The sequence below is a fragment of the Eptesicus fuscus genome, chromosome 14, assembly GCF_027574615.1.
Source record: "Eptesicus fuscus isolate TK198812 chromosome 14, DD_ASM_mEF_20220401, whole genome shotgun sequence".
NCBI classification, from domain to species: Eukaryota; Metazoa; Chordata; class Mammalia; order Chiroptera; family Vespertilionidae; genus Eptesicus; species Eptesicus fuscus.
In genome coordinates, this window is record NC_072486.1 from 51900920 (window position 1) to 52140113 (window position 239194).

General features: G+C 44.9%; 3 protein-coding genes and 2 gene segments (V, D, J or C); 1 reads left to right on the forward strand and 4 right to left on the reverse strand.

Moving 5' to 3' along the window:
• The first annotated feature begins 9609 nt into the window (after positions 1-9609).
• TRPV6 (transient receptor potential cation channel subfamily V member 6) lies at positions 9610-24877 on the forward strand. Its single transcript, XM_008153970.3, has 15 exons — positions 9610-9857; positions 17984-18081; positions 18242-18364; positions 18802-18939; positions 19210-19308; positions 19458-19633; positions 20196-20342; positions 20426-20638; positions 21113-21199; positions 21289-21365; positions 21601-21766; positions 22124-22190; positions 22559-22827; positions 23868-23974; positions 24189-24877. Exons 1-15 carry the CDS (start codon positions 9610-9612, stop codon positions 24463-24465), a joined length of 2292 nt encoding a protein of 763 aa, XP_008152192.2. The 3' UTR covers positions 24466-24877.
• Positions 24878-24986: 109 nt separating this feature from the next.
• On the reverse strand, positions 24987-40786 carry EPHB6 (EPH receptor B6). Of its 4 annotated transcripts, XM_054726405.1 has the most exons (18): positions 40216-40785; positions 39730-39927; positions 32630-32828; positions 32267-32331; positions 31257-32010; positions 30163-30318; positions 29495-29845; positions 29281-29405; positions 28912-29074; positions 28348-28462; positions 28079-28131; positions 27777-27896; positions 27428-27675; positions 27025-27198; positions 26382-26531; positions 25686-25879; positions 25407-25562; positions 24987-25301 (listed from the first exon to the last, which is right to left on the reverse strand). In XM_054726405.1, the coding sequence occupies exons 3-18, from the start codon at positions 32727-32729 to the stop codon at positions 25193-25195; spliced, it is 3033 nt and encodes a 1010-aa protein (XP_054582380.1). In that variant the 5' UTR covers positions 32730-32828; positions 39730-39927; positions 40216-40785; the 3' UTR covers positions 24987-25192. The 4 variants fall into 4 exon arrangements, with proteins under 4 accessions (XP_054582380.1, XP_054582378.1, XP_054582379.1 ...); XM_054726403.1 differs by lacking the exon at positions 39730-39927 and having other exon boundaries at positions 27025-27195; positions 40216-40786; XM_054726404.1 differs by lacking the exon at positions 39730-39927 and having other exon boundaries at positions 29281-29393.
• Positions 40787-80357: 39571 nt separating this feature from the next.
• On the reverse strand, positions 80358-236199 carry LOC103297308 (T cell receptor beta constant 1-like). The segment is given in 8 exon segments: positions 80358-80595; positions 80881-80987; positions 81126-81143; positions 81550-81942; positions 85911-85968; positions 234219-234220; positions 235769-236056; positions 236154-236199. Coding segments are annotated over 8 exon segments (933 nt in total).
• LOC129151508 (T cell receptor beta constant 1-like) lies at positions 88982-176872 on the reverse strand. The segment is given in 8 exon segments: positions 88982-89237; positions 89532-89638; positions 89785-89802; positions 90224-90616; positions 93327-93373; positions 102204-102228; positions 176404-176691; positions 176824-176872. Coding segments are annotated over 8 exon segments (948 nt in total).
• Positions 102315-105964, reverse strand: LOC103297283 (anionic trypsin). Its single transcript, XM_008153974.3, has 5 exons — positions 105925-105964; positions 104700-104859; positions 103107-103360; positions 102608-102744; positions 102315-102467 (listed from the first exon to the last, which is right to left on the reverse strand). The coding sequence occupies exons 1-5, from the start codon at positions 105962-105964 to the stop codon at positions 102315-102317; spliced, it is 744 nt and encodes a 247-aa protein (XP_008152196.1).
• Positions 236200-239194: the final 2995 nt, after the last annotated feature.

The window sequence follows — 239194 nt, forward strand, 5'->3', positions numbered from 1 at the left end:
CTCAGGGGGATTTGCCCATGGGAGGGGAAGCTGGGCATTGAAAGGGCTCCAAGACCCCAAAACAGTAGCAGAAGAGAGGACTGAGGGAGCAAGAACAGAGGCTATTACTGTGCACCTGCCATGGGGCCAGGTGCCTCCCACACCTGTCTCATCTAATTCTCACCACCAGCTGTTGCTATTCTACTTTTCCAGACAGGCACCTGGGGCCAAGAGCAGGTGAGGGCCCAGCATAAGGTCAAGTGACCATGACTGTGCTCATTTTGTAGACAGAAAACTGAGGCTCAGACAAGTAGCTAATTTACCCCAGACCTCTCAACTAGCAATTAATAGTTTGACTTTGAACCCAAATAGATATGTCCTCAAGGCCTTGGCTCCTTCCATGATAAGATTCTGAGCCCCTGAGACAAGACAGCTCTAAAGTCTTTACCATAAAGTTATTTCAAATACTCCCTCCCAAGCCAAGTTAAAAAGGCAAATGACTTACATTCATATGACACTCTGCGGCATTTAAAGTCTTCTCGCATCCCTTATCTTTTTTGTTGCTGTTAATTCTCACCTGAAGATATTTTTCCATTGATTTTTAGAGAGAGTGGAAGGGAGGGAGGAGAGAGAGAGAGGTCCATCAATTAGTTGCCTCCCACACATGCCCCAACTGAGGATCAAACCTGCAACCTAGGGACTTGCCCTTGACTGGGAATTGAATGCGCTACCCTTTGGTGCATGAGCCAAATGCTCTAACCACTGAACAACAGTGGCCAGGGCTCGTGTCCCTCATCTTTAATGCTAACAACAACCCTGTGGAGTCAATAGTGCAGAGTGACTGTCCTCAGTTCACAAATGAGGAAGCTGATTCTCAGACTGTGTGATTGAAATAGAGGATCTCATCAGTGCAGGGCAGGATAACAACCCCTGCTTCTGGGCTCCTGGAGAGACCTGTCCCACACAATCACTCTCTCCCCTGCCTGTATGGACAGATGGGCAAAACCAGACCTCCAGACCCTGAAAGTGGGGGACTTCTCTCTATACCACGCCTTTAGCAAAAGACAACACAGAGGGTGGCTCTCAGAGACACCTCAGTGCCATGCTGGCTCACGGGCACTTGCATACCTCTAACAGTTTTAATACATGTCTGTCACCCTTGACGATGGCACACAGAACCCACACTGGCACCTTCCATGTGGATGGCAGTGGGCAGCCCTGTGCTCTGGAGTCTCTCAGCACTGATCTGCTCCTGAGGGTATTAGGCTGAGCCCTGATGCTGCCTGATGCTGGACTTCCCTGTAGCTTGGGGACACATCTCAGTCAGCTGTTGTTGTTGGGAACTTTAGGCAGGCTGGGAGAAGGGGAAGGAGTTCAGGAGGGGGCGGGGCCTGAGAACTGGCCCCAGGACCCGGCATGGCATGCGCTAAGGTGCTGATTCCTCGGGGCCAGCAAGCAGATCCCTATCAGGAGATCACAGGGTGCGCTATCGAATGCCTGACATTTACACTCCCACCTACCTGCACAGGGCTCCACACACCCAGGGCGCCCGTGTCTGGAAAGCCTATGCCATAGGGCCTGGGCAGAATAGTACCTAGTACTTTCTATCTCTCCTAGTACTGGCTCCTGGTAGTGGCTGACCAGGGACCTGCAGCTCCTGTTGCCTAGGGAAATTCCGAACTGCCAATAGCTATCTGGAGAAAGTCCTGCTTGGCTTCAGTCCCTGCCTTGTACCCAGCTGGGACACCGCCTCCTGGTCCCCTGGCTCCTGGCCTCTCCACCCTCCTCAGCTCCTACCACGCCCTGCTTAGGTATCTGCCACAGAATCTGCCCAGCCCCTTGTACCCCAGTCTTGTGTTGCCTCGCAGTCCTGGGGGGTGGGGGTGGGGGGGGGCCCTCCCTGAGGCTGCTCTGTCCAGGGCAAAGCCACAAGCCTGGCTGTGGGGAAAGAAGGCCCAGAACTGCTTCCCAGGTCTGCCTCTCAGGTGTCAGCCTCCTTCTCTGTCCTGCTCCTGCATGCCTTCCCCTGCCTCGCAGACCCTGACGGCTCTCCCTGCCGTGTGCCCTGCCTGCAATTGGCAATTGTCCTGTTTTTAGACTGCTTGTGTTAAATAAATAGAATTTGAAAGGGTTTTTATCACCACCCTGTTGCACTTTCCCCGACTTTGGAGTGGGGAGAGGAAAAGACTAGATGGGGGAAGACTGCTGATAAAATGCTGCCTCGCAGGGCTGCTGGCATAGCTGTGGTGTCCAGTGGGAACACATGCTTTTGGAACAGGGTCTTGCTTTCGGCTTGGGGTTTTCATAGTGATGATCTGATTTAGGATAATAACTAGATCCTGTCTCCTGTGCCATAAACCAATCTGTTTACTCTAGGCCTCCTGGCCTGAGCTCAGTGTCCCACTGCCCAGTGGAGGGAAGTGGCCCCAAGCCCCATCTCCGGGGATACCCACAGTGGAGGGCTTTCCCCTCTCCTCACTCAGAACGACTCGGGTCCCAGGATCCTGCTATTGATAAGGCTAGAGGGTTAACAGAAGCATGTGTCCCCATGTCCTGCCTGCCTCCATTCTATCTCTCCTCTCTGCTTGGCAGAGAGCGGCCTGTGATTCAGAGACAAAGACAGGCAGGTTTCATGGAGAGAGAAGAGCCCTTGGGCACAGAGGTGCTTCTGAGCTCCAGTGTGCCTGCAGGTGGGAGCCGAGGAGGGGCTGCCTGTTGAAAGGCCCAGGAAAACTTAAGAGTCCTTATTTTTTGCAGATCCGGTCACTAAAAGGTAAGTGACTTGGCCAAGGCCACACAGTGATTTCTGGTGGAGCTGGGGTTGGAATGCAGCCATCCTGATCACACGTTGTTGCCTCTCTGCTGTGTGTCCTTCAGAAGCCAGCCTCGTGGTTCACTCTCCAGATTTGGAAAGTTCTTTGGGGTCTGTGCACATTTCAGTGGCTTAATTCCTGTTTTCTTCAGCCTGATATGAAGGAGTTTGGGATAAAGTAAGAGGGGGTGAGAGACTGGGGAGGCAGCGGAGTGGAGAGGCCCAGGTTGGAGAAGGAAAAGGCTTTGGGGTCTGGAAGGAAGAGAGAAAGATAGGAGGACGAAGAAGAGGCTCCAGAAGGGTAGCTGTAGGCTTTGCCACCCTCCTGCACACTGCCCTATCTCCAGAGGGGCCACACTGGGATTATGAGCCATGACTCCAGCCTGCAGAGACCTAGAGAGAGGGTTAAAATCAGGTCAGGGCTCCCTCCCACACTCAGCCCCTTCTGTCACCTGGATGGGGATTTTGGAAACAAGATACTCAAAATCATTGAGGGAGTGAGGAAGGGGCTGCAAACCCAGGGAGGCCTCCAGGCTGAATCCAATCATCCCTGCAAGGGTAGGGTGGGAGGGGAGGGGTGAACTTGGCTAATGGGTAGGGTGCTCCTTTCCATGCTGCACCCCCCACACCCAACATTTACATGCCCATCTGTGCCCTTGGGCACATTCTGCAAGAGCTAAGGGCCCAGAAGGATCTATGCCTGTGAATTAAAAAGTCTAGGGACTCTTGGACAATGCCAGAACACAGACATATATGCACACACATCTCCCTGTTCTAAAACATTGCTATGACCCACTGATTCATTTCACATAAAATATACCATGCAGTAACATATGTTAAAAATGCACACATGCATACCTGGGAATGTGGGAACTGGCTGCAGGGTGCCCTTGGTCATGGCCTCTGCTCTGTCCTGTGTCCTGTTTCTAACTCAGCTCCTCAGCTATCTTTCTCTCCACTGTCCCCAGATCTTATCAAAAAGCATGGAGGAGAACCTGAAAAGCCTCCAGCTCCTCAGTCAGTGGGCACCAAGGAGTTGCCTGAGGATGGGGAGCCTGATGCAGCAGAGCTCCGCCGCTGCCGCCTACAGAACTTGGAGTGCCCCGTTGCCCATGACACTGCTCCAGTCCTGGCCCCTGCTCCTACTCTCTTTAGCAGCCTTTGCTGGATGTCCTGCCACCAAATGCCAGCTCCCTCTCTATCTGTACCAGGGAGTAATAACCCCCACATCTGAGACAAAGGAGGTGACATTCCCTAGGCCAAGTGGAAAGAGGCCTAAGGCCACAGTTGACTCCAGCCCTTAAAGTCCTGGGCAGCCAAGGGGATCTTGATTCAGTTCTCTAACCCTTCAGCCCTGTGTTCTGCTGGGGCCATGAAGGCAGAACAGCATAGCCTCTGAGAAGCCCTCTGACCCCCTACCCCTTTCTAGGAGAAGGGGCAGTCCTCTGAGCCCCACTTGCATGTGTGGAGTCATACTGAAGTACCGAACAGTAATAGCAACCATTCCTAAGTGTGGACTCAAGGGTCTAGGGGCAGGCCAGGAACTTGCTCCCTGGCTCACCAACCAATACTGGTACTGGTGTCCATTTTTTACCCTAAACTCCCTGGAAGCCCTTTGTTGTGGTGGCTGTGTCCCTTATGCCCTGTGACATTTCCATGTCTTACTGGCAACCACACAACACAGGGAAAGGAGTGCCTGGGGGCAGAGAAGCAGGAGGGCAGCACGGAAGGACACTGCCCGCGAGGCCCCTCTCCCTGTAGCTTGAGTTCTGCTGGGGCCATGAAGGCAGAACAGCACAGCCTCGGAGAAGCTCTCACCCAGCAGCCACTGCCCACCCTCACTCCAGGCTGAGGGCTTGTGTGTCTGCTCCGGAACCACTGCAAGCCCCAGAATCGGTGGAAGACCACTTCTCAGTTTACAAAACTTTTCTTAAATTTAGAAGAATTGGAGTAACTTCCTTGCTATCCTCTTTGGCTTAAATCTGTCTTTGGATTTGAATGCTTGACCCCAGGAAAGAGGAGCAGGAGTGCCAGATTCCTGGTCTTTCCAGTTTAGAAAAGGCTCTGGGCAGGTAGGCATACAGGAGCCAAGGCCTGCCTGTCCCTGTTTGCCTCCTTGGTTTTGTGTCACATGAGTTGCTGGAGAGTTTCAGATGATTATTTAATTTTTAAATATTGTATACATTTTAACAAAATTGTATATACAGCCAAATAAAAACCTGCATTAACAATTGGAAAAACAAAACAAAAAAAAAGCATGGCGGGCCTGAAGCTGCTAGGCAGTGCAGGGGACAACCATGGAGAGGCTGCAGGAAATGAGGATGAGGGCAAAGGGCAGGAGTAGAGTTCCCACCCGGGATGAGGAAAGGGGGCCAGGGACTAAGGTCACATTTGGGGGGAAAGGGCATGAGAGTTTTGCAACAGTTTAGACCTCCTGGCCTGTGGCAGCTTAAGTGCCTATGTGTACACAGGGGTCACTGTGACTTGCAGTCCTCAGCATCACAAGGTGTTTGAGCTGAAAAGGAGTGTGGAGAGTTTCTCGCACCAGCTGCCATCCAGGTGGCCACAGGCCCAGGAGCTCCAGTCACCATCCTCCCGAGGCCCTGGGCAGTACAGTGACCCGTGTGTTTGTGCATATGTGCCTGCAGGTGTGTGTGCACATGTGTCACACTCTCTGCTGATCTGACATTGCTCCTGTGCAGGCTTTATGAGCTGGCACACAGGCTTGTGAACCCCGTGACTAGAACAAACTCCAGCCCTAGCCAGTTTGGCTCAGTGTATAGAGCTTCGGTCTGCGGACTTAAGGGTCCTGGGTTCGATTCCGGTCAAGGGCACATGCCTGGGTTGCAGGCTTGATCCCCAGGAGGCAGCCAATCAATGATTCCCTCTCATCATTGATGTTTCTATCTCTCTCTTCTCTCCCTTCCTCTCTGAAATCAATAAAAAAAAAAAAAAATCATTAGAACAAATTCCAGGTGGAGTGAGCAGTGGCTGTGACCTCACTGCCCCGAGCGACTCTGTCATCACAGCCCCTTGGCCTGCCCGGCCTGCCCTCTCTTGACAGCAGAGCTAAAGGACACCCTCAAAGAGGGTGTGGGGAGCAGGAATGGGGTGACGCAGAAAGCTGCACAAGGAAACAAAGAGGCAGAGAGGAGAGAAAAGACAAAGAAACCAGGGTTCCACAGAGAGACCACTCAGAGCCCTGGACACAGACACACACTCCCACTATATCACACACCACAACCACACACACAGCATCCATCACACCACACAGACACACACACACACACACACACACACACACCCCAAATCACACACCACAACCACACAGCATCCATCACACATCACACACCCCATATACACACACCATAGCACACACCACAACCACACACACAGCATCCATCACACACCACACACCCCATATATACACACACACTTCACACGCACACACACCCCACATCATACACCACAACCACACCTGCATGCACAGAAATCCCACATGTGCCAGCTCAGAGACTAAGACCAGGGGAGCAGATACAATTACAGAGACAGAGGCCTGAGCAAAAAAGAAACAGAGAAACAGAAAGACTTAGAACAAATGAAAAGAGGGATAAAACCAGAACAAAATATATGAATACACTTTTTTGCCCTGAATCAGTGTTTCTCAGTGGAGAGTGATTTTTCCCTCCAGGGGACAACAGTCAATGTCTAAAGACATTCTTGATTGTCACCCCTGAGCCAAGGGAATGCTGCTGTCACCCAGTGAATGGCAGCTAGACATCCTACAATGCTGGCAGCCCCCACACTACAGAGCTTTCTGTTCCAAAGTATCAATAGTGTCCAGGTTGAGAAACGGTGCCCCAAATGCAGGAATCAGTAGGCAACTTCTCAGCCCCAATCCGGCTGTGCCCCAGCCCTGTTTGTACCAACACACGCACATACATGTCATCTCTCTGACCCCCTTCAGCCCCTGCGGGTGTGGCCCGCAGAGGAGACCGGTCAGACTCTGGTTGACCCTTCCCCCAGGCTCCTTCATTGAATCCTGAGGACCTAACTTTGGCTTAGAGTTCAAGCTCAGCCTGAGGCAAGAAGAACCTGTTTCAGACCCAGTCAACATTGACCCTGCAGTCCTCCCTCCCCCATGGGCCCTGACCTCTCCATTCCTCTAAAACTAGGTCGGAGATTGACTGCCATGAGGTCAGGGCAGACTGGATGACAGCCACCACAAGTCGTATGCTCATCTTTATAGGTGGGACCATCAAGAGGGACAGTGACTTGCCCAGAGTCATAAAGGTTTTCTTAAACTTTGAGTCTGGGCAAGGGGACTTGGAGAGGGTGTGATGGCAAGTGTCGCCAGATGAGGCTAGCAACTGTGACCGTCCCATCCTCCCCCTCAGTCCCTGCACCTACAGCCTCCTGTGTTTGGACACTCGAGTCTGGGACTCTGGGTTGCAGAACCAACTGAGTTTTCCCTTTTGGGAGGTGCTGCCCAGCATGGCCTTGGCGAGGGCCAGGTTAGCCTACCATACTCCTCAGAGTGGGCCACACTCCAGTACAGCTCCATGTCCCCTCGGAGTCCATAATCCTGGGAGGGTACAGGGAATGTGGCTTTAAGATGTGAGAGGACCCATGTAGGTAATGTCACCCACCCGGTGGCCCACCTTTGCCCACTGTCCAAACATATAATGTTAGGTCCAAGAGGTGAGAGGACACTGTTGGTAGAAGCCAGTATCTTGTAAACTGCCCCCTCCCCTCCAGCCCTCCACACCAATTTTCAGTCTGTTTGCAATTCCCCATTTGTCCTGGTGACCCATACATGGCAGCACCAGGTGGCGGAGGAAAAGGAAGTCTGGGATGACTGATTCCTCCTGTAGCCTTCCTCCCCCTTATGCAAACACGGCATTGCCTTGCCCTCTCCGCCGACAGGGACTGCACTGGGGGCTTTGGCTGGAGCCCAGCAGGACAGAGAAGGGGGGTGGGTCACCAGGCAGACAAACACAGGCTTAATGGGCACAAAGGTCCTGGGTTCAAGGTTTGGGTTCTAGCACCTTCCCCCCCGCCCAGCCCGAACCCACTGACCCTGGATGGGTGGGGAAGGCAGCTAATTGAACGGCACTGTTTGCTCAGGGCGCTCTGGCCTGGCCCTGGGCCAACGGCAGGAGCCTTGCTTCCCTTTCATTTTGAGAGTGACCTTCCTCTACCCGCCCACAGAGATACCCCGCCCTGCACCTAAGCTGTGCTTCTCCCCATGCATCCCCTCTCTCTCTCTGCCCCCCCCCCCTCTCTCTCTCTCTCTCTAAATCAGGCATACGTAAAAAAAAAAAATTTAAGCTGGTGGGTGGCCCCCACACACCTGGGACTCTGAGTACCCAGGTGCCAGGCCAGTGGGTCTCTGGCTCGTTGTGGGACTTTGCATACGCCACGGTCTCTGTTTATTCCCAACATAAAAAATGAAGTAACCGATCTTTACGAAGGCTCCCGGCTCGCACATGACAGAGTTCTGTGTGTGGGACCAGGATGGGCTGTGCTCTCTGCAATCCTCCATCACTGTGTCTGCAGCTCCCTTGCCCTCCTGGAACTCAGTAGGAGTGAGGGCGTGTGGTAGGGTAGAGAGATTTGTCCTTTGCATCAAGTCAGTGGGTCTGAATCTGGCCTCGGCCACTGAATGGCCGTGTGGCCCTGGGTGATCTACTTTGCCACTTTGAGCTTTGCTTTTCCCCTATTGGTATAATGCAGGTAATAAACATCCCTCATAGGTATGACAAAAGCCTACCTGGGACCACTTAGCTAGGGGCTTAGCAGGCAATAGCAAGCAGGTGAATAAACACTGTGTCCACTGGAGGTTGGCAGAGAAAGAATTTGCAATACTTGGGCACACTTACACTAAAAAATGTTCTTTGTTGTTTATCTGAAATTCAACTTGAACTGGCATCCTGTATTTTATTTGGCACCCATTACATATATGTTGTGTTGGGGAGGATCTTGAGGTCCAGAGTGGGGGCTGCAAACTCTGTGCAGGGGCCAGGCCCAGCCACAACTCCATGTTGTGTCTGAGCTCATGAACTCAGAATGGATTTTATATCTTAAAGGAGCTGGAAGAAAAAAAAAAAAAGGAAGAAGAAGAAAAAGAATGTGCATCAGAGACTGTATGCTGGGGCTTGAAAGTCTAAAATATTTGCCTTTATTCTCTTGGCCCCTTACAAGAATAGTTTGCTGACCCCCAGTAGGCAAGGAGACTAAGAGTTCTCAACACTGTATACCTATTCTAGGCTGGTGGGAGATTAAATTGGAAGAGTCAGGAAAAGCTAAGTCCCCAGCATGGACGCACAGGAAAGGGTGGGGGGAAGCTGAAGGACAGGGCCTGTGAGAAAGGTGGGCTCACTCCCTCACTCACTTGAGGGGCCCTCAACCCCCAAAGGCCTGCCTGTCCCTTCCCTCCTCCCTCACTGCCTGAGTCTCTCAGCCTAGTTGGATCCTCCCAAACCTTTCTATAAAAGGTGAGCAGGTGTCCCAAAGTCCAAGGGAGATCTCTCCAGTCTCTAAGAAGGGCTCCCTTCCCTGGACTGGCCTGGGGGCAGGGAGCCAGACCAAGGTGAAGGAGTTTACGCAAGGCCCCAGGTGGCAGGCAGGGCTGCTGGCCTGTCTCTTTAAATCTCAGGTAATTTGGGAGGAGGGAGGGAGTTTGCGCTTTGAGGAGCTCCTGCCTGAGGAGCCCAATGAGGGAGTCCCAGCTCTGCCAAGAGTAACAAACTCAGAGCCCTCTGCAGTCTGGCTGGGGTGCCTTCCCGAGACTCCTGTGCGGGCCAGGGAGGTAGGAGATGGGGCCTCTACAGGGAGAGGGCAGACCGGCCCTTGGGGAGACCAACGTGGCCCCAAGGCGGAGTTCAGTCGGGGTCTGGTCTCTGCCTCAGCCCTACAAGGAGCCTGTCCTACAGGACATGGGGTTGCCACTGCCCAAGAAGACAGGCCCCATTCTCTGCCTGTGGAGAAAGTTCTGCAGATGGTTCCAGAGACAGGAGTCCTGGGCTCAGAGCCGAGATGAGCAGAACCTGCTGCAGCAGAAGAGGTAAGCCTCCACCTGCTGCTGCCACCCCCCGCCAAGGTGTCCCTCACCTCCTTCCCCTTTCCTCAACCACCCTCCCCCTCCTCCTTCTCCGTCTTTGTTTGGCACCTCTGTCTGGACAGACTGTACTCCACGCCTGGCCCCTTGGGAGCATTTTGTCTCCAGAGTCTTGGCCTGCGGGGCCCCAGGGCTCCAGGTGGAAGAGGAGGGCTGGCGTGCACACAGGTCTCACTATCTGTAAGATCCAAGTCAGTTATGCAGCTTCTTGGGAGTGCAGCTGATGCTTAAACGATGTGGGGGTTAGGGGAGCTGAAGGGTGCAGCCAAAAAGCCATGAATAACTGATGTCAGCCCTCCACATGCAAGGATTCTCAACCACCAATTGACCGTTGAGTGGGTTTCAGCTGCCAGGGTCAATTGAGCTGTGCTTATTAATTGAATGAAAAAAAATCCATTGGGAAAAAATCTGCTTATAGATGGATCCCCATAGTTCAAACCCACGGTGTTCAAGGGTCCACTGTACTTTCCTAATGGCCAGGCAACTTGCTGGGTCTTGGAGAGATTGTGACATCCACTAGAGGTGTGCCGGTGGGTCAGAACAATGCCTTAATACCTCTACTCCCTGCCCCTTGAACAGTCTCTCAGGCAGAAACATATAGCACACATACGTAGGCATGTGGGAATGAATGAATGAATGAATAAAAGGATCTGCAGACCTTAGGAACCCCTCAAAAAGCCAAAATGTGATTGTGGTTAGCATTCCTGTGCATTAACTGCATCAGCCACTGATGGGAGAGTCTGAAGATGAACAGCTAGGACCCAGCCTAGAATCCATGATTCTCTATTGGGGGAGAAGGTGCTGGAAACTGGATAAAACATACTTAGGACCCATGCTTACCCACTCCCTCATCCAGATTGTGGCATTTGAGAGGCTCTAGAGTTGGAGCCCTAAAGAAATTTTACTTGTTGCTTCCAGCCCCTGAAAATGTCCCCACCCATCATCCCTGGCAGTTTAGAGTTGGGAGCAGGGGACATGGAGGAAGCTTGAAGCCATCCCAGTGTGTAGTCTCCTTCCAAAGACTCCTGGATCACCCCACCCAGGCAGTAGCATGCCTGAAGGAAATCCTCCTGTTGGGGTTTCCCTGGGCTCTGAAGAAGGCAGATAATATGTCTATTCATAGGGGAAAGCATAAACTTTTTGTGTCCATGTGCCAATGGAGGGGCTTGCCTGAGCCTGACTAGGAGGGAGAAGGCTAAGAGGTCACATAGAGCACCTGTGAATTTTCTTCTTTAGCTCAAGGATTCTGCGCCCCTTTTTCCCCCAGTTTTGGCTTCCCATCTCTCACATCAGCCGCCCACCTCTGTCCCCCAGGCCTGGGAGAGTTGGGGCTGAGCACATGTTTGGCTGATGACATCTTGAGGCAACAGAATGGTGTTGTTGTTGCAGACGAGGCCATCACTGGTCCTACTCATCCCCTTCCCACTCTTAGGACCCCAGGGCTGGGAGCCAGACACAGAGTGTAGAAAGGCCTGGGGTTTGGGAAGGAGTGGCGGAAGTTCCCTGTGCGCCCAAGCGAGGCACAGACAGAGTCTCTGAAGGACCACAGCCTGGCTGCGAGTGGGCTGCTTCCACCTGTCCTCTCTGTTCTATTTCTTCTTAAGACCATCTGGGGGCCTCCTCCTGTATCTCAGACTACAAAGGTCTGATGTCACCACTTTGAGGGGTTCCCCTCCATTCCTGATCTCCCTGCCTCATTCTACAGATCCTTGGCCCTCTTCTTCCCAACCAGGAGCCAGGAGTTTTATTGTCCTCTGGGTGGCCCTGAAATAACCAGGAAGGGGAGAGGATGAGGCAGTGCAGTCACCTAGCCTAAGGGGAGATGCAGGTAATTAGATAAATACCAGACATCCATGGACACGAGGACAATTTAGTTAGGTCAGGGGGTGCACTGATGGAAGAAAGTAGCCACAAATGTTACCAGCACCCATCTTATCTCAGAGTCCCCAATCTAACTATGGGAGGGAGGGCTTTATCCCCTGTGAAGGAGGCAGGCCCAGAGAAAGCAAGCAGTGACCTTAGGGATTTGTGCTCAGGGCTCAGAGAGGACTGGGGGCATTCCACAGGGTGTCGCACCATCCACTGAGGAGGGAGGCTTTCTGGTCTCTCCAGGATGATGGGGAACCCAGCATTCTTCTCAGTGGGCTTTTTAAAAATATTTTTATTGATTTCAGAGAGGAAGGAAGAGGGAGAGTGATAGAAACATCAATGATGAGAGAGAATCACTGATTGGCTGCCTCCTGCACGTCCCTCACTGGAGATCGAGCCTGCAACCCGGGCAAGTGTCCTGACCAGAAATTGAACTGTGAGCTCCTGGTTCTTAGGTCAACGCTCAACCACTGAACTGCACCAGCTGGGCACAGTGGACTTTTCTTGTATCTCAGTCATGCAGCCCACTCTGGGTGAATCCCTGTCATTGCCATCCAAGCTGAACTCTCCCCTTTCTCCTGAACTCTCTCTCCCTGGGCCTTAAGTTGACTTTCCTGATGTTCAGTGCCCTTAACATTCATTGAGCAGAAACTACTCTGCTAGATTTTTAGAAAATGAACATGGCTTCTTCCCTGCTCTCTGGGAGCTCAGATTCTCATGGATGAAATACATCAATATGCATCTACTTGTCAATGCTTGGTGAGCTTCTAAAAAGGGTGTGGACAGTGCCATGGAGCATAGAGGAGGACGCTGTGGTGTCTGATTTCAGCTGGTGTGGGGTGTGCTGGGCAACTTCCAGAGGCTTTCTAACGTAACCCTTACACCTGGCTCCCTTGCTGGCACAGTCTCCCTCCCACTAGTTTTCGGGAAGGCAATGAACACTGAAGGTTCTTCTCTGTTTAGATAGTCACCTGTAAATATATGTGAACTGACGTGTCCATGAAAAGCAAGCCCTGGGACTTCCCAGCAGCATTTCCGGACTCCCTGCCTCAGTAAACACACGCACATGCGTCCTCGCAGGCACTCAGGGCTACTGACGTGCTTGATGGAGTTCTGGCAGGTAGAAAGGTGGCCCGACTCCAAGTCTGGAAACGGCCACTTTCCTGGAAGCTTTGAACCTCATTCCGTTGTCAGGAACTTGACCTAGAGGGAGGTGACCCATGAGTGGCCAGTGCGTGTCTACTCCCCATATGTGGCTACAGTTTCCTTCATCTGTGGTCACTGCTCTGGGCTGCCCCCTCCCCCGGGAAGAGTCTTAAAACTTGAAGAACCACATAATTTAGTGGTGAGCGCCTAAGGCTATGTTCTTGGTGAAGCATTCTGCCTTTAACTCTGTGTGATCTTCCAGCCATGACTTGGCTCTGCTGCCTCAGTTTCCTTTACTGAAAAGTGAGAGCATTGTTCAGACTGTGTGGCAGGGCTGTAAGGAGCAAGAGGGATCATAAGCGAGATGCTGCTTTGGAAGCTGAAAACCACATTTGACATATGGAATTATTGTGATAAAATCCACAGAGTAAAAGAGCACCTCCCGTGATGGCAGGAACTTAGAGGGGCTGTCAATTTCCTCTTGTCAGAACCATATTCATTCTGGAACTGAACTCTGAGCCACCGTGTTGTCTGTGCCCTGCCCTTCCCAAATGACAGCCTCCCGTGCCTCCTGTGAGAGGGTGCTTGTGGCAAAACCAGTGAAACCCAGGCAGGTCCATAAAGTCCCTTGTGCCTCTTCTAATCCCATTTCAAACGCTGATTAACACTGAGAATGGGGACAGAGAAATGACAAATAGGGCACTCGTCCCAGCTCTGCCTCTGACTTGTTAAGACAAGTCACCTCAGACTCCAGGCCTCTTTCTCCATCTGTTGAATGAACAGATTAAACTAGTTTTCTAGGGACTACCCTGCTCTAAAATCCTGATCTGAATTCTCCTGCAGATGCTCTTGATCCTGCCTTGTTTCCCAGCAACCCAATACAAAACTCCACCTGTGCAGCCTGCGTACACACGAGCATGCGCACACACACAGGTAGACACATACACACATGTTCAAGAATGAAGGGGAAGAGCGCAGGTGGTGGGAACTAGGAGAAGTGGCAGATTCTCATTTGGTGGCTGGAGGGAACCCCGAGGGAGAGATCTGTGATTTGTTTATGAAGAATGTGCTAGGTTGTATGCCAGAGACCTTGTAATAGGGTTTGCACCAGTCTAATGTAGAACTATTTATCAATTTGATAAATAATTGTCCCAGAAAATAAAACATTCTAAGTCCTGCAGATACCTTTCATATGGTCATAATTGCAGATTTGCTCTATAATTTTTTGTTGCTACTTAATCAGTGGCAATGAACACTGAAGGTTCTTCTCTGTTTAGAGAAGGTTCTTCATCTTTTTGTTTAATGATGTGTAAGAAAACATGCATACATAGGCCATTTCTCATCCTTTTGAATGTGAAGCATTCTCTTTAAAAGATGGCTTATAAATAATTATACCTCTAAACTGGGGTTTCTCTACACTGGCACTGTTGACATGACGGGCAGGAAAATACTTTATTATGGTAAGCTGCTTATATAAGATGCTTAACAACATTCCATCCTCCAACCACCAAAAGAAAATAGTACCTCCTTCCCCAGTTGCATCAATCAAAAATGTCTCCAGACATTGCCAGGTTCCTTGGGGAGGGATCTGGGGATCACCCCTGTTTGAGAACCCTTGCTCTAAACTACTGTTTGTAACTAGGGGATTCCAGTAGTATTGTGAAGTATTCTGCTAAACAAAGTGACAATCTTCCCCTGGAAGGGAGAGAGTATAATCTAACCATTCAAATGGGAAGATACTTCCGTATCTCCTCCTCTTCCTGCCCTGGGGATGTGTCTGGCAGCTATCTGGTAAAGATGTGTAGAGTTTGCTCCAGATCTAAACTTCTGGGCTGGATTGCTATTAAAGAAATGACCAGTGTTTCAGGCATAAGAATCTTTGGATGGGTCTGCTTTTGCGCCTTTTTTATGGGATCCAAGGATAGTCAGGTGTTTTGGGGGACCCCCTTCCTGTCAAGAATGTGAGCAAGGGCTTTCTCTGCTGTCCCCTGGTGGTCCTGTGATGCTATTGCAAGTAACGGCTTTGCCTGATTCCCTCAGAACCATTGACAGGCTGCCCGGCTTTTTGCCGGATTCTAGAGTTTGCCAACCAGAGGAAGCCCGTTCTCTACAAACCCTGCGGGGTTGGGTTCTAAGCCGGTTCTTCACGCAGAGTGTGGTCTGACTGTGCTTGCCAGATAAGTCCAGGACAATGAGTTAAATTGCAATTTCAGATAATATGTTGTTCATATAAGTTTGTCACAAATATTGCATGGGACAAACTTACATTAAAAATTATTTGTTGTGTGTCTAAAATTCAAATTGAACTGAGCATCGCATATTTTTACATGGTAGACCTGGCAAGCCTGTGTCGGACAGTCACTCTTTGACTTTCCCAGGCCCAGTAGGACCGTCAGCAGAGGCAAGGAAATGAACACAGAGGATGTTTATGGAGGTTTTTTACTGGCTTCAGAGATGTGTAGGGAGCAAAAGAAATATATATATTTGGGCCTACCACCAACTAGCCTCCCCACACATACCCTAGGAGGTAGGGAGCTATGATAAAGCTGGAACTTGGGTAAGAAGAGCCCTGGGGCCCAGCTCTAGCTTTGCTGTTAACTTTCTACACATTTAGTCAAAGCCAGACACAAAGCTAGAAGCTAATTGGAGGAGGCCAGGGAAAGAATACAGAGATGAGAAAGTGACTGGTAACTGTCTTCAAGTCCCCTAGTACAGAGGAAGAGATAGATACTAATTATAACACACATGCTAAGTGGAGGTAAGGCCTGAAGAGAGTGAAAACCTTCCTGGGAGACCATTTGGTGCCTGCATAGTGCTGACTCTAGTTATATCTATAGAGGAGGGGTTTGGCCAAATTGTTGAGAAGGTAGTGGATGTGGTGAAGGAGAGTATAGCAAACTTGTTTTGCAACTGTTTGCATACCGAGAATACTATTTATTTATTTATTTTGCTTAGATTATATGTTAGCATAAAGTTGGCGTGGGGATGGCCAATCCTATATAATAAAGAGGTAATATGCAAATTGACCCTCATGCCCTCACACAGGATGGCCACCCCCATGTGGTCAAAGATGGCCGCCACAAGAGGGCTTGCAGGGGAGGATAGTTGTGGGCGACCAGGCCAGTAGGGGAGGGCAGTTGGGAGGGACCAGGCCTGCAAGAGAGGGCAGTTGGGGGCAACCAGGCTTGCAGGGGAGGGCAGTTGGGGTTACCAGGTCGGCAGGGGAGGGCAGTTGGAGGGACCAGGTCTGCAGGGGAGGGCAGTTGGGGGTGAACAGGCCTTCAGGAGAGCAGTTAGGTGTCGATCAGGCTGGCAGGGGAGTGGTTTGGGTGTGATCAGGCTGGCAGGCAGGCGAGCAGATGGGAGCCAGCAGTCCCAGATTATAAGAGGGATGTCCAACTGCCAGTTTAGGCCTGATCCCTGTAGAGAGGGTGCAGGCTGGGCTGAGGGACACCCCCCCCCCACCCCAAATTCAGTGCATGAATTTCATACACTGGGCCTCTAGTAAAGATAAGAAGAAGGGACAGTGAGGTCAAACCATCTTTTAGCACTGCTCCTTATTCACTCATTCTACAGAGAGTGGGGATGGCTACTGTACGCTGGGCACTTATTCTAGCAACATGGAAGAGACAATTATCAGGGTCGGGGGTACATGTCAGGTGAGAGCAGGGCATGGCACAGGTGGTGAGCTCAAAATGCTGCGTAGATGTAAGTGGAAGGAAAAGAGCATGGAAAATTGTTGCCTAGAAACTGTAAAGGGTCCCTTCTCCTTGGGCATTTAAAGACCTATTGAACTTTTGTAAGCTATGATTGCATTTGCCATTTAAAGAGAGTATCTTGGCAGTATCAAAAAAGATAAACTGGGGGTAAATGGGGTGTGGGGAGACTAGTTAGGAGAGCACTTTGCTAATCTTGGGCTAGAGAGAGAATGAGGACATAAATTAATGAAGAGCAGACAGGATGAGTTGGTGGAGATTGAATGGAGAGAGAATTAGATGATGAATTGGCAGGGCCAGGGAGCTGCCTATGTGGCATGAGGGGGCTGAGGCTAGCATTCTAGGAGATGTGTCTGGGGCTCATACCTCCTCTCCCATTTCCCTCCTACCCCCAGCACTGGAGTGGGTTTCCTGCCACCACCAGGTGTGTGAGCACCTTTCTGGCTCTCTTTGTCACATAATTGGCCATCTCTGAATAAACATGGTTATTTCATTTGCTTCCATTGAAAGACCCCATGGCTATGGGCTGAGAGAGAAAATTGAATGAAAGGGGTCCCAAGTGTCTTAGTTGAAGTAAGTTTTAATAAAAAAAATTTTTTAAAAGATGTTTTTGAGTTAATTGTAGAAATTAAATTCAAGAGAGGATTTGAGGAGTCAGAGAAGATGATTTTTGCTTAAAACAAGTGAGAAATAGATAGGAAGTAGGAAGAGACTATAATCTGACTTAGGGGCCAGGAAAATAAAAAGGCTACACTATTCCCTAAAGATGCTGGTACAGGGAGGGAAGAGCCAGGATCAAAGGGCTTCGCTGAGAAGGTCCAGAAAGCAGAGCACTATGCAACAGGAGAAAACCTGCTAACCTCTGTGTTTACTTCCTCCACAAAAAAAGAGGGAGGAATGCCTTGTATTCCTTGTCCTTGAAAACAAGGCTTATCATGGAGGGTCATCTCAGGACACTCAGTGAGGGCCGAATCAGGGTTGTTTCAGAAGTCAATAGTTCAGGAGGTGAGCAAGTGCATAAGTAGAGCTCCTCCCCTCCATGCCTGCTATGCACACACATTCTGGTGCCCGCAACCTAGCAGGGGTCGGGGTGGCGGTGGGGGTGGATGTAGAAACCAGTCACTGATTTTTGGGCTAACTAACTGATCAGGAAAAAAAAAGAGAGAGATCAGGCAACTCTTTGCACTCCAAAGGCCTCACTTCCCTGCACCAGGAACTTTGGGGTTCATTGCCACGGAGGTCCATGTGTTTATATACAATCAAGCAAAGTCCTCATCTATCTATCACGCCACCACTGGGCATGTTCACTGTTGATACCTTTCTGATCCCATTCCCTTGTAGGATCTTGGAGTGTCCTTTCCTTCTAGCTGCCAAAGAGAATGATGTCCAGACTCTCAACAAGCTGCTCAAGTATCAGGCCTGTGAGGTGCACCAAAGAGGTAAGAAAGGAACAGAGCCCTCAGCACCCCACTCTTTCTAGGTCAGCTGCGTGTGAGTGGCTCCCCAGGATAGCCCAGGACCTTCTGTTGTGGGCCCCTAAGTCACTATTGTTCCCATTCCACTGCCCTTAGAAGCCCCATGCCTCTTCTTTCTGTTCAGGAGCCATGGGGGAGACAGCGCTGCACATAGCGGCCCTCTATGACAACCTGGAGGCCGCCACGGTGCTGATGGAGGCTGCCCCAGAACTGGTTTTGGAACCCATGACATCTGAGCTGTATGAGGGTGAGGAACCAGGGGCCAGGGATGGAGGGAAGGGGAGACCTGTTGGATATTTCAAGTCAGACTCTGTGATGGATAATTTGGAGAAACCAAAGAGGGAACCTGAGCCCCACTACTCTCTATTCCTTTTTCTATTTCCCTTCTGCCTTGTCATCCTCATGGCATGGTATTAGACCACCAACTCCCAAAAATGGAGAGAGCTAGAGAATGGGAAAAAGGGGGCAACAGCTGGATACCCTGGGAACCTTGCCTGGCCCAAGGCTCCCTGTCTCCACCCCCCAGGCTGCCCTAGTACAGGATCATGTGTAGATATGGTATAGGACCTGGGAAATAGGAAGGGGGTGGGAGAGGAGTGGCTGGGACAATGATCAGGCCCATCCTTATCTACACATGACCCTACATGGGACAGACCCCATGACTGAGGGCTCTCTCTGAACCAGGTCAGACTGCACTGCACGTGGCCATCATGAACCAGAATGTGAACTTGGTACGAGCCCTGCTCGCCCACGGGGCCAGCGTCTCTGCCAGAGCTACAGGCACAGCTTTCCACCTCAGCCCCCACAACCCTATCTACTTTGGTGAGAACCAGAGCCAGGGCTGGGCAAGAGCCAGGGGAGGATGGGATGAGGAGAGCTCTGTGCCTGAGGGGCGGGAGGTGGACTGGGGTTAACCCTTATAGGGCTTAAGGCCAGAGCCCATTCCCCCTGGGCCTCTGCACCATCCCTGCCTCTGGTTCTGCTGACAAGTGTCCCCAAGTCCAGAGCTGAGCTGTGTGGAGGAACAGGCAGTCACTGGGGAGGTGCCCATCCCAGCCTGCACTCATGCCATGGAGCCCTCTGTCTCCCCAGGGGAGCACCCTTTGTCCTTTGCTGCCTGCGTGGGCAGTGAGGAGATCGTGCGTCTGCTCATTGAACATGGAGCTAACATCCGGGCCCAGGACTCTCTGGGTAAGCACTGGAGTGTGGAAAGGATCTGGGGAACAGGAAGGGGATGGGAGAGTAGGGTCTGGGACAATGGTCGGGCCCACTGTGGGGTGGGCATGGGGACCGTCAGGGACTAGGGGCCAGTAGCCACATGATACTGGTATCCTCCCCAGGAAACACAGTGTTGCACATCCTCGTCTTGCAGCCCAACAAGACCTTTGCCTGCCAGATGTACAACCTGCTGCTGTCCTATGACGGGCGTGGGGACCACCTGCAGTCCCTGGACCTTGTGCCCAATCACCAGGGTCTCACCCCCTTCAAGCTGGCTGGAGTGGAGGGCAACACTGTGGTGAGGGACACCCACCCCATGGTGTCCTTCTAATGACCCCATTCTATACTTCTAGCCCTTTGAGGAAATAGATGTAAACATTCATTCTTGCTACCTAGCTCCCATTTTCAGGTTGGAATTGTTTGCTCAGCCCATCTCCCTTGTTCCTGATCCTTTCTTGCCCACTATCTCTTTTCTGAGTGTTGGAAGCTATAGTCTAGATCCCACTCTATGGTGGTTTGTAATGCCCACATCCACCCACACTTCCAGTCTACAGGCAGCAGTCCTCTAGATTCCCACCTCTTCCCAAGTTCTGGAGGGAGTAAAGCATCCAGGGGGTCAGAAAGCAATCCAGGGGTCAGCATAAACATGGGCCTCTTCCCAAGTTCTAGAGGGAGTAAAGCAATCCAGGGGGTCAGAAAGCAATCCAGGGGTCAGCCTTTCTGCCCCAAAGGCTATGATCATTGACTGAAGAGCAGCCATCCTTTCCAGGGATGCAGTTCTCCTGGACCTGCTCCTCACTCCCACTCTGTGACCCTCCCCTTTACCAGTTCCTCTTGACTCTGTGTCTCCTCTCCCCCAGATGTTCAATCATCTGATGCAGAAGTGGAAGCACAGCCAGGGGACATTTGGGTTGACAACCTATACCCTCTATGATCTCACAGAGATCGATTCCTCGGGAGATGAGCCATCACTGCTGGAACTTATTGTCACCACCAAGAAGCGGGAGGTAATAAGAGTTCAGGTCAGAGAGCTGCTGGGGAGGGACATCAGAATCTCAGAGCCACTTGTTCTGTTCTATTCCTGCTGCAGGCTCGCCAGATCCTGGACCAGACACCAGTGAAGGAGCTGGTGAGCCTCAAGTGGAAGAGATACGGGCGGCCCTACTTTTGCCTGCTGGGTGCCTTGTATGTGCTCTATATCATCTGCTTCACCATGTGCTGCATCTACCGCCCCCTGAAGCCCAGGACTGATAACCGCACACAGCCCAGGGACAACACCCTCCTGCAGCAGAAGCTCCTTCAGGTGGCACACTAGAAGCAACTGAATTTCTGGGCAGGATCCATTCTCTCCCCTTTCTCAGACTTGTTATCACTTGTCCTATAACCCACACTTTTCCCCTCACCCATGTCTCAAACACATAGACACAAACTCAAAATACACACATGCAGAAACACACATACACTCAGAGTGGAGTTGGAGCTAGTCAAACAGGTTAAAAAGAATGAAGCACTGGCTCACTTGGTTGGACATCATCCCTGTGCACTGAAAGGTTGCCAGTTCAATTCCTGGTCAGTGAACATGCCCAAATTGATGGTTTGCTCTCAAGTCAATGTATCTCTCTCTCTCTCTCTCTCTCACCCTTCCTTTCTCTAAAAGTCAATTTAAAAATATATATTTTTTAAAGGAAAAATCAAACAAGGGACTTTGACTTCTGACTAGGGGTAGGCAGGGAAGATGCATGAAAACCCTGAGTATTGACCATGTTTCTCTCCTCAGGAGGCCTATGTAACCCCCCAGGATGCTATCCGTTTGGTGGGGGAACTGATAACTGTCATTGGAGCTGTGTTCATTCTGATTGTAGAGGTATGGTGTGGACTCGGTCTGGGGTGGGACTGTCTGATCCAAGGTTCTAGCCTGAGCCCTGGCCAATAAGTGCCTTTGTGCTTCTCTAGATTCCAGACATCTTCAGGGTGGGGATCACTCAATTCTTTGGACATACCATCCTTGGGGGACCATTCCATGTCCTCATGTGAGTCTCCTTCCTCACTCCCATCCCTTCCCTCACTAGGGCTCCAGTTTTACCTCCTGGATTCCTGACCCCTACAGAACCTTAACCCCAGAGAGCCCTCATAAGTGATGTGTGACCCTGTGTATTGAGCTTGCAAAGACTGAATCTGAGTGTGTGGGTCCTGTCTCAGTCACACTCTTGCACTTGGGTTCCCAGGATAATCCCTCTCATCACATCTTCTCTGCTCTCCCCCCAGCATCACCTATGCCTTCATGGTGCTGGTGACCATGGTGATGAGGCTCACCAACACCAGTGGGGAGGTGGTGCCCATGTCCTTCGCCCTGGTGCTGGGGTGGTGCAATGTCATGTACTTCGCCCGAGGATTCCAGATGCTGGGCCCCTTCACCATCATGATCCAGAAGGTTTGTGTCTCCCTTCACGCTTCCTAGAAAAAGGTCCTAGGGAAGAGGCTGCAAACATTTCTGTCAAGAGCCAGATAATAGATAATATCTCGGGCACTGTGAGCCACATTATGGTTTCTGTTGTATATTCTTTTCCTCCTTCTCCCCCACCCCCCAAAAAAAATCTTTAAAAATATAAAAACTATTCTTAGCTCAAGGGCCATACTAAAATAGGCCAAACAGATCTGGCCTACAACCATAGTTTGCCAGTCCTGTCTTATAGGGTGGAGCTGTGAGAATTTTCAGTTAGATCCTGTTCGAGCATGGGAGGAGCAGGGGCTCAAGCGACAGGTGTGATGTCCTCCCTTCCCTCTCTAGATGATTTTTGGTGACTTGATGAGATTCTGCTGGCTGATGGCTGTGGTCATCCTGGGTTTTACCTCAGGTAAATCATCTGTTCAGAAGGGGAACATGGGAGGGGGAGATGGGAGGATTTTAGAGAACACAGAACTGCTGGGATAAACTTGGGGAAAGGTAGGAGGCAGTGGAGGTAAGTGGGGCCATGGTGTCTGAGGATGGGACATCCTTTGGAGATGAGGGAAAACTGGGAGTGTTCGGGAGAGTTGGCTCTTGGGATCAGGAGGATAAGCCACATGGAAAATATGGCAATCTAAGAACCCAAAGTATGGAGTGATGAAGGGCTGGGATGGTGCTATGGAGATGAGGGAAATGGGCAGAGAAGAGCTGGATGAGTTTGGTCATGTCCATGGTTACTCTAACCATGGTAACTCTCACCCCCCTTGGGTGGAGCAGCCTTCTATATCATCTTCCAGACAGAGAATCCCGATGAGCTGGGCCATTTCTACAATTACCCCATGGCACTGTTCAGCACCTTTGAGATGTTCCTCACCATCATCGATGGCCCTGCCAACTATGACGTGGATCTGCCCTTCATGTACAGCATCACCTATGCTGCCTTCGCCATCATTGCAACACTGCTCATGCTCAACCTCCTTATTGCCATGATGGGCGACACTCACTGGAGGGTGGCTCATGAGCGGGATGAGCTCTGGAGAGCTCAGGTGAGTCCCCTAGTGGCTTGGGAGGGTTAGTGCCAAGTAATTCCTTCACAAAGACCAGGCCAAATTCAGATAGAAGCAGGATATTTTGACCCCACATGTTTGGGTAGTTTTTGCACAGTACACAGAATAATGCAGTGTATAGTAGAACTAGATTAGCAATACCACTGAACAATACTGAAATAACTGGAAAGAATTCCTTACAGTTTGCTCAAAAATTAAAACATGCATTTTCTAAAACAATAAAAATTAAAGAATAAAGCTAATAGTGGCTAAAATGGCATTCTGCAAATTTTGCTACTGAGTAAAAACTGGAGTATTCCATCCTTTTGGCAGTATTTCAGTCTTCAAAATTTGACCCAGGAAAATTTGACATGTTAAAAATAATGCCACAAAAACCCCCTTGTAGTAGCAGAAAATATCTTCAGAGCATCATGATGGTGACAAGAGGCCATTAAATGAATCAAATCATCACTTTAAAATTTATGCAAAAAATAATTTATCTCAACAAAAATAATTTCCACAAAATAAAAATAGAAATACTGAAAATTGGATAGCATTTAATGGTGCTGTGTAGAAAATAGAGTTTATAAGAAAAATGAAGTGGCTAAATGAGGTTTTCTCAGGAAAATATTTTTTTTCCAGGCAAATGTACTGATATTAGATGTCTCATATCTAATGGATGAGATAAACATTAGGATGTTTGCATTCATAAATGGCCTATATGTCTATAGGGTCAAAATATCCTGTATCCTTGCTTTGCTCACCTTCCCATTATTCTTGGAGCAAAGTCACCAACCCCTTGCAATATCAGCACGGTGCCAGGTCACTAGGCATAGAACTGTGAGGCTCATGTCCCATTGACAAAGCTGACATCACTATTCTCAGCTTAAGAGAGCTGTTTGTCTTCTAGGAAACCAGAGTTCCTGAGCTTCCTAGCTGCTGCTTAACTGTCATCCCTCTGCCTAGCATCTTCCCTTATCCCTACACTTCATCTCAGTCTACACCCAGCCTCTTCCTACTTCCCCTGCCCCCACATGCAGGTTGTGGCCACCACCGTGATGCTGGAGCGGAAGTTGCCTCGCTGCCTGTGGCCTCGCTCGGGGATCTTTGGGGGAGATTACGGGCTGGGAGACCGCTGGTTCCTCCGGTGAGTGACAGTGAGGGGCTTGGCATTCTTGTGATCTCAGGGGTCCTGTGCCCTTGCTAGTCCCCATGGCCTAGCTGCTGAGGGGCTGGGACCACCTGCCACACCAGCAGCAGACAAGGAAAAGGCCCATCATGGTGGGGTGGGATGTGCACAGGAGACGAGCAGATCTAGCCCGTGGTTCTTGGCCACCTCTCAAGTCATCCGTCCTCCCCAGGGTGGAAGACAAGCAGGACTTCTACCAGCAGCGAGCCCGGCACTATGCACGGGCCTTCTACAACCGGGGATCCGATGACTTGGACAAGGATTCAGAAAAACTCCAACCACGTCACTCCTCTGGCCCCAACTTGTCCCTTCCTACCCCCTCGGTGTCTCGAAGCACTTCCCGCAGCAGCACCAACTGGGAGAAACTTCGGCAAGGGACCCTGAAGACAGAATTGATGGGGGCGGTCAACAGGGGTCTGGAAGAGGAAGGCTTTGAATATCAGATCTGAGCATGTGTTCTTGCTTAGGTTCCCAGCAGTTGCTTTCATGTTCCTGGGAACATTGCAAAACCAAAAATACCTAGAGGTTTAACCTCCCAGGTCAAGGGGGAAAGGAGTAGAATAGTTGGGAATCCCTGTGCCCAGGCCTCTATTCCTCACTGGGCTCTGGAGCAAACAAAGCTGGGAGGTGGCTGGTGCCCTGTTTTGGGCTTTAATGGAGTCCTGCTGCACTGTCACAGCAAAGCACTTTAAGGACAGGCTTGCCACCTTTGCACCCAGTCTCCACCCCATGTCAGAGCGGGAGGGGTGAGCCCTGTCCAGGTGCTCTAGGGAGTTTTGGGGAGGCGTGTGGAGAAAGTGTGTGAGTGGGGACAGACAATGCTCTGGAGTGACCCTGGTTGAGTCTTGTCACCTTCTATCTTCCAATAAATTGTTCCCTACTCTGGTCCCTGCTGTGCAGTGTCACCTTGGGGAGGGGGTCGGGGGGGGGGGGGGTTTCTTGCAGACTGAGGTCTCACCACACCTCCAACTTGCAAAATCCCTTCTTTCCCTTTAATGTGGGGAAGGATTGTGGGAAGGGACAGAGGGCAGGAGAAGGAAGCATCCTGAGGGTTGGGTTGAGCATACTGGGCATGAGAGGCCAAGATGGAGACTGCTCATGTCTCCCACATCCCTCCTTGGGCCTGTGTCCCGGCTGTGTCCTAAGCATCGTCAGTCACAGTTTCCTGCCAGGACCTCAGACTTCCACTGAGCCTGGCTGCCTCAGGTGCCGCTGCAGGAGCTGGATGTTGTGTAGCAGTTTCTTCTGGTGGCCAGCCAGGGTGATGCCCAGGGCAGGCAGGTCTCTGGTGGGGAAGGAGTGGATCAAATCTGAGCTAGCGTCTCTAAGATCCCAGGCACGACCCTGGCCTAGGGCCCAGAGGCTCCCCCACCCACCTCTCCCTGCTTACTCCAGGCTGAGCTGAGCCACATCATTGAAGGTGCAGAGGCCACCCCTGGAAAAGTTGTCCTGGTAACACTCCAGTCCAATGGCAGAAAGCCAGGCTTGAGGTGAATCCAGAGTAGGAAAGTCCAAGGACACAGGGTTCAGGAGGGCCTGGGATGGTCTAAGGGGGGAGGTGTAGGCAGGTCAAAGTCCCCTTTTCATCCTAGCCCCAGATCCTCAGTTTTCTTTTTGGTTTGCATCGACCCTCCCTGGCTTTCCCAGGCTCCAGTCCCAAGCTCCAGACCTGTCCCCAGAGCTCCCGCCAGCCTGCAGAGTGTCTGGCTTGCGAATCATCTTGTCAAATGCAGCCACTAACTGGTCAAAGTGGGGACGTTGGGTACGGTCTTTCTGCCAAGTGTCCAGCATAAGTAGATGTAGTCCAGGAGGACAGCCAGGAGGTGGGGGCAGCCGGAACTCCTGCTGTATTGCATTTAGCACCTGGGGATTAGAGGAAGAATATGGTGAGGGAAACTTGTAAGTGGAAAGAGTATCTTGTTAAGTAAGAGGGTGGGCTGAGATCAGGTAGAGCATGAGGGCACACTGGTGAAGGAATTTAAAAATACAGGAAGCAAGAGCCATGAGATCTTAGGGAGGGAATGGATCACAGAATGGAGGTCTTTAAAAAACTCTAAAAATATATATTTTATTGATTTTTTTACAGAGAGGAAGAGAGAGGGATGGAGAGTTAGAAACATCGATGAGAGAGAAACATCGATCAGCTGCCTCCTGCACTCCCCACCCCCCCACCCCCCCGCAACCAAGGTACATGCCCTTGACCGGAATCGAACCTGGGACCCTTCAGTCTGCAGGCCGATGCTTTATTCACTGAGCCAAACCGGTTAGGGCCAGAATGGAGGTCTTAGAATGTGGGAGTCCATGAGGCTGGTGGGTGGGAAGGATCAGGGGTGGGGAAGCCTCAATGTCTAGGTCAAGAGCTCACCTCCTGGTCACTCATGTCCCAGTAGGGCCGTTCTCCATAACTCATCACTTCCCACATCAATATCCCAAAGCTCCAGACATCGCTGGAGGTCGTATGTTTTCCATGTGCAATGACCTCTGGGGCTGCCCAGCGAAGCATACAACTTGGGCCCTGAGGGGTAGGGTTAAAAGTACCAATAGCGATAATCACAACAACAGTCACATTTATTGAGCAACTACTCTGTGCTGGGACTGAGTCAAAGGTCTTAATCAAGCATCTCTCTTAATCCTCACAACTACCCTGCAGGGTAGATGATATCTTCATTTTGTAGAGGCCAAGGCACCAAGCGATAAGAACTTGAGCAAAGTCACAGAGCTTAGGGTGGAGTGCTCAGAATTTGGGCCCAGCTGCTCTGACTCTAGAGTACCTGTGCTCATTAGGGGAAAGGCAGGAAGTGGTTCTAGGTTTCTGAGGTCTCCCACCTTCCCCTTCTCAAGCCCTGAAATCCTTCAATGCCCCCTTTGCCCAGGCTTCTATCCTGGATGAAGCACAGGTGAGCTTCATCCCTTCATACACAATGACATGCCGCCCAAGGTCCCCACCCCAGGTTCTGGCTCATCCTCCAGCACCTGCTGAAGAATGCAGAGCCCCAGGCTGTTCTCACCTGAGGGCTCTGACCAAGCCTGGCCACTTTGCATACCAGGTGGCTATTCACCAGCACACTGTGGGCAGAGAGCGCTCGGTGGACGAAGGCAAAACTGGACAGGTACTGCATGGCGGCGGCCACTCCCCGCTGCATGGCCACCAGCTGCAGGCTGCTGAACTGGCCCTCCCGCTGCTGAGGGGAGGGAGCAGACGTCAGCAACTACATGGGAACCTCCACACATGCACAGCAGACATTAGCATGAGAGGGTACAGGATTTGGGAATCAGAAAATGGCCTGGGAATGAAGGCCACTGGAGGTGGGTAGGAGAGAGCAAAAGTATAGGGCTCTGCCCCTGGAACAGTCTAGAACTGCACACTTTCCCAGACCCCAGGGCCCTCCACCTTCCCCCAGGCCAACTGACCCTGAGGAAGCTGTCCAGGGGACCCAGCTCCATGAGCTCAGTCAGCACCATGAGGGGCCGGCTTTTGGTGACCACACCCTCCAACCGAAGGATGTTGGGGTGCTGGAACTGGCCTAGCACTGCGGCCTGGCTGAGAAAGGTCATCTGCAGGCTCTCGGCACCTCCAGTCCACAGGGCCTGGATGGCCACAGCCTGCTCCCGCCTGCCCCTGGGCTGCAGCCGACCCCGGCGCACTTCTCCGAAGGAGCCTGGGGGGGACAGGTGTAGGTTGGGCAGTGGTCAAGGAAGGACCGCAGGCTCACGGTTAAAAGGAATCCTGCCAGGCCCACCCTCTCTGCTGTTGAAGTACCTGCCCCAATGACCTCTTCAATCTTGATATAGGTGGGGTCCACCTCCCGGGCAAATTCTCGGATGGCCTGGCAGGGGTCCTCATATGTGGATGGGTCGATGTAATACTTTACCCCAAGCCCTGTAGGTGCGTGGGGTACATTATGAGGGTGTGGTGCAAGGCTAGACCGCTCACACACTGCAGGCATGCCCTGGTCCCCTCAACCTCAGGGGAGCCCACCTTGGCTGGTGTGCTCCTGGCCTGAGCTCCCAGCTCTTCATCTCTGCACCCCCCACTGGGCCCCATTCCCCCAAACCTCTCACCTGGGCTGCTATACTGCTGCAGTTGCTCCGTGTAGCCTGTCGCATGCCGCTTCCTGATGGTCAAACCAGAGTCCTGGAATGACACTCCTTCTCCTCCCCCTCCCCCCACACAGGCTGCTGGCTAGCCTGAGACCAGGTCCCTCCTTCCCACCTCTGCATGGGTCCCAAGAAAGCGCTGGGTGTGGGGGTTTCTGCAGTGGGCCTTGGGCTTCCAGGGCTGAGGGTGTGAGGCAGAGTGGTGGTGTGGGGACATGGTGAGGGGGGCTCACCTCTGGAAGACAACAGCCAGCACGGTGATGGCAGCCAGCAGGAGGAAGGCCAAAGCCCCCAGGATGGACCCAATCACCAAGGAGAGTCTTTCCGGAAGCTGGGCGGACAGCTCACCTGAGGAACCAGTGGCCCAAGATCATAGGAGATCAAGACCTCACATGAATGTACATCCACCCACACTCACCCACACCTACCCACACCCACCCATATTCACCCACACACACCCACCCACATTTACCCACACCCACCCACACCCACCCACACTCACCCACACACACCCACACCCACCCGCACCCACCCACACCCACCCACACCCACCCACACCTACCCACTCACCCACTCACACACCTACACTCACCCACAACCACCCACACACCCACTCACACACCCATACCCACCCATACCCACCCACACCCATATCCACACCCACCCACACTCACCTACACACACCCACAGAGCCAAAGATGGGAGTTCAGCCAGGAACTCCCCTCACAGCCTTTGGCCTGCAGGGCCCTGGCCTCTCCTCACTACCCCTGGTGCCCTCCGTCCAGGCTTCCTCTCACCTTGAGGCAGTGTCTGGAAATAGACCTTGCCTCCAAAGGGGCCATGGCCTGCAGCTGTCCGAGCCCGAACCTGGAAGCCATAGATGTGGCCGGGGCTCAGCTGTGTCACAGTTGCTGTGTTGGTCTCGCTGGTCAGGGTGAAGGAGTGGGATTCATCTTCTGCCTGGGGGTGACAGCCACTCACTCCCTGTCTGCCTGTTCCAGCCCTCCAAGGCCTCCGGCCCCTCCCACTTTCCTCAGGGCTCCTGGGCACCGGGAACCCCCACTCCCACCACGCCCCCACTCCCGCCTCTCTACCCCAGGGCTAGCCCCAGGGTGGGACACTGCAAGTTCCCTCCAGCCCTACTGGGATGCCCCACCACTCCCCACCTGGTCATAGTAACGCAGCTGATAGTCCAGGATGTTCCCGTTGGTCTGGTCTGGCTGCGGCCAGGACACTGTGATGCTGTTGGATGCCCGGCTCACCTGGTGCATCACCGGGACTGCAGAGGGAACTGGGGTGGGGAGTCAATAGGCGGAAAGCGGGAGTCGGGGAGGCGCTCTAAGGAGGCGAGGTAAGGCCTTTGGGGAGGAAAAGGCTCACCTGCGTGGCTGGTGCTGACGTTAATGGATGCAGCCTGGGGAGGGTCGGGGCTGAGCTCTGAAACTCCGTTGACGGCCTGCACCTCCAAGATGTAGGGTACGTGTGCCCGGAGCCCCCCGACTAACACCCGGCTCTCAGTCAGGCCCCTCTGGCGGGGGTCGAAGTGCACCTCATCCCTACAGCGGTGACAAGCGCCCCCGCGGCCGGGCTCCCTGGTGCTTCCGCACTCCTTGCACACGACGTTGAAGAGCAGGTCCCCGCGCCCCCCGAGCTCCTGGGGCAGGCGCCAGTGCAGCATGAGCGCTGAGCCTTGCACCTCGAACCAAAGCTCCCGGGGAGCCGATGGAGGGCCTGGGTGCCGGAAGGGGCGGGGAGGGCCACAGAAGGGAGTGATTGAGGGAGGAAGGAGGCAGGGGCGGAGACACACAGCATAGGGTGGAGCCAAAAAGCAGAGGAGGCAGGTGAGAGGAAAGAGGCAGGAGGTGGACCAGATGGGATGGGGCAGGGAGAGAGAGACAGGTAAGGCAGGTAGGGGAGGAAACCAAGGACACAGGAGAAAGAAAAGTCACCGCCAATGCACAACAGCCCCACCTGCCACCCTTGGGATCCTTCTCTTCCCGCCCCACTCCCTGTCCTGATTCTACCTCTGGGATAGGTGGGGGACTTACCCGTGCAGGGAGCCTGTGGGGGGTCAGAACTGGCCCGAAAGAAACGCTCAAGGCAGGGGCAAATGGGGGCTGCAGGCTCGGAGGCATGGCTGCGGGCAGGGCACAGGGAGCAGGGGTTGTTCCCGGCCAAGGCCTTGTAGGACCCCTCTGGGCAGGCTGAGGAACAGAGAAGAGTGGAGGCTTCAGCTCACTCAGTACCCCCCTCCTGCGCCCCCCACACTGGCTGGTTCCTCCTTTCTCCTGAGATGGAACCCCCAGCTCTCTGCTCCCTCTTTCCCTCCCTCAGGCAGAGATTATTTCTGCCACTTAACTGGGGTGGAATTGCATTTCCACTGATGGAAACAGTGCGGTGGGCGGGGGTTATGGGCAGGCCAAGCACCAGAGGTAGGTGTCTGTAGGCTGATTGCATAACCTCCCTCTGCAGAGGTCTGCAACCTCCACCTGTGGCAGAATCATTCTCCTTAGTCCCCAGCTGGGATTCACTGCTTCCCACCTACATCCTGGCACCTGGACCTGGGATGAGCCCACCCCAAATGCAGGGCAAATACGGACAAAGGACCCCATCCTAAGATAACCCAGGAGTTCAACTCCTTCTGATCACCATCGCTTCTCAAGCCTGCACCTCTAGGAACCTCCGCAAGGGCTGCGGAAGTCTCCAGAAGGTGCTAAAAATTTCAGATGAGTGGTTGAGAGTTAGTTTGTGTGCTTTAGGAAATAAAGAGGAGTCCTTCCCTCAAGTAGCTTAATCCAGGGGTCGGCAAACCGCGGCTCACGAGCCACATGCGGCTCTTTGGCCCCTTGAGTGTGGCTCTTCCACAAAATACCATGTGCGGGCGCGCACATACAGTGCGATTGAAACCTCGTGGCCCATGCGCAGAAGTCAGTTTTCTGCTGGGCAAGTCTATTTTGAAGAAGTGGTGTTAGAACACTCAAGGGGCCAAAGAGCCGCATGTGGCTCGCGAGCCGCGGTTTGCTGACCACTGAAATCCTAACCTTTGGGAGACAAAATGAAGTTTGGGGTGTTCGGGAAAGGAGCTGAAAGGTCAGGGCAGGTGGGGAGATCTTGGACAAGCATATGGGGGCTAGGGTCTCACCTTGGCAGGCCTTGTCTCCACGTGCAGGCTGGTACCCAGGTTGGCAGCGGCAGCCTCCGACTGCGACCATCCACTTGCCCTCTCCATTGCAATGCAGCCTGGGGGGGCTGCCCCTGGCCTGGCCGCCACCTCCGTCCTCCTCTGGCTCAGCATGAGCCACACAGGTGCCCATGGCTGCCACCAGGGAGGCCCCCCCGGCCCCGCTGGCCTGGGTCTCCGGGAAAGAGGTGAAGGCACGGAGCACAGAGGGGCAGGCATGGTAGAAGAGCTTGATGGCCACGAGGGCCAGGCAGGCCCCGGTGTCCTGGAAGGCCACGTAGAAGCCACGCTGGGTCAGGGGGCCGAAGCTCCGCTCTTTGATGTTCAGCTGTAGCCCAGCCCTCGGCCCCGGCCCATGGGGCTCCATTGCCCAGGCAGAGGGGGCAGGAAAGCTCTCGTCCGCTGCAATCGTGTCCACCTTGGTCCAGCGTTTGAGGTGCCAGGCTGAAGCACTGTCGGGGCCATCGGGCTCCTCCGCCTGGCGGTAGTACAGTGTGAAGGTCTCCCGACAGGTACCCCCAGCCACCCCCAGGCTGGAGCAAGCCCGCACGGAGAAGTGGAGTCGGATGTGTGCCCTCTGGGCGCTGCGTCGCTCTACAAAGTGTGTCTGCAGCCAGTTGTCCTGCCCGGTGCCCGGCGGGGACCCTGCCACGTGACAGGCCTCGAAGGTCCGAGTCAGGCGTCGCTGGTCATCCAGAACGCTCACTTCGTCCCACTGCAGGGAGGGGAGGGCGGGGAGATGGGTGTTAGCAGCTCAGGACTTGGAGGGTGCAGGAAGGGGGCATATCTCTTCCTCTGAGACTTAAAATTAATGACATGCAAAGCAGGGTAAAGGATACCCCAAAGCCTTGTTCCTCTGGAGGGAAAAATCTTATTCCGTTAGTCCTACCCAGGGGTTCCTTCCCCAGCTCCACCCACCAGGGAGAAGGGTGAGGGTGGGACCACAGGTTCAAAATGAAAGTGACACTCACCCCACCTGGTGGGTAGGTGAGCCAGCCTATCTCAGACGTCTCTCCGCTGGTGTCCAGCAATACATCTGCCCAGAGATAAGAAGGGACAAGCAGTGGCCAAGGCTCCACCAGCACAGCTTACCTCCTCCTCCACCCCCACCCCTGCTCATTCCTGGAATAAAAACAGAATCTCCCTCCCTGGTCCCTGTAATTCACCAGCAGGAGCACAGCTGACTGGGGAGCCTTTCTCTGAAACCCTCCCCACTCCTTTCCCCGCCTTGATGTCCTCGGTCTTTTTCTGCCTTCTCTGAATCTTTCCCATTTCCCACCTGTGCTGGGTCTGTAATAGCAAGTGGGGGTTCTCCGGTACCCCCTCCCTCTTACCTTCCAGAGCCAGAACAGAGGACACCAGGAGCAGGACCCGGAGGCTGCACACCATGCCCGCCACTCGACTCCCTGACTGGGCAGCACCCTCAGCAGCCATGGGGCATCTTCGGGGCTCCCACCATTGCCCTGGCTGCCACCCTGTGCCCAGGCAGGGCTGCTGCTTTGTGAGACAGGGGACTGCAGCCAAACTTGCTTCCTAGGGAGACAGGACCAGAGAGGCTGGGGAGGTAAATGCATTTCTTCATTATGGCCCAGGCTCCAAAGCCTAACCCTGTGCCTCCTCCTACAGCTCCCAAACTGTCCCAGGACCCAGGACCTTGGGGTGAGAGCAGGACCTGACTCTCTCCTGATCTAACTGGTGCCAGACCCACCGTCTTGGAGGGCCATGTGCCAGGTGGCTCCTGTCCCCCATGACCCTCCTCCCTCTGAGAGCACAGTGTAGTTAGTTCTGGGCCATTCTTAGTCTTTTCTTCTGGAAGGAGCTATTCCAGTTCTTTCTCTTCATTTACTCTCTTCTCTTCCTCCTTCCTCCAGCCTCCTTGTACTGGGAATCGGGAGATTCTTCTCATTAAAAGCAAGTGAGTTAAAAGCTACTCCTTCACTGGGGACACACAACCCCCCCTCTCCACACTCCCAACCCCTGTTAGACTTGGGTATGCCAGGCATCTCAGAAAGGCAGTGAAGCGAGAGGGACCGCTGAAGGAGAGCTGTGGGGTATGATGGGAGGGTGGGTGCCAGAACAGATGCACGGAGACATAGGAGTGAAGACTGTCTAAGAAATGAGCCAGTATCCAGGAGGGAGAGAGCTATGGAGGTCTGGCATACTGAGGCCCTCTCTCCACAAGGGGAGAAAATTAATGCATGACTTAAATATATGCAAAGATGCTTCTAGTTTGCTCACAATGAAAGGAAGGCATGTTGAAATAACAGGGGCATGCCATTCTGTCCTATGATATTAATAATGCAGTGAGTTGGAGAAGGCATGGAAAATGGGCTCTGTGAAAATTCCTGCGTGTAGGGGTTCAGGAATTTTGGAACAGTCTCTTGGAAGGACAATTGGTGATGTCTGCCTAGCAGCTTCACTTCTATGAATTTGTCCTCCAGGAACCATATACTTGGATCTGTTTGCACAGATGTTCAAACAAGGATATTTATTGCAGAACTGTTTGTAAAGGAAAAGACTATAAAGTTACTATACATCATTAGAAAGATGGTTTATGGGAATGTAAAGTACAGCATAGGGAATGTAGTCAATAATATTGTAATAACTATGTCTGGTGTCAGATGGGTACTAGACTAATCAAGAGATTACTTCATAAGGTATATAAATGTCTAATTACTATGTTGTACACCTGGAACTAATATGATATTATATGTCAAATGTAATTGAAAAAATTTTAAAAATTTATGGCACAACCTTCAAAAAGAATAAGAGCTACTGTTTATGTACTGTTATGAAAATAATTTCCAAGTGAAAGTCCAGTGAGGAACAGTATAAAGCATGCTCCTGGTTGGAAATTTAAAGATGCCCATATCCATGGGTGGTCCTTTATGATGAAGAGACAAAATGTAGGGAGAAAGCTGGAAGGACAGGATGGAAGCTGGTGCAAGGGAGACTCATACCCACTGTATTCCCTTTAATTTTTGTGTTTAAAAAATCTTGTATATATACTATCTTTTCAATAATCATTTATTAAAAATCAATTTCTTTAAATCTGTATAATAGCTGTTTAGTAAAATGAATCAAAAAAGTGTGCATGCCCTCAAAATGAATGACTATGTAATAAGAGGCCCTTTCATATAAAACGCCCTTGAGCCCTCAGAAGCATGCACTGCAGCCCACAAGCCCAGGACCCGGGGGCATGACTGATTCCAGGGTCACAGTGACAACAAACAGGCTCAGAATTTCCTGCTTCTTGGTCTAGAGATTAGTGGTGACCTATCTCTGTCCTCATGGCTCAGTCTCAAAAGTCCCTGAGTGGCACGGACAAGAGCAGCAGATCCCATTTATTTCGGAGAAGAAAACAGGCATGTTGCTCAAAAGGCACAGGACTGAGAGAGAGAGAAAGGAAGAAAGAAAGAAAGAACGAAGAATGAAAGCCAATTGAAAGTTGGAACATGTGTCCTCCTGGATATTTGTGGCCCTGGGATCCACAGTGCTGTTGGAAACAACACATTTCACAATGATGCTAAAATAAAACTATATTCAACTTTGCTAAATATGATTTGATTTCTACAAATCTACTTTTTTTTCTGGTAATGCTGGCTATACAGTAAGATGAAGTCTTCAGTGTTATCTCCACGTGGTTATCATGAAAAGACACTATTTCTACATCTGTATGAGCTCATGTGTGGTGGGTACCTGCCAACCAGCATTGACATTTACCTAGAGAGTTCAACATAGTGCATATGGAGGCAATAAAGAAGCATTTTCAAGTCATCACATTGCACAGCTTAAACTTACACAATGTTACTGGTATATGTCAACTGTATTTCAGTAAAGTTGGGGGGAAACAAAGGTTCTTTGCCAATACTGTCGTAAATGCTACTAGAACCATGTGCAAATTAAATGCATGCTTCCAAGGAGAACAGGGAGATCATGAAGTGAAAAGCATGGCCCCATCACCACGGGCTGTTTAATAACTATCCTGAACTAATTCACAGGGAAGGTGCACCCCCAAACTCTCAATGGCTGAACTTGGAGACATGCCTGACTCACCAAAACCAACCAGAATCTGCCCAGAGTCAGACAGTCTTTAGGAACACTCTTATCAAAAACTGAAAATTCCTGCAGAACATCTTTAAACAATGAAGGCATTATGCCATTTGCCCAGCAGTTATTCTTTAAAATAGCCTCTTTCAGTCAGAGCATGGATGGATTCTGGAATCTGTATAAAGAAGAAACTAGAAGCACTGGGTCTTCCCAAACTGATAAACTGGCTAAATAATCATGGATAAAAAAACACTTTAGATACATCGCAATGCTTTTTTTTGGGGGGTGGGGGAGTGGGGCGGGGAGGAGGGCAGCAAAGGAAGAAAAGATGCAATGCAGATAATACCAGGCGTACAATATGGAACATTCTGGAAGATGGGGAATGGCAAAGCATTTGCTGTGATGACACACAATACAAACAACACAGTGGCTGTGGTTGTTGTGGGGCGTGCATGCATCACTTTAGCAGGCATCGTAATGACAACATGAAGCTGGCCTCTCTCCAGAAATTCCAGAAAAGAGCAAAAGCAATTATGAGACATGTTAAAGCCACTCAGCTTCTGTCCTCAAGAGGAATCAGAAAGGAAAGAATAAAATGGATTGTTACTTCAGTAATTTTTAAAAATTTTACTAAGAACAAAAATATTCATTAAAAATAAATGATTGAAGATAATAAAGTAACCAGAAGTGTAGTTTGGCTATTTGATGAGGACATATTTTAGATTTGAATCCAGAAAATTGAAGATTATAAAGAGGTCTTTCTAGAAAAAAAAAAAGTATATCTGAGTGAGACTAGGCTATTAGGTCAGTCTTGCTTATCAAAGGAACCAGATGAGTTCAAGTCTTTTCATTTTTAATAGCTGAAAAGAATTGGAGCGCATCTCTATGGCTAAAATAAATAGAAGAAAGAAGAAACTTTATTAAGATATGAAAGCAATTGCTGTCAGTGAATTCCTACCACTGCAGATTCTTTTGAGACAAGTTCCAAACTCAGAAATGTAAGTGACAAGAACATGGAAGCTCCATGCACGTGCCTGGAATACTAAACAAGCAGGACTTAGAATTTGGTTTTCAAATGGCTGAGGACTAGGACATCTTTCTGGTCCTCTTCCTTGTGGCCTGCTGGAGACTCCTCTATCCTCTCCAACTAGTGAAAGGAATTGGCCAGTGTTTAGAAATTCTCTAACCCATGAAAGAGCAAAAAACTTATCCCAATAAGGAAAACTTTCAAATTTCAGATGTGTACATGCTTTTAAAAATATCAAACACCTGAAGCAGCAGAAATATAGCTGTCAAATGATAGCTCAGAAAAAGAGATGGATTAGACAGTTTCCTGTGACAAAAAGTGCCTTCTGTAACTTCCCATTTTTTGTTTTTTTCCTCTCAGCTCTTTTAATGGCTATATCACTTCATACCTTTTTCATATAGTACAGACTCTACATCCACAAGCCCACTACATGTCTTTGGTTTACAAAAATATGACAGTTTTTTAGGCATCAAGATTATATTTTGTTTCAGAAGCTGGCAAAGATTAAAGATGTGAAGAATCTTAGCTTATAAATCAGAGCCTATGATTTCAGTTATCTGTAAAACTGCAAGATTTAAACAGGAGTAAGTCTGTAAGAATTTTAAAAGTATGCTAAATGTGATAATATTATGAACAAACCAAGCTGACTTAATATAGTTTACATAACTCAATCCACAAAGTAGATTTTTTAAAAATTAAATAATATAACTCAAATAAGTTTGGAAGAAGGTATGGCAGAAGATATATTGGGCCATTAAAATTGGTTACTGTAGGATAGGAATTGAGGGGAAGGCTTTAACTTTGTCTTACATATATTTGAATTACTTTTCTTATTGTAGTGAGCATATCTTATTTTTATAATTAAAGCAAGAATCTCATAATTAAAATCTAAACAAAAAGGGGAAGTAGTCATAAAACCTAGACTACTGTAGCTTATACTTATATTAGAGACCTGATACACAAAGATTCATGCAAGAACGGGCCTTCTTTCCCCGGCTGCGGTACTGCCTTAGCTCAGGCTGGAGCCGCCTTTCCGCCTTCCCACACTGCCCAGAGGCCCGGAGCTGCTGGGGCAGTGTGGAACACCTGTGTCATCGACATGGTGACGACACAAGCATCCTGCCCCGCTCCCAGCCATTGGCACCTGTGTATGCAAATTAATCCACCAGCTTTGTTGGGTTAATTTGCATACTCACTCCTGATTGGCTGGTGAGTGTCATGAAGGTACTGTCAATTTGCATCTTTCTCTTTTATTAGTGTAGATTTTATCCTCCCTCCTTTTTACCCTCTAGGTTTCAAAATATCTAGAAATTTTCAACTACAAGAAGAAAGCAGAGATGGAGAGGCAGGAGGAGCTGGGAATGAATGAGCAAAGAAATGTCAACAAGAAAAGCAAAGAACTTTTATCCCTGGATTTTCTTTAAGCTTCTCTCCCAAGAAGTTCACATTGTTTCACTGATAACATCACACTTCTCTTACAGGATGTCAGAACTGTGACTTCAAAAGGAAAGAAGGGACCAGAGGGGACTGGACACTTGGGACACGCTCAGGGGGCATTGCTGTATACTGAGCTCAGACAGAAACATGAAGCAAAACAAGCTGAAGGGGCCTGCGGGGTGAATGGTGATCCCAAGGGCAAAGGGACCAATGGTTTCGTGTCTGGTGTGGTTGCTGAGCTGGTCCTCACACCTGTTAGCCACAGGGTCAGCGTGGGAGGGGTCAGCACACAGGCTCTGCCCTCTGTCCTCTTCAGCAGCTGTTTAAACGCCCAGGAAATTCCAGTATAATCCTTGCTCAGCTTAATGCTCCAGCCTCTCCCCTTTAATCTCCACCTTGGACCTGGTCTCAGTCACCCTCTCTTCGAGCTCTGGCCTCCTGCCTTGTAAGGGATCCCATTGGCCTTTAAGGCAGCATCCAGAGCAGACAGTGAAGAGGTGGCTGTCCTCCAGGGCTCCAGCCTCTCTGTCCTGGCTGGAGAAGCCAATTTGTGGATTACTTAGCAGAGGACAGTCCTATGTCCCTTGAGGCCTCCAGCCCTGAGAATGTCCCCTAGAGCATGAAGATGCAGATGAATGTGCCTCCCACTGTGGAGCTGGGGGAGGCTCTTCAGATGCAGGCAGTGTCTGGGTTTAGCCAGATGGCCACTTAGAATGAGCCTTTCTGGCTGTGCACTGACTGGGGACATGCATGACTCTGGAAAAGAGCATAAGGGAGGGTGTTGGGGCAATGGTACGTGTGCACAGGGATGAGTAAGTGGAAATTGTGGCAGAAAGCACATGAGTGCCAGGACCAGTGCTTGTAAGAGCAAGTGTAAGAGTGTAAGGCAGTGTGTATGAGGTGAGATGGGTGTGGATGGTAGGTGCTGGGAGGTGTGTGTGTGTGTGTGTGTGTGTGTGTGTGTGTGTGCACATGCCCATCAGTGCAGATCGGGCCTTCAGATGCCCATGAGCCCTACTCCACCCTTAGTCTGCCTGTGAACTGCTCTCTGCCCCAGGAGTTGCTTCTGTAGAAACACCTGGGCCGGGAGAGGGAAGTAAGCAGGGAAATAGAGAAAGGGAAACCAGAGGTGGCCAACCCCCTTCCTCCCAACTCTGCTCCTCCTTCCCTCCACCTAGTAAGGAGTGCAGTGTGAACACGGGGCCCAGCTCAGGAGATGGTGATGAGCTGGGAGAGAGGACAACTGGCCCAGAGGAGGCATGGTCCAGCCCTTCCCATGCTCAGCCATGGCTGCCTGTTGCTCCCCAGCATCCTGGTGACACAGCTGTCATTGCCAGCCATCTTCTTGCACCCTAAATGAACCAAAACACCCCAAAGGAGTCCTCCCCGCCGAGGCCACTAGGTAGGTACAGAGGAACCCCCACCCTAATCTTCCTGTGACAAAAAAAGGTCCGTTGCCCTGAAGGAGCCAAGTGGGCCCTCTGAACAGCTCTCAGTATGGCTCAACTCCCCCAGTGTCCCATTACTTGGACAGTTTCCCGGCAGTGCCCACAGTCCCACAGCCCCTTTCCCACCGAACCAGCATCTCCCCTTCCAGAGCCTGAGTCAAGTTCCCCTGGCAGTGGAGGGCCTGGCCCAGGTTAACTGATTGGGAACAGGCCCAGCAGCTTTTCTCCACGGGCACTGCCAGGGACATTACAACATCTAGGCTATGCTGGGCCCACGCCAGCTCCCCCAGGGATGGGAGGAGAGAGGGTACCAGACAGCCAAGATTGGTGGGTGGTGGCCAGCCAGGCCAAGCTCCCAGACAGAAAGAGAGGGGGCGGGGCTGGGGCAGCAGCAAGCAGTAGACTTTGGTGCAACTTGGGGTCTGGGCTGGGGAGCAGGAACCAAGCCTTTGCCACCGCAAGGCTTACTTACCTGTGGTGATGCGGTGGGGGGCTGGAGAGCTGTGGGGAGCCGGGGGCAGGTGTGGGATTAACCTCCTTGCTCCTCCCAGCTCCACCAGGATTGGAGAGATGCCACTGGAGGGGTGGGCAAACCTCTGCAGAAGGCTGGGAGCCCCGGCTCTGCGAGGACCCCTAAAGCAGGACCCCCATGTCAGAGCCGAAGGAGTGTCTGCAAACACAGTGGGGATGGCAGTAGCAACTAGGGTAATGGGGGTGTCAATGAGGCTACTTAAGAGGGCAAGGGAGCCAGGTGGGCTAGTTCCGCACCCCCTCGCGAACTCGGCTCTCGCCTAGGGAGGGGTACTCGGCACCCCCTCCACCCCCCACCCACCCAGGAGGCCTCCCGAGCATCTGCAGAGGCCCTGGCTGGAGGGACCCTGTATTTTGCAAACCTTAATTCCTCTGTCCCCAGGCACGACTCCCACCCTCCACAACCGCCGACGACCCTGGGGCTTACCTTTCGCAGGCCGCAGGCTCCGCAGGTCTGCGCCCCCCAAGGCCCGGCGTTCGCCCGGCGCCGCCCGCGCCTCCGCTCGGGTGCGGGGACCCCGCTCTCCGCTGCCCGGGTGCGCCCGCGCGGCGCGTCTCTGGGGCTCGGGGCAGCCGGGAGGCGGGGGCTGGCGGCGGGGCCGCTGCTCTGAGGGTGGGGGGCACCGGGATTCGTGCGGGGGGCGCCCAGTTGCGCTCGCTGTTGCCCAGCTGGGTCGCGGGTCCCGCCGCCCGCAGCTCTGCTCCCAAGAGGCGGCTGGAGCAAGCGCAGCCCAGCCCGCCCCTCCGCGTCTCTCCCAGCCCGGCCCGCCCCTCTCCGGCCCCGGCGGCCGCCCTCGCTCTCCCCTCTTCCCGGGAGCCGAGCCCGCCCTCCCGGCCCAGGCGGCGAGCGCGGGGCGGAGGGACGTGGGCTTGGAGGGCGGCACGCGTGAGGGGCCTGGCGGAGGCGGGGATCCGAGCACCTGGAAGATGCGTTAAAGCCCCTGGGACCGATGGGGCCCGGGCCCCGGGAGAGAGGGGCAGGTGGTCGGGGCGGGCAGGGAGGCAACCTGGCCAGACCGCCGCGCCCTCTCCCCTTCCCTGCTTCTCTATTTCAACTCTAGGAACTAAACCCGCTGTCTTAGTTCCTACTCAGGTTTGAACTCAGGTGGGCGTGAGCTGAGGGGAGGAAAAAAAAAAAAGGGAAAAGCCGGGGGTGGAGGGAAAGACAAACAGAAATCTCAAAGGGTGCAGGGTTGTGGAGTGCCTAGGCAGCTAGGGAGGGGGCGCGTGGGCATGAAAGTGTCTCTGGTCCAGCCTGAGTTTAAACTCTTCTCCCCGCTTGTGACCCTGGATCTCTGTCATGGTTGGGGCTTCAAACCCTCCCCTCCCCAAAGGGCAGGGCAGCCTGGGTCTTACGGGAAGTCCTGAGGTCGGTGCCTGGCTTTGCACGGCCGGGCAAGTCGCTGCACCTCTGGGTGCCGCCTCCCTCGCCCGCTCCCCAGAGAGAACCTCCCCCACGGGGATGAGAAGCGATGGAAGGGACTCAGCGAGTTCTTGGATGAAAGGGGTGAAGAACGGAGGGGGCGCCGCCAGGAAAGGTGTTTCCGCCCACCCCCTCGCCTTTACCCAAACCCTGGGCAGCAATTGGGGGGTCTATTGTTTGGGTTCCGCAGCGCTAAACTGGGACCTCCAGCGAGGTGTTGCTACCACCTGCTGGTTTCTTCAAGGAACACAGGCACCTGGTGGAATTCGCTCTGGCCTTTTCTTCCCCGCCCCCCCTCCCCTTGTCATTCTGTCCCATCTTATTCTCCAAAGTCCCTCTTAGTCGAGACACTTTTACGTTTATTAAAGCACTAGTCGCAAATGGGCTGGTCCAAACTGGTACTTAAAGGAGCCATCGGAAACCGAGGAAAATTGTGAAAGGGATCTGTGAGCCAACAAGCCCAATAAACAAAACAATGAAACTCTTTAGGAGGCACCTGGGAGAAACAAACAGGCTTTAATGAATTGACTGAATGAGTGATAGAAGGAAAGATAAAGGCGGCTGAACAAGTCCCCGCTTGGCGAGGCGGGTGTTCACTCCCAATATCTGGAGTTAATTAATAAACCTAACGATGTGGGATGACTCTGCACTTGAATAGTAATAAGCCCACTTGCACTGGTGCCTCTTGCACTCCTGCTTCTTCCCTTTGTTCTGAGACTCACTGCTGGAGAATTGACTTCATCTCCAAGGCTTTGACAGAATTTTGTGGAACGTGAATTGACATTACATGTGGTATTATACAACTCATGATCCTTGATGTATTAACAATATGACTGATTGCCAGGAAGCTATGGGTGTATTTGGAAACATTGTTTTAAAGCATGTAATTAAGTTATGTTTAAAAATAAAAGTATTGACCAAACCAAAACATAGACATTACTTTATAAAACCCAGACATTCCAGTAGTAATTTGCAACACATCATGTACTGACATTATGGTAAAAATGCCTGTATTCCTTTCTATTGTCTGACATGCCTTATTGTTTATACTGCCCATTAGGTGCCTGTAATATGAAATTAAGTTTTCGTTGTCCAAGGCTTAATTAGTTATTTTTCTTTCGTTGATAAAATTTGAGAGGCATCCAGTTTTCAAAGAAAGCTCCATTGTACTCTGGAGGCAAAGAGGTTTAAATTTGCAATTATAATTGGCCCTGTATCATAATTTCCTATGTGTTATCAAAGTGGATTTGAAAGGTAGGTGGATAGCACAGAATGCATTACTAAGTTATGCTGCTCTCTGCAGCTATTAAAAAGCCAAGTAATGAATTCCTTGTTCAAGTTGAACATAAATCTTTGCTACAATTTGTTCAGTAACTGGCACCTATTACGTACTTAGAAGTGTTAGAGAATAAGTAAATAAAATATAACAATATTGAAAGGCAGGACAAAGTTTGTGGCTCACAGAATTCATTGTCTTGGGATGCAACCACCTATAATGTAAAATTGGAGCCATAAAGAAGCTCCTGTGCAGAAAAACTCCAGGTGGTTTGGGATGTCTCTGATTGGTTCTGCTTTTTTTTTCTTCTGTTTTTGCCTCCTTGGGCTTTTCTCTCTTCAGCATCTATCCCTCCCCAAGGGTGTGCAATTGCCTTCTTCCTTATTTCCCTTTAGAATGGCTAATGTAAGCTGATGTTATTATAAACATGGAACTTTATAAGTAACTTCAGTGATAAGAATTCTAGTAAAAAGCAATAAAGGAATTTGCTAAGCCCCCAGATATCTCATTCCATAACATTAATTATATCTTTAGATGTACAACCTCGCAGGGGTCCAGGCCATTACCTGAACTGGCTGGAAGCCCTAGGGCCTCTAGGCCAGGCCTGACTTCCCAAAAGTTGGAGTCTGATCTCCAAGCATTTTGTCCAATAAAAGTGTCAGATGCTCATTTATACAACTGAACCTTATTTTTTTTTTTTTTTTCTGTTTTGAAACTTCTAGAGCGTATTCTAGTCTTCTCATACAGTACTGGTTTGTTTTGAGGACAAACTTAGTTTGCCACTGATTTGTAGACCAATAGTGATTGATATCCTGGATGCTTGATGAACATGAGCGATCTTTGAATTGACCCAGGAGAGGCTACATTTTGACATGACTTTAACCAAGCAGTAAGGAAAAGACATTCGGAAGTATTAGTGCACAGAGAGGCCGAGGAAAGCTCTTCTCTCATAACAGAATGTTTTATCAGATAGACATTGACAGTCAGCTGCATGTAACAAAAGTTGTATAACAGTGGTTTCAACAAATTGATTAACTTAGGACTGTTATGAAAGCCCAGGTCTGAGACTGGGGTTTCTGCTCTCCATCTTTAGGGTGAGGCCTTGTTCCCTGGTATTCAGCTTGTCAGCCAGAGTTCCAGCTGTAATGTCTATTAGTGTCACTCAAGAAAAAGGAGATAGGCACAGAATATAGGGCATAGCTTCAGCTGAGTTGGCACCATTTAAAGAACCTTTCTGGAAGCTCCACCCTGTGACATATCCTTATATATTATTGGCCAAGACTGTGTCATATGGTGACCCCTATCTGAAAGTGACTGGAAATTGCATGTTGCACTAAATAAAATTAAACTTTGGTTAGTAAGAGGAGAGAAAGAATATTAGACAGGTAACCAGCAGCCTCTGGTTGATCACACTTATCTATATCTTTTCCTGCAATCTACAAAGATGAAGGCTTTTCATAGGATTCATTGCTGGTATTCCCACCCCTCCCCCTTCTGGACCATCATCTTTAATACATTTTTTTTTTTAATCTTCAAAGATGATTCCCAGGAGGTTAGTAGAATGAATGGAAATGACAGAAGCCTTCTCTCACTAAAATAACTATGACACCAACTCAAAAGAAAAATAACAAACCTTGTGCAGTTACTCATATAAACAATAAGAGTTGAAAACATCCTTGATCTTAATAAGAGTTTGGCAGGACAGGGTTGATAAGTGCTCCACTCCACTCTGCTGTTTCTCTTCTCTGTGCTGTGTCAGCTCCCTTCAGATCCAGACAGGAGATACGATGATGTACCACATGGAGCAAGTGGTCCCATGAGTTGTTATTCTGTCAAATGCTGTCGTGTTCTCCAGCTCTGGTCCCAGATAGGGTTCTTTGAAAACATTCACATTCCTCCAAAGAGGAGGGTGACCTGCCTTGCTCCAAGATCTGCCTCTTGCTCTGGATGTGACTGTAGCATTTCCTTGTTCTTCAGCTGCTGGACGTTCCCTTCTCTCTCTCCATTCATGCAAGATTCTAGAATCTACCCCATAAGACTTTTAAGCACCAATATCAAAGCGAAAAAGTCAACATCAAGCATGAGTAAGCAACAACAGCAATAAAACTTGGGATTTTTTAAAAATATGAGGCCATGTGGAAATGGAGTCTAGATGTAAGAGTTTTAAGAAAAAGTTCCACTTAAATTCTTAGAGAGTTACTAGTAAAAACAGATATGAAAACTATTTTTAAAGGTTGGAATAAAAGGCAGTGAAAAAAAAGAAAAGAAAGTACAATAGCCATAATAAAACATCAGTCATGTAGAAAGAAAAAAAATGACAAAACTCCAGGAAATATAAAACAGTGGAATATAATAAACTAGGGAAATGTAACATGAACCTGGGAAGACATTCAAGATGTGAGACATAAATAGATTATTTTTAAATAACAGAGAAGGTAAAAGGCCTGCAATTGCAATAGGGAATTTTAACCTTAAAATGAAAATACTTTCAGAATGAGAAAGATCAAATACACAGAAGGGGGGGGGGGAAGAGAAAAAGACAGAATAAAAAAAAATTATTTTAGCATCTGGTACATATTAAGTATTTAACAAATATTTATTAAATAGTTAAACTAACTCAAAAAGTCATGAAACTGAAAATGTAGAGGTTTTGCCATCTTCTAAGCAAAACTGATATGCAAAAATCAATGCCAAGGTATATTTTGGAAAAAGTTTTTCAGTTAGTACCTTATAAATTTACACATCCACTCAGGAGTTAAAAATCAAAATGCATTCATATTTCTTCTCTAGGGAACTGATTAATTAATAATTTAGGATTTCAGGAGAAAAGGATAAAACATTATTGATCAGCTTCTGAAAAGCCATTCTCAACTCTTGTCCTTGGCTCCCCAGAATGTTGAGGCTGAGATGCTAAATAATTGCCCTCCTAGTCTTTCTCCCAGTTAGGAGTGGATACCGGACCTAATTCTGCTTCACCAGAAAAAAAGAGAATTCTGTTGGGGGCATTTGATTTCTGATAAAAAAATAAACGATAACAAAAAACAACAACAACAAAAACTAACAACAACAACACTCAGATTTGGTTGATGTGGTCCTCTCTTCTTTGTCTTGCTTTGTAGTCATCCCTGGGATATTGAACCGGTTTCTTCAATGCCACAAAAATATATATATATATTGGCTGAAAACAACACAAATGTATTATCTTACAGGTCTGGAGGTCTGAAGTGTGAAATGCATATAACTGGGCTCAAAAAAATCAAGGTGTAGGCAGGACTGTTTTCCTTCGGGGGCTCCAAGGAGAATGTTCGCCTTTCTTTTCTAGTGCGACCTCTAGTGGTCACTGCATTCCTTAATTAACTCAACCTTCTCTGTCTTCAAATGTTGGGTGAAGAAGTCAGCCTCCCTCTCCACATATAAGGACCCTTGTGATTATATTGGGCCCATCTAGATAATCCAGGATGATCTTGACCTCTCAAGGACAGTTCCTTAGCAACCTCAATTCTTCTGCAATCTTAATTCCCCTTTATCATGTCAACTAAGACAACAGATTCCAAGAATTAGAATGTGGATATTTTGGGGGACCATTATTCTGCCTACCATAGATGTGATGGCCATATTGGTAGCTGAGCCCAAACCAGCAACCACATACACTTCTTGTTACACAAGAAAAATAAACGCATGTAATTGTGATTTGTTGTTGTTATTACCTGTAGCTTCATACTTCCCTATTGGATATAGACTCAAATATTATATCCCCAGCCAAGTGCTTATTCTTTTCAAAAGTAAGATAAAGTCATTCTCAGATCTGCAAATTCTTAGAACATTTACCACTCAAGTCTGTTTTCCAGTAAGACACATTGCAAATGTACTCTGAGCAATTAAGAGATGAATAAGCAATTGTATTCTTCATTAGGCAAATTGTGATTGAGGAAAAGTGGTTATAATCACCAAAACTATCTAAAATTATAGGATAAATAAAATGAAAAATACAAACCTGCAAATTACTAAGCAATAAAAAGAGGAAAATTAAGTAATTGAGGGTAATTGTGGGAGTAAAGGTAAAATGCTTAATGTAAATACTAAAAAAAAAGTTTTTTAGAAAGATTTTAACTTTAGATTAGCATAATACAAAGGGAAATAGCAAAGATGGGGAGGTCAGCAATGTTAGCATCTTTGACTTCCATCAAAGGAAGTCAATGGTTATTGTTGGAATAATTGAGTAAAAAGAAATTTAATGTTTTAAGATAATCATGTAAGATTATCTTTAAAATAGGGTGTTAACCTTAAAAATCACAGATAAAAGCTAAAAGCAAATGGATATAGTTCATTCATCCTAAGGCAAAATAATAGAAGACAACAAGGAAGCATTAAAATATGGAAAGCATAATTAAAGTGACAGATTTCAAACCAAGTACAGTACAATGTCCTAATGGGCATAATATTCTAGAACAAATTCTATGGTAAATCAATGGAATAAGTATGTTGTGAAATGTCTTCATGTAGCAAGCAATCAAAAGGCTCACTTTTGCATTTCTAGAAATGCTTATATCAATGAGACAATATTGGTGGGGGATACATTAGACCCTTTCATTTCTTAAATAAAAGTGGGACCATTAATGACAGTACTAAATAATACTGTTAAAATTAAATATATAATTTTGAAATATTTAAATATGGAGTTTAAACACATGCACACAAACACATGCACATATAATTAGAAGAAGGACATTACCATCCTTCCCTTGTTTCTGATCTCTCTTCTTCTACCTCTCTTTCCTTGCCTCTCCACAATGTAAGGAGAAAGGGGAAGACAATGTTGACATGTCTACAAAATTGACTAGGATCTTGCAAACAATAATTTCAAAGCTTCATCTGAGTCTTTGTATAGCTAAAGCAGCAATCATGAAAAGAGAGAAAACTAAGAAATGAGCTCACTTTTTATTTATTATAAACCCAAAGGAATGTGGTGCGAAAGTGGGAGATGATTTAAACAAATCATGGTATCATCACATTCAAGTTCAACAAAAATATAGGCTTAAAAACGTTAATCACTTTAAATGAAAACATGAAATTATTTATTTTCATATTGGAAAATAGAGCACATTTCTTAATGGGGTCACATTCATTCTTTTCCTTTAAAGTAGATTAATAAAGCAGGAACATTTGACAGATAATATAAGATATTAAATAAAAGTAATATAAATTACAGAAATTTCCCATGTTTACTCTCATGAAATCACTTCAGACATCACCAACTTTCTCTTTCTTCCCACCCACAAACCTTTTAATTGCCTAGAAGAAGCTTTTCTAAAGCTACTCTTTATAATAATGTAATTACTAATTGTATTATGGGCAAGGTGGGCTTCACTAATTATTAGATAATTAGGTTCTTCCTCCTTGTAATTTTGTTCTGGACTACCCATGAGAATTAATGTTTGACCTTGTAAATTGTGCTTTCATGAATCACTGCTACCTGTTGGATACTAGAAAAAAAATAGTGGCATACTTATGACTCACATTGGTTTCAAGATAATAAGGAGATTGGATTTAGTGCCATTCTGTGTTATTCTGAGTACATAACTCAGAATCTCCACCCCCCCCCAAAGAGATTTATAATGAGAGATTAATTTAATGCATCATGTGTAAGAGAAATAGGAGAATGAGATAGTCATGCTACATTCCTGGAGAAGAAAGTTAATACTTACTTTTGTGGCCCAAACTCATCTTTCTATTTAGAAGGACTTTTCTCTCTTTTGTGATCTATTTAACTCCTGTTTATTCTTTAAATCTCGGCTCATAGCCCAGAGATAAACCCTGAAATTTATGGTCATTTGATTTTTGGTTAGTGTTCCAAGACCATTGAATGAGGAAAGGACAGACTTCAACAGATGGTACTCCTGGAAAAACTGGAGGTTGAATCCTGACCTAATACTGTAAATAAACTTAACTCAAAATGGGTCAAAGACCTAACCTTATGAGTAAAATTATAAAACTCCTAGTAAAAAACATTGGGGAAAATCTTCAGGGCATTGAGTTTGGCAATAACTTCATAGATATACCACCAAAAGCACCAGCACCAAAAGAAAAAAATATGACTTAATCAAAGTTAAGAACTTTTGTGCATTAAAGAATGTTATCAAGAAACCAAAAAGCCAACTCACAAAATGGGAGAAATTATTTGCCTATAACATATATGATAAGTGATTAATATCCAGAATATATATTTTTAAAAACCTCCTAAAAATCAACAATGAAAATGAAAAGCCCAATTCAAAAATGGGCAAAAGACTTGACTAGACATTTCTCCAATGAAGATATATAAATGACCAGATATGCTCATGTAAATCCAAACCACAATGAGCTGCCACTTCACACTTACTAGGATGGCTATGATTTAAAAATGGAAAATAACACGTTTTGCTGCGGATGTAGAGAAATTAGAACTCTCATGTATTGTTGGTGGGGATGTAACATGGTGCAGCAGCTGTGGAAAACAGTTTAATCATTTTCTAAAAAGTTAAACATAGAATTACCACATGACTCAGCACTCTCACTCTTAGGTGTGATTCCAAAAGAATGGAAAGCATGGTCTAGAGCAGATATTTGTACTTCTATGTTCTTAGCAGCATCATTCACAATAGCCAAAGGGTGGTAACAACCCAAATGTCCATCAACAGATGATTGGATAAACAAAATGTGATACATACATATAATGGAATATTATTCAACCAGAAAGGGGAATAACATTTTGATATAAGCTACAACATGGCTGGGCCTTAAAAACTATTGTTGCTTAGTGAAATAAGCCAGATGTAGGACAAATAATGTATAAGTTTAGTTTTATGAGGTACCTAGAATAGGCATATTAATAGCGATAGAAAATAGAATAGAGGCTATCAGGAGCTGAAAGAGATGGATAATTATTGTTTAATGGAAACAGAGTTTTTGTTGGGGAAGATGAAAATGTTTTGGGTAAATGTCGTGGTTCACAGCTTTTAGAACATACTTAATACCACTAAATTGTGGTTAAAATTATAAATATCATGTTATGTATGGTGCACGAAAATGTACAACAAAATCTCAGCTTACAGATTGCTATTTCAGAGAAACCTTCTGAAATCATATTATACTCACTCATTGTGCTTTTTCTTTCATTATATTCATCTTAGTTTGTAAATATGTATTTACTTTTGTCATTTTGGGGAAATGTCTTTCTCTTCCCCAGGATTATATGCTCCATAATGATTTCCAAATCAAGTTCACTTACACATCTTCCAACAGGGTCTAGCCTATTGAAATAATTGAGTATAAAAGTTGTTCTTGAATTACTTTTTCAGTAGTAGGAAGGAAACTAAAGTATCATCTTGAGTTCCTTTGCAATTATCTAAATCATCCCTAGCCGTGACATTTACAGAGTTGCCTAATTTTAATAGGTTATTAAAAATATAATTTAGGGGTTAGTATCCAAAATAAATAAGGAACTCATACAACTTAACAAAAGGAAGACAAACAATCCAATTAAAAAATGGACAAAGGACCTAAATAGACACTTCTCCAAAGGGGATATACCGGTGGCCAAGAGACATATGAAAAAATGCTCAAAGTCACTAATCATCAGAGATGCAAATTAAAACAATGAGGTATCACCTCACACCTGTCAGAATGGCTACCATCAACAAATCAACAAATGACAAGTGCTGGTGAGGATGCGGAGAAAAGGGAACCCTAGCACACTGCTGGTGGGAATGCAGACTAGTGCAGTCACTGTGGAAAACACTATGGAGTTTCCTCAAAAAATTAAAAATGGAACTTCCATTTGACTCAGTGATCCCACTTCTAGAAATATATTCTAAGAAACCTGAAACACCAATCAGGAAGAATATATGCACCCCTCTGTTCACAGCAGAGCAATTTAAAATAGCTAAGACCTGGAAACAGCCCAAGTGCCCATCAGTAGATCAGTGGATAAAAAAGCTGTGGTACATCTACACCATGGAATACTATGCAGCACTAAAAAAAGAATGATCTCTTACCCTTTGAGACAGCATAAAAGGACCTGGAGAGTATTATGCTAAGCAAAATAAGCATCAGGGAAAGACAAGCATCACATAATCTCACTCAGATGTGGAATCTAAAGAACAAAATAAGCTGATGAACAAAATAGATCCAGAGACATAGAAGCATGAAAAAGACTGTTGAATCTCAGAGGGAAAGCAAGGGTAGGTGAGTGGGTGAAAAGAGATTAATCAAAGAACTTACATGCATGTATGCACAACCCATGGACTCAGACAATAGGGTGGTGAAGGCCTGGGGTGGGGGGTGGGCTAGAAGGGGTTAATGGGGGGAAAGGGGAACATCTGTAATACTTCCAACAATAAAGATATATTAAAAATATATACTAGTATAATTTAGCAAATGTGGCATGACTAGGCCACACATAAACACAGGTAGAGAAACATGTCTAATTATTCTATTGTTACATCACATAATTATCCATGATCGAATTATAGATTGCAGAAGGAATGATCATTTCCAGTGGTCTCTAAGAACTGTCATTTTCCTTTATTTGACTCTGGTAGGAATTAGGAAGGGGCACAGTAACACAACAACATATTTTCATTTCAGGCATTTTACTCTGAAGATTGATAATCATGGTGAGTAAACAAAGTTGCCTATGAGAATCTACCTATCTTGCAAGGGGCTTCAAATACACTAGCAGAGTGGGTTAGCATTATGGACTTTTCTATCTAATAATTTGCAATAACTTTTCATGCAATTGCTAATAGTTCAAAGGGTGAATGAAAAAAAGAGTTAGATTTATTTATTTATTTTTTTAATATATTTTATTGAGGTATTATATGTGTACATATCTTACCATTACCCCCCCACCCCACGCCCACACATGCCCTCCCCCCCCAGATTTTTGCGTCCATTTTTTATGCTTATATGCATGCATACAAGTCCTTCGTTTGATTTCATAACTCCCCCACCTCTCCCTAACTTTCCCCCTGTAATTTGAAAGACTGTTTGATGCTTTACTGTCTCTGTATCTATCTTTTTTAGTTAGATTTAATTCCATTTTTATTTTTGTTTCCTCATTTGATTAAAAAGTTTAAGATTTCAGGATAGCTTCTTTGGTGATTTTTTTTTTCATGATAAATTATATCAATGTATTGGGCTGTATTCCAATCATACTTTATTTATAAAAACAAGTAGCAGACATATTGTGTTCATGGATTGAAAGACTCAACATAGTAATGATAATATCAAACCATAATATAGCTCCTATCAAATTCTTTCCCAGCAAACATGATTTTGCCAATAGAGACAAGATCACTCTAAAATTTAAATGAAAAGGCAAAGGACTAGAAAAGCTAAAACAGTTTTTTGGTGAATGCTTTTGATTTATTCAGTATTCAACCCAGAAGAATACTGACAAAATTTTATTCTATAAGTATTTTTATAAAGTATCTTCCAAATACTCTCCCCACCATTGTTGTTTTGTGTTTTTTTTGTTTTGTTTTGTTTTGTTTTTTAACAGTAATGATGGTAGTGGTGAGGCTGGTAGATTTAATACTATTTAAAATAGGGAATTTCTATAGTTACATTGATTATATTGAAGTTATTTTACTAGGTGTCTATTCCTACTTAACCTGCTTTGTTAGTAAGAAGTATAGTCACCAGTTTTGTTACTTAGTCCTTTTTTTCCAAATGGAAACAATTTTGTCTTTGTAAATAAATAATTAAGGCCTTTAAGACTTTTTGTTGGGCCTCTGGTGAGTTTGTGTATAATTATGATGTGCGCCTTTCTCTGATCCAGAGTTTTTCCATCTGCTAAATACCGCTGAATAATTTAAAAGAAAAAAAAGGCTGCTAAGACTCTGGTTGGCAGAGAGACAACATTCAAGCAGTAGAAATAGTATAATATGATAGAGAATGTTTTTGGGGTTTTTTCCTCTTGGCATCAGTTTGAAAATTCTCCTTGAGGAACTTTTGCTGTGTTTGGAGGAAATGTGTCGGTAAGATATTTGGAGTGAGGGTGATTGCAGTGTGAATGCTCAGGTACAGAAAAATGCTCCCCCCAACCCCCCTTTTTTTTCTGAGTATTGCATGCATTTGTTATTTGGGTATGGGGGCTAGACCAGGGTTGAATTGATTTACATAATAAAGGAGTGTGCAGGGTTTTGTGTTTAACTACTTTTAAAATAGCAAGTAGATGAAAATTTCAGGATACCAAAGGGAAAAAAAAGTAGTCAAAGGGATCACAATTTCTTTGTTTGTTTGTTTTTTAAAGTTCTTAGTTTATTAATCCTCTCAAGCAAAATCTGCACAGTCACCACAGATAAAGTCACTGAAGAATCTTGACTCCTTCTGTTGTCCGATTTTCAGCTCACTTTTTGCAGCACCAGTGTTGGCCTTTGCAGTACCCCTGGCTTTCCTCGTCCTGTTCCTGTGTTCCTTTCTCTGTGTTCTTGAGGTCTTCTTCTCATACAAGCCATGTCCTGAAAATCTATATTTTGGTTCATTTACTTATTTTTGTGTATGTAATCCAAGGAATCATAAATCATACCGAAGCCAGTTGTCTTGCCACCACCAAATAGGTTCTGAATCTAAACACAAAGATGACGCCTGGTGCAGTCTTATACATTTTGGCCAGTTTTTCCTGAATTTCTCTCTTAAGTACGGTTACCTTTCCAGAGTGAAGGACGTCAATGTCCATTTGTTTCCACTGAGTTAGTCTGTTGGTCATGAACTTCCTTGTCCAGATAGTCAGTGTGTTGTCATGTTGACAGCCCATCTTCAAGCCAGGGGATCTCTTTCTTCCCAATAAATTATGTTGATCAAAGGAGGGTCGGCTGGCAGCTATACTTCTTCAGGTCTCCTGCCTCATCATCATCAGTGACTCTGGTGGGAGGGAGCGTGGTGGGTAATGACATCAGACCCATTGGTGATGGCCTCAGGGCAGGATCTTCCAGGCTTCTATTTTGACAGAAAAGAGAGAGTCCATTATGGTCATAAATGTTACTTTCCCTGGGGCAGGACCCTTCTGCTCGCTTCCCAGGAGTCTTCTGGTAAAATTCAGTAACAATTATTTTTGGTTTATTTGAGATATTAATGGATCACGTTCTTTCTAGTCTACTAATAAAACAAGAGTGTAACCTAAAAAGAATCCTAAATAATGTATTGGTAGATATGGCCTCAGTACCGACAGACATGTATATTTGAAGGAAGGACGAAAAAGACCGAGTTGCTTGGAGGCCCATCTGGAGGATTTCGTGTGGAATCTGAGACAGCGGAGGGGGAGACTGAGGAAACAGAAAAGACACAGTAAAACTGGAGGGAGAGAATCCAGGAGTGTCCTGTGACTACTTTCTTTCAGGGTTCGCAATTAGAAATAACTGTATGATCTCCCAGTCAAGAAATTTAATAGACAGGTAAGCTTTATCTTTGTTCTCTTTTCTCTTTGCTGACTTGATACAGAACAGTAGACCTTGGAGGTTACAATATGAAGAGGGAAGATGAGAAAAACAACAATAACTCGTTGGTCTCTAAATTATTCCCTGAAGAGGTGATTCCCATCAACCAGGAACACCCATTTAGGACTTTATACAAACAAGAAGTAAACTTCTACCCTGGTCGGTCATGCCATTATGAAGTTTAGAGTTTGCTCGTTATAGCTGCGAATGTTACTAATATGCTCTGTGGGTGTGTGGAGACCACAGAGATTGTTCAGCTGGATACGAGAGTCAAAGGATCAGAAAAGGTGGTTACTGAACAGTGGTTTGAGTAGCACCCTCTTGAAACCTAAAACTCGGGCTACTATTCCAGGGCTCCTCCCATTATGAGTATGTTGCAAGGGAGGGAGGAAAGGAAAGCACTAAATATAAATAGCACAAAATATGGTTGCCTCAGTCCTTGCTTCTGTAGCTGGTCATGAGGTCTAAATTAATAGTCATTGTGAACATCTATTACCGAAACCCAAGTTCATGTGCCTGACTCTTCGAAAGGCCAAAATTCAAAACAAAGTTTAGAATAAGGAAAGGTTTATTGATAGTGAAGGTGCCAATTGAGGAGATGGGAGACTTAATGGTGCCTCAGATCCATCTTGCTCTCTGGACTAGTTTAAGGTTTTTTTAAGGGGTAAGGAAAGCAGGTATGTGGAAGTGCTGATGGAGTGAATTTTAATTGGAGGACGTTTGAACTTGACCACTTAGCAGGGGTCTTCAAACTTTTTAAACAGAGGGCCAGTTCACTGTCCCTCAGACCGTTGGAGGGCCGGACTATACTTTTAAAAAAACTATGAACAAATTCCTATGCACACTGCACATATCTTATTTTGAAATAAAAAAACAAAACGGCAAAAACACCCGCATGTGGCCCGCGGGCCATAGTTTGAGGACGCCTAACTTATAATAAAGGGGCATCAGCACTGCATCTTTCTGGACAATAGACCTTGACTTATGTGGTCTCAGCACCCAGCATTAGTCCCGGTTGTGTCTTGATCCTTTGGTTCCTTGGGAGGGGGTAGACTTTGGTTCTGGGTACAGCTGGAGGTCAAAGTTCTCTCCCCTGTACATGCTTTGGCTGGATGACTTGCAGTTTTTGTCTGTAGTCTTTGAAAAGCAACTGAGAATCTCTTTAAACAGGACCATTTTGAGCTGGTCCTGCAGTCACATTTCTTCCTCTTCTCATTCCACTTTAACTCTGCCCTCTACCAGCACCTTAGCAGAATGGAGTTATTTTGTGGTCCAATGAATGGCACCTTCATTCCCAGAGCTTCTACATCTTTGGGGTCCTAGCTTCCCTGGGTTGCTGTTGTTTTCATTATGTAGGAATATTGGACAGAGGAGCACTCAGAGGCACCCCGGAGAATGCTCTGGGTTCCAGGCAGAAGCCTGCTTGTCACCACTGTGCAACAGCCACCAAATTTCCCTTTAGCAATGGGGATCATTCACTCAAGCTGGAATAGTGACCACTTTATAAAAACATGTCAAAAATACCTACCCATTAGTGCTTAACTTTTGCTCTCATGTTTGCCATCTTTGTGCATGTGAGTGTGTGTGTGTGTGTGTGTGTGTGTGTGTGTGTGTGTGTGTGTGTGTGTTTGGAATCTATATTTAGGCTTTTCTCCTGGAATTTTCATTTAAGTAATCATTTTTAACTTCCATGAACTTCCTTTTATTATTTGTTTTATAAATTTGTCTTTATCCTTCTCTTAATCAATGAATACACTATGTCCTCAAACTTTTCTGAAAAGGACAAAAAAGGAGATTTAGAATTCAATTAAGATCCTTAACTTTTCACTGAATTATCTGTTTCTTCTGCAGTCAATATTCTATTTTATGACTTTGATCTCTCCCGTTTATGTTACTACATAAGTAAGAATAATTAATGATATCTGTTATAACAAACAAGCCCCCAATTCTTAGTGGCTTAACCTGATTTGGTGTTTTATTTTATTTTTTTACCTTTGCATTAAAGCCAATACATATCTATGTAGTCAGGAAGCTCACCTGGGCAACTCTCTCCTATGAGAGGTGACTCAGAGATCTGGGATACCACTACCCAAGGTTTCCCCATGGTTGTCACAAAAGGTGGAAAACAGGAGAAACATGTGTTAAAGATTTGGTGTTTTTGGCCAAGTCTGGAAGTGGGCCATGTTGCTGCTCACATTCCACTCTTCAGAACTAGTAGTCCTCTGGCCCCATCTAGGTGCAAGGAGCTGGGAAATGTCATTTTCTTGCACTCTCAAGAGGATAATAAAATGGTTTGATAGATCTATAGCTTTGTCTTTGCCATGGCTGTTTTCTTAAAAAAAAATGTCTGCTGATAACTTGGTTGTCAATCATATTTATGAATAAACAATGTTAATTATTACCTGTAAATGACTAACATTTCCTCTGATAGAAGTAGCCTCTTCACTGCATGAGAAGACTGACTCGGGCTCTCTGTTTGTGGGTGTGGTCTGTGGACTGGCAGGCTTCACTCTAAGATAAGCAGGCTGGGAACCTCTTCTCTGAAAGCCATTCCCCCTCTTAGGTTAATAGTTTCATTTCTTTGAAAGGTGTTTTTCCAGTTCCATGTTATAGACTTTCTCTATTACCAGAGGGAAGAGGTCCTTATATCTCCTAGTTGCTAGTGGGGGTAGATTTCTTGCAATATCCTGAGAAAAAGAATTTTCTAAGACTCACATAGGAGAATGAGTGATTTTTATTGGCATGGAATTACACCCCTGAGTTTCCAAAGTCTCATTTCCCTTTGTCCTGCCATAGAAGGGAAAGACAAAGGCTTTCCATGACTCTGACTTTAGCTCTACTAAAGCCTTTGTCTTTGCTCTCTGGACTTTACTGACTCTGACTTTAGCTCTACTAAAGCCTTTGTCTTTGCTCTCTGGACTAGTTTAAGGTTTTTTTAAGGGGTAAGGAAAGCAGGTATGTGGAAGTGCTGATGGAGTGAATTTTAATTGGAGGACGTTTGAACTTGACCACTTAGCAGGGGTCTTCAGAAGGGAAAGACAAAGGCTTTCCATGACTCTGACTTTAGCTCTACTAAAGCCTTTGTCTTTGCTCTCTGTCTTTGCTTTCCATGGCAAAGACAAAGGCTTTAGTAGAGCTAAAGTCAGAGTCAGTGTCCAGAGTTTCCTTTCCATGTTAGGGCCAAGTCCAATCCAGCATCAGGCTAGCTTACCTTGTGTTTCCCCCTGCAGTCCATTAGTCCATTATTGCATGTGGGGTCTGCAGGTCAACATGGCTATGGAGGAAACACAGGCAAATACAAGGAAGCCAAGAGTGCAACAGTCAAGCACAACAAGAGCAACAAGAGAGAGTGAACTCCTTTGTTTAGAGAATTATGTATTCACAATTTTTCTCATGCTTCAGTGGCCATGCCCATTCTGGTCAACCATCTCTGTCCCCAGATTTGATTGACAGGCAAGTACCTTCCCTATGTCACCTCAACTTTACTGGGCATGTGTCTATCTTGCCTTTGTTGGATCTTTTCCCCCAGTGTTTTGCAGGGAATAGGCGAGTGGTTCCATGGGGTGTGCAAAATTGCAACTTCCTGGTGAAGCTACCCTAATGATATTCTATAATGTCTTGCTTCTCCCTTTGATTCTCCTTTATTATTAATAACTAGCTAATTACAATGGTATCATTTATACATGTGGAGATTAGAAAGGAGGCTCTGACTCAGCAGTCATTACAGTTCTTCAAACCACTGTCTTGTGTTAAGTTCTTTCTCATAATCTGACCATATTCCTTTGGACCTGAGTTACTCTGCAAAATGGAACAGCCTCACCTACTGCTTTATCCCCTACCTGTACTGAGCTGTGTCTCCCTCCACTTTGATTTATATTTCATTTGGGCCATAGCCATCTTTGATGTTTCAATAATGCATAAAACCTTGTGTTGCCGATATGTTCCTTCCAGTAGTCAGCAACCATATTAATTCCTTCTCTTTTATGCTTCTTTGCCAATATTTATAGCCCAATAGTTGCTTCTTTTTTGAGTGAGGGGAGGTAAATTATTTTCTTCAATCCATTATCTTGAATTAAAGTTATACACTTTTTACTTAGTAATAAATGATTTTCCATGTCAACAGAGCTATTTTCTGTATTATCTACACTAAGAAAAGAGAAAGATGCAAATTGACTGTACCTTCGCAATGCCCACCAGCCAATCAGGAGTGAGTATGCAAATTAACCCAACAAAGATGGCTGGTTAATTTGCATACAGAGGCACCGAGTGGTTGGGGGTGGGGTGGGGTGGGGTGGGATGCTTGCATCATCTCCATGGTGACAACACAGGTGTTCCACACCGCCCCAGCAGCTTCGGGTCTCTGGGCAGTGTGGGAAGACAGAAAGCAGCTCCAGGCAGGAGCGAAGGCAGTGCCAGCAGCCAGGGTAAGGAAGGCCCATTTTTGCACAAATCTTCATGCATCAGGCCTCTAGTTAAATAATATACTAGTAAAACCAGTTTTGAAATATGCAAAACATTCCATTTTGTAGTATAACAAAATTTACCAATAAACTTCCACAGGTTGAACATGTAGCTTGTTTTGGTATTGTTCTTTTTTAAATAATTTTTTATTTTTTAATTACAGGTGACATACAGTATATTAGTTTCAGATGTACAACATAGTGATTAGACATTCATATAAGTTACAAAGTGATCACCCTGATAAATCCAGTACCCATCCAACACCATACATAGTTATTACAATATTATTGACTATATTCCCTATGCTATATTTTATATCCCCATGACTATTTTGTGACTATCTATTTGTACTTCCTAATCCCTTTGCCTTTTTCTCCCATCCCCCCAACTCCATTCCCTTCTGACAACCATCAAAATGCTCTCAATATTTGAGTTTGTTTCTATTTTGTTTGTTCATTTATTTTGTTTTTTTAGATTCCACATATAAGTGAAATCATATGGTATTTGTCTTTCTCTGTCTGACTCATTTCACTCAGCAGAATACCCTCTAGGTCCACCCATATTGTAGCATATTTCTTTCCTTTTTTTTTTTTTAATGGCTGTTTCACATTCTTTTGTATATGTGCATCACTTCTTTATCTATTCATCTATTAATGGACACATAGGTTGCTTCCATATCTTGGCTATTGTAAATAATGCTGCAACAAACATATGGATGCATATTTCTTTTTACATTAGGGTTTTGGGTTTCATCAGATAAATACCCAGAAATGAAATTGCTGCATTCTTCATTGTCTGTTGTTATAACCTTTGTTTTAAAGTCTATTTTGCATGGTATATGTATTGCTACCTCAGCTTTTTTTTTCCATTTCCATTTTCATGAAATATATTTTTCATCTCTTTACTTTCATATATATATATATATTTCATATATATATATTTCATATATATATTTTTTCATCTCTTTACTTTCATATATATATATATATATAAATATATATATTATAACACAGAAGTGATATATATAATATAAAAGTGTTAAGTATTATTGTTCTTTCTCTTTCTAATCCAGGTCTTTTGAATGCAAGTGTATTCCAAATCCAAGGCCCCAGCTAGGACACAGGGAAAGCAAGTAATCATGTGGATAGCATCTGAGCTTGGGGGCAGGTGATAGGAATGACCAATTACTAAGGAAGTTCAAAGAAACCAACAAAGGATTGGCCTCAGGGAATTTACTTCTCCTTGGCCAAGCATTCAGATTTTCTTTTGATTACAGATATATCTGAGCATCTCTGTGTGAGCAATTTCTTTTCAAGATTGCTGTCATCCCCTCCCTGTACACTATCCCTGTGGTTAAGTGATTTTCTGCTCATCCCCACTCCCAACGAGTGTTTACATGAATATGACCCAGGTACAGAGACGACACATGTCTGGTTCACTTAGGAACTCTGGGATTTTGATAACAAGTTGGCAGAAAGGAAGAAACAGGATTTTGAAAAGAGTAAAGAGAAAAGAACTAGCAAATTTACATTGTGAATATTTAAAGGAATGAAAAGAGTAAAGAGAAAAGAACTAGCAAATTTACATTGTGAATATTTAAAGGAATGATTTAAAGGATGCAGAAAGGTGAATATAAAAGTACTAGAGGCCCGGTGCACAAAATTCGTGCACTCAGGGGGGTCCCTTAGCAGAGCCTGCACTCTCTTGCAGTCCGAGAGCCCTTGGGGGATGTCCGACTGATGGCTTAGCACTGCCACAGAGGTGGGAGAGGCTCCCACCACTGCCGCTGCGCTCACCAGCCATGAGCCCAACTTCTGGCTGAGTGGCGCTCCTCCTGTGGGAGCACACTGACCCCCAGGAAGCAGCTCCTGCATTGAGCGTCTGCCCCTGGTGGTCAGTGTACATCATAGTGACTGGTTGTTCTTCTATCCGGTCAATTTGAATATTAGCCTTTTATTACATAGACTTGGAAAATTAGGTCCAGAAATGATAAGATAAAGAGAACTTGGGCCCTAACCGGTTTGGCTCAGTGGATAGAGCATCGGCATGCAGATTGAAGGGTCTCAGATTCGATTCCGGTCAAGGGCATGTACCTTGGTTGTGGGCACATCCCCATTAGGAGGTGTGTAGGAGGCAGCTGATCAATGTTTTTCTCTCATCGATGTTTCTAACTCTCTGTCCCTCTCCCTTCCTCTCTGTAAAAAATCAATAAAATATATATATTTTTAAAAAAAACAGAGAGAACTTGGGTTGAACAGGTGGAATAGGTGTCGGGATGTGCCTCTGCCTTGACTTTTTCTGTAAATTTAGGATCATTTGGATAACATGTTGGCTACATGAAGCATTTTACATTAAGAGTCTTATTTTCTTTTTCCTATTTTTTCCTTTTCCCTCTGCTTTTCCTGTCCTGGAGAACACCCTAGTCAGGGAAATGAAGCCATTGTTTTACATCATATTCCGGTCTAAAATACATTTGATTAGGAATAAGTATCACCAGATCCACTCACGCAGTCCTGCATCCTGTGTCCTGCTTTGTTTCCTTCATCTATGCCCTGAAATAAACTCTGGGCATCTTCCATGTGCTGCCTTAGGAAGCCAATGACCAAAGTATCCAAAACAAGGATGTCCCTTTTGAGCTTATATCAATAAGGTTATGCATTCTTCGGCTGGTAAGAGATGTTCAATAATCATGGCTTAAAACAAACAAACAAAAAGAGTGTGTTTTTTTTTTTTTTCCATTTACATAAAAGAAGCCCTGAGTGAAGCAATCTAGAGCTGGTAAAAAGACTGCAGGGTGGTTTTTGATGAGATAGAAGTTTATTTCTCTTTCACATAAAAGCCTGAATGTAAGCAGTTCAGGGCAATTGCAGAATCTGCATAATGACCAGCACTCAAAACAACTTTCCTCCCTCCCTCCCTCCCTCCCTCCCTCCCTCCCTCCCTCCCTCCCTCCCTCCCTCCTTCCCTCCCTTCCCTTCTTCCTTCCTTCCCTTCCTTCCTTCCTTCCTTCCTTCCTTCCTTCCTTCCTTCCTTCCTTCCTTCCTTCCTTCCTTCCTCCTTTCTTCATTCCCTCCCTCTCTTCTTTCCTCTACCTCCCTCCCCCGCCCCCATCCATCTCTATCTATGTTTGGCACATTCAGGCTGGGTTTTATCTAGTTGTATGTGTCTCAGAGATTACTAACTTATCTGAACTTAGCACACCTTATGAATGCTGCCTGTCTCACAAGTTTTTGCCTCTACACTTAGTTTCTTACCCTCTTTATTTGCTTTCTTGTCTCTATAACAGATTTTAATTTTTTCATAATGTTAGATATGTAACATATATAAATGTCAAATATATGCCATATATAAATGATATGGCATGTACAAGTGACAATATCTTTGAATTCCTTCTCTCTTGGTTTTTCATGATATTGAAATTTTGTAAGTGTAGACCAGTTGTTCTGTACCAGCTTCTTTCTTTAAGCTTCTATCTTCTTATTTTCTACTTTCCTCAGACTTGGGACATTGTTAAGAAGTTCACCTGACATGGACAAGCCACTGCTATTAGTGAAAATACCATAATATGGGCTTCTTCTGATTTTTTTTCATAATTATAGCTTCATTAAGCCTAAAGGTAGTGGCCACATCTTGGGCTTTTATGAAACATTCAGGAGCCAACTCCTGTGTGTGTGTGTGTGTGTGTGTGTGTGTGTGTGTGTGTTGTGTGTGTGTGTTGTGTATTTGCTTGTCTTGTTTTGCTATAACAGTTCTCCAAGCCATTTGTTTCTCTGGCTATGTTCTTGGAATCTTGTTTTATTCCTAGAATCATTCAAAGAATAAGCCTTTATTTAGTTAATTAGGTTTTAAAAATGAATGCCATTTAAAGAGGTCTTCTAACATGTTATGGGGGATATTCTGATCATATTGCTAATCATTCTGGATCAGGGGAACATGCTGTCTACAACAATATCCGGTAATGATAAACACTCAATAAAAGTTTATTATTATTAATACTATTTTTGTACTTTGAGTCAACTTACTTGATTTTTTTCCCTTCTCCTTTTTCCTGATTCCTTCACAACTTTTCCTTTGACCATAGTTGGCCTTGCTTCCAGGCCCTTTGTTTTGAAAGCCACTTAGGAGTCCTAAAATTCTCAATTTCTGTGAAATCCTCATTGTCTTTTAAATATTTGAAATTCTTGAGACTGCAAATGTACATACTAACAGAAACCTCAGGTTGTTCTTTTGTCTACTCAACAGTCTTGTGAAGAGGAAAAATTTTTTAAAATTTCATCTTTTTCCTCTGAGCCCAGCTTTCTATTGTTTATCCATGGGGGAAGTAAAACGAACCATTTTCCCTGATATGACACAACATCATCATTAAGAGTTTTGGAACCAGACTGCCTGGGTTGGTATCTCGGCTCAACTAACTACTTACTAATCTTGTGACCCTGGGCAGAATTGTCTAACCCATCTGTGCTTTCTTATCTGTGGAATAGAGGTAATAATGAAAGCATCTACACTATGAGGTCTTTATAAGGATAAAGCTGTTAAACATTTCAACACCAAGCACAGTGTCTGAGAAAGGATCACACTGATAGACATTAGGGGGAAATGCCAGGGTCTGCACAGCAGCCATGCAGATCCTGGCTGTTCTCCCTCTAGGACGAGAAGTAATGGAGTGGAGCACATTAAACTCATGAGCTTTGTAGTCTGTCCACATGACATGGAGCCCAGATGTTGCCTGTGTTGTGTGACCTTGGGCAAGTGATTTAGCTGCTCTAAGCCTCAATGCCCTCATTTGTTAAATGGGACGAATACCAACTACCTCTCAGCTTTACTTTAAGGGTGATAATATATGAAAACAACTAAATTGCACCTGGACTCAAGTATTCATACTATGTTATCTCTTAGGAAAAAGAAATTGCCCATTCCCTGCATCTCTTTAGTTCATTATTATTGTTTATTTTATTTTATTTTTCAATCCTCACCTAAGGAGTGAGGGTATTTTTTCCCATTCTTTTAGAGAGATTGGAAGTGAGGGGGGAGGAGGAGAGGGTTTGGGAGAGAGAAAGAGAAATATCAATGTTTCAGAGACATATCGATGGGTTGCCTCTCACACGTACCCCAAACTGGGGTGGGGACCGGACCTGTAACCCATGTATATGCCCTTGACTAGGGCTCAAACCCTTGACCTTCCAGTGTGCAGGGCCTAGTCCATTAATTTTTAAGCTTCTTTTGAGAATTTCTTAAATTTTCATAGGAAGTTTATTATTTTCTTTTCATGAGACACTTTCTTTAGCAACTGTTGACTTTTAGGAAACCTTCCAAACTGATTCTGTCTCAACTTCCTTTAGTAAGAGAGAACTCAGTTATAGTCTAGCACACAGCTTTTAACAGAGCACAGCAAGATTTTAAACAAAGATGTAAATGATGCTTTCTCACATCCTCACTGCTCTTAGTAACATAGTCAAGAATAAACATACCTGACCTGTCAAATAATTGCTGCTATTGATATGACTCATCACCAGCCTCCCATTTGGAATCTCTGGATGTGCATAGGAAAGTGTGTGTGAGAGTATGAGTGTGCAGGTTCATTGACCTCTACCCTCTTCAACTTGATTTTCCCACTTTGAAACCCCTTGATCTGGGAGTGACAGCAACCCGACACCCCGGTTCTCATTCTGACTTTTCCCTCAATGGCTCTCCTTTTTGCCATCTGCCCAAATGTTCCCAATTAACCACACCCAGAGCCCAGAGCACCACCCTTTCACCCTAGGCACCCTGTTGGCAGTATCCAGTCTCATCACCACAATTGTTGCTATTATGCAGTTAGTGTACATACTGTTTTCACAACTTTTATTTTTTTTTTTTAAATATATTTTTTTATTGATTTTTTACAGAGAGGAAGAGAGAGGGATAGAGAGCCAGAAACATCGATGAGAGAGAAACACCGACCAGCTGCCTCCTGCACATCCCCTGCTGGGGATGTGCCCACAACCAATGTACATGCCCTTGACCGGAATCGAACCTGGGACCCTTGAGTCCTCAGGCCAAGGCTCCATCCACTGAGCCAAACCGGTTTGGCTGTTTTCACAACTTTTATTTTTAGCTTCACATCCTTGCCCTATCTAGCCCTCCTCTTTAGAAATTCCTCCTTCTGCTCTTGGATTTATCTGAGATTTCTCCAAAACTAACACCAGAGGGGGGGCCTTGGTGGGTGGTGGTGGGACCAACTGTACTTTGGGCCATTTCTGCCACCCTTCCTCTGCTCGTCATTATTTGAAGTCTTTGCCTTTTATGTCCACAGCCCTCTTGAAATCTATAGCTTAACATCCTCTGCTGACCCATTTTCACATCCTAAGATGATTCAATAACCAATTCTTGTTCTTTTCTCTAGTCCCCCTCCTGGCATTTATTTATGAGCTCAGGCTATCTGTTGAGGAGCCCTCAGGAGTCCAGATCTTACACCACTTGGGCCAAGCTCTGAATGCCTTTATCTTACAAGACAGTTCTTTCTCAACATCTTTTCTGTCAGCATTTCCAATTCACATATTCTCTCTTCCTCTCTGGGATCATGTCTTCTGTTTATCTCACTTATTCATCTTTCACTGGACATTCTGATCTTTGTCAGTCTGTACTACTCTGCAACTTTCTTTGATGCTGTTCTCAATAGATATTTATTATGGACGGGAGGAAGGAAGATGGAGTTTGAGTCTAATGACTGTACTCACCAACTCAAATAGGTGAAGGGGGGTGAGACTGAGGCTCAGTCAAGGGTACTCAGTATACATTATACTATTTGTGTCTACCCAAAAAAACACTGAAAATCAAACAAAGGTTCTCTTGTTACTTCCCTCTCCTGCTTTATTTCTTAGAAATAACCATTGCCATCAATCTGGTGTTCATTTTTCCAGTCCTTTTTTCTCTATACGTTTGCATTTTTTACTAAAATAAGCTATATGGGAATGGATAGCGCCCAATTACTACTGGTTGAATAAATGAATGTGTATATCTCTGTGTGTGTGCATAAGTAGACATATAAACTGTTTTGCATGTGTGTTTTGATATAAATCACATTGCTTTATACATATTATTGGCAGCTTGCTTGTTTTGCTTAACAGCATATTTTGGGAATATTTCCATAGTACCACATAGTTCTCTATTCTCTTTATGGATGAAGCTTTATCTTGTCAGTTGTGATTCATTAAGAATCTAGGATGGCCCAGCTGGCATGGCTCAGTTAAGCATCAACCTATGAACCAGGAGATCAAGGTTCGATTCCTGGTCAGGGATGATGCTTGGGTTGCAGGCTTCATCCCCAGTGGGGGATGTGCAGCTGATCAATGATTCTCTTTCATCATTGATGTTTCTATCTCTCTCTCCCTCTCCATTCCTCTCTGAAATATATATATTTATATATATATATATATATATATATATATATATGAATCTAGGATGGAGAGAGAAGCCCAACATGGTAATAAAAAAAATTGCTTGAGATGTGGACACTCACCTAAGAAAGTGACCAGGAGAAGGGCAAGAAGGGAGCAGAGCATAGTTCAAACCAGCCTTCAGTTCCACTTGTCTGGCTGACACCTACTCACCTGGCCAGACCTATGGCTGGATTCCTCCCTCTTGGAGGTCTGCTGCCACAAAGCAGAGGGATCAGAGCCTAACATTTCAATATATGAGTGACTTGAATAAATAAGCAGCAGATAGGGATGGAGAATGAGGAGGTATTTTTCTAAGGCATCAGCCACATGGAAGGAGCTCCAAGCTATTGAGTTGTGACAGTGATCAGGGAGTCAGGAGCCAGCTGGCTATTCTGATCTGTCTGATATTTTTCTTCACCCTCTAATCTGCTGAGCCATCTCTAGAGAGGAAGATTGTATTGTACTCTTTGCTTGGTGATGACACTGAGCCAATGCAGCTGATGAGTGACATCAGCTCTCCTAGGCTATGCAAGACCCACATGGCCTTTGCTGGTGTGAAAGTCTGCCAGCCCAATGGAAGCATGGCATGGTTCCATCAAGAGCAAGAGCAAGTCCCTCCTCCTTGTATCTGTTGCTATCTCCTATCTACCCTCCCTCCACCCCCATTCCTGCTCAGGACTAAGTCAACAAAAATTCCAGGAGCAAAGAGAAAGAAGGACAGATAGAAAGGGAAAGAAAATGAGAAAAGAGATTGTGTGTGTGTATGTGGGCACCTATCATCTTAGGCTGACTCCCTCTAGTCATACATATATAGATATTATAATGAGTCCTATTAGCAGATTTCTAAAAACTGAGATTGAAAAACTGCCAAAAGCTATTTTTCATCCTATGTTCTAAATGCTCAGGGGATGCATACTATGCTTGCCACTTGCTTTGTCATCTTTTAAGTAAATATTATAAGAGGATTATTAAATTTGGAGAAAAAAATAAAACACTCGCCTACAAATATAGTGCATTCAAATGCAAACAAAAGAAGTGCTCCAGTGGAAACTCTGTTGGCAGCAAGAACCCCAACACTAACTTTGAATTGTTAGCATCAGCAACAATAACAAATACATCACCAGGCACTGATGAAATGGGAATGCACCACAAATTCCTGGCTTGCTTTAGGCTCATTCTCCTTGTTAGATCACTTCTACTGAGACTCTTTCCCAGGTACTCACCTCACACCACTTCACCATGTCCAACACACACTGAGTAATTGTTTTGAAAAGGAATCCTCTGAGGACAGAGCATGGCAAAGGCAGAGAGAAGGGTAAGTTCCCAGGGACACATTGGCTGTCCTCCAGGCATCTTGGGTTCCTATGTCTCATTTCAACAGCATGAAGTTATACCAGCTGCCTAGCAGATTCTCATCCTTAGCTGTTATAAACTGATGGCCTGGCAATGATTCTGGTGTCTCTGCCATCCCCTCAGTCCCACCCTCCACCCTATCCCATTGTAAACCTTCTACTCTTTGCTGTAAGCACAGGCTTTCTCTGGAGTCTAAAAAACAGCCAACACTTATGAGTGCATACAGTGCACCAAGCAAAGTGCACCTTTCAACCATCTATAGGTATTATATTCTTTATATTAATTTCACAAATGAGAAAATTGAAGATCAGTGTTTGCTGAGGGTTCCTAACCAGCAAGAAGCAGAGTTATGGTTAGAACCCAGATCTATTTGGTTCCAAGGCCCCAGGATGTGTCTCTACCTCACGTTGCATTAAGAGGATAAATCAGAGGCACAAGGAACATAGAGTCCAGCTTTGATCAGTTCAGGAGTTGATCTAGCCATCCAGGTCTCAGATCCTGTCTGCCAGGATGAAGAGCACGCAGATCCTTTGGTTGGATGTTACAGCAGCTCTCCTCCTTCCCTCAGAGCTGAGCTCTTTTGCTTTGAAAACCTGAAGACCTAAATCCCTTGAGCCTTGATTTGCTTTTTTTCCAGCTACCCAGTGGACATGTCCTATATCTGGTTTCCAACTTTAGATAGACTAAAATCACTTTTCACTATCCTGCCACAATCAGTTTCTCTGGTGGTTAGTCTTGGTGGTCTCCTGGGGGAGCTAGAGAGTAATTTCTTGTTCACAGGTAACTATTGAGTCATTAAATCTATTTACATACCAGGACTTCAGCAAGATTTTAATACAGATTCCAGTGCAGGGTAAAGCTGGTTCCCAGGGAGGGTGGGGGTGATTCATCACACACTTAAAAGGAAACTGGCCTCATTTCCTCCCCAGCTTGAAGGGAAATGATCCCTCTGCTCTGTGGTCACAGATCTCCAAGAGGGAGGGGCCTGGCCACCTGTCTGGCCCTGTCTACCAGGCTTGTTCAACTGAAGGCTGGCTTGAACCATGCTCTGCTCTCTCCTTGCCCTTCTCTTGGGCACTTTCTTAGGGGGTACTCTCCTCTCTGGTAAGCCTCCCTTTAAGTCCTCACTCTCACCCAACCCCATGAATCCAGAGCCTCAGCTATTGGTTTGATTCTCTTTAGTACATTCCTTTAATTGTCTGGAATGAATATGGGACTTTACAGCTGGTGTGCTGGATCTTGGTTACCTCTGTCTCCTGGAAAGGCATTTGCTCTCTGGTGTCCCCTTGCCCAGTGACCCTCTGCCCCCTTGTGATTGATACTGTATGCCTGAGCCATGGAAGGGCTTGAGCCACCCCTCTGTCTGGATGGAAAGCAAGCTGGGCTGGATTCTTCATTCCCAATGGCCTTTTCCACTCCCCACAGGTGTCAGAGCGCAGACCATCCATCAATGGCCATCTACCAAGGTGCAGCTTATGGGGAGCCCACTCTCCCTGGAGTGCACAGTGAAGGGGACATCAAACCCCAACCTATACTGGTACCGGCAGACTGAAGGAGGGGGCCTCCAGATGCTCTTTTACTCCACCGTTGTTGGCCAGGTAGACTCTCAGGCGTCTGAGAACTTCGAGGCCTCCAGACCCCAGGATGGCCACTTCGTCCTGCGTTCTAAGAAGCTCCTCCTCAGCGACTCTGGCTTCTATCTCTGTGCTTGGAGTATCACACTGAGCTGAGTGGGGCAGACCTCTGTGCAAAAACCCCACCCTCCCCTGAGTCCTCACCACACTCTCCGGGAGCCCTCACTCGGGGACTGGATGGAGGGTATTTGTCACTGGATTTCTGATGGTCAGCCAATGTGGGAGCAACTGAATCAAGGCAGGTTCCCCAAAAGAACATTACTAAGTTCTCAGGGAGAACAAAATGATTTACATGTGCAGAATTTCATCCACACAGTCAAGTTCCCAATGTGGGGATGTCTAGCCTGCGGCTGCCATACTGCAGTCCTAAGAGCATGCTATTCTCCCTGGCTGCTGTTGGTCTGCACTGGGGAGTGGGCTGGTGCACATGCAGGTGAGAGAGGAAGCATATACCTGTAACCGGATGTGGTGTTGTGGTGGACTGGTGAACAAATAGGAGGATGCCAATTCAGGTGACTCATTTGGTTAATTTTCATCACCTGGACAGTATCTTGTGGAAGCTTGGATGAGACCTGAGCCAGGGAAGGGCAACGTGTTCGTGGACTGTTCTCATGCGTCTATAAGTGTGCTTCTGTCAGTATCAGGAACATGCACTTAGAGATTTTTATTATTGTTTTGCATTTCAGGCTTTTTACATATTCCCATTCTATTGTTTCTCATCCCTTCTCCTTTAGCAAAGGAAGGAGCAGAGAAGCAGATAGTGATCAAAGAGAAGCTAAAGGAGAGGCAGGCCTGTGTGATGGCAAAGCCCTAAAAAGGAGAAATTACTTGGGTAGGAACGAAGGAGAGAAAAGGCTTATGAAGATGACTGGAAAGAGATGCCGCGGTTACCTTGGCAACAGAGCTTCCTTCCTCATCCCTCAGTCATTGTCCTCATTCTTCTCAAAAAGGTTTTCTTTCATAATGTCACTTCTGCTCCACGAGGGGGCACAAAAGGCTTAAAATACTCTTGTTTCTGGCATCACTTCATTAGGACAATTCAGACCTGTTTACTTTCAATATCATTTACTCTTCGGAGGAAAGTCTGAGACAGAGACACAAAGTGATCAAGACAGTATTTAACAGTGCCCAAGGGTTCCTATTGCGCCATCAGGATCAACTATGTATTAAGCAGCCATTGTGTAGTGGGCACTCTGAGCCATCACAAGGATTAAAAAGGAAAATGAAGTAATTCAAGCTGTGCTGGGCATGGCCACAGCATGGTTTCATCAAGGCATTTGGCTTACCTTTTTTTTCCCTCTCTGTAGTGCTGTGATCACAGAAGTAATTTACAACTCATTGAATAGTAAGCAATGCCTCAAGCTAAGGTTTAGGTATTAGCTGATTTTTGAACATTAGCAGAAACAGATCCCTCCTGGAAATAATGCTGTCTGATTACTTTTAGTTAATAGACTTCGGTATTTCAAAGGGTTTTAGATTAACATAAAAATTTAGTGGGTAATAGAGAAAGTTCTCATATATGTCCCTTTCTTTCCCAGGCCTCCCTTATTATTGGCATTAGGGGTAGTGGAAGGATAGTTCCTTATGCTTCATCTGCTAATTTCTCTCTTCTCCCCCTGGAAACCTTGCTGGCTTTTTCATCTCTGTATTTTTAAGGCACCGGGTTTTTTAGTCTAAATTTACTAGAAGTTTTAACATTGGGCTAATTATCTAATCTCTCTAGGCCTCATTTTCTTCATCTGTCTAACTTCCCTTATTGGATTGTTCAGTGTATTAAATAAGATGGTGTTCACCTTTAAAGCCCTATTACAGGGTCTAATTTTCAACAGCTAGATATTACTTTCTTCTCTTTGAGTTTACAAGATAATTTAATTACAACTCACCCAAAAGAAAGGTTTATATTTTTAAAAATTAAAATTTAAAGTATGCAGTAAATATTTTAAAATGCTAAATACACTTGGGTGGCAAACCCATGAAACTTGTACCATGTGTTGTGCCCATTCAGATATTGGCCACTGGTCTTTCTCGGGGGATTTCATGCAGCCTCAGAGTCCTTCTGAACAGAGAGATGGTCCAGGTAATCTCCACTATTCAAGTGGGGTTGACAGGAGAATTAAAACAGATTTTTCATTCTGTAAGAAATTCAACAAAGTTCTGGAAAACTTCACTAAGGAGAGAGAATTTTAGCAAGGTTTAGTTTTTTGGGAGGCTAGCTTTAAAACAAAATGATCTTCTCAGCAGGAAAGTCGGTTTGAGTGGGAAGGTGGTGGTCCCGTGAATATCATAAGTTAAAAAAAAAAGCAGGCCAGAAATAGTCCTGGTCATGAAACAGGGTGATTGACGGAGACACAGGACAATACTAGGTAAGGAGAGCCTTGGCAAGGAAAGGCCTAAAGCCATCTAAGTTCATCAGAACAAGCTAATATTCTCAATGTTGCCTGCTCTGCTCTGTTCCCGGTCTCTTATGGTTTCCATGGTGCCGATGACCCAGAAAACATCTATAGTCCTCATCCTTTCGGGAAACAAAGGAAAGCAGCTCAGGATGACTCATGCCACTCAGATATGATCTGTCTGGCCAGGAACTTGTCAATCTCACTTGCCCCTTTGGGCAGCTGAGGCGTCGCTTTAGGTTAGGAGATCTTACTGCACTGGCCCTTGGCTCTGACTTTGTAGGTGAGCCCAGACAACTAGTCCCACACATCGGATCCAGGGCTACATGCTGGAACAAACTCCTTCAGGCCATCTTGCCTGGATTTCAGCCACTTAGAGAGAGAAACCCTGGGCTTCTGGACAGCTTGGGGAAGATGGAAATGCGCCAGGCTGGGAAGCCAGTGAAACAGCAATTGGCTACTTCATAGTTTTGACTGGGATTCTAAGCTTTGGGTTGAGTGTGAGACAGATTGTGAGCTGCACAAAGCAGGCGTGGCAGGTTATATATATCATGTTATTCCCTCTCCCTCTTTTGGGATGGTCAGATTCTGGTTTTCCATTCTCTCCTGCATTATGTCTTCTCCTCCTCTCACCCCGATGGCACAGAACATCCACCAGGCCTTAGCATGGGTGACACTGAAAGAAACCCAGTCAGTACAGCACACAGACATAACTCAGATATCCAGGGGGGACTGTCCAATTGTCATTCTGTTCATTATCTAGCAGTTCCTGTGGGTGACTCATTAGCAGCTCTCATTAGATGAGTGGAAGGAAGTGGGAGGGTGAGTGGGGGGGGGGGCGAGGCATTTAGGGGGCAGATGGGAGAAGGGAGGTGCCTGAATGATTGGGGCCTGAAGGGACCTCAACTGGGTCAGAGCAGTTTCTGCAGCTGTTTTTCATTCCTCATTATCTCCAAGGTGTCTCTGCAGCCTCAGATCTCAGTGTGACCTCCAGCAGGTGTAGAAGTTAAGTTGGGGGTGGGGTGGTCTGCCCAGATCCCTCTTGAGAGAGAGAGACCCTCTCCTCTCCTTCCATTGCAGGGCTCACCAGGGCCCCAGTAAAGAGAGCAGCACGGAAGAGGTCGGGCAGGATGTGGTCATGTGGTTCTCAGGCTGCTCAGAAGGGGGTGGGGGGGAGGAACTTTCACAGGCACTCCAGAGGCAGGACCTGGTAAATGCCAAACCACATCCTGTTGTGAGTTCCTGAGATGGCACTAAGGGCAGGTGGGTGGCTGTTATTCTCTATGCTGATGTTACTCAGAGATAAGCAGCCCAGCACTCGGCACTGGGCTCAGACACCCCATCCCTTCTCTGGTTGTCCCCTGAAGAACCCAACATGCAGCTCCTTGCTTCTTGGCCTTTGATTCAAGGCCATTCTCCTTTAAACATGGTTTTTGTCTACTCATCCATGGCCCTGGATCTCTTTCCCAGCTGTGGGATCTGGGGTCCGCACTGTCCCTTTATTGCTTCTCTCTGAGGCTGTGAATGATTTGTCTTGGGGAAGAGCTTAGAGTCCCAGTTGAGTAGCCTCCCTTATGGGGCTTTAAGGCCTGCAGATGTTGCATCACTGAATCTGAAGAGCAGAACTACACGATTCCTTAGAGATCACTTTGCCCACCTCCTCACTTTACAGAGGGGACTCTAGAAGCCCAGAAAAGAAAAGTGAGCTGTCCAGGGCCATGCAACTGAGGACCAGAAACTGTTCTCTGAATTTTAGCAGCTCCTGGGTCTCAGACAACATTTAGGAAATGTGGGCTTCATGTGGAATTGAGATCTTCCTATGAATTTTAGGGACTACTTGTATAAGAATAAATAAGTCATGTCAATCATATATGAGGTGGCATGAGGCTGGGGGGTAAATACGATGAACCACAGAATCAGAATCCTGCAGAAATGAGATAGGTTGGAGAGATGAGCTGAAGAAATATGATAAAATTAAACAAGCCCTCCCCACCCTAGCCACCCTCCAAAAGAGAGAAAACCAACCTTCTAAACACCGGAAGGGGCCCATGTTGCTCACGTATTGAGCACATTGCAGTGCATGTAAAAATGATCAGGGTTGGAGTGAAAAGTGAGCTCTGTGAGTCAATGGGGTGATGTGAGTACAGACATGGAAAAGCTGCCCTACCTTGGACCCAATGTAGAAGATACTGAGGATAAGAAGGTTAAGCTCCTTCTTGCCCTCTGTGTCAGAGTCTCCTGTCTGGACTTTTAGAAAATGTTTTCAGAACAGAGTGGCTGGGCTGTGGGAGCTGGGAGTCCTCAAAACCATGCCATATGAAACAAAAAGTGAGAGAACTGGACAAGTTTGGCTTGAAAATAATCTTTAGTCTAATACTAATTGTAATAATAGCAGCAGATGTTTATTGATGCTGTTATAACAGCTTTACATGTTGTGTGGATTAAATAAGATCAAATCACCTATTGTGATGTTGAGGTTGTGATTGAGGCCATTTTGTAGGAAGGAAGGCTGAGTTTCAGAGCAGCTCACTTGCCCCAGGCCACATAGCTAATAAGTGGTGGATCTAAGGTTTGAGCCTAGGTTTCTTTGGATATATATATATATATATATATATATATATATATATATATAATTTTTGAATGCTACAGTTCCATTTATTTGTTGTAAATGTTGTTGAAATTCAAATTTTTCTAACTTACTTGGTAAATAATATAGTAGGGCCAATTTGATTTCTTTTACATAGTTTCAAACATAAAGGCATAATTAAAATTAAAAGACCAGTGTAGAATCCAAACAGACCACAATGCCACTTATGTAAGCTTGATTGCATCTCTTTCTCTTCTTTTATAGGATTACAGGAAAATATATGATTTTATTTTAATTGATAGTAATGCTAACATGCATTTTGTTAGGTTTCTGTAAGATTCACAAATTTGCTTTATGATATTATGTACAACATTATTATAGGTTTATCTTTAAAAAGATAATCTGGCATAGTTCAGGGTGTTATTTGGAAATCTAATGGCCTACTCTAATTTTACTAATGAGTGAATTAGTAATGAGTGAATTGTTCTCATTCTTTGAAATGAGTCTTTAATAAAGTCCATATTCTTTATATAGTGTTCTCATCTATCTACTGCCTGCTTTTTCCATTCTGCAAACTCAAGCTTTTGAAGCTTCTGCTGATTCTGTCTCTCATAGATTTGTGGACCCTTGGCTGGAGGTGTCTTAGGAAGGGCTCTCATAGGAGTAAAATTGTGACCAATGAGGGCCACTACAAAGAGTTTTATGGACACCCAATTAGGGCAAAAGTCTTCATAAAGCTGTCCAGTGATGAAATGGCCTACCCAGACAAGTCGAGTTTTCTGTCCAAGAGCAAGTTGAGCATAACTGGAGAGGGATTCAAGACAGAAATTCATGTTTTTTTTACCACTCAACATCCAGTTAAGATCAAGTACCATCATGGTAGTGAGGGTGCAGAGGACTGAAGTGTAATTGCTAGACTGGCCTTGTCCTGGTCTGAAGGGGTCATGTCCAGGATCACTATCAAGTAACTATTTTAAAAGCCACAGAGAGGAAGGGAGAGGGAGAGGGAGAGAGAGATAGAAACATCAATGATGAGAATTATTGATTGGCTACCTCCTGCATGCCGCACACTAGGGATGGAGCCTGCAACCGGGCATGTACCCTGACTGGGAATTGAACCATGATCTCCTGTTTCATAGGTCAATGTTCAACCACTGAGCCACACCGACTAGGCTAAAAGCCACTTCTTTATGTCAGTGAGTCTGGCCAAGATGCAGGAGGTCCACAGGAAGCCCTGGAATGCTGTCTTCTTATCAAGACAACTTCTCATACTCACAGAAGAGAGATAAGTTAGAGAAGGCTGATGAAACTTCTGTGGGAATAGTCACAGTTGGACACTCATTTTTAAGCCCTTATTGCTGATGTACAGAACCATCCACTCATCTCTGGGACCCCATCTTACCCAAGAAACTCTCAAGAAGTACAAGTGAAGCAGAGATAAAGACTGTGGATGGAGATGGAGGAGAAGTGATTTAGGGCATGACCAAATACTGTCACAATACATCTTAAGAAGAGGCAGAGGGGAAGGGCATGTTAAGAATCCAGGGACTTCAGGTCCATAAACACAGTGCAAGAGAAGAAAGTCCTCCAGATAGAAGGGGAGGATGTTTGACCCTAGATTAAGGCAGGAAGTGCTTTGTGCTCCCAGCCCAGATGGGATGGATAATGTCTCACATTGTGGGGTGTCAGGGCCCAGAAATTACTTTTTGAAAGGATGGGAGTTTGCCACAAATAATAAGAATTAATTGTAATTAAAATTGCCCAGGCGTGGTGGCCTTCTATACTGTCAGTCTTATATGGCATAGGGTGATTTCCACCTGAACATGGTAAAAGGGAACTTGGTGATGAAAGTTTAAGCAGAGGTCAGTGGGGTTGCAGATGACAGAGTCATCTATGGGTCAGTGACAATGCTAAAACTGACCTGGGGTGCTTAGCCATTCCAGAAATCTCCATCAACATTTCTTAACAGCCTTAAATGTAATACATCTAGGTATGAGCATGTTTTTGTTGTGCACATACAGTTTTAAGGGAGGTCTCAAATACAAGTTATCCATCCCTAAGAAAAAAGACCTCATGAAGTTTCTCCTATATGGGACATTCGAAGCTGTGTATTACATAAACTGCTTGGGCTGAGGTCACCGGGCTGCCATTCTCTGCGGCACATGGGAGGAGGAAGTTGGGGAAATGGCTCAGGGCAGAAAATGGAGATATTAATATCTCTATCAGGATCCCTTACTCTTATCCCAACCTCTCTTGTTCCAGAATCCTTTTTCTTTCTTTTAAATTTATTTTTTCAATTATAATTGACATACAATATTAAATTAGTTTCACGGTGGTTATACATTTATATAACTTATGAAGTGATCACCACGAGAAGTCTCATACCCATCTGACCCCATACACAGTTATTACAATATTATTGACTATATTCCCTATATTGTACTTTACATCCCCATGACTATTTTTATAACTGGTGATTTGTACTTCTTAATCCTTTTCAACTTTTGTTTTCACCCACACCTCCAATGCTCCTCCCATCTGGAGATAATCAGTTTGCTCTCTTGTTTCTGTTAGTTTGTTTCTATTTAATTTGTTAATTTATTTCATGTGTTTTTTTTTTTATTCCACATATAAGTGAAATTCTACAGCATTTGTCTTTCTCTGTCTGAAAAATTTTTCTTAACAGAATACCCTCTACATCCATCCATGTTGCCATGTTGTCACAAATGGTAAGATTTCATTCTTTTTTATGGTTGAGTCATATTCCATTGTATATATGTACCACTTCTTCTTTATATAATCATCAAAATCCTTTTTTTTCCTTCTCTCACCCACTCTTCCTTAATCACTTACTTAAGAGAGAAAAAGTCTTTGTCTCTGGATGGGCCCAACCTCTTCTAACGCCATCACCACTACCCAAGCTTATGCATCCTGGCCATGAGCTGTGCAGCAGGAAGAGTTGCAATTGCAGGTCTCTGGCAGATACTGATGCTGACAGGAAAATTCTTCTTTTGGGCAAGTGACAGTGACTTGACTAGCCTCTCCCCATAGGAATCCCCCCCACCCACCCACCACCACACATACACATACCAGAATGTTCCCATTATTACATGACCAGTTGAATTCCTCCTGTCTCCTAATTTCTGAATAAATGTCTAAAGGCTGCAGGGTTGAGGTTTCTTTCCTGGGGTGCTACCATGGTGAGTCCAGCTGTGCCCCATGGAATGGTGATAACTTGGGGGACCCTGGGCATTCTTCTAGAGATGCTTGACTTCAAGTCTCTTCAATCAATAAGCAAGTTCTACTCCTGCACTGGGTGTCACTTGTGAAGTTTATGCCTAGACTACATTCTGCCCACAGATTTTCTTAATGGGATGAAGCTTAGATCAGCCTGAGATTGGAACAGCTTGATACAACCAAGTAGATAAAAAATTGCTTTAATGCCTTTCATTCCAGGAATACATCTGGGCCCAGAAACCCCCTGGGGTTCCCTTTTACTGGAGTGTCTATGTGTCCTGGCCACTTATGAAGACATTCCTGATTTACCCCTTTTATCCCAGCATCCCATTTTCCTCTCAATAGTACCCCCATTTTGCAATAAATGAGATGACTGCCCTATATCTAACCTATCTGTGCTCAGTTTCACCTGAGGAAGAATGGACGGCATGCCCAGAATTGGTCCAGAAGGACCCACTTAGATTCTAGAGAAAGGGGAAGATGCAGAATAAACTAACTTCCCAGTGCCTGGGGGTGGAATGTTGGGGGCTGTGCTGTCTGAGACACATCCTTGCTGTACACATGAGCTTCAAGAGAGGTCTCAAATACCAATTCTCCAAAGCTGTAAAGATTTGAAGAAAGGAGCCTTCCCTGGTTGAAGTGGCATGTTGGATGGGACCAGATGGAGTTTGTAACTTTCTCCACCTCTATTATGTCTCTGGCATTGAGTCATTCATCCCCCAGAAGCCATTCCTTCCTTCCTCACCTTGACAAACACCAGGTGCAAACCAGCAACTTCTCCCACATCCTTCCACCTGCTGATGCCTCTGTTTTTAGCACCCCCAAGATCACAATCACCAAGCCCACAGACCCCATTTCTCTTCTGTGAGGGTAACTCTCCTCCACCTTGATGTTTGCCCTACTTTTGCTCAGCTCCCTCCTCACAGATCTGCTGGAACAAACCCCTGTCCCCCAACAATCCCCAATGCTCCATCCCCCCTACACATCATCCCCAACACCCTATCCCACAACATGTAGTCCCACAATAACCCATCCCCAATGCCCTCATCCCTCAATACCCCATTTCCCAACACCCCTGTCTCAGTGCATTCCCTCTGGCCCACGCAATGCCCTGTTCTCTCTGAGGCATTGACTGTCCCTTCAGCCGCTCATCTCCCCATCCCACACTTGAGAGGAACCACCACACATGTCTAAAGAATGGAAGGTACTGCTTTTTGTGGGTGCTAGTCTAGGACCTAAACTCTGTCTTCTTTGTATTGGGACCTTTTTTAAGCTATTACAAAAACAAATAAGCAACAACAACAAAAAACTGTACTGAAATTAGAGCAATCTAGAGATTATTGTGACTGATGGGAAGTTATAGTCATGTGATGATTTTTCTAGGCCAGCCCTGCCCTGGGCCACATCCTTTTCTGACCCATGTGAGATGATTCAGATAACCCTCTCACCTCCAGTTCCTAGATACTCAGTGTAGTGGGGTGAATAGTGTCCACCCTTAATTTGTGCCAACCCAATGTGACCTAATTTGGAAAGAAGGTTTTTGCATATATAAATGTTAAGGATCTCAGGATGAAATTCTTCTGTAGTTAGAGTGTGTCCTAAATCCAATAACTTCTGCCTTAGTAAGAAAAAGGAGAGGGACACTTAGACACAGATACATAGGGAAGAAAGTGATGAAGGCAGACAGAAGGTTGAAATGAGGCTGCCACAATCGTAGGAATGGGAAGAAGCAAGGAACAATTTTCCCCTAGAACTTTATATATATATATATATATATATATATATATGTATATATATATATATATAATGTCAGAGAGAAAGGGAGATAAGAGAGAGTTGAAACATCAGTGATGAGAGAGAATCATTGATCAGCTGCCTCCTGCACACCCCACACTGGGGATCGAGCCTACAACCTGGGCATGAGCCCTGACCAGGAATTGAACCATGACCTCCTGGTTCAAAGGTTGACACTCAACCACTGAGCCACACCGGCCACCGGCTGGGATCCCCTAGAACTTTTGAAGGGAGTGCAGCCCTACTGACACTTTGATTATGGACTTATGGCTCCAGGGCTATGAGAGAATAAATTTTATTTTAAATCATCAAGGTTGTGGTTCTTTGTTACAGCAGCACTGGAAAACAAATACATGCAGGACTCAAGGTCTCTTCATACTCTTGCTGTGGGTCCTGCACCAGAGTTTGGGAGCAGCTGCTCCAGTGTCACCCTGTGACTATTACACCATCCTGGTCTTGACTTGGAAATGTTTCCTGAATTGCCGTCTTCAGCAGAACGTGCCAGTGTTTCCCAGCTTACCAGTCAGTTGATCTATGGACTATGGTTTCTTTACCTGTGAAGTGGGGAGACTAATACCTGCTTTTAGGGCTGTTGTGAGGGAAACTGGGACAACACATGGGCCAGTGCCCAGCCCCGAGTCTGAAGCCAGGCAGGGCATAAATAAGGACTTCATCTTCACCACCCTTTCTTAGCTTTCAGACTTCCTTCTTATCCCTGACATTTGGCTTCAAGTAACTTACACATGAGCTCTGTCCCTCCATCTCTGCCGTCTTTTCTCTAATTGCGCCCCCCTCCTCCAGTGCAGTAAATGCAATCTGCATGTAGAGTTTACTGAGTAAGATAACCATCTACCCAAGTGGGTGCAATCAGTGTGCTGTATTTGGGATGGCTTGGACTGCATCCCTTCAGGTGAAGTTGCCCATTGGAAGGGCTATGTGGCTATAGCACCTCAGCCCCACTGAACCCTGCTTCCTGTCTCCATTCCTCCCCCATGGCCTGACCCCATGTGTCCTGCCTCGAGGAAATCAGGTTTCATGTGTCAGCATTTTTAACTCTGTGCTTTCTTTAGGATTCTAACCTACATGCAGAATAGTACTAAATAAATCTTGTGCTGAAGTCCAGAAATAAGATAAGATGGAGATGTTAACAGACACAGATAAAACGTAAATGTATAATAAATGAAACTTGAATCTTGAATTGAGAAATGACAGGGCTTTCTAACCCACAGGTATGCCCTGTCTTCTGTCTTATTCTGAAGTGGGGGTTATGGTTTACCTGTGCTCATCCTTTTTCAAGAGCCTAGCACCTTACCCCTCAGACTAACCCTATGTACTGGGGCCCAGAATGCCTGGGTATAGACTATCAGGTCCACCCCCCACCAGGATGAACAGGAGGAAGCAGCACTGGTCAGAGAGGAAAGTCAGTCACTCCATATGCCTGAGAGGTGGTGTTTTACTCAACCAGAAGGTGGGTCTTAGAAGGGCAGAACTCCATTGACACTCATGAAACACTACCAGGTCCAGCAGGGCATTTTTATTGGTTTAGTTCATCTCAGATTCAGGATTGAGGAACTCAGTCTTCAGGGCAGCAGAAAGAAGGGACAGATACTCATGTAGGTAGGAGATAAGAGGACGAAGAGAGAGAATACCTCATTGGGAACACAGACCGGAAGCATGTGAAGGTGAACCTAGAGTATGGATTAAAAATGACTGAGGATGTGCTTCTGGAACTGGTCTCAGGAATCCTTTTTCTTGAGCTGCAGAAGAGAGGATAGTCAGGGTCCCAGGGGCCATGAACAGTAGGAATAGGTCAGAGGAGACAAACACTGGCCCCGACTTGAGGTAAGGCAGTCTGATTCTCCCCATCCTCCAATGCTGCATTCTATAATGATCCCTATACTTTCTGCCCAGACTGGCAGTCCAGTTATAATTCCCTGAAGGTGAAAGGGCTGAAGGCAGGCTCTGAGACCCCCCTCCTATCCCATGGGTGATGTTTCACCCTCTCCCTCCACCCTGCCTGTCCACCCTACCCTCCTCCTTACCATGGCCATCAGCACCAGGGCGCTGACCAGCACCGCATACACAGTGGCCTTCCCCAGCAGGATCTCATAGAGGATGGTGGCAGACAGGACCCCTTGCTGGTAGGACACTGTTGGTAGGAAAGGAGAGCAGATACGTACTTTTGAGCAGGTATCTCTGCACCCCCCCACCCCAGGGCCATGGGTCCTCCATCCTCTGGTTCCAAAGACCATGGGAGAAGGAGAGAAAGAAGCAGAGGGTCACTTACCTGAGGTGAAGCCACAATCTGAAAGAAAGAAGAGAGAGGGGGATACATGAGCAGATGAAACACTGTCAGCCTTGTAATCAGCACACTTCAGGCCCAGACCAGAGGAGTCTAGCACTGCCTCCTGTGTACCAATATAGCCACATCATCCTTGAAATTCATGAGACACACGTGGCAGCTCTGAAGGAGATGGGGACACACCACACAGATGCTGAGCTGCCCAGGCCAGTAGTAAGGGGCCCAGCTGCAAGGCTGTGCTGGCTGGGGATCTGAGGAGGAACTAGCCCAAGGTGCCTGTTCTCCTTCATGGTGTGCTCTCATCTTCCCACCCAACTCCTTTTTTAAAAAATTTCTAATCTGGTCTTTGTGGCCTTCTACTCTCTGGTCTGACTCCCTCCTTGCCTGACCCTCCAAAGGCTCTGCTCACCTGCTCTGCCCCAGGCCTCAGCACTGACGTTCTGGGTGATGGGCATGGGGCGGATGTCATTCCAAATGACCTTGTCTTCTTCCTCTAGCCCAAAGAACTGGACTTGGCAGCGGAAGTGGTTGCGAGGATTGTGCCAGAAGGTGGCAGAGACCCTCAGCCGGCTGCTCAGACAGTAGCTGGAGTTATTGTCGTTGGGCTGCTCCTTGTAGGGCTGAGGGTCTGTGCTGACCCCACTCCGGATCTCCTTCCCATTCACCCACCAGCTCAGCTCCACGTGGTCGGGGTAGAAGCCTGTGGCCAGGCACACAAGTGTGGCCTTCTGTGTCCGGGCAATCTCTGCTTCGGATGGTTCAAACACAGTGACGGTGGGTGGCTTCACCTTGTAAACGTCGTCTGGAGGGGAAGAGGGGTTAGGAATAGGGCTGGTCTGAGAGCTGTCTAGGTTTGGTAGGGGCTGTGTGTGTGCACACATGTGTATGTGTGTGTATGACGAGAAGAAAGGTCATCATAAAGCAAAATTATGTAGTAAGTCCTGTTTGTTTGGGTGTCTCCATCTGCTGTCTCTCCATCCTCTAAGGTGGCATGATAAATGGCACTGCCTAATATTCTGAGTAAGTTATTTGATTTCTTCCCATCAATAAAAGCTACCTGTCTACTTCTCACCATATTACTTAGTAATTATTTAAATAGAGCACTGGATTGGAATCCAAATAACAGGATCCAAATCTCAGAAATGACTTTTAGGACTTCTGCATCATTTTTCCTGCTCTGAAGGGAGAATCACAACATAGACTGTGCAGGGTGGGTGTGGAGATTAAATGATATAACAATTCAGACACATAGTTCTCAGTTGGGTTATTTACATCTGAATCTAAGTGGCTGAGGAGGAAAGGGGATATGGGGACAAGGGGATCATTTGGGAGCAGGGGTTGTCTTCAGATGACAGAGTACAAATGGCACATTTTTGTGCACTGAGGTGAGGACACCCTTCTGTATTAGGATGCGCTCATGAGCTTTGGGGTGTCCTGACATTTTTTTATGGTTCATGAAGTCATCCTAGCCATTCCTCCACCTCCAAGTACCCTGGAGTTTTCCTCAGCTCAGACAGAGAGCAGTCTCCCCTTATGTCAAACTCAGTGATTCTCCAAACTTCTCTGCCCCTTTGTTTCCACCTGTTGCATCTTTCCCACCAACAAGCTTCCTAAATGAGCATCTGAGAGCATCGGAGCAACTTCTTGCTCCCAGGTGTCATGATACAATTCGTCCTAAGCCTGTCTGCAGTGTCCTCCAGGCCTCAGGCGAAGGCCTTCTATTGGTAGGCTTACTCCTTCTGGGCCGTTCCCCGTTTATTTTATCCTGTTTTCTATTCATTGTGTTTGTTTCTGGACAATGCTGTTAAAACTTAAGAAATCTCATTCTTAAGAAAATCCAGTTCAGCCTGGAAGATGGAGGAATGCTCTTCTAATAGAGATGTCATATTTCTGCCGAAATGGGGTCACATCCACAGATCACATAGGACCCCACACTTAGAAGGACCAGACACTTGGTTTAATGTTTCTGTCACCATTTTGAAGTTCTAAATAATTTTTTAACAAGTGTCCCCACATTTTCGCTTTGAGCCAGCCTGTGTCCTATCATTTCAGCTCCCTGCCCTGGACCTCCTCCCTGCTAATGGCTACTATGTCCCTAGGTCTTCATTGGCCCACATCCTAACTAACACATGCAGTACCGGCTCCATCAGCCTTTCTGCCTGCAGCCAGGTTACTTAGCTCTCATCTCCAAGCCCCTGCCTCCAGCGTAACCACAGATGCACTCCTCTGACCCCTCACCCGGCAAACACTCAGTGCTTAGTGTCGAAATGAAAGATGTCCTCTGAGCCATGTGTGAGGCTCCCCATGGTGTTCACTGGTGCGATGAGCAGCATGAGCAGAAGCAGGATCTGGTGACACTCTGAAGCACTGTCTATACAGCCCTGCAGTGGGGGCAGGTCTTATCCCTCCATGTTTGTGAGTCCCTGTAAGGTGTGAGTAGCTTGCGCAGATGTATGTAGGTGTGTGTGCTAATGAGCTTCTGTGTGTGTATGCTCTGCTTGTGAATGGCGAGGTTTATCTTCCCTGTTCCTGACCCACCTCTCACAGCCCTCACTCCATTATCCACAGGCCAGATCCTGCCCCTCCTAAGACACTGGGTTCACCCCAGCCCCCACCCTCCCCAGTGATCAAGCGAGCAGGGGTGGGGAAGGGAAGCACTGAATTACAGCAATCCACCCTTTGCTGAATACTCTGCAAGAGCCTTCCCTTGTGATCCTCACAGCGATAGTAAGTGGTAGGCTTTGCTGATGATATTGTATATTAGAGGGAACTGAGGGTCACACAGATACACAAGCCCGAGGTCACCAATCATTAGAGAGCCAGGGCTTGAGACCTGGGTTTACTGGAGCGAAAGTCAAGGTCTGTTCTCCACCCTGGCTGATTACCTGCAGCCAGCGTTTCCCCTGGGCAGCTCAGCTGAGCCCCATTGGTTCCGGCCTAATGAATTTAACTACCAACAGTGCTCGTGGTTATCACACGATCCAGGTAAAGAGTCTTTCCCTCTCTGGCCTCAACATTCTCATCACCGGGTGACATTTAGGGTCCCTTTGCAGCTCTAAGAGCCCAAGATCCTCCTGGGAATTTCCCTCACCTCACAGCAAAATATCTGCGTTTTAATGTGTTTGTGATAAATGAGCTCCCACACCATCTAGACTGTTACGTAGAGTACTTGGTGTGAGAACAATGATTGCAGACTGGGGGAGAGGGGACCCATCTGGGGGTAAGTGGCTGAGGTTACTGTCCCTCCTCTAGGACTAGCGGTGGTAGGACTGGGTGCAGCCTCCCCCTACCACCCCCCACCCCACCCCAGGGGTCTGAGGCTTAGGAGAGACAGAAAGGATTTTCAATTTAATTTCAAATCCACACTTCTAAATTTGATCAACAAACCTGGCTTGTTTTGGCTCTTGTCCTCACTGACTCATGTTTCTCTGTCTGTCATCTTGGCCTCTCTCTTCCACTGTGTTTGTCATTCTTTCCCCTCCTCCGTCCAGGGCACCCCCCACCTCCACCTCCACCTCCCAGGAGCCAGGTCTGCAGGGTGCCGGCCATCCGAGCTCATCCCACTTTCTCCTGCCCCTCCAGCTCTCGCCCCTGTGGAGCAGTTACCCCCTCCCGCCCTTTCCCCAGCCCGGGTTATCTAGTCTAAGTCTTTTTCTGCAATCTAGCAGCCCTCAGAGCTCAAATAATCATCTCCACTGCCCATCCTGCCCCTAAACACCCCCGAAAAACAGACCCAAAGTCCCCTTTACACTCTACCCATGTTCTCGGCTCTTGAGGCGCCCCTCCCCCATTCCCAACCCCCCTTCACAGAGCCGACCCTACCCACGGACAACTCGCGGCGCCCCAGCTCCGGCCGCCACCCTTCTCCAGAGACCCAGGGGCTGGGGGCAGAAAGGCGGAGAGACGTCCGGTTCTTACCTACGACCGTGAGCCTGGTGCCGGCGCCAAAGAACTGCTCATAGGAGCACAGAGACCCAGCCCCGCACGCAAACCCCGCTGCGCCCCAGCCCGTTTCCCGCTCCGGGTCCGGGCCCGGCCGCTCCGGCGCAGCGCAGCGGGACCAGGTGCTCAGAAGGCGAAGGGCCCTGCGCCGCCGCCTTCCATCCCGACCCGTCCCGCCGAGTCCCGCGGCCACTCACCCAGCACGGTCAGCCGGCTGCCGGCCCCGAAAGTCAGGGTGGCGCCCGTGGAGCACAGCCGCGGAGCCCCCCACCAAAACCGCCCGCGCCGCCGCGCCGCTCACCTAGCACCAGGAGCCGCGTGCCGCGCCCGAAGTACTGGGTCTCCCCGTCACGGCCCCCGACCCCCGCACAAAAACCCGCGTGCGCCCGGGCCGATGTCCCCGCTTACCTAGCACGGTCAGCCGTGTGCCCGGGCCAAAGTACTGCGTGTTCTGGTTCACAGCCTCTGGGCACAGCACAAAAACTGGCGCCGCTACCCGTGGCCTCCCGGAACCTCCCCACCGCCCTCCCGGTCCCCCAGGCGTCCCCCCTTACCTAGCACGGTCAGCCGGGTGCCCGGGCCGAAATACTGAGTATCTGTGCTCACAGCACCGAGGCCCAGGACAAAAACCCGGCGCTGCCCTCAGCTGCTGCCCGGACTCAGCCAGGTCTCCTCTCCAGCCGCAGCGGGCACTCCTTAGCTCACTCAGCACCCCGAGTCCCCAGGTGCCGCCCTGCCTCGGAGCACAGCCTAGTGGAGCTGGGTAGCTGCCCCCTCTCTCCATCCTGCCCCCACGGAGCGCTCTGGACCCCCAACTGTCCCCCTTACCCAGCACGGTGAGCTTGGAACCTTTCCCAAAGTACAGCTGTCCGGTGTTTGCACAGCCCTGGGGACCCAGGCGCAAACCCCACCTTCCCAGACTTGGGCCCTTTGGAGGGTCCAGAGCCCACTCCCTGAGGGCCAGCGTTCAGGATGTCGCCCAAGTGAGAGTCCATCCTCCCTCCCACGCGGCTTCTTACCGAGCACCGTGAGCCGGGTCCCTGGCCCGAAGTATTGTTCAGCATAGGAGCACAGTGGGAAGGGGCTGCCAAGAATTCCCGCCCCCCACCACACACACACACACACTTCCCCATCCCCCTTGGCGTAGTCTAAGCGCCTCCCTCCTCCTTCCTGGCTTCTCACCTCCCACCTCCAGATGCAGCTGGACATGGTAATCTGGACACTGCGTGAGGTCACCCCCAATTCACAGAGGAAGTCAACTTGGCTTGAGGATAAGACAGTGGCAGTGAAATCTGAAGGGGTACTGGTGATGGTTGGGCTGGAGTGGGGAAGTGTTCCAGGCTAGATCCTGCCTCATGCTACTTATAACCCCTGTGGATTAGTTTCTTCATTGGAAAAGATGGTGTAAGGTCTTTCCGACCCGACTGCTGTGAGTTCTTGATGAATGATGCATGGGCTAGGACTTTGTCAAAGGGCAGGTTTTCGAGAGGAGCTGAATGAGGATCCCACATTGCTGCCTTGGCCCTTGGCATTCTGGGAAGTTGAGTCTGGAGCAGTGAGATGTAGAGGTGTTCACAGAGTCAGGGTCCCTGCTAGACCTCGTTAGGGACCAGCCTCAGAGACCTCTCCCAGCTACTCTCCCCATCAGGGAGTGAGTCCCCTGTGCTGGGTGGGCCTATTTTCTGAGGCAGGGCTTTTTGTAAAAGCACCTCCTCTACTTGAATCATTGTGGCCCCCCCAGTTGCCACAATGCTACACCACGATACAAAAATGTTTTCTCCCTTCTAGTCCCCCTTCCCCAACCACTGGGCAGAGGCAGGAAGCGCAGGTGGCAGAGGTTGGTTTGACTGAGTGGGGCTGGGAAAAGACAAACTCAGAGTACACTTAGAGTGGGGAGGGGCTTGGGAGAACACCCTGCCAGTGAGGTTGGGGGCAGAGGGGCCCCTCCCTGGAACATACACAACTCTGAGGAGGTCTCCTATGTCATCAGGTCTCCCCTCTGGGACTCACCATGCCCACCTGCACATTTATAGTCAGGCGATGTAGGAGGAGCGAGGGGGGTGGGATCTATAGAGCAGGTGATGGCAACTTATGGCACCAGGAAAGCACCCCAGAAACCTCTGTAATTCCCCATTGCTTCCTGAATGAAGTCCAACCTCCTTAGCCTTCATTGATTCCACAGATATTTAATGAGCATCTACTATGTGCCAGGCCTCATGCTGGTCCATCTTCCTTTCAGCCCTATGTTTTATGACTCCTGTCTCTGAACCTTGTACTCAACTACACCAAAGTACCCAGAAGTACCCAGCCCCATTGTTTCAACTTTTGTTTATGCCTCTGACTGTCATGACCACTCCCATTCTTCCTTTGAAGTTTTTCAGCTTCTCAGACTCTTCCCAGTCAAAAAGTTGAGCAACACTAACTACTGACTGCATTTCAGTAGACAGCTTGCATTGCTGTTTCAAAGCATCACCTATATTTCAGCTATTTCTAGTCATGAATTATCACCTTTAGGAACTGGTAAGCTTGGAGACTGTGACTTGGATATCTTTACTTTCTTGAAAGTTCATAGCAAAACATTGCAACCTATGTACTCAATGAGTGCATATATATACTAGTACATATATGCACACACATATTTGAATGTGTGCATGTGTTACAATGGAGAGGGGAGGCTGTGTTCTGTAGTTCTGTAGATGGCAGGGTACGTGGCTATTTCAGGCAGGCTTATGGTGATATCTGCTCCCAAATTGGGTCAATTTGAGCTCACTCATTTATTTTTTCACTTATTCAAAGATAATTTATTCGGTTTATATACTGAACTAGGGTACTATGCCATATCCCAGAGATGCTGTAGTAAAACACAGCCTTGTTATCAGGAGGTGACCATCAAATGGTGTTGTCAGACAAGTGAAGAGGTAGTTTCCATCAAGTGTGGTGTCAGGAAGGAGGTGTGCACAACATACGATGATAGCAAAATATCGGGTGCATTCAACCCAATCTTAAGAGAATAAGGGACAAGGAGCTCCAGAGAAGGCCTCTTGAGGGAAGATACTGAGCCAAATCTTTAAGAATAAGTAAGTAGGAATCAGAGTATTCAGTCATTCCAGGTAGAGGCATGCAAAATGGCCTGGAGGCAAATTGCTCAGAGGATTTGGTGATGAGAGGAGTGAGGTGAGTGTGGAATAAGAAGGTGGAGGACAATTGTGGGTCTTTTATGCCATCCTAAGAATTTTGGACTACATGATGATGGTGACAATGAGACAACAAAGAACTTTTGTAGGATTTCTAGAAATAGCAATAGGGTTGATCTTGGGTTTAGGGAAACTTTATTTTCTATCCTTCTGGGCATGATCAAGGGACATCTTCACAACCATTAGTTCACTAGAGAGAAATATATAAACTGGTTTGTAACTTAAACTGAAGACACAGCTGCTGAGGATAAATCTCCAGGTCAGTGCATTTTTCTTTCAGCTGGGAAACCTGGTTGGTGATGAATGGAGAGGAGAAATGTGCTCAGTGAGACAGCTGACAGGGACAGGAATGACATATATGAAACCAGGCTTTGTTAGCCAGGGGGACATGACCAGTTGGCGGGTGGACACACCTATGTAGGTCAGCTCTTCCACAGAGCACCTTTTTCCAGGTAGGTCAGAAGATTCCTATGGTCAGCATCACCATTTTCTAGGCTGTTTGGGAGTAAGCCTCTTCACATCCCATCATCACCTTTCACATTTCTTAAATTCCCCACAAGAAGGAGCAGTGCCAGCCACAGGCTGGGTCTGTGGGTACCTGAGGGGACTGCACTTTCCTTGACTACCTCTTGTTCTATCCTAACTGGAGTCCATGGGAGTTTAGAGATGGAAAAAAGAGATACATAGACACTCAAGGCAGAATCAAGCCAGAACAGGCCATTTTTATTGGTTCAGTCAATGTAGGCACACCAGGATCCCCTGGGGTTAGGAAGATTTTAGTCATGAGTGTTCAGCTGTGCAAGTATATAGCAGGTGGATATGAGGATGAATTGAGAGATTAAGACAGCTCTTCAGAAGCACTGGCTAGGAATGGAAAAAGGGGAATCCATATTGGGGAGATAATAGGCTGGAAGTTCCTGGCTGCACCTCTGAGCTGGTGTCAGGAATCCTTTCTCTTGACCTGAAGAGGAGAAGAAGGTTTTGGAGTTACCTGGAGTGTTGGAGACTTAGAGGAAGCAAGATGGTCTATTGACTAGATGAACAGGGCTCCCCATAACTAGGTTTTAGGTGATCCCAGTTTCTCCATCTCTCACAGCTCTTCCACTGTGATCCTGGAAGTATACTAAGTAAGGCATCTTCTAAGAAATGTGGGTAAAGCCCCTCTTCCTCTCCTCCTACCTCTGGTCCTGGATCTGAGTTGCTATGTTTCGAGTGTCTCCTCCAACCTGCCTGCCCACCCTACCCTCCTCCTTACCATGGCCATCAGCACCAGGGCGCTGACCAGCACTGCATACACAGTGGCCTTCCCCAGCAGGATCTCATAGAGGATGGTGGCAGACAGGACCCCTTGCTGATAGGACACTGTTGGTAGGAAAGGAGAGCAAAAACATACTTTTAAGCAGGTATCTCTGCCCCCCCCACCCCCACCCCAGGGTCCATGGGTTCTCCATCCTCTGGTTCCAAAGACCAGGGGGGAAAAAGAGAGAGAGAAGCAAAGGGTCACTTACCTGAGGTGAAGCCACAATCTGAAAGAAAGAAGAGAGAGGGGGATACATGAGCAGATGAAACACTGTCAGCCTTGTAATCAGCACACTTCAGGCCCAGACCAGAGGAGTCTAGCACTGCCTCCTGTGTACCAATATAGCCACATCATCCTTGAAATTCATGAGACATACGTGGCAGCTCTGAAGGGGATGGGGACACACCACACAGATGCTGAGCTGCCCAGGCCAGTAGTAAGGGGCCCGGCTGCAAGGCTGTGCTGGCTGGGGATCTGAGGAGGAACTAGCCCAAGGTGCCTGTTCTCCTTCATGGTGTGCTCTCATCTTCCCACCCAACTCCTTTTTAAAAAAAATTTCTAATCTGGTCTTTGTGGCCTTCTACCTGGATCTCCCTTTCTCTCTGATCTGACTCCCTCCTTGTCTGACCCACCCAGGCTCTGCTCACCTGCTCTGCCCCAGGCCTCAGCACTGACGTTCTGGGTGATGGGCATGGGGCGGATGTCATTCCAAATGACCTTGTCTTCTTCCTCTAGCCCAAAGAACTGGACTTGGCAGCGGAAGTGGTTGCGAGGATTGTGCCAGAAGGTGGCAGAGACCCTCAGCCGGCTGCTCAGACAGTAGCTGGAGTTATTGTCGTTGGGCTGCTCCTTGTAGGGCTGAGGGTCTGTGCTGACCCCACTCCGGATCTCCTTCCCATTCACCCACCAGCTCAGCTCCACGTGGTCGGGGTAGAAGCCTGTGGCCAGGCACACAAGTGTGGCCTTCTGTGTCCGGGCAATCTCTGCTTCGGATGGTTCAAACACAGTGACGGTGGGTGGCTTCACCTTGTAAATGTCGTCTGGAGGGGAAGAGGGGTTAGGAATAGGGCTGGTCTGAGAGCTGTCTAGGTTTGGTAGGGGCTGTGTGTACTTTTATGTGGGTCTACAGAAGAGGGTCAACATAAAGCAACATTATGATTTAGATCCCGTTTGTTTATAGGTCCCATTCTCTGTTGTCATTCTCTCTCCACTTTACCATCTCCTTCTGAGTTACCCCAGGGAGTGACTATCTTCTCCACCTCCCTAAGGGGACATTCTGCCCCAATTTTCTTGTATTTCTTTTCAAAGTCTCACACTTAAGGCCTTGCTCAGTTATCTATCAGAAGAGTATATCTGTCTATCTTTCATCCTTGTTCAAAGCCTTCTTTGGTGCACGATGTAATCTTCGAGATTTAGAAGTGGTTATAGCGGAGTTGAATGGGCCTGGATTTTAAGGCAGAAGATTCTCACTAGCAACATAACCCTGGGAACTAAACTGACTTTTTCTAATTAGCATTGCCCTGTTTTGTAAGGTGTATATGTTTGTCTGTTTGTATGATAGCACATATAAGAATTAGTCTTTCTTACCTAGAAGAGATACCTTTCCCATTGCATCTGACTATATATATATATTTTTTCTATATACTATACCCAACTCAAAATTTTTTTTTTCTTTATTTTTTACTGTGTAACTTGCCAAGGTGCCCCTGGCTATTATCTTTTCAGATGTTCCACATTTCTTCCCACGCTGCGACATATGGGGTTCGTGGTAGCTTGCCTGGGATGGCTGTCATCTCATGAGATATACTGCCCGCAAATTGAGCCCTTTCTTCCTGCTAGTGCCCAGCAAGCCTACCTGCCAGGGTTGGAATCCTATTTCACAGCCAACCTTTGCATTCTTAAAAGCAATAAGACCTTAGTTATTGGGTAGGAAAAAAAAATTCCAAAGTCTGAAGGCTATTTCATCAGAGGCTCCATATTGTAAACCCCTGGGCCGTTTTATAGTCTGACAGATGGGAGAGAACTGATATCTTGAATTATTTGAAGGCATTTTCCCACCTGAAGACACAGAGGGATGGAAGACACCACAGCCATCTTTCAAGCACCATCCTTTTTGTCAGACTTTCCTGCTCCCTGTATTTGGTTCTGTTTTGACCATAAGAGTGAGTTTTTGGAGTAGAAATATGGCAAATCCAGATATCTCCACTTTATCCAAATTTTAGACATGCTTCTGATGAGAAAGTTGAGACTCAGGTTTGGAAAAAGGCAGACTGTGACACAGTGATGATAAACAATAGGAATGAGAAGAATGGTCCCTAGAGGTGAGTCCTTTACAAAGGATTTTCACATAAGTTAGTCCCTTACAGTTGAAGGACTCCAAGAGGCTGGCATTGTTATCTCTGTATATCTCTCACTTCCTAATTCCATGAGCCCCCTGCCCCTGAACCCAGGCATTGTGCATCCCAGTGATTTAAACTCTCCAATTCCATTGTACTCCCTGACGTTGTGTCCCCATCTGTGGAACAAAGCCTGATCCAGCCAACCAACCTGCCCCCTTCCTCCAGCCCTGTCTGTATCTCCAGCCAAGATCATCCATCTTTGCCCCGCTTCTCCTGACTGTCTGCTTCCTCCTAAGCACAGGCCCTTAGCCTGTAATCCCAGCACAGACCCTGAGGTTTGAGAAAATGAGTCCTCCTACCTATTTCTCTTCTTTATATCTGGTCTGTTGGAAGATGGTATAAGCTTCCCATTGTAACGGTTAATTTTTACTTACCTCATCTAACCTCCACCACACACAGTGTCCCCAGAGACTCCCCTGCAGTTCTTATAATGCCGTGACAAGGACTTCTGCCTTTGGGGCTCAGGATCACCCCTCAAACCACCCCAGCCTCACCCATCTGGTCTCCCACTGCCTTCTAAGCCCTCAAACCACCCAGGAAGACACACAGGGATCTTTGGAGAAGTCAAGACAGGGTCTGTGTGAACGGTGCAGGGCTGGAGTTAGAAGGGGAGGAAAAATGGAGATCAGAAAAGAAAGGGAAAGTAAAACAACATAGTAATAAAAAAGCGGGGATGAGAGGAGTCTGGAGAACAATGGGAAGAGGAGAAAATAAACACAGAACCTGAAGATTAACCGTGGAACCCACCACCGAGATGGTGCACAAACACAGTGGAGCAAGGAAGAGGCTTTGGGCAGGGTGGAGAGGGCCCTGAGTTCCAGGAGGAAGGGCAGCTCTGATCCTATCCTTACTCCCTACTTCCCTCCCAGCGACTGATCATCATGGTCCAGTACAGGCACCTCCCCCCACTCTGGAGCAGGACCCCATACCTGTCACGGTGAGCCTGGTGCCGACTCCAAAGTAGAGGGGCGAGTTATAGGAACACAACGGCAGATAGCTGTGGTAAAACCCACCAGAAGTCTCCCACCAGAGGGCTAGTCTTAGCTCCCTGGGAGCCGGAAGCCACCTTTTCTTGCCTGGGTTCATGGCTCTGGACCCAAGAGAGTCTATTAGGAGGAAGACCCAAGCATAGAATGGAGAGAGGAAGACCAAGTGCTCAGGTGGGGCATATCTACCAATGTAAGAAGAAGGATGAACCAAGAGAAGGGTGAGGAGGCAGATTATACACTGAAGACTGAAACACCCCTCCAGGATAGAAGAGTTTCCTCAGGCCCCTTCCACCAGGGCTGGGAGCAGAGACAAAGCCAGGTCTAAGGGACAGTGGCCCCACCACTTCAGTCCGATGCCTTACCTAGGACAGAGAGTCGAGTCCCATCTCCAAAATGCTGTGCCTGGTTGCTCCACAGTACCACAGGAGTGTGGAAAACCCCAGAACCACAGGTGCGGGGCCCTTCCTTCCAGAAGCGCGGTCCACCCAGAACTCCCAGGGACTCTAGTCCGCTCACCCCACTCTCAGGGCCTGTTTCCTGCTGTGTTCTCAGTCCCTGTCCTCTCCAAGGAGTCCTTCTGAAACTCTCACCTTACAACACACTCTCCCCAGGGAAGCCTTTTACTTACCCAAGACAGAGAGCTTGGTTCCACTGCCAAAAAATAGCTTCTCGTTACTTACACAACACTAAAGCCTGGTAAGAAAACTGTCCTCAAGGCCTCGCATTCCTCCTCCTCAAGTTCACCTGCCAGCTCTCCTTCCCTTTTCTTAGCAGAATTTTAGTTCTGGGAGATGGACGGGGGACAACTGTGCCACCAGAAATGCTGTGGTAAGGGGACCCATTCAGCCCTGTGCGATCCCCCCTCCTGTGTCCATCCCCTTCTGTGTGAAAGACAAACACAGCGGGACTACGGCAACTCTACCTCCAGAGGCTCTCCATCTACCTTGGCCATGATGGGGCACCTTCCATGGACTCAGGAGATGGACAAGGTGAGCCCTTCCTGGCTGAGACTACTTGCCCCTGGGGAGAGGAACCCAGACTTGGCACAGACAGTCCATGGAGTTACTGGAGATGGAGCCTGATCCCTCCTGTCTGCATCAAAAGACAAGACTTCAGATCTTTCTGATGAAAACATGCTTTCACCTAAGCTCACAAGACAGGCTCCATATGGGTTGCTGCCTCTTCTTGTAGGCTCCCAGCCCTTCAGCCCCAACTCGCTTAGACTTGCTTACCTACAACAGTGAGCCGGCTGCCTTCCCCGAAATAGATGGTGTTTCCAGAACACAGCCTCCCGGATCCATTTCAAAACCCCTCTTGTCTGCTGAGCACAGCTTGGATTCCCTTATAGAGTTCCCAGTCCACTTCGGACACCCTGCATACCCTCTCAGAGCCAGCCCAGTGACATGGGGAAGAGACACAGTGTGTTCTCCCATGAAATTCAGAGCAGGGGATATGAGCCTCTGTTGGCGAGGGAAGATGGGCCATTGTCAGAGATCACTATGACCCCCTGGCCTTCTCCCGGCTCCCTCTCCCAGGCAATTACTCAGAGGGGCAGCACGACCACTAAGGCTCAGCTCTGAGATTACAAGGGACCTCAGGTGGCTGAGGGCATGTGCTCTTACAGAGACCCTCGGCTGAATTCGTTCACAGATGTAGGACCTGGACCTGGGAGCCAGGTCATATCTTCCTGCCCACGTTGTCTACGTTAGTACTCCCTCCCCAGAACCCTCTGAAGATCCAGCCTTACCTACAACCATCAGCCTGGTCCCAGGGCCGAAGGTAATATCATAGTTAGCACATCAGAATAGGACCACTCTAAAATGCACACTTTGGACCCACTGTCCCCTACCAGGGGCCTGGGAAGATCCAGAGCATATCTTACCTACAACTGTGAGCCTGGTGCCTTCCCCAAAGAAAACTTGGGTGTTCACACAGTGACATGGGGCAAGGAAGAAAACAGAATTGAGGCATGGAGAGGAGGGTCCCTGGCTGGTGTCTGGAAGACTCTGGGATGAGAACTAATTGCCCCCCATTCCTGCTTTATAGCTATTGCACAGAAGAACATATTCAACTTTGACTTCTGAGGTCATGGAGCATGGCTAGATCCATCCAGAGGGCCCTGTGCCCCTTTTTCAAATGTCTCAAAGTATGTGGGCTGGAGAGGAGGACAGCATCCCACAACCCAAAATATATCTGTCTTCTTTCTTTATAGATTGGGTCACCTCCCATGTACCTTCCCACTGACCTTGTCCTGAGATGAAGGGGTCTCTCTGAGTCCTTCCCCCATAAACCCACTGAGGCGTCCTTCTTACATCTGGGCTCTCTGCCTGGAAGCTTTAGTTCTGATCCAGGCTTGTCCTTATCCTTGGCCTTGGCTGGATAGGTAGACAGGAGTAAGGTGGAGGCATTATGAACCAAGCCACTCTTGGGCCTGTGACCCTAGAGAAAAGTGAAGAAGCTGTGGGGTTGGGTCAAGCAGAGAGGTTTTTGTAAAGGTTTCCCGTAGAAATGAATCACCGTGGACCCCTGTCCCCACAATGTTTCAGCTTTGTACAAAAACGCCCCTCCCATGGGCCCGCCCCCTCAAAGCCAGGAAGAAACCACCAGAGCAGCTGTCCTTTGAGGGTTTTGGAGTTTGGGGGCAGTGGCATCATCCCCTGACCCCATGGTGTGAGGTAGCGAGGTTCAGACCAGGCCAAGGATCTCCCTCCTCACCCCATACCCTTTCTTCAGGATATTCTTAGCTCCTCAGAGACATGTATCTTTTTTAGGCTGCCTGCCACAGGGCCTAGTTTTCTCCCCAACACAGTATCCGCCCCTCTTGCAGAGTCTGTCGTCATAGTGGGGAACCACCCTGCCAGAAAGTGGAACCCCCTTTCTACCCTGGGCCTGCCCCTGAGGCTGTGACACTCAGACACCACGCCTTTCATCTGAGAATGAGGCCCTAACACCCAGACTCTGTCCCTTTGGCCCCATTCTGAACCTCTAGGGTGGTCTGGAGGAGAACTGACCATGAGCTGCCCAGGCTGGGCTTTTCTAGATGTGGCCAAAGTGAGAGCTGTGAGCTCAGCACAATTTGGATATCCAAAGAGATGCTGTAAAGTGCTTTCTGAATGGGTGTGGGTGAGGGAAGACCACACCTGTTATTGTGGACCTCAGATGGAAGTCAAGGGAGTCAGGGAAGTGGGTGTAAAGAACTGGAGAAATAGACTCAGGCACATACAATCATGGCCACATAATCAGTCAGTCTTCTCCCTCTTCCCTGAAGGGTAGATACATTTTAAGTTGGTAGATATTTTAGTTTCCTGCATGAGATGACCTTGATTAAACTCCAGTTTAGTGGCCTAGATCTCATTTCACTAAATGGAGCTTCCTTTTATCACCTTTCAAACTATGACTAAAAATTGGGGGGGGGGGGGAGAGGGGGAATAAACTTGACTACATAATGATGACAAACTAACATGGAAAAATATACACAGAATAAAGAAATAAGTGACAATAGGGAGCAGATATTTTCAGTTCTCATCAGAAGGACTAATCTCCCCAATATATGATGAACTCCTAGAAATCAGTAAGAAAATAATCCAATAGCCCTATAAAATGGGGAAAGAACAGACGGCTCAGTCATAGGATCCAAACGGTGCTTAACCATAGGGAAAAACATTTGCAATGGTAAATGCAAACTAAAATTAGATTGGAATATTGCTTTTCACCAATTTGACAAATTTGAATCATGGAAGAATATTCTATTGGCAATGTGTATAGTGGAATATGCACTTTTACATACAGTTGTTCCTTCCTTATCCACGGTTTTGCTTTCCACGGTTTCAGCTACCTGTGGTCAACCAAGGTCTGAAAATATTAAATGAAGAATTCCAGAAATAAACAATTTCTAAATTTTAAATTACATGTTGTTCTGAGTACATGATGAAATCTCACGCTGTCCTGTTCCATCCTTCCCTTTATTATGAACCATCCATGCTGTCGATGCTCCCGCCCTTTAGTCACTTAGTAGCTGTCTTAGTTATCAGACGGACTGTCTTGGTACCACAGTGCTTTTGTTCAAATAACTCTTATTTTACTTAATAATGGCCCCAGGCAAAAGAGTATTCATGCTGGCAATTTGGATATCCAAAGAGATGCTGTAAAGTGCTTCCTTTAAGTGAAAAGGAGACTACAGTACAATGAGATATTTAGAGACAGACAACATTCATATAACTTTTATTACAGTATATTCTTAATAGTGTTTTATTTTGAGTTATTATTGTCAATATCTTACTGTGCCTAATTTATAAATTAAACTTTATTGGAGGTATGTATGTATAGGAACAAAACATGGTATACATAGGATTTGGTACTGTCCATGGTCTGTCTCAGGCACCCACTGGAGGTCTTGGACTTTATCCTCTGTGGATAAAGTGGAGACTACTGTATTGATTGCAGATAGAAAACTGTTTTATGGTAGTGAATTTGCTGAGGAAACTTGTGCAAAATGATACAACCCTATGGGGAACAATGTGAAAATATCTATACAAATTACAAAATGCTTCTACACCCAGAAATTCCACCTATGGAAATTTATCCTGTAAATATTCTTGAATACAAATACAAAAATCTGTGTGAACTATTTGCATTATTTGAAATAGCAAAACAATTGAGAAAAACAAGTGCCCATCAGTGAGGGACTGAATAAATAAACTGTGATACATTCACAAACTGGAATATTATTCACTGCTAAAAGAGAATGAAATTATTTCATTTTGCTGTGGAAAGTTCTCTAAGATATATTGTCAACTGGATAAAAGCTGGCTGGAGAATAGCCTACGCTACCTTTTGTCTAACAAAGGGGCAAAATAAGAATTATACTTTTGTTTTCTTGATTCTACATGAAGTAACACTAGAAGGGAACAAAAACAGATAAAAGTGATCTTATTAAGAATGAGTGGAGGAGACAGAAGTAGAGTGGAAATAAAAGTAACATTTTTTCAGTGTCAACTTTATTGTATTGATTTTTGAGTCCTATAGCTCTATTATCTATTTAAAATAAGACAATAAAAATTTTAAAGAAAATAAAAACTTAAAGTAGTATTTTGACATCTGCTACTTAAAAAACCAACTTGTTTAATTTATAAAGTCATTATTTTTTTTCAAAGAAGATCAGTTTACACAAGAAACTGTTTTGTGGTAGTGAATTTGCTGAGGAAACTTGTGAAAAATGCATATTTCTGAGTACTCCCAGGAACTTTTAAATTAAAAATTCTGGGAGTGGCTTTACTAATTTGTATTTAAATAAACAATCAAGCCCCAAATTACCTGGGTATTTCTATTTCAGTGCCAGGTTTGGGACCCACTGCGTGTCCCCTGACATGTAAAAAGACAGGTGTCAGGGTGGAGAATACCAGAGTGCTACCTGGTGGTATCACAAGTTGGAAGCAATAGTGTGGCTCTTAAAATTTAGGGAAAAAAGAGAAAGGGAAAACAGTCTGTTTACTTAACTTAGGGATAGCGGCAGATCTCACACTTTCATAAGCCTGAATTTTTAAAGGTCATGGGTTGCTTTTATCAGATGAAGTGTGGTAAGACCAGGTTTTTATTCCCTTTCCACATCGAGTAACACTTTCATCAATGTAATGACTTAGTTTGATCTATTTCCATATATTTTCCTGTCTTATTCACCCCTTTTGCCTACCGATAGTAAGTTTCTACCCTCTCAGTAAGTTTCCTTTGGACCATCTAGCTGGGGATCCTCATCCTCACCGCCTTACAGAGAATAATACCACTCTGTCTTGGTGGTATCACAAGTTGGAAGCAATAGACTTCTTTTAATTAAAGAAGCACAGCTTCTTTTAATCCTGATGGGATTTGTCCCAGGTTTGCCGTTCTGTCACATTGTCATATGCAACTTTTTTTGGTGGTGGTGGCGGGGAATAGGGGGAGAGTGGGTAAAAAGAGCTTAGCTCTGAGAGGGGTCATTCATCAGTTTGGGCAGCAGGGGGCAGCCTTTCCTTATTTTTTTTAGACCTAAGTGGCTGCAATCTCAGTGTGGCCACTTGAGGGGGTGAGCAGAATGTGGATGGTGCTCATGGGGACCAGAGGAAAGTGGGGTTACCTGTGTGCCTTTCTCAAGGTGTGCATTGGCATGTGGGAAGGAGATACACAAATAACATCTTATATATGCGTAATTCTTGAAACTTTCAAGCACATGGTTACACTCATGTTAATCTAAAATTTGTCTCCTAATTTCCTCAGATGTAACTGAAACCTGAGGCTAAATGGATTGCTAAAGTCATGCCCGATGCAGAAACAGAGCTGGAATCAGCACCCAGGCCTCCTTACTTAAGGCCTGGCGCTCTGGTAGGTGCCATTGTACCTGAGGCCACTGAAGGATCTGCCCCTCAGGGAAGCCCACCTCCTGGAGCCCAGTCTGCTCGGGCCCCCACCGAGGCCCTCCACCAACACCTGTGAGACCTTCAAGCCCCAATCTCTGTATCTGTGAAATGGGAATAGTAATAATGACACCTGCCTTAAGGAGTTCTTGTGAGAACTAGATAAGATAGATAATGCCTATAATGATTTATTTTATTTATTTATTTTTAATTTCTTTATTGATTAAGGTGTCACATATTTGTCCTCATCCCCCCATTCCCATCCCCCCTCTCCCCACGCATGCCCCAACCCCCTGTTGAACTTAACCGTTGGATAGGCTCATATGCATGCACACAAGTCCTTTGGTTGAACTCTCCCCCTCTCCCCACCCTCCTCTATCCTCCCTCTGAGGCCCGATAGTCCGATCGATGCCTCCTTGCTTCTGGTTCTGTTCTTGTTCCTCAGTCTATGTTGTTCATCATTTCCCCTAGATGAGCGAGATCATATGTCACTAGATATATACTTATGAGAACTGAATGTGAGACGAGCAATAATAGTTATGTTGACAGGCAGATGGATCAGTCTGTAGTGAGTTTCTTTCTGGACCAACAGTTCTTTTGAGACCCAATTTCAATGTCCACCAGTTCCTTATCTGTACATGTCAGCACTGACCCCTCAGCTCTGGATGGTGGACAAATGGTGGTAACGGAGGTCCGACTCCCTCTGGTTTGGTCTCGGCCGGACCCAGGGGCACGGCTTCACCCGGACTAAGGGGCACGTGGCCTCACCCGGATCTAGGGACACATGGTCTCACCCGGACCCAGGGACGCTTGGGCTCTCCCAGACCCAGGGGCACGTGGCCTCATCCGGGCCTAGGTGTATGAGGCCTCACCCGGATCCAGGGACACATGGTCTCACCCGGACCCAGGGACGCTTGGCCTCTCCCAGACCCAGGGGCACGTGGCCTCACCCGGGCCTAGGTGCACGAGGCCTCACCCAGATCCAGGGACACATGGTCTCACCCGGACCCAGGGACGCTTGGCCTCTCCCAGCCCCAGGGGCACGTGGCCTCACCCGGGCCTAGGTGCACGAGGCCTCACCCGGATCCAGGGACACATGGTCTCGCCCGGACCCAGGGACGCTTGGCCTCTCCCAGACCCAGGGGCACGTGGCCTCACCCGGGCGTAGGTGCACGAGTATAATGCCTATAATGATTTAGCGTGGTGCCTGAAATAGTAAAAATGTTAGTTACTACTATTTTCACGGAGAGTACAGCTAGGAATCTCTCTTCCGCATTGGTTATCAGGCTTTAGCTTGCATCAGGATGACTTGGGAGACTTGCCAAAATGCGAGTCGCTGAGCCCCATCCCAGAATTTCTGACTCAGAAGGTCTGAGGTAGGGCCCAGGAATTTGCACTTGTCCTAAATTCCCAGGTGATGCTGGTGCTGCTGGTCCGGGGACCACACCTGGAGAACCATTCTTCTGGAGGCTCTGTCTTTGTTCAGTACATTTCCCTCCACTCCTAGGTCATAGTTTATTCATTCAATCACTGGGGGCCTATTATATTCCAGGCATTGTTTAATTACTAGATATATCAGGATGAGCAAGGCAAGATTTCTTCCCCAAGGAGCTCACCACCAAATGCCAGGGCAGATGGATCTATGTTTACTCAGTGGCATGAGCAGGACTGTGACAGACATCAGCAAGGATCAGAAGCGGGGCTCCTCACTCAGGCTTGAGGGCCAGTGGCACCAGCACAGGGGTGAGGGGAGAAATCAGGAACAGGAGGAGTCGGAAAAGATCTTTCTGAAGAGGGTGAAGGGGCGGGTGGGAAGGCCATTGAGCAAGATGGACAGTAGTGTCCAGAGCTAGAGGTCAAAGGTGTGTTGGAGGAACCACTGGGACTTCAGAGCACTGGTGGGGATGGGAGCAGCAGGGAGTGAGGCTGAAAACATAGGCAGGGGCAGAGCAGGAAGAGCCCATCTCCAGGATAAGGAGCTTGGCTTCCATTTTGGAAGCTGTGGGAGGTCAGGAGAGGTATTAATCAGGACTTGATGTAATGAGCAGGACCTCTTTGGGTGCAGTGTTAGAAGGTGGACAGGAGACCTGACCGCTCAGTAAGTTCAGTGATGCAGGGAGTGGGCTGGGGAGATGTTGAAGGGCAGAGTTGATGGACCACAGTAGTATGAGGAGAGACTGTGAAGCGGGGTAGAGAGAGCACGGCTTTGGGGCCACGCAAATAAGAAGTTGAACCCCAGATCAACCATTTGCTGGTTGAGGGACATGAGTAAACTAACTTCTACTTTCTTGTCTGTACCACAGAAATGGTATCCACTGCAGAGGTGAGGGTGAAACAATCATGAAATGTCTGTAAGCGCTCTGTACGGAATATACATATTGGTATCATCAGGTGAGATGCACAAAAGGCCGATTTCTCTGGAGCTTGCAGGATGGAGACCCAGGGAGGTCTCTTCCCCCCCCCCCCCTGACACATGGGCAGATTGTCAAGAAGTGGGGCCCATTGGGGAGCGCACGCTGGCTAAGTGCACGTGACAGAGGTACTCAGAAGAAGCCAAGGTGGATACACAGTTGCTTCCCCAGGTGTATTCAATATGGCTATAGGTAGAGGGAGGAAAGGGCCCGGCATGCCATGCCCCCTGTGGACACACTCCAGCACTGCATGCCAGTGCCAAGGTCAAGGAGCCTCTGACACAGCCTTTCAGAAACGTATTTCCTTCTAAAAAACAGCCTCCCCTCGCTCCTGCTTATGATTTTGGATTCCATCTTTTTATGTGCCGCTAAACTAGTATGCCAAGGAGCATCTTTGGTAAGTGGGGGTACTCGGTATAAGGGCCGGCCAGGCCCAGCTGACCTTGGTGGGAGGGTGTTGCCCAGAGCTGGGCAGGGAAGCAGGCACAGACATAGGTGTTCAGATCAGTGTCACTTTATTAGCATAGTGATGGCAGGGGGACAGGGGGGATCTTTAGTTGTTGGCAGCCATGGTCTCCTGAATCCAGTCCACGAAGTTGCAGACCCTGGTGTAGACACCAGGCTTGTTCTTCTGGGCACAGCCATAGCCCCAGGAGACAACTCCCTGAAGCTCTCCATTGCAGACCACAGGGCCGCCAGAATCACCCTGCAGAGGAGGAAGGCACAACACATTTTATAAGGAGGGAGAAAGAGGGGAGCACAGCTCATGGCCTTGGGGATTCAAATCCAGCCTCTAGGCAGGCCATGTGGATGGGCAGGGGTCTCAGCATGCAAAGGGGCAATCACCTGGCAGGAATCCTTGCCTCCCTCGAGGAAGCCAGCGCACACCATGTTGTCGGTGATCTGTCCAGGGTACGCAGCTTCACACTGCTCCTGGGCCAGCAATGGGGCATCCAGGCACTGCAGCAGCTCAGGATAGTTGACTTTGAGGAGCAGGAAGAGATAAAGGAAAGGAGAAATGAGAGTCAGTCAGGCCAGGATGGAGGATGGTAATCTGGCGTTGACCCCAAGAACCTAAGCCCCCGAAGAGTCAAGGCAATTCAGTTCCCAGAATGATCACTGCTGAACCCCTCCCTGGAGGTGAGAATGGCAAGTGCTATGCTTGTCCTATTCTGGGTCAACTCCTTGAGACTCTGCATCTCTCTGGCCTCCAGGACAGAACTTGAGGGTGGTGGACACTTGATATTATTTGCAGACTGGACGCCAAGGGGACTGAGCTCAGGCAATGCTCCATTCTGGGTAACCCTTGGAAATCAGAGAGTGAAGAAGTGAGAACCCCACTCACTGCCAGAGCTCAGGGTGTTGCCCCAGCCAGAGATGAGGCACTGGGTGCCAGCAGGTGCACAGGAGGTGGGCAGGGAGACGGCCGACACCCGGGAACTGATGACCGCAGGCGAGGAGAGCTTGATCAACATGATGTCATTGTCCAGGGTCCAGCTGTTGTATCTGGGGTGGCGGATGACCTTGGCGGAGTCGATGAACTGCTCATTACCCTCCACGACATCAATGTTGTGCTCTCCCAGCCTCACCTGGATGCGACTGTTGGGAGAGGAGAACTGAGGACCTTTTCGTACACCCCCACTCTTTTCTGGGATCCCGAGCTCCCTGCTCATGGTGTGTTGGAGGTTAAAGCAAACAGCAGTTAACATCAAAAAGAGAAACTGGAAGGCACAAGTTTTGCCCCTGCTGTGATTGCAATGATTCCAAGAGATTTCCCGACCTGATAATCTTTACATCATTTACCAAACTTTACCTTTGATCTGCTTGTATGCATTGTTAAAGGGAAAATGTGTATTCAAAGTGAATGAAAAGCTGACTAGGCCAGAACTTGGTCTGTCCCTCCTCCCTCCCCCCCCCCACCCCAATGCCTTCTAAATTCATTTTTTGTATAACGTATCTATTGTGTCGTCGGCCCTCCTTCAAGTCATTCTGAACCCATTGTGAAGGTCGTGGCAATGGTGGGGCTGTACCCATGTCACGGGGCAGCAGAGGGGCAGGGGGAAGTATTGTTGAGACACTAAGAGCCTTTCTGCTTCAGAGGTAGGTGTTAGTGGGTCTGGGATGGGGTGAAGGGGTCCAGCTGCAGTGGCTCCTCAATCTGCTTTTCCAGCTGCACCTCTACTCCACCCCCCGCCATGCCTCCAATGTCATGGGCACAGATGAGCTACTTGAAGCCCCCAGGCATTGCTCACCCTCTGTGACTCTGCTACGTACAGTGGTGACTTTTGCTCCCTCCCTGGTCTGGTAAGCACTATCATTCTGGATGATATAATCCAGTGGGTCTCAAAGTGTGGCCCCAGGACCTTGTTAGACATGCAAAGCCTCGGTTCCCACCTCTGGGGGTGGGATCCAGTCACCTATGGTCCAGCAGATCTGCCAGGAAATTCTGACCCACACTCAGTTTTGAGAACCCCCTGCTCTAGGCAGTGATTCTCAGCTCTGCTATAGAATAGAATCACCAGAGCCAGAGAGCATTCAAAACACCAACATTTAGACACCTCTTCCTGAAAAGTCTGAATTAATTACCTTGGGATAGGGCCCAGGCTTTTTTTTTTTTTTTTTTTTTGAACATTTCTTAAGTATTTTTATGTGCATGCACTGGCAAAGGTTACTTGTATGAAGTCCTTGCCTGTTTCCCAGTGGGGCCTTCTACCCTAAATAGCCTCTTTCTGCTCTCATGACTGTAGCTCTGGCTGTTGTATTTATTTATTTGGGGTGTCAGAGTATTCCTACATGTGTCCCTCATCACCCCACACCTGGGCATCAGCTGTCATTGACAACTTCTCCTCTCTATGGTCCTTCTCCCCCACCCTCCACTGGACTGAACCAAGCTCCAAGGGCCCCTCTGTGGGCTTTGCCATCAGGGCCCAGAACTTACGACTTGTAGCAGTGAGCCGCGGACACCACCCACTGGTCATTGATGAGAGAGCCGCCACAGAAGTGGTAGCCAGCGTTCAGGGACACCTGGTAGGGGATGGAATTCTCCTGGCAGGTGTAGCCCCCGACGATCTTGTCATCGTCATCAGTGGAGAAAGCAACTTGAGTGGAGACAGGAGGGAGAAGCCGATTCAGCAGGATGTTAGAGGGTGAAGCCTGAGCACTGTGGCTGGGTCATACTAATTAGGATTCCTCCATAAGCACAGCGATGATGGGCAGCGAGAACGGACAGTGAGAACACACTGCCATCCCCAGTAAGTGCAATGGATGTGGTTCTCCTGAGTTTCTCTGTTTGTCTGCAGGGCACAGAGCTGAGTACCCCACAGGGCTCCAGTCCTGACCTCTACAGGGGCACCAGGAGAATGAGGACACAATAAACATCCTCATAGTGCCCTCAATGTGATACAGCTCAGAATGTGGTGTTCTCACCCACTGAATGCTTCTTTCTCACTCAACATCATTCATCTGCTCCCCACGGCTATCAGAGCCCTTGAGGATCAGAATGGGCTGGCCCAACAAGGAAAACCTCCTGGCTCAGTCGCTCTGACTGCACCAGCTTCTCCCATAGCTCAAATCTGTATAGAGAGGCCAGGGAGAGGAGCCCCCACACCATTGGATGGGACAAAGGTAGGCACTGTTGTTGGTTGATAGAACAGTGATTCTCAACCTTGGCTCTACACCTGGGAACCTTAAAATGACCTGGGAAGCTTAAAAATTCAATGCTCAGCCCACACCCTAAGCCAAAGAAGACAGAATTTCTAAAGCTAGGTCTTGGGCATGAGTGTTCTTCCAGTCTCCAAAGGTGGTATATCTGGGGTTAAGAATAGCCACAGTGGTAATACCTTAAAAGAATAGCCACAGTGAGGCTAGCCCAGAGATGTCAGAGCTAAGCCTCAAGACCACTGGTCTATTTAATAAACCAGTTTCACCTCACCTCCCTTTCCAGCCTCTCTTCTAAAAGCCTGAGATGAATGGATGATGGAGCTGAGAGTGGGTCATGCAGAAGGTGAGAGAGGTAAGGCTTAAAGAGAGCCCAGGAATGGGACAGAGGGGTGCTAGACAGGGGAGATAGAACATCAGAGCACAGGTAAATAGGAGAGGCAGCAAGGTGGTAGAACTTGTATTTCTGCCAGGAGACAGTGCCTGAAGCAACATGTGGAACTCACCAGCAGCTCCCACAAAGGCAAGGATCAGGAGTGGATTCATGGTGGCAGAAGTAGAACCAGGTTGGTGGTGGAGAGCCTTTATACCTCCCGAGGTGAGGGTGGATGGCCACCCCTACTCCCTGTACAAACACACCTGCAGCTTTCCCTTTCCCAAGGTCTTGGATCAACTCTGCTATTTTTGGCCACTCTGTGGGTTCTTGACCTACAGGTGATTAGAACACTTACCTTCTGAGGGCAGAGAGGAAGAAGACCAGGTGATTCATAGAGGTATTCCAGGATGAGAAGAACAGGGGAATCCAAGCCCCACATACAACATCTGGGCCTTCTCGGGCTAAGCGGATGAGGGTTAGAAGGAGGAGAGCAACCTGGGCCCTTAGGAATTCTCTGACCTCATGGAGTTTTATTTAATTGACTTTAAGGAAGGGCTGATATTGGTTACAAATGTGGCTGCTCAGTATCCTGGAGTCCCCTGAGAGGAAAGAAGTCTTCTGTAAGTTTCTATATGTGAGCATGAAGACCCTTTCTCAACTCTAAATCAGTGGGCAGAAAGGTCAAATCCAAGGCTTTGAGGAACCAGGATTGTAACATGAAGAGGTGATGAGAAGGAAGAGGCTGTGTTCCTTGGAGTTCCGGGCTTTCAGCTGGCTCTCCTGCCTACCAAAGCCTGTGGAAGAGGGTATTTGGAAGGTGGAAAGGGCAAGAGTTTAATTTGTGTCTACCAGATACATTTGGGGGACAGAAGACCACATTCCTCCTCTTCTTCACCATCAGGACCTTGGCCTTTCTCACCATTCACCCTATTATGGGGTCTCTTTAAGCAGCCTCCTGGTTGTCATGAAAATCTATACTAACAGTGATGAAAATTGCCCCAATTGCTAAGAGCTGACAGCCTGAGCTAGAATTATGTGCTCCAAATCAGATATTAGAAAGGGTTTGGACAATGATAAAATTGGGTTCTGGTCAGAAGATTAGCCGTAGGTAGAAGGATTAGCACATGGTAAAGGAGCCAAGTATTGGGTGATCAATAATAAAGATTCAGTGTGTATGTGGGGGGGAGGGGGAGGTGTCTGGAATTTTCTATTTTAGATGCAATGGCACTACTGTGCTGGGTTCCATGGATGTGGTTCCAATGATGGGCAACCTTTTGAGCTTGGTGTGTCAAACTTCGCCAAAAAACTGAGCATAACTCGGGTAGTGTGTCACTTTGAGGAAAAAACATTATTTTGCGATATTTATAGTTTAAATAACATAAATGTATAATTGTTATATATAATTGTATTTAATAAACCAAGAACTAAATATTTAACTTACCTACTTAGTGACTTCTTTGTTCATCCGTCAGCTGGTTTCTTTTGTTGGTCTTGATATTATTTAGCTTGTGTGGGGTGCCGTGAACTAAGATAAGTGAGGGGGAGGGGGAATTCTTTAACTAACCTGCCTATTAGTGAATTTTTTGTTGCTGAATTTCATTGGCTAAATCTTCAATTGAAGGTTGGTATTTTGTACACTTCAGGCCCAAGCAAGCGCTACTAACTTCATCTGTCAATCTGTTTCTTTTGTTGGTTTTGATATTATTTAACACTGAGAATAAGGCCTCACAAAAGTATGTAGAGGGAAAAATTGTGAGTAAAGCCATTGCTATATTTTTCAGGGTGCTAAAAGTGTCTGGTAGTCGATTCCAGGCACTCCAAATTTCCTGTTCGTAGTGGCACTCCTCTTGATTCTCCAAGCGGCACCTTTCCAGATTCTCAAGCTTTGACCTCAAGTTGACAAACACCTGAGCCCAGATACTGTCTTGAAATTCTGCAAGTTGCATCTACAAATCATCAATTTGCATCCATTGGAAACCATTTAATTCCAAACTACTGTAGACTACTACATCAGGATATTTAATTATTTTCATGGTCTGTTCTAGACTTCTAAATTGACTAAATCTATCACTAAACTGGTCAAGTAACGAGTCTAAAACATGCTGGTACTTCATATGCAAGAGTTCCATTTCATTTTGTACAGCTGCACTGGCCTTCTCAAAATACTTTGTTACTCGAGGAAAATACTTATAAGTTTTAGTTTCTACATCTCGCTTGAAAATTTTAACTTTGCTTTCAAAAGCTTTTATGTATCCAAACATAACGTCAATACTTTTGCCAAAATCTTGTAACTTTAAGTTCAGTTCATTAATATGAACAGAGAGATCTGTAAAAAAATCAGGGTGTTGATCCACTTATCATCATTAAGCTGAGGAAAGTTTCCCAGATCCTTATCGTCAAGAAATACCTTAATTTCTTCAAAGCACTCCACAAAGCGCTCAAGAACTTTGCCTCAGCTCAGCCATCTTACATTATTGTACATCAGCAGTCCACTGTAGATGGAATCAACCTCCAGTAAAAGTGCCGAAAATTCTCGCTTGTGAAGGGGGCGAGCAGCTATTAAATTAACTATTTTTGTAACAACTGACATTAAGTCGTTTAAGTCGGTGAATCCTGCCTTGGCACATAAAGCCTCCTGATGGATAATACAATGAAAAGTCACAATCAGATGTCCAATAGCTTCTGTAAACAATTTGACAAATCCGACTTTTTTTCCCCACCATATTTGGTGCCCCATCTGTCATCACTAACACAACTTTAGAGATATCAATGCTTAGGTCACAAAATGTTTGTATAACAACCTTACATATTTCGCTTCCTGATTTACTTGTTGACACTGATACTAACTTTATCAACTCTTCTCTCATTGTGAGACCATCAGAATATTGACAAATAATGGCCAACTGAGCATGTGATATGACATCAGTACTTTCATCAAGAGAGATCAAAAAATATTTACACTTCCTTATGTCTCTCTTTAATTGATGTTGTACGTTTGTGTTCAGTCTCATTATTCGGTCTTTTATGATATTTCTACTGAGTGGTAACTCAGATATTCTCTTAATAATTGCATCTTTATTCTGCATATCGTGAAATAGAACTGGTGCACATCTTAGGAGAGTTTCTTTAATAAATTCTCCCCCACTGAGTGCTTTTCCATGCTGAGCTATAGAGTGAGCAATGCTCACACTTGCAGATGTTAAATTTGTAGAGCCTTTCATAAATTTAAGGATGGAATTAGATTGGCTCTTATAAAGGTGTAGCTGCCTGGAAATGTATTCCTTCCTTTCATGCTCACTTTTTTCCAAGAGCTGGGAATGATTAGTTTCAAAATGTCTATTTATATTTCACATTCTGCTTACTACCGTTTCAGTACATAGAACGCAAAATGACCTGCCATTTTTTTCTATAAAGCCATACATCTCGGTCCATGTCTCTTGAAAGGGTCGGCCACTGCTACTACCACTTCCTTTACTTAACCTTAGTTTTTTATTTTTTGGGTTCTCCATCAGGGGGGCAGTGACAGAAGATAGAATTATAGATAGCTTGTTAGGCCTGCAGGCAATTAGGGGTTAACTAGCCTAACTAACCACAAAATGGTGCATATAACTGTCTTTTAGGAAAGGGCAGGGTTAATAAGCAGAAATAGGGGTTAATAAGGATGCATAACAGTAATAGTGGTGAAATGGAGTCTGCACTATGGAGCAAGATGGTGTTCCTTATGTGAATTAAAATGGCTGCCGCTATTTCTAATGGCGGGAAACAGCACCCAGAGCATGCCACAAACCCTCGCCTCTCCCAGCCTCCCCCTCACTTATCTCAGTAATGATGGATTAGAAATCCATGACATCCCAGAACAGTAGATAATGGTTGCTATGGTTAACTGTTATTTGGTTACTGGTAATGGCAGGGCCCCCAGAGATGAGTCCCCCACTGCATTCTGCTGCTCCCTGCTCTACCGGCGGAAGTGAGGGCAAAGATCCCGGCTTAACCGGAAGTCCCAGAACTAGACTCTCTGTGCCGGACTTCTGTTGTTTTGGCCTACAGACCTCTGGCACAGAGTGTCTAATAGGAGAGGATGAAACATTTGCGACTAGAGTAACTCCAAGACTCTAGTCACAAATGTTTCATCCTCAGGAGCAGCAAATGTTTTATCCTCGGCATGCGGCCGCCTCAGTGGCCGCGTGTCATCAGGAATGGCTACACGTGTCAGTGCTGACACGCGTGTCATAGGTTCGCCATCACTGAGATAGAGTGAACCGTCCCAGAAAATGATTTCAATTTAGGACCTTCCATGGCCACCAAGACACAGTTCTGTAATTTATTGAGGCACAACATGGCCAGAGGGGTATAGAGATGGAAGTAGTCTGTGTATGAGTCTATGTGAGCCTGGTTAAGGGGCCCTCCAATGAAGAGACTTCTCAGTTCCTCTGAGCTCAAGGTTAGTGAGGGACAGGAGTGGGCAGAGTTCATTGAATTCTATGAAAGGTAGAAATGAGTAAATATTCTGGAGATGAAGAACCAAATGAGAAAAGCTCAGAAGTGATGAGATAGAAAGTAGGTTAGAGGTATGGAGTAACTGGAAACCAGAGTGAATTGGGGGAAATGCCAATGTGAGACCCATGGAGTTGAGAGGGGCCCATTGGGTGTCTTCTGGTCCAGTGCCTGGCATGCATGACTGGTAGCCAGCTTCTCCTTACCAGGAGACCCACTGCTCAGAACCCTCCCCTCTCCTCACTGCACAGCCTCTAACCTCCAATGGGCTTATGTCCAGGAGGGAATACTGCTATAGTTGTATAGTACCTGACAGTTTTTAAAGGGCTTTCACACACACCATGCTGATTTTCATTTGGGTTGAGTTTCAAGTTAAACTTTTCACAAACGTTTTAATTGTGAGTTATGCAGAATAAAATTATCTCCATTTATAGAAGATGAAACTGAGAATCAGAAAGGTTCTGTCTTGCCTGATTATACAGATCTGAAAATGGTCTCAGGCCTACAGGAAGACATGGGAAGTGTAGAGAAGCATGAGAATCATGACAGGTGAATCTAAGAGAATGTTTATTTGAGATCAAGTCAGAGGAAAAGCCACATCTTGATCTCTCCTGATGCTTGTCTTCCTGGCAGAAATAGAAGATGGAATTAACCTTCTACTCCTGGAGGCTAAAGCAAATAACAGTTAGCATAAAAATGCAAAAGGAAACATTGGAAGACCAATGGAATTGGATATTCTGTGGGTTGAAAATCAGCATAAAACTGCCCTGCTGTGGGCTCAATGGCTCAAGGCAATTTCCTAACCTGATAATCCTTACATTGTTTATCAAACTTTACCTTTGATCTGCCTGTATGCATTGCTAAAGGGTAAATGTGTATTCAAGTGAATAAAAAGCAGACCAGGCCAGAGGTCAGTGTGTTTCTTCAAGAAAGAGGCTCCACCTGGCCCCCAATGCCTTCTAAATTAATATTTCTTGTATAGTATTTTCATTTGTGCATCAGCCCTTCCTTCAGATCCTGAACCCCACCATGAAGGCTGTGGCATTCCACCTGGCACCTGGTCTCAGAACCTTGCTTTTCCATGACCTGGACCCCTCTAGGACACTTCTAAGGCATGGATGACACACCTCTCTGTGCTCACAGGTAGCTGACCCAGGTTATCCATGTTATGGAGCCTCAGTAATAGGGGCTTGTCCTGTAACATCACCAAATATGCTATTTATTGTATCCTTTGTTGTGGGGTCTTCATAGGAAGTCCTGGTTTAGAGGATAAGGAGAAATTCTTGCTGTGGATACCAGCACACCCTGGAAAAGTATTGGGGAGGTAATTAATCCTTGGTAGAATATAGGAAATTATTTTGGGGCAAGGGGAAACATTTTTGTATTGGTGCTTACAGCTCTGATACTATCTAAAAGGGGACACCCAAGAGCTTGGGAATTTTCTGTATCTAAAGCCTTAAGACTAGCCTTCCTTTGATATTTTGTGCTCCTTAGAATAAACCATCACAACCACACAGACTATGAGGTCAGTTTTATTCAAAGTAGCAGGAACCACACCCTATAGGCAGAGAATATAGCTATAGGTGGAGAATGTTGTATCATACTCTAGGCCCAGATGTGTAGCATGGATTCAGGTCTGAGGGATGGATTCCAGTCCCCCTTTGATCCAATTCAATTTGGATAAGTCTATGCAGCTCTTGGTACTCTTCAATCTGAACCATGGATTCCTTTGTCTATTTCTTTAAGACATTCTCCTAGTTCATATTTAGTGCTTAGCATATCAAACCATTGTCTTTTAATTATGATAATATGCAATAGTTTTTATGTGCTTACTATACAAACATTGTGTGAACCTTTCAAGGACCTTTGAAAATTTTTTTATAATTATAGCTACTTATGGGGTTGCCCATTTTATAGATGCCAAAATGAGCTTTATAGAGGTGAAGTAACTTGCTCAAGGTCACACAGCCAGTCATTTGTAGAAATGAATGGTAGCATGGTAATCTGACTCTAGAATCAGCTTGCTTAAACATAGAAATGTTGGATCCCCTTCCTCTTATTTGATGCTCAGTACAGCCTCATGAGGTAGGCAGGAGGTATAGTTTTCTTCTTTTTACCAATGAAAAATCTAAAGCTCAGAGGTTGACTTCTTCAAGGTCACCTGGCTAAGGAATAAACAGATGACACCTCTTCAAGCTAAATTCATTTCCATTATGTTGCCACATATTAGATTCTTTCAGACCTCCCAGTAGTTTGAGAAGTAGATTTTGGTCAGATTACAAATCACTAATTTCTTCCTTTTAACCCCCTCCCCAACTCAGTTATTTCTTCTCAGCTCATAATCAACTATCAACTCCTCCTTGGGCCTTAGTCTCCTTTATCACTCTCCAAACAGATTGTCACATTCTGGGCTATCTTTCTTCCAAACTCCCAGCTCCTTTCTTCCTCCATTATTTTTCTAAACTATAACTTTTCTCTTTATCCAATAAGGACTATTTTCTTGAATATCTTATCCTGTAGGTCACTGAAACTGGATAGTGGGGGAGCCCTCGGAGTGATCCAAAATAATCCAAGAGTGAGAGAGACGTGGAGGTATAGACAGGTCATGGCTGGTTGGCTAAATGGAATAGCCTCTGCTCCTCCCCTAACCCCATCCTAACCCCCACCTTGAAGCCAGGGAGCACAAGCATGTTTTATGCCCAGAGGGAACATTTGCATATTTTATATATTCTTTAGGCCTCTATGGAGGGGTGAATAGGGAAGTGGATTGAGGTTATTTTTTAAATGTAAATATAGATTGGTCTCTATACTATTATGGCCTTTCTGTTCACATTTCAGTAACTCTTTGTCCCATCCTTGGGCCTACTAGAGCTGCTTAAGTGACTCCCAAGGTTATTGGAGAATAAGCAGAAGAAATCAGGAGAGAGCCCAGGCCATGTGGGCCACTGTTATTGTAGCAGCATGACTTCTCCCATGACACTCAGAGTTTAATGAGTAACGTGTATTTATTTTCCCAATTGAGTCCCACAAGCCCAGCTTGGTGATAAGCCAATTGGGCTCCCTCCACTCATTTGGCTCATAAAACTCTAGTCTGTTTTGTTCATTTGGAAGGCAGCCAACTGGTCCATCTATTTCCTATAGGCCAGCCCATTCAGGAGTATATGCAAAAGGCTCTCAGGTCCAAAAGGGAGTGCTCTGTCTACATAGGCACCAACCAACACAGTTTCCATTTGAGGACCCTCCACTTTAGGGCCACTATGTTTGAGCAGGTTCTGGGCTTACGTATCTAGAACCCATAACATCTGTCCCTTTCCCAGCCTTGGAGACAGCAGAGGGCCTGGCACACGTTGTTGGGCCACCGTTGTAACCAAATATAAAAGTCAAAGCATCTGTTCCCTCCCTGTTAGAACAATCTAGTTCATTTTCCTATGGGCTGACATTATCTACATTCAAATGCTCTTCTAGAGTTTTTCTCCAAGGAAGTCCATACTGTTTGACCAATTTCCCTCTATTTCTGAATTATATTTCTCTACTAGTGTAATAGTTTGCTAAAGCTGCCTTAACAAAATACCACAGATTGGGTGTCTTAAACAATGGAAATCTATTTTCTCACAGTTCTGGGAGCTAGAAGTCCAAGATCAAGGTGTTGGCAAGATTCATTTCTCCTGAGGCCTCCCTCCTTGGTTTGCAGATGGCTGCTTTCTCACAGAGTTCTCACATTACCTTTCCTCTGTGGACACAACTCTGGTGTTCTCTCCAAGTATGTCCTAATCTCTTGTGATATGGACACCACCCAGATTGGATGAGGGCCCACCCCAATGGCCTTGGTTTAACTTAATTAGCTCTTTCATGACCCTGTTGCCAAATACAGTTACATTCTCAAGTACTGGGAGTTAAGACTGCAACATAGGAATTTTGAAGGAGCACAACTCGTCCATAACACTCAGTAAATAGTTACTGAATTCCCATGATGTTGCTGTGTTTTTCCTAAGCTATAAGAAAACAGTGATGGAGAAGATAGAATAGGTGCTTGCTTTAGTGGCATTAATGTGTATTTGTGTGTACTGCAATGGGATACAGACAATAAATAAGAATATGTATATTATGTATATATAGCATATATTTATATCAGATAATGGTGGTTAGGAAGAATTAAAATAGGATAAAATGATAATCAATGTGAGTGACTGGGGGTTGGGGCAATAGTGTTGTATTAGGTAAGGTGGTCAGGAAAAATCTTTTTGGGGAGATGATATCTGAGTTGAAATGTGAATAAGAAGGAGTCAGTCATGTGAAGGTGGGGTAAAGAGGATTTCATTATTGCCTGCTAACTCTGTAAGAGAAATAAACCAAAACACACAGCCATTGCTTTTTAAATGAAATAACCCTGTCATCTAGTATACAATTTTTAACTTGCCATTAATTTTGACTTAAAACTGATATATAAAGGATGGTTAGCCCTGCATTAGTGGCTCAGTTGGTTGGAGCATTATCCCATACACCAAAGGATTGTGTGTTTGATTCCCAGTTAGGGCACATACATAGGTTGTGGGTTTGATCCCCAGTTGGAATGTGTACGGGAGGCAAATGATTGATGTTTCTCTTTCACATTGATGTCTCTCTCTCCCTTCCCTCTCTCTAAAAATCATTAAACAATTTTTAAAAAGGATCCTACCTAATAATAGACAAATATGCAAATTGACCATACCTCCAACACACCCACAAGCCACGTCCACCATCCAATCAGAGCAAGTATGCAAATTAACCCAACCAAGATAGCTATAGCCACAGAGAGCAAGGTTTCCTAGGTAACAGAGGAAGCCAAGCTTTCCGCCTGCCCTTGCCAGGCCTAAGCCTCCACTCAAGCTACAAAGTTTCAATTATAGAAGGTAAACAAATTCAAACAGAAATGGCGGCAGAATGGAGCTTGAGAGAGCAGGCCAGGGTTGTCCCCAGCAACAGGGGACGCAAAGCTTTCCGCACACCCTGGCCAGGCCCACCCGCTTAAGGCAACAAAGTTACAATTATAACCCCAACAGAAATGGCTGCCGGCCACGGAGGGAGCCCCAGGCTTGGCTCCACTCTAGGCTACAAAGTTTCAATTGTAGAAGGAAAATAAATTCCAGATACCAGGGCCTCCGCTTGGGTTGCCAGGGGGCATGGCCGGCCTGCAAACCACCACAGGCCCCTAGCTCAGGCCACCCCACGCCCCAAGGGAACCCCATCCTAATCAGGGACACCCTTCAGGGCAAACCAGCTGGCCCCCACCCCTGTACCAGGCCTCTATCCTATCTAATAAAAGAGTAATATGCAGATTGATCATCACTGCAACACACAATATAGCTGCCCCCATGTGGTCAAAGATCTTGCCCCCATGTGGACACAAGATGGCCACCACAAGATGGCCAGCAGGAGAGGGCAGTTGGGAGGCACCTGGCCTGCAAGGGAGGGCAGTTGGAGGTGATCAACCCTGCAGGAGAGGGCAGTTAGGGGTGACCAGGTTGGCAGAGGAGGGAAGTTGGGGGCAAACAGGCTGGCAGCGGAGTGGTTAGGGGGTGATCAGGCTGGCAGGCAGAAGCAGTTAGGGGCAATCAGGAAGGCAGGCAGGCAAGCAGTTGGGAGCCAGCAGTCCTGGATTGTGAGAGGGCAGTCGCACTCTGGCCTAAATGGGCAGTCAGACATCCCTCAAGGGGTCCCAGATTGGAGAGGGTACAGGCTGGGCTGAGGGACAACCCCCCCTCCATGCACGAATTTTGTGCACCGGGCCTCTAGTTATTAATAATACATTAAAATATTATTATAGACTAGTGGCCCGGTGCACAAAATTTGTGCATGGAGGGGTTGGGGGGTTCTCTCAACCCATCCTGCACCCTCTCCAATTGAAGATCCCCTTGGGGGATGTCCTACTACCAGGCCTAAACCGGTAGTTGGATATCCCTCTCGCAATCTAGGACCGCTGGCTCCTAACTGTTCACCTGCCTGCCTGCCTGATCGCCCCTAACTGCCTCTGTTTGCCTGGCTGATTACCCCTAACTGCCCTCCCCTGCCGGCCTGATCTCCCAACTACCTCTGCCTGCCTGATCACCCTTAACTGCCCTCTCCTTCCATCCTGATCTCTCCCCCAACTGCCCTCCCCTGCTGGCCTGATATAACCCCCAACTGCCCTCCCCTGACAGCCAATTTGGTTCTGATTGGTCGGTTTCTATGCCAGTCAGAGTCAAAAGCTCTGCCTCCTAGGTAGCCATTGGCTCCTCACAGTTCACCCAGTTTTGGCTCTGATTGGTTGGTTTCTATGCCAGTCAGCATCTCTAGGCCTATCTCTGGGCCTGATCAGAGAGGTGGGGCTGATCAGCAGCCCCCAGAGGCCTGGAAAGAAACGTAGGTGAGACTGCTGGCAAAGCCTGGAGAGAAAGAGAGAGGCAACGGCTGATCAACAGCTGCCACGGAGGCTGCGGATTAGACCTGCCTCTCTCTCTGGGCCTCTCTCTGGGCCTGATCCGCAGCCCCCTTGGCAGTGTTTGGTGGAGCCATCCATTATTATGGACCCTGGGTTTTTATATATTAGGAAGTTAATATAAAGTATTTTTTAATATATAATGGTGTTTATGAAATATTGATGGGTTAAGAGAATAAATTATAAAACAGGATATATTATATGATCTAACTTTATTTAAATGTGTGATTAAAATTCTCATTTTAGCCCTTGCTGGTATGGCTCAGTTGGTTGAGTGTCATCCCATGCACAGAAAAGTTGCCAGTTATATTCCTGGTCAGAGCACATGCCAGGGTTGCAGGCGATTGATGTTCCACTCTGACATCAATGTTTCTCTCTCTCTCTCCCTCTCCTTTCCTCTCTTTCTGAAACACAATAAAAATATTTTAAAAATTCTCATTTTAATAATCTCTGTATATCACAATAACATGCATTTATTTTGTAATTAAAACAGCTAAAACTATTGTAATAATAAAATTTTCCCAGAAAGGGCAATAGCAAATCTCAGGAAAGGAATTACTAAGGTACAATTTCATGTATTATAGTGAGAAATAAATTTAGGTAGTAACTAAGTTGCATGTTTTATCTCCATGAGGCACAGTGTTGTGTAGTTTATATGGATAATTTCATTCCATTCTTTTTAAAAATATATGTTTTTTAAATATATTTTATTGATTTTTTTACAGAGAGGAAGGGAGAGAGAGAGAGAGTTAGAAACATTGATGAGAGAGAAACATCAATCAGCTGCCTCCTGCACACCCCCTACTGGGGATGTGCCTGCAACCAAAGTACATGCCCTTGAGCAGAATCGAACCTGGGACCCTTGAGTCTTCAGGCCGAGGCTCTATCCACTGAGCCAAACCAGTTACGGCTCTTCCCATTCTTATAGCAAACCCTCCTACCAAATTTTGTAGGTATCATTATTATCATCATTCTACATATGTGGAGATATATAAAGGAATTGTGTAAGCTTTTCAAAGTTAGATCCAGTGATCAAGGAATAGAACCAAATTTTAAATCCAGGTCTGTCTGATGCGAGAATTCAAGCTTCTAAGCAGTGTTTTAATGCTTCTTAGGAGAAACCTGTGCTGTCTTATAGAAAGGTGCTCACAGCCCGACTTATCTGGAGGTGAATTTGCCCACTTTTAGGGGAAATGGGAGCATGAGACAGGAAGGGAAGCTGGCACTGGACCCACTAGATCCAATGGACTCATATATGGACCCCAGAGGCCCCGAATCAGTATGTGTGGAAACTGGACAAAACCCACTGGACCTTGTAGTAAACTAGGAGCAAGATGGAAATCATTTCTGTACAAAGCCAAGATATAGGAAGGGCTACATGCTTAATGAAAGGGCAAATGAACAAAATGATTCCACAGGCAGTTAACAAGAAGTATTGTTTTTCCTGGTTTGGCTTTGGGTGGAGGATTAAAAAGAGTTTCCTCTAAATATTCATGGTGTTGTGTTATCAGCCCTTCAGAGTTTGGGATAGACATTGTATGATCAAGAAGATACACACTGAAAATTATAAAATCAAATGACATCAGGTATATTACATCCCAATTGCTTGATAGAGACAAAAGTAGATATTTCCTGGACAGAGAAACCAAGATGGCGGCATAGGTTAAACACCTAACCTGCAGCCGGGCACAACAATTTCAAAAATACAACTAGAGGTCAGAACGGACATCGTCCAGAACCACAGGAAAGTTGGTGGACTGAAATGCCCACAGCTGGGGGGAAGGAGAAGGCCACGGGGACAGTCGGGGAAGCCGTAAAAGCCTAAGGTATGGAGAAACGGGCGGAGACACGAGCACACGCGCCTGCGGGGAGGATGGAACCGGAGAGGAAGGGGCGGCTGATGACCTGGCCGGCGTTCACTGGCAGGAAGGAGATAAAGGCTCCGGAGTGCGCTGAGCACCGGCTCCGATTGCACTGAACCCCATTCCGGGCGAAACCCTGGGAAACTCACTCACTTTCGCAACTCTGCCGCCCCCGCAGGCTGCCCGGCCCAGGACGCTGGGGACGCCACCACAGCGGCGGCGCCCGGAGCCCGGCGGCCTCCCAGCACCCGTCCCCGCTGCGCAGCCCCCGCGCGCCTGGTGCCGCGGGCCGCGCGCCCCGCACACCGGACGGAGGCCCGGGCGCCCTCTCCGTGCACCTCCCGGCGGCGCTAGACTTCAGTAGAGTTGACTGAATTCAAGGGATTAAGAAGTACAAATTGGGGGGACGCCGCGGCGGCTACGCCCAGAACGCGGCGATGGTGGTGCCTGGAGCTCAGCGGCCGCCCAGCGCCCGTCCCAGCCATGTGGCCCTCGCGCGCCTGGTTCCGCGGGACGCGCGCACCGCGCACCGGACGGAGGCCCGGGCGCCCTTTCCGTGCACCTCCCGGCGGCGCTAGACTTCAGTAGAGTTGACTGAAATGAAGGGATTAAGAAGTACAAATTGGGAAGTTTGAAAAAGATGGCGGCGGAGGTTAAAGGCTGTTCTGTTGCCTCGCACCCAGCGAAATCGGAGGGGATGAGGTGTGGAGGCGCGTGGGTCTGGCTGGTGGCGGGGGAAAGGGGCTTTTGTTCCAAACCTAGGGGAGATTAGCTCTCCATCACCCTGAAATCCATCTTCTGGCGAACCCCGGGAGACCCAGATGCCTGCGGGGAGAGGCGGGACTCTTGCGGAGGTGCGCCCAGCAATCAGTGTTTGCTGCGCTGGAGTGCGGAACGAGGGGACTTAGATACGTGGAAGGCAGAAGGACCAGACTCACAGCCATCGCGGCTCGCCGCACCATGGCCTGTTGGCGCCCTGAGACCCCGCCCCGCCCTGGGACCCTCCCCGCACGTTTTGAAGACCTGCCCCGCAAGTCTTGCAGGCACACCTGCGCCCCAAGCAACGGCTTATGCATGTGGGTGGCCTGCCCTCTGGCAGCGGACCAGATGAACTGCTGTTCTAGTCGGACTGCTCCAGGGCCACTCAGACAGGAGGAAGAAACTACAGTTTTTGCTGTAATCCTTGCTGAGTGCCTAAGGCAGTAGCTGATCTACACCCCATTGGAGACCCAGAAACGAGGGCATCTAGTGGTCTGTGGGAGATGACACCAGATTTCAACCACGTGCATAAGGGACACATTCAACGGGAATATTCAGTGAGCGCCAAAGCTTTGCTGCACCAAGACCCGGCCCATAAACGTGTCTCCTGCACAGCAACTCTTCCTTTATAGACAAAGAGAGCCCCCCCCATGACACCAACAACAATCAAGACTTGACTATGCAGGGGAGGACCGAGATGGAGGCATAGGGCGGAGGCCTGATTGTTGCCTACCACAACAACTTTGGGACTGCGACGGGAGAGCAGAGCAGACACCATCCAAGACCACCATAGGGCTGGCTGAGTAGATGCTCTACAACTAGAATAAAAGAGGGGTATGTGGGATGATGCTGATGCCGGTGACCCAAGGACCACACTTTAGGAACTGCGGCTCAGGCGACACAAAAGAACTATGGCTCAGGCGATACAACAGCGGCCTGGAACGTGCTCGGCGCAGTTCCCCCGGCGGTCTCCGGCTGAGGGGACGGCTCCACTGGCAGCCAAGCACAGACAGACGAGCCCCTATGAGACATGGGGTGGGAGACTCCGCGCTTGCTGACCTCCGAGTCCGTCAAGAATCTCAACGCCCCGGAAGCGGCCAGGTGCGCATGCTCGGCGACCGGCCACCGATGCAGACCCAAGGGCCGACGCAGCGACGCCAGACTGGCCCACCGCCATGCACCGGGTGCACCGGAGCTTCGCCGAGCCGCCGCCCGACGAGTTCTGCAGCAGCCATACTGGAGCTCTGGAAGGATGGCCAGGGGAATTGCTGAGGGGGGATTGACCGGCAGGAATTGGGATCGGGAAGACGGGGCCCTGCTGAGACCCGGGTGCGGGCGGGGTTACGCACCTCTGGGCTTGGGTGTGGTCACACGCCTCTAGGTATAAGTGAGGCCTCACGTCCCTGGGTCTAGGTGAGGCCACATGCCCCTGGGTCCAGGTGAGGCCGGACTCCGGCTCCGGGTGAGGCCATGTGCCCCTGGACCTGGATGACGCTGGATCCCGTGCCCGGGCGAGGCCAAGCGCCCCTGGGTCTGGGAGAGCCCACACACCCCTGGGTCCAGGCGAGACCATGTGTCCCTGGATCCGGGTGAGGCCGCGTGCACCTAGGCCCGGGTGAGCCCAAGTGGCCCTGGGTCTGGGAGAGGCCAAGCGTCCCTGGGTCCGGGTGCGACCATGTGTCCCTGGAGCCGGATGAGGCCTCGTGCACCTAGGCCCGGGTGAGCCCAAGTGGCCCTGGGTCTGGGAGAGGCCAAGCGTCCCTGGGTCCGGGAGAGACCATGTGTCCCTGGATCCAGGTGAGGCCTTGTGCAACTAAGCCCGGGTGAGGCCACGTGCCCCTGGGTCTGGGAGAGGCCAAGCGTCCCTGGGTACGGGTGAAGCCAGATCCTGGGTCCGGGTGAGGCCGTGCGCCCCTGGATCCATCCGGGTGAGGCTGGGTCCCAGGCCCGGGTGAGACCACGCGCCCCTTGGGTATGGGTGAGGCCACGTGCCCCTTAGTCCGGGTGACGCCGTGCCCCTGGGTTCGGCCGAGACCAAACCAGAGGGAGTCGGACCTCCATTACCACCATTTGTCCACCATCCAGAGCTGAGGGGTCAGTGCTGACATGTACACATAAGGAACTACTGGACATCGAAGTTGGGTCTCGGAGGAACTGTTGGTCCAGGGGGAAGCTCGCTGCAGATTGATTCATTTGCTTGTCAGCATAACTATTATTGCTCGTCTCACATTCAGTTCTTATTAGTATATATCTAGTGACATATGGTCTCGCTCATCTAGGGAAAATGATGAACAACATAGACTGAGGAACAAGAACAGAACCAGAAGCAAGGAGGCATCGATCGGACTATCGGGCCTCAGAGGGAGGATAGGGGAGGGTAGGGGGCGGGGGGGGGGAGGGGGAGAGTTCAACCAAAGGACCTGGATGCATGCATATAAGCCTATCCAACGGGTAAGTTCAACAGGGGATTGGGGCATGCGTGGGGAGAGGGGTGGGATGGGAATGGGGGGATGAGGACAAATATGTGACACCTTAATCAATAAAGAAATTTAAAAATTAAAAAAAAAAAAGATATTTCCTGGACAACCCATCTTATTCCAGGATTTAAAATATTCCCAAAGATGAATTCATAATATCAAATTTTATGATGTACAAAAATATAAGCCACCCTGACTGAAAGCCAGCAGAACCTACAAACAAGAAAAACAGATGCAAAAAGTCATCAGGATTTGGCATTAATAGGTAAAGTTCTGAATAGATGCATAATATCCTTAAATAAATAGCTTCAAAAAACACAAGGAGCAAGGTGCTTTCAAAAATGACCACTCCTATTTGTAAGAGACCCCATGTAGAGTTCCTAGCAATGGAAATTAATATAATTTAAATTAAAGAATCAATTAAAAGGTTAATGGCTTATTGGAGGTGAGGTGTGAATTAGTAAACTGGAGAGCAGGTCTAAAGAAATTACCCATAATGTAGCACAGAGAAGCAAAAAGGAGGAAAATGGGAATGAATAGTCTAGATGATAGAGTGAGAGAAAGTTGAACACGGAGTAAGTCTATACTTCAGGCCATCTCTTCTTCTATAAAATGTGGACAACCACATTTATGGGCTGAAGTTCCGGCCCTTCTGAGGATTACTTTTCACCACTACCGTCAGAAACACACCGTATTGAACTGTAATGAGCATTCTAGAACACAGTGCAAATTTATCCCATGAAGGCTTGGGTATAAATTGAGGGGTCAAGGTGTGTGAAATAGGAGTGGGTACTGTGAGGCTGAGACGTGCTCTTGAAATTAAATTGTCCTTTCTTCCAGCTATGCTTGAGTCTGGTCTTAGTTGTACATTTCCCACGTATCACAGAAAACTCCTGTGCTTGTCCAGCTTTCCAGTGTTGCAGATCAGATGGCATCCAGTTCTGAATGCCGGGATGAGGCATTCACTCAAAAGCCAGGAGCAGCTTTTCAAAGGACAAGTTGTTGGCAGGTAGAAAAGAGTATGGCTTTATACCAAAACTCTTTGCATCTGCCTTGAGGAATGCCAGGGGCTTCACAGAGCAGCCCTATTGGCCACAGGTACTTCAAGAACAACTGAGCCTGCTTGGTCTCTGGCCCAGGGGGCAGGGCAGCTTTCATCCCAGCCTTGTTTCTGCTACACAACTCTCTTGTGCCCATCCAGGGCCAGCCTTACGGATGATATAGTAATGGACCAGAGCAGCACACCCAACTGCAGTATATGTTAATTCCAAAGTCCATAGAGGCCCACGAAATACTGCCCTTCTTTCTGCATAATAGATGGTAATAAGACTTATCTCTCATATTAGAAGGCATATTCTGATATGTCCCACACATCTATCTGGACTACTTAAAAGCTCACCAATGTGACAGGTCCCTGAACTTTTGTGGATTTTACATTGTTCTGGCCTGCATATGTCATATACTGAGGCACCTAGAGTGCTTTATAATTTCTATTCACAAAGAACAATCAGCATAATACTATGAGTGCAATGGGTGAGTATACTATCAAGATGACTAAGGGCCTTCTGAACTATATTGATAGAGAACAGGCTAAATATAGCATTGAGATGAAATAGTTAAAGGGTATTTCTGAACTTGTCACTTGAAGGCAAACTATATTTGATTGTCTTTACTGAGCATTTCTAAGCACTCTTCTGGAGAAATTTATCTTCAGCCTCCCAGTAGCCACTTTTCGTGTCTGTGGATAGGGCCCTCTAGCTAGTCCTATAAATTTTCTTTCCATCTCAGTCTACACATTCATACTCATACCTGCCCACAAACACACAAACATCTGTCTCTGCCTGAAAGCTGTGGTTTCCTCCCTCCAGCTTGCCTCAACAGAGTTCATCTGGATGGGAACTGGGGAGGAGGGAGATGGGCAGGAGGAAGCTGAAGTTCTTGCTCAGATCTCTGATCTGTGCCCGACACTGTGTCTCCAGCGCTGCAGAAGTAAAAGCTGCTGTCTTCGGGGTTCACGCTGCTCACAGTCAGAATGGAGAACGTTAGGTTTGGGCGGCTGATGGGAAACTTGTCCTTGGTAAATCCACTTTCATAAGTAGCCTCAGAGCCCTGATTTGCCGTTGCAATCAGTGTCAAGCTCTGTCCAGGAAGCTGTCGGTACCAGAACATTAGGGCAAGTTGGCTATCAGCCTGACACTGGATTCTCACAGAGGTTCCACGTTGACAGATGTCCCTGAGTGGCTTTTGAGAGAGGAGAGCACCAAACACAGAGCCTGGTTACAGGGAGATAGAGAAACCCATGAGCCTTGACCAGCTTGTCCCCAGGAAGAAAGCTCTTTTTACTATTTGCTCCAGTGTCATCTTGGCTTCCAAAGAACTTTGTGGCTCTGCCTCCATTTTGTTCTGCCAACTGTTATTATGTCATATCCTATAATCCAACATCTTCCCCCCATTCTCTGACTGGTGGCCTCAGACCCTCTACTCCTCTATTCAACATTAATATAAATCCCAGACTTCCCCACCCAATAAGGCTCGTACCTTGTCCTAGGAGAAGTAGCAGGAAAGTCGGCATTTTTAGGTGACATCCTCTCCTCTTCCATGAGAAAAGACACTGAGAAGTCAAACTCAAGGTCATCTTTCCTCACCACTGTGTAGTTCCTTTCCTGTAAATAGGACGTTGAGTTTCTGCAAAATATGGAGAAAATGAGTCTGCCCCTAGTGGAGCTGTGCAATTCTTCACTCACAAGGCATCCTAGCATGTAACTGCCATCCAACCACTATATGTCCACCACCTCTCCATGCATCATTATTCAGTGTCATGTATGTGCTACTCGTTGGGTATAAAGCAAGAAAGGGATTCAGCACTGACCTCAAATAACTAAAAACTTTAGAATATGAAGGAATCTTATAACTCAGAATTTCAACTGTCTGTTGAGTCTTCATTGTCCCAAACTATCCCAATTATTCCTCCCTCAACCCATACTCTAGTAAACTGGCCTCTACTCCTGTTTTCCTCCCTGCAAATACAATATTTTATTGTTCATAAAGCTGAGCTAGTATTTTTGTGCACTTACTCCATGCTTTACATGTATGATTTCAGCCTATAAATTAGGCTACTTAGGCTACTATCATACCATTTTTACAGATGAGGAAAACATAAAGGTCTTAAATAACCTACCCAAGTTCACATAATCCAAGAGTAAGTGACACAGGCAAGACTCAAGTCCATGTCTATGTGACCTCAAAACCCAATGTGAATATCAATACTGTCAGAATGGTTGCACTTTTGCAGTTGTCTGAACTTAATATAATCTGGTGAATGACTGAGAATGACAGGCCAAACACCCTAAAGGAAACAAGGACCTTTAGAAACAAATTCTAGTAAAACTAACCTACTTTATATCTTGGATTCAGAAAGTCCATCTAATATAAGATGCACTCTTAAAAACATAATGGCTATTTTTGGGTAGTGTTAATATTACATTAGAAATGAATATAGATGACAGGACTTACTCATATTTTGGAAATATAAAACTGGAAAAACAATTTACCTTATGATCAAGGAAATGCAGCATGTTAGGGCTAATATTTCAGTAACCCTTTCTGTTATGGCGTGCGTGTGTGTGCGTGTGTGCGCGCGCGTTTGTGTGTTTGTGTGTGTGTGTGTGTGTGTGTGTGTGTGTGTGTGTGTAGCCTTTATATCTATGGGCAGTGCCAGAGGCAGTGAGTGATTTAAGGTAAACCCTGCTAAGTAGTATGCTGATGAAAGGTATAGAATACTCCATTTTTTTTCTTGACATTTAGGGATACATTTAAAAAAATGTAGTCAAATATATCAAAGTTTCTGCCAAAACAATCCAAGATCTTTTTCTAGTTCATTCATCCTAAATCCTAAAAATTACCAAATGACTCTTATTCTTTAAAGAATTCCAAATCTTTCCCCCCATCAGTGGTATTCTCACTTTTATAAAACAACAGAAAACACATTCTTCTCTCTTTTCATTGTCTTCAAACAGCACTCGTGTCTCTAGACTTTTCTTTCAGGGGTATCATGGTTACCATCCTATCTAATAAAAGAGTAATATGCAGATTGACCATCACTCCAACACACAATATGGATGCCCCTATGTGGTCAAAGATCCTGCCCCCATGTGGACAAAAGATGGCCACCACAAGATGGCCAGCAGGGGAGGGCAGTTGGGAGGCATCAGGCCTGCAAGAGAGGGCAGTTGAGAGGGACCAGGCCTGTAAGGGAGGGCAGTTGGAAGCGATCAACCCTGCAGAGGAGGGCAGTTAGGGGTGACCAGGCTGGCAGAGGAGGGAAGTTGGGGCAAACAGGCTGGCAGGGGAGCAGTTAGGCATCAATCAGGCTAGCAGTGGAGTGGTTAGGGGGTGATCAGGCTGGCAGGCAGAAGCACTTAGGGGCAATCAGGAAGGCAGGCAGGCGAGCAGTTGGGAGCCAGCAGTCCTAGATAGTGAGAGGGATGTCCGACTGCCCATTTAGGCCCGATCCCAGTGGGACATCCCTCAAGGGGTCCCAGATTGGAGAGGGTGCAGGCTGGGCTGAGGGACACCCCCCTCCATGTATGAATTTCGTGCACCGGGCCTCTAGTTATCATATAATTTTAATGTATTTATTTATTGAATTAATACATGCATGTGGTTAAAATGTCAAAAAACACAAAACAGAGCAAAGAGTAAAGTACCTTTCCCAGAAGCAACTGGTCAATAAGTTTGTTGTATCTGTTACTAGAAATATTCTTGACTTATTCAAGTTTACAAGTATCTGGTTGGTCTTCCTGTACCTTGCTGCTTACTTTATTAACAATGTATTCTTAGCAATACATTTAAAAGCTTAGTTTATATCAGAATATACATATTTGCCTCATTATTATTTCCCATTTTATTATGAGAATTTTCAAACCTCTATAGAAGTTGGAAGTTTTATATTGAACATTTATGTGCCCACCATTTAGATTCTACCACCTTGATAAAGCTACTTATTGCTTTATCATAAAACTAACCATCTACCCATGTACATTTGGATACATTTAAAAGTTAGTTGAAGGCATACTTCACTTCTAAACACTTTAGCATGCATATAATTAATTAGCGTTCAGTATTTATTTATGGTTCTTTTTTAAGGTAAATTTGCATACAGTAAAAGTCACAACTCTTAAGTACCTTTAAATAAGTTTTGACAAATGCACACACCTGTGAAATCTACCAAGCTTTCTAATACTCTTTTTTGAAGTTATAATCTTTTACTATGTTTGTTCTTTTACTGAATTTCTTGGGGGTGACATTGGTTTGCAAAATCATACAGGTTTCAAGTGTATAACTCAACAAAACATCATCTGCACACTGCATTGTGTATCCATCACTCCAAGCAAAGTCTTTCTCTTGTATTCCCAAAGGACTCAATTACTATTTACAGACAGGATAGATGTTTCATTCTTTAAAATGCACAGATATGCCTGGCTGGAGTGGCTCAGTGGTTGAGTGTTGACCTATAAACCAGAAGGTCATGGTTTGGCTCAATTCCCTGTGGTAGTTGTGCAGGAGGCAGTAGATGGATGATTCTCATCATTTATCTCTCTCGCCGTTCCTCTCTGAAATCAATAAAATATATTTTTAAAACACAGAGATACTTTTCCAGATGACCATGTATACAGATGTAACCTAATTTTTATAACCTCTGCATTATAATTTATTCCTTACCTGTTTAGAATTTTCTAGTAAAACATTAGTGACTACTTAGAAAACCTGGAGAAAGATTGCTTTTTATTAGAGTTGTTCTATTTTTAGATTGAATGAATTCAAATTCCACACGCCTTCTCTTAAATCAACATAAGGAGAACAAAATTTATCTGAAGGAGTTTAGCTTGTGTGATGCCCCCTAGTGAAACATTGATTAAGAGCAAAGACATGGTTCGAAGTGGCAAATGACAGTAAGGGGGACAATAATAAAACAGGGAGAGAAAAACTGGTAAAAATGATAGAACAGAGATTCTTCCATGTAAATATGTGTGAGGATGTTCCCTCCTGACTGGGGTAGAGTCTCATGCATTTAGGTTGGGGATAATACACAAGACTGGGCAGACTAACTTCGGAATGGCCCCTAATTCGGAAATGATGTTGCATGGGGCATAAAAAATATCCTGTGCTTTCCAGGCCAAGATTATGTCCATGGGCTTGGTTCCACTGAGCGGCCACCTTTGTTCTAAGTAGCCAGTATAACTCAGCCCTGAGTTAGGGTCACTTCCCTCTGGCACCTGCCCTTTTTGTGCAGAGAGGATGTGGTTGTGCAGCGCTGTGGATATACTGCTGGCACAGAGGTACACAGATGTCTGGTTGGTGCTGGCAGACCCCAGGATCAGGGAGAAGCCCTCCTTCTTCTTCCTGGAGACACTGTACCCATCGGGGAAATCTCCTTTCTCATAACTGTCAACCCCATATGAGAAGTGGAGCAGCTGCAGCCCCAGAGCTGGGTCTTGTCGGTACCAGAACATGCTATCATGGCCCATATCCTGTAAACATTCCATCAAAACTTTCTCTCCCTTTCTTTTGATCAGATATCTTTGGACTTGGGTTACTTCTGCATCCATGAGACCTGTGAAAGGAGGATAAAGGAGGTAAAAAAGGAGGTCATCAAGAAGCTTGATGAGGGAAAAGTCTTGTGTTCAGGGTCTAGAAATAGTAAGTTAGGAGTTCACCACCAACATCCTGGACTCACCTACTCCCAGGAAACAAAAGGCCACACCACAGAGGAGCCTGAGTCCCATGGCAGGTTTGAGGCACAAATGTATTTTCTCCGAGGCTTAGGTTACAGGCTGATCATCTCTGATGTCATTGTCCCTGCCCACACTCAAGATCCCTCAGCAATCCTCAGATTGTGAGAGAGTTTAGAGGGGTTAGAATGAAAGCCACCCCTTTTCCTCATGGGAGTGTGTGTGTGTGTGTGTGTGTGTGTGTGTGTATAGAAAGAAGCATAGCAGGCCTGAGACAGCTATCTTAGAAGGACCTTCTTGCAGGGTTGGCTCTGGGATTGCATCTGGGTACCTGGGTTTCAGTAGTGTCCCCACTGTTTAGTTTGTTGTGTCTAGGCTGCTGGCACAATGTGGTTTATGTTGAACACCCACTTTGCTTCTCTGAGTCTGGAATTTTGGAATGTGCCAGGGAGAGGGTGCCTGTGTGATCATCTGTGTTAGTTTGCTAATGCTTCCATAGTGGTTGACAAAACCCAGAAATTTGTTTTCTCACTATTCTGAAGGCTAGAAGTCCAAGATCAAGGTGTCAACAGGGTTGGTTTCTTCAGAGGAACCAATTGAATTATAGAAGGCCATCTTCTCCCCTTACATGATCTTCCTTCTGTGTGTGACTGGGTCCTAATTTCCTTTTTTTTTTTTTTATAAAGACAGCAGGCATATTGGGAAAGGACCCATTCCAATGACATTATTAACATAAATTACTTGTTTAAAGACCTTATCTCCAAATACAGCCACATCCTGAGGTACTGGGGCATAGAACTTCAACATATGAATTTTGAGGAGATGCAATTCAGTCCATAAAACCAGCCACCAAAAATATCTGGTTGCTGAGTCTCTGGTGGGCTTCTCTGGGCAGCAACATTGCACACAGGTGATTGCATTTTCATAGCTGGAGTGGAAGTGTGTGGCCTCATGGGAGGGAGGGAGTGTAGGACATCTCCTATAGATTCCTCCACACTCTGCCTATGTCTTTTCCCTTATGATCTGGCCGTGTATCCTTACCAGGTCTATGTCATAAACCTTAGCCATCCTGTGTGCATGACCAGAGACCTCGTGGGGAAACTGGGATGCAATCATGAGGTCTGGAGGGTAAGAATGAGTTTGCCAGGTGGACTTGGCAGAGAAAACAGTGTGTGCAATCGGATGGGTTCCTGGTAGTTAGATGACAGTTACCAGTGAAACGCAGTTATAAAATAACCCCAAATGAGGTGTTGCGCCCTGAGAAGGAAAATTCAGGGCCAAGACCTGAAATTAGAAAAGCAGTTTGAATGGAAATTAAAGTAGGACTGGAGAGTCCAATGCTGTTGTTGGTGAGGGTGGTGGGGACGGGCAAATGCAATGGACTGGAAGGCCTGTGGGGCCCTTGACAGAGGCCCTGAGGACCACTGTGTATTTGGGGTAGAGAGAATCGCCCTCCAGCAGGTGGTGCCAGGGAAGCCGGATTGATATCAGGTGAATTCTGGTAAAGGGTCTGGGCTGAGGAAGCCTTATTGAAAGAGCAGAGAGAAGTAAGGGAAAGAGGACCATAACAGCTCATTCATGGTGCTGTCCTCCACCAGGTCCTGGGATGGACTCCTACTGTCTCCAGTGAGGTGAGCAGAGAAAGGCTTCTGTGGGGGCAGTAGCTTCCCCTGATAGGGGCAGGGCTCAGGAAGGCACAGCCACCTCTCCCCTTGTGTCAGCCCTTTCTGTGAAGAGAGGAAGTGGCTGTGCAGTGTTGTGGGTTAACTGCTGGCAAATATGTCTTCAGGTTAGGATGGATTCTCCATATTACTTTAAAAGATGCTATATATTTTAGAGACTTCCCATCTGTCAGTTCCCCTGGCACCAACGGACTAATAGATTGATTGTGGCCTCATTTCCTGGCTCTTGTCTGAATCAGCACATATAGGTCATAGTACATATTTTGGTCACATCACAGAGACTCCTTATCTGACCCTGAAACTTACTAGCTGGGATTTTAGTGACCTCAGCATCCTCAGACACTGTGGATGAAAAGAGATGGTACCTGAAGAGAGAGTTTAGGTGTGACACTGATGCCTAACCACCAGAGAAAGGTTTGGTATAGGGATGTGGCGTACCAAGTTCAAGGACATCCTATTTGTTCCCATGAACCACCTATTATAAGGAGATAAAGGGCTACAGATCAGATAGAAGCCCTAGTGCTCATGGCAGGTGAGTTCATGGTGGGGTATCTGTGCTCTGGTATTACTCAAACGAGATCTGGGTGCCAATGAGCCAGCCTGTGACATAATCATCTCTGCCATATGTCTGTGCTCAAAGCTACCTCCCAAAGTCAAGAGGGGGCCATGCCCATTTTCTCCATAGCACCTGAAGGGATTTTCATGTACCACTTGTTAATCAGAATGAAAGTAGCTGGTGACCTCTGTTTAAATAAGGTCTATAGAAGTATATTCATATTTTTGTTGCCTTCTTAAACTTTAATTTTTTATTTATTTTTTTCAATTACAGTTGACATACAATATTATATTAATCTCAAGTGCTTAAAATTCTATCTCCTTTTACATTATTGTTTCAGCATCACACCACACCAATTTTTATGAATGTAGAGTGATTAAATTTTCTAATTATTTCCATAGCCCGGATGAAGCATTATCATTTCCAGTGTCTCCCTAAACACCTTCTCAAAATTGCTCTTACATATTTATACAAATCTCCACATTTACATTCATTCCACTGACTCTTCTGTCTTCAACAAGTCTTTGGGAAGGCCATGCCAGAGTGTCCCTTCTCCTTAACCGACATTAATTGTGCTCAGTCTCCTTGGATGACTGAGGCCAATCTGTCATTGAGGACTGTGACATAGAAGGGAGATGGCTATAACATCCACATCCCTTTTCTCTTTAACTCTTTCTCCAGATATGCTTCATTCAGCCCATCCTGTGGTCTCTTTTTACCTTCCTTATATTAATCTAAAAACTGAGATGTTTTGTTCCCCTAGCTTAGCCCAGATCTGGAATATGTTTTCTGTTCCATACTTTTATTTTCTTATTCTTAGACATTCCCTTTTACTCTTTTATACATTTATTTAACTAAGAACACATTTCATATTTATTTTTCATGTTCAAGGAACTTGTAGGAAATCCCAAACAAAGAACTGGGAAAAAAATCATGGCTTCTCCTAAAAGGAGGGGGAAGGACCTGGATTCCTGGATGCCCAGGGAGAAACCTAAATATTTCATGTGTACGTTTGTATGTGTGTGTCCATGTGGTTGTGTGCCACTCTATGTGTGTATATCTTCCTTTCTTTGATTTTGCATGCAATTGGGTCACATTTACCTTTGTATTTTTTTATTGTCGTGAAATACACCTAATCAAAACTCAGGAATCAATTTATATTCAGGAATCAATTTTAAGGGTTGGTATTGAACTGGGCTCCCGGCTTGTCCTCCAAAACTCCTCAGTTACTGACATGGAAAACTGGGTGAATGACATTGGTTTTCATCAAGACTAGTAGGGGGATTGAGTTTGTAGAATATGACAACGAGTGAAATTTAAAGTACTGATGGAGATATTAAGTGACATTCTCATGCAAAGTTGTGTAAATCATGCTGGATCTCAGATTACATATCTGGCTAGAATACGCAATTTGAGAGTTATTAGAATATATATTTACTGTTAAAGTGATGAACTTGGATGATATTGTTCAGGGAAAGTGTATAAAGTATTAAGAAGATGGAGTACTGAAGAAACTATTTTTAAGGGAAGAATATAGAAATAGTAGTCTACCAAGAATATTGACAATGAGTGAACAAAAAAAGTTAATATTAAAAAAATATGAAAAGTTTTCCAAACCTGTAAATTGACTATATCTTGTAGTCATTTTTTTAGCTTGTGTAAGATTGATTGAAGTTTAAGTTTGACACTGGAAATAGACTCCACAAAGTAAACTGAGACTGAAAAAAATTTTTTGTTCTATATAGACCAAATTTTTAATCAAGAAACCCCACCCCCCCCCCCACCCCCCCCCCCCCGGTCAATGGTGTCCCGCTTTACCAATGTTAAAATTTGGTCACCTTATTCTATGGGCACTGATGGTGGGGGAAGGTTTTCCTCATGGTTAGGTGGGGCCTCCTGAGGGAGGAGCCTCCTTGCTCTGTGGCTGCCTTTTTTGTGTGGAGAGCAGCTGGCCATGTAGTGCTGTGGTTAGACTGCTGGCACAGAGATACAGAGAGGTCTGGCTGATGCTGGCTGACTCCAGGGTCAGTGAGAAATTCCTCTTCTCTGTTCGAGACACCTTGAACCCGTCAGAAACCTCTCCCTTTTCAAAATGACCAACATTAATTGAATAATAGATCAGCTTTAGACCCAGCCCTGGGTCTTGTCGATACCAGTACATCACATCATGGTTCATATTCTGAGAACAAGTCACTGTCAAATTCTTTTTGGTCTCTGTGATGAGGTGTCTTGGGGTCTGGGTCACTTCGGCTTCTGTGGTTCCTGTGAGGAAAGGAGACACAGCTAGAGATAGCTGAGGAGGGTGCCTGTGCTGTTGCCTCTAGGAAGGGACTCCAGCTAAGACCTGCAAACTTTGACCAAGGGTTGCCCAGGTGTTCTGGGCACTCACCTGCTCCCAGGAGACAAAGCATGACACAGCCCAGGAGCTGAGGGCCCATGGCAGCGTCACACAGGTGTCTGCCAGCTCTGGGGGCTGTGCTTCGTTTCTGAAATGTCTCCATCTGGCCCTCATTTTCAGAAGAGAAGCCACTCCCCTTTTCTCAGAGTTTTGACATTTAACACAGCCAACCAATACAAGCCAACATGGGAGGGCAAGCTTGTGGTCACTGTCATTGTCCCTGCTCTGCTTTGAGGCTGCTTATTTCTAAGCATTTGACAATGTCTTCTTATCTGTATGCTCTTGTAAAGCTTGGCAAGTGTTTCTGTATTTTGCAACTTTATAATGAAAATTGGTATAACATATTTGAGTATCACTTAGAAATGTGAATACAGGAGACTCATGCTATCATCAAAGCTGTACTTTTATATGTAGAAGTCCTCATTTCTATTCTGCAGAAAAAAATTCCAAGTATCTTCCCATCTTTGTCTATCCACTGGTGTGTGTGTGTGTGTGTGTGTGTGTGTGCGTGTGTGTGTGTGTATCCTATATAATAAAGAGGTAATATGCAAATTGACCATCACTCCAACACAAGATGGCTGCCCCCATGTGGTCAAAGATGGCCATCCCCCTGTGGACACAAGATGGCCACCACAAGATGGCTGGCAGAGGAGGGCAGTTGTGAGCGATCAGGCCAGCAGGGGAGGGCAGTTAGGGGTGACCAGGCTTTCAGGAGAGGGCAGTTAGGGGTGACCAGGCTGGCAGGGAAGGGCAGTTAGGGGCAATCGGACTGGCAGGGGAGCAGTTAGGCATCGATCAGGCTGGCAGGGGAATGGTTAGAGGGTGATCAGGCAGGCAAGCGGTTGGGAGCCAGCAGTCCTGGATTGTGAAAGGGATGTCTGACTGCCCGTCTAAATGGGCAGTCGGACATCCCTCAAGGGGTCCCAGATTAGAGAGGGTGCAGGCTGGGCTGAGGGACACCCCCCTCACCCCCGTGCATGAATTTCATGCACCGGGCCTCTAGTGTATATATATGTGTGTGTGTGTGTGTGTGTATATATATGTATATATGTATATATGTATATATGTATATATGTATATATGTATGTATATATATGTGTACATACATACATATATACATATACCTTTTAAAAGAGTCTCATGTGTAGAAACAGTGAAATCCACACCATGGGTTAATTTATTGGTCTGTATCCTGTTCAAAATCCTAGACACGGGGCTCTTTCCTCATCAGCAGATTAGACTTGGTCTTAAGTGCTAACAGCTGCTTTCCTCAAGTTGGAGTTTAGGCAATCTTTCTTCCTTTTCCTCTTCTCTCTTCTCCTGAAGGGGCTGGTGAAAGACAGAGTTGATGTCTGCCTTCTTCGGGAACCTCACATTTATGCAGCATACTCAGTTCCCCTGTATGCTCTTGGCACCGCTTTGCTTCTCTGCCTTCTCCCCATGTGGCTCCACATGGAAGGTCCCTGTCCCTGGATGCTGTGTTGCAGCCAGACTACTCTGGATCCAAGTCATGGGGACCTTGCTTGAGGCCAAGGGTGTCACAGCTTCTTTTCTGACTTCCCCCAGCAGCTGCACATATTGCTCCCTTTTCTGGTCACTAAGTCCTTCCTTCCTGCATTGAGGTGACTTTCCTGGTGTTGCCCAGAATATCTTTCCCCTTGAACACCTTTGAGATTTTCTTGTGCTTCGTTGGAATCAAAGTATTCTTGTTGGGGAGGAAGAAGACAGAGAAGGAGACTGTCCCATCCCTCCTAATTGCTTCCAACCACAGCTACAGCTTCCCAGAGACTTTCCATATTTTGCCAAATTGTCTTCAAGCAAGAACTGAGCCCTCATCCCACTTGGGGGCTGCCCTAAAGTCTCAGAGCTGCGTTCTTGCCCCCAACAGTCCCTTGTCCATGCCAGTGAGGGACACAGCTGCTCCCATGGCATTAACTCTGCTCTAAGAAGGAGCGTTCTCTCTTTATATTGCTGTACCATTTCTTTCTGGGGAACACTGTGGCCAGTGAGCTCGGTTTGGCCTCAGTCCTGGGTGTTAGTGTTGTCCTGGCAAGTCCTCCACATCCCAGTTGTGGGCGCAGGTGTTCTGAGGGAAGAAACGCAGTGTTCATTCTCAAGAACCTGCCTCAAGTCAATAATTTCATATTACTTAGTAAACCTCAGCTCAGTTCAACTGCAACCCTGAAGCAAACTTTACTATCTATTTACCCTCCTGTCCATGGGATTTTCCCAGGTTCCCTGGTGCTCCCAACATCATCAAGGTGGATAATGACACTGCAAAGATGTATAATTTGTCCCAAGCAATTTCCATATTAGATTAACCCAACATCCTATATGCCCACTCCCCCACCAGCTAATTCACTCTCTTCAGGCACATGCTTCACACTACTCTCCATCCTGTTGACAGCAGGGCTGCTCTGGTGTCTTCTATTTTTCTCTACATCAACCAAGACTAAAATGCTGCTGAGTCCCTGATATGCTCACATTAGGAACCAGTTACTGTACCTTCCCACTCTCCTTTTCTAAAACCTTCCCTGTGATCCCTCTTTTCCAGGGTCACCACATTCAAATGTTTGGGGAACTCTACTTCCCCAATGCAGGGCAGGCTCCAGTGTCCCTAATAAAGGGACTGGGGAAAAGAGAGAATCCTTTAGATGGCCAGAGGCTCTGAACCATCCCCCTGCACATTGTGCACTTGAATGCATTTCTTTCTGTGCTGTCCCTCTCCCTCTGTCTTTCCCTGTACTTCTCTACTTCTTCACTGCCTGCTCTCAGCCTCCTCCTGTGAGGCACTACTTAGTAAGTCTGCTTCTCTCACCCACCCTTCCTGGGCCCAATATCTTGACAGTGATAATGATGCTTGCCTCTACCCAATTGAGGGGCCATCCTATCTAATAAAGAGGGAATATGCTAATTAACCATCACTCTGTTACAAAGATGGGTGCACCCACAGCTTAGGCCAAGTTCCCATAAGGAGCCTTAATGAGCAATCAACAGGGACCTGAGGCTACACCCTCCCCTGCCCACATGGGGCTTGACAGGGGATCTCAGGCCACACCCCCCACCCAGCGGGGCTTGACAGTGGACCTCAAGGTGCACTTGCCATCCTGGTGCTGGGCTAGGAGACCTCAGGCTGCTCCCCCCACCAGGTGGGGATTGATAGGGGACTTCAGGCCAAGGCCCCCACCCCGGCACCAGGCCAGGGACCTCAGACCACACCCCCCCACCCAGCGGCGCTTGACAGGGACCTCAGGCCATGCCTCCCACCTTGGCACCAGGCCAGGGGACCTCAGGCCATGCCCCCTGCCTGGCGGGGCTTGATGGGGGACATCAAGGTGCACTTCCCGTCCTGGTGCTGGGCTAGGGGACCTTAGGCTGCACCCCCCACCAGGTGGGGCTTGACCAAGGACTTCAGGCCATGCCTCCCACCCCGACAACAGGCCGGGGGACCTCAGGCTGCACCCCCTGCCCCAGCACCAGGCCAGGGGAACTGTAGCTGCGCCCCCCTGCCTGGCAGGGCTTGATTGGAGACCTCAAGGCATGCCCCCTCTCTAGCCTGGGCTGGGGGACCTCAGGCCATGCTCCCTGTCCTGGCGCCTGGGCAGAGGACCTGAGGCTACGTCCCCTGCCCGGCAGGGCTTGACAAGGGTGGGACTGGCCAGGTCTAGATCTAGCCCAATGGTGGGGGTGGGGGGGGAAGCCTGGGCTGGGTCTCATGCGATTTTGAGGCGCATGTGGGTGGGTGGGGACTTGACTTTGGGTCCCATGGTGGGCCCCAGACTCTGACAGGAAGAAGGTTTTCATATACATTTTACTAATTTTCTTTCAAATCTGACACTTCCATTATAGAGAAAGGGCAAATAGCAATATTAAATTATTTCCTCTAATTAATCCCCTTTTAATGTGCACGAATTTTGTGCACTGGTCCATTAGTTTCTTTATAACTCCTTAATTCTTCCTGTAGAAGAATACAAGGTTTATACCTTTAAGTATATAAAAAATCTTATTTTTTTCTATATGTGATCTTGATCCCAGTTATGAACTATGGAATTTTCACCACACATCAAAACCTATTTTACTTTCACTCAGATCAGGCCATGTTGGTTCTGAGGAAGTCACTCTACCCTCTATATTTTCCTATACTGTATGATTAACCTTTGAAAGACCTCATAAGAGGTATTTGTATATTGGGTTTTCTTTCAATTGGTGACACAGTGTTCTTTCCTCCCCCCCCCCTTTTAAATTTACTTTTAAATTTAAATTCTACATTGTTTAAAGTATTACATGAGTCTCCTTTTCCCCCATTGACCTCTCCTCAGCCACTCCCATCCCCCAGCACATGCCCTTACCCACCCCCCACTACTGTCTGTGTCCATTGGCTATGTTCCTATGCATGCACACAAACACCCTTCACCCCCCTCCTTCCTTCATAGATTGAACAGTCTGTTTGATGCTTCTATGTCTCTGGTTCTATTTTTGTTCATCAGTTTATGTTGTTCATTATATTGTACAAATGAGTGAGATCATGTGATATTTATCTTTCTCTGACTGGCTTATTTTGCTTAGCATAATGCTCTCCAGTTCCATCCATCCTGTTGCAAATTGTAAGAATTCCTTCTTTTTTTTTTTTTTTACAGCAGCATAGTATTCCATTGTGTAGATGTACCACAGTTTTCTAGTCTACTCATCTGCTGATGGGCACTTAGGCTGTTTCCAAATCTTAGCTATTGTAAATTGTGCTGCTCTGAACATATCAGAGAAATTTCTGATTGGTGTTTCTGTTTTCTTGGGATATATGCCTAGAGGTGGGATTAATGGGTCAAATGGCAGTTCCATTTTTAATTTTTTGAGGAAATGCCATACTGTTTTCCACAGTGGCTGCACCAGTCTGCATTCCCACCAGCAGTGCAAGAGGGTTCCTTTTTCTTCATATTCTTGCCAGCACTTGTCATCTGTTGATTTGTTGATGATAGCCATTCTGACAGGTGTGAGATGGTACCTCGTTGTTTTGATTTGCATCTCTTGGATGATTAGTGATTTTGAGCATGTTTTCATATGTCTCTTGGCCTTCTGTATGTCTTCTTTTGAAAAGTGTCTATTTAGGTCCTTTGCTCATTTTTTGATTGGATTGTTTATCTTCCTTTTGTTAAGTTGTGTGAGTTCACTATAAACTTTGGAGATTAAACACTTATCGAAGATAATATTGGCAAATATGTTCTCCCATGCAGTGGGCTTTCTTGTTGTTTTGTTGTTGGTTTCTTTTGCTGTGCAGAAGCTTTTTATTATGATGTAGTCCCATTTATTTGTTTTCTCCTTAGTTTCCATTGTCCTAGGAGCTATATCAGTAAAGATATTGCTACAACATATGTCTGCTATTTTGCTGCCTATGGATTCTTGTAAGATTTTTATGGTTTCCTATCTTATGTTTAAGTCCTTTATCCATTTTGAATTTATTTTTGTGTATGGTGTAAGTAGGTAGTATTGATTCATTTTTTTGCATGTATCTGTCCAATTTTCCCAAACCATTTATTGAAGAGACTGACTTGACTCAATTGTATTCTCTTGTCTCCTTTGTCAAATATTAATTGAGCATAATGGCCTGGGTTGATTTCTGGGTTCTCTGTTCTGTCCCATTGGTCTATATGTCTTTTCTTGTGCCAACACCAGGCAGTTTTGAGAACTTTGGCTTTGTAATATAGCTTCATATTTGGTATTGTGATCCCTCCTACTTTGTTCTTCTTTCTCAAGATTGCTGCAGCTATTCAGGATCTTTTTTTATTCCAGATGAATTTTTGAAGAGTTTGTTCTAGGTCTTTGAAATATGCCATTGGTATTTTAATGGGCATTGCACTGAATCAATAGATTGCTTTGGGTAGTATGGACATTTTAATGATGCTGATTCTACCAATCCATGGACACGGTATATTCCTACATTTGTTTATGTCTTTCTCTATCTCTTTTTTCAACTTTTTGTTGTTATTTTCTGAGTACAGGTCCTTTACCTCCTAGTTAAGTTTATTCCTACGTATCTTAATTTTTTTTGTTGCAATGGTAAATTGATTTTATTTGTTTGTTTGTTTGTTTTTAGTTTCTCTTTCTGTGAGTTCATTATTGGTGTATAAAAAAAGCCATAGATTTCTGGGTGTTAATTTTGTATCCTGCTACATTGCCAAATTCATTTATTAAGTCTAATAGTTTTTTTATGGAGTCTTTAGGGTTTTCTATGTACCATATCATGTCATCTGCGAATAATGACAATTTTACTTCTTCTTTTCCAATTTGGATGCCTTTTATTTCTTCTTCTTGTCTGATCACTATGGCTAGCACTTCCAGTACTATGTTGAACAGGAGTGCTGAAAGTGGGCATCCCTGTCTTGTTCCTGCTCTTAGGGGAAATGGTTTTAGTTTTTGCCCATTGAGTATGATGCTGGCTGTAGGTTTGTTATCTAAGGCTTTTATTATGTTGAGTATTATCCCTCTATTCCCACTTTGCTGAGAGTTTTTATCAGGAAAAGGTGTTGGATTTTGTCAAATGCCTTTTTTGCATCAATTGATATAATTATGTGATTTTTGTCTCTCACTTTGTTTATGTGATGTATCACATTTATTGATTTGTGGATATTGTACCAGCCTTGCATCCCTGAAATAAATCCCACTTGGTCATGGTGTATGATCTTTCTAATGTAATGCTGGACCCGATTTGCTAGAATTTTATTGAAGATTTTAGCACCTATGTTTATTAGGGATATTGGCCTGTAATTCTCTTTCTCTGTAATGTCTTTATCTGGTTTGGGGATTAGGGTAATGCTGGCTTCATAGAAAGAGCTTGGAAGTGTGCCTTACTCTTGAATTTTTTTGGAATGGCCTGAGAAGGATAGGTTTTAGTTTTTCTTTGAATGTTTGGTAATACTCCCCATCTAGAGCTTTTGTTTGCTGGAAGTTTTTTGTGTTTTTTAAAGGTGGGTTTGCATATTTATTTATTCATTCATTTATTATTTTTGTTAACCCTCCCCCAAGATATTTTTTCATTGATTTTTTTAGAAAGAGTGGAAGGAATGGGGAGAGACAGAGAAAGAGAAACATCAATGTGAGAGAGACACATGGATTGGTTGCCTTCCACATGCACCCTGACCAGATCCAGGGATCCAGCCTGCAACTGAGGTATGTGCCCTTGGCTGGGATTAAACTTGGGACCCTTCAATCCACAGGCTGATGCTCTATCCACTGAGCCAACCAGCCAGGGCTTGCTGGAAGTTTTTTTAAATTATTGTTTCAATTTCATCAGTAGTTATTGGCCTATTCAGGTTTTTTTTATTCTTCCTGATTGAGTTTTGGAAGCTTGTATTTTTCTAGGAATATGTCTATTTCATCAAGGTTTTTGTTTGTTGGAGTAGAGTTGTTCATAGTATTTTTTTTTTTTTTACAACCCTTTGTATGTCTGTGGGGTCAGTTGTTATTTCACCTCTTTCATTTCTGATTTTATTTATTTGGGTCCTCTCTCTTTGTTCCTTGGTGAACCTGGCTAGAGGTTCATCAATCTTGTTTATCCTTTCAAAGATAGGTTCTATTGATCTTTTGTGTTGTTGTTTTTTTGGTCTCTGTGTCATTTATTTCTACTCTGATCTTTATTATTTCCTTCCTTCTGCTTACTCTGGGCTTTTCTTGTTACTCTCTTTCTAATTCTTTAAGTTATAGGGTTAGATAATTTATTACTATTTTTTCTTGTTTTTTGTTTGTTTGTTTGTTTTGTGTGTGTTTGTTTGTTTGTTTTGTTTTGTTTTTGAGGTAGGCCTGTAGAGCTATGAACTTCCCCCTCAGGACTGCTTTCACTGTGTCCCAGAGATTTTGGATTGTTACTATTTTTTCTTGTTTTTTTGTTTGTTTGTTTGTTTGTTTTGTGTATGGGGGGTTGTTTTTTGGGGCTTTTTTTTGTGGGGGGGGGGGTGAGGTAGGCCTGTAGGGCTATGAACTTCCCCCTCAGGATTGCTTTCACTGTGTCCCAGAGATTTTGGATTGTTGTGTTGTCATTGTCACTTGTTTCCTGGATGCTTTTTATTTCTTTTTGATATCTTTGGTAACCCAATCATTGTTTAATATCATGCTATTTAGCCTCCAAGTATTTGATTTTTTTCATTGTTTTTATTGTAGTTGATTTCAAATTTTATGCCATTATGATCTGAGAAGATTCTTGATATGATTTCTATCTTCTTGAAATTGAAGAGACTTTGCCTGTTCCTAATACATGGTCTATCTTTGAAAATGTTCTGGGTGCACTTGAGAAGAATGTATATTCTCACAATGTTCATTTTTATCAAACTTCCTCTTTCATCATTATCTGAAATATAATATTTATATTAAGGGATCTCTTAGCACCCTCTAGTGGAATAATACTATGGTAGGCAGAATATTGGCCTCTTAGAGGTGTTGAAGTCCTAATCCCCACAACCTGAGACTGTTTAGATTGCCAAAGGGAATTAAGGTTGTGGATGTAGTTAAGATTGTTAGTCAGCTGACCTTGAGCTAGGGAGAGTATTCTGGATTATCCAGTTGTGCCCAATCTAATCACATGGGTTCTTAAAAGTGAAGAACCTTTCCCAGCTGTGTTTAGAGGAGATGTGAGCATGGAAGAAGGGTTGGAGATGGCACATTGCTCATGAAGGCAAGGTCACTGCACTCTTTGGGTTTGCCATTTTAGTGCAGAGTCTATAGCTGCATTGATCAACTGCTGGTGCAGAGGGGCTCAGCTCTCTGGTGTCCTGATTTTCTTGGCCTTTCTTCTCCATTGGTATGGCAGACCGAATTCTAAAAAGGTCCCCAATGATCCTTGCCCATGCTGTAGTCACACAGTTTTTTGAGTATAAGTGGAACCAATGAATATGATATCACTCCTGGGATTATGTTATATTTTTTGCCAAAAAGTAATTATCCAGGTAGGTCTAGTCTAATCTCATGATCCCTGGTAGCAGAAGGGGAGGCCAGAGAGCTCTTTGAAGCATAAGATTTTAATGAGCATTTCTGGCTTCGAAGATGGAGGGGACTGGAAAGAGACTGCAGGGAACTAAGAGAAACACCCAGTGATAGCCAATAAGGAAACAGGGTCTTAAGTCCTACCACCACAAAGAACTGAAGACTGCCAATAATGGGAATGATCCAGGAGGAGGGGCTGGGCTTTAGAAGAGAAAGCAACCACATGAGACCCTGAGCAGAGATTCCTCCACACCCCACCCCTCATCCTATACTTTTGACGTGCAGGACTGCGAGGTAATCAGTTGGTGTTGTTTTAATCCCACTAATTTTTTCCTCCCTCTGGGTAATCCTGAGTCCACATACTGTCTGCAAATCTTTCACTTCCCTCTGCCCTCTGCTTCCTCTTGTTTTTGCTCCAGACTCCCCATCTGAGGGAGTCTCACCACAATACCTGTTTTCCTGTACAATATGGATCAGTCATTGAGAGACTTCATTGAAGAATCTCTGAAGATCTTTTCAAAATTAAGAGTTAATTTTTTCTTTATTTGATAAGAATTCAATTCAATCAAAATTTTCCCACATCTGTAACTGGAAACTGAAGTTTGCCTTAGAAAATATTCACTTAGGGTCAAGGCTCTCTAGCCTAGTGAAATATCAACCAGGGGCAGATACTTTGATTCCAATAGGAAATGTCTTAGAGGAAACAAGGATGGGAAAAGATAAGTATGGAATAGTTAGGTCATAGCAGGACTTTAGTGTAATCTCGTGTGGAATCTTGGGGTCAGGAATCTTGAGGGCAGTGTCCCCTCCCTCCTTGCTTCGCTTCTATTTTGTGCAGAGAGGATGTGGCCGTGCAACGCTGTGGAGTCACTACTGGCACAGAAGTATACAGATGTCTGGTTGGTGCTGGCAGACTCAAGGGTCAGGAGGAAGTATTTCAATTCACTTCGAGAGACACTATACCCCTCGTGGACATCTCCTTTTGCAAAGATGTCGACACCATTTGAGTAGTAGACCAGCTGCAGTCCATATCCTGGGTCTTGGCGATACCAGTACATTGAAATATGATTCATATTCTGTGAGCACTGTAGAGTTAATTCCTTTTTTGTCCCCAAGATCCTATGTCTTGGAAACTGTGTGACTACAGCATCCTGGAGGCCTGTGGGAGAACAAAGGGTGATCAAATAAAGATAGACCCTGGAGAGTGGACATAGATACTGCAGCCCTGAAGAAAAATTTTGTTGTTGGAGCCTGGGAAGCCAGTGACAGAGTCCCTCACCAGTGCCCAGGGCTCACCTACTCGGATGAGACAAATGACAACACAGCAAAAGAACCTGTTGCTCATGGCAGCGTCGGATGAAATGCCGCCTGGGACTGTGAGTTTAGTCTCTGACACCAACACTTGTCATCCACCCCTGGCCAGGAACCACACCCCCCTCCCTCACTGCTTCAGAAGAGAAGTGAAAGCGTCTCAGACTTAACAGAATGTGGTGGTTTCATCTATTTAGGCCACGTGATTGTTTGTGTTGTCTGTTTTCTTGAAGAATTAGCATCACTGTTTTTTGCCTCTATTAATTTTCTTTTATATATATATATATATATATATATATATATATATATATATATATATATTGATTTCAGAGAGGAAGGGAGAAGGAGAGAGAGATAAAAACATTAATGATGGGAGAGAAACATTGATTGGCTGTCTCCTGCATGTCCACTACCGGGGATTGAGCCCACAACTGGGGCAAATGCTCTGATTGGGAATCAAACCAGTGACTTCGGGGTTCCTGGGTGGACACTCAGCCGCTGAGCCACAGCTGGCTGGGCCTCTCCTCTATGAATTTTCTAATTTCCCTTATTAGGATTTATCTTTTTTGATATGGTGGGTTTGCATCTTTTGCATTTTTTGTGAGACTATTATGGTAAATTGAGTAGAGTTTATGGACACTGCGTATTTTATCTAAACATTTGGAACTCTTTCCATTTTATCCCTTTACCCAACTTCAAATTCCCCTCTAATAGTACTCTCATTGCTTTAGCCAGCCTAATATCATTCATTTATATGAGTGCCACCCAATCTCTGCATTTTTCCATTACTCTTTCTGTGGGTTGATTCTTAAGGGAGTGAAGCAGAATGGAGCAACCAGATACATAGAAATTTAGGGGAGTCTGGTAGGTGCCTAGAATGTGTGGATCTGTCTGAGCACAGGTTCCACCAGATAGGACTGGGTATGGACAAGTGCCGAGGCAAGGAGTTGTAGCAGCTGTTTCCATTCAAGTGATCTACTAAACTGCTTTGAAAATGCTGGCTTTGGGGGAAAACGTATTTTATGGAAATTGGAAGATGTTAGTCACCACAGATGAACCGAAGTTCAAATGTCATTGATATGGCTTTCTACTATGTAACATTATTTCTAGGCAGATTTTTTTTTTTTTTTATCCTCCAGGATGTGACTGTGAATTGTCATAGATCAACTGCTAGCATGGAAGTGCAAAGATGTCTCCAGGACCAGGGAGAAACCCTCCTTCTCCTGCTGGGAGACTGCCCCCATCAGGGAATGCTTTGCAGTAGAGCCAGTGAGCAGCGGGTCAGCTATAGTCCCAACCTGGTACTTAGTCACAGCAGAATATTCTGTCATGACCAAAAGTCCTAATGACATTTTTAAAAAAGCCTTTCCCTCTCTACTTCTCTAGGTCTCTAGATTCTGAATAGCTCTGGCATCCAGGTGACCTGGGGGAGAAGGGTGTGGAAGTTATAAGCAGTGTCCACCTGGAAGCCCAATGTTTTGGACATAAAACACACACACAAGTCATGCTGGGGCCTAGAAACCCAGGGTCTAATTTTTCTTGTGCTGTATGATCTCATCCACTGAGGAGACAAGAAGACTATTTCTCGGAGGAGCTGATACCCATGGAAGGATGGGAGAAGAAATGGTCTTCCAGCTCTTGTCAGCCTGGAGGTTGTTTGCCTGTGATGTCACTGTCTCTGCCCACACCCATAGTCCCAACCCTGCACAGATGGAGTCTTTCCTTCCCTTCACAGAGCACCAGACATCACACGACTTTCCTGGACCATTCATATTGGGGAAAATAATTATTCTTTGGGTTTATGTATGCTACTCCTTTGCATTCTTTCTGAATCAGCCTTAGTTCTTCATGACATCTCTGACATTCCTTAACAACTACCATTGTCACTAGGATAGTAGTTAACACAGAAGGCTTTAGAGGGTGACTGTATGGATTTGAATACTGGTTTTGTTACTTACTGTCATCTTAAGCAAGTAAATGAACTGTTTTGTGCTCAATTTTACTATCTGTGATTTGTGCCAATAAAAGGATAAACTTAACAGAGTTGCTGTGAGGATTAAATAAGTTAATATGTTCAGTGGTTATAACAATGCCTAATACATAGCAATCACTCATTAAGGTGTAGCTTTCAAAATGGTTAATTAGTAGTATTGCTACTAATATTATTGCTGCTAACATCATCTTTTATTATTGAGTCTAATTTTTGTGCTGGGAATTATTTTAGGCAACCCACATACATTTCTCTACTAAATAAAACTCAATGGGAGCCACATATTATTGAGTCCATTTTATAGACTAGGAAATTATCTTTAGAGAGATTAAGTAGCTTGGAAGTACTGGAACATGACCAAATAAGTCTAATTCATATTCTATGGAATCTATAATAATATGCTAATTAGATCAGACGTCCTTCCAGATGACCTTCAGGATGAAGCCAAGGCTGTGAGGGAAGCTGGGGTCCCGGGTGCCAGAGGGAAGTCAGTGCTGGCAGCTAGGGGAAGAAGGGCCTACTCTTGCACAAATTTCGTGCATCGGGCCTCTAGTCTATATATAGATAAACAGGGGCTAATTAGCCGGGTGTCACAACTGCTCAGGAGGAGCTGAGCGAGCAGATGGGTGGAGGGGACTGGGTCCTGCCCCCAGGCCCAGCAGCCGTGGGGAAGGGGGGAACTGGGGCTGGGGGCAGGCCAGAGTGGAGACACAACACACAGGAGTGCCTGCCCCCATCCCAGCAGACACCACACTAGGCCGGGTCATGCTCCGAGCACAATGTGGCGGCCGGTGCTGCGCGGGTCAGGCACAGGTCCCAGCCCCCCATGGGGTGCCTCCTTGCACAGTGGGAGGTGGGGCACCTCCTCATCTGATTTCAATCCCTCGCTAGGCCTCTAGTATTTACATAATAGCTAAAACCATGATGAAGAGATTAAGCCAAGTGAAGAATCTGACTGGCTTTACTCTTTGGAAGCCTCAAGATATAGGTTTCACCTGTGAGCCCAGCACTCACCTCTTCTCAGGAGACGTAAGCCGCCTAGCTCAGTGGTCGGCAAACTGCGGCTCGCGAGCCACATCCGGCTCTTTGGCCCCTTGAGTGTGGCTCTTCCACAAAATACCACGTGCGGGCATGCACGTACAGTGCGATTGAAACTTCATGGCCCATGAGCAGAAGTCGGTTTCCAGATCGCAAAAGAAATTTCAATCATTGTACTGTTGCTATTTGGCTCTGTTGACTAATGTGTTTGCCGACCACTACCCTAGCTGATGGCTGCACTTTTGTCCTTTGCCTATCCGAGCTCGAAGGTCTGGTCTCCTGCCAATGGAGACCAGCATCTCCAAGATTTGGTGTATTCACAGAAGCATCACTCTGTGAAGTAGCTTCCCAGTGATTAGGGGAATTTCCAGAGATCCAAGTGTGAAGATAGGGGAGTTTTCTTGCAAACCACTATTTCTGTCTCATGTTGGTTTAGTTAAAATTCCATTGGTTTAGAGGCAGAGTACTGAAAGTGATCAGTTCTGGTCCTTCTATTATTCCAAGCTGTGGGAAGAAGGATTGGGCTTGGGACTTTGAGACAGTGTACATGAAGTAAATAAATGTACATGAGGAAGAAACCATTGACCAGAGATAGCCTGTGGAGAAAGCCAAAAGACCTTCTGCTTCTCAGCTAGCAAGCTTTCCTGCAGATAGCCAACTGTCAAATAATGTCGCACCTATCTTGAGGGACACGACTGTGCAAGCCTCACCTGGACACTGTAGTTAGATACAGGAGAGAAGTCAGCCCCAACTGTGGGCTCAGTTTTCCCCAGCTTCAGAGAGAGTGACTTATCCGCATTAGTTTTCTGCTCATACTTGCTCAGACCACACTGGCCCCTCAGGGCTGAGGAGTCTGGGAAGATTCACAGTGGCTTCTGTAGTTTAAGTTTATGATGGTGGAACTTTCTCACCTTTGTGACTGCCCTTTGTGTGCAGGCTGTAGGTGTCCATGTAAAGCTGTGTGGCTGCTGGCACAGAGGTACCAAGATGTGTGTGAAGGGCTAGTGGACACTAGCCTTAGAGAAAAATGTTCCTTCCTTATTCTGGAGATAGTGGACTCAGAGGGCAGCTCTCCTTTCTCTGTGCTATTAACATCATATGAGTAATGCATCTGCTGTAGTTCCATTCCCGGGTCTTGGTGATACCAGTACATTTTGTCGTGGCCCATGGTTTGAGAACATTCCAGAGTAATTGTCCTTCCTGTCCCTGTAACACAGTGTCTTGGGGTCTGGGAGACATCAGCATCCATGGGGCCTGAAAGAAGGAGACAAACATTGTCAACAGAGTCCAGGATGGCCTTGATGCTGGATCCAGGTGCAAACCCTGACGGGGGAAATGTTCCTTTCTGATTTTACAGAAATCTGTGTCTTGACTTACTTGCTTGCAGAAGGTAAAGGGCCACATAGCAGAGGAACCTGAGAGCCATGGGCACAGTTAGGCAAGAAGTTCTGAGGAAGTCACTGAGTGACAAACACAGTCCCTGCAACTTTGCTGGGTTCCACAGCCATCCTGTTGCTATATTTGTGTCATCTATATCCCTTTACTCATCAAAGGAATAATATTTTTGTTCACTTCTCACATCCAAAGTAGGCTAGAGACTTTGGTTAGTTTCCTTAACTCAGGTTTTCACTCTTTCACAAAACATTAAATTGCAACGGTTTTATAAGCTGTGAAGGTGAGGACTGCAGAGCTTTGAGACTATAATAAGGAGGATGTGACCTAGTTAGGAAGCTTGGGAAAGGAAGTGATGTTTGAGGGGCACTCTGAAGAATGGACTAGAAAGAACTCTGCAAAGCTAAGAGATAACATTCAAAAGAATGGCCCAGTAAACAGAGTGGCTCCATCACACAGGGCACAGGGCAGCACGTTGTGAGGACTAAATGAAGCAACCCATTTAGATAATACATGTGAAGGGCTTGAAGCAGTAGCTGACATTCACTGACTTCTCAGAAAAATGTATTGTGATTATCATGTGGTAATTCCACAACTTTCTCAGTCTTATTTCTCCCTGATTTGGCATTCAGATTTTACCACCCTTCTCAATTTAAGCTCCATTCATCTTTATTTTGACTGCAACATCAATCATGTCAGAACAGAAAATTCAGATTGGCAATTCTTTACATGCTTTGGTTATATTAGCTAAACATTTTGGGGCACTGCTGCAGTACTAGCCTCTCTCTTCTCTGTTCCACATTTTGTTTCTATAGAAAAGTCTTTAGCTTTGATTCTGAGTTTCCAAGATTAATCCCAGGAGTCCATTTCCCCTTCCTCTGCTCCTTTTGCCTTAGTTCACGTGGATCCACAGTTGACGTTCAATAAAATTCTTGCTTGCGTCCTCCTGATCTGGGGCTTTGGATTTTGACTAATATAGCTGTGTTATTTGAGGATCACCTCTTCAATCTTTATGTATTTTATATATAGCACCCATAAGCTCCTGCTTTCTCATATGACCTATCAAACCCTGAAATAGTCTTTAAGGGAATCCTTTAAGATAAAGGTAATTATTAAAGGCATTAATGAAAGCTGGTCTTATCCTCATAGGTAGTGTTGAGGAAGAAAAATAAATAAATATAATGTTACTGCCCCCTGCTGGAAAAGAAAAGGAAATGGGTATAATAGATATAAGAGATTTGGGAAGATTCCTTCTGATGAATTGGAAAAAGAAAAACACAAAAAGGAGAGCGGCCCCGAGTTATTCTGAGAGTCCGAAAATTGAATTTGAGTGATGAGTTGATGAAAGTCTTCACTATTGGCTGGATGTAAAATTTGTATCACAGTAGAAGTGATTAAAGAAAGAGGGAAGAATGAAGGGAGATATCTTGAGTTGGGAGTAGATATGTGAGAGGCTCAGGTCCTGTTCAGATAAAAAGGAACTTGAAGGCAGAGTAAACAGTCCACCCCTTGTGGCCTAGCGCTGGAATAACTCCTGCATGGCCCACTTTCAGGTAGAGCCAGGGCAGTCTCTGGGTCAGCTGCTGAGAATTTCTAAATACCAACAATTAAGGATACAGGAATTATCAAAGGCAATTGCTACATATGTCTATACATATTTTAGCCCAGTAAAATACCCTCTTTTATTTTTAGTGTTAGTCTTCCTATGTAAATTTGCTTAAGCAAATATATTTTCTTTCTTGTAAAAGGTCTTGTACATCCTGGCTGGTGTGGCTCAGTTGGTTGAATGTCATCCCATGCACCTAGAAGTCACTGGCTGGGTTCCAGGTCTGGGTACATGCCCAGGTTCAAGCTTGACCCTCAGTAAGGGGGTGTGCAGGAGGCAGCAGACTGATAATGTTTTTTTCTCTCTCAAAAATTAATAAAAATATATTTTAAAAAATATTATAAAATGACTTGTAGTTGGGGATGGGGGTGTGAAGATCTTAAATAAACATGCATCAGAACTCAGAGAGCATATTACTTGGAAGAAAAATCCTGAAGATGTATTTGAACACATTTGAATCTAGTTTCCTTTCCTCCCTCCCTCCCTTCCTTCCCTTAGAGGGACATCACTCTTAAACTAAAAAATAAATAGTCTTGGAAGGAGCTCTCTGGCTCCCAGAAGGGTGCCCCCTGCAGAGGAGCCAGGGATTTATTCCAATGCCTTGAGAGAAAGAAGAACTTCCAACTTCCTACCTCTGGCTTCATGTTGGAGAACAGGCAAATTTTTTGTAATTCAGTACATCCAGATAATGAGATAAGGCTATCTGCTTCTGCAGGTTCTGACTAATCTCAGCAGAGATCCAAGTGTGGGGCAGTAGATGAATGATAACTTTTATAGACCACAGTCTCTAGTACTTGAACTTCACCTTCTAAGTCACATTTAATGGTCATAAAATTTTTTTAGAATGGAATTACAGGAAACAAGTGAGTCAGTGTGTTCCTAAGATAAAGGCAAGCAGCTACATACCTAAACAGTGGTTGAGCTTGGAGGAACTGGGACTGAGTAGGGGCTGGCAGGATAAAGGGGCTGTCAGCAGGGACAGAATGAAGTGGGGATGTTACTAAGTGTGTGTGGACAGAAGCAAATGAACCATTAAAGATCACATTACATTTGAGACAGTAAAAAAATTAATGATCTTATTGAAAATCATGATGTGTTGTTCAATGCTCAGGTTCATTCTCCTGAAGAACACTGTTAGGCTAGCCTTAGTAGAAGAGATAAAGAGTTATAAGGCAGTTACATTTTTAACTTTTTAAGGACCTTCCATATTAGATTGGCTGCACCAATCTGCTTTCTCATCAACAGTGCACGAGGGTTCCCTTTTGTCCACATCCTTGCCAATACTTATTGTCTATTGACTTATTGATGATAGCCATTCTGACTCAGCAATTCTACTTCTGGGCATATATCCAAAGAAATCCAAAACGCTAATTCAAAGGAATATATGCACCTCTATGTTCATTGCAGTGTTATTTATAATAGCCAAGATATAGAAGCAACCCAAGTGCCCATCAATAGACAAGTAGATAAAAAAGCTGTGGAATATATATTATGGAATATTGCTTGGCTATAAAAAAGAATGAAACCTTACCATTTGAAATAGCATGAATGGACCTAGAGGGTATTATTTAAGTGAAATAAGTCAGATAAAAATATATGATTTCACTTATATGTAGAGTCTAAAGAACAAAATAAATAAAGAAAAAAAACTGAAACAGACTCATAGATACAGATTGATGTTTGCCAGAGGGGAGCGGAGTTGGTGGACTGGGTAAAAAAGGTGAAAAGATTTATAAGTACAAACTGGTAGTTACAAAATAGTCATGAGGATGTAAAGTACAGCCTAGGGAATATAGTTAATAATATTGTAATAGCTATGTATGGGGACAGGTGGGGACAGGAAATATCAGGGGGATCATTTTGTAAAATACATGATTTTCTAACCAATATACTGTACACCTAAAACCAATACAAAATAATGTTGAATGTCAACTGTAATTTTAAAAAAATGTCTAAAGAAAGAGATAAAGAGGGTCAGTAGTATGAGAGATGGGTTCCATCTAGCCTGTGGTTTCAGAGTCCTCACTTGACTGGGGCATTGATCCAGCGTGCCCCTAAGCTCAGACTGAGGCTCACCCAGCATCAAACTACTCAGAGCTCTCAGGATCCCACATCCCACATCTTGGAAGCCTCCTGTACCCTTCTGAGCAAATAACCCACCCACATGCTTATCTTTCTGTGTGGAGAGCAGGTGGCCAAGAAACGCTGTGTGTAGCTGCTGGAACAGAAATAAACAGCTGTCTGGTTTGGGCTGGCAGCCTTTAGAAAGAGGGGGAATTTTGCTTGCTCCTCCCGAGAGACTTTGTACCCATCAGGGACATCTCCTTTGTAAATTTTATCATCGTAGGAGTAGTAGATCAGCCGTAGCCCCAGTCCTGGGTCTTGTCGATACCAGTACATATAGTCATGATCTTCATTCTGAGAACATTCCAGAATAATGCTGTTTCTTGTCTTTGCAATCTTATTCCTTGGGGTCTGGAAAACACCAGCATCTATGTGTCCTGTGAGGAAACAAAACAGAAACTGGAGACAGAGCCTAAGAAGTGTCCTCTTGCCACAGTCTCAAGGGAGAAGCCTCAGCCAGAATCTGGAAATTTAAGGCAGGGACTTCCCACCTGTTTCCCAAGCCCACCTGTTCCCAGAAGACAAAAGACCACACAGCAGAGGAGCATGGAGCCCATCGCCAGGAGAGGCAGGGTGGAGGCGTTTCCAGCTCTGGATGTTGGGGGAAATAGGGCATGGAAATAAGAAATTCTAAGTATTCAGTCAGTGATGTCATTGTCCCTCCCAACTTTCTAGGCCACAGAGGAAGATACAGCCACGCCCCCTACCTCCCAACCCCCAGGTCTAACCTTCTCCCTCCATTACAGCTCAGGCAGGTGGTGTTCCTGTTTACTTATCCCATGTCCTTTCAGCGGAGGCAAAACTTACTCCATTTCCTTCCTTTCCTGGTTCTTCCTGCCATCTGTCAGAGAGTGGTCTCTCTCTCCCTCTTCCCAGGGCTGCCTATTTCAGTTGTTCAGGGAAGCGTCATTCTCCCAGTTGAATAGGCTATCAAGGAAATTCAGAGTCTTTTCAAATAGAAGGAATTAGAGTCTCCTTGGAGGGTTGTGACAACTAACATTTCTTTCTGCATTTATTCTTTTTTTTTTTTTTTCTAACTCAGATCTAGGTAACCTGTGCAATTTGAGTATATTCAGCATAAAGCTTGAAAAGTATTTCTTTTTTCTCTTTTACTTTTTGGAAGAGGTTCAGCACTACTAGCTTTGTTCCAAATTGTCACTGTTCTCTAGTAGCTGCTGTTTTTCTGGTCAATGTTTTCCGGGTGAAGATCATTACTGAAAATACTGGCTCATTACAGAAAGTATTCACTACCTGTGGGTATGTATTTCAAAGAAATACTTGACATCTTCACTCATATTGTGAGTTAACTGAAAATAGTTGAATAAAGAGGTAATTTTAGCATAACATCAATTATTTATTTATTTTTTATTTTTAATATATTTTATTGATTTTTTACAGAGAGGAAAGGAGAGGGATAGAGAGCTAGAAACATCGATGAGAGAGAAACATCGATCAGCTGCCTCCTGCACACCCCCTACTGGGGATGTGCCCGCAACCAAGGTACATGCCCTTGACCGGAATCGAACCTGGGACCCTTCAGTCCGCAGGCCGACGCTCTATCCACTGAGCCAAACCGGTGAGGGCCAATTATTTCTGATATTAGGAGGAAGTGTTCAATATTTTAATGCAACAAATTACAAATATAGCACAGCTTCAAGGATAGTTGAAACCCCGACTGACGTAATAAGTGCTCATCCATGGGTATAGCATGAGCCCTACACTAGTCAGTCCTGCTACATAGCACAGTAGAAAAGATTTTTGTTTTATTTTCCTGTTGATTATGAAAATTTCTAATGTATAGAAATTAGATATAATAGCATTATGAGCTCTTCTGTCTCAGTTTTGATAATGACCAACTCTGGTCCCAAGAGGGGTGGGGTCCCGAATTCATGCACAAGTGGGGTCCGGAGAGGGTTGGGGGTTGGGGGGTCGAGACATGATCTGCCCTCCGGGCAGGTGGTGGGATGCCCTTACTGGCCCAGGATCCGGATCCGTCCCGCTGACATTCGCCCTGGTTGTCGGGAACCACTTGGCAGCCACTTTTATATTGATTCTTCCTTGTGGAGCATCTAGGGAGGGGAAACAGCTACGGTGCCCAAGGACAACTTCCAGGAGGCCGGTGGCACTGTCAGGATCATGCTGGTGGCACTGGTCCATTGAGCCTGGCCTGTTCTCTGGAGATTGTACCTGCAGGACTACTGAGCGAGTGAGTGGCTGCCACCGGGTTGGTGGGCTGCCAGGGTGGGTGGGTCAGCTGAGCAGCGCTCCTGAGCATTGGCCCCCTGGTGGTCAGTGTGCATTATAGCGAACGTTGACTGGTCGTTCTGGTCATTCCACTCATTCAGTCATAATGGTTGCTTAAGCTTTTATATATAGACTAGAGGCCGGTGCATGAAAATTCGTGCTCTCAGCAGGTGTGTGTGTGTGTGTGGGGTGGGGGGGCTTCCCTCAGTCTGGCCTGCACCCTCTTGCAGTCTGGAAGCCCTTGGGGGATGTCTGACTGTGACTTAGGCCCGCTCCCCAGGGCGTGGGGCTAAGCCACAGTCAGACATCCTTAGTGCTACACTCACCAGCCTTCAGCCTGGCTTGTGGCTGAGCGGTGCTCCCCCTGTGGGAGAGCACTGACCACCAGGGGGCAGCTCCGGCCCTGCCCTCCATTGCCCCACCACCAACGCTGCCCTCTAATTGCCATCCCCTCCCTCTGCCCACTGGCACCCGCCTTGGCTGGCCTGGCGCTGCCTGCTGGCCGGCCCCACCCCATGACAACTGGTTGTTCCACTCTTCAGTCAATTTGCATATTAGGCTTTTATTATATAGCATAGTCACTGTTTATTTAGGAGTACCCAAGTAATATTTTATACCTACTGTATACATAGAATATGACATATACCAGTGCCTCTCTCTTCTAATCTCTCCTTTTGGGTAGAGTTCTCCATGAATAATACCTATATAAATGTAGACTTATTCCAGTAAATTGCTTATCCAGGGTCTCAATTAATACAAACAAGAATAATTATAATGAAGATGATCATTTTGGGTTTGTCCTTAATTGGAAAACTATCATTACTCCAACATGCAGTTCTTAAAGGCAACATGCTGTTTTGCTGACCCCTGCTGGAGACAGTGATTTGAGTGGCAGCCAGGTTTGGTAGCTGAATGAATATACCAGTAAACTATTATTCTGGGGTGGCATAGGTTGAGAGAACAGATGCAGGTCCAATGGAGTAGTACAGAAGTTTGTAGGTGCAGGGCAAGGAAAGGAGAAGCAGAAGTCACCCTGGGACCAGAATCTAGGCCAGAGCAGGAGAAAGAGAGACTATTATCAGAGGAATGGATGGAGGACATAGGTAATTGGATGGTAACAGAATTGAAAAAGACACTCTAATTTATGGATAACTGAGAGGGTCCTTGGTGCATGCATCAATAGTCTCCCTACTCTGGGATAATTGGACACATATGGCTCTCAAATCTGGTTTATGAGCCACATTTTCTCTTCTCATTTGTGAATTATTGATCTGTATAAAAAATACCCTCTGGCAAAAAGCATGCCAGATAAGAAATGACTTTTTACTATTGGTTAGTACTTCTGTGTTATAAGAAAATTTTTTTCCTGTATTATTTCCTATAGGATTTGTAGTTTTCACTTTTACACTTGCCTCTAAGGTTCATCTCATATTGATTTTTATTTACGGTATGAGATACCAGTAAAGTTTATTTCTTTCCACGTGCTTAGCCAGTTGTTCCACCACTATTTGTTGAGAAAATTCCTATCTTAGTGCAATTTGCAATCCATAAACATTATATATCTTTCCATTTTAATGTTTTCTTTAATTTCCCTTTGCCCTGGTTTGTAGTTTTTCACTGAACATTTTTTGCTAAATTTATTCCTCTCATTGATACTATTATACATGGTATTTTTTCCTGAAAGTTAATGATTCAATTGTTTGCAACTAGTATAAAAACACCTTATTTTTTTCTATTAACCTTGTATCCTGGGATCTTGCTAAATTCACTAATTATTTCTAATTTTGGTCCATTGATTCCTTAGGGGTTTCTGTTTCTATATAAGCAATTATGTAATTTAAAACTAGTGATACTTTTACTTCCTCATTTACAATATTTGGGACTTTTATTTCATTTTTTTTTTGGGGGGGTTATCACACTGGTTAAGACCTCCAATATAATGTTGAAGAAAATAATGTAATGTGAGAAAAAAAGTCAAGCTTTATTCCCAATTATAGGAGGAAAGTGTTCAATATTCACCATTAAATAGGGTATTGGTTGCACAATTTTCATTGCTGCTCTCCATTGGATTGAGAAAATGCTTTTCTATTAGCAGTTTGCTGAGATTGTTTATTTTAAATGTATACTTGATTTTGTCCAAAGTTTACTCAGCATTTATTGAGGAGGTTGGATAGTTGTTCTTCATTGTTCTGCTAATATGATTAAATACATTGATTTTTTTTAAATTTCTTTATTGATTAAGGTCTCACATATTTGTCCTCATCCCCCCATTCCCATTCCACACCCCTCCCCACACATGCCCCCACCCCCCTGTTGTCCTTAACCGCTGGTTAGGCTCATATGCTTGCACACAAGTCCTTTGGTTGATCTCTCCCCTTTACCCCCACCCTCTCCTACCCTCCCTCTGAGGCCCGACAGTCTGATCCATGCCTCCTTGTTTTTGGGTCTGTTCTTGTTCATCAGTCTATGTTGTTCATTATTTCCCCTAATACATTGATTTTTGAATGCTGACCTATTATTTGTCCTGCAATAAACCTACTGGTTATGATGTAGTATCATTAAATATGTATACACACATAGACACACATGCAGATACATATGCACATTTTTAAAAAATTTCTTTATTGATTAAGGTGTCACATATTTGTCCTCATCCCCCCATTCCCATCCCACACCCCTCCCCATGGATGCCCCCACCCCCCTGTTGTCCTTAACCATTGGTTAGGCTCATATGCATGCACACAAGTCCTTTGGTTGATCTCTCCCCCCTACCCCCTCCCTCCCCTCCCCTCCCTCTGAGGCCCGACAGTCCGATCGATGCCTCCTTGTTTCTGGGTCTGTTCTTGTTCATCAGTCTATGTTGTTCATCATTTCCCCTAGATGAGTGAGATCATGTGTTACTAGAAATATACTTATAAGAACTGAATGTGAGATGAGCAATAATAGTTATGCTGACAGGCAAATGAATCAGTTTGTAGTGAGTTTCTTTCTGGACCAACAGTTCTTTTGAGACCCAATTTCAATGTCCACCAGTTCCTTATGTGTACATGTCAGCACTGACTTTTCAATTCTGGATGGTGGACAAATGGTGGTAATGCAGGTCCGACTCCCTCTGGTTTGGTCTCGCCCAGACCCAGGGGCACGGCCTCACCCGGACTCAGGACCCAGCATCACCTGGGCCCCGGGGCGCGTGGCCTCACCCGTACCCAGGTGCGCGCGGCCTCACCTGGACCCGGGATTCAGCCTCACCCGGACCCAGGGGCGCGTGGCCTCACCCGGACCCAGGGGTGCACGGCCTAACCCAGATCCAGGGGCGCACGGCCTCACCCAGACCTGGGGGCGTGCGGCCTCACCCACATATGCACATTTTAATTTGATTTGTTAATATGTTGGGAAGTATTTTTTTCACCTATGGTCATAAAGAATATTTTTCTATAATATTTTTTGTCATATGTTGGCATCAGGATTTTGCCGGGTTCACATAATGAGTTGTGAAGTATTTCCTTCTCTTTATGGTCTAACAAAATGTTTATTTAAAGTTGGCATATTTTCTCCCTTAAATGTTTGATAAAATTCACCAGGAAAGGTATCTGGGTTTGTAGTTTTCTCTGAGGGGGTGTTTTTGGTTAATAATTCCATTTCCTTCATGTAAGAATTTTTATATTTCTGATTTTATCTTAAATCAGTTGTTGTGTTTTGCAAATAATTTTGTGTCATCTAATTTGTAGAATTTATTGGCAATGCTTATTTTTACATTCTATCATCATTATAATGTCTGTTGTATCTATAGAGATATCTTTTTATCACTGATATATCTTTGCCTTTTTTGGCTTGATTACTACAGGTTAATCATTTTTATCAATTAATCAAACTATGATCATTTCCCTCTAAATCCTTGAACATATTTTTATAATCTATATATATAAAAGCCTAAGTGACCATCACAACTGAAACAACCGAACAGACGACCGAGCAGGTTGCATGAGATGACCAGGCCTGCAGGGGGTTAGTGAGGGACGACCAAACGACTGAGCAGCAGGCTGCGTGGGGTGACCAGGCCTGGAAGGGAGGTTAGAGGGGGACAACCAAACGACTGAACAAAGGGATCTCCATACATCAGTAACATATACATATAGCATTCCATGTCTCAGCAAGTGTGATTCTGGGTATGTATTCCTATAATCGTGGGTACTCAAAGCTACCTGTACATTTTTTCAATGCTGGCCAGAAAATAGGTGTCTGTTTCTGGAGGGTGAATATGGATACTGTGCATCATTTAGATGCAACAGACTAGATGTTCCTACAGAAAAAAAAATGAAGTGTTTCACTCACTTTGAGTGGAAAAGCTAAGAGATAGTTGCATGCACAGTAAAGTAAGATTTACATAACTTTGCACACAGACATGGCAAGAGACACATACTCCAGGAGACCATTCTGCTGTTTCTCTTGGGATTTTTTTTTTTTTTTTACTAGAATGCACCAGCCAACAGGGAAGTGGTCAGGTGCAGTGGCAGGTGGCTATCTCTTGGGATTTTAACTCACATTTAGAAAGAACTGAGCTGGTCTTTATCAGTGTGGTGGGATGATAACAACTGAATCTGGGACCTTCAAAGACCATCTTATCTTCATCATGAGGACAGGAGGAAAAGAGAAAGACAGATTACAGGGAAAGAAAACATGAAGCAGACAAAATAAGAGAAAGAAAAATGCGAGCTGGTGGGGCAGCCATCCCAGACCCTGGCCCAGCTGGTGTTTTTTGCAGAATCATCTGCTCATCACTCCTTGACTGCTGCTCAGCAACCATTAGCCAGCTGTCAAATCCCACTGTGGCTTATGCTAACTCCAGTTAACTTCTGCTACAGCCTAACACCTCACCTGCTTCCTGAGCTGGGCCCACGATGAGTTTGTGCACTAAGAGGAGCTGACATTTCAGTGCTGTGGATAGGCTGCTGGCACAGAAATACAGTGCTGAGTCTCCTGGCTCAGAGGCCTGGATCTCCAGGCTGCACCCTACGTTTTTTGGGCATTGAGCTGAGAATCGCTTCTTGACCAACTCAATTTGATCGAGAACTTCTTCGTTCTGGAAGTATATCAAAAACTTAAACTCTTTGTTCTGGGTCTGCTGATACCAGTAAACAATAGGGTGTTCTTTTGGGGGGATGCAATCCATCTTTGCTCTCTGTCCTTTGCTTTTGACCAGATGTCCTGGAGTCTGAGTGACTTGGACATCACTAGAGCCTGTAAGAGAGAGAAACAGAAGCAGTAGACAAAGCCCAGGAGGGACCCTGACAAGGGGGTTGGCCAACCTACTGTAGGATTTTTCTTTTCTGCTTAGGACTCACCTGTTCTCAGGAGACATAGCGCTACACAGCAGAGGAGCCTTGCACCCATGGTGGCAGTGAAGTAGCAAAAGAATGAGGCCTTTTTATGTCCTATCAGCAGCCTTCTTGTGACGTGATCACTTTGTAGACTCATAATTGTCATGTTACTGCTTCATGTTATTGGGTGAAACCACCTCTTAGTATTAGAAGGAAAGCTTTTATCCTAGCTCGGTAAATATAACCAGTTTATATTTTATTCATTTAAAAATATTCATTTAAAAAATTTTTATACGTATTTTTTACCAACAAACCATCAATCTATATATTAGAAACTTAGAAAATAAAGATAAAATAAAACGCCATATGTCACTGGCAAAGATGAACACTATTAGCACCCCAGGACCTTCTTTCCAGATCTCTCCTTCTCTCCTTCTCTCTCTCAATCTCTAGATACTAGTAGATGATAGATAGATGATAGATAGATAGATAGATAGATAGATAGATAGATAGATAGATAGAAACTATATCATTAGCAGTTGTCTGAAATGTCTTTTATCACTGATTTGAACATCAGCCACTAACTCAGAACTGAGCATTGTTTTTGACAATTATATACCTAACTAGAGGCTCAGTGCATGAAATTCGTGCATGGGTAGGGTCCCTCCCTTCCCTTGGCTGCCTGCCACCACTGCCAGCTGAGGTGGGGTTGGCCCGGGAGAGGGGCCATGGGTGGTTGGACAGCCGGCCCCGCCACCTTGTCAAACTCCCTGTCGAACTCCTGGTCAAGGGGACAATTTGCATATTAGGCTTTTATTGTATCGGATTATCTTTTAATATAATATAGATTCTTAGTGTTATTGTTGTTTTTATGATTCTGAGACTAGCCACTGCTTTACAAAATATTTTACCTTCTTGATATTTTAAGTGTATGTTTGCTTGTTACTTTATTAGTGTTTATTTTAAATCATCTCTCTTTTTCTTTCCTGATTTTTCTATCACCCTTTATTTTAAATCACACACTTCTATATTTGTGACTTATTTTTCCTAACTTTCTTCTTCCTTCATTTCATTCTCATTCCAGGTAAGTAATGTTAACAGCTTAAAGTGTATCTTCCCATTAATTTCTCCTTACTCATTCTGTTTGTTCAATGAGGTTGTTTCCTCCATTTAAAATATTGATATCGAATTATACATAAGAATTTGATAACATACCAACACGAAGAGCATTTGAACAAATAACTCCATTTAGGAAATAATATATTGCCAGAGTCTTTGAAATCTCTTGTTTCCTTTCCCAGATGCATGGCCCTCATCACCTATTCTCTAACTCTATTGTTTATCTTTCTTTGCTTCTAATTTATATTTTAATTCAAAAGTACACAACTAAACAAAATAGTGTTTAGTTTTGCATGCTTTAAACTTTATACAAATGGGACAATGCTGTATATGTCTTCTACAATGTAGTCTATCACTCAAAATTTAAAAATTCAGTGTGCATAAAATTTATATCAAAATATTGATGTGTATAATTTTAGTTCATTCATTTTTACTACTGTATAATATCTTCATAGTATACCATCACTTATTTGTCCATTCTTCTGTTGGTGTACATTTGAGCATTTCATAGGTTTTTGCTGTTACAAAGTAGTGTTATACGGAATATTTTTGTACACATACCCTGGTTTTACATATAAGAATTTCTCAAGAGTGGAAATCTGTATATGAGTACACACACCTTTCTTTTTACAGCTTTATTAATGTGTAATTGATATAAAAACTGTACATATTTAATGTATAGAATTTGATGAGTTTGGAGATATGCATACACCCATAATACCATCACCACAATCTAGGTAATAAACATATCCATCACCTCCAAAAGGTCTATACACCTTGAACTTCACTATAGAATAACAAATCACTTTGCAAAGTAGATCTACCAGTTTACACTCTGTCCAGTGATTCAAGAGAGTTCTTAATGTGTTGCCTTGCCAAATAGTACACTTTTTCCTTTAGCCATTCTTGTGATACATTTCATTGGAGTGTTCGTTTGCATTTCCTTGATTAATTAAATGTAACAATGTTTATATTTATAATGGCCTATTAAATTTTCTCTTTTGTTGATGGTTGTTGAAATTTCTACTTATTTTTCTAGAGTTAATTTTCTTCTCATTAATTTGTAGAGAAATTAATTTGTATGTATTCTTGCAAGGATATTTTTCTATTGATTTTTAGAGAGAGTGGAAGGGATGGAGAAGAAAGAGAGAGAAACATCAATGTGAGAAAAACACATTGATTGGTTATTTCTTGCATGGGGACCGAACCTGCAACCTAGGTAAGTGCCCTTGACTGGAATCGAACCAGGACTCTTCAGTCCTTGGGTCAATGCTCTATCCACTGCGCTAAACTGGCCATGGCTGTAGGTGGTCTTTATTAATTGCCTATACTAGCCTTTTTTGGTATATAAATATAGATATGGATATAAATATACATATATAATCACATCTTACTACATAACTAAACTTTCCATTCTTATATGGTTAACACTGATGAATGAAACACATAACTAAAATTTGATATAATCATTTTTATTAATCAGTTTTTTACTGATTGAGAATATTAAGAAATCCTTCTCTGCTTTGACACTTTAAATATATACTCCTAAAGTATATTCCTAAAGCTTTGCTGCTTCTTACATTTATGTTTCTAATATAGCTGAAACTAATTTTTAATATGTTGTGAGATGTGTTTAATTTTATTTTTCTTCATATAGATACCTAATTTTCCCATCAACACTAGTTGAAAATTTTTCTTTGACTTCTGCAGTACCACCTCTCTCTGTATGTATACATACATGTTTTCACCCTCCCCAATGGATCAATTTATATATCACTGTCCCTATGCTATACTACCTTTATTACTGTGGTTTTATAGTAATTCTTGACATTTGTTAGATCCTCCCATTTGGTTCTTGGCCCTTTGCAGCATAAAATAAATTTTAGATTTAGCTTATCAAGTTCTATCAAAAACCTGTTGGGATTTTGATTGAATTATATTAAACTAGAGGCCTGGTGCATGAAATTCATGCACTGGGATGGGGTGTCCCTCAGCCTGGCCTGCGCTCTCTCACAGTCCAGGACCTCTCAGGGGATGTCTGACTGCTGGCTTAGACCCGACCTGGGGCTAAGCTGGCAGTCAGGCATCCCTCTTGCAATCTGGGATCCCTCGCTCCTTACTACTCAGCTCGCTGCTCCTCAGCATTGCAGCGGAGGAGGGCGAGGCTCCTGCCACTGCCACTGCGCTCACCAGCCATGAGCCTGGCATCTGGCTTAAGTGGCTGCTCCCCCTGTGGGAGTGTACTGACCACTAGGGGGCAGTTCCTGTGTTGAGCATCTGCCCCTGGTGGTCAGTGCGCATCATAGCAACAAGTCATTCTGGTCGTTCTGCCATAACGGTCACTTGGGCTTTTATTATATAGATGTATAAATCAATTTGGAAAAATTGACATTTTAGAAACATTGAGTCTGCCCTATTTATAAAGATAAAATCTCCTTTCACTTATGACTGTCAATAAGGCCTTATATATCTATGTGTTTACTGCAATGCCAAAGGTCTTATTCTCCAGGCTCAAGTAACATCTAACCTTTCCTCTACTTCTCCCTCTTACCCAAGAAGTGTTTGTGGTTTTTCCTGTTAGGATTACCTTTCCCCCCCCCTCATTTTCTTAGAAATATCAGCATTAGACAAGCCACAATTCTCTCTCTCAGCTCCCTCTTTTGTTTTCTATACTTTGATTGCTCCTCAATCAACCAGCCTTAACAGTCCATTTCTGTGTCCTTCTACCTCCATAAAGAACTAGAATACCACAGTCTATATTTTCCAAGGATTTTATCTCTATTATCTAAGCCTATATTTTGGGTGGAATTTTCTGACCCCATAGTGTAATGCTTTCTATGCCAAGTTCTGCAGAATCTCTATCTCTAGTTCAGATCTATTGCTTCTCAAATTCACATCCATACATACAACTGTCTACTTCCAATTTTCACATGTTTGTTCCATAGATAATTCAAACTCTACTGTCCCAAATGCAAATTGGAACTGCTAACAAGATCCCATATTATTTGAACTTGTATCCTTTGTAAGGAACCAAAGTCATAGAGACATGTCCTAGCCAGTTTGGCTCAGTAGATAGAGCATCGGCCTGTGGACTGAAGGGTCTGGGGTTCGATTCTGGTCAAGGGCACATACCTTGGTTGCAGGATCCTCCCAAGCCTGGGCCCAAGTCAGGTCTCATGCAGGAGGCAACCAATCGATGTTTTTCTCTCACATCAATATTTTTCTCTGTCTTTACCTTTCTCTCCCACTCTCTAAGAAATAAATGAAAAAAATATCATCAGGTGAGGATTTAAAATTTTAAAAAAGATTCAAAGTCATAGAGACATAACTGACAAATTATATTGATCACGTGTCTGCTGATGACAAATATTGTTCTCAAGCCTCTCCTCTATCTCTTGACCAACAGCCTATAATAAAAACAGAAACTCAACTTACTCGGAAACTCCATTCTGTCTATTCTCTCAAATTGGTTTAGTTGGATTTAATTCATATCAGTTGTTATTAGTTAACTCCTCCCCCCCACAAAGTGTCACTCTCTTTATTATGCCTTTGCAGAAGTTGTTCTTTGTCCAGAATGCCCTACCCATAATTAGGTCCATCTGGTGGAGCTCAAATGTAACCCTCTCTTAGCTTTCTCTAATCCAACCAGACAGACTCGGCATGTCCTTCCCAGAGCACTGAAAGAACTGACTATAGTATTACATTACATTATGTTGTTATATGATATGACATGATAGTATAGTGAATTATATTATAGTTTATTCTATTATAATTACTGTCTTCCTAGACTGCTAGCTCCTTGGAGAAAAGATCTGTTTTCTATTTCATTTTGTATCCTTCATATAGGTGGTACTGCCACAGGGAAATGTGGCAGGACATAGTAAAATCTCAAGGAAAGGTATAGATAGGTGTAAAAGAAGTTATTAAAGGACTGGAAGCACAAAGACTAAAGTGTGCCCTCTGGGTCTGTTCTCCTGATTGCTTGGCTAAGAATTCTGAGAGTTTAGGGAAGGATACTTAGCAGAGGGACATATTTAAAAAACCAAAGCAGCGGCTGTAGTGGGGGCTGCAGGCTGCAGCAGGTTTGTGCACAGGCGGGCAGTGGCTGTGCCTCACTGTGGTGCGCTACCAGAGCACAAGTACACGGCCGTTTGGTTGGTGTGGGCCAACCTCACAGTGAGAGGAAACAGCCCCTTCTGCTCTCGAGAGACATTGTAACCTTCAGCTATGTCTCCTCTTTGAACATCCTTTTCGACCGTTGAGTAATAAATCAGTCTCAGACCTTCTCCTGGGTCCTGCCGGTACCAGTACATGGCATTGTACCTCAAATTCTGTTCACACTGCAGGGTCACATCCCGTCCAGCCCCAGCGAGGCGGAATGCAGGCACCTGGTAGATTTCAGCACGCACGGGTCCTGTGGGGTGAGGATACAAAGGCTGGGGACAAGGCCCAGAAGGGACACCCAGGACAGGAATCTATGGACTGGGCCGGTGTTGCACTCACCTGCTCCCAGGAGACAAAGGGCCACGTAGCAGAGGGCCCTGCTGCCCATGTCAGGGACAGGGTGTTTGTGAAGCTCCAGACAGAGACTCAAGCTTAGGGAAGAGGCTGGGATCTAGGGCTCCCCCTGGCTCAACACACAAAATTTGTCCTTGCTGGGAAAGGACGGTCACAGCTAATTCTGCAGGTGGGGTGAATAAAGCTCAGAGAGATCAAGCCAGTTCTCTTCTGTCTAGAGTTCTCCAAATCCATTCTAAGTGGACAAGTGTCCATGTGGTAAGAAAACAGAATTCCCATTTCCTGGTCAGAATCACACTCAGAATGCGCAATGGCTGTGTTGAGAACTGGGAAGAGAAATACTACACAGTCAGAGTCTATTACCCATCCATCAACTGCTATAGCCCTCCAATACTGTTAAGTGGGGAACTCCATTCACAAGAAGAGGATCAGATGTCCTGTTGTTATAAAATAAGGCCAATTCTTTTCACCCTCTGTATTTATTATAATCAACACAGTAGAGATGGAGTGAAGGCTGCTCCAGGAATTTCAGCAATGGAGAAGGGCCCTAAACACACCCTCCCCTAGGGGCGGTGGATTAGAGCAGGGGTTTGGGAAACCACCTGGGTTTGAGTCCTGGAGCTGCCATTTAGCAACTATGTCACCTGGGGCAGGTCTCCTAATCTCCATTTGACTTTATTTTCTCATCTGTGAAATGAAGATAATGAGTATTTGCTTCAAAAGATATATTAATGTTGTGAACGTTATACAAATAAAAAATTTAGAACAATTCATAACACAGAATAAGCACCATGTTTGTGATCATTATTTTCTGGACCTAGCATTCTAATGCACAGGATTTAGGAAGGTAACACTATGTCAAGGAAAACCAGACATTTACTGACATAGGATTGCACCAGCTAAGTAAAATATCATTTCCCAGGATTGAATTGAAATACATACAATGTGACTTTATTAATGGATGTTGTTATTTGGACAGATAAATATTGTTTTATTTTTAGGTCTAAGATCATCTGAGATAAAAGACACTTTCATGACACTTTCATGATGAAATCTGTGATTTGTGGTTGGAATCTGTTTGCTTAGAAACTGGTGAACTGTTGCTGCCCCCTCCTGGCAGAAAGGGAGGAGGGAGAGAGTGGGGGGAGTGGCGGGGGGCAGGGGGAGAGAGAGAGAGATAGAGGGAGGGAGGGAGAGAATGATGTAATGATTTAGAATGAGAATGGTTACATCATTTAGAATGATGTAATGATTTAGAATGAGAATTGTTAGCAGCAGTGTGGGTAGAACTCTGGAAAAGAATGCTCCCAACGTGATTGGGGCAAGGCTTCAGGTTTTCAGTCACAGCTGCAAAGTTGAGGATCTCATTCCTCATCCAGGGGATCTTAACTTTGTTGGTACCATGGACCCCTCTGGCAGTCTGGTAAATCCCAAGAACTCCTTCTCAGAATAATATTTTAAACTCATAAAATAGAATACATAGTAGTACAAAGGAAACCAATTGTTGTGAAATGCAGTTATGAAAATATTTTAAAAGAAATTTATAGTATATGAATATGTGTTCATCTTAAAAATTCATTCAATAAAATATATCCTGGTGTGAACAAAAGAAGCCACCCGCTAACCTGACAAGCTCAGGGGAGGCCTGTGTGGCAGTCTTGAAAACTCAGAGACCTGAAATAACCACAAAAGATGGTCTGAAAATTAAATATTTAACTACAAACAGGTTATAGTGGGCAGTCGTCCTAGGCCGATATTTTCCCTGACAAAGATCAACTTAGATCTTTCCTGAGCCCATTTGCCTTTTTGCCTCTAAGATAACATATCTGTGAGATGTCTGGGTAACTTGTAACTTCCTTCTTTTGCTGGAGCCCCTGGGGCACAACCAAATGTGGTGGGCGCCAGGATAGATACTTCAAATTCCTTCATTATCATGTTAATTGTTCCTGTACCTACCTAAGTATGTGTCCATCATTTTGCTTTTTATCCAATCCCAGGGGTTTCCCACCGGACTTTATCCCACCTCCTTAATCCATCACCAATGAATTTCATGTAGCCGACCTATGTCCCTCCTTTGATGGCAATGTATAAATACAGATGTAACCCACCATTTCTTCGGAGCATTATCTCAATTCATTGAGGTTCTGCTTCCCGGCATATGTCGACAGTTTGGCTCAAGTAAACTCACTAAAATTCTTTACAGGTTTCAATGGTTTTTTTTCGTTAATCCTGGTGAGTCTGAAAACTGCCATGATTTCAAATAAATGATATTTAGTCTATGTGCTGTGATAAGAAACTGCCTGCAACTTTCTTATCACCTGTAATGTATGCAAAGATCTCTGACTTAATACTAGAAGAGGAAAATATTCTATATCTTGACTGTTATGCTGATTACATGGCTGTAAAAATTTGTCAGAATGTATTGAATATATAGGTACATAAAGTGGGCACATCTTGTGTGTATGGTATGTTGCTTTTAAAAGCTGCATGAAAAAATAAAATAGGAAAAGCTGCATGATTGAGCATTCCAAGAACAGAATTTCTGAGTTTCCACTAATTTTCTATGGCAGAGATGGTTGTGAGAACATCATGAAACCCTTAAAGTGGCTCTGGGTTCATGGAGTGTGCTGGGCCAGATGACCAGGCTCAAATGAGAGACAGTTGACCTGCCCAATCCTTATTTCTGAAGGTACAGTTTTGCCAAGTGAAAACCAAGAATTGCATATTTTTATAAAGATTGTTAGAAATCCATCCATTTCATGGGTATAGAAGGTATCTTGGGTCTTCCCTTAACTTGAGCCCCCTTTCCAAAGTCCTTCTCCTTCCTTGGATTTCAGTCCCCATGAGCTGCATTAAACATCCCTTTCTGCTCACTTAGAGTTGCCAATTTTTTCCTTCTAGTGTATGCTCTTTCGAGTTGGGTTTCTGTTCATTCCTACCCACCTATATACCACTCATTTCCTGAGCTGAGTCCATGATGAGTTTGTGTTCTGAGAAAAGCTGACATTCAGCACTGTGGATTGGCTGCTGGCACAGAAGTACAGAGCTGAGTCCCCTGGCTCGGTGGACTGTATTTCCAGGCTGCACTGGGAGTTTTTGGGGCACTGAGCTGAACATCGCTCATTGATCATGTCCGTTTTCTCAAGAATTTTTTCATTCTGTAGGTAAACCAAAAACTTGAGCTCTTCTCCCAGCTTCTGACGATACCAATAAACATAAATATGTCCTTTTATGGGGATACAAGCCATCTTCGCTTTCTGTCCTTTTCCTTTGACCAGATGTCCAGGACCCTGGGTGACCTCAGTGTCCACGGAGCCTGTGGGGGAAGGGACAGAGAGTGGAGAAGCCCGTGAGGCAGCCTGGCATTGCGGACACAGGAGAAAGGCCTGGCCCTGGAATCTGACAAGTTCACAGCAGGAACCTACCTGCTCCCCAGACACAGAGGGCCACACAGCAGAGAAGTGTTAGGCGCATGGTTGTCTCAGGAAAAGAGCAGGGGCAGGTGGCCTTCCCTCGTCAGCAGCCTCCTTGTGACATGGTTGCGTCCCATAGGTGTCAGAGTCCCCAAGTACTTGAGACCAAAACCTTTCAGAGGAAGTGGAGGCAGCGAGAGCTGCTGAAAACAACTAGTGTGAATTCCAAGCTGCTGTTATCTTCTTTTGCCCTGACTCTGCTCTTTCACTACTTTTGTTATAAAATCACTTATTCATCATTTATTTATTTGCCTGTTTAACTTGTCAATTTGCCTCCCCCCTCCTCCCTTCCACCTCAGAGGATAAGTCATACAGCTTGGGGTTTATTAATCATAGCTTTTACTGTACTTAGGAAACCATGTAGCAGCTTCTTATATTAAAAAGTTAAATGTTGAATACACAAAAATATATGTATGGCAAATATGCAATGCGTCTAGGGAAACAATAAAATGAGTATGCGTCCCTGAACCAACCAGCTTAGGAAATAGATTACTGCTAACATTTTTTAAACCTGTTTTATTCTTTCAGATTTCATTGTTCTTTCTTCACCATTCCCAGGTATCCATTACCCTGAAGTTTGTATTATAATTCACTTGTTTTTCATTACAGGTTTTAGCACTTGTGTGAAAATCTATAAATTATATATTATTTAATGCTGTGTGTCTTTGAAATTTATCTAAGAGGGATCCTTCTGTTCATTTTTTTCGGTGACATGTTCATTTTTCATTCAATGCTCTGTGAAATTAAAATGATGCATATAATTTTATATAATTAATTTTTACTAATATGTAGCATTCCATTCTATTCAGTCAGTAGAATTTATCATCCACTCTTGCATTGGTGTACACAGTTTCTCACCCGAGGTACCTGAAATGTCTAACAATGCCTTCCCATGAGGGAAGATCTGTGCCTGCTCTTAGGTAGGGTATTTCACAGTCATGTCCACATCACCACCTAGTGGTCAGAGGAGTAAATTCATCCAATAGCCTCTGATCTCTTAACTGCCTTCACCTTCCCTGAATTGCTGAGCGAAGCAGCAGTCAGGTACCTTGGATATCAGAGCAGAATTAGGGAACAAGCCGTCCTTGGTGTAATAACTTGTGTGCAGTGCATAGAATTGTTACTAGTAATTAGTCACTCAATTACTCAGTTATCCATCTAGTATTGATTGATGGCTGATCAGTATAATGTGCCTTTTCAACCTTTTCTAGCCACCATTCAAGATGAATGTGCCCCTTAAATGTCTCTTCTAAGTCTTCTGCTCTTTTCTGTGTATTCTAGCATCAAGGGACCCTATGCCCTTTCATTTTTCCAATTATGCTAAATGCCCGAATTTTTACCTCCCATCCTGATCCATTTTCTGAGTTCATGGCTTATACATAGAACTGTTTCCTTCACATTTCCAGTCAGACTCTGTCTCAGAGGCACCCCCATTCTCAAGTAAACCATGGTCTTCCTCCCCCTAGGGCCCCTAATTCATCGAGCTGTGGTAATCATCTCCAATCCTCCCTATCAATTGCTTCTCATGCTAACCAATTACCAAGTTCTTTGATTTTACTTCTAACACATCTTTTAAATTTCTCATTTCCCTATGTTTCTATCACCATCATCATCATCCTGGCTACACTGTCACTTGCCTCAGCACCTGTATGAGCTAATTCTTTTCTCTGCACCATCTCTCGCCACACTGCCTATTACTTTTAACACTGTAGGACAATTGAAAAACATGCATGTGTGCACACACACACAAAATAACAACAGACACTAATCTGATTACTACAGAAGTCAAATGCTTAAATGCTCAATGTCAGGTCAAAGGGTATATGAGAATTCTCTGTATCTTCTGCTCAATTTTGCTGTGAACCTAAAACTTCTCTTTAAAAGTCTATGAGAAAAGACCTCAATGACTCCTATTAAATTTTATGTTGAATTCCACATTATATACTTTGATAAGGTCATGAGTGGTCTGATGTGTAATGTCTGCCTACTTTTATCCTATTTCACTTGTACTCACCCTCTTCCTCACTCTTTGCTCCTGCCATATGACTACATCATTCCATTCATTAAGCACACAAATTTCTTTCCTGCCTGAAACACTTGCACTGGATCTCCCAATCATTCCATTTAATTAATTCCAGCTCTTTTTTAGGATGTGCCTCTGTTGAATGAGTGTGTGTGTGTGTGCGCGCGCGCACATGTGTGAGTGTGTTGGGAAGCTGGAGACAGAGTCTTTCTCTTGCTCAGCTGGAGTTGGTTGAGGATCATTCTGTGCACCAAAAGGTTGCTGGTTTGATTCCCTGTCGGGGCACATACCTGGGTTGGGGTTCAATCCCCAATCAGGGCAAGTACAGAAGGCAACCAAGTGATATTTCTCTCTCACATCGATGTTTCTCTCTCTCTCTCTCTCTCTCTCTCTCTCTTCTTTTTCTTTTTCTTCTTCTTCTTCTTCTTCTTCTTCTTCTTCTTCTTCTTCTTCTTCTTCTTCTTCTTCTTCTTCTCTCTATGTCCTTCAGTGATGTGGAAAAAAAGAATCTATCTCTTACTCCATCCTCCATCCATCACAAAGGTTAACTTGATTTCAAATACAACCTATTCTAGGGAGTAGAATATAAATCCAGAGTACAAAAAGAAAGTGCTACACTTTAAAAGAATTGGTCATTTATTCCCATGGTGGGCAAACTGCAGCTCGTGAGCCACATGCGGCTCTTTGGCCTCTTGAGTGTGGCTCTTCCACAAAAATACCACGACCTGGGCGAGTCTATTTTGAGGAAGTGGCGTTAGAAGAAGTTTAAGTTTAAAAAATTTGACTCTCAAAAGAAATTTCAATTGTTGTACTGTTGATATTTGGCTCTGTTGACTAACGAGTTTGCCGGCCACTGACTTATACCATGTGGGTTTTTATTTTGGTGGTACTAGTCCACGGAGGATGGGACACAAATTTGGATTGGATAACATTCAGTGCTATTGCCATATTTCCCTAAGATAACACATCTGGGCAGCGGGCTGTGTCATTAACAGTCAGTTGGATTAGAAGAGGCGAGTTTGCACACAGCATCCTCTGCACTAACTGACATGGGAATACCATACTCCTAAGCCTAATGCAGAGGAGGGAAATAAATGACTGTTGAGAGGGGTGTGTTATCACTGGCACATTTCATGCCAGAACCTAAAATGCTCTTATCTTTCCCTTGCCATTGGTGAAAAAAGAGGTGGGATTATCTAAATATTTCACTAGCTTTCTTCTCTCAGCTGAAAATGCCAACAGAGTTGAGGGCTACAGTTAAAATGGGACCCTGGTTTCAGTGGCAATGAACATAGTCTGAGGCAAAGAGACTGAAACCAGGTGAGTATTTAATCACCAGGAACAAAATGAACATGGTCATCATGCAGATATAATGTGGCAGCATGCCCATTGCTGAATTGGTTCTCATCTTACTCTGTTCAGTTCTACATAGGTTAGGGGCAAGGTCTTATTTCCACGTCTTCATTTTCACACGTGGTTCTAAGCACCTACTCCCTGGTTCTCAGTACACAATGCTCTTTATCCTAATCTTTCACAAATTCTAATCCCTTCTGGTATTTGTTTTAGTTTCTCTCCTTTTTTTTTTTAATCTCATTTGTATATAGTTTGATTAACCATAACCCTTGGTTCATAACACACAGGCCTTATTGTTGATGCATGGTTATCCTTTGTTTAAAAATATAATAGGGACTTGTGAAACATTTCCCCCTAACTCATCCAACAACACGAAAGGTAGACCTTGACAACATTTAAATTTAACTATGTGGTTCTCTCCATCCCATCTCCTGCCACTCCCCAGCCAAGTCCTATTAAACACCACCCTGAATTTGTGTCATCATCATCATTCCTTGCCAGTGTGTGTTAGTAAATGTATAATAACCAGCTCTCTAGAGGAAATAAAACAAGACCTGGTTTGTTGTGTTTGTTGATTGCCATGGTGTAAATATTACCACTATGGCCCATTGACATAAAACTACCAACATATCACTGAAATTGGAGTTGGGAGAAATGTGTACAATCAGCAACTATGAGCTGGTAAAAGGCAGTTTTACAATAACTGTTTCTTGCTTTTAATATAATTCTATTGAATATAATTCTATTGAATTGCAGTCATGAAAATTATTTTCTTAATTTAATTGTTTTTAGCTTTATAAAAAGTGCATCATGCTTTACATAATCTTATCATGGTTAGTTTTTGCCCTGATAATTTATATTACATGGCTAAGATTCACCTATAACATTGCTCATCACTGTAGTTCACTAATTTTGTCTGGTATATATAGTTTTCCATCGCATGACTACCTTCCAGATTTAGTGGAATTTCTGGGTCATGGAATATAGTAATCATCAGCTATATGAGATAATGGCAAAGTGTTTCCAAATTATTTGTATCACTTATGCTCCCACCAGTAATCCTGTGGCTCCATACTCTCTCTAACAGTTTATATTTTTAAGCTTTTTCATATTTTGTTAGTCAAATGGATATAAACTTACATATCATTGTGCCTTAGTTCACATTTTACTGATCCCCAGTGAAGTTAATTATGTCCTCATCTGTTTACTGGTCATAGATGTTTCTTCTATTAAATGGATATTACTATATTTTGCTTATTTTTTTTTATTGGTTTATACAAGATTTGTGGTCAATGTAAATTTTTTTTCTAGGAAAGAATTTTTCTGAAGGGCTTACACTCACTGCTCCACTTATTTTTTCATGTCTTCTGATAGAACTATCTAGTTCTGTAAACAAGCCATGTTGGTCTAAACATTTTTATACACTCTCTCCCCCTTTCGCACCTTTCTCAAGAGCCAGTTCAACCAACACCTTAGCTACGAAGGTCCTGCACGTAGATGTAGAGGGCACATGCCTTCCTTTGTACCCAGTCTTACCCTGGTCACTCATTAGTCAAAACACTACGTACTGTGCATCATCAACTTCTTTCGTAAATGAATCTCTCTGCTTGGCTGCCTTACAACTCTTTACCTCAAGGGTCTAGAGTGGTGACAAGATGGTGCTGAATGGTCTTAGGGAGCCAAATGCCAATATGATAGAAAATACACTGTTTTATAGAAGCATTTTGAGATCTAGCTAGAGGATTATGTGCAGATCTAAGAGCATGTGATTAACATATGGCAGAATTAGGGAAAAAATCCAGGTTTTATAATTTTCAAGCCCAATAATTGTTTTTATGTCAATTGGCCATTTTATTGGTTCAGCTCCCTTCCCATACTCAGATTCTTTCTCTCTCCTTTCCTCTCTCTCTCTCTCTCTCTCTCTCTCTCTCTCTCTCTCTCTCTCACCACACACACACAGATGTCTCCATCAGAGGAGCTGTGGTTTTTCTCTCCTCCTTCCACAGGACTCCACAGGTTCTTCGGTGGGTGGGGAAGAGGGGCAAAGGTTCTTGCTTGGTCCTTTGATCTCTGCCCAGCACTGTGTCACTAGCACCGCAGAGGTAGAAGCTGCTGTCTGCAGGATGGGCACGCGTCACCGTCAGACTTGAGAATGTTAGGTTTGGATGGCTGATGGGAAACTTGGCCTCGGTAAAACCTTGTTCGTATGTGACGGAGGAGCCCATATTGGAAGTCGCCATCAGTATGAGGCCCTGTTTGGGGAACTGACGATACCAAAGCATAGTTGAGGCCTGAAGGTCTACAGGATGACACTGGATCTTCACAGTGGCTCCACTGGTACAGATGGCCCTGCTTGGATGTTGAGAGACGAGAGCACCGAGCCCGGATCCTGCTGAAACAGAGGACAGAGAGATGAAGGATGCCAGCAGGACCAGCCCCACATGACCTCAGGCAGGGAACTCATGGCCTAGACCCCTCACCTTTTTTCCAGTTCTCTGAGTCCTGTTTGTTTTGTAAAGTCTTTCTGTCAGACTCCTTGAATCATAAACCCCCTAACCTACCCCCAATCTGCTCTGACTGGTGACTTCTCACTTTACTGTTTCCACTCCACAATGGGTGTCCCCTCTCATGATCAGCACAAAAAATCCACAATCTCTGGCCACCACTTCACTCATGCCAACACCCACACACTCATCCAAGCTACTCAGATAATAAGGCTCATACTGGGCCCCAGAAGCAGCAGAAGCAGTAGCATCTTCAGGTGCTGGCCTCACACCACAGGGCTCTCAAGAGAGGTGTGACCAGCTCATCATCTTCCTTCTTCCTTTCTACACCCCTAGGATGGATGTTACATAATCCCAAAAATGCTCTCTTCTACCCCCTGGTGGTGACCTGTGCCAATGATGCAAGATCCCTTGCTCTTTCTCCTTTTCAGAGAATCATACACACACCGCTGAAAGAGGCCTTGGAAATGTTCTCATTCGACTCCTAATTTTATAGAAGATACACTGAGACCTAAATCATTTATAGGACCTAAACGAGTATTTTAGACTTATATAAGAAAAGGGGTGTTTGTTCGTGTCATAAAAGGCCTTATGGTCAGTTCTTTACTTCTGTGTCATATCCTCAAAGTGACTAATGTAAGTCCTGACAGTTGGTTTTTCTTCTTTATAATGCAAATACCTGCCTAAACTTTTATTGCTGAGGCATCTACTTCAAATTTGGCTATCTTGACTAACACATGGCCAGACACAGGGGCTAGATAAAGAGCCAGGCAACAGGCGGCTTCTCCCTCCCTCTAGCCCCCCAGCTCCAGGATCTTGGTTGATTTCAATAACTGACCACTTTGAGCTTCCTGCACTTTAAGTTCCTGCTCTTATGTTTTAATATTCAATAAAAAAGAATGATCCCATGAAATACTAGGCCCCACTCTCTACCCCAATAAAAGCTGAGCCTCTGGCCCATGTGTGCTGAGTCAATAAACCTGTGTCCTTTCAATGTTTCCTGAGGGTTCTTGCTGAGGATGTCTTGCAATCATAATAAGAAACACAATAAGAACCAGCCACAATATTGGTTATAGGGAGCCCAGTGCACTAAGACACTCATGCTTGTTTATCTTTTAGTGTGTAATCTTGTGTTTGGCTTCTTTTGTTCAACATTATGTTTATGAGATTCATCCATCTATGATTTTGAAAATAGTATTTAAATTTTTGCTATATTTTGTTCTATTGGATAAATATAACACTGTTGCTCTATTGCATTATTGATGCACATTTGAGTGTTTTGCAGTTTGAGGTCATGGTGAATAAAGCTGCTAGGATAGTATGTTCTCACATCCTTTTCTGTTTCCTCAGAATTCTGAATTATTTCTTGACTTAGTTAATATACAATTACAGATTAGCTTTCTGACTTGTCTAATTTACTCCTGATTACTTCTAGAATATTTCTGAATTTAGAAATTATGTTTCTTGTACCTAAAAAAGCACACATTATCACTCTTAGATTATATTTTTCTATAATTATTCTTTCTAATTAATAGATGTGATGGCTTTTCATAACTTATTATGGAAACATTTAGTGATATTTTAACTTTTTTGACTTTCATTTACTACAACAACTCTTACAGCTTGTCATGGGAATGGGAACTATTGGGAAACTTCACAGCTAAAGAGTGATTTTTAGTATCAGGAAAAAGTAAATGATTAAGATACTATAATAGACTGCACAAATCTTAAGTGCACAGACAAGAGTTTTACAGTGGACATTTTAAAATCAAGTAAGGTTTGCCCTAGCCGGTATTGCTCAGTTGGTTGAGCACCATCCCATCCATGCACCAAAAGGCCCCTGGTTTGATTCCTGGTCAGGGCACATGCCCCCAGGTTTTGGGTTCAATCCCCTGTTGGGGCATATGCCATAGGCAACCGTTTGATATCTCTCTCTCTCTCTCTCTCTCTCTCTCTCTCTCTCTCTCTCTCTCTCTCCATGATACAAATAAATAGATGATAGATAGATGTAGTTTTTAAAGCCAACCTAGTGGATCACTGAAGTATCATGCCATTCCACACAGCATGGTGATGGCAGCAGCTGCTTTGAGTGGCTGGTTGAGGTGGAAAAAAGTGGGCAAGGCTAGGTATTGAGCACCGTGCCACCTGGCAGTGAAGCAGGGCTTGGACACATTTGTGCACAGAGGGTAGGTGGCCGTGCTCCACTGTGTCTGCACTGCTGGCACAGAGATACACAGCTGTCTGGCTCTTTCGGGTGGATGTCACAGTGAGGGGAAAGAATGGCTTCTTCTCCCGAGAGGCGCGGTAGCCCTCAGCCAGGTCTCCCTGCTGAACATCCTTCACAACTGGTGAGTAGTAGATCAGTCTCAGCCCTTGCCCTGGGTCCTGTCGATACCAGTACATGGAGTCATGACTGAAGTTCTGTTCACAGTCCAGGGTCACATCTCGTCCTTCCTCTCTGAGCAGGTATTTTGGTGTCTGAGTGATGCCACTATGCACTGTGCCTATGGAAAAAAAGAGGAAAGTTCAGGAAACAAAGCCCAAGAGGGTGCCTAGACTGCTGTTTGAGGGAAAGGCTTAGATCTGGAGCTTGGCACCTTCTGGACAGAAATTTGGTCCCTGAACCCCAGACTTACTTGTTCCCAGGAGACAAAGGACCATGCAGCACAGCATCTGGTTGCCCATGGTGGGAAGGGGGTCCGCTTGAACTCCAACCACTTGCAGGAAGACAAATGAGGCAAGAAACTTAGCTCTGGGGGTCCTCTGGCTCTGTGTGCAGAATTTGCCAGAAGGCTAGAATGGATAGTGGAAAGGGATCCTGGAGATGTCCAGGGCAGGCTTCCTAATTTTTCAGATGAGGAGAAAGAATGGAGACCTGAAATACTTGCACCCCATTCCCCCTTGTGCCTCCCTCTCTAACATCTGATTCTATCTGGCCTGAGTGGGCTGGCCCCCAGCAGAGTTTCACTCCGATTGGCCAGCTGGTGATTCCTTCCTAGTCATGGTAGGGTTTGATCACTACAGCAGCCCTGTAGACACTGGTCACTCGAGAATGTGGATTTCATTTTTCATCCCATTGCACCAGGAATACCGTTCTGCTCTAGATCAGTGGTCGGCAAACTTCGGCTCGTGAGCCACATGTGGCTCTTTGGCCTCTCGAGTGTGGCTCTTCCACAAAATACCACGGCCTGGGCGAGTCAATTTTGAAGAAGTGGCATTAGAAGAAGTTTAAGTTTTAAAAAATGGGCTCTCAAAAGAAATTTCAATTGTTGTACTGTTGATATTTGGCTCTGCTGACTAATGAGTTTGCCGACCACTGGTATAGATCCATCCTGTATTCATGCCAAGGCCCCCTTTCATTCGAGAACCTTCTCTCTGGCTGGTTTTACTATTGTCATTTTTATTCTCTCAGAAGTTTACGTTTCTCTTCAGTGCCCTAGCTAACTTCCATGTGAGTGCTCCTTGAGTATCTTTTAATGGATTCTTCATTTCTTAGATAAGTTTGCTGCTTTCATTTCTTTTTGTTTCTCCCTGTTTTTGACATTTCTGTTAATAATTTTTGAACTTCTGGCTTAGGTTGGTTATCTTATCTTCAACAGCTTGCTTCCATATATTTGTTTGGAGTGGAGACTTCAATTTGTCTTTTGACGCGTGATTGTTTTTCTAGGGAGACAGTGGAAGGTGAGTTTTTTCCTCTTTCCTATGGATGTTATGTTCCTTTTGTTCATTTTCATAATGTTGGGGTGTTTACAATATACCCAGCTTAATGGGATTCTTTTCCATTGTCCTGGCAAATTCTGGTCGCTTCAGTAAATTTTGTTTTCATGGGGGGGGGGCGGGGGGGAAGTCCCTCTTATTTCATGATTTCCTCTTGTTTTGCAGGACTCTAAACTTACCCTTATTTTTTCTTTCTTTTCTTCACTATCCAGTGGCCAGAGGACCTTTCTTCCTTCCCTTTTGACTTTTTTTTCTCCCTCAGAAGCTTAATATTCAGATGACCTTCTCTTAAATCTTGTGCCTGGCACTTTAAATGGAGTGAGCTTAGACCCTCCTCTCTCCTGTTCAGCTCAGGTCTGACTGGTGGGGGTGGGGGGGGGGGGGGTGGGGGAGTGGGAGGGAGAGTCATCCTGGGGTCTCTCCAACCCTCCTCAGCAGTAGTCACTGCCTCTCTCTGTGTCCCTGGCAGAGAGGGGAAGGACCACAGTGGGAAATAATTTCAGAAAATCCAAAGGCAGGAAACACAGCCAAATGACCTGGTTTGTACCCCTTCCTGGTGAGAGTGGACTCCTTTGGTATATATGCACTTGAAATGACTTTGCATTCATCTGCCTTTTGATTTTCTGAAATTGTTTCACCAAAGCAAATGAAAAGAAACACTATTCGCTGTGTGCCCAACATTTGTTGAGTGATGAGATTTAAAAATATATTCAATGAGATAACAAAGAGTTTATCTAATAGGTTTCTAATGACTTACCTTCTAAATTCCTTCTAAATGTATTCAACTCTATTTTCACCATCTCTGGGATAGCCTACAGCTGGAGCTTTAAGTCCCAGAATCCACACATAGCTAGCTACCCAGGCATTAGGCAACAAAACCAGGATGATTCTAGAAAGAATCAGAGGCTGGTTTAAAAGCGCAGTCCTTTGAGTCACACAAACCTGGGTTTATTTCCTCCCTCCCCCTCTCCCTCCTCTCGCCCCCTCCCCCCTCCCTCTCCTCCCCTTCCCTCCCTTTCTCCTCCCCTCCCTCTCCCCTTCTCCCTCTCCCTCTTTCTCTCTCCCAGTTTGAGAAAGACAACAACAACCCTGGAACCATGTTTTCTCATATTGAAAATGAAGACCACATTTCCTTTGCTTGATTATCTTGCTTTTTCATTAAAATTCAATATTTAAAGCACTCAACAGAGAACTTGAAATAGAGTAAGAAGTAAAGAAAGGAGAACTGTTAGTCAATAAATATTTAATCTGACAAATTATGTCACCTTTTACGAATGACAGTCTTAGTTTGTGAATATGGTCTGGGAGGTTCCTTGCTATTTCTACAGACCTCCCCTATTCCCACCCTCACCCCCCAAAATGACTCACAGGTAATTTGTGCACTAGTCAGACACCAGGTCCCTTCCCCAGCTGTGGCCCTGTCCCCACCCCCAGCAGCTGGGGCTATGTCAGGGCGGGGCCTGGAGGGTGTTTGTGCCCTGGGAGGATGTGACTCTGAATTGGTGTGGACAAGGAGCTGGCACAGAAATACACTGCGGAGTCGCCCAGCTCCGCCAGCTGGATCTTAAAGCGGCTGGGCCCCTCTTTGGGAAATTCAGCTGAAAAGCGTTTTGTTGGCATTCCTGACTCGTCCAAGATTTCTTCTCTCCGGAGGTAAATCATGAATTTCAGCTCTTCCTGCAGAAGCTGCCGATACCAGTAAACGTAAACGTGGCCTTTTACCGGGTTGCATCTCAGGGTTGCCTCCTGTCCTCTCCCCAGGACCAGGTGTCTTGGGTTCTGGGTGACGCTGCTGGCACTCGTGGGACCTCAGAAGAGAAGAGATGGCATGAGACAAAGCCCTGAGGGCAGAGAAAGTTTGTAGCTTACAATGAAGCAACCCCAAGGCTAGTGCAAATAGTTTTGAAGTTTCTTGAGTTCATTTAAAAATTCACATGAATTTTGCTTTTTGTTCCATAATGCAATTATTTGTTTTGTAGAAATGTCAATACCTTTCAGAAAATCTTTGGGCAACATGGAGGTCAGAGCATATTTGAGGCACAGCTAAAGAGCCACAGACAAAGGTCAATGGTGCTGACCCATTACCCAGAACTCACCTGCCCCCAGGAGCCAGACGACCACCCAGCAGCGGAGTGTGGTACCCATGGCTGAGTTGTGCATGAGGGGAGTCCATGGGCAGAGCAAGGAAGGGTGCTTCCTGCAGCAGCTCAGAGAGCTAGACCTCACAGCTCCTCCCGTGAGGCGAGTCTTCCTGTGACGTCACCATTTCTAATGGATCCTATTGTCTCTAGAGGTGATCTTGCACATCAGTTAAATGGGACATCTTTTTCCCTGAACTATACAAACATCCTGGCTTAATATGTGTTACTATGGGGCTAATGGTGTGCAGGGAAAGCCAAGAGAGATGAGTACCTTTATTATTCGTCTTTAGTTTAGGAATGATTAATTTTTACCATATCCCTCCCCATTTTTTCTTATCTTCTGTTTCTTTATTTTCCTTTCATTGGCTCAGGTTATCTTTCCATTTTCTGTTGCTGAGCTAAGGTAGTGACCAGATGTGATATCTAGGTTCACAGGAAAGTGGAGACCAGGATAACTGGGGGAAAATCAGACTCAGTTTCCTTCTTTCCTCTTTCACCTCAGTCATTTCAAGCACCTTGAGGAACTTTATTTTATGGTTTATAATTCATTTTTCTCATCTCTTGTTATTCTATTTGGTTTTTGTTGTTGTTGTTGTTGTTCATCCTCACCTAAGGATATTTTTTCCGTTGATTTTTAGAGAGAGTGGAAGGGAGGGAGAGAGAGAGAGAGAAACATCAATGTGAGAGAGACATCGATTGATTGCCTCCCACATGCATCACAACTGGGGCCAGGGACGAACCTGCAACCCAGGTACCTGCCCTTGACCAGGAATCAAACCCAAGACCATTTGGTTCATGAGCTGATGCTCTAACCACTGAGAAACACTAACCAGGGCTGCATTTTTAATATAAGTATCTATTTTGGAGAACAAACATTAGCAAAATTCAAGCTCTCCCTCTCACCTTGTGTCCCTAGATACTATTTGTCTTCCTGTATTATTCTCTTTAATCACGATGGGTTACTGATGTTTGAGGGGTCTTCCTTCCTTCATCTTTTCTAACCTGTGACATTGAATAAAAATTATGTCAAAAGAAGGCATAGTGAAAAGAAGATTCAAAGAAAAACAAAGCACTCTATTAGAATTTATAGGCTCTCAGAGGAGATGCAACCTATACATCTAGAACCCTCTAGGCTTTGAGTAATAAATAAGATCATGTCAACCTTTTAGTGTCCAAGTAATGGCTCAAGGCCTTGCCTTATTAATAGCAGGATCCCAAGGCCTCCCTGAAAAGCTCTCATTATTTTGGGAGGAATTCAGCAGGCTTCCCCAAATATATACTTCAATCAAAATGCAGCTGCCAACATCGCTTGGAGTCAACACAGTTATCTCTCCTGGAAACACTCCAAATTCTCATGAATCCTTTTTTAAAACAATATGTTTTTATTTGTTTAAGAGAGAATGGAAGAGGGAGAGAGAGAGATAGAAACATGAATCCCAGAGAGCTGAGAGCACTTGTCTTACAGCTAAAAAAAAATAAAATTTTAAAAATCCAGAGTTGATTAGGAAGCAGGTTTCCTGACTTCCTCTTGCACATACCACACTGGGGATCAAGCCCACAACCTGGGCAATTGAACTATGACCCCCTGGTTTATAGGTCGAGTTCAACCACTGAGTCAAGCCAGCTGGGTTGCTCACGAATGCTTTTGATAAAAACGCTATCACTGGGTGTCCATGCCTGTCCCAAGGGGACATTTCTTGGGTGCTGTTAGAGTCACTAATGCTCAGGCAGTATTGGAGTTTACACAGACATGGGGACATGAGTTGTCTCCTCATCATCTCTGAGGTAATGTTGTTACTTAGGCCCCAAAGCAACTTGTGAATGGTTCCATCAGCTTCTGGCTGGTTACCAGTCAAAGAGGTTAGATAAGGACAGATGCCTCACCACTGGATTACTCTCTACTGCTCGTTACTGCGTTCCAAAGCAAACCTTCTCTCTCTATCTTAGCTAGATCAAACATTGTGATGAATATGCAACAGATGCAGGCAGCAAAGTGTGTGTTGGAATCTACAATGGTCATATAGATTATTGTCCACACTGGGGCCCTTTAATATGTGAAAGAGGGTGCTATTCATAATGATGCAAGGACAGCAGGCCTGAACCAGGAGAGTCATGGTAAAGCCTTTGATCACTTTACAAAGATGACTTTCTGACACGCTCCTTTATTGCCATCTGGCGGCAGTGGGGGAGATTGCAGGGAATGAATATATACCATTTTCTTGGACATGACTACATTCCAAGTCAGTGTCAATGTTGAGACGTCCAGGAATGATATGTAATATGTCTCCCAACCAGATGTTCTCTGGATCTGTGTGATATACATGTCCAGGATGCTCAATGATTGCCAGATGGTCATAGCATGCCTTCCACAGCAATCCCTGGTGGTCACACGGGTGGGAAAAATGGAGCTCTATCCTGAGAATAGTCATGCTGGACCCTAGAGACCAAATAGTGCAAGTCTCATATTTTAAAAAGGAGAAACACTGAGTCCCAGAGAGCTGAGAGCACTTGTCTTACAGCTAAAAATCAAATTAAATCAAATAAAATTTTAAAAATCCAGAGTTGATTAGGAAGCAGGTTTCCTGACTTCGATTCCAGTGTCTGTAGCCCTGAAGAAAGAAGAAGCAGCTGAGTGTTCGAAGTTATGGAATAAAAGCCCATGCTCCTTGGGCAGCTGTGCGAGGATTTAAGGTTTGAATTTCCTGGAATAGTCCCGAAGTGAGGGTCATCTATCAGTGTTTTTTCTTTCTTCCCCTTGAGAGGTTTGTGGTATCTGCACTCTCATAATTATTCCCATTTAGTCACTGCCCTGAGGGGAGTGGCAGTCTTATGAGGAGGCACCCCTGTGGTAAAAGGATGTAACACACCTGCTATAGTCAGAATTCTGTTCCACAGAAAACTCATCGCATCTGTGTGGGGTACATCGCTAGGGAGAGTCTGCAGGGGAAATGTGTTTGAGATAAAATCAGTAGAAATTTCTCAGTGTTTTGGTAATATCAACCTCAGATATCTGTTCTCCGTTCTTGAACATTTTTTATTGGGAGGCTGTATTTAGAAAATTGGAAGCCACAGACTGCTTGATTCAGCATTATTTTGTAGGAATTTCAGAAGCATGGCCATCACAATCATTGAAGGGATAATTCAGCGTCTTGCTCTCTCCTGGTAGCAGCCGGAGATGCCTCAATCAACCTGCTTCTTCTTTCTGAGGCAAGAAGACAAGGAAGGGATCTTTTCAAGTGCCTTCCTGGAGTTTGGGGAGAGGAAGAAGCCAGCGATCGAATTTGAGCCCAGGAGGGAACTGACTCAGCCTCCCTCTGCCAACACAACCAAGGCACAGAGATACAGAGCAGAGCCCTCCAGCTCTGCGGGCTGGACCTTCATGGTGCAATAGGTTCCATTTGGTCTTTCAAGTGAGAACCATTCCTTGGGCATCCCAGTGTTTTGCTATTGGGAGGAAATCAGAAATTCCATTTCCTGCCTGAGATTTTGTCGACACCAGTAAACAAACATGTAACCAGAAATTGAATCACATCTCAAAATCACCCCCTATCCCATCTTTGTGATGTTGTAGCTGGGAGTCTGGCTGCTCCAGGGTTGGAGAAGAGAGAAGCCACAGAGAGTGCAAGGTAGCCCAAGGAAAACATCTTCTTCCCAAATTCCCATGCACTCCCCAGCTCTCCCACCCCCAAGAGACAGAGGGTCACCCAGCAGAGAAGCCTGGTGTCCATGGCAAGATCAGCAGGGGATGAGGCTTTCCTAGCAATGGGTTCTGATGCACAGCAAGAAAGAGTTTCCTTGGCCCCACAGGGTGGGATCTGACCATGATATCATAGTCCCTAGCAAAGCCCACAGCCCCAGGGCACCTTCTGCAGGAAAGGGAGAATCCTTGGTCCAAATGTGTGTTTATTGTGTTGTATGGATAATGTCAACTGGCTCCAACTCATGTGAAGGTTCTCAGGAAGTTTAAGGAAAGCATAAGAGGAAGTGGGAAAGGGAAAAATAGTAAGAAGAATAAGAAAGAGCAAGAAGAAAATGGTTGATGACTATACTAGGATTGTAATTTTATCCATGTCATAAAGTTCTTTTGGCAGAATTCTCAAATGTTAGCATGAGCAAAAATCGCCAGGGGTGTGGCAAAAGTACATCTATTCCAATAACCCACTCCCAGAAGGTCAGACTCTGAAATCTGACCCAGAGTCTATCTGTTTAACCTACACCTCAGGTGATACTGAGGCTTGTTGCCTCGGACCACACTTAATTTTTTTTTTTAGTAGAGACTTTTAATAGGCCACACTAACAAACACAGGCCACTTAGTGTATTGAACTGGAATGTTACAATTTAAGTAGAATATGAGAAATTTTTCTGAGAAAGGAAATATTTAATAGATAGATTTAGGTTCTGGAAAGTGCATTTAAAAAAGAATAGATGACCCTGGCTGTACGGTTCAGTTGGTTTGGCATCATCCCATGCACCAAAAGGTGAAAGGTTGTTGGTCTGATTTCCATGCCCGAGTTGTAGGGGGTGTGCAGGAGACAGCCAATCAATGTTCTGCTCTCATGTTGATGTTTCTCTTTCTCTCCCTTCCTCTCTGTCTAAAATTCAATAAAATATATTTTTAAAAGGAATAGATAGCCCTGGTGGGTGTGGCTCAGTTGGTTGGAGCATCATCATTGTCTTATACACCAAAAGGTGGCAGGTTCAATTCCTGGTCAAGGCACATACCTAGATTGTGGGTTCCAACCTGGTTGGGGTGTGTTTGGGAGGCAACCAATTGATGTTTCTCTCTCTCTCTCTCTCTCTCTCTCTCTCTCTCTCTCTCTCTCTGCCTTCTTCTCTCTAAAATCAATAAAATTAAAAATAAAATAAAAGAATAGAGGAAAACATGAAAACTAATTGAAAACAATTTGAATAAAGCTGGGAGAAGAGAAATTTTCAGAACCTAGGGTATAGTTAATATTGTAAAATGCTTCAAAGAAATAAAGCAAGCAGATATGCAAAAAATAAGTCTTTGGTTTAGTAAATATATAATTTTTTAAAAAAAATCCTCACCCAAGGACATGCTAAAAGAGAGGAAGGGGGCGGGAGAGAAACATTGGTTGCCTTCTGCATGAACCCTGACTGGGGGTCAAACCCGAATTCCAGGCAGATGCCCTGACCGGGAATCAAACCTGCCACCTTTTGGTGTATGGGATGATGCTCAACCAACCAAGCCACTCGATTGGGCATAAGTATATCATTTTAGTCTTTAGGAGGATAGTCTTATAAGAATGGAAATAGTCCAAGAAAAAGCTGAGAATTGCATTCAAAGGAGTAACTCCTCTGTGAGGAAAGCTGAGGTGGGGGTCACCAGGAATAAGATTGAATTTGGAGAGGGACAAAAATGGACACTGAGAAGCACTCACTCTTGAGGCCTGAAAAGAGATGTAAAACAAGAAGCCATAACATTAGATAGACCATAAAGGTGAGAGCTTCTATTTCAAGGGATAAGAATGAAAAGAAGTGAATTTGGACTTCTGGGAGTAGGACAACTAGGTTTAGCTTATATTTAAATAAGAGCATATGGGACTAAAAAGAGTATATAAACTTCTCTAAAACAGAGTAGTGGGTGGTATAGAAATGACCAGTTTGTAAACAGAACGGAGTATCAAATTTTAGCAGAGCTACTTTGAACTCTATATCTTTTCTATGTAATGGAATCACCTCCCTAAGTGGGATTAATGCCAAAATGCCTCCTTGCTGGTGAATGCATTGTTTCTCATTACAATTTGGATCACATCCCTGAGGGTTTTTCAATTGTCTGCATCAACTTTCAATAGGTATTTTGTCACTGAGAACATATTAGTCTGTCACTTCCCTCGGCTCCATAGACACTAATTAGTGACTTTGTAGAGTCTAAAATTGTCACACTTAAAATTGACATGTTTTTTGCATTACCTGGATTTAACTCCTTAAAAAGGAATTCACCAGCGTCTCTACTTGGTCTGACATTATTCTAAAAACTGAGAATTTAATTGTCTCTCTAATTCCTTTTTACCCCTAGTTCTCTGTGTCCAGCAAATGTATTAATCATCCTTCATTCCCTACTTGTGGTGGATACCTATTGGGTGTCCTTGCCCCTAGTTAGAGAATGCCTCTCTTTGAAACCCTTGATCCATAAGGTGAAAGTGGCAGGTCCCAAGCTGCCATGTTGTTCAAAATAACCCACCCTCTTGACTAAAAGTGAGTTTTCCAAGAGTGTGTTCTTCAATACAACAGGATCTTTTTTGTTTTGTTTTGTTTCCTAGATTTCTAATCTAGCATGGAAGAAAGTCATGTTGGTCCTTCTCAATGTGGCTGAAGGGCTGACCTCTGAATCTATGATCTTCTACCCAATAGGATATCTAAGAAAGGGAGAAGACCATTAATAACAAGGAAGAGTATGGGGCCAACAGGGTGGGAAAACAAATGAGTTGTCAAATTAGCCATGTGATGATTCCAGGACTTCCTTCCAGTTTGTTCTTGAGAAATTTGTATGTTCTTGTTTTGGTTCCATGAGATACACATTTAGCCTTGCAACAAATTTCCCTTTGGCATAAGCTGGCTCTAGTTAGCTTTTGTTATTTCCTTTCAACCTAGTATACCACCAGCTTCCCAGCATGAGTTTGTGCACTAAGGTTCGCTAATATTTATCACTGTGTGTTCACTGCTGGCACACAGATACATGGCTGAGTCCTGCAGCTCCGTACTGTGGATCTCCAGGCTACAGGCTGAGTTCTGGGGACATTCAGCTGAAAATCTCTCCTTGGGCATCTTTGTTTCAAGGACAATTTTGTACTGAAAGGAAACCAAGAACTTGAACTCTTTCTTCAGGATCTGTTGATACAAGAAAACATAATTGTGTCACTTTTTTGGGACACAATACATTTTCACATTCTGTCCTTTCCCTTCAATCAGGTGTCCTGGAGTCTGAGTGACTTCTGCAACAAAGGAGCCTGTGAAGAAAGCAGACAAAAATTGGAGACTTAGCCCATGAGGGACTCTGATGACATGGACAGAAGGCTGAGAGCAAGGAGCTGACAATTTCAGAACAATGACTGACCTGCACCCAGGAGACCCATGGAGCAGATGACCGTGGTGCGCATGGCAGAATGAGGACAAGAACAGAGTCAGGTGTCTTCCTCTTAGGCTTTCTCATCCCTCGTAAGCAGCTACTTTGTGCCGTGATCACTTCATAAAACTCAACAGTCTTTGTATGAAGATACTGCCCCACCCAAGCACCCACTCAGAGAGAGAGCAGGGAATCACTCTAAGAGAAGTGGGCCACTGTCCCTGACCCCCACTCTGGAGCTGTGGTGCAGAGTTCTGTCTGTGGAGAGAGGCAGACCACAGGCATGCTTCACTTTGACTTAAGGACCTGCCAGGCCTTACTGACCTTTTCTTACGATTATAGAAGAAACCTACGTCCTCCTTTACTTCCTTCATTGTTTCTTTCTTTTCTTTTTAATTATGTTTTTATTGATTTCAGAGAAGAAGGGAGAAGGAGAGAGAGATAGAAACATCAGTGATGAAAGAGAATCATTGATCTGCTACCTCCTGCACGCCCCCTACTGGGGATTGAGCCCACAATTGAACCATGTCCTGACCAGGAATTGAATCATAACCTCCTGGTTCATAGGTCAATGCTCAATCACTGAGCCACACCAGCCAGGCCTTGTTTTTTTCCCTTATTTTCTCCTTCCCTCTCTCTTCATGAGGGTCAGATTTGCATCATGGTCTGATGGTTCTCTCAGCTTCCTTCCCATTTTTTTCTCACAGGCATTTTCTAACCCAGACTTGGCATCTAATTCTTAGAGGACCTTAGCTAATGCATATAGAGCAAACTATAGTAATTTTAATGTATCTGTAATTTTAATATATCTTACAAAGCCCCACATCTAGCTTTTGATATGAGTCCTATCTGTACTACTTAAATAGTTCCTAGATTTACATCAGGCAGAATAGTTAGACATGTTATGAATAATGCATGCCTCAGGAAATACATGTCTCTCAATCTGGAACAAGTTTTCAGCAGTTCTAATTCTCCTTACTTGATAAGAAAACTGTGAGATGGTCTCAACATGCCTATGAGGGCACATTCTTCTCCTTAGGGAGAGGATTCATGGGAGGGGTCTACTTGCCTGGCCCTGCCCTTTAACATACTGCTAAGTCTCCAACTTAGATTTAAAACAACAACAATAAAAAAGTTACTATTTTTCTACTAAAGAGAACAGAATGGGTGATTAAAGTGATTCTGGGAAAACACCACAAACTGAATGTCAGGTGAGGGTAACCACCTTTCTACTCTTGGCATAACCGTCAATGGTTTTTGTAGGTTTAGGCCCAACTTCCATCTGCAAAGGAGATAATGACAGCCATAACCCACTTCCTATTGCTGTTGTGTGTGTGTGTGTGTGTGTGTGTGTGTGTGTGCGGGGTGGGGGAGTGGTGTCTAGAGAGGACTCTTGGATCTGGAAACAGGTTTATGAGCAGAGAGGAGGTAACGCTCTAGCTCTGTGTATTTGCTGCTGGCACAGAGATACACTGCTGAGTCCCCCAAGCCTGGTGAGCGGATACCAAGAGAACAGAAGGAAGCATTAAGCCGGCTGGGTTGGAAGTTGTCTGAGGTGTCTGTTTCATTGATAAATTCCTGATCATAGTAGTAGAACAGCAGCTTTGGGGCTTGGCTCAGCTTCTGTTGGTACCAGTACATGACATCATGATTTAGGTCCTGAGCGCAACTCAGGGTCACTGGTTTTCCCATCCTGGTAACCTGGTATCTTGGGTTCTGGGTGACCATGGCACCCGTGTAACCTGCAGAAAAAGAAGAAATATTTATAGACAAGAGGGAAACTCATGTTGCTGCCATAAAAGAAAGGCATAGAACTGAGGACATCATAGTTTTAATAAGAAATGTGGTTCTGACCAGGACTCACCTGCTCCAAGGAGACAAAGGGCCACACAGTGGAGAAGCCTGGGACCCATGGCAGGGCCAGAAAAGGAATGGGGCATCTGTCTGTTCCACACTCTGATGTCTGGGTTGAGAGGTGGGAGCTCTGAGAGTCCATGGTCTCTGATAGGTAGGTCTACCTGTGATGCAGTGCTGATGTCGACGTCACCAAGGCAAGGGTCCTTTCTTGTGATATTACACACAGCCTACTAGGCAGGGGCCTGGGCTTGGCTGAGTCAGGTCTGAAGCAAATGTGATGTTATCTTATCTGTCCCCCTTCCTGTACCTGCCCCATGTTCATCCATCTCCATCTCAATCCTCCTTACTTACATCCAAAAAGCAGTTCAGAGGTTTCTCAAAACATGAGTAGCTTTAGCTCCAGTCTAGCTGATAAACCTATTGAGATAATGTCTTTGTTTTATTATCCATATCATTGATGGATGATAATTATCTGCCAACCAGCCCCACCCTAATACAGAAATCAAGCTCTGGAATTCCTCTATCTTTATCCACTTTTCAGAGCATATCAAGGAAATCCTCTACAACTTTTGGCTATGGTGACACTGTAATGCCTCCTTGTGGCCAGTAGAAAAGTTTCTAGAACAGTCTTCCTACATTGCCCAAGGAGATCTGAGCAATCAGGTGAGACACAAGAGGGCTTAAACATGTATCTAGTCCCTGATTTAAATATATATATAATTTATTGGGGTGACATTGTTCTGCTCCTACTAGATCCGTACCCCTCAGACCAAGCACAACACCAGGGTACTGGCAAGCCTCACTAAAAATAACACAGCCCTATTGTAACAACTGGAATTGACCTCAATAATGTTGGCTAACACATATTTACATATCATGCTAACCCATGTTTTTTTTCCATTAAAAAAAATCAGACCCCATGAAGAAAGAAAAATTAGCTTTAATCTGTATTCAGTGACCTGGCTATTCTACTCAAAACTGAGATTTTAAAAAAAGTATTTGGAAATGGATTTGTGCTGGACAAATGTAATCTAAACTTAGCACCCTTGCCAGCACTACCAGGGAGAAGCCTACAAACCAGGAATAAATGAGATTTGATTCACTACTTTTATTCCAGGGAGACATTTAAATTATGATAAGAAGGAATATGACAATGTGGCCACAGAGTCACAATTCCTTTCAGATCAGAGCAGGGCGTTGGGCAAGAATCACACTAGGGTAACACATACATATTAAGAAACAGAAATGATAGACTGAGTTCTGTGTGAGGAGCCCCAGACATCCCCCAGATCCCAAATGTATCACAAATACTCTTGTATTTCAAAAGTTAATTCTGGTTCTTCCTCTCTTCTCTTCTGCATTTAAAATAGGTATTATCTTCTCATATGTTCACAAAAAGGTAGACCGAAGTAAAGAATGCAACTTACTTTTCTAGTTATGAGGAAGATTTCTGATGAGGCTGGAGAGAGGGTGCGGTTTTGCATAGGAAGGACCTGACCCTGAAGCACTGTGTTGAGGCTGCTGGCACAGAAATAAACTCCGGAATCCTCCGGTCGTGCAGGCTGGACCTTCAGGATGGAAAATGTCCCTCCGGGCCTCTCTGCTGAGAACCGATCGGCAGGCATCCCTGATTTATCCTGTACATACTCTTTCAGGAAGCTGATCAGAAATGTCATTTCTTTCCCTATGGCATGTTGGTACCATAAAAGAGTCTCATATCCAGAAATTGGGTCGCATCTCAGAGTCACAGCCTGTTCCTTCCCTATAACCCTATGGCTGGGAAACTGAGTGACTCCAGCTGATGTATGTCCTGTGGGAAAAGACAAGAATATAGAATACATGGCAAGAGTGGACTGGGCAAAGGCAAAGTAGAAATATTACAAGGACTTACTTGCTCCCAGGAGACAAAGGGACACTAAATTGAGAAGCCTGCACACCATGATAGGATCCAAATAAAAGTAAGAACTTTTCCAGGTGACAGAACTTGTAAGTATGAGCAAAAATGAGAGCAAATCTGTGTCCCCGTGGCGCTATAAGGTGTGTCCTGGCAATGACATCACCATACCAAGCCAACGTCTATTGTCTCAGGAGCGCCCTCTAGGGAAGAAGAAGCATAGAAGGAAGAGCAAAGTTTCTCTGAACAAGTTTATCCTTTGAGGGGTGATGAAGAACCAATGCCAATAAGTTGCCAACAACCTTGACCTGTTTCTGCATTCAAATAGGTATTATCTTCTCATATGTTCACAACAAAAGTAGACCAAAGTAAAGAATGCAACTTACTTTCCTAGTTATGGTGGCCAGGTCAATAATTTTTATCCTTTTAGAACAAAATGTAAGGCCTTAAAATGTATCTGAAACTTAATGGATGCCCTATACACATTTTTGTTTAATTACGTGAATTAATTAAGATGTAACTTGGATGCTGTCTTGATGAACTAGGTGGCTTTCTAGGACAGGTGACATGGTGTTCAGACAGCAGTGGCCAGTGATAGCTTGCATTGAACAGGCAGACTTCCAGTTAGATAAGGGATAGAAAGAATTCAAATATTTAGGAAGAGTTCAAACACATCCAAAGAAAAGCATATCTGGATCTACCAAGTTTCTGTTCTTCTAGTTATTTGCATGTGTGTTTTGGAAATGAAAACATGTAATGTTATATGCAAGTTGAAATTACTGCTATTTAAAGTGAATCTCTAAGAATGTAAAATGGCACAGTCATGCTGGAAAATAATTGGGTAGTTTCCTTAAAAAAATAAGAATATATTTCCCATACAACATCTCACTCTGGGGCATGAATTTACCCCAGAGAAATGAGAATTGATGTCTACACAGAGTCCTATATACAAGTGTTTACTACTATACATATCCACTTAACTTGTAATAGTAAAAAAGCTAGAAACAACCAAAAAGTCCTACAATGAGTGAGTGGCTGAACAGACTGGTACATCCACACCATGGAATGCTACTCAGCAATAAAACAAAACACAAGAATTATTGATAAATATAACAACTCAGAAAAATCTCAAGGGCAATATGCTGAGTGGAAAAAAAAAATCTGAAAAAAGATCACCTCCTGTATGAGTCCATTCATAAAACATTCTCAAAATGACATTATAGATGTGGAGAATAGATTATAGGTTCCCAGGGGTTAGGATTGGGATGTGTGTGTGTGTGTGTGTGTGTGTGTGTGTGTGTGTGTGTGTGGTTGGGGAGATTTTGTGGTATTGTAATAGTTGTGTATCTTGACTATATCTTTACATGTGAATAAAATGACTTAGAATTGTCAGATCTCAGAGAGGAGGGAGGTGGAGAGGACTGAAAAAAATCAACCAAAGAACATATATGCATATATGCATAGCCCATGGATACAGACAATAATGTGATGAATGCCTGGGGTGGGGGTGGGGGGGTGAGAGAGGGCTGAGTAGAGAAAGGCAAAGGTGGGGGGATGGGAGACATCTGTAATACTGTCAACAATAAAAAAAATTGCTTAGAACTGCTTGCACACTTAGTGCCAATATCAATTTCCTGGTCTTAATATTTTAGTATTAGAGGCCCGATGCACAAAATTCATGCATGGGGGGCGGGGGCGGTAATGTCCCTTAGCTCCTATTATGCCCTCTCGCAATCTGGGACCCCTCACTCCTAACTGCCCACCTGCTCACTCCTTACCGCTTGGCTCGCCTCTCCTTAAGCCCTGCTTCTGGCTGAGCAGCGCTCCAGCTGTGGGAACATACTGACCACCAGGGGGCAGAGCCTGCATTGAGTGTCTGCCCCCTGGTGGTCAGTGCACGTCATAGCAATTGGTCGTTCTGATTGTTACACCTTAATGGTTGCTGGGCTTTTATTATGTAGATAATTATGGAAGATGGAACTATTGGTGGAAACTGGATGAAGGGTATACTGGACTCCTTTGTTTTACTTAGCAACTCCCTATGAATCTACAACTATTTTCAAATAATAAGTTTTTAAAAAAGAGAACCTCTGAAAATGTGAAAAAAAAAAGTGTTTTGTTACAAATAGGAACACAGTTATGGAAAAGTTATCATGAGAGGGGTTAGAAGAAATTGGAAAGGTCTGAGCAGATCTGAGGATATAGCCGTGGTACTATCTAACAACTCTGATAATGAAGGCAAAGACAGGACCACTAATCATGAACTGAGATAATCCAGCCTAGATAATGGCCCTTGCACAGTAGCTGCATAGTTTTAGGTTTATTTAATCACTTGAAGCCCAGGGGGTGACATTAATCCTCAACCTTGAACTTAGCCATCCTCCGTGAAAATTTGTGAAGAATGCCAGGAACCAACCCTTATTCCCTTCTTATGGAGTTTCTTAATGTGAAATTTTCAGTGTATTCAGCTCTTGTCTTCCATAGGCCCATTCTCTGACATAGGTGATCCTGGAAAGACTGCTGAGGATGGCAGGGTCAAGAAGGGGAAGCAGGAGGGTTTCTGCACAGGGAGGGGATGACTCTGCAGCTCTGTGGCTAAGCTGCTGGCACAGAGGTACACGGCTGAGTCCCCGGTTTCTGTGGGCTGGATCTTCAGAGTGGAGAATGATCCATTAGTCATCTTAGCTGAGAATCGACCCTTGGGCATGCCTGTCTCGTCAATAGGAGCTTGATTACGGAAATACACTAGCAACTTTAGTCCCTGTAGTGAGGTCTGTCTGTACCAGTAAAGGCTGTCATGGCCAGAAATTGGCTTACAACTCAGGGTTACTTCTTGTCCAATCTTTGTCACCTTGTGCCTGGGTGTCTGGGTGACTCCACCATCTGAGAGCCCTGAGGAAGTGAACAGAGTTTGGGAACAAGATAAGGAACATATAAGGAATCAGAATTGGGAATATTTTAAAAACGCAGAATATTTATTTCCGGGGACTCACCTAGTCCCAGGAGATAAAGGATGACAGAGCAGAGCAGCCTGGCAGCCATGGCAGGGTGGGGTAGGAGGAGGCTTCCCCCAGAGAGGGCCCTTGTGTGCACGAACAGAGGGAAGAGTGGCTTGGCAGTGACATTGCACTCTGTCACTACTCATGGGCCCTCCTCCCAAAGGTGAACATGAATTCTCTACAGAAGATCCACTGAAGAACTATCCTGGATGTGGCCCCAGCACATGGGCTCTTTCTGGTGAGAAATGCCAGTTGTTTCTCTAGCCTTTACCATCCTATTATGTTCTCTTTTGCACATTTTTTTTTCTTTATATCTGAGAATTTTCCTTTAAAAAAAAAAGAATTCCTATGCCTTGAAAGAATTTTGGGGAGTAATATTTTACAAATTACCTTGGTAATAAGTGAGACAAATTTATATATAACACAAAGGTAGGTATCCCCCCCTGTCCTCCTTCCAATGCCACTTTGTTGAATTACCAGTAGAAGAACTTGATCTGTAAACATTCACAGATTTGTCCTGGCTCATATAAATTTATAATAAAAATGGCATATATGAAAGACATATGCTTTGTTTTATAAAAGAAGAAACATCCTCTATGCATTATCTTGTAATTTCTAAAGTTTGACAAAATATATGAACAGTCCTACATGCCAGTAGAGATGAATTCATCTCTATTTGCCTTCTTTCTTTATTCATATAAATGTTTTTGCATAAATGGGATCATATCATATTTTTTGAGCTTCATTACTTAATAATTGTATGGTTACAAAGTTTCTGATATTGAATAAAAAGACACCACCAGACCACTAAGTTAGAGGAAATAGATTCTTTAAATGTAAGCAGAGTATCCTTTTGACCTATACATTTCCCTGTGCACATCTGGCAGCCCAATGGAATACCTGTCAATGAGTATCAGATCAGAGAATTCTGTCAGTGATGTGGCTGTGTTGTGATCATTGCAAAAATGCTGTTGGCTGTTTCAGAAACTGCCCTTTTGCCATCCATAATGCCTTAAAGGAGCTGGGTTTAACCAGGGTTGGCATTATGGTCTTAAACCTTGTTATCTGGTTTAGACAATGTGAGAATTAAGAACATAGGAGTTTAGCCTGGCTGGTGTGGCTCAGTCGTTGAGCATCGACCTATGAACAAGGAGGTCACTGTTCGATTCCAGATCATAATGCCAACCCTGGTTAAACCCAGGTTGCGGGCTCGATCCCTAGTAGGGGGCATGCAGGAGGCAGCTGATCAATGATTCTCTCCCATTCTTCTCCCTTCCTTTCTGAAATCAATTTGAAAAAAAAAGAGCATAGAAGTTTATAAGCTGTTGGGTAATTGGGCTGAAGGTCAGTGACTAAAAGAATCACAGGAAGAATGGTGCTGAGCTAGTGAGATGGAAAGAAAGGAAAATAGAGTAGCATAATGGAATGTTTGAAATAGAAATTTTGGAAAGTTTTATTTTATTTTAAAAAAAATGTTTTTTATTGACTTCAGAGAAAAAGGGAGAGAGAAAGATAGAAATATCAATGATGAGCAAGAATCATTGATTGGTTCTCTCCTGCCCCCTATTGGGGATAGGGCCCGCAACCTGAGCATGTGCCCTTGACCGGAATCATACCCAGGACCCTTCAGTCCACACGCCAATGCTCTATCCACTGAGCTAAACCAACTAGAGCTGGAAAGTTTTATTTGTTGTTTATTCTGTGCCCTGGAATCATCAAAGTGTATCTGAAAAGGATTGGAGTCATAAAAAAAAGTCATCAAAAGTGAGGAGGTCAAGAGATTGAGAAGCCAAACCCATGTATAAATTGTCTATGTCATGATGATGTCACCTATAATGGCAGGGTTAGTAGTGATGAGAAGTGAATGAGGAGAGATCTGATGGTAAAGAAGTCAGTGCAGCAACAAAGGATAATATTCTCATGCCATGTGTGTGAAGAGCTGAGTATTAAAGCAGGGGAGAAGAGAATGGTCTGGACACAGCAGGGGGGAGCCAGGAGGACAAAGAATGCACTAAAATCAGATGTATTATGTTCATTATAACTCATGGCATAAACACAGAGGACATTTTATTGTTTCCACCTTAAGGGTCAGGGCCCCTGAATGGCAAAAGGTAGAACAAGTGGTATTGGCTGTATGACAGAATTCTAGAAAACTTGTGGGAAAATTCTGTTAACAGGTAGAAAATAATGCAGGGCTGAGGGGCCATTATCAGGTGCTCCCAACATTCAAATGAGGAGACCAAGACAGGAACACAGGAAAATCCATAGTGGGGGCAATAAAGATTTCTCTTACAGGTGTGGTGAGTTTTGGGCCTCCTTAAAGTATATTTCCTATGTGGTTTCCTATGTAGAGCTTTTTAAATATATATTGATACCGTGTTATTTCTATTATTGCTATGCACCCAAACCATGCATTTCTCTTGGTGAGAGAGTTGCAGGGAAGACTTTTACACTCAGAATGACTAAAGGCTGGGGTGAGAAAGGGAACTAGAAGGGTTTCTGCACAGGGAGGGAGTGACTCTGCAGCGCTGTGGCTAAGCTGCTGGCACAGAGGTACACGGCTGAGTCCCCGGATTCTGTGGGCTGGATCTTCAGAGTGGAGAATGACCCATTAGGCATCTTAGCTGAGAATCGTTCCTTGGGCATCCCCGTGTCATCTATAGGGGCTTTATTATTGAAATAAATCAGGAAATTCAGTTCCTGCACTGAGGTCTGTCTGTACCAGTAAAGGTCGTTGTGGCCTGAAATTGGCTCACAATTCAGTGTTACTGCTTGTCCCATCTTTATCACCTTGTGCCTGGGTGTCTGGGCGACTCCACCATCTGTGTGCTCTGTGGAAGTGGTGGACAGAGTTTTAAAACAGGATAAGACACATAAATGGAATAAAAACTGGAAATATCCAAAAAGGCAGATGCTTTATTTCTAGGAACTTACCTACTAACATGAGGCCAAGGGTCACACAGCGGAGGAGCCAGGTGGCCATGGCAGGGTGGGATAGCAGGAGGCTTCACCCAGATGATGCCTTATGGACACGAACAGAGGGGCAGGGGTTCTAGTTCCTCTGGTCTCCACAAGGTGGAGAGTGGCTTGTCAGTGACAATGCTCTCTGTCACTGCTCATAGGACCTCCTCCAGAAGTGAACATTAATCCTTCTCAGAAGACTGACTGGAATAGGGCATATCTATTCTGGGATGTGATTGGCTCATTCAAAGTCTCCAAAACTTTCATCAATTGTCACCTCTCACACCCTGTGCTTCTACTATTCTTTCTTTTCTGCTATATCACATGCCTACTGTCTGCTAGACATTTCCCTGTGTGTGGGCCATCAACACTGCAGATTTTGGACACGAATAAAGTACTGTCTAAATCTCAAGTCCTTCATACTCCTCTGAAGGCAATCCCTATCTCCCAGACACACAAGTCTAAATAACTTTTTACTGAATTGGGGCTTTTATCCAGATCCATCCTGGGAGGATTCTGATTGGCCACCATGCTCATTATGAAGGGACACAAGCAGATGCCCTGGGCAGAGGAAATTGGATTTAACCAGGGTTGACATTATAGTCTTAAACCCTGAAACTGGTTCAGACAATGGGAGAAAGAAGAACACAGGAGTTTAAAAGCAGTTGGGTATGTAGACTAAGGATCAGTGGCTAGAATAATCATAGGAGGAAGGGTGCTGCATTCCTGAGATAAAATGAAAGGAAGAATAAGTAGGAGCATGAGATGATTGAAATAGAAATTTTGGAAGGAGCTTACTTGTTATTTATTTTATGGTCTGGAATCATGGAAATGCATAGAATCAGGAAAACACTGGATGTAGAAAATTATTGAAAGTGAGGAGGTCAAGGAACTGAGAAACCCAACGTGTAAATTGTCCATGTGATGAAGAAGTCATCAATAATGGCAGGATTGGTAGTGAGGAGAAGAAGTGAATGAAGAGAGACCTGACAATAAAGAAGTGAGTGTAAGAACAAAGGGTAATATTCTAATGCCATGTGTGTGAAGAGCTGGGTATTAAGGCAGGGGAGAAGTTAATGGTCTGTAAATTGTAGGGAGAACCCTGGAGGGCAAAAAGTGCACTGACATCAGACATCAAAGAAGATTATTTCTTGGTGTAAACACAGTGGAATTTTATTCTTCACTATTTCCATCTTTAAGATCAGGGCCCCTGAATAGCAAAAAATAAGTCAATTACTATGCCCGTTGACTATATGACAGATCTCTAGAAACTTTGTGGGGGAAAGTCTGTTAATAGCTTACAGTGAGAAGAGAATGGAGTGCTGACGAGCCATTACCCAGAACTTCTACCATTCAGATGGAGGAATGCAGGAAAATCCACAGCGTGGGTAATTAAGGTATATCTTACCTGTGTGATGAGTTTTGAGCCCACAATTTGTGAGCAACCCTGAAGCCCATTTCCTACATTGTTTCCTATGCAGGGTTTTCTAGATGGATACGTTATGACTTCTGTTGTTGACATCCCCAAACACATGCATTCTCTTGATCAGGGAGGAGCACAGAAGATTTTTACTCTGAACACCTGGAGGCTATAGTGAGAAGGGGAAGCAGGAAGGTTTCTGCACAGGGAGTGCATGACTCTGAAGCATTGTGGCCAAGCTGCTGGCACAGAGGTACACGCCAGAGTCCCCGGGTTCTGTGGACTGGATTTTCAGAGTGGAAAATGATTCGTTGGGCATCTGAGCTGAGAATCGGTCATTGGGCATCCCTTTCTTGTCAAGAGAAGCTTGATTGCCAAAGTAAATCAGCATCTGAGGTCCCTGCACCAAGGTTTGTCTGTACCAGTAAAGGTAGGTATCACCTGAAATTGGCTCACAACTCAGAGTTACTTCTTGTCCCTTCTTTGTCACCATGTTCCTGGGTATCTGGGTGACTACAGCATCTGAGAGCCCTGTGGAAGTGGACAGAGTTTGGGAACAGAATAAGGAACATAAATAGAATCAGAACTGGGAATATCCAAAACTGCAAATTCTTTATTTCTGAGGACTCACCTCCTTTCATGAGACAAAGGGCCATACAGCAGAGGTGCCAGGTGGTCATGGCAGGGTGTTGCCCTAGGAGGCTTCACTCAGAGGAGGCCCTTATGGGCATGAACAATGGGGCAGGGGTTCTAGTTCCTCTGGTCTCCACAAGGTGGAGAGTGGCTTGTCAGTGACAATGCTCTCTGTCACTGCTCATAGGACCTCCTCCAGAAGTGAACATTAATCCTTCTCAGAAGACTGACTAGAATAGGGCATATCTATTCTGGGATGTGATTGGTTCATTCAAAGTCTCCAAAACTTTCATCAGTGGTCACCTCTCAGAGCCCTGTGTTTCTACCATTCTTTCTTTTCTGCTCTATTACATGTCTACTCTCTGTTAGGCATTTCCATGTGTGTGTGCCATCAACACTGCAAACTCTGCACATGAATAAAGTACTTTATAAATCTCAATTTCTTTGTACTACTCTGAAGGCAATCCCTAGCTCCCAGACACACAAAGTCTAAATAATTTCTCTGGGAAGGATTGATTGACTGCCATGCTCATTTTGAAGGGATATAAATAGATGCCCTTGGAAGAGGGAGCTGGGTTTAACCACAGTTGACATTATAGAGTTAAACCTTGAACCTGGTTTAGACATTGTGAGAATTAAGACATGGGGAGAGTTTAAAAGCAGTTGGGTATGTGGATATAAGAATCATAGGAGGAGGGGGTTGATTTAGTGAGATAGAGAGGAGGAATGGGTAGGAGCATGGAATTATAGAAATGGAAATTTTGGAAGGAGCTTATTTGTTGTTCACACCATGGTCTAGAAACTTGGAAATGCACCTGGAAAAGATTGGAGGTCAAAAATTATCAAAAGTGAGGAGGTCAAGAAACAGAGAAGCCAGTCCATGAATAAATTGTTTACATGATGATGACAACACCAATGATGTCAGTAGTGGGGAGAAGAAGTGAATGAGGAGAGACCTGACAGTAAATAACTAAATGTAAGAACACATATGCTAATGCCATGTGTGTGAAGAGCTGGGTATTGAAGCAGGAAAATGGGGTATAATCTGGAAGCAGCAGGAAGGATCCAGGAGAACAAAGAATGCACTGATACCAGACTTAATATATCCAATTATATCTTGTGGCATAAACACAGTAAAATTTTACTCTGTTTTCATCTTTAAAGACAGGGCCCATGAATGGCTAAGAATAACACAATCACAAGTGGAAATTGGCTATATGACAGAACCCAGAAACATTTGTGTTAGGGGGGTGGGGGGGGTAGGGAAAGATTCTGTTAACAGCCTTGAGGGAGAAGAGAATGGAGAGCTGTGAAGCCATTACCAGGAGCTCCTGCCATACAGATGGTGGCCAGTGCAGGAAAATCCACAGTGTGGGTAATTAAGGTTTATCTTAACTGGTCAGTTTTGAGCCACAGACTATTTTTGAGGAATTTCTGAAGCCCATTTCCCATGTTGTTTCCTATGCAGGGTTTTCTAGATTGATAGCTTATCACTTCTTTTCTTGTTAAGCCCCAAACCCACGCATTTCTCTTGGTGGGAGAGTCACAAGGAAGACTTGTACTCAGGACCTCTTGGGGCTAGAATGAGAAGGGGAAGCAGGAGCATTTCTTCATAAAAAGGGGGTGAGTCTGCTGCACTGTGGCTAAGCTGCTGGCACAAAGGTAAACGGCTGAGTCTCAGGTTTTGTGGGCTGGATCTTTAGAGTGAAGAATTATTTATTAGGCATCTGAGCTAAGAATTGGTCCTTAGACATCCCTGATTGCTGAAGTAAATCAGGAACTCCAGTCTCTGCACCAAGGTCTGTCTGTACCGGTAAAGGCAAGCATGGCCTGAAATTGGCTCATAATTCAGAGTTACTCCTTGTCCTTTCTCTGTCACCATGTGCCTGGGTAGCTGAGTGACTCCAGCAACTCTGGGTTCTGTAGAAGTGGACAAAGTTGGGGAACAGGATAAGGAATATAAATGGAGTCAGAATTGGGAATATAAAAGAATGCAGATTTTTTATTTCTGTGGACTCACCTACTCCCAGGAGACAAAGGGCCACACAGCAGAGGATTCCGGTGGCCATGGAGGGGTGGGGCAAGAGGAGGCTCCACCCTGATGAGGCCCTTGTGGACATGGACAGAGGGGCAGGAGTTCTTGTTCCTCTGGTCTCCACAAAGTGGAGAGTGGCCTGGCAGTGACATTGTGCTAGGTCAATGTTCATAGGACTTCATCCCAAAGATGAACAGTCATGCAACACAGAGATCAACTGAAATGGGCCATAAGTATTCCGGGATGTGACCCCAGCACCAAAAGCCCTCTCTAGTGAGAAACATCAGTCATCTCTCTGGTTTTAGCTACCCCATACAGTTCTGACTTTGCACTGCTTTTCTTCATACCAGAGAATTTTCTTTTCTTTTTTTTTAAGGCCTCCCACACCCTGGAAGAATTTTGGGGAGTAATATTTTACAAACTACCTTGGTAATAAGTGAAACAAATTTATATATAACACAAAGCTAGGCATCACCCCCTGTCCTTCCTCCAATCCCACTGTGTTGAATTATCAGTAAGAAGATCTTGATATATAAACTTACATAGGTTTTTCCTGGCTCACATGAATTTACAATAACAAATGGCATATATAGAATACATAAGTTTTTGTTTATATTGGAGTAAATACATTTTCTATGCATTATCTTGTAACTTCTAAAATTTAACAAAATATACGAATAGTTATAGATATAAATCTATCTCTATTTGCCTGATTTCATTATTCATATAAATGTTTTCACATAAATGGGATCATAGCATATATTTGAGCTTTATTATTTAGTTATTGAATGGTTACAAAGTTTCTGATATTTAATAAAAAGGACACCAACAAACCAGGTCAGAGGAGGACATGAATTCCTTTAATGTAAGCAAAGTATTTTTATTGACCTATACATTTCACTGTGCACACCTGGAGGGCCAATGAAATACTTTTCAGTGAGGATCAGGGAATTGTTGTAGGTGACGAGGCTATGTCTTGATCATTGTAAAATGTTCTTAGTTCAATCAGGAACTCACCCTTTTCCATTCACAGGTGCTGCGAGAGAGCTGTATTTAACCAAGGTTGATGTTATGGTCTTAAAATTGAATGTGGTTTAGACAACGTGAGAATTAAGAATATGGACGTTTCAGGCCCTGATTCGGATTACTTAGTGGGTTACAGCATCACCTCAGTTCACCAAGATTGCAGGTTTGATCTCTGGTGAGTGCACTTACAGGAATCAAGCAATGAATGCATAAATAAGTGGAACGACAAATCAATGTTTCTCTCTCTCTCTCCCTCCCTCTCTGTCTCTCTCTTAAAAAAAAAATCAATAGATAAACTTTAAAAAAAAAAAAAGAACATGGGAATTTAAAAGCTGTTTGGTATGTGGACTTTGGGCCAGTGGCTAGAAGCATCGTAGGAGGATGGTACTTAGTTAGTGAGATGGAAAGAAAGGAGGAACGGGTAGAGGGAGAGGCTGATTGAAAGAAAATTTTGGAAGGAGCATATTTGTTGTTCATTCCATGATCTGCAATCATGGAAGTGCATCTGGAAAAGATTGGAGGTTAAAAAATCATGGAAAGTGAGGAGGTAAAAAAAAACTGAGAAGCCAAACACATGTATAAATTGTCTATGTGAGGATGACTGCCATTGCCTGCATGGCTAGAGTTCAGTATCTGAAGAAGGGGCCAACACACAAATAAAAACACTAGACAAAAAATATGAATTACTAAGGGGTGGGGTGGCAGGTGGAGACCTCTTCCTTGAAGAGGCACACCGAAACCTGGCCTTATATGCTTTTTATTCAGTTTCAGATACACATCTTGCCCTCAGTAAAGCACAGCAAACAGATAGCAGACAGACAGTCTCTAAGGTCAATAAAGATCAGTAAAGATCAGTAAGGTCCAGTAAATATTTACTTTGAGGCTATTAGGTCAGAAATTGCTTCGAGTCACTGTTATCTCAACACAAGAAATGATGCTTCGTTGTTAGCCCTGCTAACGCCCAAGGTCCATCGGCCTTCCACATTCCTTGGTGCACTCTCATGATAGTATCAGCAGTGGGTGGCTTTCCACAGAAGACATCACCAATGATGGCAGGATTAGTAGTGGGGAGAAGAAGTGAATGAGGAGAGACCTGACGGTAAAGAAATCAATGAGCAACAATAGGCAATATTCTAATGCCATGTGTGTGAAGTGCTGGGTATTAAAACAGGGGAGAGGAGAATAGTCTGGAAGCAGCAGGGAGGACCCAGAAGGACAAGGGGTGCACTGAAATCAGACATAGAAGCATATTATTTCTCTTGGAGTAAACACAGGAGAAATGTTATTCTCCACTGTTTCTATCTTGAAAGCCTGGGTAGCAAAAGGTAGGACAGTGACAGTGGAATTGGCTGTATGTCCAAACTCAGGTAAACCTAATTGCATTGGGCACTCAAAACACAGGTCTCTTTTGTACCAGTTGCCAATGGTGCCCTGGTAGGGGTTGTGAAGGGATATAAAATAAGACCGTGGAAGAGAGTAACTATAACCATTTGGAATGGATTGCAGGTCTTATGTGGAAATTTCTGGCATAAATCAGAATAAAATACACATTTATGTTATAAGGACATATGATCATGTAGGAAAGAGTGCTAACTAAGACTGGACAAGTCTGCATGGGTTTAGATATCCTGATGTGGAGTCCATGTTTATTGTTTTGTATCCGGAGGCTAAAGAGGCCTCAGGAGCATTGTGAGCCCCACACAAGCCTTCAGCTGCACCGGCCTCAGCTGCCTGCTCTCGGGCCTGGGCTCTCCAGAGACAGGACAGAGACAAATAAATTCCAGGATTCCAGGAGTGGTAGCTTCCATCTAATGTAGTAAAACACATGGTTTACCCATGTTTGAGATTCTGAGTGGAATAAAAGAGCCATTATGAATGATAAGATGATATGAACATTATAAAGGAATGTCTACAATTGTCATAAAGAGGTTTCTGGTACAATCAAAATGTGTGTGTGTGTGTGTGTGTGTGTGTGTGTGTGTGTGTGTGTGTAGGTGTGGGTGTTTACAGGTGTGAAGGTGGATTCTGCTAACAATTCAGAGAGAGAAGAGAATGGAGCCACTACCAGGAGCTGCTACTATTCAGATTGGGAGGCCAATGCAGGAAGGCAGCAATACCCACAGTGTTGGTAAATAAGGTTTATCTTCCCTGTGTGGTGAGTTTTAAGCCCACAAGCAATGTATGAGGAATCCCTGAAAACCATTTCTGATACTATTTTCTCCTCAAGTTTTTCTCTGTTGATACTTTATCATTTCTGCCCTTGTCAGGCCCCAAACACACTCATTTCTCTTTGTGAGAGAGGAACAGGAAAGACATTTGCTCAGGATGACTGAGGGCTGGAATTAGAAGGGGAAGCAGGAGGGTTTCTGCACAGGGCGGGGGTGACTCTGCAGCGCTGTGGCTAAGCTGCTGGCACAGAGGTACACGGCTGAGTCCCCGGCTTCTGTGGGCTGGATCTTCAGAATGGAGAATGATTCATTAAACATCTTAGCTGAGAATCGTTCCTTGGGCAACCCTGTGTTATCTAATGGAGTTTTACTGCTGAAGGAAATCAGGAACTCCATTCCCTGCACTGAGGTCTGTCTATACCAATATAGGTAGGTATGGCCTGAAATTGGCTCACAACTCAGAGTTACTTCTTGTCCCTTCTGTGTCACTTTGTGCCTGGGTGTCTGGGTGACTCCAGCATCTGTGGGCTCTGTGAAGGCAGATAAATTGGGGAATAGGATAAGGAACATAAATAGAATTATAACTGAAAAAAAAAATTAAATGCAGATTCTTAATTTTTGGATACTCACCTACTCCCAGGAGACAAAGGACCACACAGCACAGGAGCCTGGTGGCCATGGCAGGGTGGGACAGAGGAGGCTTCACCCAGAGGAGGCCCTCGAGGGCGTGAACAGAGGGGCAGGAGTTCTAGTTCCTGTGGTCTCCACAAGGTGGAGAGTAACCTGGCAGTGACATTGCTCTCTGTCACTGTTTACAGGACCTCCTCCAGAAGGTGAACATTTATAGACTTAAATAGGTCCCAACTGTTCTGGATGTGGCCCCAGCACCAAGGGCTCTGTCTTGTTAGAAATACTGGTCATCTCTCTGGCCTTCGCCACCTCATACTACACTGCTTTTATACCTCTCTTTTTGTCAGATCTGAGTATTTTCTTTTCTGCTATTATAAGATCTCCAAATACCCTTGAAGAGTTTATGGTACTAATATTTTACAAATTACCTCGGTAATAAGTGAGACAAAGTCATATTAACACAAAGCTAGTCATCAGCCCCTGTCCTTCTTCCAATCCCACTTTGCTGAATTACCAAGAAGATCTTGATCTATAATCTTTCATTAAATTTTCCTGGCTTGTATGAATTTATAGTAAAAAATGGCATATATCAAAGACATTTTTTATTGAAGTAAAACTATTCTCTGCAAATTACTTGTAATTTTTAAATTTGACAAAATATATAGTTTACATCAGTAGATATAAACCTATTTGTATTTGCTTGCTTTCTTATTCATATATATGTTTCTACCTAAATGCTATCATGTCATGTATTTTGAGCTTCATTATTTAGTTATTGTATGATTACAAAGTTTCTGATACTTAATAAAAAAGGTATCAACAGACCAGGTCAAAGGAAATAGATACTTTAGGTGTAAGCAAAGTGTCCTATTGATCTATAAATTTCCCTGTGCACACCTGGCTGCCTAGTGAATACTCTTCAATAAATATCAGAGAATTCTGTCAGTGATGAGGCTGCATTATGATCATTGCAAAAATGCCCTTGGTTGCTTCAGGAACTCCCACTTTGCCATTCATAGGTGCCCAGAGGGAGCTGGATTTAACCAGGGTTAGCATCATGGCCTTAAACATTTAACCTGGTTTAGACAATGTTAGAATTAAGAACATGGGTGTTTACAGACTTCTAGGTATGTGGACTGAGGGTCATTGACTAGAAGCATTGTAGGAGGATGGTGCTGGAGTTGATGAGGTAGAAAGAAGGGAGGATTGGGTAGAAGCAGAAAATAATTGAAAAGGACATTTTGGAAGGAGCTTATTTGTTGTTCTTTCCATGTTCTGAAATCATCAAAGTGCATCTAGAAAAGTGCATGTTGAATATGAGGAGGTCAAGAAACTGTATAAATTTTCTAGGTCATGATGATGACACCAATGGTGACAGGATTAGTGGTGGGGAGAGGAAGTGAGTGAGGAGAGACCCGATAGTAAAGAAGTCAGTGAGCAGCAACAGGTAATATGCTAATGCCATGTGTGTGAAGAGCTAGGTATTAAAGCAGGGGAGAGGAGAATGGTCTGGCAGTAGCAGAGAGAACCCAGGAAGAGAAAGAATGCACTGAAATTGGATATATTATATTTGATTATATCTCATAGTAAAAATTTTGTGTTCATCTTTAAGGGTTCCTGAATAGCAAAAAGTAGGACCATGACAATTGTAAGTTTGCTAAATGAAAGAACTCAGGGACACTTGTATGGGGGAAATTCTGTTTAGAGATTAGAGTGAAAAGAGAATGGAGAGATGAGGAGCCATTACCAGGAGCTCCTACCATTCTGATGGAGGCCAATACAAGAATGTAGAAAATCCAGTGTGGGTAATTAAGGTTTATCTTATGTGTGGGGAGGTTTGAGCCCACTGACTATTTGTGAGGATTCTCTAAGACCCATTTCCTACATTGTTTCCTAAGCAGGGATTTCTCTGTTGATTTCATTTTTTAAAAAAAATAATTAATTTTTTAATTGATTTCAGAGAGGAAGGTAGAGGAAGAGAGTGATAGAAACATCAGTGATGAGAGAGAGTCATTGGTTGGCTGCCTCCTGCACACCCCAAACTAGGGATCGAGCCTGCAATCTGGGCATGTTCCCTGCCTGACTGGGAATCCAACCATGACCTCCTGGTTCATAGGTTGACCCTCAATCACTGAGCCATGCCAGCCGGGCTGTAGATTTCTTATAATTTCTGCACTTGTCATGCCCCAAAACCAACTAATTTGTCTCAATGACAGAGGAGCAGAGGAGCCCTTTCTATACTTAAGACACATGGGGCTGGAGCGAGAAGGGGAAGCAGGAGGGTTTCTGCACAGGGCGGGGGTGACTCTGCAGCGCTGTGGCTAAGCTGCTGGCACAGAGGTACACGGCTGAGTCCCCGGCTTCTGTGGGCTGGATCTTCAGAGTGGAGAATGACCCATTAGGCATCTGAGCTGAGAATCGTTCCTTGGGCATCCCCGTGTCATCCACAGGCTCTTGACTGCTGAAGTAAATCAGAAACTTCGGTCCCTGCTCCAAGGTCTGTCTGTACCAGTACAGATGGGTATGACCTGAAATTGGCTCACAACTCAGAGTCACCGGTTGTCCCATCTTTGTCACTTTATGCCTGGGTGTTTGGGTGACTCCAGCATCTGTAGGCTCTGTCAAAATGGACAGAATTTTGGAACAGGTTAAGGAACATCAAGGAAATCATACCTGGGAATATAAAAAACGCAGGTTATTTTTTTGGGGGGGACTCACGTACTCCCAGGAGACAAAGGGTCACACAGCAGAGGAGCCTGGTGGCCATGGCAGCATGGGGTAAGAAGCAGCTTCACTCAGAGGAGGCCCTGTGGGCATGAACAATGGGGCAGGGGTTCTAGTTCCTCTGGTCTCCACAAGGTGGAGAGTGGCTTGAGGTGACATTGCTCTCTGTCACTGTTCATAGAACCTCCTCCTAAAGGTTGAACATTAATCCTCTACAGAAGAATGGATAGGGTAGATAATAACTATTTTGGGATTGATTAACTTATTCAAAGTCTCCAAGATTTTCATCAGTTGTCACCTCTTGTTTTCTTTTCTGCTGTATCACGTCTTCTGCCCGCTGGCCAGTTCCACATTGGTGTACCATGAGCTCTGCTAGTTCTATATGTCAATAAAGTTCTTCTAAATCTCAAGTCTTTCACACTCTTTCCAAGGTAATCAATATCCCCAGACACAAAAAATCAAAATAATTCCTTGCTGAGTTTGGGCTTTGCACCGACCCCTCATGGAACGAATTTGACTTGGCCACCATGCTCATTATGAAGGGAGGTAAACAGATGCCCTGGGAAGAGGGAGTTGGATTAAACCAGGGTTGTCATTATGTTCTTAAACCTTGAACCTAATTTAGACGATGTGAGAATTAAGAACATGAAATTTTACAAGCTGCTGACTACATGGATTGAAGGTCAGGGCTAGAAGCATCATAGGAGGATGGTACTGAGTTAGTGAGGTGGAAAGAAAGGAGGAACTCAGAGGAGGAGGGAATGGTTGAAATAGCCATTTTAGAAGGAGCTTATTTGTTATTCATTTTCTGCTCTGGAATCATCTACGTTCACCGGAAAAGGATTGGAGGCAAAAAAAAAAAAAATCATCAAAATTGAGGAGTTCAAGAAACTGAGAAGCCAAACACATGTATAAATTGTCTACGTGAGGATGATGTCACCAACGATGGCAGGATTAGTAGAAGGGAGAAGTTAATGAGGAGAGATCTGATAGTAAAGAAGTAAGTGAACAACAATGGGCAATATTCTAATGCCATGTGTGTGAAAAGCTGGGTATTAAAACAGGGGAAAGGCCAATGTTCTGGAAGCAGCAGGGAGGACCCAGAAGGACAAAGAATGAACTGAAATCAGGCAAACATCGAAGCAGATTACATGTTTTGGTGTAAACACAGTAGAAATTTTATTCTTCGCTATTTCCATCTTGAAAGCCTAGGCCTCTGAATAGCAAAAGGTAGGACAGTGACCATGGAATTGGCTATATGACAGAACTCAGGTAAACCTCATTGCCTTGGGCACTCAAAACACAGGCATCTTTTACACTAGTTGCCAATGATGCCCTAGTAGGGGCTGGGAAGGGATGTGAAGTAAGACCATGAAATAGAGTAATTATAACCATTCAGATTAGATTGCAGGTGTTATGTGGAAATTTCTGGCATAAATCACAATAAAATACACATTTGCATGATAAAGACATGATCAGGTAGGAAAGAGGGCTAACATAAGACTGGACAAGTCTGCATGGGTTTAGATGTCCCAATGTGGAGTCCATGTTTTGTATCTGGCAGCTGAAGAGGCCTCAGCAGGACAGAGACTAATAAATCCCAGGATTCTGGTGGTGTTAGTTTCCATAGAATGTATTAAAGCATGTGCTTTACCCACATTTGAAATAAAAGAGCCCCTATAAATGGTAAGATAATATGAACATTATAAAGGAATGTCTGCAATTGTCATAAAGAGGTTTCTGGTACAATCAAAGCTTCTGTGTGTGTGTGTGTGTGTGTGTGTGTGTGTGTGTGTGTGTGTGTGTGTGTGTACAAAGTGGGGGTGGATTATGTTAACAGCTTAGAGTGAGAAGAGAATGAAGGACTTAGGACCTCCTTCATTGGGGAGGCCAATGCAGGAAAGCAGGAATATCCATAGCAAGAGTAATTAAGATTTATCTTACAGGTGTGTGTTTTGAGTCCACAGACAATTTGTGAGGAATCCCTGAAGCCTACTTCCTACATTTTTTCCTGCTCAAGTTTCTCTGTTGATACCTTATTATTTCTGTTCTTGTCATGCTCCAACCCCATTCATTTCTCGTGGTGAGTGAGGCCAGAGAAGATCTTTATTTTACCAGAACAGCTGATGTGAGAAGGGGAAGCAGGAGGGTTTCTGCACAGGGCGGGGGTGACTCTGCAGCGCTGTGGCTAAGCTGCTGGCACAGAGGTACACGGCTGAGTCCCCGGCTTCTGTGGGCTGGATCTTCAGAGTGGAGAATGACCCATTAGGCATCTGAGCTGAGAATCGTTCCTTGGGCATCCCCGTGTCATCCACAGGCTCTTGACTGCTGAAGTAAATCAGAAACTTCGGTCCCTGCTCCAAGGTCTGTCTGTACCAGTAAAGGTAGGTATGGCCTGAAATTGGCTCACAACTCAGAGTCACCGGTTGTCCCATCTTTGTCACTTTATGCCTGGGTGTTTGAGTGACTCCAGCATCTGTAGGCTCTGTCAAAATGGACAGAATTTTGGAACAGGTTAAGGAACATCAAGGAAATCATACCTGGGAATATAAAAAAACGCAGGTTATTTTTTGGGGGGGACTCACGTACTCCCAGGAGACAAAGGGTCACACAGCAGAGGAGCCTGGTGGCCATGGCAGCATGGGGTAACAAGAGGGCTAAACTCAGAGGAGGCCCTTATGGGCATGAGCAATGGGGCAGGGGTTCTAGTTCCTCTGGTCTCCACAAGGTGGAGAGTGGCTTGGGTGACATTGCTCTCTGTCACTGTTCATAGAACCGCCTCTTAAAGGTGAACATTAGGATTAGATAGGGTAGATAATAACTATTTTTGGATGTGATCAACTTATTCAAAGTCTCCAAGATTTTCATCAATTGTCACCTCTTAGACTCCAGTGCTTTCACCATTTTTTCTTCTCTGCTGTATCACACATCGTCTGCCTGCTGGCCATTTCCACGATTGTGTGCCATGAGCACTGCTAGTTCTATATGTCAATAAAGTTCTTCTAAATCTCAAGTCTTTCACACTCTTTCCAAGGCAATCAATATCCTCCAGACACAAAAAATAAAAGTAATTTCTTGGTGAGTTTGGGCTTTGCATCGGCCCCTCATGGAACGAATTTGACTTGGCCACCATGCTCATTATGAAGGGAGGTAAACAGATGCCCTGGGAAGAGGGAGTTGGATTAAACCAGGGTTGTCATTATGTTCTTAAACCTTGAACCTAATTTAGACGATGTGAGAATTAAGAACATGAAATTTTACAAGCTGCTGACTACATGGATTGAAGGTCAGGGCTAGAAGCATCATAGGAGGATGGTACTGAGTTAGTGAGGTGGAAAGAAAGGAGGAACTCAGAGGAGGAGGGAATGATTGAAATAGACATTTTGGAAGGAGCTTATTTATTATTCATTTTCTGCTCTGGAATCATCTAAGTTCAATGGAAAAGGATTGGAGGCAAAAAAAAATCATCAAAATTGAGGAGTTCAAGAAACTGAGAAGCCAAACACATGTATAAATTGTCTACATCACCAATGATGGCAGGATTATTAGAGGGGAGAAGAAGTGAATGAGGAGAGATCTGATGGTAAATATGTCAGTGAACAACAATGGGCAATATTCTAATGCCATGTGTGTGAAAAGCTGGGTATTAAAACAGGGGAAAGGCCAATGTTCTGGAAGCAGCAGGGAGGACCCAGAAGGACAAAGAATGAACTGAAATCAGGCAGACATCGAAGCAGATTATGTCTTTTGGTGTAAACACAGTAGAAATTTTATTCTTCGCTATTTCCATCTTGAAAGCCTAGGCCTCTGAATAGCAAAAGGTAGGACAGTGACCATGGAATTGGCTATATGACAGAACTCAGGTAAACCTCATTGCCTTGGGCACTCAAAACACAGGCATCTTTTACTCATTTGGCAATGATACCCTAGTAGGGGATGGGAAGGGATCTGAAGTTAAGACCATGAAATAGAGTAATTGTAATCATTCAGGTTAGATTACAGGTTTTGTGTAGAAATTTCTGGCATAAATCAGAATAAAATACACATTTGCGTGATAAAGCCATGATCAGGTAGGAAAGAGGGCTAACATAAGACTGGACAAGTCTGCATGGGTTTAGATGTCCCAATGTGGAGTCCATGTTTTGTATCTGGCAGCTGAAGAGGCCTCAGCAGAACAGAGACTAATAAATCCCAGCATCTGGTAGTGTTAGTTTCCATAGAACGTATTAAAGCATGTGCTTTACCCACATTTGAGATAGTCTGGATGAAATAAAAGAGCGCTATAAATGGTAAGATAATATGAACATTATAAAGGAATGTCTGCAATTGTCATAAAGAGGTTTCTGGTACAATCAAAGCTCGTGTGTGTGTGTGTGTGTGTGTGTGTGTGTGTGTGTGTGTGTGCGCGCGCGCACAAAGTGGGGGTGGATTCTGTTAACAGCTTAGAGTGGGGAGAGAATGGAGGGCTTAGGACCTTCCTTATTCAGATGGTGAGGCCAATGCAGGAAAGCAGGAATATCCATAGCAAGAGTAATTAAGATTTATCTTATAGGTGTGGTGTGTTTTGTGTCCACAGACAATTTGTGAGGAACCCCTGAAGCCTATTTCCTACATTTTTTTTTCATGCTCAAGTTTCTCTGTTGATACCTTGTAATTTCTGTTCTTGTCATGCTCAACCCCACTCATTTCTCCTGGTGAGAGAGGTGAGGAAGATCTTTGTTTTACCAGGACAGCTGATGTGAGAAGGGGAAGCGGAAGTTTTCTGCACTGGGAAGGGGTATCTCTGCAGTGCTGTGGCTAAGTTGCTGACCCAGAGGCACCTGGCTGAGTCCCCAGGTTCTGTGGGCTGGATCTTCAGAGTAGAGAATGATCCGTTAGGCATCTGAGCTGAGAATCCGTTATTGGGCATCCCTGTGTTGTCTATAGGAACTTTGTTGCTAAAGTAAATCAGGAATTCCAGTCCCTGCACGGATGTCTGTCTATACCAAAAAAGTGCCTGGTGGCCAGAAATTGGCTTGCAACTCAGAGTTACTTCTTGTCTCATCTTCGTCACCTTGTTCCTAGGTGTCTGGAAGACTCCAGCCTCTGTGAGCTCTGTGAAAGAGGACAGAATTTGAGGACAAAATAAAAATATTGGAGTCACAGTAGGGAAGTGTAGCATGAGGATGCTAAATATTTTGTGGACTCACCTACTCTCAGGAGCCAAAGGGCCACACAGCAGAGGGCCTAGGTTCCCATGATGAAGTGTAGCAGATATGGAATAGCCCAACCCAGGGCCCTTGTGAGCATGAGTAGAGAAGCGTAATTTGGGACATTTTATCTCTACAAGATGCTCTGTCAATGACATCACTGAGTGACCCACCCCCCAACCCCCCAAATCAGGAGCTCCCTTCAGAGAAAAAAGCTGCATCTCTGGGAAATGAATCTGACAGGACTGAACTGAATTATAATTGACCTGGAGTACAGATTTATGTATCTAGAGGTTCCCTGCAGATATTATCAACTGATAATACCTTTTCTATATTACATTTTATATAAAGCCTGCCAACTATTTCCATTTGAACCTCCAACTCCAAGTATTTAAAGAGCACTTCATTGCCTCATTGCAAGCCAGCTGCTCTCAAACTCACATCCCCCCTCACTGGCTTGATGCTGCTGGTCACAGACACACACTCAAAATCATCCATCAGTTGGTTAGGAGGTAGCTGTAAGCCCTCGTGAAAAACAAGTCTATCACCTGCATTGTTAGGGCTTCAGGGGCTGAACTGATGCCCTGAGAACTGAATTTGAGCCCTCTTATTTGCAGTGAAAGACCTCTCTGAATTTATTTATCTTTGAGTTCTATTAAATTCTCAAAGCCCATAACATATAATCTACATTGCTCAATTCTCCCCCATGAAATAAGCAGAGGGTTTTCTTGTTCTTGAAGATTTGCAAATGAAGTGCTCTACGGTTGATTCAAATCTCATTCTCATTCCTAGAAAAATTCAAAGTTTTTCATCATTAGCAAGTGGCCTTTTCCCTGTAAAAGGGGAGGATGCCACAAACCCACCTCCCCTCATGGTGGGGGTTATGGAGAGCTGAGAGAAACCTGTTTCTTGAGTTGGTCTAAAAATTTATGTCAATTAACTTGCATGTTAACCAAGAAGAAGGATCAGTTTAAGTCCCTATTTTGTGGTTAGCACAGAAACATACTGCTGAGGCTCCTGAATTGAGCACAGGTCAATTTAAAAAAGCAGATAGTTTGCAGACTAGATGGTGTGACCTGAGAGACCTGTTTCCCTTGTTGGGTCTATCTCTTTGGTTTCTGTTGGACCCAAAACATAAAACTGTGGCCATTATTCTGTTTTCAAAAAGATCATTATTCTTTCCCTATTACCTAGGTGGGGAGTCAGAATGATGGCTCCCCTTGGATGTCCATGTCTAATCCCAGGCATTGTGGATGTGTTATCTTATATAGCAAGAGGGAATTGAGGTTTCAAATGGAACTAAGGTGGCTAATCAGCTCACCTTAATATAGAAAAGTTATTCTGGATTTCCCAGGTTGTCCCCATGTAATCACAAGGGTCTTAAAATATGGAAGAAGGAGGAAAAAGTGTTGGAGTAGCATGAGAAAAGACTCAACTGGTCATTGTAGTCTTTGAAGATGGAAGGAGCTATATGAGTCAAGGACTGTGGGTGACCTCTAGAAACTGAAAAAAGACAAGAAAACAGATCATCCAGAAGGAATGCAGCACTGCCAACACCTTTATGTTAACCCAGTTAGATCCAGGTTGGATTTATTATCTTTGGAATTGTAAGACAATACATTTGTGTTGTTTTAAGCCACAAAATTTTTGGTGATTTGTTATAGCAGCAATAGAAATCTAATACATTATAGTATCCACTAGAGGCCCGGTGCACGAAATTCGTGCACGAAGGGGGGGGTGTCCCTCAGCCCAGCCTGCAGCCTCTCCAATCTGGGACCCCTCGAGGGATGTCCGACTGCCTGTTTAGGCCCGATCCTGGTGGAAGCTTATGAGGTCTGCGGATGAACGGGCAGTCGGACATCCCTCTCACAATCCAGGACTGCTGGCTCCCAACCGCTCGCCTGCCTGCCTTCCTGATTGCCCCTAACCGCTTCTGCCTGCCAGCTTGATCACCCCCTAACCACTCCGTTGCCAGCCTGATTGATGCCTAACTGCTCACCTGCCAGCCTGTTTGACCCCAACTTCCCTCCTCTGCCAGCTTGGTCACCCCTAACTGCCCTCCCCTGCAGGGTTGATCACCTCCAACTGCCCTCCCTTGCAGGCCTGGTCCCTCTCAACTGCCCTCCCTTGCAGGCCTGGTGCCTCCCAACTGCCCTCCCCTGCTGGCCATCTTGTGGTGGCCATCTTGTGTCCACATGGGGGCAGGATCTTTGACCACATGGGGGCAGCCATATTGTGTGTTGGAGTGATGGTCAATCTGCATATTACTCTTTTATTAGATAGGATAGAGGCCTGGTGCATGGGTGGGGGCCAGCTGGTTTGCCCTGAAGGGTGTCCCGGATCAGGGTGGGGTTCCCTTGGGGCGTGGGGTGGCCTGAGCGAGGGGCCTGTGGTGGTTTTCAGGCCAGCCATGCCCCCTGGCGACCCAAGAGGAGGCCCTGGTATCTGGAATTTATTTACCTTCTACAATTGAAACTTTGTAGCTTGGAGTGGAGCCAAGCCTCCTGCTCGCTCCATGGCCAGCAGCCATTTCTTTTGGGGTTTGTGTACCTTCTATAATTGAAACTTTGTAGCCTTAAGCAGAGGCCTGGGCCAGCCAGGGTGTGCGGAAAGTTTTGCTTCTTCCATTGCTGGGGGAAACCCTTGCCTCCTGCTCTTTCCAGCTCCGTAGCTGCCACCATTTCTGTTTGGATTTGTTTACCTTCTATAATTGAAACTTTGTAGCCTTGAGTGGAGGCTTAGGCTGGCAAGGGCAGGCAGAAAGCTTGGCTTCCTCTGTTGCCACGGAAACCCAAGCCTCCCTCCTGCTCTCTGTGGCTGTAGCCATCTTGGTTGGATTTATTTGCATATTTGCTCCTGATTGGCTTTGTGGGAGTGGCTTGTGGGCATGGCTTGTGGGTGTAGCGGAGTTAGGGTCAATTTACATAATACTCTTTTCTTAGGTAGGATGGGACTCAGTGCCAATGGGTAAAAGAAGCAGAAACTCGATATAATACATGATACAGGGGGGAAAACAGATGCACAATCATCAGAAAGAACTTGGAATCTGGCCAAGGGAAGCCCAAGCAAAAAACCTTGTCTCTGCCCAGACCTCATAAGTTTCTAAGAAACACATGGAAGCATGGGGTGACTGTTAAATTCAGAATTACATTGTGGCATCTTCATGCTAACAGCAACAGGAGAAATTCTGTTGTTCTAGTGCACCCTAGTCCTTGCATGATAAGTGGATTTGCCAGGGTCCTTCTGATGTGGTCTGATGTGAGCACCAGCATTTCTCCTTACTTACTCTCTGCAGAACAACAGGTGGACTGTCCTGGACCGGTTGGGGCCAGACTCACTAAGGCTCCTCTTGACACTCAAACTGCGTGTCTGCTTTTCCCAGAACATGCAAGCTTCACCACCCAGCTTCCTGTGCCGCACAAATTAAGCAAACTTGGAGGAATGCCCACTGCAAGTACACTTGTTATGCAGAGCTCAATTCAGAGCAAAACTCATCTCCAAAACAACAGAGCTATAAAGGTTGGTCTCTAATTCCTTCATTCTCACCACCACTCAAGACATCAGCAACTCCTAAGTCTAAGCTGCACCCCAGGATTTCCCTCAATCCTCTTCCTCCAGAGAATCTCCCTACAGACTCTAGATAACAACAAAGCCACAGTGCCTCCTAGTGGCCAGTGGGCAGAAATAGCACAAACATGCTCTCTTGACAGGACCTGATGGGGAGGGGTGCTTTGTTTCATGGAGTAAAGGGAATATGAGGTATTATGATATGTTGGTGTTAGAGGATTAATAAATGAAATTGTATTACTATAGCCTAAGATGGACCCACGTGAAATTTGGACATTGGAGTCAGACATGTGGAGATGATAATGTCAGTTTTAATATTGGTAAGTAACAGGGCTCAGCTGTGAATCTGAGTGGACTGGCTAGCACTATACTGAATCTGAATTTAACTCATTTTTCTCACCTCCAACCTACAGGTGGACCCTGTAAGAAACGAAAGTTGCCCAATAATCTGAGTACATGTTGAGAAAACACCAAAGAATAGGTCTCTTCACTAGGTAGCTAGGGAGATTAAGATGAAGAGATTAACTAAAGGAATGTGTTTGCCTTTCTATAGGGAAGATTCAATAAGAAATAAGAAAACTAGAACAGGAGGATTACTTTAGGGAAGTCCCCCAAAATGGGAAATAAAGTGCTTCCTACAAGATTGGGTTTTAGAGGGAAATACAGTTAGCCATACATCAATTGCTTTTCCCAATTCCAACCACTTATCTTTGGGCATACCCATTTAAAAAGCACAAATATGTCGCAACAGCATTAAATGAATTCCAAGTCTGTTCTTTACTTTCTGACCAAGTCTAAATATTCACTCCCTATTTTATTTTCCATCTTGTCATATGGTCCAATGGAATGTCAGAGGTTATGAGTAAAAGTAAAAACAAGCCATAAAAACTCCAATAATAAAATGCCAAAAACAAATAACTGCCTCAATTTCGTTATGAATACATACCCTTTACATTTTTTCTTTTATTTTGGTTGAAATTAAATTTGAAATATAAATCTCTGTGTCATCTAAGTTAAATATTAAAGAAATGACAGACTAAGCCCTAACTGGTTTGGCTCAGTGGATAGAGCGTCGGCCTGCGGACTCAAGGGTCCCAGGTTCGATTCTGGTCAAGGGCATGTACCTTGGTTGTGGGCACGTCCCAGTGGGGGGTGTGCAAGAGGCAGTTGATTGATGTTTCTCTCTCATCAGTGTTTCTAACTCTGTCTCCCTCTCCCTTCCTCTTTGTAAAAAAATCAATAAAATATTTTTTTTAAAAAAGAAAAGGAAAGAAATGACAGACTAAAAATCTGACATTATTTTTTTAAATTCCACATAAAATTCTTTTGACCTTAATCCTGGTAATTACAGTTGAGAACATTCAAACTACCCTTCTTTATCATCTAAATAGTTGGATAAAATAACATCAAAACCTTTAATTAATTAATGTCCTAAAAATATAGTGAGGGCTGGGTGTCTTGGAGAAGGAATATAGGGAAAGGGCACAGTCATCCCTTTGCCCTTAGAGGCATTGGCATACCTCAACTCAGTGCTCATGGAGCTGACTCACAGGACAGTCAAAGGTCAAAGACCAGAATGTACCAAAAGAGGAACATTGATAAACTCAATGTAAACATGATCTAGAGGTAAATGTGTTCTCTGGCTGACCCAGGACACCTCAGGCTTCAAGTGCTAATTCAGGCAGCCCCAGCTTACTTATACTTCCTGAAATGGGCAAAAGCAAGATGCAATTCTCTTTGGAGAGAGATCCATTTAACGTAGACAAAAACATCACAGATAAAAATCCAGTGCCTGGCACAAAGTCAAAGATAATCAGATTAATAAGAAAAAAATACAAGCACCATGAAAGCACAAACATCATGACCCAGAAGCAGCAGAAAAAGAAAATCAATGAAAATAGTTCCACAGAGATCTCCAATGTGAAAATTACCAGACTCTAAAACAACTGTTCCCTGTGGTTAAAGAGATCAAAGATAATCTAGGAAGACATTATTAGGGGATTAATAATTATACCATGTGACATACTGGATTGGAAAAGCAACCACATACAACTTCTGGCAAGGAGACAGTGGATAGTTGTGCTCAACAATGACGGAAGTTTGTCAGACAAGTAAATTGGATGGAGACATGGGCAGAGGAGATGAGTAGGTATGCAATGAGTAAATGGACATATATTATGACTTGCAGTCTTAGTTGGGTAGAAAGGAAGTGAAGCCAGCAGGGACTGAGAAGCAGTGATAATATCCTCAAGAAAACCTCAGTATGCTGCTTTCCAAATAGTTCCAACCAGATTTGCAGAATGACTACTAGTCTTAGAGAATCCAGGCAGAAGATAGAGAACAGGGCATGGACCTCAACACATTGAGTGTACTGTCAGATGTGATCATGGAATCAGGGGCAAATGATCATTTCAGAAGTTTTTACTAAGAAATATTTTAATGCATTAAGGAACTGTTTAAATATACTAAGGCAGACAGATGGAAATGTCCTCAACAGTCCTGAACTGGTTGGCTCTGGCCTGGATATACTCTTGAGCTGTGTTCTAACATTGAAGAGTTAGACTTCTCTGGAGAATTAGTTTTAAGCTAAGATTTGGGTCTGGTTGCCAGGATATCCACTTGTGTGTATTCCTTTGAAGTAGGAAAAGGGCCAAATAAAATAGTTGAAAGCATCAGCATCATCAACAACATCATAATTATCAACACATTTCCACAAAACAGGAAAAAAATGTTTTTCAAACACATATTATGTATTGAGACCTTGATGCAGAACATTTGCTAAGAAAGGCAGAGAGGAAGCTAGAGAGTGAAGGGTATCAATTAAAATCATTCAGAAGGTCAAGACAACCACAGAGGGAGAGCCTGCTACTCTCCTAGAATCACCACCTGGGTTATTATTAAAGTTTATTGTACATTGTCGGTGATTGCCTATTTTTATAAGACAACAACCCATCACTAGCCCATGAGGGCTGAGTCCATGATCCATGTCACTTTCAGTTTTGCATCCTTGAATTGTCACCAAAAAGTGCTTCAAATTCCTGAGTCATGATTATTTTCAAACGTTCGTTTTGAGCTCTGATGTTTCAGGAAATAATTCATGGCCTCCTTTCATATAAATCATAGTTTGTCTCTGCAGACCTATTTCTTCCCCATGTGTAATGAACATGGTAAAGCCTCTGTTTGGAGCTTCTGTGAGTGGGATCGAGAGAAAAGAACCCTGATGCTTTGTGCACAAGAAGGAAGTGTCTCTGTGATGCTGTGGCTAAGCTGCTGGCACAGAAATACACAGCCGAGTCACCCAGCTCTGCACGATGGATCATGAGAGTGGAGTCTGCTCTTTTGGGCCTCTCTGCAGAAAATCGATTCTTAGGCAACCGTGAATCATCCACTGCATCTTCATTCTCAAAGTGAACCAGCAGCCCCAGGCCCTGTCCTGGGGTCTGCTGGTACCAGTAAAGGGTTTGGTGGCCAGAAATGGGATTGCACCACAAAGCCACGGCCTGACTTTTTTCTATGACCTTATGTCTGGGAGACTGGGCGACTCCACCTGCTGTGAGTTCTGTGGGGGGAAAAGACAAAGGAAATAGAAATGATTGGCATAATCACGGAAAGATAACATACAGAGATCTTAGTGTTCTTAGACTCACCTGCCCCTAGGAGACAGAGGATCATCCAGCAGAGGAGCCTGGTGCCCATGGCGGGGTCAGGACAGGAATGAGAGGTTCCCCAAGTCAGGGTCCTTGTGAGCATGAGCAGAGACGAAGGGGTGTCCTCACAAGGCAGTCCCCACAGTGACATCACTGTCTCTGCAAATGCACAGTCTTAAAAACCAATTGTTATGAACAAACACATACCTACAAGTTTGTTCAACACATTCATAGACTGTGTGTAAGTTCATCCAAGTGTCCTTCATTCACTGCTCCAGTGCTCGAGTGATTCATTGGATTTTCCACTTCATCTCTACATCTGCCATCACCATCCTCTAACTCTCTGCTGGATGTTTCATTGTGTGAGCAGTGAGGTGGAAAGGATTAGAGGATGGAGGAGGCCCTGAAAGTTGGTATGGAAGAAGAAAACAAGGAAATGTGTGTTTCAAGAGGTGCAAATAGTACAGCCGTGTGCTCGGAGGTATTATGCTGAGTCTCAGAAAACTAGGGCTTACATGCCAAGGTTATCAAGTAAAGAACTGTAGGTGTAGAATTATCAGAACCATCTGTCTCCCTCAGAACTGCTCGGTCATTGAGACAGAAAGGCTGCTGGTCTGAGTCCAGCTTATGTTAGCACCAGATAATAATTCCATGTTGGAAACATTCTTCACATGGAGGTGTCACCACTTGTTCCACCTTTGTGGCCGGGGGTTAAAGGTTCTAAGTAACAATGCATTAGGGTGAGTAAAGACTGTGTAGCTGGAGATGGGTCCTATCAAGATACATACAAAATGCTTGAAATTGAGGCATGCCATTTCCAGAGAAGAAATCCTCCATGTGTTCCCAGGCCCCACCTGCTTCCTGGGCAGCATATTGGAAAAAATCCATGAACGGATCTGTGTCAAGGCAGGAATGAGGCAATTTGCTGCTCATTGCAGGAAAGGCTAGAGATCTGGGAAATCTGACTCTTGTTAAGGATATTTGCAGCAACTGAGACAAGCCCAGACGAGGTCTAGAATGGTTTTCTCTCCTCTCCTACATTCACATTTCGCCATCCCTTACAGCATCTGGGGCACACAACTGGAATGGGTTGTGTTTGGGGTCCAGGTGCACATGTAAGTTTCTCTGATGGCTTTCAAAGGCAGTTTCCATTTGCAGGGGTCTCTGAGCATGGGGGCTGGCTCCTGGCTCTCCTCTGTGAGTCCTTGTAGTGAATGTCCAAACATGGGCATGTACTTAGGGAACCCCAAAACAGTGCCTGCCACAGGCAATTTTTAAGGGCAAGGCTTGTAATTGGCTTACATAACTTTTACCCACATCACATTGTTGCTGACCCTCCAACTGCAAGCGAGGCTGGGAATCATAGAGGAGCCTGGGGAGTTGGTGACCATGAAGGGTCTGTCACACCATTCTTCCTCACTGGCTTCCCTTCCTCATGCTTCCTTCCAGAATGTACCTTACCTTTTCATGTTCTGTTGTGTGTTTGATATACAAGGGTATAATTTAATGCAACTGAAGTTATAAATGTTTTTGTAAATATTTGTATATTACATTATTTTTATAAATATTTACATATGTTATAAATATATTTATGTTCTTTTGTGTCTTTGCTAAAAAGAAAAAAATCCTCCCTTAAATGAAAGCCTAAGTATATTTTAGTCATATCTCCTAGTAAAATCTAAGTTTTACTTTTCACAATTAAGAGTAAGTATGCCTAAAATATATTTTCATGCAAGAAATGAAGTGGAAATCCACAAATAAGAGGGTGGGACATAGGTTTCATGCAGAAGACATAGCCTGTAAAAAAGATCTCTAAGGTGGTGGGTCTGAGGAAGTAACTGAACTTAGATGAATGAATCCAGGGCAGAGAGACTTATGCAAGATGACCATGGAGGTCAAGGGCAAGGTGAAGGGCAAACATTACAGAACCTTGTAGGGCTATTGTCCCATAGGAGGGGGGAAGCCAGGGGCAGATTCATCTGAATAAAGGTTAAAGACTGTGAGTTGAAGGGTAATAGAGGGTGGGGTCAAGGGTAGAAGAAGAAGCCACTAAAGCCCATAGAAGAGAGAGAATGTGAGGGCTTTGAAATTATCAATGGAATTTTCATATATCTCAACTTTAGATACATTTTTTTTTCTTTTTACTGCAAGCAGGAAGAGAGAAAGCATCACTAGAGAAAACCAGTGAGCTAAGGAGGTTGGGGTGGCCTCTGGTCAGGCTGAGGCTGGCCTAGGGATGGACTTCAGCCCTGAGGGCCATGATGCCATGATGCCCCCATGCTAGCAGGAACTTCCTGGGGTTTAGCCAAGCCTCAGAGTGCAACCTCAGGTTTTCTAACCATCCTTTTTGTGCAGAGAGGAGGCAGCCATGCAGCGCTGTGGATTCACTGCTGGCACAGAAGTACACAGATGTCTGGGAGGTAGTAGCAGACTCCAGTGTGAGGGGGAAGTTCTCTGTCTTTGATCTAGTGACACTGTACCCTTCAAGGACATCTCCTTTACCAATGCTGCCTATACCATATGAGTAATGGATCAGCGTCAGCCCATGGCCCAGGTCTTGGCGATACCAGTACATATAGTCATGGTTATCAGTCTGGTGACACTTTATGGTCACTTTCTTTTCTGTCTGTGTGACCTTGTATCTTGGACTCTGGGTGATTCGGGCATTCAGGTGTCCTGTAAGAGAGAGTAATAGAGCCTGATATTGTCATCCTAAAACAAAGGCTTCAGTTGAGGTCTTGGGAATCCATACTCACCTGCCCACAGGAGATAAAGAACCACCCAGAAGAAGAGCCTGGTGACCATTTCAGGTTCAGGGCAGAAACTCATGTCTTCCTCTTCTGTTTGGTGGAAATAGACTCAGTGATGTCACTGTCCTTGACAAATGACTGAGCTGTAGAGCTAACCTGCCACACCCCCTTCCCCACAAGAACAAATCAAATATATATATATGTAGTTGAATAGTTCAAGTGGACAAATTTTGAAAGAAATCTTATTAAGTATATATGCTTTTTTCCTGGAGAAGGAGATTTGTCCCTCTATGCATAGTGACATAATTCCTTATCTGTAGATTGTTACAATTATTCACAATGTCTCTGGTACTTGGGTGACTTCACTGTTCAAAATTTACCTACAGATACTTTCTACTAGTTTTTCTCTGCATAAATTCTGGATAATTTAGATGTTACCCTTCAGCGAGCCTCTCAGTTACAGGAACAACCCGATGTCCACAAAGTTTTCAAGGCCTCAATGTCAGTCATTGGAATCTGAAGAATTCTTTTATGTTATCTTACAATTTGCTGACTGATGGGCGCCCTGCCATCCATGCTCTGGTTCCTGTGTGCTTGTGGATAAGAGTTCTCCCTTGGTTTCAGCTGAGGCCACAGAAGACTGGACCACCTAAGTCCCGTGACTGCTTTTTGTAAAGAATAGAGGAGATTCATTAGCAATGTGGATGAAATATTCAGCCAGAGTTACACGTGCCTGATGCCTCCAGGATCACAGTGAAATGTTCTGTCTCCATTGAGACGTCTTGCACCCACACAGAATGGGAGAATATTGATTGAATAATAAGTGAGCTACAGTGCCAAGCTTGTAACTAGTCAATACCAGTTGGAGCTGCTATTTCTTATACAGGTTATATCTCAGTGTGAGGTGACCCCATTTCTATGACTGCATATCTTGATGTCATCTTGGTGGGCAACTATAATCACACAACAGTGAGAAAGGACAGGAAATCAGGAATGAGAGGTGAGGAGGAGATTGATGCATCATTGCATGGAAAGGCTGGCAGCGTGGGGCCTGGCCAACCCAGGAAGGGCCTGTACATCTTATCCATGATTTACTTGGTCCGAGGGGACCAAGAGCCACACAGCAAAGGATCACACTTCCTGAGACAAGATCAGGCAAAAAAGAGTTTTCAGCCAGGACTCATATTGTTTGGTTTAGAGTACATGGAATCCCAGAGATTTGAGGGCTGTTCTCAGAATAAGGCATAATCCACCCATAATATTAGTATTCTCAATAATACCTTAATTTATTTAAGGACATAGCATTCACCAAGACCCAAGACTAGTTTCTGTTGTTTTTGTTGTTGTTATTGTTGTTTTTTTATTTTTTACACTGGTGTCTCCCAAGCACCTGGAGTAGTGTCTACAATATATTAAGTCGTGAAGGGTGGATTTGCTATGCAGGCAATGAAGAATAATTTCAGGCCTTCTCATTTGAAAAGAACCTTACCAAGACTTCTGAAATATTTTTCTATTCTATTTTTCAATGAGCACCCTAAAATTTGATAAGCTTTCATCCTACAAAGCCGAAACTACTCTGTACCTGTACTCAATTAGTGTTTGTTCAATGAATGATGAAAAGAATGAATGATTATCAGAGTCCAGGCAGACTGAACTTCTGTAAAGATAACTCAGTATAGTCAGTTACAAGTAAGTTCAGAGCTTGAAGGGAGCAGAGACACATGTGACTCTGCTGGAAATTCAAAATAAACCAAAGTGAACGAGGAAAAGATTCATTCATATATGTTATTATAAGACATTTTGTTTTTATAGGACTTTTTGAATGAATGGTTGTCAGAATGAAAGAAATAAAAATGATGGTCATTTCCTTCTATCACTGTCACCATTTAGGCTGCCCCTGGAGGCACAGTCTGAGATGAGGATTTAGGTGCAAGTAGTTTAGTTGGGAAATGACCTCAGGAAGCAGGAAAAAGAGAATAGGGAGGAAGAAACTAGGAAGGATAAAATTAGAATAAGGTGCAATATTGAGGTTGTGCTAGAACATCAGGAGATGGATTTTGTTGGAACCTGCAGAGAAGCACACAGACCACCTCCTGAGCTGTCCTCCTGAACACAGAGGCTGAGCTTTCATCCCTGGCTCCTTTCCCTCCAGGAACATTAGCACTTCTGCAGATCTGGCTGCCCTGCTGTGCAGGCCACATGGGCTCCTGTGATAGAGAGGAGGCCAGAGCAGAAAGCTGAGGGACACACAGCCTGCACGTGAGGGGGTGCTGTCATAACCAGGTAAATGCACACAAACTTGTATGTAATTCTCCACTGCAGCTGAGGCTGATACCAGACGTGGGCCGGGAATGAATAGATGGCACTGGAGGCCCCACTACAATGGCCTCTCTTCACACAAAACCGTCCCTTCCATCAGCTCTCACTCTGAAGCCACAACTTTCTGGAAGCACCACACCTTCTTGCACATCAGACTTAACATCAACAGGAAGTGCTCTCCTGGGTCCCATTTTCCCTTAAGAAGCACCTCTCAGTAGTTAATTTCATCCAATTAATTATCATACAACAGTGTTTGCATTTCAGAAGAATTTCTGTCTGAACCATAGATGAGTCAGGCAAAAGTAACCCCAGCCTGCCTTTGATCCCGGAACTACACATCCTATATAATAAAGAGGTAATATGCAAATTGACTGTCATGCCCTCACACAAGATGGCTGCCCCCATGTGGTCACAAGATGGCTGGCAGGGGAGGGCAGTTGGGGTGACCAGCCAGCAGGGGAGGGCAGTTGGGGGCAATCGGGCCAGCAGGGGAGCAGTTAAGCATCAATCAGGCTGGCAGGGGAGTGGTTAGGGGGTGATCAGGCTGGCAGGCAGAAGCAGTTAGGGGCAATCAGGCAGGCAGGCAGGCAGGTGAGCGGTTGGGAGCCAGCAGTCCCAGATTGTGAGGGGTCCCAGATTGGAGAGGGTGCAGGCTGGGCTGAGGGACACCCCCTCCCCCCTATTGCACAAATTTTGTGCACCAGGCCTCTAGTAGTAAATAATTTCGCTAGACTAGAGATAGGTCAAAGTGTTTATAGAGAACAATAGTGACATGAGCGTATATTTTTTATTAAATAATTTTGCTTGTGCAAAATCTCTGCAAGACATACATCATTGCCCCCTAGTTACAAATGCAAAACCTCTGACAAATAGTTTCTGAGTCACCATCCCAAGGCTGGTCAGATATGAACAGACAAGTCTGAGAATCTGGATCTCTTTCCTCTTCAGTAGGTCCCTTCCCAGGTGAAAGCTGTTATGCAAATGATTTATGTTAGAGCCTGCATTTCTGAAAGGGAGCTTTGGGTCAATGTTCCCATTTTGAAGCTGCCTCTCTCTACCAAATGCAAAGGGTTGGGGTGACTTAAAGCATGAGTGGAAGTCAGTACTGCCTATGTATGTGTCCCAATTCTGATATTTGTTAGCTATACCTCCTTTAGCCAAGTATCCAAACTCTCTAACAATCAGTATTTTCACTTGTAATGTGGGTGATTTGTGCTACCTCACAGAAAATGTGCAATAAATAAGGTGATTGGGTTAAATGCACAAAATGTGTAGAATTAAAGTCGTTTCTGCATTCACCAATAATTTTTTTTACTCAGTCTGTAAATGTCTACACCATTCATTTAATAGCTGTGATGCTCAGCTGTTTTCTGTAGTTCCTGACCTGGGCAGAAGTAGCAATTTCAGATGTTCTGATGGAAAGTGGGGACCTGAGGACAAGCTGACACCCTCCCTCCTCCATACCCTCCAGTGGTTTAGAAACACTGATTCCCTGGAATAACTCCCAGAATCCTGCCTGAAATGCCTGGGAGGCTTCTGTTTCCTTGGCAAATCTTCTGCTAGTCTGGAAATCACCCTAGTCACTTAGCTCTTCCATTAGGGGGACATCATGTCCTCCCTCTATGTGAACTAGGACAAGACAGATACGTGTTGTCTGACCCCACTTTATCACAGCAGGAGTTCCTGCCATGTGCTAGGAATTGCCAGGTGCTGGCAGAGCTGGGAGGACACTCAAGAAAGCTCTGGCTGAGCTCATCAGGGCAGAGAGAGTCTTAGAAAAGAACTAGAAGCCCTGGAAACTCACTAAGGCCCCCTCCCTCTCCTGTGACATCCTCATCTGGGGCAGGGAGGTTTGAGTACAGAAAGCCATTGACCCTGCAGGGCTGTGTCTAAGCTGCTGGCACAGAGATACACGGCCGAGTCTCCCAGCTGCAAGGTGCTCATGGCCAACTCAGAGCTGTAGTTATCGAACTGTTTTCCTGAGAACCGATCAGGGATGTTTCCTTTCTGTCTCTCCTCCTTTTCATAAAAACTAATGAGGAACTCGGGGCCCTGTCCTGGAGCCTGCTGGTACCAGTATACAGTATCGTGTCCAGAGATAGGATGGCACTTGAGAACAGCCTCTGCCCCACGACTTTTGATTAGGTGTCTTGGGGACTGGGTGACTCCAGCAGCCACGGAACCTGTGGAGGAAGGAGACAGAAGCTGGAGACCAGCACAGGAAGGAGATGGACAGGCCACCAACAGTCAAGAACTTTGGGTTCAAGGGATGTCCCACCTGAACTCAGGACTCACCTGCCCCCAGAAGACAGAGGGCCACGTAGTAGAGGAGCCAGGGGCCACTGGAAGATTCAGGCAGGACAAGACTGGCCATCTCCCAGCTCTGGGCTCTGGTGTTTGGGGTGAGAGAGCAGAGGCTTTGGCCCTCCCTTTGCTCTGCTTGGAGGACCTGCCTGTGATGTCACTGTTCAGATGTCACTATCTTTGTAGGCTCCACAGGCAACCTGTACTTCCTGGACAGACTCAGCTGGTACAGTTATTCCCCCATTCTGTCCATCTTCCTATGAACAGGTGCTGCTGGCTGTGCTGAGCTGGACCAGGTAGGGTTTGTGGCAGGTGATCATCCCAGAGCTTCTTTGCTTCCTTGGAGCAGGTGCCGTTTGTTCTATACCTGGCTTGAATTATCTAGGCTGCCCACTAAAGGAAGCTCCATCACCCTCTCCACCAAACATAGGCTCCAGGAGAGGCCTTAATTCCACATAGAGCCTGGTTCATGGCTCTCTGATGTGACCAACACAGCTGCATAGCAGTAAATGTGAGAAGATATGATCAGCAAACCTCTGATTCATCAGAGTGTCTTCCTGATGTAGGGACCAAGCCAAGACTTTGTCTCCCACAGGGTGCCATCAGTGGCTCACTCCGTGGATCCACAGCGCCCCCAAAAGGCCACTTGTGTAGTAGCAGTGTTGACACTGCCCAGACTGGCTGGGTTCTGTCTGAATTAGGAGTCAGGACCAGCCAGGACACTGGAAGCTCCTGCTGATGTGATGTTTACTATTTCAGCTCAGCCTTTGCAGGTGGTAGTGAGGGAGGCATGGTGCATTTTTCTAAAAAGGGAATAAAAATTATAAATATTATCAATGAGTGTTCTAGGAAAGAGGACACCTTGCATTTGCCGCCCTGGGAAGTGTAGGAGGGACCTTGGGTGAAGTGCTCTCTTTAACCAAAGATAATTCCTGGGGAGAGCTGACCTGGGGGTTCTATAAGCCAAAAAATTTTTTAAAAAGCTAAAAAACTGGAAATAAACCCTCTAGGAAGGGGGAATTGCCTACTTATAGATCCTGGAGGGTTTTTTTGGACTACCTTTTCAATTCTTTTGTTCTTTTTAAAAATTGAATTATTTACCTTTTGGTTATTGATTTGTAGGAATTATTTATATTTTGTATACATGCCCTTTCTTAATATCTTTTGATGAACAGGATTTTAAAATTTTGACAAAGAAAAATGTGCTTTTTAAAGATTAGAATATTTTTTTGTGTTCTGTAAGAAATCTTTGCTACTCCAAGGTCAAAAAGAGAATTTGCTCTGCTTTCTTTCAGAAGCTTTATAGATCATTCTGATATTGACCCATCTCATACTCAAGTTTGCAAGAATCAGCAAAAATGGTCAGATGGTAAATATTTCCGGTTTTCTGTCCAGCTGCTCAGCTCTGCCACAGCAGTGCCAAAGCATCCACAGACACTGGGTATGGAGGGAGGGAGGCTGTGCTCCAATAAACTTCCTGTATCAAAACCAAAATCTGAATTTCAAATATTTTTCGTTTGTCACAAATATTGTTATTTTTATTTTTCAACCACTTGAAAATTTAAACATCATTGGTTAGCTTCTGGGCCCTCTAATAACAGGCAGAGGCCAGATTTTGCCCACTTCGGGTTTATGAAGTGAGATAAGGATTGAGTTTCAGTATTTTCCATATGCATACAGGTTTTCCAACACCATTTTTGAAGTGACTATTTCTACCCGTTTTGAGTTACTTTTAGCGTTTGATCTAGGGATTACAATGTGCATCTCTAATTTAGTCTCCCTGCAAAAGTGTCTACTAATCATAGATTTTTCATAAGTGCCCTTGATTAGGAGAATGACTTTGAATTACTTCTAATTTACTATGAGTTTTAATTGGGAGCAGATGTTGGATTGTATCAAATGTATTTTGAGCAGCTATAGAGATGATCCTATGACCTTTCTTTATTTTTATTTGAGATGTTAAACTACATTTTGTACTTTTGAATGTTAAACTGACTGCACATTACTGAGATAAACCTCACTTGGTCACAATGTATTAACCTCTGTAGTTGTTGTTGCATTTGATACTGGGATAAGTAGGGAATTATTCACTGTTTTTCAGATTTCCCACTAATTACTCTTGTAGGGGCATCCTACCAATTTTGATATGCTATATGTTAGGGTTTGCTGGTGACTTGGGATATGAAAGAATTCACAGCTAAGAAAAGAGATACAGTGAGGAAATTTGTATTACTTTCCAAGGGATGAAAGGGCTGGTGTATTTGCTAGTCAATGCAGGGAAGGGAAGAAAGAGTGGCTTGCAGTTTTGTTTTTTTTTTATTTCTTTATTGATTAAGGTATCACATATTTGTCCTCATCCCCCCATTCCCATCCCAAACCCCTCCCCACGTATGCCCCCACCCCCCTGTTGTCCGTGACCACTGGTTAGGCTTATATGCATGCACACAAGTCCTTTGGTTGATCTCTCCCCCTTCCCCCCACCCTCCCCTACCTTCCCTCTGAGGTTGCAGTTTTAAAGAGCAAGCAGTTGCTGTTGCTAAGCCACAAGGAAGGGAAAAGGATTGTATTGAAGTTGACCAGATGCTGGGCATTGTCTTGAAAAGTTACAGTTTATTTGCTGGAGACAGTCTGGCAAATGTCCTAAGGAGGTCTCTTATCAGTATTTTTCCCAAGTTTGTAAAACAAGCTTAGAACAAGTTATAAAGAGTTCAAAACAGGGCTTGTCTGAAGGGGAGGAGGGGATGTAGAGGAGGAATTTTTGCTAACCAACCTGAAGCTATTAAAACAGCAGGGAGAAGGCTGAGAGATATGAAAACATGCTCAAAGTCACTAATCATCCAAGAGATGCAAATCATAACAATGAGGTACCATCTCACACCTGTCAGAAAGGCTATCATCAACAAATCAACAAACAAGTGCTGGCGAGGATGTGGAGACAAAGGAACCCTCATGCACTGCTGGTGGGAATGCAGACTGGTGCAGCCACTATAGAAAACAGTATGGAGTTTCCTCAAAAAATTAAAAATGGAACTCCCATTTGACCCAGTAATCCCACTTCTAGGAATATAGTCCAAAAAATCAGAAACATCAATCAGAAAGGATACATACACCACTATGTTCATAGCAGCACAATTTACAATAGCTAAGATTTGGAAACAGCCTAAGTCCCCATCAGCAGATGAGTGGATTAAAAAACAGTTGTACATCTACATAATGGAATTCTATGCTCCTATTAAAAAGAAGGAGCTCTTACCATTTATAACAGCATGGATGGACTTGGAGAACATTATGCTAAGTGAACTAAGCCATTCGGAGAAAGATGAATGTCACATGATCTCACTTATTTGTGGAATATAATGAGCAACATAGACGGATGAATAAAAATAGATCCGGAGATAAAGAAGCAATGAACAGACCGTCAAACTTAGAGAGAAGGCGGGGGAGGGGGTGCGAAAGGGGAGGAGAGGGTAAGAGATCAACCAAAGGACTTGTATGCACGCCTATAAGCATAACCAATGGACACAGACAATAGGGGGTTGAGAGCATGGGCTGGGGGATGGGAGCGGCTGGGGAGAGGTCAATGGGGGAAAAAGGAGACATATGTAATACTTTAAACAAGAATTTAAATTTAAAAAATAATAAAAAGAAAAGGCTTCAGTTGGAAAAATATTAAAAATAAAACAGCAGGGAGGAGGGGTGGGGAAAAGATTATAGCCTTGAGTATAGTCTGATCTGGTACAGCTGTTTGAATAGAGGAGCTGTTTAAATTAGAAGAGCCAACAATCTCAGGGTTTAATTACCAAGTGCTTCTCATAAATTGTGGAAAGGCCATAACATAGAAAAGGAGAAGCCTGTTTTCTGTCCTTAAATTATATTTTCATTTTCATTTGGTTAAAATTGCTTTAGAATTTCCCTTTTGCTTTGTTCTTTGCCCCATAGGTTATTTAGAAGATGGTTGTTTTCTTTCCAAATATTTGAGACTTTTCCAATGCTCTTTCTGTTGTTGATTTCTAATTTAGTTCCTTGGTGGTCAGAAACATGCTTTGTAAGACTTGGATTCTTTCAAATGTATTGATACTTATTTTATCATGATCTATGTACACTCGATAAGAATGTGTATTCTGCTGCTGTTGGGTGAACTGTTCTGTAAATGTCAGTTGGGCCAAAGTGATCAATAAGTTATTCCATCAAGTACTGACAGGTGTTGAAATGTCTGACTATAATTATGAATTTTTCTATTTCTCCTTGCTGTTTTTGTTCAATGTTTTGAAGCTTTGTTTTTACATGAATAAATATTTATGATTGAACTAGTAGCCCGTTTGCACGAAGATTCGTGCAATAGACCTTCATTCACCTGGCTGCCTGCACCAATTTTCTGCCGGCACCGGGGACCCAGGCCTTGGCTGTGGCCACCGTCTTCTGCCTTCTTTCAGGGTCCGGGCTTGGCCCTGGGCGGTGGCCTTGGGCTCGGCTGCACCCAGCGTCCCTGCTACCAATCGCAGGAGCCGACCCCCAGTGGTCTCCTGCGATCGGCGCAGGCTCCCCGCTGGCGCCCAAGGCTTTCCCGGCCTTGGGCTCCGCCACACCCAGCGTCCCTGCGACCCGATCGCAGGAGCCGACCCCCAGTGGTCTCCTGTGATCAGCGCAGGCTCCCTGCTGGCGCCCAAGGCTGGGAAAGCCTCGGGCGGCTTTCCTGGCCTTGGGCTCGGCCGCACCCAGCGTCCCTGCGACTGATCGCAGGAGCCGACCCCCAGTGGTCTCCTGCGATCGGCGCAGGCTCCCCGCTGGCGCCCAAGGCCGGGAAAGCGGCTTTCCCGGCCTTGGGCTCCGCCACACCCAGTGTCCCTGCAACGGTTTCCTGGTGGGCGTGGTTGATGGGCGTGGCTTGGTTGGTGGGCGTGGCTTTGGCGTAGCGAAGGTGCGGTCAATTTGCATATTTGTCTATTATAAGGTAAGATATTTATTCATGTAAAATATTTATTCATATCATTAGAATATGACATATTATCCAGATGACATCCTTTGCTCTGAAATTTACTTTGTCTGATATTAATATTGCTGCTCTAGCTTTTTTTGTTCAGAGAACTTTCTAGGTCTTCATGTTTATAGTGCATTTCTAGTTGGTAGCATACAGGTTTTTTGTTTTGTTTTGTGGGTTGTTTGTTTTTTTATAGAACATCAGTCTATGGTTTTTAATTGCAGTATTTAGACTACTTAGATTTGATATGACTATTGATCTAGTTTGTTAATAGCTATCATCTTGCTATTTGTTCTATTAGTTCCATCTCTTCTTTGTCCCTTTTCCTTTGTTTTATGTCTTTTTGTGTATTAATTGAGCATATTAATAATTCCATGTCCTCTTTTTTTGTTGGCTTGCTAGCTTTAATTGTGTTTGTTATTTTAGTAGTGGCTCTAGGGTTTGCAATTCACATCTCTGCTTTAACACAGTCTACCTTCAAGTGATCTTATACCACTGAACATAGATTAGGAAAACCTCACAATGGTAAGATATTTGTCTATTTATCTACTCTCTGTCTTGCTATTGTTTTTACATACAGTAGTCCCACCTTATCTGCAGTTTCACTTTCCCCAGTTTCAGTTACCAGCAGTCAAGCGCTGTTCAGAATTATTAATGGTCAATTCCAGAAATAAACAATTCCCAAGTTTTTACTTGAGCACCGTGCTGAATAGCCTGATGGAATCTTGTGCTGTCTCACTCTGTCCCACAGAGGATACAATCCATCCCTTTGTTCAGCGTATCCATGCTGTGTATACAATGTGGTATTAGCCACTTCGTAGCTGTCTTTGTTATCAGACTGACTGTACCAGCATCACGTTGCTTGTGTTCTAGACACCCTTATTTTGCTTAATAGTGGCCCCAAAGTACATAAGTATTGATGCTGGCCATTTAGATTTGCCAAAGAGATGCCATAAAGTGCTTCCTTTAAGTAAAAAGGTGTGTTTGTATAGGAAAAAACAGTATGCATAGAGTTTGGAAACTATCTGTGGTTTCAGTCATCTACTTGAAAAGTATCCCCCCAAAATAAGAGAGGAGTACTGTAACTGTTATTCAGGTCTTCTTTGAATCACTTTTCTTTAACACTTTCTTGAGTAGGGATTTTATTACATCAAGCTAAAATTAAATTTTTATTAAAAATAAAGTGGAGAAGAAGACTGCAGGATTGCAGAGAAAAATACTAAAACAATATATAGGCATACATTAATGTGCATTATTGTGGGTGACAGATGCTCCTGGATAATTGATTTCAATGACAATTCTTACTAAAGGTTCTAATTTATGTATTTTAAGGCTGGTGGCTGCCTGTGGCCTTGATAGTTCTCTGCATGGGCTGCCCACACTAGAGCTTAATGTGGTCTGAGTAAGAGACACTCAGTATAGGGAGTTTATTGTAAATGTGTTGAAATTTTATATTTTACAGGAGAAGATTTTACCGTACTTGATTGAGCCTAAGCACTGGTGCTCAATCTCAATTGTAGAATCTTGAACTATAAAGGAATCCCAGAAATCCACAGACAGAATATTATTACCTAGCAGATCTGTTCTTTGATCTCAACGGTCATTTCCTGACCTCCCAGTATCAGAAAGACAGTGGAAGCGCCAAGGGCACTTAGTCCCTTTGATGAGGGAAGAGGGCCACTCCTTTGTTCTGGGAACTATGAGGAGAGGTGAGCACATGAGGGTTTGAGAGCAGGAAGAGGGTGACTGTGCCACGCTGTGGTTAGACTGCTGGCACAGAGGTACACAGCTGAGTCCCCCTGCTCTGCACGCTGAATATTCAGAGTGGAGTAGGAGCCTCCAGACCTCTCAGCAGAGAACCGCTCTTTAGGCATCCCGGATGTGTCTAGGGCCTTCTTGTTCTGAAAGTAAAGCAAAAACTCCAAGCCCTGCCCCAGCCTCTGTTGGTACCAGTAAAGACCAACATGTCCAGAAATTGGATCACACCTGAGAGACACATTCTGTCCCCTCTCTGTGACTATAACCCTGGGGGACTGGGACACTCCAGCATTGGTGTGACCTGTGAAGATACAATTTGGGAATAAAATGAGGGGAAAAAATTATAATCATATTTCTCTCTCTCTCTCTCTCTCTCTCTCTCTCTCTCTCTCTCTCTCTCTCCACACACACACACACACACACACACACACACACACACACACACACACACACACCCTAACCAACCCCTCACACACACCATAGACACAGAGGTAACAGCTGAGTCCCCCTGCTCTGCAAGCTGGATATTCAGAGTGGAGTAGGAGACACATAGTTAAACTGCTTGGATAGACACATAGTTAAACTGCTTGGATTTCTGAGGACTCACCTATCCCCAGGAGACTGAGGGTCACCCAGCAGAGGAGCCTGGTGCTCATGGCAAGGTCAGGAGAGGAATGGGAGGTTCACCAGGTCAGGGTCCTTGTGAGCATGAGCAGAGGAGGAGGGACATCCTATGTCTGCACAAGGCAGTTTCCATAGTGACATCACTGCCTCGATCAATCCCCTCAACCTCAGGGACATGGGATCTATATTACAGCATTCTTGGATGACTAATTTAATATTTATAAGCTCCTTTTCAACAAAATCAATGCATAGCTGTCACTCTGGACTCCCATGTTGTCTGGATGCAGAGATCTCACTGAATCTCTAAGTTTATCTTCTCATTTGCCAGTCACTCCTGTCCCCTGGGCATTTTCACTAAGACACAGCAACAGCTGTACCAAAAGGTGAATTCATTGTCTTATTTGTAAGTCAGGATCTCCAGTGAGCATCATTGTGTATGTCATCATTCCCTCCATTCTCCTAGTCTCACATGCTGAACCTTATCTATTTCTGAGGCAAGGATGGGCACTGGGTGTGGCTTGGCTTTGCCCTAGAATGCACTGGCATTCAGAGATACAAGAGATGAAATAATGTGGTAGAAAATTATCTGAATTGGATGCTCCTATTCTTCCTGCAGGTCATGACCAAGTGCCCTCTCTGTCTTCATTACCCTCCATGTTGTTTTACGTCTTCCCAGCCCATAGCAAAGCCTCATGTCCTTCTAGGTCACCATGCAGTAAACAGTAGGAACCCTATAGCTTTTTTATGGAAGGGGACTCCATGTCATTAACCTATAACACGCCAGTGTGTAATATATAAGGAGGTCTACATGGATCTGAGTTACTGATTACTTTCCACCCAGAATCAGATAGATGGTGAGAAAAGCTAGATCTGGGGAAGCAACTTCCCAGCTAATAGGGTTGCTTCAGAAGACAGGTAAACAGACAGTAACAGTGGGTAGTTGTGTGCCCAAGGCCCTGGATCTGGTCCAGGCCTAACAGGAAGTACCCTGCAGGAGGACCTCAGCACACACAAAGGTTAAACCTGCTTGCTCAGGCCACTGGGGGCTGCAAGGTGCAGGAGTCTGTATAGGGCTCTGCTAAGACCTGGGGAAGGGCTGCCCCCTGCCTTTTTGTGCAGAGAGGAGGTGGCTCTGCAGCGCTGTGGATTCACTGCTGGCACAGAAGTACACAGATGTCTGGGAGGGGGTCATTGACTCCAGCGTGAGGGCAAAGTTTTCTATATTTGATCTAGAGGCACTGTACCCATCAGCAACATCTCCTTTGGTGGTGAGCCCAGCACCGACTGAGTAATAAATCAGCCTCAGCCCATGCCCCAGGTCTTGTCGATACCAGTACATATTGTTGTGGTTATAAGTCTGTTGACATCTGAGAGTCACCTTCTTTTCTCTTCCTGTGACCTTGTATGTTGGGCTCTGGGTGATCCGGGCATTCAGGTGTCCTATAAAGAGAGAGCCACAGACCTGATACTGTCATCCTAAGATGAAGGCTTGGGCTGAGGGCTTGGGTATCCAGGGCAGGAAGCCTACCATACTCACCTGCCCACAGGAGACAAAGAACCACCCAGAAGAGCCTGGTGACCATTTCAGGTCCAGGACAGAATCTCATGTCTTCCTGTTCTGTCTCGAGGAAATAGACTCAGTGATGTCTGAGCTGTAGAGCTAACTTGCCACACCCCTCTCCCCGCCCAGGAACAAATCAATGATCCTCTCAGTTACAGGAACAACATGATGTCCAGGAAGTTTTCAAAGCTTCAAGGTCAGAGTCATTGGTATCTGAAGACTTGTTTTTTGTCTTACAATTCACCGACTGATGGGATGCCTGCCTTCCTGCTCTGGTCCTTGCATGCTCATGGGTCAGAGTTCTCACTTGGTTTCATCTGAGGCCACAGGAGACTGGACCACCTGAGTGCCCATGACTGTGCCTTTTGTGAAAAAGATAGGAGGCTTGTTAGCCAGGTGGATGAGATATTCAACAGAGGTATATGTTTGAAGAATCACAGGGAAATGTTCTGTCTCCATGCAGAGGTCTTGCACCCCTACAGAATGGGAGAATATTGATTGAATCAGAAGTGTGCTATGGCCGAAACCGATTTGGCTCAGTGGATAGAGCATCGGCCTGCGGACTCAAGGGTCCCAGGTTCGATTCCGGTCAAGGGCATGTACCTTGGTTGCGGGCACATCCCCAGTAGGGGGTGTGCAAGAGGCAGCTGATCAATGTTTCGCTCTCATCGATGTTTCTAACTCTCTATCCCTCTCTCTTCCTCTCTGTAAAAAATCAATAAAACATATTTTTTTTTAAAAAAGAAAAAGTGTGCTACAGTAACAAGCTAGTAACTAGTCAATATCAGTTAGAGCTGCTATTTCTTATACAGGTTATTTCTCAGTGTGAGGGTAACCTATTTCTGTGACTACATATCTTGATATCATCTTGATGATCAACTATAACCACACAGCAGTGAGAAAGGACATGGAGTCATAAATCAGAGGCAAGGAGGAGGTTGATGGTCATCGCATATAAAGGCTTGCAGCTTGAGGCCTGGCTAACCCAGGAAAGGCCGTTACATCTTATCCAGGACTTACCTAGTCCCAGGGAACCACGAGCCAGAAAGCAAAGCAGCCCACTCCCCAAGGCAGAATCAGTGCAAAAAAAGTGTTTCAGCTAGGACTCACATTGTTTGGGTTAGAGTACATGGATCCCAGAGATCTGAGGACTGTTTTCACAATAAGGTATGACCAAACCATACTGTTAGTATTCTCAATAATACCCTCATTTCTTTACAGATATAAGCATTCATTAGTAATAGTTTCTTTGTAAAGTATTTTTAATCAGTTAGAGCCACAAATTTGATATTGCAGAAAACATGCACCTCATTTCAAAGCTATTTTTATGTGTGTGCTTTTGCATTGGTGTCTCCCAGGCACCCGGAGTAGCACCTATTCATGTTAAATAGTGAAGGGAGGTTTGCTATGTGGATAATGAAGAATAATGTCAGGCCTTCTCATGTACACAGGACCTTTAGAAGACGTCTACAAAAAATGTTCTCTTTTTAAAAAAGCAACCTAAATCAGCCCTGGCTGGTTTGTCTTAGTGGATAAAGCAGGGTCCTGGGTTAGATTCCGGTCAAGGGCATGTACCTCAGTTGCAGGCTGGATCCCTGGCCCAGGTTGGGGCATGTGCAGGATGCAACCAATCAATGTGTCTCAATCAATATTTCTCTCGACACCCACCCCCGACACACACCTTCCACTCTTTCTAAAAATCAATGCAAAAATTTCCTCAGGTGAGGATTAACCAAAAAAAGCCCTCTAAATTTTCATAGCTTTCATCCCACAAATCTCAAACTACTCTGTACCTGTATTTAAATAGTGTTTGTTGAATGAATGATGAAAGAAATGAATGGTTATACGAGTCCAGGCAGACTCCACTTCTGTAAAGATAACCCAGTCTTGTCAGTTATACATATGTTCAGAGCTTGTGACCCATGTGAGTCTGTTGAGAATTCAAAATTAATCAAAATAAATGGGGAAAAGACTCATTCCTATAAGTTGTTATAAGACTTTTGTTTTTATTAGGCTTTTTAAATGAATAGATGGCAGAATGGATGAAATAAAAATGATGGTCACTTCCTTCCATATTGTCACCATTTAGGCTGGCCCCTCAGAGGCACAGTCTGAGATGAGTACTTATTAGTAGGTACAAGTAGTTTATTTTGAAAATAATCTCAGGAAGCAAGAGAAAGAGAGCAGGGAGGAAGAAATAGTGAAGGAGAAATCTAGGATAAGGTGCAATTTGCAGTTGCGCAGGGACATTGGGAGATGGATTTATGGATTTTGTTGGAACCTGCAGAGAAGTACACAGACCACCCCCTGAACTGTCCTCCTGAACTCAGAGGCTGAGCTTTCATCCCTGGCTCCTTTCCCTCCAGGAGCATTAGCACTTCTGCAGCTCTGGCTGCCCTGCTGTGCAGGCCACGTGGGCTCCTGTGATAGAGAGGAGGCCAGAGCAGAAAGCAGAGGGGCTTCCAGCCTGCAGGTGAGGGGGTGCTGTCAGAACCAGGTAAATGCACACAAACTTGCATGTAATTGGTCACTGCAGCTGAGGCTGATACCAGAGGTGGGCCGGGAATGGATGGATGGCACTGGAGGCCCCACTATAATGGTCTGTCTTCACACAAAACTGTCCCTTCCATCAGCTCTTCTGTGTGATCACCAATCACTCCGATGCCACAACTTTCTGGAAGCACCACACCTTTTTGTACATCAGACTTAACATCAAACAGGAAGTGCTGTTTTGGGTCCCATTTTTATTTTCCCTTAAAAGTCACCTCTCTGTAGTTAATTTCACCCAATAAATTATCAGGCAACAGTATTAGCATTTCAGAGGCATTTCTGTCTGGACCATAGATGAGTCAGGCAAAAGTAACCATGGCTGCCTTTGATCCCAGAACTGTATATGTGTGTGTGTGTGTGTGTGTGTGTATATATATATATATATGCCTAAGCGATCATCCAACCATCCGACTGTCCAACTGGTAGCTATGATCAGCAATGACCACCATGGGGCAGATGCTCAATGA

Excerpts from the sequence above, each read along its gene's own strand:
- TRPV6 (XM_008153970.3), top strand. The coding sequence starts at position 9,610 with ATGGGGCCTCTACAGGGAGAGGGCAGACCGGCCCTTGGGGAGACCAAC. Across the intron at positions 20,343-20,425 it reads TCACCACCAAGAAGCGGGAG|GCTCGCCAGATCCTGGACCA; the intron begins GTAATAAGAGTT and ends TTCCTGCTGCAG. Across the intron at positions 22,828-23,867 it reads ATGAGCTCTGGAGAGCTCAG|GTTGTGGCCACCACCGTGAT; the intron begins GTGAGTCCCCTA and ends CCCCACATGCAG.
- EPHB6 (XM_008153973.3), bottom strand. The coding sequence starts at position 32,729 with ATGGCTGCTGAGGGTGCTGCCCAGTCAGGGAGTCGAGTGGCGGGCATG. Across the intron at positions 29,406-29,494 it reads CGTCAGCACCAGCCACGCAG|TTCCCTCTGCAGTCCCGGTG; the intron begins GTGAGCCTTTTC and ends TCCCCACCCCAG. Across the intron at positions 27,897-28,078 it reads GCAGCAGTATAGCAGCCCAG|GGCTTGGGGTAAAGTATTAC; the intron begins GTGAGAGGTTTG and ends ACGCACCTACAG.
- LOC103297283 (XM_008153974.3), bottom strand. The coding sequence starts at position 105,964 with ATGAATCCACTCCTGATCCTTGCCTTTGTGGGAGCTGCTG. Across the intron at positions 102,745-103,106 it reads CAACACCCTGAGCTCTGGCA|TCAACTATCCTGAGCTGCTG; the intron begins GTGAGTGGGGTT and ends TGCTCCTCAAAG. Across the intron at positions 102,468-102,607 it reads GAGGCAAGGATTCCTGCCAG|GGTGATTCTGGCGGCCCTGT; the intron begins GTGATTGCCCCT and ends CCTCCTCTGCAG.